This window comes from Lepeophtheirus salmonis, chromosome 8 (assembly GCF_016086655.4).
Source record: "Lepeophtheirus salmonis chromosome 8, UVic_Lsal_1.4, whole genome shotgun sequence".
NCBI lineage: Eukaryota > Metazoa > Arthropoda > Copepoda > Siphonostomatoida > Caligidae > Lepeophtheirus > Lepeophtheirus salmonis.
Genome location: NC_052138.2, coordinates 33,504,395 through 33,792,752, shown reverse-complemented (window position 1 = coordinate 33,792,752; position 288,358 = coordinate 33,504,395). Strand labels below are relative to the sequence as shown.

At 30.1% G+C, this 288,358-nt stretch overlaps 3 protein-coding genes and 3 long non-coding RNA genes across 7 annotated transcripts; 1 reads left to right on the top strand and 5 right to left on the bottom strand.

Moving 5' to 3' along the window:
- The first annotated feature begins 140,690 nt into the window (after positions 1-140,690).
- On the top strand, positions 140,691-268,095 carry LOC121123605 (cell adhesion molecule 2). Its single transcript, XM_071890397.1, has 7 exons — positions 140,691-140,954; positions 204,372-204,483; positions 257,339-257,544; positions 257,760-258,029; positions 258,412-258,491; positions 267,582-267,778; positions 267,865-268,095. Exons 2-7 carry the CDS (start codon positions 204,435-204,437, stop codon positions 267,942-267,944), a joined length of 882 nt encoding a protein of 293 aa, XP_071746498.1. The 5' UTR covers positions 140,691-140,954; positions 204,372-204,434; the 3' UTR covers positions 267,945-268,095.
- Positions 234,498-257,253, bottom strand: LOC121123106 (uncharacterized). Its single transcript, XM_040718215.2, has 8 exons — positions 257,224-257,253; positions 257,060-257,172; positions 256,758-257,005; positions 253,568-253,843; positions 252,308-252,520; positions 250,190-252,239; positions 249,984-250,136; positions 234,498-234,754 (listed from the first exon to the last, which is right to left on the bottom strand). The coding sequence occupies exons 4-8, from the start codon at positions 253,613-253,615 to the stop codon at positions 234,573-234,575; spliced, it is 2,646 nt and encodes an 881-aa protein (XP_040574149.1). The 5' UTR covers positions 253,616-253,843; positions 256,758-257,005; positions 257,060-257,172; positions 257,224-257,253; the 3' UTR covers positions 234,498-234,572.
- On the bottom strand, positions 237,514-238,165 carry LOC139906114 (uncharacterized). The gene is made up of 2 exons (XR_011781390.1): positions 237,925-238,165; positions 237,514-237,871 (listed from the first exon to the last, which is right to left on the bottom strand). It is a non-coding gene; the product is annotated as an uncharacterized lncRNA (long non-coding RNA).
- On the bottom strand, positions 258,682-258,902 carry LOC139906115 (uncharacterized). The gene is made up of 2 exons (XR_011781391.1): positions 258,861-258,902; positions 258,682-258,797 (listed from the first exon to the last, which is right to left on the bottom strand). It is a non-coding gene; the product is annotated as an uncharacterized lncRNA (long non-coding RNA).
- LOC139906113 (uncharacterized) lies at positions 259,355-262,468 on the bottom strand. 2 transcript variants are annotated; one of them, XR_011781389.1, is made up of 4 exons: positions 261,933-262,468; positions 261,243-261,838; positions 260,683-261,110; positions 259,355-260,632 (listed from the first exon to the last, which is right to left on the bottom strand). It is a non-coding gene; the product is annotated as an uncharacterized lncRNA (long non-coding RNA). The 2 variants fall into 2 exon arrangements; XR_011781388.1 differs by having other exon boundaries at positions 260,683-261,077.
- A 13,593-nt stretch (positions 268,096-281,688) lies between the features above and the next one.
- On the bottom strand, positions 281,689-282,120 carry LOC121123604 (mitochondrial intermembrane space import and assembly protein 40-A-like). The gene is made up of 2 exons (XM_071890820.1): positions 282,000-282,120; positions 281,689-281,951 (listed from the first exon to the last, which is right to left on the bottom strand). The coding sequence occupies exons 1-2, from the start codon at positions 282,118-282,120 to the stop codon at positions 281,689-281,691; spliced, it is 384 nt and encodes a 127-aa protein (XP_071746921.1).
- Positions 282,121-288,358: the final 6,238 nt, after the last annotated feature.

The following is a 288,358-nucleotide window of genomic DNA, read 5'->3' as shown; positions in this document are numbered from 1 at the left end:
ACCAGATTATCGGACGAATTTGAAGAACTTGTGTCGATACTATAAAAATGGAACTCTTTTAAGGAAAATCCTTCTTAATACTTCCAAACATCCATTCTAGACATTAATAGGGGTTGAATCTTTTACCTTGGTGGACCTGAAGCTGCTACAATTTAAGATCAAACCAGATATTTAAATATCCTCGTTATTAAAAATTATCAATTCCTTACATATTATTTGAAGAATAAAATAAATTAAATCCTTTTTCCCAAGATATAAATTTTGCTAAAGTAGAATCAGTAAGAAGGCACTGAAGTATCAAGAATTCGTCGACTTTCGTGCATTACTTAGGAATATAATTGAGTAAATATAAAGCAGCAATAACTCTCAGTCTTAGATTACTCTGACTCATGTGTATTCCCTCGACCATGTCAGTTAATTTTAGAAGCTGGATCACCTCAGTCAATATATAACACATTAATTTGGATGTGTCCTCAAGATTATCCATTACTAGGTCTTATATCGTAATAATTTGAACTTTGTCCTCAAAAACAGTGACATTTATTGAGGAAAGATTACAGTTCTAGAAAATGATAAACATTTGACATAATTGCATTGTTGTAAAATAGAATGATACAATGGTAGAGCTATATAATTTTACAAAAATTAATATTTTGAGCTACCGATTGCACCATGTGCAGCTCTTGAAAATGGATTGAAAGATAAATAAGTACACTGTGTAAAGTTTGCAAATGTACACACAGGGATTTAATAATAAAAAGAAGATTAAGTAGGAGAAGAATTATATTGTACTGATGACATCACAATTTTAGATACAGCACATTTGTATAAGTGATCACTCACTGGTAAAAAGAAGGACATCATTGATAATTTGAAGAGGGTAGATATTGTTCTGGGTTTAATGTATGACTTTTAAGAATATTACATTTTGACAGTAAAAAACATCTACAAAATCGATAAGAGATTGCTATAAAAAATTATGACTCTACTCAATTTTGTGGTCCGATGAGAAAAAAATTATACATGCAAATTTATTAATAGAATATCATACAATTTGTTGTAATTTAGTCTATATAATACAAGTTTTTTGTCCTCACCCATTATATTTAATTTTTTCAAAGTTGATTGACATTAAAAATATTAATAAAACAATCTTTTTTGCAGACAAATAAAAACAAATATTTCTTCAAAATGAAAATTCAAACAGTTATGAATAAAGTTATGACGTTTATCAATTACAAAAAAAACTTTACTAAAGAAGCAATTTATATTTTGATTTATAAATGTGTATGTATCATATTTTATGTTTTTAAAACAGGAATTTGTCAAAATACATCAAATTTTAGTGATAGGATTTGGTCTACAAATTCTGTACCTGTCTAAGACAGTTATAATTTTTAGTCCCAAAGACGAATTCCCTTTAAATCGGCCCCAAAGGAAAAAATCGACTGGATTTGTCTCATTTAAAATTTGTAACTACAGATATGATATTGATGACGTCATGTGTCTTGCAATTATAAACATACTCATATAATGACGTCAGATGAAGTTAAATTTGTTTAATAAATCATATTTGTAGAACTCATAAAGCAATTATTATTATAAAAAAGTTGGTACACGATTTTGAAAACAGTTCCATTTGTTCTACGGTCTCAGATCTCGGGCTGGGCTCAAAAATCATTTAAAAACCGCTCTAGAAATAAAACAAAGCTTAAGACCGAACCGAAAAAACTCGATTTTAGTTCAAGTCTCAGCTCTAGTACCTATATGTATGTATATTCTAAGAAGAATATTCAATCAAAATTAACTTTAAATAGTTATTCAAAAGAGGAAGAGAGTATAAAACAGAAAACGAAAAAAGAAAAAAAAAACGATGAGAAAGTTGATAATAAAATCGTCTCCTTCGATAATGATGTAATTTATATTCAGAATAAGGTTGATTTATATATTTGACAAGAAGAGAGAGTCGTTGTAATCCATGTTTTGGATGCTGTCGTGGAAAATCTTTGATGAAGAAAAAAACAAACCAAAAACAAATCATGAATAAGATAACTACATATTTATTAACATAATAAAAAAGGTCTTAAAGACATTTCCCCCAGCGAGGTTTAAAACATTCGCTATCTTCATAAAACATTTTATCTGACGCCACAAATCGTTAATAAAATTTGCGAAAAACTTATAACTAAAAATGAAAAAAATGTTACATCGACCCCTTTCCGTTTAATGTTATGTAGCGTAATATAATATATTTTACAAAAGTGATATCAGCAGAAAAGAAAGCTAGAATGATTTGTTTCTAAAGTGAGTGTGGATTACATTTGTAATACATACCACAAATTACACTTAAAGTAGACAAAATTGATTATCACAATAACATAACAAATGTTAAGTTGATATATTTTATTTTGCATCGGCATAATCGGGTTGAATATAAGTATGTTAAAAAAATTAATTGACTCAAATATGTCTTTGAAATACATAGTAGCTTGGGGAAAAAGTAATTTCGTATTTTCCGCTTTATGTCAATGCTTTATAAGAAGTGTTAGAATCATCCAAATTAAGCCAAAAACCCGTTTCTGTTTAATAACTTGTTGTCAACGAGAATCCAACTTCTTAATACCCTTTTCGATGAAGTCCTTGTCCCTAACTCGGATAACCAATTTTCACACCCCTCTATTAAGTCCTAATTTCTAACCCCAAACACGTTGCCGATAGACAAGAATAGATGTTAGTCACTTGGTTCTAACCTGGCTGGCTGCTTCTATTCTGTTCAATCGCCAGCTTCAAACGGTCGAGTTGTTCACAGTAAAGAGCAGAATTGAGACCCGTATTGTACATTGTAAATTTTCTTGGTTGCTTTCGACAGGTTTTTGCCTTTCAGCCTATGTTAAATAAGGTAAAGCTATTCCTTTGAGACCTCCATACTCAACGCACGATAATTCACAACTCAAACGACCAAGTGCAATACTGTCGCAAATGTGTTTGTTGTAAACTGTTACAATACTTTATCGTATTATCTGATTTAACTAATAATAAACAAGATGTACTTAAATAAAAAAAAGGGGGGAAATACGAAATTACTTTTTCTCCAACCTACTATATTATATTTAATTTATAAAATTTCTTCCTTTCTCTTGATTATTGTTCAAGATTGTTTCTATGTTGACGTACCACATGTTATAATTTATACGTCTCATTTAAGCATTATTCAATTATATAATCAGGATTCTTTACTAAGCTAGGGAGTGATGCACTTCTTGCTCTCTTCTTTGAATATTTGGCTTTGTTAAATGTTACAAACTAATAACAATAGTAAAAACGTGTATATATCTCAAAACAAGTCCTAAATTATTATTAATATATAGCTTCTGTATTACATCATCAGTCAATTTAATTATCAACTTTTAGTTTATACTATGATTTCATATTGATCGATTAATATCTAATATTTATTATGAATTGAAGAGTTTAAATGGTATAAACCTTTATGTTATTTTAGGTCTTGATAAAAAATGATTATATATTGGTCATATTAAAAAAATTAGAGACCTAAAATCAATTTGGTAATCAAGACGATTTCAAAAATGTATTAGAGGAAAACAGGCTAGCTGTCAAAACATTTCATTAGATCAGCTACAATTAGCTGTGATGGGGGGGGGAGACGACAATAAATACGGGCATTGGTAAGCATTACTCCAACTCGATCATCAACTCTACTTTGAGTCCAATAAGGGCTTAAAATTACAGGGATAGTCGTGAAAGTTTCCTACATGAATGTGAAGATTACAAGACTTGTAAATAAAAGCTAGTCATATCTATCTAGCATCTGTTGAGAGTGATAAACCAGTGTTTCAGCCATTTTGGATGCACAATAGTTATGTAACAGTCGTTTGACTGAGTTAGTGTGAGTGTTTTTGTGAAAATGGAGAAAATCAAGTATTGCTCTTTTGATGAGGTTTAAGCGCAATAAATCCAGCTTTTGGGACCGATGAATCACTTTAGATGAAATTTGGATATATCATTTTACGGCTGAAACAAAAATACAGTCCAAACAGGGGACTGCAATGATCTTTATCAAATAAAAAGGCAATCACCTTCTTGAACAATTATTTAGCAGAGGAAAACGCCAATTAGAATTTGGACGCGTAAAAGAGAGTGAAGCATCACTGACGGACGGAGGGTGTAGGATTTAAAGAACTACTACTATGATGAAAAATAAAAAAAATCAGAAAAAATGTATTTTATCCATGTTAAGTCTGAAACTTTTTAGAACATTCTTGCATAACTCAGTAGCAAATCCTCAGGGTTACTCTTCGTCTTTTATGACAACACACGAATGTTGAATCAGGTTATGAATATTATTGAATGTAGTAGAAAAGAATTTGCACTACTCAGGAGTTAAATAATGATGGCAGAAGCTGATGTAAGGACAATTATTCTTCAGATAACCAATTCCAAAATAAAGGACCGAGCTAAAAAATAAAATGGACTTATGTGAATATTTATAACGTATCAATATCGTAATTATATTATTAACGTAGTTACGACTATTTTGTTGAAATTACTAGTTCATAGGGATAATCTAAGATATGTTATACAAGAATGGACACTCGGTAGAGTGTAAAACCTCTATTTATAATCAAATTGAGTTGTATATCTCAATTTGTTCTAAAGTTACGGTCGATTATGCATTTTTTACATTTTGACCTCAACCTGTTAAAGTCTGTATTACCTCTTACTGGCACAAAATATAATCTGTATAGTAATTTTAATCAAAATCGATCTGTACCTTGGGTCAGATTCCTGGTGACTAAGAAATAGAGATGAAGACATAACCTCTGTTTAATTTCGTTAATGACGGTAACTATTGAACATGTCACATCCAAAGAGCTTTAAATTCTTTATTAATAATCATTCGTCTCATTTTTAGGTTGCAATTTGTACAATTTCTTATACAAGCTAAAACGTGAAGACGGATCAATCCAATACAAATACATTTATTTAAATAAATAATAGCAATATGACATTGACTTATTATAAATTATTCATTTTTTTCTCTAATTAAAAAAGTAATTAGTCACACAATCAACAAATATAAATGATATTGATGTTTACATTTTTATTTCCATATTTAGGACCATAAAAGAAACCCTTTGTTATATATTTTTTCATAAAGATTCTATAAATATTTTTATTTCATCTTTGATTTTACTAATTTTTGGATATGTTTTATATTTAATTAAAAAAAGGAATCATACAAAAATTAGAATAATTTGAAATACTGGTTGCTTAGATATAGGTATAATGGTGTTTTGGATCTTCTCCTTTTCCCATTTTTAAGGGCAATTTTTATGACAGAAATAAAAATATATTTCTAATTTATTTGGCAAGGAATAATGAAAAGATATTGAAAATAGCCTGACTTCATCATGTTTTAATTCATAATATAGAAATTTGGAGGAAAAAATATTATAAAACTATTTTTTTTTTTTGCATATATAACGGTATTTTCTTTCTTGGCATCGTCCATTTAAAAGATTCATATTTCATAAGGCCTACATTTTTTTCTCAATTTTTAAAACAATTATATACCTCATTATTAAAAATAAGTTCCCAGAATGTTTCATCACTAGAAAATTTGTTGTAATTTGATAAATTTAAATAAAACGGATTTCTTTAAATCAAGGTCACTTAGGGTCATTTTGCATTAAAAGAGCCCTAGCGTTTTGTAAATATCACCCAAATGTTTTGTTTTTATCCCATGTCTACATATAAGTGTAAAAATTTCGGAGTAACAATTAAAACGGAGACGTGTGTGCAATTTCCTCCACGTTTGTATCAGCCCCAAGAAGGCTGCAGAGATATTTTGCATGTCAATCGAAACTGCCTACCAGAACAAGTAGTCAAGGAGCATCTCGTCTATACATCTAACAAGAATCAAAAGTTATGCAGAAACAATATCTCTGACTTTTGGCTTTCTTCCATGTGGCCCTTCCTCTAGTACTGATCTCAACCCCCTGGACTTGGCAGTTTGTGTCGTCTTAGAAAGGAATGTCTTTCACATTTTGAATCTAAATTTTGATTCACTCCACGCTATTATAAGTAATATGCTATGGACCCCGGCATCATTGACAAAAACTACCAATTTTCTGGCGTGTCAAAGGTGATAATGCTTATGAAACATGACATATGTATTATTTAAAAATATAGTTACATATAGTGTATTTTAAGAAAAAACACCTTATTTACTTTAAGGAAACTTTCATGAAACAAACATTTGACATATGTTTGATAATTGACACGATTTGAAGACTAACCATTAGTAGTAACTTAATTGTTATAAATATATATATATTATGTTTTAGAACAATGATATCATTTCAATTAAATCACATCTATTTTTTCGAAAATAATTTACTAATCCACCTTTCAATTAATGTAGACCCATAAGATAATCATAAACCCTTTAGTTTTATTTGAAATTTATACCTTTTTTTTACTGTTTCCAACATAAAAAATATAATTGCACTAAAAATAATATTTCACCGTCAACACATAAATTAAATGCAAATTTACAGATAAAATATCATAATTATAATTATACATACAAATAATTGAAGATACATTTGACAATTTAGTCTACGTACTTTTTGCTAGAGGATCACTATCTATCTTGCTTTGTCTATTTTCTTGCAAATAATCATCAATGGAGGAAAAATATCTTTTCAACATGAAATAAAATGTTCTTTCAGCTATTTATTCCCTAAATTAATAAATATTATATTGAGCAATTAGCACATAAAAACAAGATTAAATTTAAATATGTACTATTTGCAATTTGTACAAATTGTATAAGAAACTGTATATGGAACTAAAAAATGAAATGTATAATTTTTCAAAAATAGGATCAACAGTACTTGAGGCGAGGATAATTTAATATTCATAGTAACATTTCATAATATTAATAGTGAATTTATTGATTATTTTAATACAAGTTCATTATGGGGTACATTATAAAGTTCAAACGCCTACACAATGCACAAGAATGGGTTTTGGGACTGTGTGCCAAGAAAGGCTCAACTCCTCAAGAGTAGGCACACAAAAAACCAGGCTGAAGTATAGAAATAACAATAAAGATGATAAAATACTGTCATACTGTGTTGTGGTCAGATGAGATGAAGGTGGAATTGGACCAAATTGGAACCAGAATTGGCAAATTTGGTGACAGAATGGCCAACCTTTCAACCCGAAACACTATTCCATCAGTAACACACGACAGCCGAAGCACCACCATTTGGGCTCGTGCTCTTGCCAATGGAAGTGGAGAATTTAAAAAAATTGATGGTACCATAAAAAAAGAAAGACTACATCCAGATTCTTGAAATACATCTGCATCAATCATCAAAGATGCATAAGCACGGAAGACATTGGTGGGTGCAGCAAGACTATGACTCAATGCCCTCATCTAAAAAAGTTCAAGAATGGATCTATGTGCATAAGGTTAGGATCATCGACTGACCAGCCCAAAATCCTGACCTTAACCATATTTAGAATCTATGTACTACATTGAAAAAAACAGTATGGAAAAGACATCCAAGAAATCTCGAGGAACTTAGAAGATTTTTGTAAAAAGAGTGGGCAAAATCCTATTATTTGCCTTAATTTTACAAGATTATACTAATTGTATTCAATATTTCAAAAAAAGCCAGAGGCCAAGTCAAAAAGTTTTAAGTAATTTTACTCTTTGGGTATGAATACTTGTGAAACACCAACAATTATATTTTGTTAATTCACTCCAAAAAATGAATAAACTAATATGTATATTTCTTTTTGTTAACAGTAGTTTGTGATTTACTAAAGATATTCTAAATGAATTTTTAGACCAAACATGAACATCTTAATATGTTTTCTTGGCTTTTTTTGTGATGGTATATGAATTGTATATTTGTCTTCTTATATCCTTAATAACAAGAGTGGTGATCTATATCAGCCATGACACTTCGGAACAATACGTTCAAAAAGTTATCTTGAACTATACCAGTCATGTGAAGAGAGGAGAAGAAAATGAGAGAAGAAAAAAATGTGAAAAAAAGGCTTGGCGTTTTCATCAGAAGGTTCAACGGAAACATTGGCGATGAAATACTTGTTCAGATAATTGCATATCAATGTAACTCTCTTGGCTATAGAGGTAAGGTTGAAGTTACCAAATCTGAAATAATAAAGTTAGGAAAAGTCATATAACTTGATGTGGATCAACTAGAATTTTAAAATCTTCAAGCTGTTGACTTCACCCTAAAAGTGGGTTCAGCAGAAAGGGTGCGCTTTCAGGATCCTTGCAGCGCGCCCGTAACTCAAGAAAGTGATGAAACTGTGGGAAAACATTAGTTAAGTACGAAACACTATTATGTCTCAAAGAAGATTGAGAACACCTACAAAAACCTTTTCTTAGGGTCATGGATGCTTATAATCTTATTTGGGGATATAAATATTTTGATACTAGAGGGGAAATTCTTGAAAACCTAATAGATGAACATAATATTATAGTATTAAATGAAGGAAATGAACCTACTTTTGTCACTCAACAAGCCAGTTCAACCATTGACAGTACAATCATGAATAAAAATGTTTTTTTTAAATTTAAAGAATAGCATGTAGATCTGCGACCATCAATGTAAAATCATCGATACATAGTTTTTAACATTAGAAGGAAAAAACTTATTGCTGAAAAGCCAAGGAACATAAAAAATATTAACTGGGATATAATCAGACGTCTCATAGAAAATGTGTCACTACCTGAAATACTTCCCAATGCAAGCGCGATAGATCAATGTGCAAATCAATATATATGTTATACTCAAGGCACTTGACATTGCCTGCCCATTAAGAAAAACAACAAAAATCAAAATTATAACGTGGTGGACAAAACATCTTCCCAGCTTAAGAAACAAACTCAACAAACTAAAACGTATGTACAATCAAAGCTAACACTTGAAAGAGTACCTAAAATAAAAAACGAATATTGCACACCACTCAGAAAAAGAAAAAAAAGATTCATGGAGATATTTCTGCAGTAAAACTGAAAGTGCAAAATGTATTGCAAAATCTGGCGAGAAATGAAAATTGGATTTTTGCTGATAACGGGTAAAGATGACAATAGCTCAGCAAAATCATTTAGACCAATCTCCTCTCAAACTACATGCTTGAAGGACTCGAAAGAATTGTACAGTGGAAGGTAAAAAAAATTATCTTATAGACTCCACTTGCAATGCTTACACAAAGGTTATATCAACTGAAACGGCCTTTTCACAAGCAACAGATATAGTCGAAAAATCCATACATCAGAAACAGTACACACTTGCAGTCAGTTTTGACTGCACAGGTGCGTTTGATTCGTTATTTTGTTTTGATATTGGTGCCGTGCATCTACAAATAAATCGTACCAGGCGTAAAAGCAGTTCTCATAGATTAAAAATATTGGCATACTCACTAATTTGTGCTAAAATTTAACTCGTGGTTTTCGTTTCTCCACTTGGTGTATATCTTTATACCAGTCTAAATAGATGTATACAAAATCTATTGGAAAAAAACAAACAATTGTGCGTTTTAATCTACGTCACATATTACATAATGAACTGAAATTATACGTATGTGAGAGACAGTTAGCTAGCTGTTGATACAATTATTAAACAAAATTGGCAAATTTCCAAAAATTTGTCAAAGGAAATTTACAATTAAAAAAATTATTAGATTGAAAAGATGTGCAAGGGTATTTAGCATTATTAAATTTCATTTTGCATCTTTTTTCAAAATGGGTGAATTTCAGACTGGTGCTGTCACGCCCTATACAAACGATTTATCAATAGTATACATTAATTCAATGTTATTTATTTCCATTCAAATATGAGGGAGGCAAAACATACATGTAAACTAACATTTGACAAGAATGATTGATTAAATTATACATAGAAATTTCAAATAACTATACTTTGTTTCTATTTTAGTCAAATATGCTATTTTCTTTATTTTAATGCAAAATTTATTTATAGTTTTATAGCTATGGTATTGAATGTATTATTTTGACATCTGTCTCATAATTCAATACAGATCATAAAAATATAAAGATCAAACATCCAAAGAAAAATGCAAAAGAATAATCAATTTGAACTAAATAGAAACTGTAAAAGGGAACCCTGAATGGTAAAAATAGTTGACATAAATCGATAAATATTGATCTAATGGGAAGTGTGAATGTATACTGAATTGATAAGAAAGCAAAGCCAATGCTTAAAAAATCAAGTCATTTAAATTTTATTTTATTACTGTGTGACGTCATCCTACCAATCTCTTTTTTTCATATAAATGACTTCATATATAACATATATCCACAAAAAAAAATAGGGCGGGAATATGTGTATCGATTGATTACGCTTTTCCAACCAAATCACACTTTTTTATGCACAAGAACAGCATATGCTCAACTTATTACTGTTTGATCCCTTATTCCAAATATGTCCTTATTTTTTTTCTCATAGCCTCATAACCTTCAGAAAAAGGCCATATATGTTAATTTTTTTTTGGCAGTTTCTTAGGTTCATAGCTGTTTTAAGCCCTCTGTGTTAAAGATAGAGATAAATTATGTTTGAGTTTAGTAGTATATGTATTCCTCACCACATTCATCTCAGAGAAACCTGACTCTCAGAACCTTGTTGATACAAACATTCTACAAAAATAAAGATCCAATTAGTTATTACTATAGAATCAATTCATTCAATATATTAGATTTAACAATCACACTGTTGATGCAATAAATCAAAGAATATATTACAACAGTATAAATAGGAAGATATATATTTAATAAATATGCTTAAAAATCAATAAGAAATTGACTTATTTCATTTTGCAGGTTTCTGAAAAATAAAATTTTCTACACATATTGGAAAAGAGGAAAATTCTGTATCAATGCAACATTTTTGCTGAACCCTAAGAGTTGCTTTCTTCTGTACTTATTTATATAGATTGAGGCGTAAGACTGCATGTTATAAGACATTATGTAATATATCTATATTTTTATTAAAACTATTTCATATAAACTACAATTTATATAAATCTACAACATACTAAGCCCTCAATGCCATGGAATATTCCACCATTGCAAATTAATATCTGAGACTTAAGTGATATATCAAAATAAATAAAAGCTTTTAAGCAAATAATATGATGAAGATTAGATAGCAAAACTTTTTATTCTGGACTATGAGCATCCCTCATATAGACATCTATAAATTATGACTTGATTTCATGAATCCTTATTTTAAGCTCAGTGGACACAAGATGACCCGTAGTAAGTGAGTGATTCCAAAAGACGGCCATTCAGGGATTCATCAGAGTAAATCCGAATGGTCAGGGGCGGTTCAGCAGGGAGTCCTTCCTTCCTGCACATCCACTCTTCTCCATTGATGAACATCGATACCGAATACACTCTCAGAATGGATTGCATTTAACTTTTATTTAAATTTATCCCCCCTTGTTTTCTTTTTCTCTCTCTTTGTTTCTATGTCTTCTAGCTGTGGCATACCAATACATTTTACTTTTATTATGAGATCAATTCAAAAATGAGTTTTATCATTGAAATATTGTCGTGGACTTTTTTCAAATTGACAACGATATAGAGTGTTTTAGTGGAGGATTTAAAAAAAAATCTAAGTTCATACTTTTAGCTATCCAATGAGATAGTAGTGATTCATTTTATCCCTTAAAAATGATATAACAAGGAGCCAATGTTAATAAGGTTTGAATTATTTAATGCCATATGTTTCACTCTAATCCTTTTCTTACACTTTTATAAAATTCCATAATGCATAACGTAGCATGTAAATATGTAATGAAGATGAAAACGTGACATCCAGCAACATGAAATATAAATTACAAAAACTTTAAAAAGTGCGGACCCAAAACTTGCAGTAGCATTTAATTATGATTTTATCCCTGTTATTTGTAAATACAGGATTTAATTACGATACCAAACGACAGCTGAAACCAAAATAAACAAGTCTTGTTATTATCACATGTTTCTAAGTGTAAAAATGTCGGAGAAACAACAAAAAGCGGTAACATCGTTAGGATCTTCATCCAAACTGCTTACAATAGTATGAAGTCAATTAAGCATGGGATTGTTACTTTAAGGGTCAATGCGCACAAGAAGAACAAAAATTTCTGCAACAACAATATGGCTGACTTCTGACCTACATCCATGAGGCCTTTCTCCAGCCCTGACCTCAACCCCTTGGACTTGGCTAGATATGCACAACATGTTGCCAAAGTTTCAAATTCATAAGAGTTGGTTTTTTTTTATTTATTCTTGACCAAGTACTTGCCAGTGTATTTCAGATTTGTATTTTTTTAAACATAATTGAGGTCATAAGAAATTTGAATATTTTTTATAGGACCTCATTTTTGAAATAATCACACTTCAAAGTAGTTAAGTACCAAATTTCAAAGGGAGAATTTTGCTCTTTTGGATAAAAAAAATATATAAAGAAAGATTAGCGACCGGTAATAAGTCATTAAATCCACATTGAAAATTTGGGCTTGAGACGAGTATCTATATCTCAGAAAAAACTCAAAATTATTTCCTGAAATTTGTCATACGTAATCTACATATAAATTTAAGCCTATGTGACAAAAATCGTACAAATCTTAAAGGGTCGAGTTACAGTTATTTATTTATTTTGATCGATTTGACATGGACTGACCCCTAACATACATTTTGCCGAAGGTCTATTTAGAACATTTGGCTATAAAATGATTTATAATATTTTTATATAAGTGACTGCATATTTTAATTCAGTTAAATGTATGATAAATAAGTACTGTTCGTATGCTATATATGTAATACAGGTAAATTAATTTGTGTTATTTTGCAGATTTTTTTTAAATTAATGATCACTATAGGAACGCAACAAAGTAGCAGATGGTTCGAATTTAGTTCAAATCTTGTGTTGTACTGTAAATAAAAAGTAATAATAAACAAACACAACAGTATTTCGAATCTAAGAAGTGCTAAACATTTGATCTTCGCTATCAATGTTCATGATATATAATACTTATGGTATGACAAAGTAACATAACATCTGATCAAACAAGAGCAGTGATTTCCACCATTCTTGGGTCAGATGGAGTAAATGTAATACTATAATTTTTACTTACACTGAATCAGTGTAACTCCATCTGACCAATTAGGGAAATATTAAAAAAACGATAATTGATAACGGAGATCAAGTGATTTCTAATTGTCCTCCCAAGAAAATGTTTTCGGCCCATATTACCAGCCCTTTACCTCCATACGGGACTAATTCATGAAACAATCAATAAATAAAAATATGTAATGATTAAATATCAAAGTAAAGCTTAGAAACAGAACAAGGTAGGTAGAGAAAATGTTCATTTTACCTTTTATTTTATTTTTGAATCATAAAAGCTTCATTAAAAAAAAAAAAAAACTTTGGTTATGCATTTACGTGCATTTCGGTTCTTCTTGCCATGCATTTCATTTTTACAAGATGGACAAAGTTCCAAGTAGGATAAGTAGTTGTACATACTCATGTAGGGAGGTATCTAGAGCATACGAGTATTCGTGTCATTAAAATACATGATTAGTTAGAATTAAGACCAATAAAAAAGTTTTTATGGGCGTTACTTTTGAGTCAACCAACTGACCATTTTCACTACCTTAGATGTGACTTTTTCCAGATTGATATAAACTAGCCACACCTTAATATTCATGATTAAATAATTAAAAGATTTATTTGAATTTAAAATTTAATTCCGGTAGTAAAGTGGTAGAACCATTTCTAGAGTGGAAATGAATGATATTGTGTGTATATAGTATATGTTGAGTACACCACAATATTGTTTCCGTGACGCCTTTTAAATTGGATATCGTGCTGTATATTAAAAAGAATTGATGCGATGGCTGTCAATCAGTAAAAGAGAGAAAAGTGCTACATACTATTTGTATATATATTTAGACTACACTAAACGTTATTTATTTTCATTGTAATAATCATACACTCAAAAGAAAATATCCAAGATTCTCTTTTCCTTCATCCCTTCAATTTACTTTCAATTAATAAATACAATAAGTATCCCAGCAGTATATCATCAGTCTTTATTCAATATGTTATGTACTAACAATAGAGATTAATCTGCTTATCATTTATTGTTGTATGTATACATATTTTTGATCAATATATATATACAGATTTTTGACACAATCAACGTATGAGTCGACTTTTATATGCTCTAAGGGAAAGTCACCGGAAGGAAAACATTTATGATACGTTTACACATTACATACCCCCCCCCCCCATACCCCCAAAAAAAAAAAAAAAGTAAATTAAAAGAATTTTTTTCAAAATGGAATCTGGATTACTTTTGAGGTGCGTCAAGATCAAAATTGGCTCACGTAATGATCCTAACGGAATATGAGAAATCATTAATAACAATTGAAGATTGGCTTATAATGTCACCGTTTACACATATATTACATCTGAAACATCCAAATTTCTTCTTTTTCCTAAGCATTTGACCTTTGCAACGTCGTAACAGAAGGGAAGTCGTAATAAGAGGATGAATATTGTTGCCTCTCAAGCTTTTATTAAATTCTTAACTCAAAAATAGAACGAACCCAGCTCAATTTGACGGATAAATTATAATTACAAAATATATACATTTATTCTAGTTTTTATGAACTGTCAGCCTCGAACATCAGAAGTACTAATGACCTGTGAAATATAGGCCACAGCTCATTCCATCATCTAATTATCTCTCTAGAGACAACCTTTTATTCATTGCAAATAATCAACTATTTCTTTGCCCTTGTTATACTTAGAATCGTTATCAGAAAATGTCAGTTTCGTATACTTTTTTAAGGTATATTCTACTCTCTTGCCTTAGAAAATGGAATATATTTGAAAATGCTTCCAAATAGTTATTAAGAATAATTTTTTAATATAAAAATTTACAATAATTTGTAGAAGTATACCAATGTAATCCCACTTAATTATGAGAAAAAATGATTTTGCCTCATTTTTTTTTGACGGATCACATTTGTGTTTTTTGACGAAATATCGTTAACTTTTTTTCCACAAATTTTGATGATGAATCCTTTGGAAGCGCTGCCAGTCGTACTTAAATTAGGGAAAATTTATCGTCCTTATAAAATTTAAGATTTTATTTAAAAGATGATATCCGGAAAAAATTAATATCATACATCAAATAATGTTCTTAACTACAGCTACCATGCAAGAATATCTCAATTTATCCAAAAAAAATTGATTAGAAAGTCTATAATAAACTCAAATATGACTATTAAATATTGGGCTATATGTTTAGATATTTGATGAAAAATCATAGACTAAACATTTTTCCTTTCCTAGCTTTTTGTTTAAATTGGTTTTACTTTAACTCAACCCATTTTTTTATTGTCCATGGATTCAAATCATAAATATTTTGAAAGCTATTTATATTATAGGTTTGAAGAGTTAAAATTTTGATCCTTTATATATCCAAATGTGAAAAGGATCTTGGGAATTTTTATTGACAGAAAACATCACTTTATATTATGACCCTTTTTAAAAAGGTATTTCCTTAAGAGTAATATTCAAGTTCAATGTATGCTAATCGTTGAACACTTCGGAAAAATCTCCAATCTGTATCTCAGTTTTTGTTTTGTTAATTTTTTTTTTAAAGATTTTCATTATAAAAATCCTTCATTTTAAAATTTTTTCTGAGAAATGCAGAAAAACTGTAAAAAGCCTTGTGAAGAAAAGAATATTTAGAAGTTGCTATTTTTTGAAATACTTACTCTTGAAGCATATATTTATTTAGCATTCTAATTTTACTAATTTACTATTGTTTTTTAGACTTACATATAATGGTTTGATCCAGGTACTTTAAAATATTTATTTATCTTTTATTTGATAAAAAAATTCGAGATACTAATTATTTGTGAAAGGTTGTATATTTTTTTTGCCACATGTGCTTTTTTATTGATGCCTGGGTAGCTCAATTGGTAGATCTTTTAATGTAAGGCTTCACGTTTCCGCTTGTATATCTTTATTTTTAAGATAAATTTGATTTTACATTTTTTACTGCTTTCCAAATACTGCTTGATTATTATTATTATTTTTTGTTTTCACACACCTTTCCTTTATATGTACAAAGCAATTACGTAAATACATTTACAAAAATAAATATTATAGTTTAAAGTTATTGCTTTATATAAGAACTTTCGAAAAGGCTAAATGAAAAAAAAAAAAAAAAAAAAAAAAAAACCAGTGTATTCTAGTAAGAGAAGTTAAGTGTCATTGATTTAAAAAAAAAAAGTAATATACACGAAGTGCAGCAATAATAATAAAAAAAAACATGCTTAGTACATTTATAAAAGTTACTATATCAAAATAATAAAAATAATTGAATCCAAAATAAATAATTGCAATCAAGAGTCCGGGTTAGTAATTCTAAAACTTCTGAGAATTGACATTCATAGCATCTTATGTTGGAGTGATACCGATGGACAGAACTTCACTTCTTTTGCCGCCGGGATGTAGGACTTGTTGTCAGCCTTTGGGACTTTCAAGGAAAGGATGGTACATCTAGAAGCAGATTCCATAAAAATTGCTCTAAGTTCCTAAGGGAATATTTGCTCATAGCATGTAAGCTTTCCAACAATTAATGCCTTAGAGTTTAATAAAGCAAAATCAATGGCTGTAGACTTCTGTGGAGACTGCTTCTTCCTTATATGTAATCTGAAGTGTATAGAAACTTTGATTAAATTCAAAGGTCCCTCTTCCTTCCAACCCTTAATATTGATGGCGACAAATCTTTGCAAAATTTTGACATCCCTGCAATCCACAAAGGCACGCAGTATATTGTTACAAAAAAATTCCCACCATCTGTGCAAGGTTTATAATTGGCAGAAATCTGAAATTGAGCACGAAATTTCCTATCATCCTAAATATACAAAAGGGAAGATAAAATTATTTTTCTCCAATTTTCTCGAAGTCCTAACAAATTAAGATAGTATTCACAAATATTTTGAACTTCTTCTTTTGGTTTAATAAACTCATTTTAAGATGCCAGGGTCTAGGAATAATAAAATCTTTTGTCGCTCATTTTATAGGCTAGTAAAAACGACCATTACAAAGGGGTTTGCTCCTTTAAGTCATAAAAGGGTTAAAATATTTTTTTCCAAGGCTTCTTCAACTAAATTCTTTGGAGCGCTTAGATTCCGGAAGAAGACAGGCTTCCTAACTTTTCCCCAGATTACATCAAGAATCCATTGAATAAAGGAACAGCTGACCAAATAATAAGTTATGTTGCAGCCTATACCGGAAATTGAGCAGTAATTTTTTCGTTGGTGAGGTCAGTACATATCATAAGTCTATTGTAGAACTCACTTGAGGAAAATTGTCTCCTCCATTCAACGTCCGGTTCGTTGGACATTTCTATAAAAATCTTGACATGAATTTTGGGTATTATGAGGGATTTAGGCCTTTTTATGGGGGTCAAATAGCATTGGGGAAATAACTTTTTAAGCCACACTTGTTCCTCTTTCATCACTCTCATAGCAAATTGAGGGGAAGCAGTGGCTTTGTATATAACTTGGAGAACTAATTGTGTATTATATAATTAGTATGCATTATAATTACGTTACTAAAATAAGTTATGTAATATATATACCAATTAGTTCCAGTACATTTTTTTAATGTTTCGTGAGAATATCCAGTATTCTTATAGCACTGACTGTATTGTCAAAGTTTTGAGATATTAAATTGTATTGTGGATGAAATTGTGTTACTGCTTAATCAAAAAAGGGGTTCCCGGTATATAAAAAACATTTTTGCTTTTAATTCAAATAAAATTGAGGAATATGGGCAAAAGGGTGTAATCCCGAGGAGTACAAACAACAAAACGGAAAAATATATGAAAGCATTATTAAAGTACATTATCAGATGTTTTAATTTTCTAACAATGATAGCGAGTGACTATTTTGTTATGCAAGTACTCGTATCAGATAAGAAAATAATTATTTATTTATAAAGAAGATGGGTTTCATTTATTTTGTTGCAATTATATTAAAAAAGAACACGGATTTCACCCCCCTTTTCCACATTACTAAAAAATAGTCAAATCTAAGTGTCCACTTGAGTTATAGATAAATAGGGATTCCTGAAAAACTCCGATCCATCTATAAAGAAGGACAAAATCGAGGGTTCAACTCAATTTCATCAGTATCCCTATGTTATCACAAAACAAAAATTAACTAACTGAAAAATTGTGAGTGACATATTCGGATATTTGGGGGCGACCCGGAGAGGCTGTAGCCCACCCCCCTCAATTAAGAAATTTTTATGTTAATTAGTTTTTTTTTGGTCAGGATAAAAATAAAATCGTACATCAAGTGATTTTTTTTGTAAAGTTATATTATTTTAATATCTTTGAAATGGTAATTCTGGCAAAGAAATATATATTAATCAATTTTTTTCCAAAATTTTTAACTTTATGTGAACAACTCAAGATTTATGAAATTTTTTTCCAAAAAATAAATTTTCTCTGAATAACATTGAATTTTTCAAATTTTATTCAAAAAAGTTTTATTTATCTAAAAAAAAAACAACTTTATATCTAGCACTAAATTTTTTTGAAATATTCTTCCAAAAAATGTTAAATTTGAATTTTTGTTCATTTGTTATACAAAAAAAAATCCAATAATCAAGACTCCTTCTAAATATATAATTATTTTGCTGATGAAAAGCTGAAATATTTCCCTTCTTTTTTTTCTGGCATGGATTGTAGCATTTAATCTTTTCAATGCGTGTAGATGCGTTTAAATTTTTGTTAGAAGCCTTATTTATATCTTGTGGTTGTACAATACGACGGAATGATGCTTAATTTATGAGCCAAGTCACTCATGTCGTAAATCTTGAAGATGTAAATGTATGTATTAATGTACATTTTGCATGTATAAATGTATTTATTTTCTTTGCACACATGTAAAAGAAGGGTTATGTATAAATAGCTTCACATCTATGAAATATGTTTAATCGTATTTATAATACAGGATAAAATGATTTTATTTCATTAAATAGTTAAGATGAATGAAATTCAAATATACAATATAAAAACTATTAATTTTTTCGTTAAGTAAAAATCTTCGCGCATTTAGTCATTTTTTGGCTACACATACTCAAATTATTTTTAAATCAATAAATCTACTCAGCACGTAATTTGACAAATAAAATCAATAAAAATAGTTAACTTAAAAAAATACAGTAATAGCCAGAATTACAATTATATTTTGTGTTGAAGCGAGAAGCACATAATCTATCTTCATTATGGCTAAGGATAGGGCAGGAACTGACACAAAATGCATCCATGGCAAATCCCAGAAACAATGAGGAAAACAAAATTATTTAAGGCCTTGAGCAGTAGAAGAAACAATGACTGAAGTTTTAAAAATAGAGAGTTGGTCTTGTAACTTGTATTTGTTGAATACCACGACTTAGAGGAGATGTACCAAGTTGTTCATGACAATTTCAAGAAAAGAGTCTGATTCGTAAAGGGACAAAGTAGTGATCACTGACGAGACCTGGATATTCTTTATCACCTCAGAGATCAATAGTTAGTCCAACCAATGGATAAAAAGGCATCCAGGCCACCCAAAGTTTAGATTATGGTGATACCCTTGTTTGACTCTGATGGCATGATCAACTTGAACGAGGTACTCAATATAAAAACTGTTAGTGCAAACTATTACACTTGGTTAAGTTCTTTAAAGCTATTAACCCTAAATGCTTCTTTTTTTTTTAGGAAAAGTAATGTTAATAGTAGAAGTAATATTATAGAAAAACAGGACCGTGCCAGGAGGCTCTCAAGGAAACTGAGAGTTTCTAAGAACACCACCAGGAAGTTACTGAAGAATCACTCTGACCATAAGTTACTTTCCTGAAAAAAAAAAAAAAATAAACATCTGCGGAATTTCCGTGCTCCTGGTGCTACTATTTTTATACCAATCAAATCAACTACCATATTTTTTTCATAAGTAGATAATCTATTTTTATATCTACTCTAAAATTGACGTAATATACCTTTAAGTGGTATATTTATAAATGTACTTTGAAACTTTCTGTTTTCAAATTGTAGTACATTAAATATAATAAAGAAAAATTATACTCATTTTTTCTTGTTTTTTTTTCATTTATATTCTTATGTATGAAATTGATGCATTTTGAAACATCAAAGAAAGTAATTAAATTAAAAAATTTAGGCCCAGCCCTCTAAATTATTCATAGAAATGTTTTGTTTTTTATAATTAGAGGAATGTTGTATAAAATGTTGTTTAGAGTTAAATAGTAAAGAGAAAAAATCGGAACAATCAAAATAAAAAAAATAAAAAACTATTCTTGAATCTGAAATTAAGTTTATTACTACATAAAAAAAATGGTTTGTAAATTTTAGAGAGACAATAAACATGTGGATTTCATTATAAAAAATAAAATTTGAAAATTTATTAATATTTGGTTCAACTCACATCAAGTATTGTTAAAAAGGGTTTTAAAGTCAAATTGAAAATTTGCAGCTATTCATTTGAGTTATTTACTTGTATTACGTTAAATATGGTTCCTGTCAAAAAGACTGGAGGCTTAAATATATTTCATATTCCATTATCAGAAAAATCATTTAAGGATAATTGAAGCTCGTCATCACAAAAGTATGCTAGAACTATTTTTTTACAAAATTGATTGTGGATTACATTTGTATTCATGGACAAATTATTGTCAATTTTTATACTCAAATGATTCTCATTAGCCCACTTGGAGGTACCGTAAATTACAGTTAAAGTAGTCAAAATTGATCATCATAATAAATAAAATTATAAATGGATAGCTTATATATATAAGTCCAATATAACTAATATAAGTATCTTAAGTAAAAGAAACATTCTAAAATATGGTTAAAAATCTTATTTATCTTATCGTATTCCACAAATTTGAATAAAAATTTTTAAATTATTCAAATATATTAAGTAAAAAAATAAATGGAGACTTTCTCCTTTGCTTGATTTTTGTTCGAAATTGCTTTCATGTTGACGCACCACAAATTTTATTTAAGATGTCTTATAAATGTATCAAAATAAACGTATTAAGTATAAAATAATTAACCCATTGTTGTTTTTCCTTTCCCTAACTTTGCAGGTGTCTTTTAAAAAACCACCTAATTAAAAATGTGTGTATTTTTATTTCTTTAAATTAATGTTTATTGATATTTATTTAAAAATAAAAGACCTGAAGTAACTGGTTATGTATTGGTAATATTTTGATGTTACTGCTAACTTGAATTATAATATATATGATTCAAAAAATATATATTTCTTTATTTTTAAAATTTTTATTCATTTTATTTAACATAATAGGTCAATTTTTAATGAAACAATGAGCAAAGTAGAACTATACTTCATTGCCCTATGGACCTTTCCCAATTGTCAGCATCATTTGTCAATTTATGTCAAAAATAAATAAGCCGGAGCTGTAACAATTGACTTGATAAGCTATATTAGCAATGTTTTCAGTTATTTTTCCAAATGATCACAGGCGGGCATTTGCGCTCAGAGAATTTCAAATTTTTTCAGCTTTACCTATTTTATCTTTATTAACAATAGGTGTACTTTTTTCCATTTCAAAAATCCTTATTTTATAAAAGCAATCACACAATTAAATCTACCCAAACCGATAATAACTAGTATCATTTATTTTTTGTTGAAACAATCAACTCTTGCCATTAAAGACAAAAAGGAATGTATGAATGTATATGGATTATATAAGTATATATATCAAAAATGGAGCCAAGCATATATAAACGTACATAGGTCAAATACAAGTATTTAATTTAATCTTTAATTAATTTAACTGTAAAAGTATTAGGCTTATTTTTTAAAGATATTTATGTAATTTACAAGTTCATGCAATGTATTTTAGTAGAAGTACATGTACTATATAGAATATATTTCCGTAAAGTTTTGTTTCAATCCCATTTTATGTGTTTGTCTACTTAGAATACAAATTAATGGAGGGTCAATTATAAATTCTATGCAAAAAAGACAATTGATCGTCGAAAATGTAAAGGACACATATTATCATTTTAAACCGAGAATTATATCATGTAATATTGCTAGATTGAGACCACTTTTTATTATTCAACTAATAAGTAAAAAGTCATTTCTAAATTGTCCATAAATCCGTGGTTAATGCTCAGTTCAAATTTCTCCAAAGAGTACTTTAGCTGACTTTCTCCCTTATGGGCTATTGTTAAAAAGATTGTATGGTACTTTAAATCTATCTATGATTTGACAAAAGCGGTGGATATAGTTAGGTAGAGTTCATGAAAGAGAGCTGTTTCAATTTTTTTTGAAAATTCCCAAAGTTTAGAGATTGAAGCCATGCAGTGTAATATTTGAACGGTGCATGATCTGCATCAAAACTTGGACTCAATATTAAACCAAGGAAAGTTATATTTTCCCATGATGAGATCTGGAAAAAACATTAACATCCCACACCCTGGCATCTGAAAAGGAAGGGTTCACAGTCATATGGTGAGGAGGCATCCGAAATGTGGAAAAAATTTGTAAGAACGTTAAAAAAAACTGCGAAACACTTGGCTCATAAGAATTAAGGAATCATGAAGGAAATTAGAGTTTTAATTTTATTCGGTCTCTCATACAGAAAATCGTCAAGTCAAGCAATGCAGTTTGCTTTGTTAAGTACCAAGGCTCGCATTGCATCAAAGTTAACTAGGTTTGAAAATTTTTGCAGGCATGTTTTTAGGTCAATAATTATATCTGCCTCTGCTATATATTCTGCTTTTTATCTCAAAATCCTAAACTTGGATGGTAGTTCCTGGGTCTACGCCCGTGAGGTGAATTGTTATCGTATTTAAGATTCCCTCCAATACTATTCGACGTTGAAGTTGATCATCCGACGGTATGAAGATTTTATGAAGAGGTCTACGTATTAAATCGAGGAATTTTCCCCAGTTTTATATTATTTTATCTGTGTTATTATTCATTAGTTAGTCAATACTTGTATTGTTGTTAATAGTTAGGTCTTGGTTAGGTAACCTAATTTTAAGCTATAATGCTTATTTATGTTTTTTTAGTAGGGCAATTCTTCCAAACATTTTATATTAATTTAATTAAGTAGGTACATTATGGGCAATAAAAATAAAGACCTTAAAAATAAATTATATATAAAAATCGTAGATTTCTTAACAGACGCAACTAAATAATACGTTTAGAGTCAAAGACTCTATTTATCAACTTGTAATATTTACAAGTATATATTACAATTTATTAAAAAATGTATTGTGTTTCAAACATTCCTACACGACATAATTGGGCCAAAGTTTCTTGGACCAAAAGTTCATGTTGTTACTTTTCCACTCTTACACAATATTAGCAGTATGGACCGGATCCTCGTCCTGCTGAAATATGTAAGCGCCTTGTTGGACTTCTTCATGGTCTTGGTGAGCAATGGCACCACGATCTCCATCAAGTAGTCAGCAGTGAGTAACGGTTATCCAGCATGAAACCAAATAGGAGTCATTTTTTCTCCAGTTGATCCTACAACCCCCAACCTGTCGCAGAGACCGGATAGTTGGTCATTGTGACTGTCCTGATGATGTTTTCAGCCTTGCCAAAGTATACGAACGAATCATCTTGCTTGTCAAAAGTATTTTCATCAGAGAAAAAAATTAACTAGTTGATTTTGTGCTTCAGATAATTCAAGGGTGGTTGACATCGCTATAAACGGAGTTCTTTTTGACGTTGTGACAGAAGTGGCCTCTTAATTCTTCCAACTGACCTTCTTCCAGTCTTTCGGAGGGCCATGTCCACAGTAGACCGATGCACCTACTCTTTTCCTTGGTGTTCTCTGATATCTCCATCGTTGACTTGACCTCAAAGGCCTCAACGATGTCTTCAGTCATCACTTTGGTGGATCTCCCACTCTTGGGTTGTTCTTAAGGCTGTCATGATCAGCCAAACGATTTCTGACCCGACAGAGTGTGACCTTGCTGACATTTAAGGCCTTCATGATACCACTTGGTCACTTGGTAGATCCTGGAATTCCTTCTTGATCTGACTGATAAGTTTGTCTTTGGTATTACAGGGGGTTCAGTTGGTTTTTCATTAGATAGCAGCTCACACAAAAAACCCCATTGGAATCATATCCAGCGAGTTTAGAGACCAAAAATACGGCAAAATGAAGTCGTCAAAATTTTCTTGCTCCATTTCATGATTTATTTTTATGATGTTGCAGAGAGCCACATCCTGCTTTCATATGTAAGACCTTCCATTGGCAGAATTTCTATCCAGGGCTTTACTTTGGCCTCTAGAACGTCAGTTTTTCTCTGTCTTGGTCTGATTTGGATACCTTTCTTATATATTATTGCACTCCGCCGTATCAAGTCACAACATCTGACGACGAAGCTGGGAACATATCTGTGTGACCTCTCCTCAATGGGATCGTTGGTATTGTTTTTTGGATGGAGTTCTCCCGACTGCGTCGACAGGAATACATATTTTTGTATCCTGTTGAAATTATTGTCCCCAGAGCTGGACCCTGTGGAGGATGAAACTGTGAGTGAGGTTGGTACCCTACTATTGGGCCACTGTCTATTTTTTTATCCACCCGTGTCTGCTAGCTACTTTCTTGCTGTAGTTGGGGGATTTATACATCTCCCATTGATAAGCTGTATTAATTAGGATTGCGATGACATCCGTTTACAGATTTAAAGCTTCAGAGAATATGGATGTAATTTATTACTTCTTAACATGCCGATGTTTTGGATCGATATAATATTTTATAGTATAATTGGTGTACATTTTTATAAGTATTTTAATCACCATTTGGGTATGGCTTGGTGATTGAGGGGAGTGAGTTGTGTATTATGACAAACCCGTTACTTTCCCTTTCAATCTCTTTAATCATTATAAGGCGTTTTGTATATTAGAATTGTATTTTGTATTAATCTATAAATATCCTGGCAGGCGAGTTACTGCCAGTTAGTATGATCATATAATATATCGTTATACATGTTCTAAGTCTCCTCCACGCCTTACTATTTTTCGGTCTGATTTAGAAACCTTAAAATTAATAGATTATGATTTATCTTGAGGAAAGACCTTCTAAAAATTACCATAATATAAAATGATAGTTTAGGCTGACACAAGCTCTACCTAAAAAAGTTATAAATTATTTTCTAAGTAGGTTCTTTGGAGGGGATACCCATTGGTTTTTATTTTCAATAAATATTTATAAATTGGTGTTGTCTGAGTAAATTTTCTTTCATAATGACTTGGATAATTTGTCAAAAAGTTGTTATAAAAGAACCCAAAAGTATTAAAAGATCTATTACATAAATTTTTATTCATGCAAATATTTATCATCTTAAATATAATATATGCAGATCAATTTAATATGTAAAAAGGAACAAATTTGTCCATTATACCTATGTTATCAATATATATTTTTTCTACCATTTCTACAGCAAGTTTAGTTATATTGAACTAAACTTTATATGATGACATATCTATATATTGAATGTGAATGTTAGTGTGTATGGTAGTGTGTGTTTTCAATCACGGTCGAACCAGTAAATAGATTTTACTGAAATTTTGCATGTAGGTTTTTGTGGTTCCAGAAACGGTTTTGGTAACATTTTTTTGGTCTTCAAGGCCATGGCGGCCTTAAAATACCATTTTTAGCACTTCACCAGTACAACCTAAGTACCAGGATCTATTTTGGATATTATGAGGGTTTTTTGATGCTTTGGAAAGCGGCAGTAGAAGAACTCGACATGACTCCGGCCCAGCCTTCACAACCCATCGGTGGGTGAGTATTGTTGCAATTGAAGGGATCCATAGTGCTTAGAAATGGGGTGGTGGTGCAGTTTAAGCTGCCTTGAGGCCTGATACTTGACCTGTACAACCTGCATGTCGGGGTGTATTTTGGGATATCAAAAGGTTCCTTGGTGCTCAGAGAAGGGAGGGGGTGGGGGTAGATTAATTTTTATGTGTTTCAGGTCCTGCACAATCCGTGAGTGGGAGTATATTCTAGCAATTTGAAGGGGTTATTGGTGCTTAGAAATGGGATAGCGGAGCAGTTAAAACTGCCTTGAGGCCTGGTACTTCACCATACAGGGAGCGGGGATCAAATTGTCGCCTACCTTAAACCTTGATAACTTGAAGACAACATTATCAAATAAAAAACCGGTTACCAAATAAGAAAGCTATACTCGTCAGCTGATGATACGTAGTTCATTTAGCATCATACCGTCATCATATGAGGAGATAAAGAGCTATAAGTGGAAGGAGGAGCTTGCGAGGTCCGCCGTAGTCATGGCATTGGTTAATAATGGAGGTGAAATCTCCAATTCAACGATTGCTTCAACCTTAGGAGTTAATTTACGGACTGTTCAGCGTATCCGTAAGAAGCTAGAGGACACCTGGGATGTTGATGCCTCTATAAAGAGGGCACCCAAGGAGGAGGGCGCCGACAGGAAGGTCAGGGACACTGACTACAACCTGAGGATCGGGGTGTATTTTGGGATATTAAGAAGGTTCCTTGGTCCTCAGGGAAGAGGCAGAGGAGAATTTGAACTTGCCTCAGGCATAGCAGTTCACTTGCACAACCCGTGGGTTGGGGTGTATTATAGAATATTAGATAATGTTCCTTGGTGCCTAGAAACACTGCAGTGGTAGAATTTAAATTGTATTTTGTCCCAGTGATTCACTTGTATAACTCGAGAGCATTTTGGGATATTTGAAGGTTTAATTGATGCTCAGGGAAACGACTGCGACACCGCAAGTTCGGCATCTGACCCATAATGAAGTAACTACTTCCTCATCGTGTGAAAGAAGTTTGCCGATATAATGCCTATATATATATTAGTATACTCATCCTTATAAAAAAAAACATGAAAATAAATCTTATAATTTTACAGTCTTTATATTTGTCTTATATTTAGCAGAATAGTAATTTATTAATTTTAATTTCGTAATGTCCCAGGTAACGCCAGTAATAGTATCAAGTAATATATCAAATTGCAGAACTCAAGACTACACAGTTTTAGGATTGATATTTGTAATAAAGTTGTATATATCCCTTTTTATGTGCATATTTTAGTATGTTTGGAAATGCAATTGCAACATAGTGCATCCAAAACTGCATATTTATTTATCAATATTAATTCTTGTTATGGGGGGAAATATATGTAAATATTAATAAAAATAAAATGTGCATTCCTTAAATAATTACTTATTTGAAATATTATATTTCTATATAAAAATGTGTCAAAGTGTGTTCAAAAAGTAAGGTGACTTTGTATTTTTAGGGTAAAATATTCATTTATTAATCAATATTTATGTTGTCCTCTCCAAATTTATCCTCTTCAGATACAATATACTTGTGCCAACGCTTTTACGGATCCTCAAAGCAATTCTCATAGGCGAATCAGTCTTTATCTCCTCAATCGTTGCAGTTCTCCATCTTTTCTTAGGTCGCTATAGTGTTGGGAATAAGAAAAAGTTATATGGAGCCAAATTCAGTAATTATAGTTGCTGAAGAATGATTGTTGTGTTGTTTTCAAGGAAAAAATATCTCACAGTCAAAGATGAGTGAGCATTAGTGTGATGTAAAATGTGTGAAATTTTTTTCCCACAAATCCAGACATTTTTTTTGTATTGTTTCTCGCAAGCGGTGCATAACCTCAGGATAATAATCTTTACTGACTGTACGATCATATAGTAATAGCTCCTGATGCACTACGCCGCGGTAGTTGAAAAAAGCAGTACCCATAGCGAGGCTCATCATTTGCATCTTCCTGGCCATCATGGAAGAGTTTGTAGAACAGTGAAACATTTTTGTAACTCAGAACAGTTTGATTGTATACCATTGTCAACATTTCAAGTGTTTGGAGCACTTAAACTCATTGTTTACACAAAATTTGATGCAAATTCTTTGATCTAACATTGTACTAACATACAAAAATCAGAAACCAATCATACCAAATGTAACTTGGCCGCAAAATTCGAAAAGTCACCTTACTTTTTGAACACACTTTGTGTATATAAATAGGATTTATACATATATACTCAGGCAAAGCATTGGAGTAAATGCACAAGATTATAGTTATATGATTTCAATTTTAATATATTGCTCTGTAAAGTTGCATTTAGACTTAAGGATTGAAAAACTAATTAATAGAACAAAGATCTTTAACAGTTGTTTTTACGAGAGAACATTATAATAATAACGGTTTAAATAAACGATAATAAAAGTTGTGAAGATAGTCAACTTCCAAATTTGTGGATATTCTGCCTTTTTTTTAAATATGCCCATACTGGCGCCTCAATATTTCTGTAAGATTACAACTGGTCTGTTTATCGTACTCAGAAGGGCAGTAACTTCCAATTGGGCTTCAAAAAGTTATTAAAAAATGTATTTAAAAAAATATGTACAGTGATAAATTTGAAAATGTGTTTTCCGTAAAGCTTCGTTGGTGAACTAAGGTATTATACAGGCTAAGATGCATAAAAATGTTTTTTATTCATTTGAATCTACATTTTATCCACAAGACTTTGAACTATACTTCTGAAACATTAAATTTGACTATAAGTAATACTTTATTCATCTTGATAATTCCTTGTTTATGATTTATTGGTATATTTAACAATTTTTAATCACTTCTATGCAAAACACTTAATAAAGCGGTTTGCAGGGCTTTATTAAGTGTTTTGCATAGAAGTTGTTTTCTTGTTTATTCTTTTGATATATTAGATTTTTATTTTCAATATGAGGAGTAACGTGCGCAACTGTGGCTACCAAATTATAATATTGTAGGTAATGCTTTATTAATAAAACTTAACCTCATTAAAACTGTTGGTTGTTTTGATTTGCAAAGTTTACATAAAGTAATGTATAGTTTCTTTGACATTTTTATCAAAGATTCAAATTTAATGTGTTTGCTATGTTAATCACAAATTATATCTGTTTGAAACCAAAAAAAAAAAAAAAAATCATGTTGTTAAGATTATATTAAATTATGGATTTTTTTTTTTCGATTGTTAATATTTTTACAAGTATATTTATCTTTTTAATTGATATGTATAAGTGCAAAATAGACGGAAAAGTAAAAAAATTATTTTCTAACAATTTTTTTTGTAGAAGGTTGGTAAATTTTGCAAACGTTTAGTATATGCTATTTACATCGCTGTAAACGAATTAATTCGTTTAGTTTTTATCACATCCCTCTCCTGTATTTATGCTCCCTTTAAGTTTTTTTCTTATACATTAAAAGACATTTCATTCCCAAATTATGAACGGCCAAGTAGTAATTTTTCCCTATGGGGAAATTAAAATACATGATATTGCTTAACTAAATTAATTTATGCATTATGACGTTTCTTAACTTAGTAAAAAGTTCCGTATACTTAAAGGACAAATATGTTTAAATAAAAAAGTAACATTAAAAATTAGAAAAGGAAAAATAACAGTCAATGCGAGTTCACTGTGTTCTTTTTTTGTTTATTATATAATAAATAGGTTGTCGTGTTTGTAACTTTTACCTTTCATACATATATAAATTTAAATAAAATTTTTAGGTAGTTCTTTTAAATGTATAAAATTATACCAAGTATTACTTTTCTGCCCTCAAAATCATATAATAGGCAGTTATTATGAAAAATGGTCTTAATACAGTAGTACCACATGTTTTAATCCTTCCTTGTTGCTGTGCTCTTACAAAAATCCTACCTTTACTTCAACTTTCAGATTTATTTAAATATCCATACACATTATCACAAATCTAAAAGGCGTTATTTAATATACTCTATGTTCAAATCTCGATCCTACTTAATCCTTAAACAAGATATGGTTAAGTAACAGAGATGTATTTTTAATCTCACTCCAACTTACAGTTCCTAGGTTGATTTTTCTATAAAATTGTATGATGATTAAATATTAAAAGAACATTTGAAGGATTCAATGTTTGGTAGGAAAAGTATTACTAATAAAGATTAGTCAAGTTTAAATAATAAAATCAGCAAATCTGAGGATGATTAGGCCTCTCAAGTAAAAAAATCGTATACAAGATAATATCATTTTTGATGTTTCTTTGGAATGTCGTTTGCCATTGCTTATATCAGAACAAATAAATTGATAACTATTACCGAAGGAATTAACCTCATTACATTTAATTTTTACTTACTGTTATATTTATAATTATTTTTATGATAACTTAATGATAAATTTTACTTCACTTCTATGAGATGAACATTTGAGAACGAGAAAACCCAGTATTGTTAGTACAGTGAATAGAGCCCATAGATAAATTAAATCACAGATGTAGTCGTAAGAGCCCAACTGTATGATATAAATCTACTAAAGATTTAAGTTTTCAATGTACACAAAATACCAAAGTAGAAAAAATGAAACTCTTTGTTTACTTAGTTCTCTCAATTTCATTGTTCCAGTTAGATGTGGAAGAAAGCAATAGGCAGCCACTCTTCAGAATTACAATTTAACAAAATTTGCTTTATGTAGATGTGATTGATCGAATAAAATATAACTAGGCCAGAAGTTGCAGTTCCAGACGTTGTTCAGTGAATTATTTTACAATATTCTTGATTTTGCAAATATTAATTAGTACTAGGTACAGTATACAAAGATCACAAGGGAAAAAAACTGGCACAATTTAAATCCTGGAGTGCCGGAATACATGGTAGAATCTTAGTAAAACTTTATCCATCCGTTAGTGAACTGGGATTTTTTGTTTACCCCCACGATTCATAAAAATGATTAATATTCGTTTGAATCTATATTTTATCAGCAATATCTTTCAGAGTGCTCATGAAAAATTCAATCATATCATGTCTCTCCTTTAATGGTCTTGATAATTCTTTGTTTAGATGTTATTAGTATAACAACCAGTTTTTAATCAAAGTTTATTAAAATTAATTAAATGTTTTACTTAAAAGTCGTTCATCTGTTTTCCATTTGATTTCTGGGACTTTTTTTTTCCAATGTGAAGACTGAAGCATGGTGGCCATAAAAATGTATTTTTAGTTATTATTTTATATAATATACGCAAACTCATTAAAACTGATGGTTAATAATTTGATTTCCAAAATTTGCATAAAGAAATAATTTTTTTTTTTGAAATTTTTAAGAAAAATTCTAAATGACTGTTTTCATGTTCTTTGGATTATTTTAAAGTAAGGATTTATTTTATTTCGATGTATTATATTCATATTCAGGGTTGATCTTATCTAGTGGTACAAATTTTATTATTTTGAATTTTTCAAGAGTATAATTTAAATGAGAGGTTTTGTAGTTACATCTATTTTACAAAATGATCTAAAAATAGTTTACATCACAACTTTTATATAGTACGTGAATCCTCAGCTCTAATAATTGCCTCAACACAAGGTCTACATCCTTACAGACCTTGACCATGTAGTAAGACTCAAGCTTGGACCACTCCATCTTGACGTAAGCCTCTAGAGACTGAATGTTCAGTTGTGATGTCGCGGCTGGTCCGCTTATTTACAAAGGCATCAACGGTGAGTGTTTTTCATCAGAAATAAGGCAACCTTGATCTACTTTTCGTTGGCCTAAAGAAAATTTAGAAACCTCTTTTCTCTTTCCAGAGGTAAGATGTCTTCTTGTCCTTGCACCCATGTCATTCTGGATTCAAAATAATTAAATGTGTACCCCTGGATAAGATCAACCCTGTAAGTATTCTTAGCGTCTTATTTGATATTCACGAGCGCAAAATGAATAATTAAAAAAAAAATGATACAAAAATTAAAAAATCAATAAGTATAATTGTTCCACTCTTTATCAAGTATTTAAAAAAATTATATTAGGGGTTTCTTTTTTACTCAATTTGCTAACTGCATTATTAAAATAATGTTCATTAACAGAAGGTTAGGATGAAAAATAATACCGATGATTCTGTGAAGATTTTGAAATATGATAAAAGTAAATCAAATAAGAAACGTAAGTAATTTCATATTTGTTCGTGTAAAAATAACGTAACAGTTAATGTAAAGAATGTTATATTAAATATCTAAATGTACATATATAATTAGTTAAAAACTAGACAGATTTGTTTGTAATAGTCAAAAATACTACTTTGACATTCTTAAAATATGTAGTATTTTTTCAGTTCTAGTGTTAACTGACCAAATATTAATATTCCATTCTAAAATTATTTGCTATTTTATGTATTTAACTGCTTGCTATGTATCAAAAGTAATGTTTTATCAAAAAAAAAAAAAAAAAACCGGAAGGTGATCTCCCATAACAATTAATATATACAAGGTGCCCACGATAAATTGGAACTACTTTAAACTTCATCCAGATCCATAATGTGGATATTCGGGGTTAAATCATACTAATATAAAGTGTTGCATGAACAATACACTATAACTTCCACCACAATTGTTTTGACAACAAGCAATAGTCATCATGGACGAAGCAAGGAGAGACACCATCCTCAAATTGGCTCGCGCGGGACACAAGCCCTCTGCTATCTACAAGCTTCTCAACTACCCCAAGACCACGGTGTACCGGGTCTTCAATGCCTGGGAGGTTCAGGGAAGGCATGCTGCAAGGCCCACAGCATTATAAGTAACCGAATCCTCACTCCCCGCTTCCATGAAAGCCTCCGGAAGTCCATCAAGGCTTCGCCGGGGACTTCCTTGTCCAAGATGGCCAAGAACCGTGGAGTGAGCAAGCAGCTGGTCTCCAAGGCTGTGAATGAGGACCTCTGGTACAGATTATACCAAATGGCCAAACATTACATCCTCAAAGCATCCATGAAGGCCATCAGACTCACCAACGGTAAGCGTCTCCTCAATTACCTGAAGAGCCATGGAGGAAGAATCATCTTATTCTCCGACGAGAAGAACTGGACTGTCGACAGAAGTTACAACGTCTAGAATGACAGGTGGCTTGCCAAGGAGAGAGAAGAGGTATCTACGGTCTTCACCACAAAGTTCCCGGCCTCCGTGATGACCCTGGGTGTCATCTGCAGCACCGGTGAGGTGATGCCTCCTTTCTTCTTCAATCCCAAGGAAAGGGTTAACGCGATAAAGTACTGCGAAGTCATAGAGGAGTTCGTCATCCCCTGGATGAAGGATACGGCCGCTGGGAGGGAGTTCTTATTCCAACAAGACTCCGCGCCCGCACACATCGCCATGAGGACCACTAACCTCTTCAACTCCCACGACATCACTTTCTGGGATCGAAACACCTGGCACTCCAACTCACCCGACCTCAATCCGTGTGATTACTACTGGTAGGGGAAGTTGGAGAGGGAGGTTTGCAAGGTCAGCCATAAGAGCATCGCAGCCCTGAAGGGCTCCATTACGAGGGAGTGGAATGCTGTCGATTCCGCGGAAGTCATCAGGGCATGCAAATCCTTTAGGGGCAGGATGGAGAAGATGGTGCCTGCTGAGGGAGGACATGTTGAATAAATTTATTTTTCAATATCATGTCTAACTTTTTCATATTAACAAATACACTCCAAATTCCATTTTTATCAAGCAGGTTGAATTTTAAGATAGTTCCAATTGATCGTGGACACCCTGTAATATTTCTACATTATATAATGGTATTCAGCATTTTATTCTTGAATTTTATGTATTTCCTCCGTATCTTCTGGCTCCTTCTTTTATATGATTTCATTTAAAAACTTTCAAAAATCATCATCAATTGTATCAGTAATTAATTATATGTTAATTTTATAAATATTTTTTATTGATTTCTTTAATTTATGATTATTGTATTCTTGTATTGTAAACACTTTTTTTTATATTTGTAACAGTTATGTTGGTAAGCAGGATAAGTTATTTGCAGGATGTTACATTAGTATACTCGCTAAATAAGTAATTATTATCTTTGATGTCACGGGTGAGTGAAGATTTGTAGTTTCCCTGTTAACGAAATTTTTATAAACTGGTCATTGTAATGGTATATAAAAATTGTTTTATTGTTTTTTTTTTGTTTTTTTTTTGGTTCTAGGACACCCTGCCAAATGTCATATGGCCGAACTGATACTTTGTTGAATGACCACTTTCCCCAAAAAATTCAAATAGATAATAACAAACCCATCTTGATAATTATAAACTCAGACACGACCTCAAAAAAAAAAAAAATAGTGTCGAACAAGAATGTACCAGGTACATATGTGCCCCAATACACTTGATCTAAAATATTGATTCATTCCCACTATCTTTTGGCTCTTAATAGTTAATTTATTGACTCTTTTTACTATTTAAACCTATTTTCTTCTTCTAATTTATTTATTTATTGGGTAATTGTAATGAATTTGCTTCAAAAGTTTTATTAGAGGTTCGAGCCAAGTGTTGAAGGACCAACAAAATGAAATAATTCACTGATTAATTAATCGACCCTTAATCATTACAATTCTTGACAAATAAGTAAACATTTTTTTTTAATTGGTGCAATATGATTGAGAATCATAGTTAAATAGTTTTATACTCATAAAAACATCATCAAGTATGTTTATCATTTTTTGGCAAAATCCCGTTTGATACAAGAGTCATTTTGAAAAGTGGTCATTTTTCAAAATGCCTATTGGCAAAGTATCTGCGCACAGTTTATCAAGTATATAACGTTTATATAAATGAATATATATAGGCCAGTGATTGCAAAGATTAAGAAACTACTATTTTGAAATAAACAATATGCATTTTTGTCAATAAGAAACTTTGGTGTACGAGTATGTCAAATTTGGCTTTTAGATTTTCCCAAAATTTTCAAAATTTGTCCATAAGCCTCGTCCTCCAAAAAAAAAATATTTAGCAATGAATTCGGATACACTGTAATGTTTTGTTAAATATGTTAAATTTTTCGGCCTTTATGTGGTTCATTTGTAACAAAATCATTAAGGGATAAAATTTCCTTTTTTTACTTCATAAGTTTATTTGGCAGATCTTTTTTTAATTTTCTTTTTCATATTACCCTAAGTAGTTAGTAAAAAAAATCAATAAATCCTCTTACGGCTATTTCAAGATTTTCAAATTTTGAACTACAGATTAAAGATTTAAAAAAATATATTGTGTTATTTTTAATTAAATATAAGTTATCAAGTGCCTTTTCCTCTCCATTGACCATGTTTATCTATTCACACCATCAGCTTTTTTTTTTTAGTTATTATAAATATATATTTTGCAAAAGTTGCAATTGTTTATGCTATAAACATAGCCTTTAGCAACCAATTCATAAATTATATTACACGAAGATCGTCAATCATTGAATATGAAATGTAATATAATAAAAATAAAACTTTTGAAGTGTACAAATAAATTTAATTTTAATTAAAAAATGTAGCAAAAATTATCTGAAAGAAAACTTACTTATATTTAATTTTGTCTGTTTCTTTATTCATTATTCTTCAAATTACTATAAGACTGACAATTTATCCATGAGTATATTATGAAATTGTCATTTGTTTTATTGTCTTTAGAAAACATTATAGTGGTAATTAGAATATGTTGCCGAATGATAACTATTTCAGAATTAAGAAGTGATTATAACTTCATATATTGGAATTATTGAACTGTTTTTGTTTTTTTTTGTTATTCAATTTATTAAAAGTAATTAAACGAAAAATCTTTGTTGTACATTCGATTACCGAACTACTGGGTTTTGTTTATTAAATGATAATTTAATGAATATACAATTGTATATATCAACATATTAAATTAAATTTTTTGGCCAAATGTTCCCTTTAGTACTTTGGCAAAATATCTGTTCCGCAAATTGTCCTTGGGCGAAATTTGATTCTCCAATAGTGTTTTCGGCCAAACATCTGCTCCCGATTTTTAGGACCTATGTAGTTATTATACTGGGGAAATTTTTAACCTGTGCCTTCATGACACCTGAAGATGTGATAGATATATTTGAAGACGAGAAAGCTATATACGAACTATGAAATGGGCCCTAAAAACATTCTTCCTCGAGATAAAAATCATGTATCCATCAAGTTCCTTAAAGAGCTTATATAAACATAAGAATAACATATTGCATTAAAATAATAAATATTTAAAGAAAAAAAAATTCCAAAATCTTTTTTCAAAGTTTTAATATAACCTCTTAATATTTAACTGCATTATTGATATTGTTGTTATTACATTTCTTTGTTTAAATGATTTGTACTATTTTTGTAGTTGTAGCGGCATTCCCAGCCTTTTTTTCCCCCAAAACACACTAAAAGAAAACAATTTTCCACCCTCATAATTAAGTTTTTGTTAGTTAGTAACAATAGATTCAATAGTTTTTTTGAATTTACAGCTATTGAAATAAAAGATGGAATATGTCTTTTCAGGAGAATCCTTGCATGTAACGCTAATTTTTTTTGGTGGAAATGCCCTGGACACTTTTAGAGTGTCAGAATGGAATCGATACCCAATTATCTTTGAGCAAAATTTAAAAGTTAATTTTCCCATGATTTAAAAATCATCTTCAGACTACTGCTTTTGATTTCTTTTCTATCTGTAACCCGTTAAAAGAAAACACATGGGTCTTTAAAAATAAATACTTTTAATGTCTTTCGTAGTAGAACCGGTGGTACCTAAACATTTTTGTCCATACTTTTTGTTAATATTCCTCAATTAAGTACATTCTACAAGCATATTTTTTAAACAACAAAATACATCTAATAGTAAAGATATATGTTTTATTTATGGTAATTATTTTAAGCTTATACACAAAGCCTTTTATTAACATTATCAAAAATATATATATATGTATAAATATTACAGGCTATCTAAACATCAGGAATATCCAAAAGATATGATATTGGTAACAGCAATCTCGTTACTATTTAGAAACACAGCTACTTTGATTGTCCATCACTTTTATAATACTCTCAGTATTGACCTATTGTAGACAAATGAAATCATTATCGATATTCGAACTGTAGATCAAAAAAATAATTAAGCTAAGTAGCAATATATTTAGTAAATGTATTGATTTAAAGCTCCCAGAATATTTGTTTAAAACTTTCCCAAATTTGGAGCTATCTATTTACCTGGAATTGCTGGTAACTTAATTTTAAGATTGTTTAAATCTATAACCTTTCAAAAATCATGCTTGCATTCTGAAATCATTTTAAGCAGTCAATGTTCTGTAAATTTATTTACCAATGGTAATGATCGTTAGACATTAAATTAACATTATAATTCCTACAATGAGCAACAACCACAAAATGTATGATAGAATAAAACAGTTCTTAAAATGAAGGAACTATATTTGGACTTATAAACAATAAATCTTATACATTTTCTTGAGCAGGTCCTTTAACTAATTCAGACACAATTGTAAAATCTATTACTTTTTCTCTGCTCCAACTAACCGAATGATTTGATCGACTGATGTCAGATGCTTTTGGATATGGAAATTTTGATGTGATCTATAGATTCATAATTTTTTAAGCAAATAAATCATTGATGTATTAAGTAATTCCTGAGACAAATTAATTGGAGTATAATTAAATATGTACATGACATGAAGATGATTTTATACAGAGAGGGGGGGGGGGAACTATAATGAAATGGCAACTCCTTTTGTTTTATGCTACCTCTCCCCAGTGCATTGACATTTGATTATAAATCGAGTAGAACCAATAAATAATTCTCAATCATATTAAACATTTCAGAATTCATTGTATTATACTATGGAAGGGGGTTTCTAAGTGACATCTTAAAATGAGTTAATGTAAAGCAATCAATCCAATAATAACCAAAATATGAATAAAAAATATTAAAAATGACATTTATTTGGAAGTTTAATACCGTTCAGAAATATTGAATCACTTTTTTACTAATATTATTTTAGATTTCTTATCTCATTCTATAAATAGTTTCCCTTATGGTCGATTTCCGATCTCAGTGTTCATTTGATTTTGACACTTAAGATTGATAAATTTATATTGTTTCATCAATTTGCAATAAAATTTTGGATTGAGTTCTGGTACTAATTTGACTAGATTTTGAGATCGGTAGAGGGTTTTTAATGATTTGAGTACCTGAAGTATTTTGTTGGACTAATTTGTTTTTCTTTAAAATAAAAAATCAGGGTTATGTTCCTCTGTATTACTTGAGGAAAATAACTTTAATGAAACTTTTAAAAGTCTACATCATAACGTTAGAATTGAAACTCATTAACAAATACATAATTTCAGTTAAAGAATGTAATTTTCAAAGGTCTGTAGATATCACAAAACGGCTTACGAAGACTGAAACTTTTCAAACATACACAGCAAAAGGTCAGAAGGTCACCCTAAAAATACTCTATTTCACACACTAAGATATTTTATCTTATTGAAAAGATTGGCCTTTCTTATATTAGACATATTAAATTACCTTAAATTATAATTTTATAATTTTGAATATTATAAAAATATTTTGTCAGGTGTAAATACATAAATAATCACAGCATTGGTGAATTATTTCTTATTAATTTAGAAATCTTTTAATTTGTACTCCCAAGACATGGTGGCATTAGAAAATGTGGTTTAAAATTGAATTGGCTCATTTTTACAAAATATTATGTTATGAGTATTCCTTCGATTATAACATTTATAATAGGCAATAAACTACAAAACTCGAGATGAGCCAATAAAAAGTTAATGCCACAAATTCAATACCCCTGAAACTGTATTTGAGTTATTTATATTTTAAGGTGATTTAAAAATATAAAAAACGTTCCAGAAAAAATGTGATTATGATTGTATTTTCTCACTTAATCACTGCAATTTCTGTTTTCAAGACTAATAATTGTTATATTTAGAGCAATCCAATAATGATGACGACTGATTATTATCTTATTTACAAACTAAATTATATTATAACACTCTAATAATCAAGACATTAAATATACAATCTCATGGTCCATCCCATATTAATAATCATTATCCTCTCCCAGTACCTGGTGCTAGAGAGAGCGACGTTTAACAAACTACTAAAATCCCAACAGTAATCACTTCACATATAAAGATACATGTAAATCCACAGAATCAAAGTGACCTCTTTTACATATAATTAATAATTAAATTTCTTTTTTTTTCCAAATTGCTTTCGGGTCTACGTTGAAATCGTCGCCATCATATTTTAATTGTTTTCATTTTTATTTATTTTATTTTCACACCCTTTCTACTATTAATCGTTGGAATAAATTTTTTTGATATGAGATTAATATTTTAAAGAAATCGTCTGAATTCAGAATATTTTATTTTGCATGAAGAAATTCAAGTATGTAAGAAAAATTTTACCTTGAATTTTTTCATCCTTATTTTCATTGTAATGGCTAAAAGAAAAAAGGTGTAATACATATTTACTCTATTAATTTAATAAAATATTATATAAAGTTGTAAATAATAGTAAACCAAACATTAATTTATTTAGAATGGAGTAGTTTTTGTTTGCGTTTGAATTGATGTGTAATTTTTGTTTTAATACATATACAGAAATGGGAATAAATAATGTTTATTGAGTTTTTAATCTAGATCAATCTATTTTTTTACCAAAATGTATTGCAAAATTTGATAATATTATTGTCCTGAAAAATTTATGCAACTTGAGATCATCATTTCATACTTATATTTTCTATAGTTTATAAAATAATATTTGTTCAATATAAACTTAACTAAATAGTTAAGTCAACTGTTTAAGTAATCTACTCACAAATGTGAAAGTTGTGTATTCCAAAATACTTAGATAGCTGATATATTTTAGTAAAACATCTTCTTTTACGAGTATTTATCCAGATTCATTTAAAATAGTTTACAAATTTACAAACTGAGGTTGTGCTGTCTTCCTGGATCTTAGCTATGAAGCCCACAGTACGCTTCAAGATGTATCCTCCCCCCTCCCAAGAAGCACTTTCAACACAATGACCATCTTTAAGGGACTTTATGATATTGTAGGGAGTCGGAATGGAGATGCCAACGGTCACTGCAGTTTTCTCGGTACTATCACTGGAGGAAATTACTCAAGGGTGACCTATTTTGTTGTTACTCTGATATATTTACACTTAGAGACATGAGATAAATACAAACAATGTTTATTTTTGTTTCGGCTGTCGTTCAATTCCTTAGTAAAAATCGTATATAAATGATATTACATGCGTTGTGTCCCCAATCTTTATGGGCAAATTGAAGTATCAAATATATTTGAACGACTTGGAAAAAAATCGTTATAAGATAATAGATACTCCCTGTGCAAGGCACAGTTTCATTGAGATAATTCAAACCTAATTTGCATATTTTGAAGAGGTTTAATTAAAACATTTCACAAATAGAAAATTATATCATTAATATGCTATAGTAGTAAAATAGATTTATTACAGTTTTAGGAAAAACAGTCGTATATTCCAAACTTTATTAACTTAGGAAATATTAATGTGAGATAGGTATGCATGCCTATTCAATCAATAATTATTATTGTTGTCAATGATCTTATCTCTCTTGATGCATTAATATATGAAAGAGTTATTTTAAAGTTAAAAGCTTTAATAATAAACTTATATAAATATGCACGGAAATGCATTAAATTATTAGCTTAAATTCAAAATGTATGTATTCATAAATAGGTGAATTCCTTTTAATTTTGTTTTCCTTCTATGCAAAAACATTTTGGAATATAAATGTTGCAGATTCATTAAATAAAGTTATTTCTACTTTTTCTATAGGTATATATAGTCATAGTTAATTATAAAATGAGTACCACTCAGTTTTTTAATAACTTTTTATAGTTTGAAAAATATTATTTGTAGATTGTGCTCGTATTACAACTGGTTTTAGGAAGATTACCTGTAGGAATATTGTCATCAGATAATTGGTGCAGGCAAATTACCATAGGTGGAAAATTGCCTTAAGAAAAATTTTCCGTAAGTATACTAGATATGATATGATTCGTCTACCAATCTGTCCTATCTACAGGTCAGACCGACCCATATAAGAACCCATAGATAGTTTGCTTATCTGAAAATATATGTATCATATTTGCATGTAGCACACAGGAAACACCAAAAGTTTCACTTATATAAGGACTATGTAAGAAAATACTTATTTATACTCAGGTTTGATTTAAAAGAACCAGAAAAACCATTTACCTAGATAACCTATCTGTAAATTTGCCATTTAAAAAAAGTATTGGGAAATCAGAAGAGATCCTTTATTGTTCTTGAATCGGCGGTGATGGTTTTTATCTGCCTAAATGTCCCAAGGTTATCCTACACAAACTTGGTATGTCTCGGGTGCAATCAGGGATATTACGTGGTTAATTTTATTCCTGCCAACTGTAAATAGGAAAATATAAACAGATCCCATATATAGATTAAAAAGTTTGTAGATGGATCCCTAATTTATTGTAATGACGATCAATTTTCCAAGGTATCAACTCTCCAAAAGGAACTTTTCCACTTATTGGTTTGTAATGTCACTGCCTAAATATAGATTTCACTTCAAAATACAATTACTAAGTTGCTATTTATTCTCTACGCCGCAAAATGTAAGACCTCTTGCATACCTACTAATCTCAACAAACTCTTCTTAAGAACCCACGAAGTGATGAAGAGGTTCGATGTGAATGGAAATGGAATTGTCTTATAGTCTTGATTAATAATTTAATTGCTTTGAAAATTTTCGTTAATATCTTATTATCATTTTTGATATACCCATACTTAATTTTTGTTTTGTTTAAACAATGGTTAATAAATGATTGTCACTATTGTTATATTAATTAATTAATATTATTTTGTGATGAAGTTGCTATGTGGTTTTGAATGTATAAATGTATGACATTAATGTACAGAGTATAAAGTAATAATGAAATTTGAAAAGAAAATAATAAAAAAATATAATGAAAATAATTAAGTATTTTTTGTCGGCTGTCGATTTTTTTACACTCTGTTGCAAAGCTGGTTTTACTATGAATTAGTCTTAAAAAACTAAATATTTGTGGCAAAAAATGAATATTTATTCCCATATTGATTATTAATTTCGATTTTTTTGAAAAAAATATATTTTGAATAATAATTTATTTTATGAAAAAAAATTCGAACCATATATATTTTATGTTTTTTTGAAAATACAGGGCTCTTTCTATGTTTATTTTTACATATTATCTTCTTTCTTTTTTTTTTATTATATATTAAGTTATGAAAAATCTACCGTTTGCCCTCTTAAAATGAGGCACTCTTGTCCCTTATTAATGTTCTAAATGTTCAAATTTAAATTTGAATTAGCACTTTAAAAAGCAAATGCCCACACATTTGAAAAAGAGTTAACAAACTACCAAAAGATTTAATTACATTTTTTCTTACTCTTTGGAGAAACGGTTCCAAGACACAATATTTATCACTTTGTGATAAATATAATCATTAAAATACCTTTTTAATTGCCAAACAGATCCACTCCAAAAAAACCAACAAAAAAATGCAATCCCTCGACACACTAGTAACGAAGTTAAATTGAGCTTATTTGGCCAACAAATTAGGTTCTTTATGCATATTCTATAGAGGATATGAGTTGAGATCACATATACAAATATAAAACTGAGTGGCTAACATTGAGGAAATAGACATCATTTCTTAGAAAAGACTTTAATAGATTTAAGCATTAAAGTGTCATTTATGAACATAAGAAACAAAGAATTCATGTGTATGAGCCTGAATCTATTGATATGTCTGAATAATTAATGTATTTCAGAACACATCAAGCCAGACTTCCTAATTACTAAAGGGCAAGACTGTTTAGCTGAATAATATATTTGATAGTTTATAAATTTAACTACAATTTACAATTACATACTTCTAAATATTGTAATATATGTATATGTTGTAATAACATATGATTTGTGTTGACTTCTCTCAAACCCATTCTTGCATTGGACTATGATTGATTCATAAGTGCCTTGCACTGGAATCCATCTATAATTAAGAGTTACTTCGCCGCTTTATTTTCTTTTGCAATATTTTCAGACATTAAAATGAAAATTATATCATTAACAAATAAATACAAAATGATATTTCCATCAATTATATTTGACAACTAATAAAAAACCTACACTTCTTCGAAATTATTGAAGTTGAATTCGATGAAAAACATCGTTTGGATCAATTTCAAGCACTGATAGCCAGTAGAATTTTCAAGAGCATGTCAACTAATTGAATTTCTGAAGTAAATGATCATATAAACAAAAATAAAAAACAATTTTTATCAAAATAAAAATGCAATCCTCTAATGCATGGTGTCCCATATATGAGACAAACCGAATTTTGCTAATTATATCATAAGTGCTTGATTTTTTCTTTACAAAATAATAACTACTCATCATTTAATAACATTCAAAAAGCCTGCTTATTTTCAGTCCTATGGAGAAAAAAATCCTTATAACATAGTGGATCAATTATGATGTTTTTTTTTACTTTCAAAAATATATTTTTTTTTTCACCGACAAATTAAAATTCATATTATGAAACTTTAAATAAAAGGATGATTTATTACATAAGGATTATACATAATGTTCTTAAGCATTTATAAAAATTTAATTTGACTAATTTTATTGTACAATGTTATTATTGGTATTTAATTTACTTTGATCAATTCTTATTTTCAATTACAAAGCTATCAATGAAGTAAAAACATGTTTTCCTTCGTTTTAGTTTTTAGTGGATGTACCAATTGTGTTTAAAGTTACAAAAAGCTTTGAAATGCTCTCGGTAACATTAAAGTATGGGATTGGTCTCGTCATCTTGATATGGATTCAATATCAATCTTGGTCTCCAATATTCATTTCCTAATCCAGCATTTTTGACATACTCTATACACAAAGCAGAGCGGATTTCCACTCCAAAAATCTTGATATATCTTTCTTACCCAAATGTTGTGAGATAGAAGATACTTTTTCCCCTTTTCTTATTGTTTAATATCTCATATAAAGCTGAGATTTTTGAAAACAAGCCTTTATCTACATTGATCAAGCAAAGTTTGTCTGTATGAATGTAAGTTTCGATTATATAAATTCATTATTTAGTTTATCTTAAATATGCAGCAAAGGTCTATATTTAACAACAAGATTTAATCAAGCTGTATTATTTTTTTTTCTCAATCTATAATGATTGTTATTTCATTACGAAGGAGAAAATGTCTAAGTATTGAGTAGCTACGTGTGAGCGTAACAACAGAGAGTAACAGCGGATTTTTGTGATGTTATCTTCTATATTAATAATGCAAAACAAGCCACTGAATTTAAGTCCTTGCCTCAAATCGCAGGTTAAGCTCTTTTTTTTTTCTTTTTTTCTACTTGAAAATAATAGCCTCAAAAACAATTAGAGAAGGAAAAAAGGGGGAAAATCATTTGGTTATACTTAATTACGTCATCCGTCCTCATTGTTATATTATTACTCATTTAATAGTGAAAATATTACGAATGACAACTGTTTGAATTCATTGAATTAACTTTCAAGATACCAATAAGTGACATGAGTAACAGAAAAATCGAAAGCCGATAAATAATTAATTTGTAACTGTCATTAGAGTAGAGTAAGGTCCATATACAAAATATAAAGTATTCCTTCATATAGTTATTGGAATTAGAAGTTTGTCAAACAATTGGTAAATTGATTTTGAATTTTTTAGTTAAAAAAATCATTAATGAATTTGTCAATTTTTATTTTCAGACGTGTGTCACAATAACTTCCCATATATAATTTACAGGTTCGTTAATTTAAATTTTATTTAATTTATTTTCCATTTTCGTAAATAATTTGCTCGATACGAGGCCTAAATAATTTGCCAGCCTTGACCACCTCTGTAGGGGAGACTTTGTTCTAGTACTTGATGATGGAGGCCTTCAAAGAGTAATATTGTTTGAATTGGAAGGGACCCTCCTCTCTAACTCCCTGTGAAGGAAATAATACATGGTATTTAAATAGATGGTATTAGAGGGCCAGGTGTGGACCAATCAAAATGACACGTTCTCTTATTTAAACAAATTTTTGTATCTTGTTGGTCTTGAAAGAGGGGCGAGTTAGTAACACCGTTAGTCTCAGCTTTCATCCAATGTATTACTTGGTCAGACAGGAGTTCAAATTGATGGTTTGGATTTACCAGAACCCCTCAGTACATTTGACAGATCTATAAAAATACTTTGAAGTTTCAAAACCAATAAATTTATTTTAATGACTCAAAAGTAACACCTCTCTAATACTATATGTGAATGGTAAAGTTCATCTTATTAGATGACGATGGATTCAAAAGTCACATATATATATTTTTTTAATTATTAAATGTTATACTTATTGCATATCTCAACGTTTTCTACGAAAAAAAGCCATAAAAACAGTTGGTAGTAATTGGCTAATTCTTCTTTATGATAGGTTCTTTCATTTAAAAGACAAAAGTGTAACTAATCAACGTTCAGTACACTAATAAGCAGAGATGGGAAAAATATAATATGGAAGAGGGAGTTTTTTTGTTTTTGGAACCTGAGAAGGTGTTTTTTTTTTTTAATTTTTCAAAGTGGTTTATTCCTGAAGAGAGAACAATAAATTGAAAGAACCTCTTATGTGGGAAAAACAGAGAGTAACACAGATGATTTGATGGAAACTTATAAGTGTGTAAGTCCTTGTTCAACTCGGAGTATATTTAAAAGATTGGCATCGAGTGACTCCTACCAATACCATTGCTAGATACCGAATAAGAATTTTGTTCATTTCTTTGGTCAATAGTTACCTGCACTTAATTTAATTAACCGTCATGCCAGCTAAGATGCTCTTCTCCTAAACATTCTTCAAATTTCTCAAAATTTTGGGTTTCTTTTCTTTTAGCATACCGGTAGATCATATTATTTTTCAACTATGCTAATAAAGAAAAAGGAAAAGTGGTAAATTGACCCGATAACAACAAGTATTGCATATTTTTTTATGTTGTAGTGGTATAACTCCGTGGAAAAACTTAAATGAGACTATTAGAAAAAATTTAAACTTTATTTTGTTTTAATTTTTTTTTTCGTCAAGAAACATTAAATTGACCTTTTGAGTACCTAAACGTTCTGCTTTTATGGACTGCAAAGTATTTTTATAAAAATTATTATTGATTTGCATTCACACAATTTGTTGTTATTTTTTTACATTTAACGATCTTAATAAAAGACAAAATCATGAGAAACAGTAATAAACACATGTTTCCATATATAATAAATATTTTACTTATTTCTTAATAGGAAACAAATTATTGTAAGTACAAAAAAAAAAAGAGGAAAATATAACCTTTCTTTTGAAGTATAATGAATGTATAAATTTTGAAAGAAATCATAATTTGTTGTAAAGTAAAAGCATGCAACTTCTAAGAGCACCTAACAAAATTTTAATTATAAATTATTCTAATACAAATATTTAACTATCAAGCTTTGTTGTATGTAGTCCAGAGTACCACCTTTATTTAATTACCAACAAAACTTTGTCATTAATAACGGCCTCAATCTACTTGGGAAACGGGTTGAGGTCTTGATGAAAGTCTCTTTTGGCAGATGATGGAAGTCATCCCGGATCCTGGACATCAGCTTGGATTTTGTGTTGCAAGAGGATCCCTTCAAACTGCATCCCAAAAAATAGAAGTCCATGTCGTTGAGGTCCTGATAGCTTGGAGATTAAATACTTGGTCCAATAGTGGAAAAAAAAATCATGAAGACAAGACAACTTTTTTTTTTTTGCAGTTAATTTTTTTTTAACTGACGTCAAAGACTTCTGACTAGCTGCAAAAATAACAAAAAACGACTTACCTGCGCATGTTCAGCCTGCTGTAGGTACTCAAAATAAGTGCATTGTTAAAAAATGGCTACTTACTGTATATATATCAAATTTTGCACCCTGTAGGCCAAAAAAGTTGATTATAAAAGTCATTTTCATGGTTCTCAAAGTAGCAAAAACCAGGAATACACCATCTCCATATATGAGCCAAAAAGTGCTGACTAGTATCATATAGACTAGACTTTGTTATTTAATTTTTCGAATGATTTTTTATTATTTATAGGTCAGAAGAAGGTCAGTAAGGTCAAGGTCAGTAAAATTATCACTTTTTAGCTCATATATTTAAAAAAAAAATCCCTAGCAATATTTTGGATATTTATATTGTTTGACTGTGATTCGCAAACAAACATATAGATATGCGGAAGGCTACGATTCGTTAAATACAATAATCGTGGTTTTAAACAGACAAATACTAAATTCATATAAAAAAATTCACAATATATTTCATAGACATGTTATTTTCGTAAATTCGGCATTTTTTATCAAAAAGCTATATTGAATAGTACATAAATGATTTTAAAACAATAAGACAATTTTTTCAAAAAAGTGTAAATTTTCAAAAAAAATATTTTTGAATTTCCCAATATAAAATTTACAACAATGTGGATAAAATTTTTGCATATTAAAGTACCACCATAAAATAATATTCCAAATTCATTTTAGTTAATTTCTTCAAGATTTTTGATTAGTTCAGTCTAAAGTCTAGAATTAGATAGTTTCTTTTTTTTTAAGAAAAAAAAAAGATTCAGTGATTGGGTAAAAATAATTTGAACAATGAAATATACTATTATGAACTGTTGAACTTACTCTTGAGAAATATTAAATATGGCCATACTTCATATTCTCAAATTACGAGGATAAAATTAATCTTACATTGATCTCAGTGTATATATAATCACATTGTTTATATGATCAGGATAGGCATTAATAGGTTTACAAAATATCATTTTAGTTAAAGAAAAAATCATCAAAATAAATTTAAATTTTCACCCATTCTACATTGTACAATTTACGACCTACGTAATTTATGTCTAGATAATAGTCTAATGCTGATACATACCATTTTCTAGGAGCATTAAAGTAATGTTAATTATATGTTGTACTACTGCTTATGAATCTCTTTTATGGGTTTTTTTTTTGTTTTGCTATGTGCGTTAAAGCCTTTCATTCTACATACATAGAACTGTGAAAATCCTTCATGTTATTGTGTAAATGTAAGTTCCTTAATCCAATCCCTTCATTGTCATAAAATTGTGTACAAACTAATGATGCACGTTTTCGGTTTATTTTGGTTCCTATTATGAACAGGCTAAAAATGGAAATGAAAAGATAAGTTATTGCTGTTATTATTAATGGTATTGCAATTAAATCTGTGCTTTTTTATATGTGCATAATAATAACTATATTTAATTAGTCATATTTGTATATATTTTTATAAATTTTTGCATTTATTAATTATACTATTTGTTTATATCTAGTGTATAGAAAGTAATTAATATTAAAATCTGTTTAAAAATCAAAATGGATATATGTAATGTATAAATTGCAACCAAAAAATGAGATAAATAATTTTGAATGAAGGATTCAGAGTACAAGGGATGATAATAATACAAATATTGAGTATTCTATAGATTTGATATATTAATGATGTAATTTTTGACATAGTAATACAAATTAAAATAATATATGTACATGTACTCTTATACCCATTATAACGTACAAGTGCCCACAGTTACATTAGTTAGAAATACATAATAATCATGTCATTCTAATAAATTAAAATAAAATACTGTATCAATTAATAGTTTGTAGTTAAAATGATCAATATTATAATAATATAATGCATTTGAAGAAGAATAAATTGCTATTTGTACAATAGATATCTAAACATTTACATAATTATGTCTTATTTTTAAATAAATAAGAGTCTTGTTTCTTACTTTACCTACATAATAAGTAAATATTAAATGAAAATTGTCAAAATCCTCATGTCTGTAAACTAAAAATAAAATTATATGATGACAACTTTGAAAGACGACATATTTGCCTTCTCACTAATAAATATGTTGGAATTTTCAAAATCGTAGAGTTAATCGTCATATTATAAAAAAAAATACATGTATAAAGAAGTCAAGCTTAGAAAAAGAACGAAACTGTAAGATAAAGGTTCTGTTTACGTTTTAAATTAGTGTTGCATCTGAAAAGCGAATCACTTTTCAGTCAAAACAAAAGTTTTGGTCTTGCCTTTTAGTTCTCCTTGAAATCCATTTCATTTTACTAGATATACAAAAATTTGAGTACACTAAGTAGTTTTAAACTATCATGTACGTTTATGAAAGTATCCATTTATGTTACTAAAACACATAATAAGTTGAGATTAAGACAAATACAACAATTTTTATTGGTGGGACTTTTTAGACACATTTGAGGTATCAACTGAGCATTTTTACTTTTATAGTTATAAATTTTTCCCTAATGTCAACAAAAAAATACAAATATGAACCATAAACACCCTAATATTTATGTTTCAATTCTTTAAAAAAAATATATTATCTGTTAACATTAAATTCATGACGGATACTGTTAATAAGAGCACTGATGTTTTTCAGGCAGTCAACATATACTTTTTTTATCAACACTAACAATTTTTTTGAAAAATTCCACATCTCTAATAATGACCTATTATTGGAGTTGTAATTTCTAAGCACTATCTGTATGTTTAAAAAACCTGTTTATTCGATATCATCTACTCCAGTCTCAAGACCAAACCTTAGTACTGTTGGTCCTGAGAATCGATCATTAAGACCGGTCCTTTACAGTCGGTCCTTGGAATTTATCCTATAAATATGGATGGTTTATTAAATCAAATATGATATTTGAAAAATATATTATAATAATTGCATATATCGGGGAAAAAAATATTTCTGCTTTTTTATAAAAGTTATACTTTTATATATCAGAATAATTTTAAAAAAAGATGTAAATTCCTCAATGCCGTTACGAAAGATCGATTTTACTTCCTTTAAGGACCGACAAGTATAACTACACTGGACCTTCATTACACAAGGTATACATTAACATAACACACTACAACTAATCATTCTCACATATAGTTAATTTATACTTTCCTGCTCTCATCTCTAGTATTAACAAATAATGATAACAGCTTTGGAAAATAAATAAAAAATCACTGTTCAGATTGACAACTCTAAAAATTGCGTGCACAAGTAAAGCTTATACTTTAAAGCCCTTAATTATGCAATCAACTATTTCTAGGAAAAGTAAAGAGATTATTTCTTTGTTTCTTTCCTTATAACTACGTATAAATGTTGTCAATAATTTGAGGAAGTATTAAGTATATTCTGTTGATAACCACTTGTGTTGTGTTTAAGATCGTCTTATCCCAATAGGATGAGTATCAATGGTCAATATTAATATAATATAGTTGTTTTAATCCTTATTATTAAATCCAGACCGAAACGTTGTTACAACAAAGTATAGTGACTTGATGAGGAATAATTAACTAATTGTATTCGAAGTAATTATTGGTAAGTTTCATAATATTAAAGTTTTTAAATGTGTTCAAAAATATCAAATATATGTATATAATAAGCTAGGGTTTCGGTCTGAAAATCCTATACCGGTCCCAAACGAAAATTCGGTTTTTCAAAAAAAAAATGGTCCTGATCGTTCTTTTTTAAATTTTGGAGAATACCGATTCTATAAAGTAGTTGTTGTGTTTCAATATAGTGATCATCGACCTAGGATGCCATTATTTGAAGTTAAGTGTATTGGATAAATATTATTTATACAGCTCATAAATCAGTATAAGGTATAAAATTGGTCCATAGTACGAGACCGAAAAAAATCAGTCCATAGTTTGAGATTGAAAAAATCGATCCAGATTTGAAAATATTTTAATTTGGGTCTACAGTCGAAGATCACGGTCAAGAATGAAATATCAGTGGATCAAAATATAGATTTTTTACATATGTATAGATACAAGACATGCAACCTCGTGAATAGACACTTGCAAATAAATAACTTTTCTATTAAATTACACTTGTGAAAGAGAATATTTACTTTTTTTTTAAAGTGTTGAATCATGAACATGGAAACAGAGACATAATTCATCATCAGTTGAAATTCCTTATTTGTGATTTATTTTATGAATTATGGAAAGGTGTAAGCATTTGTGGGAAAATGTCATTTTTTGTAGGTAAAACTTAAGAAAGTGCTCCAAAAGTAATTATATAGTATGATTTGATTTGTTTGAAGAAAGAACAATTTTTTTAGAATACCCTTTTATTCCTTTCAATTCTAACTTCTAATCCCTTATCTCCTTATTAGTGAGTATGAAGAAAGGACTTGTTATTTAATTTAATCCGAGAAATACATTTTTTAAGTTAGTATCCGTGACATAGTTTTTATATTGTCAGCTTCTTCGTAGATCTTCATAATTCTCTTGTATTGGAGAAGAACCTCTCTAGATAAATCTTTTTTAACTACTGATTACTTTACATTAGTAATTAAGTAGTTCTTGTTTCAGCTAAGCCATATCACTATGAAATAAAACAACTCCTTGAATCTAAATGATTAAAATGGAGAGTTTGTATGGTTTTAAATAGGAATAGTTTATCCAGAGTTAAATAATCCACGGTGCAATTTAAATTACCTCTGAGCAATTTAGCCAGGAGTGAACAGTGTAACAACAGTCCCAGTCTCCTCTACTTTGTTCTTTTTAGCTTATTTTAAGATAAAATGCTCTTAAATAACAAATTTGATTAATTACCTGTATAAGTACCTCTTATAAAGAAAAGTTTATTAAAACATTTGCCAGTATTATTAAACTCAAATGGCATAGTATTATATTATGACGTTCAACATGAACATTATTATTTATTGGTTTCTTTTATTTATGTTGAAAAAATTTCGTCTCTTCTAAATTATGCCGCATGAAATATTCACCACCTTAGTATTAAAGCAAAAGCTCTTAGGATTTGAAACTATATTGATGACTGAAAACATAATAAAATGTGTAAAACCCTTGCTCAAGGAAAAACATATACTGTAATAAAAGGAGTCTTGCTACAATATAGCTTCCCTGAAGATTCATGTTGAATAAACAATTCAAAGATTGACTCTTTTTAAATTATCTAGAGAGCTTTTTGATAAAAAAAAGTAAATAAAATTATTGTCATGTTTTCAAATACTGTAAATTATTTTTATCTCCTTATAAAAGGATCAAAGTTAAGTGTCTATGAAATTAATGAAACACATTATGAGGTATAACAAATTCAATAAGTACAAATACTAATTTAATTTATAAATTAGGAAATTTCTTTGTTACAAAAAATGCGTATGTATTGAAGGATTGGTAACTAAAGAAGTGCTGGAAGATTTACAGTGAAGTAAATTGTTTACGATTTATTCAATACAGTCTAAACATACTGTTTATCAAATTTAAAAACAAATTTATATTGAAGTGTTCGGCAGTAGGCATCCAAATGAGTAATTGTTGTTCCACACAGTAGCATAGTACATAAATACTTAATTATATATTTTTGTAGTAAGGATTTTTTTAATTTATGATAAATAACTTTGAAAAGAAAAAATTCTTGAACATTGAAAAGATGTTTTGCAGCAATAAGTAATTCCTTTCTTTTTTTTAAAGATCTCAGATCATACTTTAACCAAATTATGGCAGAAAATTTACTGAAAACATAAATACTCAATATTGTTTACTACTTGGTAGGATTATGATAAATTTTAAAAAAATCAAGTAAATAATTAATGTTATTCGATGAAACTTTTTCTCTCAATTTCATTGATTTTTTTATTTTATTTTGTATATTTATTCAACAGTGACAGAGTAATTTGAATTGTTCCACAAATTTTCTCTTAGTGTTTACAATTTGAGATCCTGTAAAGAGTCGGAAATTGATTTGGATAGAAAGCCCCCTAGTGACCAGTCTTCTACATTAAACAGTTAATATTATGAAGATTTAGTTACTAGAGTTGGCCTATTCCTTTTTTGCTATCTATACATTTCTTGAAGCATCAACTAAGATGATGATTTTGAGTAAAGTACTGCTAGTCTATTATTCCTTTTGAACTAGCCACATGATCATTAATGATAATTTCAAGTATTTTGGACATGTTGTAAAAAAAGAAAGTGAAAATCAACATGGTAAACACGACACCAATCTTTTGGATGTGAGTAACTTATCTGTTATGGTGCTTTATTACATAAACAATCATCAGTTGCTACAATAGAGAAGGGGGAAAAGGAAATAAACACAGATAATGTAACGATTTACTCCGATGCCGATCCTTAGTTATACTCTGAGCTCAACAAGGACTTACAATTATAATTATGTATCAAATTATCAGGGTCATTTCATAAACACACGCTAATGTTCAATTTGGTTTCATAAATATCAATGATATGTGGTCTGCGTTAGAAAAGAAAGTTAACTCCTCAGCAAATTAAATGATAATAACAACAGCTTAGGAAAAGAAAGTTCACTCTTCAGTTTGCCGACTCCGAAAATTAGGTGAGGTAAAACTGCAACCAGTTTTTATCATTGCTTATGATTATACATCAAAATAATAACAATATGTTAAAAAAAATACCAAAAAAGAACGCGGTTACCCTAAGAATTTAAAGAATAATTAGTAAGAGAGGATCTGGCATTGGCAGCTATGCGATGAAGGATAAAAACAAAGACCTCACTCATAAGTAAACGCATTGGAGGTTACACTTTTTACACAGGTTTATACGCATAGCATGTTCTGGTTTCAAAAGTTAAAAAATAATCAGAACAGTATCCGGCAAAATTATCGTTCAAGAATTTTTAAAGTTTTATTCTAAAATCAAATATCTTTTTTCTTTTAAATTATTATACACTCTAAAGTATATTTTAATCAGTCGGATATTTTTATAGAAATTAACGGTCCTAAGGACCAATTAGTCGGTCATTCAGTTTTATTGTCTTATTTATCTTTTTATTTTCTTTAATTGTAGCTAGAATGGATGAATAAAGATAGCGACCTCTTTATTATTCACCAATAAATCTTTCAAAAAGCAAGAGATGAAAAATAGATCCTTCTGTGTTTTTGGACTCTTTACATTTATTTTACCAATGTCCTAAAAGTCTTACTTGTCCTCTATTCCGCACGTTCAAGTAAGTCATTGATTCGTATTGACCTCCATATATTTGTAGGAAAATAACTTCATCTCAGAGAACTCTACGGATATACTCAATGATCAACCTGCTGCACAGTTATCGCTCCTGCTTTGGGTTGGAGGTTTTTAGCTAGTTTTTACCAATTATCTAAAACTAATTATATTCTCATTATATGGTATGGTCAGTTGTGTGCTTTTAAAGATTTGTATGTTATCTATATATTATTTATTTCCTTTTAAGAGTGTTGAAAAAATAGAAGAACATAAAACCGTAGAAAATGATAAATAAACGATTGATAAGGACGTGTACTAAGACTGTACAAGTTTATTAGAACCAAATTGAGAGGGCAGTAGTCTGTTTAGTTTTTTTTAGACCGATCCAACACTACAAGTTGGTTATAATTGGATAGTATGTCAATTCATCAGACGGATGTTACCCCATCTCACAGATTTGATTCATGTTTACACCATTTTTGAAACTAAATCTACTTTACTCTTTCCAAAATTCTAGGCAACTAAAGATATTTCTTTATTAACAACAGAGATCTGAGTATATAAACTTGAAAGACTGGAAAATTTATATAATTACAACCAATAAAAGAATCATTTTTCATCAATGTACCCAATAAAATAAAAACTTATAAGATCATAAACTAAAGAAATTAAATACAAATGTAATCTTCCACCAAGTTAGATAAAACATTCATCAATAAAAGATAAATTATCATGCATACTTTATCTCCACCATATTGACGAATTAATGATGTTAGATCTTCTATTTTGATATTGAACTAAAACAAAACAAAAAGATACAAACAAAACTTATTTTGCAAAAGATTCTCTTCAAAATGTGTGATTTCCTTTAACTATTGAATTGACATTTATTCCTTTTCTTTTTCTCGAAAGATCCATAAAGAAATTATGTGCAGAATACCAATCAGAATTGAATATTTGTAAATAAAAGTAACCCCTCTTCACAATCAAGATACATAGAAACAAGACAAAAGGATTACACAATGAAGATATTTTAATATTGAAATATAATTTCGTTAATAAATAATCTAAATACTTTTACAAATATGTTTAAAAAAGTTATTAATAAAAAGGAGTTACTATGGATACTTTTCTTAATATATTTTTTTAATTTACCTAGTGCCGAAAAATCATGAAATTTGCTCCGGCTTGCTTACAAAATTGCTTTATACAAATAATAATAACAAACACAACATTCAAGAATTAATCTTGAAAAACCTTTTCAACAGTTGAAGGGAGCGTTATTAGCCTTGTATTACGCTAATAAAATGCTTATATATAAATACCTCAAAAATAGTATAGTACCAAATATAAATTTATTTATTATTTTATTCACTTTAATACTGAGATAACATTAATTAATTTGTTTTTTTATTTTGAATTTGTTCCCGATCAAGTAATGACCCTTACACCATAGTTTTTTCGGTAGACAATAACGCTAGGAATGGGCATAAAAAAGTAGGATACAAAGGTAGTTTAAAATGGTGGAGCGGAACCATGTTATATAAATCACACTATCTTTATTTGAGTTAACATTTCCTGATACAACCCATCAGTTTGAATATCAAGCCCAAAATTGAACAATATTGAAAATATTGGATCGTTTGTATTTATTGAAACATCCTGACAATGTCTCAGTATCGGTGAGTATCAGTCTTCAGAACCATGTCTTGCAGCAATGCAAGTATTTGCATTGCTGCATCGAACTTTTGCATATGAAAGTCCTACCTTGAACCAGAGAAAAGTTTGGACACTACTTGGTTTTCACTCAAGATAGAGCTCCATGTCATCGTTCCGATAAGACACGGGCCTTCCTGAGAGACAACTTTCCAAACTCTTGGGACCTCAACATATAGCCTAGGGGATACAGTTGCCCCCAAAATTAAAAATCCTTATCAGCAGAACCTAATTTTTGTACCGTAGCTAACTAAATAGAACACAAATACAAAAGTTTAGCAAATTTGGTTGATTTTTACAATTAGCACAATTGCAATTTCTAAATATGTATGAAGAAAAAGAATTGTGTGTTATTTTAAAAACATGTTTTACAATTAAATATTCCTATGAACAAAAAGAGATTATAATATTTTATATTTTTTTTTGTGACTCTAATTTCCTTAAATGTAGAGAGGAATAAATGATTGCACCTAGACATTATTAAACTTCAGTACAGATAGTAAATAAGGAAAACCTTTATTCCATTTTTCTAATAAGTTATCCTTTTAATATAATACAAATATTAATTTAAAATTTAAATATCGTATTTATATTCTAACAAGAAAAATAACTACATTTAGAGTGTTGCAGTTCCCCTCCCCCCTCAAATTATAAATCATCATCAGAGTCAGATGGCCTTTTCTAAAGTACTACAGTAACGTCAGTTGGACACATACAGATACAGTTATTAGTACATATGTCAAATTTTACTCCGCAGTTTCCAAGTTTCCCTTTTTATGTTTCAAGTAGGTCGTACAAATTGATAATTGTGACACGCTTTGTTCATTAGTAGCATTGACCAATATTTGAGTGTTGAGTTAAACTATTCTTTTTATTCGTTTAGAGAAGTTACATATATAAAAACATATATAAATAAACATTTTAGTTTATAATTAAATCCCTAAACTAAAGTCAATACAACAATTAATTAGCACGGTGAGTCAAAAGATAATTAAAATACTCCGTAGTCGTTTATCACATTTCATAAAAATCATCAATAAAATTAGTAAAATGATCTGGTAGAAAACAAATGAATAAAAATTATCAAAATCATACAACTAAAAAAAAGTAGGATGGAGACAAAAAGAACAACATTTAAGCATTAGATGAACAAAACTTTTTAAACCGTCTGTGGATGCGTATTAGACGGCGAAGAAACGTCATATTGTCCTTCGAACCATATGGATAGTAGCGTATCAAATCCCTGTGTACTTCCACGTTAGATTAGAAGAATCCGGAATTTTAATGGCAAAGACAGAGTATCTTGCAGCAGTCGAAATAAAAATAGCTCTAAATTCTTCATTTCGGATAGGGTCGTCTTCTGTCAGCTTCTCTGCTATCCTACTTCTACAGCTCGAGAGAGTTAACTCTATGGTGCGAGTTTTTGTAGGAGCACTCGAAATATTTGAAGTGAGCCCGAATAAAAGAATAGCAGTCACGAATTTATCACTTATTCCTGCTATGAAGGGCAGTCTGCAAAAGCATGAATAATTGTATTAAACAATTTTCCACAGTCCTTGCAAGGAGCATTGAAGAATATACATCCTGAAGATATTTGAAATTGCGAAGTAAATCGCTTTCCATCTTTTACTTTAGAAATTGAACCCATGATTATCTTCTTCCATGATATGGGCAGGCCCAATATTTTTAAGAACTTGTCGCAGATTTTGTCAGCTTCCTCCTTATAATTTAATGCAAAAGACATTCTCAAATGCCATGGAATGGGCATCATGTGATTGTCTGCGGCTCTCTTTAGTGGATAAAATTTTTTTCCCACAGTTGAACATTGAGTCTTTGCTCAAATCATGAAAGGAGATAATACCCCTCGATAAGGCTAACCATTCTAATTGTTTTGGTTCCACGAGGTTTTTAAAATAAAACTTCTTCTTACAGTTCTGTCGCACCACATCAATGGTGGAGGTGGATGAAAATGAGGGTGTTCCTTTCCAAATAATCCTATGTGCTGCCGCTAAAGATGGAGATAATTCCACCAAGTGATCATTTATAAAATCTGTTCCCAGCATAACCCATGTGTACATCGGGTGAGAGGACATAGTGGCTCGCCACTCAGTCTCTGGATGTCTTGAAAGGTCAATTATAACTTTTTGATAGACTTTGGGCAGTATTCTTGAGAGCAGAGATAATCCTCCACCCACAAGAGATCTAGGTCGTTTGATTGAGGGTAAATAGCTCCTATGAAAAAGCATATTAAGCCAGGACTCTTCTTCTTCAATTGCTCTCTCAGCGAGCCAGGGAATAGCTGTTGCCTAATATAGTATATTAGGAATAATTAAGAAATTATATAGGTCAATCCTCTTCTGAAGATTGAAACTTCTCCATTGGTAAATGGAAGAACACACATACTTTTTAGGAATGTCCAGTTTGAATAAGAGGCACCTTTTGAATCCCATAGAATTCCCAATATTTCCACTGTGTCCTTAATTGAACATCCGGCAATTTGAATAGCCTTACATGGGCTCCATTTACCAATAGGAAGAACAACGGTCTTTTTATAGTTGATTTTCAAACCGGACCTCATTTCATACTTTTTGAAGTAGTTCAAAATCACTTCAATCCGTCTAGTTAATTGAGCATACATATCGATTATATGTCTCGAGGTCCCAAAATCCACTCCAAACCCCTTAAATTTCTTTATAATGGAATCTCCAAGATCTTTTAATGCAGCAACGAATAATAGGGGGCTGAAGGACAACCTTGACGGCAACTCTTTCTTAAGGTAATTGGGTCGCTTTCTCCCTCTCCCCATCGAAATAGTTGATGTACCATTAAATAGAAGAGCTCTAATGGGATTAAAGAATTCTTTTGAAGAAGTCTTTTAACTGCTTTCAAAATATGACTGTGTAGGACAGAATCAAATGCTTTGCTAAAGTCCACAGCTATAATTGCACCAAAAACTCCCTTTTTACGTATAATTTCAACAGCAGACTGTACATTTCTTGAAATGTCTGAAATCTTCCTTCCCTTAAAGATGCCTTTTTGTTCTTTCCCAAGTTTGGAGTTCAAAATGGGTTCTATTTTACAGGCAAGAACACCCGAAAGAATGCGACAGCTCTCATTGAGTATCGTGATTGGTCTCCAATTGTTGATATCGGTAGCCACCCCCTTTTTTGGGATTATAACTATCCGGCCTCTTGTTATGGATTTTGGAAGCTTCCCCGAATTTCCATAGACTTCCCCAGTTCAACTAAAAAGGGAACAACCTCATCTACACATTGGGTGAAAATCTTCCCACCAATACCATCTGGACCAGAAGCTTTTCCATCCTTAAAATGCTTTGTTATGTAATTTGATATAACATTTTTTGTGAAGATTGAATGTTTTCCTAACTTAGAACGAGGAAAATTAGCTCTTTCACCCCCAACAAGCTTTTGGAAGCGCCTATGAAAGAGTTTCAAAATTTCCTGTGTGTCAGTGATAGTTTGGCCCTCGTCAATGATTTTCTTGATTAAGGTAGTTGATCGGCCTTTCGGGAACAATTTTTTTAATCTTTTAGAAGCGTTTGTTTCTGAAACAATTTTTTCCTTAAACTCCATCTCAACAATCTCCGAAGTACGATATAAATTGACAGTATCTGCTGTAATTGAGCGTAAAAAGAGAGATCCGTTATTCAAAACATCTTCAAGATCCTTTTCAAATGATACTGCTCTCTTCGTTTTTCTTCTAATAAATCGTATTGTTGTGAATTTAACAGTAGAGGTCAACAAATTAGCCATTTTCATTGCATTAAAAGTAGAATTAAAACCATGAGTCAAATTTGACTTTAGTTCTTTGATAAAAGTTTTATCCAACACTACCCACCTTGGGGTCTTAAAACGTTTCCTTGAATGATATTGTTGAATATCAATTTCAATCATTTTATGATCAGATCCAGGATGAGGGCGATAGAGTGCATTAGTTGTTTTTGACCGGATAGAAGAAGAAGCAAGAGTTAAATCGATCCGTGAGGACTTCTTCCCACTTCTCCAAGACACACTATCCTTTGGGTTAAAAAATCCAATGATATCACATACGTCAAGTTCCATGATAAGTTTGGTCAATATTTGAAGATTAGGGTATCGAAAATTTGATTTATATAGATCTACATTAAGATCACCAATTAACAGGAGAGGATACAAGTCATTTTTGCAGACGTTAATGATTGCCTGAAAGAAGGCAAAGCATTTAATATTCGGTCCATAAGCGTTGACTAAATAGAAAAACCACCTCACTGTTGAAATAAATATTTTATGCCATCCCCTCCCACTAGAGAATTCATTTACGCAGATGGGATTATTGATAGTCTTTGAGACCAACGAAAGTATTCCCCGATGTGTCCCGTCTCCTGTGAAAAAGTGATGATAGTTTTTTGGAATACAAAATTGGCACTTAAGTGAGCAAGACTTGAAGTAGGGGACTTCACATCTTGGAGGCAGATAATATCCGGTTTTCCATAGAGTAGACTTTTCATAAGAGAATGTCGAGAAATTCGATCTCTTCCCCCTCGTATTCAGTGACAGTATTTTACCGATTCCCATATTAATATTTTGATCCCTAGAAATAGGTGGCTTGAAGAAATCATCGATTTTGGTTTGCTTCTTAAAATACATTATTATTATTATTTTTTTTTATTTATAAAAATAAGGTATAATTAATTAATTTTTTAGCAGCTTATTTGGAGTTTGTTCTTTCTGTGGGGAGAGACCGGAAGTTGAAGAATATCTTTTTGAAACCGAACCAGACCTTGTCCTAGAAAGTAAAATGAGGTCAGGATTTAGTTGTGGTTTTTTTGGCTTGCATGCAATGGTTGATGAGTCCATATTATTTTTCTTTGAATTTTTTATTCTGTCTTCCTTTTGAACACCCGAAGGTGCATTAATTTCTTCAATTGTATTCGCTGAGGTGGAGTCAATAGGCAATATTCTCTACCATTACCTCCGAGGGAACAATGTTATTTTCATTAAGTAAAGGACGATTTTCTTCAACAGTTGATCCTTTTTTAGGGTCCTCTTTAGTTTCTCCACTATTATCCTCCTCGCATATCATTTTCGGTACCTCAGAGGGAACAACGTTATTTTCCTCAAGTAAAGGACGGTTTTCTTCACAAGTAGATCCTTTTTAGGGCCTTCCTTGGTTTCTCCACTAATATCTTCCTCACATGTCATTTCTGGGACATTATCAGAGTTTTCAATATACGTTTGTACTACTTTTTCGAGACATGATGATTCTTCTCTTGATTCTAATCCAACTGTTGCTTCAGAAATAATCTCCTCTTGAGGAACTTCTTCATCCAGAATAGGTGGTGAACTTAACAGGGAGTCATTTGCCTTGCTTCTTGCAATAGCATGTTTTAGCACATTAGCGTACTCTTGAACATTTAACCTGGCGTTGTTACAGCCATGTTTTGTATGTCCAAGGCCAAAACAGTTTTGACACTGCAATTTAGCTCCTTTAAATTTCAACTTAATGAGGCATCCTTGCAATGGAACTATCTGTGGTATGGTGGCAGGGTCAGTAATAATTTCTACAACGTAATCACTGTCTCTCCATACGTCTTTATATTCTTTGAATTTGCACTCAGCCTCTTCATCGGCTGGATTCTTCTTTGGGTAATGTCCAACTACTTCTCCAAGTTTTTTTAACCATTCAACTGCTTTAACTTCATCAACTCTTTTGAAGGTGTTAACCATTGTGATGATGACCTTTTTTTTTGTAATAACATCAATTTTGTCAATTCCTTTTAATTTGATATTTACATTAACAAGGGTCCCCTCCATATTTTTAACTCTAAATGAGTGCATTTTCTTAAGGTCTTCAAGCCTTCCTCTTACATCAATAGGAAACTTTGTATAAAATCCGGCTTGATTTAACCCAAATTTCGGATTCGCTCCGGTCCAAAGAGCATCGCCATTTCATAAACATCAATGTGTTTTAATCCTTCTAAACGAAAGGGTTTATCTGCATCATCTTCAAGTAAAACAACAAATACCTCCGACTTATATCTTCTTTCCCAGTCAATAGTCTTTTCTTCATTCGCCTTCAAATTATTGAACAACTCTTGAATAGAGTATGCGAGGTCCCTTCAGATGGTCTATCAGGCGGGCGCCCTGACATTCTTAGCGTGATTCTTTTGAATATAGATCAAATTATAAGAACTTCTTCTCTCTTTTTTTTTTTTTTTTTTTTTTTTTTTTTTTTGAAGACGTATGATGTGATGCAATAGATCCTAGGGATCCTAATTACCTTCTTATTTAATAATAAGATAATAGGATGCAACCCTCAAGATCCGACAAAGATGCAATGAGTCCTTATGCACACACTGTCACAAAAACAATCAAAATAATAGCACTTAAACCACTTTAAAAAAATTATTTCAAAGAGGATCTATGGTTTTATATCTGTAAAGTAGTTACAAAATTAATTATAAATTTATATTATTATATAAAGATGATTGTAAAAAAATGAGAATAACTAGAAAACAAAACTATTATTAATTTTCAACTGAAGTTTATTAATGTTCTTTTTATTTAATAAACGGTTTAGGCGCAATCACTCATTGCTTGATAAAAGCAAGAAAAGTGAAGTGACAAAAAAAATTATTTAACAAGATAATCTTTATTATATTAAAGAAATATATTCTTTTTCAACATTTTTTAACCCCATAATCAAGTTTTTTGGTTCATACACGTATAGAAATTATTTTTGTGCTAGAGCTAAATGTTAACCAAATTTGCTAAAAATTTCTATTTGGGTTTTACTTGTATAGTTGCAGTAACAAATTAGGTTCTGCTGATTCTGTTAATGTTGGGGAAAAAGCATCACCCTGATATGTATTCTAACTTTCTAATTGTTGAATAAGATAATATTTTCATGGTTTAAATTAAAATAAGAATCAAAATATATCAAAAACATAAAATATATTTTATAATTTAGAGACAAGTAGTTATTAGGAAAATGTAAGAGTCATTGCTATGATCTGATTGATTTCCAAGAATCGGACCTGAGTTATAGTTTTTCGAGCTGTGGCCAGCGATGTTTCCACGGTAAAAAATTTATCATTGATGAACACAATGACTTTTGAAGTTTTTTGGATTTTTAATTTTTTTGGTGCATTTTTAAATCTACAACCCATACCTTTAAAAAAAACTTTGAGACAGGGTGTATCAATCTTATATTATGAAAAAAAATCAATAGATTGCTAAAAAACCAACTTGTATTCCAGAGTCAAAGAATCTTGTCTGACCAGAATGAAACATTGCCTTAGATACGTAACTCAGAATTTGGAACAACTTTTATTTATGTCTAGGGGCGGTATTGGTCTCTGTTTTTGAAATAAATACCCTATGCTATGAGTTTTTATTATTGGACGGACGGACGGACATTCATACATACATCAACTATATGTAATATTATAATATATTTTATTGTTTTAAAATATGTCAAAGATAAGTGAAATTTTCTTCTTTCAATGACACCATTCAACATCATTTTAAAGTATAATTTCGATTCAGAGCTATATTTTAAAGTGAAATAACTATATAGATGGAAATTATGATACAAACAAATGATAAAAAACATCCTAAAAATAGTGATATGAATTATTTGTTAAGCTATCTTACATACAGATCTTACAAAATGTGTCTAATAATACAAAAATCAAGTAAAAGAAGGATCTATTTGGAAGCTAATATTTTTTTCAACTGCTTGTATACTTATTACAACTAAAACTACTGAATAAATTTTATATTACTACTTAAAAATATTTTCCATAAAAATCAGTTTTGATGGACTTTTTCAGTTTAACTTTTAGTTTTCATATAATATTTGTAAAATAAGCAATGTAAGATTGCAAGACAGAATATTCCAAAATGTAATATATTTAAGTTGATTATTTGACTAATTGCAATAAGTAATTGATATTTTAGAAGCAAGGAGATTAACCCGAATTTAAGTATGTTTCATAACCAAGTTTATTAGTAATTATTACAGATCAGTTCATTTAATCAAATTATTTATATTTAATTGTAGGACTTTTCACGCAATCTTTCCATTGCTTTTGTATTAAATATTCTATTAAAAAATTAAAAGTTTAACTGAAAAAATCAAAACCATACCATTTTTTTTTTCTGATGTTAACACCTTAACAATCCACATAAAATTGAACAAAAAAACTCTAAATTTTTTTTGTGTTTATAATATCTACACTGTGTTTTTTTTTTCTCCGCAAAAACACAATTCCTCCAAACCTTGTAGTGACTAATTTATTTCTTGGTAAACAAAATACAATCAAATTGATATTTTTTCCAATTATAAAATGCTATTCTGAAATAATTTAGTATCCTGTGCTTAAATACAGCATACTCACATCAAGAAAAGTGTAAAAAGTAACATTTGTCTTAATTTAGCATTAGATATTACTTGTAAGAAATTAAGACAATATAAATTAGTAAGGATGAAAATAACATCAGAAATAGTATATTGCTAAAATTATGGAAAAATTCACCCTTGTACTTTGCCGAAACAGATTTTTTTTTCTTACACTGTGCATTGCATTGTGTAAGAAAAACAACGTTAAACGGTTTTGGCAAAAAATGTATTTGCTTCCCAATATGACAACCTTTCAGTTTAAAACATTTTTTATTCATTTTGGCATCCCTTCATACAGATTATTCAAAGTATCTGGAGAAATTTCTTCCCAAGCATTTGTCAGTTTTTTTAAATTTATCCACTGAAGTTGCTGTTGCATTTTTTTTCAGTACTCTCTCGCCCAAGGCTCACAAATTTTCAATGGGAGACAAATCAGGAATGTTTGCAGGCCATGTGTTTTTGCACTAGAAGAAATCCAAGTTGTCTTAACACCACTTTTGTGCCTTGTTGGAGTTGTGAGCAGGGGCACCATCCTGCTGGAAAATTGCTCTAGATGTGTCACACAACATTTTCCTCTTCAAAGGAGGTCCAGTTTCTTTAGTACGAGACAAAGCTGACATCAGAGACTTGCTGAGGAAATCCGTTACGTAGTACTTGGCCGTCACAGTTTGGTTTCGTGGAATCAAGTGAAGATCTGACACTGCCTGGTGACTGATAACGGCCCAACCCTGAATTTTCAGAATAAATTTCACAGTTGGAGTGGGTTCCACATCTCCCTTATCTCTTGCCCAAACCCGATCGTTTTCGACATTTCAGGCATGAATGAGCTCAAATGGACTTTCATTAATCAAGATGATACATTTCCAACTATCTGAAGTATAGTGTTTCCGCTTATAACCGGATTGAAGCCGGGCCTTCCTTTGGTTTCCTGGAAGTTTGGGGTGTGGATGAGGTTTGTATGGCAAAGAATTCAAAGAGTATCTCAGGTAGTTTTGGAAAGATGCCTGGATATTGGATAGCCCTTTGAAGTCAATCTTGCTCCAAGTTTCCTTGTGAATTACTTCTTTTTCGCAAAACATTTTGAAATTACCAGTTTGGGAACTTTGCTAATTTTTTTCTTCCTTCCTCGACCCTTCTGATATACAAGTGTTTGTTTTTTCTCAATTCTCAATGGTCCTGAGAAAAATCTGTAACCATTGATCAACGTCTCCCTGGGTTGATTCACCCTCTATCAAGCAAACAGCCTTGGCCCTGGTCTCTCACTATTTCGGATATTGAATTTCAACTAACATCTTGTGATGTTTTCTGAGCCCTTTCATACTGATATATGATGCAATCATCGAAAATTATTGCATCAGAAAAATTCAATACTGACTAATGATTGTACCGGGTGTCCGGAAAGTCCTGACTGATTTCTAACTTCCAACTTCATTAAGATCTACAAGGACTAAAAGTCGAGAGACAGAGAAATGGTTTTAATAAAAAAAACTTCGCTTGGTTATAATCTATAATATGTTTTTAACAATTTGGCCTTTACCTTCCATAACAGCCACAACACGGGGACGGAAGGAGGAGCAGGTGGTCTTGATGTAGGTGGGGTCCATCTTGGCCCAGGCCTTGGTGATACTGGCCTTGAGAGCTTTGGTACTGCTGTGGCGTTTTTTGCAAGCCTGCCTCTCAATGTGCGCCCAGATGCTGAAATCTAAGGGGTTCAGGTCGGGGGAGGAGGGGGCCAGAAGTCCTTAGGCCAGAATTCCACATTCTCCTTCAACCCCGTTTCTGGGTGTTCTTGGCTGTTTGTGCCCCATCCTGCAGGAAACACACCCTCTTGCCAGGATACTCCTTCCTGATCCATGGGACCACCTTGGTCTTGAGCACCTTGATGTAGTCCTCTGAGGTGAGCCTGTAGCCCTCTCGGAAGAAGACTGGAGGGATGGCTTTACCATCTGAGCCAACAACTCCAAGCATCATGATGCTGGCTGGGTGCTTGGTCATGGACATATATTTCTCAGATCCCACATAACCATTAAGGCTAATGTAGCGATCATTTTTGCGGTTGAAGACTGGATCCACTGTAAAAGTTTTCTCATCGAAAAAAATGAGAATTATGTCCCCATTGCTTTTCATGTTGTTCAAAATCTTCTTGCATCGGATGTATCTGGCCTCCATATTGGCCATGGACAACATGGGACGGGTGGTGTGGACCAAGGACTTGCCCCAATGTCCTTGACAATGTTGGCAGCAGTAGTCTTACCCATGTTGTTCTTCTTTGCAATTGTTCTGATGCTCAGAAGAGGGGTTATCTTGATCTGGGCCCTGATCTTCTTCTTAGTGGTGTTAGTGGCCTTTAAGACAGGCCTTCCCCTTTGTCCAATCTCCTCTTGATCCTGCCAATGGTACTGGCAGACATGCTGGTGGCCTCAGAGATCTCCTTGTGGCTGATTCCTGCACGAAGCAGAGCAGCTACTTCATGTCTTTTAGCCTCCATGTCAAAAACAATTATGAATTTCGAAATGTTATTGAAACAAAACTTGTTAATCTGAAAACGGTCTTTAACTTTTATTTACGCAACATTTACGTAAAAAGTCTCTGAAATCTCGAAAAAAGCCATCGAAGGTACTGGTCAAGACTTTCGGGACACCCGGTATCAGCTAAATTTCATTTTATTCCGACCAAAAAAAAAAAATTTTTTAACTATACAACGGATGTTTTTAATACCAACATCAACTTTTTGGCATACTGTAATACCATAAATAGCTCGGCAATCATTTTTGACACTGTTTTGGTAAACAATAGATTAATTTAAAGATGAAAAAAAAATCTCCCACAATTGTATAGTTGTCTTTTTTGAACATTTGTGAATGTACGTACACTATACAATTGTGCTCATGTTAATCTGTAAACATTTATTCCTTTAATTCCATGGCAATATATATATTTTTTCTTTTTAAATCCAATGTTCTTTTGTAATCTTTTTTTCTTAGAAACTCCTTTCTTATCATATAATAGTTTTACCAATAAAAACCTTAATTTTATTAAACACTAGGGATTTGAATAACCATGACCCTTCTTAACTTATATTATTTTATTACAGAAAAATAACTGTTGATGTTACCATGTTGATTTTAGGTTGTTTTTTTTATCAATCCCAAAAACCCTTGTTCAGTCACTGGATATATGCGCTCGTAGAACCAATTATATGAACTGTTCCAAGTATTGTTTTATTTACAGTTAATGTACACATATTATATTTTTAGTTTTAAAAGTTGTACGTATTTCAATTATGTATGTGCTTCGTCAACACAAAAGCAAGTTAGAATGATTTTTCCGAAACTGAGCGTTAATTACATTTGTATTATTTGACGTATTATTGTCAAATTACATCAACAAATTATTTATATATAATTCAAAATTGAGCATCACTATAAAGGAATGGAAATTGATATATTTTAATTTGAAAAGGGCCATATTTGGGGAAATAGAAGTTTTTTAAATCAAAAAAAGCTTTAAAACTATAGTTAAAAGTCTTGGGCATCCAAAATCGTCCAACAAATTTGAATACAATGCCTGCAATTGACTCAAATACCCCCAATGAAGTATTGGCCTGTATGTATATACGAAGTAAAAAAATTATTTTGAGATTCTCTCTAATTTTTTTATTTTTGTTCCAGATAGTTTTTATGTTGATATACCAAAAAACATTATATTATCACAAATGTAATCTAACGAACGAGTGCATTTTACTTTATGATGTAGAATGGCAAGTTCAAAACCTGTGAAACATTGTTTATCCAAAAAAAAATTCTTATAAAAGAAATATCTACTAAAAGATATACTTAATCTTATAAATATAATATATTAAAACGTTTTGCATCATTTAATACATTTTTTTCTGTATTGCATGTAAAAAAAGTGTCTCAACAATGTTGAAAAGAAGAAAAATGATCTTTGCATTCTTTAAATGAATAGTTTATTCATTTTTTTTTTTTTTTTTTTTTTTGCCAATAGAATGATGAGATATAAACTTTTTCTAACAAATAAATAAACTCAAAATAAATTGATTATTTGACTATTAAAAATGAAGGAATATTAATTGTTATTTAGTCATGGAGACTCTTAAACTTGACCAATGTATGTACATATTAATCTTATTTATTTCATGAATGTTATTTAAAAAAAAAAAAAAACAGTGTCATTTGGAGTAATGCATAAAAATATTTATTGTTTTTTGTTATTTTCAATAGATTACAAAATGTGCGACAACATTTGATAAAAATTTAATTGAAATTTAAGTTTTTTTGCATAAAATTGGTATTGTGATACTAGATCTTTTCGAGTCACCATCAAGGCTTATAGATATTCTGCCTGCCATTCAGAGATGTGAAATTTTTTATTGTTGATGTAATAAATAGAGATGAAATTTTTGTAGAGAAAAAACTCAATGTAATGATTTAAAAAAGAAGAATGATTGTTGTGTGTCCTCTTTTTTCTTATTTCGGAAATATTGTCAGGAATGCATATTAAATGACTCACCTTTATGTTAAAATAAAATAAGCAGAAAATTATCATTGTCAACCTGACAATTTGAACATATTTTATAAGTTCTGCAGTAATCAGTCGTGAAAAGAAGAAAAAAAATACAAATTACTATGTTTATAGTGAGGACATATAGATTGAAATTACCCTTATGTCTATTTTCAATTCTACTCCGACTCCTATAAGGACTAGCAATTATAAATTCCGGCTAAAACTCATTTTTAATCCTCATCCGTCATAGGTACACGAACTGGTTATGAATTTATACATATATGTTCCGTCTTCAAGAATTAGTTAATAATGAACAAAGTGAAAATATATTTATTTGTTCAGATTACCAACTAGAAAATATCGCTCCTGCTTTTCAAGTCATGGTTCCCCCTCTGACAGAAGAATTTACGCCTATTTTTTCTTGAAATCGTTTTTAAATTACGTAATAACGTAAACATACAATGTATGGATTGAGGAAAAAGTAATTTTGTATTTCCAATCTATTGCAATGCTTTCTAAGAAATGTTACAATCATCCGATGTAAGCAATGAATGCACTTTTCTGTTCAATAACTTGTTGCCAACGAGAATCCAACTTCATTATGTCCTTCTTGTAGAAGACCTTGTATCTATTATCAAAAAACTCGGACAACCAATTTCCATAAGCCTCTATTGAGCCCAAATTTGTATCTTCAAGCGCGTTGGCCATAGACAAAAACAGGTGTAGGTTACTTTGCGCCAAGTCTGTACTATGAAGTGAATGCATACGAACTTCCCAAACGAGCTCCCGGAGCTTCGTGAGCGTCATCAGAAATGTGTGCAGCCTGGCATGGTGTTGATGATGTTTTAGTTTTCTCCTATTCACCAATGCTGGCCGCTTTTTTCGATTGCCAGCTTCAAACGGTCTAGTTGTTCACAATAAAGGGCAGAATTAAGTGGGGGAGAGGAAATCCCTGGAGCCAATGTTGTCCTACACGAACTGAAAAAATATCGGGCCCGTATATATCGCAAATTGTCTTGGTCGCTTTCAACGAGTATTTAGGTACCTTTCAGGTAGTAAATATGGGAAATTGGGTGAATTTCTTCCTTAGAGACCTCCATACTCGATGCACGATAATTCATAACCATACACTCACACCTTTACAGCCCAATATTGTATCATCAGATGAGACCAATAATAAACAAGATATAGATAGTTAAATAAGAAAGGGTAGGACATACGAAATAATTTTTTCCTTAATCTAATATAATTATAATATTTTCCCTGCATGAATGCAAATTCAATCATTCCTCGCATTATAGAAGTAATTAATTGTCTCCTTTAAAATCAAATAGAAGGAGCTGAAATAAAACAAGGGTCATAATTCAGTAATACCATAAGGCTTGCTCGGGCCTTCACCTTCGGCTCTCCAAAAATACCATATCTATAATTATACATAAGCTCAGAAATATATTTTGATTGTCTTTCTGTATTATGAGACGTGGTGTGTCAATACAAAAGCAAGTTTGGTTGATTTTTCTGAAAAATTAGTTTGGATCAAATTTGTAATTTTCAACTAATTATTTTTGATGACTATTGATAAACTACTAATGGGATTCATTCTTATAGAGCTACCAAAAAATTCGCTTTAAAATTACAAAAATTCCCAGTCACTTTTTAAGGAATATCAATGATTTCATATGAAAGACAAAATCGAATCCAAATAAAGTATCAAAAATCAAATAATTCTATATCTTAATACATCCCAGAAATACATATATTAACCATGCTTAATATTTTTTGAGTTTTTCACATAGTAGTGAACATAAATATGCAAGCAACTTCCTAAATGCCAATCTTGTAGTAGGATGGAACTACTGTAAAAAAAATGGCCAAAAATAATCCAATTATGATAAGCCAAATATATCAATTAGTGGGAGAAGTCAAAATGACAACCCCAAAGCCTAGATGATAATCCTCATGATTGTCCTTCTGACAGCGTGTTGAGATGAATGCATGTATTGGAAGTGTTGAGTCAATGAAGGCAGCTGTTGATCAGGCCTGCATTGAAATGCATGCAAACAATATCTGTAAGTACGGCATATCTTACTATAAGAAAATTACTACAATAGTAAAAGCCGATTGTAATATAATGGAATATATAAATACGAGTGATAATAAATTATCAATTTTTTTGAGATTCCCAGGAATCCATAATATCTATAATGCTTAAAAGATTATCGACACAATTAGGTTCTGGATTATGAAACTCTTTTTCACTTCAAAAAAATCTTCTAACCATCTCGATTACAAGATTGATAACTTTTGTTTTTTTAATGATTACATCAAAAACATTATTTTTAATTCAAATATTTACAATTAATAAAATACTGAATGAGGTGCATTAGTTCAGACTAACGTCTCTCAAGGACTTTTTACTTAATTTTACAGTTCCTGTTTAAAAAGTTTGATTGTAGTGAGATAATCACATGATCAAATAAGAAGAGACTGAAATATCTTTCAGAGCAATTTAAAATAAGTTCTTCCACTGGAACTAAAGTTCTTCAAGTAGTTTGTTTTTATCTGGAGCAAAATCAAACTTTTTTCTATTTCAATCAATGCAAATTCTAAGGATTTATTTTTCTCAAGGAAGCACATGATCATTGCCACAAATGAATTTCCAAAAATAGTTTCCTCAGAAAGAAGGTTGATCTCCATTCCATTACTCAAAACTATTGGCTTTCGTAAATTTTTGTTATTTTTACAGGGGTCCCGCGGAAAAGGCTGTAAATTCTCTAACTTTTTCCAATACGGCCTTAACATCTGTTCAAAATTCAAGAATTTCGTTGTTATTCATTATGTTTCTGGGCTCAATATTGAAACTGTTCATTGGCATCCTCTTCTTCTTCGTCTAAATCATCTTTGGTATTATTTATATCATCCTTGAAAAATCCTTTTTTCTGTAAGAATAACTTAGAAAATCTTTCTATTTTTTTTTTTTTTCTTAAAAGGCCCTTGTAGAAGATAAATGAATTATAGGATTTATACATTTTAAGCTAATGGTTTGCTCAATACTTGAGTAAAATATAACCAGCTTTCTTGAACACAAATTGCAAATTTTCACTAGAAGTTATACAATTGAATAATATGTTATCAGAAGCACACATCCAACCATTTTTTTCATAAAGATATTTTCTAGGGTTTTCTATTTGATTGAAACATTTCCTAATAACTTTTATTTTCTTGGAAAATGGTTTGTCGTCATTTATTTTGTTTTAATATTTTCGTTTCATATGATCACAAAGTCCAATTGCATTTGAGCCTTTAGCTATTAAAATTTTGCACGTATAATTGCATCTCCCCTGTTGTGTTTTTCTATATTGGTTAAAATGATGTAAAATTTTGTTCCCTTGAGTATTTTAGTTAGTCTTGCATCTTATCACTATTACATAAGGGTTCGCAGAGTGAGCTGGAGAGACTATCGGAATTTTTGCTTTTTACTAGCAAATTTTATGTTTGAAATTTAATTTAATTAGTCAAAAAAAAAATTCCTGTTAATAACTATGGATTTAGGAAATTGTTCTGCGAAAAATTTAAATTTCATGTTGTTTTTTGAAGTCTCCCTTCAAATAAAGACTACTAAAAGTTTGTTTTTTATTAGTCATCGTATTTATGTAAATTATTGTTATAAAATTGTATGTATCAGACTGTGTAGGGCAAAATAATTAGCTTTTTTATTCTATTAAATGTCATTTTTTAATTTTTTTGTCCTAAAAATTTAATTTTTTGTGAACCGCTATAAATTTTGGATTTTTTTTTTCGAAAAACTAATAACTTGATATGTAATATTTAGGTTTTGTTGTTAACAGCTGTTAATTTCTAAATTTTCTTTTTAAAATTAAATTTTTTATTTATAGTTCAATTTAATATTTGAATTTTTTCCCAAAAAAAATAAATTTAAATTGGCAAAAAAAAAATACATAATCCTGCAGGTGCCCCTGACTATGGTTATTAGATTATAATCAACTTATAGAAACTTATTGGTTATAACAGAGTCAATGAATTTCCAGGAATTATTTAATCGTTAATTCCTGGAAATCAACACCGATGAATGCCTTATGGTGTAAAAGATAGTTTTGATCAAATAATAATTTTGTAAAATGTATATTACGAGTATACAAAATATATAAAGCATTCAAGGACAATTCGCAATCCGTCTAAATTTTTAATTTGTACCCGCTATATAAAGATGGATGAAGTGTAATAGCTCAATTATTTTTATAATGGAATATATATACATATATACATATAGCATGATAATTTTACAAAGAAATGAACTCTTGTACATCATATAAACTATGTTTTACGCAAATAAATCGTTTTTACATGACGATTATTTTAGTGCTCATAAAATTTTATCTCGAAATACGGCCAAATATAGAATTAGACGAATAACTCCAACATTTCTATCCTAAATTATACTTCCACATCATTCTTTTTGTGGAGAAAAATATGCAAGAAAATAACAACCTTTCTATTTTAAGGGAAAAAACTTATCTAATTTATGTGCTTTGTATTATAACATGTTTGAGTTGATGAGGACTCGCCCTCCTTTCTCTACTTTACCCGCTTTAAGACTGATGTATTATTACAAGGAATACCAATATATTTAGAACTTTTTACATTTACATAGTTTCCAGTTCAACCAGCAGCCTCACTTCTTGTTCGCCAAAGTATATTCATTATGTAAATGGTATTATCCAAATTTGTATTGACAACTTTTACAAAACTTTTATTTGACCCTTTATTCTAGATACACAGTCTGATATATACAATTTAATAGCAATAATTTACATGAATAGGAGGACTGATCAAAAATAAACCTTTACTTGTCCTTATTTGAAGGGAGACGTCAACCTCCATAAATCTTGAAGTACAAACTACGTATTTCTCTAGGTATCAAAGAACATTCAATTCTAAGCGCTTGCGTATAGCCGATTTAAATATGCCCAGTTTTAGAAAGATAGTTTATTTATATCTACGGGGGTTTCACAAATATGCTATACACTTTCCCGTAATAAGAGATGCTAAAACAACAGTATTTAGGGGGATAAAAAAGTAATACATGTATCCCAGCTACATATTTTTCAAAGATTCCACCATTACAACCGATAGAAGCCTCAACAAGGCGACTTCAGGAGCCTGTCAACAAAAATGTTGTTCCAAAGAAGGTCAACATTTATTTTTAGAGATTCCACATTTGGGTATTGAATAGCACAAGCATTCTGCTCTACATGCATTCACACATAATAGTCACAGGGGTTCATATTCAGGATTACCACCGGCCAAAAGTCCTTTGACAGACTCTGCTGTACCCAGACTTTTTATTCAGGAAGCTTTGAGTGGTATCGAATATATGAGAAGGGATTTATCTTGGATCCAGAGCCACTCCCCTCCCCAGTTGCGAACCAAAGTTTAGGGTTCTCCACCACCTGGGTTTTGACGTTCAGAACGAGCATATTTATGTCGGCCTGTTCTTGCAGTATGTTTGACATAATCTCAAGTGTCGTTCTAAATGTCCATGGGGCTGTAGATGGTGGTATGGGGGACATCAATTAGCACGATCTGTAAATATTTTTTCACATCTGCAAAAAATAAAAAAAGACACAGTTGAAGATACATAGCACCCATCGAAGCTACCATTTCAAAACGAGGATTTGGGAAATTAGAATGGGTTTACCCCAAAGAAGGGTAAAATACCACTGTCTATTTATAAAATTTTCAATTAAGTCAAAAGATATTTATTATATTCATAAATGCATTATAATGTAGGTTTTATAAAAAATATACATAATTCAAAAGATATGACTATTATATATTTTAGCCCTGACATAAAAATAGAGCTTCACAATGTGATAACTTTAAATTGCCTTTATCTCTGAATTTGAGAAAAAGATTATTGTTTATGGATACTGAGAAAAACTTTATATCATTATTGGTAAATGAATACTAAAATATTCATGGACGGGTAAAATAATCTTAGATATGTATTATACATAATTCGATATAACAAAGTTCTTTATTTATTCATAGAATAATATTTATGGCTATAATAGTTATTAGACCCTTTGCAAAAGTCAATTTATATTTTGAAAGGATTATATTGCATAAGCTTACAATCTCTCAATGTAAGAAAAATAATAAAAGAGATACTAAATATTTAATACGCATTTATTTCAGAAATTGGAAAAATGATAATTTAATGTTGTTCCATAGAAAAAAAGATAGGCACGTTGGTTTATGACGTTAAAAAATTTAAAAAAATGTTGAGACAAAGGAGATATCTAAACGAAAAACAAATAGAAAAATTAAATATGTTTCTTTTTTTTTAAATTTGGGTGAATAAAAATTAAAAAATCCCAAACCTCAATTCATTTTATATTTCTTAATAATTTTTTCCTATGTTTCAAATAGATGCACCAATTTCGATCTTGTTTGCATTGATTGCATACAAACAATACTGTAGTTTTACGACAACTGCATTTGGTTTAATATAAGTTTTGATGTGAGAACAAAGAAATCGTTCTTTTCCACTGGCCTTTCACAAATTATTTCTAACTCTGTTGGCAGTATATTATATATTGTCTGCAGTATTTACATTCATTTAACAGGTGCAATATTTTTTCGTTTATTTCATGCAAAAGTATCAAACTGTAACATTGTTTCAAAAGCTGAGATTCCCACAGTACCATTAATCAAACAATAGGAAAATCATTATCAAAAGGAGTTATTAATATATTCTGAAAACTCGTAAAAGTATTGCCCTTCAGGTGGACGTATGTTCCTCCCATTTCACATATTTTTAATCATGGTAGGCGATGATTGACACAACTTTCTTCTAATAGGTCATACGACTTTATCTCACTGAAATCTTCTTTTAACCCAAGCTCCAAGGTAAAAAATAAGCATGTATTTATGTGTGATAACAGTTTAAGGATCATTTATACACTGAAGAAGATAATTCAAGAATAAAACTGGCATATTCTAGTGAGAAGTGGGAATATTTACCAATCAGTGTTATCCACTGTTTTAAATAAGGAGCTCCAATATTTGAGTCTACATTTATTGCGTATTATTGAACATACACCATGCACATATACTAATTATCGAAAAATTAAAACTTGTACAAAATATAAGGCATGACAACACTAAACATCTTAATAAAGTATTTCGAGGGATTATACTGAGATATATGCTAATAGAAAGTAGAGGAATATCGGCTAGGCACTAACTGTTTATGAAGCGTTTTACGACTATATTTTGTCGTTAATTAGTTATTAGTTAATTACTAACTGCTAAGACTCCATGCCAAAGTTCAGAACCTATTTATAAAGTTGTAGTCAGCTGCATTTTCATATTCAATATGCATAAGGCTGGGTCGTACTTTTCATTTTTTCAAAAATCAAATATGTTTTTTTACTTAGATTTCAAAATTGTAATTTTCAAACAGATAGAATAACTTTATGCTACATCAATTTCACTTTGAAAATTAGTGACAAAGTGGTTTTTTTTACATTTTTCAGTACTATCTTTTTTTATATAATTAATGGACTTCATAATTAAGGAATCTATATTTATTTTCCTTGATGTGAAGAGTTCAAATATGTAGAAACTTTAAAAATTACTTAACATTATCTTCAATAAGTTTACGATGTTGGGATATTTGGTGTAGATAAAAAAGTATAAACATAAAATTTTAGCGTAAGCTATAGACAAAAATAAGATTAGAAGAGCCCAGGAGAAGTTGTTAAAGAGAAAAAAGACGAATTTCATAAGAGGTGTAGAGAAGAATAGCCAATCGTGTGTATCCTCTTTGATGGAAGCTTGCCTAATATTGTGATGGAAGCAATGGGGAGTGAACAGTCATTTATGGGTAGGATCAAGAAAGAACACTATAGTGTTGTTAGGGAGCCTTGGAGAAATTACTTGTTCCACTTGATACAAGAGAAAGCAAACAAGATAGAATCACACCCTTAACAAATTGAAGAGTTTATATTTAAAAGTGTAAAGTAGAGGGGTTTTGATAAAACAGTCATGGCCACTTGAAGGGACTCAGCAAATGTGAACACTGGTGTAAATACTCCAGTGTTATGCTAATAGTTGAAATGCATTTTGGGAAAAACTGTTCAAGTAGATGTGTAGTCTACATACTAATAAATTTCCCCCACACCGTCTAATTATTTAGCTTGATGGCCCAACTCTCTCTGATAATAGATTGTCTACACCAATAGGAAAGCTGCTATACTCAGTTACTGACTTGGAAATCAATCCAATCTCTATATACTCTTCATTACTCAAACTGTGGGATGAGGTTATTCAAGATCAGATCAACACTACTATGGCTTTATGATAGTGTGTGATATCAGAGTATGATTGTTTAATGAAAGGATGGATTTCTTGGAGATCAGATATGTTTCCCACTCCCAATGGCTCACCACTACAAACAGATTTTTAAAAATCTGGGTTAGAAAGCTGGGGTTGTAGATTAGGACTCAGGAAGCCAGCAGGAGACAGATGTCAAAGAATGACTTCAAGCAAGACCTCTATAACACTTTAAAATTAAATAAATTATATAAAGATATACAGAATGGAAAAGTTGAAGCTCTTTAAATGATTCAAATGTAATGTAAATATTTTCATAATTAAAAAAGACAAACTATTATGGATTGTGATATATCTTTTCTTTTATTAGATATTTAGAAACAATGTAAACGAACTGATAAAATTTAGCATCAACAGATATGCACCATAAGGTTAATTAATAAAAATAAATGTTTCTAAGTATTCTCCAAACAAAACAATATAAAACTACTGCTTGTTTGTTTTTGAAATACAAATAATTAGCTGAGAATAATTTAATCTATAAAATTTCTTCATATTTTAATTTTTGACATTAAGGATAATACTAATATATTCCCTTATACAAATATCTATAGATTACATATAAAAAGCCAGCACTTGAAAAATACCAAAAAAAAAACGCCTTTTCTCAAAATTACAAAATGAATTTGAAATAATTAAGGATTATCCTATCTTTATAAATATTACATTTTTGAAATCTACGTAAAAAAAACAAAGTAAAAAACACAACCGGTTTTTGATATTCAAAAAATAAATAGTACTATCCTGCATATTTTGCATGCATATTTCTTCTTTCTCTTTTCAGCTTAACTGGTCTTATGATTTTTTATTGATCAATTCATCTTTCCTTTGTATTTCTTCACTTATATTTTAGTGTGTTTTTGCATTTACTTTTCGTTAGTTTAATATAAGAAAATTAAATATATTCAGCAATTATTTATGGATCAAGATAGCTAAAGGGTTTTTCAATAGGGACGCTTACATTTTACGTTGATAGGTTTCGAAAACGACGTCATATTTGTTATTGTTTCTTTGACAGCTGTGCTCAGAAATAATTGTACTTTCATCATGGAGCAGTACACACTCGAGCAACGCTTGCAAATTATTAAAACTTATTACAAAAGTGGTAATTCTTTGATCCAAACTTTAAGAACGTTAACGCGATTTTATGGTCAACGTAATCGACCTGCAAAATCAACAATTCAACGTTTGGTGAAAAAATTTGAGTCCACATACACGCTACATAATGTTCCTGTGCCAGTGAGACAAAGAAATGCACGAAGTGTGAAAAATATTACTGTCGCAAGTGCATCAATTCAAGATGACTCAAATTTGTCTCTTACGCGCCGTTCTCAATCGTGACATCGTTGTGGCAAATTTTGCAAAAAGATCTTGGCCTACACCCGTATAAGATCAAATTGACACAAGAACTGAAGCCGCTTGACCACTTCAAACGTCGGGAATTCGTAAAATGGGCTGATGGAAAACTCGAAAATGATCTTAATTTTCAACGTAAAATAATCTTCAGCGAAGAAGTACATTTTTGGCTCAATGGCTTTGTTAACAAGCAAAATATGCGTTATTGGGCCGGAAAACCCCACATGTGATTCATGAGGCTCCATTTCATCCCAAAAAAATTACTGTTTGTTGTGAATTGCATACTGGCGGTATCATTGGGCCGTACTTTTTCGTCGACGATGACAATCGCCACGTTACTATGAATGGAAATCGTTGCTGCGCCATGATAACCGATTTTTTTTTGGCCTGAATTGGAAGATATGGACTTGGACGATATGTGGTTTCAACAAGACGGTGCCATTTCACACACAGCAAATGTTACAGTCGATTTATTGAAGAGTAAGTATGGTGAGCGTCTTATCTCCAGAAATGGACAAGTCAATTGGCCGCCACGCTCGTGCGATTTAACGCCTCTAGACTATTTTCTTTGGGGTCACGTGAAAGCCTTGGTCTACGCCAATAATCTGTCGACGTTAGAAGAGCTCAGAACAAATATTCAACGCGAAATTGCTGCAGTTTCAGCCAATTTATGCGGAAAAGTAGTCGAAAATTGGATTCAACGATTGGATTTCGTAAAACGTGCACGTGGTGGTCATTCAAACGACATCGAATTTCATTCATAGACTAACTTGAATGTATTTTAACGGCAAATAAAGAAATAGTCCATATCTCCAACCGTTTCCATTTTATTTCAAAAAAAAAAAAAAATGGGAGCGCTGTTAATGAAAAATCCTTTATATAAGAGTTAACAAAAGCTGTTTCATAGCGTGTAGGATTTATTTTTTTATTTGTTCTTCTAAGAGACAAAATTCCGCCAAAAAATAATGTGTTAAAGAACAACTGACAGTATAGGTGTGATGGGGAAAATGGACTAATGTTGCAATCATAGTGAAGAAGGCTCCCCACGACTGTTTAGGGATATAGGCAAAGGCTATTGGTGACAAAAAAGTTACTCTATTTCTTAGAAAGAAAGTTATTGGAAAAAAGGAAAAAATTGTTTAATAATAGAATTTCCATTATTAGAAACAAGAATGTGTCCAAGAAATCAACATTTCAGAAGAAGACATGAAAAAGTTATTTGACATAATATGAAGTCGTGGTTATTCTCCAGCTTTTTATATGGAAATGAGATGAAAAATAAAGAGTTTTAGGGATATTATCTTTACTGTCCACAGGGATATAAAAGTTACTAATCGTGAAATGAAGTTTATCGTTGGGATGAAAGACAGACATAAATACTAAAGAAATAATATACTAAATTGGCAAGTTTAAAATCCATGAAGGCACACTGTTTTTTCAAGGTAAAAGACAGCGACTTATATTATGGTAAACAATGAAAAGACAAATAAATGGAGCTCAGGAAATGTATTATCCTTGTTGAACTTAATATTGAGTATTTTACACATGTGTAGCCTAAGTCTGGAAATGGAAAAGAGATTGTAAAAACTTTGTATGAGTTTCTGATGGCCAAGAATCTAACCCAACAACCGATTGTATGTGTTGGTTGTGATGGGACCAACTTAAATTATTGGTCAATAGAATGAACTATTCATAATGTGGAAAAATTATTATGACTCTTAATTCGTTATTTCATTTGTCAGCTTCACGGAAATGAGCTGCCTCTCTCTGCAGTTTTTATAAGTATGACGGTAAACCATGTGGTCTTGAGTATTGTCATGGTCCTATTTTTTTTTTTTTGGCTGAGCTACCAATTAATGCATTAAAAGTAATCATCTACTTATCAAATTTTCCGGTTTTGAACAAAGAAGTTAAAAAAACTGTCTGAGTATTAAAAGTAATGATATAAAATATACAATGGAATCATTGCATATGCTGTTGATGAGGATTTGGCAGCTTTAGAGTAGGTTCATGGTGTTGTTAGAACAAAACACTTAAATCATATGTAGCAACATTAAATCCAAGTTATCGACCAGAAAGGATTGTTGTTGATCTAATCAAGTTTAGTTCACCAATATGTTTTTTCTTCAAAATTGCATCCAGACGCAATTTGTACCCAAAGGACGTACTCCTGTCCCTAATAAGCATGAAAAACTTTAATTGTGACGAGAAGGTGCTAATGAAGAAATATATCCAAATAAATGCATTTTTTGGCTCACCCTAATATGGTTGTTCTTGCTATTTGTGCTGATGTGGACGGGAATGTAAGAAAATAGCTTTTATACTTATTATAAAAATTCGAAAGGAGAATCGAACGACAAAAAAATGTATAGGACTGATGATAAAAAAGTTCTTGCTTTGAATAATGAGGTGCCTTTTTTAAAGGCCATTGGAAACGTGAGGATTTCAGGAACGTCTCGTCAAATGCATTTGAGGATAAGCATCCTTATTTTGCATCTAACCAGCATATTACTGACATTATACCGAACACATTGACGGTGCAAAAGAGGACAAATCACACTCAGGCTGTCAAAAGGGCAATAAAGCTAGTGGCTAAAACATGCACTGAAGTGGAGGGATACATGAGGCAAATGTTTAATGCCTAGAAGAAGTATGGCATACATAAAGCAGGATTTCAATATTGATTTAGATTAAAGTACTCATTGAATAAAAGTATATTTTAAAATATAGTATTAAATCGACTGAACTTTCAGAGAAAATTTAGTTTCAACGCACATTTATACAAATAATGACAAGAAATACTGTTATGTTATAAGAATACGTACACATTAAATCAATTTGCTCTAAGGAAAATGGATCTCAATCTGACGGAAATTCAATTGCCATGTCTGTTATAGTAATGCAAAAAAGCCTAAAGGGTACAATAATTTATCCTTTTGTACTTCGTACTATAAGGCAATATCCAAATTTTCTTAACACAAATTCTTAAAAAAGGTATAATTTTTGGTCAGTATGTAAACACTAGCAAGTTGAAATTGAGAAATATATTTCAAAAGCTCTTGCTTCTTTAGTAAACTATATACTTGCGTTCCCCATTGAGAGGTTTTCTCCTTAAATAATCGATATCAGCTTATAAAAATTCAAATCTAAGGAAATTACATGTATAATTAATTATTAATGTGATAAATTTTACTTTCTCAAAAAAAAGACAAAAAACATTTGCCTTATTAACCCTATATGGGCCAATGTCATTTCAAAAGTAAGTAATACAAATTAGTTTTTTTTCTGCAAGGATGTTGAATTTATCTTAAAAACAATCACACTCTCGTTTAATGTTGTTCTATATTAAACTATTTTATTAATAAAGTACTTTGTAAAAGGGAATATAAATTACCACTGGTTTCCACTGCTGCATTTACTCTCGTACATTTAGGGTAAATTGCCCCCTCTTTAGTATCTCTAAAAGCTTATTGTATAGGTTTATCATATACTTCAATTTATGATATAAATTTGAGAGAAATTAAAAATGGACATGCTTTTTTTTAAGTCAATAAAATTGAACTCGTGACCTTATAAGTAAAAACTTACTGTGTTTTTTTATAATATAAAATTATACGAAATAAATAAAACAATTATCCATTAAATGCTTCTTAGAATAGATCGATATCTTCAAAAACATTCCGATAAAGCGATTTGAAAACAGAGTAGGTATCCTCGAGGCCAAAGCTTTATAAATCTCTAAATCATGAACCAGAGGACAGTAAAGGCTGAAATTTTGGAATTTTGAACTAATATTAAAGTATGTGCCAAATTTGAAAAAAAAAAATTAAGGTTAGGACTGTTTTTACATAATTGATTTGCCTTGGAATGACATACAAGTTTGAAAAAGGTGATAAGCATATTTTATGTCTTAATATTTAGGTATAATAGAAGTTTGATGAAATTCAAATGACCATAGACAAGGTAAATAAAGGAATTACATAATATTTTATAATCTTTTATTTTAATAATCTTAGGAGTAGTTTTTCCATAGACACATTGAAGAATTGTTCTTTTTAGTGTTGCAAGTCTAAGCCTTTACTTGCGTATGAAGTTTTTACTAGTTGGCAATCCGAATATTGTTTTAATTTTCAAAGGCTGTTATCATTATTCTTAGCTATTGAGAAGAAATCATATCATTTTAATTATAAAGTAACCACGTGTAATCATTTTACTTTTATAAATAAGAGGAACAAATTTTTGGTGTCTATTCTTCTGGATCTAAAGAGAAAAACAGCAAGTATTAGATTAAACTGTGATTTTAACAAAAATCATATTATATTTTTTTGTTAATAAATAATATTTAATATGAGCCAAATCATTTTACTATAACTTTATTTATTATATAAAAAAACATGCTCTCTCTGAAGCGTAAATACATAAAACAATAACGAATAATTAACAATACCTTCAAAATGACCGTATTTATTGCAACTGTCCCTTTTGCATTGAGTATTACACTATCTCAAATTTATCGTCAATGAGTGAGTTTGGAATTTTGATAAAATTATAATGACTGAGAGTAAAATAATTGAGAGTTCAAATGATGTAATTAACTGCAAAAACATTTTTTTTTTTTAAATGACTGTAATTTTACCAAACTTTACAATTAAAAAAAAATATTTTTATCTATTATATCAAAGATTTGACAAAATAAACATAGATATACTTTCATAATAATCTAAACTCCATTACACAGTTGTATTATAAATTTGAAGAATATAGCTTTTTTGATGTTTCAATAAAAAAGGACATGCTTAACTTGTTCCTTGTTGAAACCACATATAACTTTATTTACTTAATATCTTTTTATACAAAAACATAAAATATATGATGTTATCTACTTATCAGATAAAGATGTCGGGTATTGGATTTATTCGGCTTGTATATGTATAAAAAATATTTTTTAATATTAGTTATTGCAATTCTTTTTGATTAAGGCCAGTATGTACAAGGTGTGTCATCATGACATCCTTTTCCGATAATTCAATACCTACAACAAGTTTTATATATCCGAAAAGCTTGTTAGGTTTTATAATTACAATACAAAAGTTGCAATTTTTAAAATAATATCAGATAGATTACCCTTTCTCCAAAGACTAAATAAACCGGACTTTTAAGGAAACTTATTTTTACGAAAACTTTAATTGAAGACATGATAAGATAGATAATTAGTAATTGACAATTTCATAAAGGTCTTAAAAACGAAAACAGTTTATTGCAATTTTCTTCGCAAATTTCGATTTGGAATTTCTTTAATAAAAACACAAGGTGGGCATCTAGACAAGTTTTTATGCATATATGTTGGTATGTTATTTGAACGTTATATCACTTACTTTTTATAAAAACACATTTCATACAATATACATGCGCTATATTATAATGCTGGCCGCAACTATGGGGTTAACATTAAAAAATTAAATGACATTAACTATTGTCAATGAGATTTCCTGTCCCCTCTTTGGCCCGAGTAACACCGGATAATCCTTTGCTAGTTAAGTATAAGTAAATATTATAGTATTCTATTACTCCATCTGACCAATAAATTGTCTTTGAAGTCAATATAACTACCTACAATAAGCAGGAGTGATCATGAATTAAACCTATGCACATTGAGTTCAAGGGAGTAACGTCTCTCGAAAGCGAATTCTATTGAGCTACGTTACTATAGAACTTTTTTTTGTAAAATAAGAGATTACTCTTGCAGCTGGTATTTCCCATTTTCCTTAAGTAATTGTAAAAAAAAGTCTATCAATCTCTAAAAAATATTGACTATATATAAACAACATTCCTTATTTTCAAAAATACCTATTGAATGATTATCCTGTTGTATAAAAAAACTTATTTCGACAAGAGATCTACTGGTTCTAATAAGATTATATTTTTTTTAATTTTGGGTTTACATTAATTTATCTCGGTGTATGTACGTTGTACACATGTCCTTATAAGGAGAGGAAAAAAAATAGAAAATGGGAATTTAATTTACAAAATAGTAAATATTTACATATACCATATTTTATATTTTTAATTATTATTAAAGAACTTCTTTTTTATACTTATCAAATATTTTGCTATAAAAAGTAATGATTTTCTTATCAATATGTCTTTAAAATTATCATACACTTATAGAGAGCAAAAAAATAATTAATCAATCTTTCAAATTAAATAATTTAATAAATAAGATGATAAAATATCTTACTACATCTAAATGAAGGAAAGATATTTTCAGAAAAATGAATCTTTTGTTGATCAGATATTATGTATAAATTTAATTTTACACAGCTAGAATGCTTCAAATAAAATAAAACAATATCTTTTTATTATTCATTAACAAAAATTAATTTTCCTTATCGTAATGTAATTTATACAAATATATATTGTCTTTTCATACAAATAGTTTTTAATTTATTTAAATAATTTGCTATTAAGTAATGATTTCATCAAAATAATTTCAGTAATGAAGTGTACATTTTGTAAATTGCAATTCATAGCTCTAAGGTTTTAGAAATATCATTTTGCTGTGAAACTTTGCTAATACTCAGTGGAAACTTTTTGATAAAACTTTTTTTAGTTCGTGTGTGAGCGAACATTGCACACATCCTACGTACACCATTCTCATGTTCAAATTTTCAGATATTATGGAATTTATTGCACTTTTTGAAGAAACAAATATATCTGCTGTTTTGTACACTTTTAGTCGCTAGTGCCGCGTTTGGATTTTCTTCACAGCTTCAGGAGTCGTCACCTCAATTGGTCGACTTTGATATGTTCCTTTGGTAGTTATTAGAGTCTAGAATAAACTCAGCTAGCCAAAACTTAACTTTTGTAAAAGAAGCAACAGACTTGCCCAGAGTAAATTCTAGTTCAGTATTTATATTGGTTAGGCATTGGAAATAAAATTATTATATCAGATAATGATGACCAATTTTCTCCATTTTCCAAAATTCAATGACAATTTTCACTAATGATGACTACGAAGCAAAGTGGTGCCTTCAAACTTTATAATAGGATAAATAGATTTTGAACTCTCTAAAATAGTTATTTTTTTAAATAACAACCACCATCTCATAGTCAGATCGGCTACTTCTGGGACCCCAGAACTTTTAGTTAAATATAAGAGACCCTATATGGCCTTTCAAGCAAAATTGTCAATTTCACATTCTTTTTTGTAATGATCATCTTTGGTTACTTTAACTGTAATTTATGATGCCTTAATAGTTTTAATAGTAAAAATTTGTTAATATACATAGACGATAATTTGATGAAAAATAAAAATGTAATCCACAATAAATTTTGAAAATAAATAGTTCTAGCATATTTTTGTGTTGACGATCCAAATATATCCTTTATATGTATTTTTTAAGCTAATTGAGAATCTGCATTTACTTTTTATCTACAGAGAGCCGTTGGGATGAAAGGCTTACTCTCAGATATTGTAACTGGCAGTATAACATACCTACAACAAGAAGAAATATTTTCCTATGTTTGAAATGTATGTCACGACTTAGTGACATTTTTGAAAATGAAATTTTTATAAAACTTAATTTAATTTATTTTTTGTATATTTTAAACAAATTTTATACATGACTATGTTGAACACTGAATAAAGTCAATATATATATTCAAAATAAATTATTACTTATTTCCATTGTTGGATCAGTCCTAGGACGGATACCTTATCAGTTATTTTTATCTTCTCCTTACAGTCTTTTATTTATTGATCTGATCTTTTTTTACCTTTCAAAGGTCTTAAAGACGGGTACCTCGGTCCTCCAGTCCTAAGGCAATAGCTAAGATTGAATAATGTAAAAACGAAGAAAATAATAAGTGATAGCTAGAATGTCTCAAAAAAGAGGTTATTTTGAACAGTTGAATGTAAATACATGACGGTACCGAAATGACAAAAGTTGGGTATTGTGTATTGCCAGATATTTTTTATTTTGCATTTTATTCCTTTAAACAAGAAAATAACCATCAACCTTTAGAAAAATTTGTGGTTTATGGACGTGTATTTGATTTGAAAATCCGTAAAATGTGGAAAAAAAAATTTTTTTTAGTGTTATTTCATTAAAATTATCGATTTAAATCCAGTTACAGAATTTTTTTTTATTAAGTATTATAGCTGAAAAATATATTTTGCAACAAAATTTGAACAATGTTTCTCTAACTTGCCTCATTGTATGACTATTTTAGTTCCAATTATGTTGCCGAAAAATATATATTCTCTGTTGGTACCTCGAATTATGCACAGTTATTTGGAAGTTTCTCGTCATTTTTATTACTGAAATCTCATTTTTGGCTACAAAATGTCTAATATATTATTATCAAATATACATTCGATGTTCATTTTTGCCAAATAAGACACTCTATTTTACCAGTTTATAATTTAAGACTGCAAAAACTATCAATTAAACAAATAAAAATACGACGATTTATTTATTGTTCTAATCCTGGAGATTAATCATTGAAGTTCCATCCCAACTGAGGTTAGGTGAACAGTATGTCATTACACTGATATCTCCCAAATCACTTCACTCTCTTATGTCTCTTATTTTGGATATCCTGAATTGGCTATTTTCTTGCCAAGAACTTTATAGTAAAGATAGTAGAATATGTATGGTCCGAGTGAGCATGCCCCACATCTTTCTCCACAAATTTCATGGTACTTTATACTTTTTTTGAAAGTGTATCTTTTTTTCTTCATGTTTAAATTAATTGTATTTGATGTAACGTATGTGATGGAATACTTAAAATATTTATAATAACTTTAATTTTAAACCCCATTTGGAAGTAAAAATTCGAAATGAACTCGACAATAAAGTGCATCTTTTGGGTTTTATCTCCAGCCAACCAATGCTTTGAGATGTACAGTCGTACGAAACGACTTGACAATATGAGATATATTAAATGTGAAACAATGGCGATTTTCTTTTAAAGAAGTTATTCATCTGCAATAACTCGGATAACTATTTTTGTTATGTGATAAGCATAAAATTGATTATTGCACAAATCATCAACGACACCTTCAGATATTTCACGCAGTGGGAAAATTTATGAGTTTATAATTAAGTTCCAAGTCGTGTCAGTTACTGCAAATAATTTTCCAAAGTTTCCCTATATATAAAAAATAAACGCATAATAAAGTTAATAAATATTATTCATATAATCTAGGACACCTGAAAACAAGTTAGATCAGTTTTTGGGAACACTGAGCTCAGTTATGATGTGGCATGGTGGTAATTTATTGGCATAAAGTTCACACACTACTTGAACAAATCTATGGACCAAAAGTTTCTCCATTATTTGCACTCTGAGAATGTTCTAATATATATACTATCAAGCTCTAAGCAAGACGATAGCCAATTCAGGATATCAAAGATAACAGACAAAAGAGATGGAAGTGATTTGGGAGATATTAGCGAACGCTGATACTGTTCCAATTATCTCAATCGGGATGATACTACATTTATTAATATCCAGGAGTTGAACAACGCCACTGGACCTTTTATCACAGTAGTCATTCTTCAAAGTGAACTGATTAGTTTTATCGCATAAAAAGATTAAATTAAATATTCATTATGAATGAAAAATAATAAACTTAAAAATATAAAAAAAAAATATGCTTAAAAAAATTAACCTTGGAAATTAAGGAATAATAAATAAAAAGTAAAATTTTTAATAGTTTAATTTTAAGTTTTCGTAGTCCCAAATTATAAATTTGTTATAATTGATTGCCTTATTTCCCATATATGAACAACAAAAGTATATTTGATAATAATATATTATTCAATTGTTATCAAAAAACTAGATTTGATTTGTAAAAATGAAGAGAAACTTCAAAATAAATGCACGTTATACGCGGTATCAAAAGAGAATATTTATTTATTGGCAGCTTGTTTTGAAGTAAAATACTCACATTATGACGCAAGTTAGAGATAAATTGTTAAAGTTTTGTTGTAAAATATATGTTTCATCTATAATACCTAATAAAAATAAATTCTATAACTGGATTCAAATCGATAGTTTTAATGAAAGAACGCTAAAATTTTCATTTTTCCACATTTTACAGATTTTTTGATTATAACGTGTCCATTAAGGACCCATTTTTGGTACATTTGATGGTCCAAATTCCCAACTTTTGTCATTTCGGAACAGTCTAAAATACATAGTAACTACGTCATTTCAGCTGTTTCAGTTATTCTTATTGGTGTCTGCATTCATCTATGTATTCATTTTTTTCTCGATCTTTGAGAATCGATGCTATAAATCAAAATTATTTTGTTTGAATTAGTTGAATTACAACTACACAGTAACGAGGAGTGATACTAATCCAACTCATTTTTTAGCTTGCATGTTTTTTTAAGCTGGCAATTTATAGAGGTTTTTTTTTTTACTAAGCATTTGTCATTATTATTTAACTCCGGATAATGAACTTCTTTTTTCTACTAGATACGATGATATACAAAATCGGACTGAACATTTGTCTGGTGCTAATAAAGTGTCATAGAGTGCCCTTGAGGATTTATACGGAGTTATAAAAGTATATCTATGTTGTACCTCGAAAAGAATTGAAGATCGACATCAGGAAATTCTTACATATGTCCTTGTTTATTTCTTTGTGCCTCTGCTCACTGCTGCTTAGCTGATACAATAAAACTTCTTGTCAGTTAAGCTACTCTTTTCCAAAACAATCTTAAATTTATCAGGGTTACCATATTGATTTGAGATTTCTTTTTTTAACATGCTCAAATATACACAATTTTCATCAATAGTAACTTACCAGATTGAGCCCCAGCAAAAATACCTCTAAACTATATTAGCCGATAAAACATATTGAGTATTTTTACTGACATCAAAAATTGCATCATCATTGAAGGAGACACCGTTTTAGTGGATCAAAGTTGATATTTTTACTACATAAAATGCACAAATTTCCAGAAAATCTTGATGAACCGTTATCAAATGACTTTTAGAATAAAAAAGATATTTTACTTGCATGAAATACCTAAAAATGGCAAGATTTGCACAAAAAGAAAAAGTTTAAATAAATTATTTTTCTTTTAGTGGCAATAGTTAATTTTTATTTACAGCATAGCAATCAGATTGTATAAAGATCTAATAAAACATTTTAATTAAAATTTAAAGTCAGAGTCTTATATTACGAAGTACAACATTTTGTTTTTGTATAAGCTCATATTTAAAAATATTTTAGTGTTTACAACTTGTATCAAGAGGTGATAAAAGGGAAATTAATTTGATGTTTAAATGTTATTTTATATTTTTTATAACACAAATTAACTTTACTTTATATATTTAATGATTTGTAGACATAAGGATACAGTAATTTTCACGTTAATCATCCTCATATTCAAGTTTTATTGGGAGTAACAACAGGAATAAGTACGATAATGTTCCGCACATAATTGATAGCTTTGATGAAACCTAGCAAAGAATGAACGAGGCGTATAGCCAAATGAAAAAGATGGTTCCAGGAAAATCGTTCAAATTTTTGTTTGCTGAAGGACAATTTGACACAGAACTATTTGGCACATTTGCCAACAAATGATATCGATTAATGCTATATTAAAGTATAAAGCAACAAAATGTTAAATAAATAAAAAGTCAAAAGTGTATAGGATGTTCTTATTGCAGAGTTAAAAATCATGGATTAAGATGGTCCCCCTAAATTTTGATACAGCTATGAAAGAACTCTGGGAGCTCCATAGTATGCGTTTGGGCCTCCCTATGGGTTGGAAAAGAAAAATAGTGTATTCTCTGAGGGGAGTACATGATGATAAAAAGTTTACCGTGTAGTTACAAATCTCCAGAGGTTGTATTAAATATACTAGGCCCTGCAAGGACTGTGGAAAACTATAAAATAACACACTTCATGCGGTTGTTGGACTGCCCTGCCATCTATATCCAAAAATATTTTTGTATCTATAAATCTAAAAGGGCTGACGAATGCAGAAGAAAAATATGTTAAAGGTCCTGTTCTTTTTGGAATTTCCTAGAAGAAGGGTGGAACTTCTGAGGTAGCAAGGGCTCTGGACTTGTCAATTCTTAATTTTAAAGCCCTCATCGAGAGGCGACTAATGAACTATCAGTCTATATCTAATTAGAAAAATAAATACTTGGAATGTCTTATGAAAGGTTATTTCAAGGAGAGAGAAAAATGTATTCAGTGCAGTAAAAAATATATGGTATATTTGGTTATTGCATCCTTTTAAATCAAGGTTCCATGGACATACACCCCCGATTGCAATTGTTAAAAAAACTAAATAGCTCTTGTAGAAGGATCATGTGGTTAGATTAGGCTTGTGTGTATGAAAATAAAAGATATCTAAAATTTCGAACTAGACAGATTTTTTTATTTTTAATATTAATGCAGTTAACCCCTTAAAAAGAGTTGATGAGGGAATTTTGTTTATGGACTGGATAAAAAATTTACAGAAGTGGTTAATTCTTACCCCAAATCAAATTCCGATGATCGTGATGCAGAAAAGAAATTCAAGAATTACAAATCTGTTTGGAGGACGCCCAACTTCACTTTCGAGGTGAATGGTGAGCCATCCAATGTACCACAAATAATACCTGTGGGGGATTACCTGCTTAACTTGAGGTTAAGTGGAGTACACCAACAATGTCAAAGATGTTTTCGGTTCGACCACGCTCGAAGTCATTGTACTATTAAAAGGAGACAGATTTTTTAGTATAAATCCGTACTCCTGCAAAAACTGTTATCTCTGCGTGAAAATCAACATGGTAGAACTGTAGCCTTAACGACTAGAAGTATTAATGAAAAAAATAATGCACCTTAGACTGATAAGGAGGTCGATCTAGAATATGGCAATCCTCCAATTACTGGCTCTTTGCATGTGGAGCCTCTAGAGGACAATCATTCTAGTATAATATCAGAGCAAAATAAAATCCAAAAAACAAATAGTGAGGATATTTCTGACTCGAATCAAAGTATTAACACGTAAGAGATGTGATTGCCCAAAATGAAGAGGATGTAAACCAAATTAAGACATTAGTATTAACAAGAGTTGAAAGAATTACACCCAACGAATTAGATGAATCTGTCTTTGAAGATCAGATAGAAGTAATAAAGTATAGAAACCTGCCAAAAACGAATATAATAGTCCACTAGGATCAAGAAAATCCCGAACACCTCCCTAAGATAAATGTAAGGACAACATAATACCGTCAAGGTATAGGTCAGGATCTAATACAAAAAGATCTGCTTCTGAAACACGTTTAGAAACTAACAGCCATGGTCATCCTAAAACACAGGTAAAGTATTCATGTTATCTTTAAATTTTTAATTTGTTACGGAGTTATGGAAATCCTCCATAACAGAAAAAAAAAAAAAATATGACTATGACAATTTTTTCAATAAATGCTAATTCCCTACAATGTCTCAAATGAAAGTTTTTCTGTCCCAACTACTGAAGTTCCTAAATATCCCTGATATATGGCATTGTATTGTGTGATACTCGATGTAACATATAAAATAGGTTTTTTTACTGTATTGTTATGCATATTTTATTGATTAAGTGAATCCGAAAAAAGGAGTCACTATCTTCATCAAAAATGTAATGTTCCCATATGTAGAATTTCGGTTTAAAGACGAAAATCTTATAAAGGCAACATGCAAATTATTGGACTCTCAATTTGACGTTATAGGAATATATAGTCCAAATAATCCTAAATTTTATATTTCCAAAATTATGTCCAAAAGCACACCTACCATAATATTAGAGTACTTTAATGCGAAGCTTAAAGTGTGTAGGGATGCAACATCGCGTACGCAAAACTCTCATCCTGGAGCTACTAAAGCTCTTAACTCCATTGTTGCATCCTATGGTTTTCATGAAGCTGGTAGCTAAGAGGGAAATTACATGCATACGTTTTCCTCAGTAGAATTTTTTTTGAGGCCAGTATCCTCCCTTATAAATCTTACTCTTTTCAAAGGTTTCTTAAAAGAATCTTTGAAGTCAGACTAGGTGATAGAAGCACAATAATCTGACCATGAAGGCATTTTTTTCCAAATTGACACTTCTTCCAAGATGATTAAAAAAAAAAGTCATGGAAGCTCAAATCTATCCTAATAGATAATATTTATCTTACTAACGAAATTAGGAATATAATTGAATGCACAAAGTCAATTATACAATAAAATAAACATTTTACTGAGTTTGAGGAAATGCTTAAAAAATGTGCCAAAAAAGCTTGAGTCAGAAGATCACAAAAAAATAATTAATAGCTTATATACTTTGGAGAACATTGATAATGAAGAAGGGCCTATACAACAACAAAAAAGGATATTATATTAAGAGAAAAACACTTGTTGTATAAAGTAACTTAAAAACATTGAGTGCCTATCACACTCAAGATAACAAATAGTAAAACAACAGAATTAAGAAATTGCCGAAAAAGATATATCGATACTTAAAAAGGAATGGTGAAATTTCTGAAAATCCAAAAATTATATATATGATGAAATTGAAAGTTTTATTTCGAAACAGTTGTTTTGAATGTGGACAAATGGGTAAATGCTCTAGATGTGAAATTAACAATGCAGATTTTTGCTATGACTATATTAGTGAAATGCATACATAGCTCCCTCCTTGTGTCTGAAAAAGACAACATTGTCATTGAACGCCATATGAGTGTTGAAAAATAAAAATTCTTCTTTTGTACCAAAAGACCCTTTCCCTGCAATACTTTTTATTTGATGCGTCGACCTTCTAATAAAAAACATCCATCAAAACGGAAAAGTCTTTGGTTTTCATTCTTCAACTCCTATTTTATAATCTTTATGTCATGCAGATGACTCAACTTAAATTTGTACTGGTGCCTCCATTTCAGACTTTAATATCTATTAAAAATATCACAAAAATCGGGAAAACATTCTCTCATAGCTATTGCCTTAAAATTAACGCAATAAAGACAGAAATTTTAAGTTCATACAACTAACTTTTTCTTAGAGAATCGCCCCATTGTAATACCACTGACAAAATAAAACTACTAGAGTCATGGATAGGAGAAAAAACATATTGAAATGAATCAGGATGATATCATTTCTAAATTGATACATGCTGTAAAGTTTTTTTAAATCAATTTACTTTAAATATGTGGTATAAGGCAATCCCATGGAATACCTGTTTGTACCTAAAGTTATACATATTTTACATGTTACTCATTTTCAAGCTGATATTTTAACGAAATTTATTGGTACTCAAAGTAATTATTTGACTCTAAATAAAAATATATATATATTTACCAAAAAGATTACACAACGCCAAGAAATTTGGTGCTCTATCAGTTATCAATTTTTGAGCTCCATGGAGGTCATTTAATATCTATTGGCTTGATCAAATTTGGAATAATTATCATTTATAGAGCGTTCATCTCCAGAAGTTCTCCAGAAGTACTCCCTGCAATTGAATGTCCAAAATTTTAAAGGCTAAAAAGAAATCATCAAGTGTTATGAACTATCTTTGGAATGGGAGATGCCGGTGAAGGAATCTTTATATTCAATAGTGTTGCTGACGCTTCTATATACCCATCTTTTGTAAACAAGATAGCTTTATGACATTATAAATATATATTTCCAAAGAAATTTGAATTTCAAAGACAGATTGTGCCATTCAGATTGAAGTTTGCTACGATTTCTGTATCATTGTTGCGAAAGCGTTATTATTCCCCGACACTAAACCCTTTTATTGAATATCTGAAACGAAGAAAAATCAAAAGAAACATACCCAAAGTTATCGGAGCCTGTAGTAATAAACTTCCGGCTTCCGCAGAACAATGGTTTACTTATTGTAAATTATCCGGTACCCTGGAAGATGGAACTAAATTTTATAAAGACAAATATGGAGAATGCTGTTGGCTTGAAGGAATGTCCTGTTTTAAATATAATATATGAAGACTCTCTTTCATTTTTATATTTTTAATCTTTTTTTAGCAGGATAGACAGTCAAAAAATTAATGTTACCCTTACAAGAGCACAGCATATTTTGTACAACCTAAGTTCAAGGAAAGAGAAAGAGAAAGACACAAGAGGAGTTTTAAACATTGTAAACATGAATGTTTTAAAATATGTATAATATCTTGTATTTTTTTATATAGTTGTCCTTATTACTTAGGGGATAATGTAGATGTTTAATATTCTATTTGCATGTTAAATTTTGTTTGTGTCTTATATGAATACCGAAATAAAAAAATGTGTGAACATCATCCAAGAATGTGTAAAATATTTCATATTTTAATACTATTTTAAGAAACATTGAAGATAAATTGTACGTCTTCTGTTTTAAATTTTTTTATCACTTTTTTGGGAAAAGAGAGTTTTAAGGAAATTATGATAATAAATGATATATTTGTAGATTGAAAAAAAAAACCGAGGGAATAAAAGATATTATATCTAATCCCATAAAATATTCAAATAGAATTCATACATTTGAATGTACGTACATAAATATATATATTAGTAAGTGTTAGTAACTTTAAATCCATTTCAAAAAAATGATATATGTATTAATATGTATATAGTAGCAAGGAGCAAAAATTTATAATAATTCTCTACTATGAATAAATTATTTTATTATCACTTTGATTGCTTTTTGTTTTCCAGTAAATATTATGCAAATGCTTCGGAATTAAGAATACATCATTTGCATTTTTATATTATTTATTTATAGTATCAGAAATTAATTGTCGTTAAAGTAAAAAGAGAAAAACAAACACAATTTTCGACCGTTAACACAAAGGCAATCTAAAATGATTTTCTCAATGTTGATCATAGATTACATCCTAAACAAATAGCCGTCAATTTATACAACTAAATTAGTCTAATTAACATTTTGATTGCCTCGCAAATCACCATATTTCTATTTTTTGGCAAATAATCTTCTATTTCTATTTGAAAATCCTTCTTATTGACCCTTTGGGTTGCAAATTGTATTTAAAGTGTAAAACAAAAAAGAAATGGGTAGATATTAATTGAACATGAGTATATGGGGAAAATTTAAGTCTTTCAAAAGAAATAAAGATTCTAAGCTATAGTTAGAACTCTGGAATACCATAACTCATCCCATAAATTAGAAAATAAGGCCTTTCATTTACTCAAATATATCTTTGAAATATTGGGCTGTATGTAAATTTGTTAAAATAATATATATATATTTTTTAAATGTTCCTTTAACTAATCAAAGGGAGCTGTACTGATTAAGTATAAGTAAAAATGATTACGAATTACATTTACTCCCCCTGACGGAAGAATCTTCTTTCAAGTATATAAACATGTTGACGTCTGATTTGATCAAGGTGATTCCTTCTCATTTTTCTTATGATCAATAATCTAGTAGATATTATTTGAGCTTGAAATACTTTTCATTGGTGGCCCTGCCTTGATTCGGCATTTGCCCAAAAGTAACCTTCAACGCCTGTGTCTCCCTAAAAACAAGCATGGTCGAATAAAACGGAAGAGGCGAATTTATCAATGGCCGGAACTCCACAAATTTGTCATACCAAAGTTAAATACGGTCTTATGGCGTCAGCATTGCCGGGTGAGGTTTTCAATAGTATTCCTATTAGTGAGGAGAATCTCACTTATGAGGGAGCGAAGATATCCATATTAGTCTGATATGGCCTATCATCTTCCGCAAGGATAAAAAGAATAGTCGACATGATGGTTAATACTTCCAACCTCTCAAGTATGGAGGTTAAGGATGAGGTTGAACGTCTTCTGGATGAGGAATACCCAAATGATTTGCATGTAAGTTTGATTAAAGAGACACTAATATGGAATGCTCCAAAGGAACAACTGGGATATTGGAGAGCACAATCAACACTTACGACTAAGAATTTAAGAGATATGTGTACGGCTGAGAAGGAAGTCACAAACATTTCCATTTCTACTATCGAGTATCCATCTTCTTCTCCCACTGTCGTACCTTTGATTAAGAAGATACCTAGTGGAGCTTTTTTGAAGTCCTCAACATCGCAAAATTTAAGAAAGTTTATTATTATAATTTAAAATTTGGATTAAATGCAACTGTGTGCTCTGGTCCTGATTGTCATTTTAATTCATTGATTCAAAAAACTAAATTGTTTTCAGTTGCATGGGACCGAGGCAATACATAAACCTTTAAATTCCTTATTAATGAAGTACAATATAAATTCAATTAATTTTCTTGTAGATACGGGAGCACAGGTATCCGTTATTTCGCCGACCAATTGTAAATATTTCATTCGTGTGAAAATGCCACTTATCTTTGGTTATGGAGGGAATCCAGTAGAAATTCTCGGTACTAAAACTCTAAAGGTACAAATATAAAATTTAGGAACTTTGTATTGGAAATTTATTGTTTTACATAGAGGCCACCCTATTTTAGGGCAGATTTTCTTCATTTCTACAAGGTTACTATTGACTTATTCAACGAGAAAATGTATTTCAATGATCCATGCGTCATTTTAAAATTATCAGAAGCCCAATTGGTTCAATTTCTATACCTTGCAGATTTTCAATGACAATAAATTTGGCAAATCTTACCCAGCTCATGTAGTTGAACATCACATTGAAACTAAGAACCCTCCTTGCTTTGCAAAATCCTGCAAGCTGGATGTTGTGAAACTCAATTTTGTTAAAAACAAAATTGATGGACTGCTGGAAAAGGGAATAATTCGTCCATCTTATTCAAACTTTTCATCAGCGATTCATGTTGTACCTAAAGCCAAAGGAGGCTGGCAAATGTGTGGTGATTATTGTTAATTAAATAACATGACGGATCAATATCCTCTTCCCAATTTAGGGGATTTTGAGACCAACCTAAGAGGAATGATTTTTTTTAGAATTATGCACTTGCACAAGGCTTACAATTAAATGCCCATGAGTGAAGACTACATCAGTAAAATAGCTAACATTACGCCATTTGGGTTGTATGAGTACTTGAGAATGTCGTTTGGGCTTAAAAACGGTACCCAGAAAGTCCAACCACTAATCGATTATGTTTTGAGGGCAATTAAAAATTTCATCGTATATCTTCATGATATATGGATTGCTTCTCGGACAAGAGATGTACATTGACAGTCCATAAACGTAGTTAAGTTGCAGCTTAAAACTTCCGCCCTGGTACTTTGTCTTGAAAAATGCAATTTTTTCAGGGATTCTATTGAGTTCCTTGGACATTCTATTTCCCTGGAGGATTTTAAACTTCTTAAATCGAAAGTTGAAGCTATTGCACGAATTTCATCTCCAAAATCGAAAGATCATTTAGAGTGACTTTTAGGCATGGCTAAATTCTATTCACAATTCATACAGAAATTGTCAAACGGGACATTGATGATATATACAATTTTAAAGAAAACATTTAAATTGATAGGGAATGATGAATGTGAAAGAGCTTTTCCAGGTATAAAACAAAGTTTTTCCCCAAGTACTCAACTTTCATTCCCGTACAACTCGCTACCTTTAGCCCTTACAAAAGATCCATCTGATACTGGAATAGGAACCTTTATGGAACAGAAAGTTGATTGGCACTGACAACGACTAGCATTTTGCTCTAAAGCCTTAACTGAAAGGCAAAAAAAATATTTCACTTTTGATAGGAAATTACTTAGTATTAAGGAAAGCATTAAACATTTTCTGTGGGCATTGGATGGACAAAATTTTAGAGTATTTAAAGATCATAAGCCTCTAGTGTTGGCGATATACATCCGAAATCTCTACCAGACTCCCAGACAATTCCGTAAATTTGCATATGTATGAAGGAACTACACAGTATATACTAAAGACTGAATATATTTGGTATATATGAAAGTACAAGAATATAAGAGTTATAAAACTTGTTCATTAGCATGAACTTGTCCGAACATACGGTTTACTAAAATGCTCCCACCAAACTCTGGGTCTAATTAGACGATTTCTAAAAAAATTAATGCACACCAATGTTGACGTTTGGGAGAATATTCTTCATACCATATGCCGGTTTAAGTGTATCAATGAAAAAATAATCAACACTATGACCAAGATCTAATTTAAAAGAGCAAGGACACGTGCATAGCATCTTGAAGGGTTGAGGTACGTATGCCAAAGCGCTGGACGTTTGGGGACATTTCCACAAAAATATATGTGGTACTTTTAAGCTTATCAATAGTATACTGGATCCTAACGGGAAGTTCTGGAATGACTCTCAGTGGGGTGTATTTAATATCTTGGACACTCTGGAAAAGGTAATCATTATTAGGAGTCTCCGACTCCTCTTTCAGGGGAGTGGAAGCCTAAGGACTTCTCCCAATAAATGATGAAAGGGGAAAAAGCACTCCTTGAAACACTTGGTATAGACGAACAGAGGCCAAGCTGAACAAACGGAAGGGCCTCGATCCAAACTTCTCCCTCCTCATATATTATAGAAGACAGACACTCTTCAGGGTACGGTGGAATCTTTCAAGGATACCATTCGACTAGGGATTATAATATGTCATGAATAGGTTTTTTGATCCTAGGAGCTGTTCATTCTTGTCCACAAAGATCCAGTAAATTGGGCTCCTCGATTCCAATGGATTGAGGTAGGTACTCCAAATCTAGCGATCTATCCGGAGAAGAATGCCTTAACAATAGTGAGAAGGGGCATAACTTATGTCCATCGATTTTACCTATCCAGAACCGTCAGAAGTTACCTAAGGCCATTGGAGGGCAGAAGTGGTACTACAAAGTCAACATCTATGGAGCAGAATGTATTTGGTTCTTGTTGGAATGGAGTTGTCCAAGCAGCTCTAAGATGTATGGTTAGTTTGTTTTTTGACAAGCTAAGCAATCTTGAGTCCATTCTTTGACATCTACCCTAAGGTACGGCCAAGCAAAAACTTGGCCATCTCTCTCAGTGTCCCTTTAAATCCTCGGTAAGACAGACAATGACCCATTGAGAAAGTCTTGTTACGTAGCACCCCAGACGAAACAATCGGCCTGAAATTATTTTCACTTCCAAAACCCGCCAGCGTATATCCTCCAATTTTTGGGTTGTGAAATGTCTTGACTTGAATTGAGGTCTCTGGAGATCGATTGCCTCTTGATCCATGTCTTTAAAAAGGGGTAAGGTCTCTGTTCTTAGCGGAGCTAGAAGTCTAGATAATGTGTCAGCCACGAAGTTAAACTTTCCATACTTGTGCACAATACTGCAATGAAACTCTTGTCTTGCCGTCCACAATGGGTTCCTCGATTCCAGTGCAATCGTTAACGGTTTATGGTCAGCAAAAACCGTGAAATCTACACCTTCTAGCTACCATCTAATATGGATATTGCCTCTTTAACTGCAAAGAGCTCACGGTCGAACACAAAATATTTTTTTGGTCGGAGTTGAGGGTTCTCGTCGAAAAAACCAACAGTGTCCATGAAGCCCCATCCCATTGCTCATGAGAACTGCCCATTCTGTGTAACAAAGCATCGGTTGTGAGGGCTAAGGGTCTATTTTCTACGCAAAAATCTCGCAAAGTTCGCTTTGATAAAGCCAATTTCATATGTTGAAAGGCTTTCTCTTACTTGACAAAGCTTGTATGAGCTCCTGTGAATGAGGGGAATGAGGCTAGGAAGGTAGTTGAGGATTGTGCAGCTCTAAGGATTGAGATAGTGCCGATGATTGTTTGAGGCCATCACAATGCTTCGCAAGTATTTCCTTGCTTATTCTCGTTTGCGATCGTGTCATGGCTCCGAGTGAACTTCGGACACATCTGATTATTACCTCTTTCGCTAGAATGTCTTTGAGATTCGGTACAATACAAACTAAGGGTCGAGGAGACGATCCACTGCAGCCATAATTTCCTTAGCCGACAATTATTCCTGCTTCAAAAGATCAAGGGCCCTTTTTATTTGTTCTTCATCCACATTAATATGGTTTTCCCTTTCATACTCGTCAAAGGACAGTGCTATGGCCTAACTATAATGGATGGTATACAAGGTGGCTGGAAGTGATCCCAATTTCAAATATCACATCTGGTACAGTGGCTGGAGCTTTCTTGGACAGTGGGATATCAAGTTTTGGAGAACATGACATCATTGTACCAGACAGGGGGACGCAATTCACAAATGCTATTTGTAAGTGTGTTTGCAGGGCCCTTGGAATTGCAAATAGAACAACCACATCATATCATCCTGAATCAAACGGGCTTATTGAACGGTTCTACAGATCCCTAAAAACTTGGCTAGTTGCACGGGTACTAACAAGTGGAAGAAAATTGGTGTAATTCTCTGCCTGACGTTTCGTGGGGACTGAGGAATTCAGTATTAATAGATCAGGGATGTAAATATTAGCCCTTCCAGTAACTTAATGATCACTCAGGATCATATGCTTCCGGCTTCTTCGATTCGTTTCCTATTGCTATGGCAGATACCTATTTGGGACGCTTCTTCGAGACAATGGAAAATGTGGCTCGCGTTCCCCCTCGAGTAATCCAGAGGGAAACGTTCGACAATCGGCTAAGCAAGGCTGACTACGTTTTTGTTAAAAATAAGCCAACCAGAGAATCTCTTTCTCTAACATTCTTGGGTTCTTTCAAAATCCTGTGAAAATACGATCTTTATTTTAAATTGGAATTGGGTGTTAATGTCGACAATATCTCCAAAAATAGACTCCGTCCTGCTTTTGGAATCGCCGGGATCAAACCAGAATCTCCAACTGTGTGCTCCATTTTATAAATAATTACTGTTGTTTATATTGGCTGTTTGATTATCTTTTATTTATTTTCTTTAGTACAAGACGATCAAAAAGAAAAAGGGAAATTTTTCTTCGTATAAAGGCCGAATACTGTTGAAGGTTGATTTGATCAAGTTGATAACTTTTCCTTTTTCTTATTATTATTATTAATCTAGAATATAGTTAGTAGAAATTTGAACTTTCAATACTTCACAAAAATATAGTATATGTCCTTTTCTGGGAACGATCCGGTGCAAACCTACGTACATTGAGTTCAAGAGAACAATTTCTCCCGAGTGTGTTGTCCATTGAACTATAACATTCCATTATAAAGTGAGATTTCTTCATTTATTTTATTTTTAATCCTGATTGTTTTTATGTTGGTGTACCCCATAAGTGTTATACAAAATAGTTTTCAAACCCGCTAAACTCTCTCATCTTACTTTATTGTTATTAGTTAAGTATCAAACAATATTAGTAATACAAATAATGGATTTTTTTAGTATATATATATTCGAACTATTACTATTGATTAAAATAAAATTAACAAATGGATTGGTTTCAGATTACAATATTTGCATTACTTTATAAGTGTAGCATTTTTATAAGCTTATAAATATGAATTTTACTGATATAAGCAAATCAAGCTTAAAAATGATTAAACAATGTAATAAAATTTTATAATTGAAAGGTATATTCAAAATTCATACAGTAAAGTTATTTGAAATAATCTAAAAAAAAAAGAACATACCACGAGTAAGGCCTAAAGGCTTTGGATATACATATAGTCAAATCTGGATAAAGGAAATTGCTATTTTTCATATGAAGTTGAAAAATGTTTTTCTTACATCTGAAGTATAAACAAAATCCAAACTTTTTAATAACTATCTAAACAAGGAATTTTGAAACTCCCTATTTTGAGTGTACCAATGTTTGATTAGATCCTGTTTTTGACAAATCATTGATAACTTTTACCATATATTACAGTGAAAGTATTTTTTGGAGGCATTCATAATATATCTATTCTCATACTGATTGAAAAGCAATGTGAAATGAATTTAAGAAGTAACATACTGAACAAAATAAATTGTCTCCAGCATACAATTTGTGCCTTTATTAAGGAAATCCAACATGAAAATGAAGAATTGTCATGAATTCATAGGAAGTTGATGCCAAAAAAATGGAAGAGAAGTCTACTTTATGCAGATTTTTTACTATGTGTTCTTTCTATGCATTGTATATTATGTATTAAAATATTGGTAAATAACGTTGATGATAAACGTATTTTTAGTATATTTGAGTTTGCTATGTGTAGATCTTACTGTAGACATATAGGTTTAAGTGATATATTGAATGTTTTTTATTAACAAATTATCATAATTTTAGAAATATTTGCTTAATTGCTTTGATGTAACTGAGTAATGTTAGCTTCTGTATTTTAAAATTTTAATTGTGGTAATTTAACTCTTCCTTAATGAACATCAATTTAATAACACAGTTAGTGAACTGAAAAAAAAAACCCCAAAATAAAAGATATTTAATTGCATGATAAACAGTTGAACAATCAAAATAATTACATCATTTTTCTAAATACTCCATCCATTTTACACTCATAAATGTCAATTAAAATGCTAAAAATACTCGTAGGAATACAAGACGTCAAGAAAAATACATTTTTACGCTAAACAATCCAAACACAATTAGTTTAAGGTCTCAATAAGAAAATAATATGTTATTCTGATAGTACAAAGGTTAAATTTATTTATACAAATTGCTAACATTGAAAGAGAAAATCAAAAGAAAAAACAAAGGAACGACTTTTAGAAGAAAAAAATCAGATTATAAATTCATTAAACTTCCATTAACTATACCTAAATATGTGAATAAATCCTGAACAAGACATTATCAAGATAAATAAATATCTACATAAAATCCTATTTAATATTTCAGAAACATACTGAAAAGTAATGAATAAATTGAAGATTCAAAGGAAGAATACGCATTTATCTGGAGGTGTATAATAACTCAGTTCATTAACAAAGGGTTAAGTTATCATCAGGTTTGTGACCTTTTGACTATCTCAAAATTCATTTGCTGAATCTTTTACATTTTAAATTGAGAATATACGAACATCGACATCATAAGAAGGCAAAAGAGATAGAAAAGAGTTCTGGAAAAAGCAAAGCTATATCCCGCATTTAATATAGTTTATCTCAACCTCTATGGCAAAAGCCAGATGCATTTTGATGTATTGAAATTTGACATTCGCGTCTGTGAATTATCAGAGGTTGAGAAATAATTATATCTGCAAATTTCGAGGAGTTGATATCCATATAACAACATTTATAAATGATATAATTGCTATAACTAGAAAATAAAATATTTGATTATAAGAATAGTAAGTAATAAGCCCCTTGCATGTTTTGTTGCTGTTGGCCACTTTATCAAGTTTCGGGTTAAACTCATTGTAGAATGGGGATTGACATCGTAGTAATTCCGGCCAATATTTAATTGCTTCATAGATAGATGGATTAGTCTTTATTCCCTTAATCTTACAACCTCTTGCAGCTAACGAAATGGAATGTCAGCTAAACTACTCCCCTCTCAAACATTCTTTGAATAGTAAGGGTTACCATGTTCATTTTTGGCTTTTTTCTTTTCATACCGAAAATGCTTACAATTTACAGCACTAGGCATTGATAAAAGCCAAAATTATAAGAAAAAGGCAAGAATTATTTCTATATACTATTTAAGATAAGCTGAGCATGAACACAGTAGTGATAACTTATTTTTTTCAATTTCACCAGATAGGACATTTTTATGCTAAAGTATCTATACATCTATGGAGTACAAATCTATATTAATTTAGGAAAGTAGTGATGGAACGATTCCAAAAAAATTCTGATGACGATTCCGATGCGATTTTGATAAAAAATCTCGATTCGGATTCTTTAAAATTTCAAATAATAGTTAAAAATACAATTTTGCTATAAATTTGTAAGGATTACAATGGATAAAATAAATCGTCTCTCTTTATTTAATGAAAATAATATTTACATTAAATAAAGGAAGGCGATTCTTCCGCCTGGCAAGCTTTTTCCATTGCGAATTTTTCGCTTTGTGTTTAGCACACTTTTGTTTACGTTCAGTTTGTGTTCAAATTGTTTTTCCTCAGTTTTTGAACATTTTTATTCATAAATTATTTTACCAAAATATTTATAAATTATAAGAGTCAAGTAACAAATTCACATGGTCATTTTTTATATCCCAACGGTTTTTTTTTTTTCATAACTATCATGTAATAAATAGTTAAATACCAGTAATAAATAATCATACATAAGAATCAAAATTGCAAATGAAACATTACTTTCCAATGCCTATTCCGATTTCACAAAAACACCAGATTCTCCGATTCCCATTAATGGCCCATCACTATAGTTTGATGTCTGATCTTGAAAACGTCTGATCTTTTGTAACTATCCAAGAAATGTAATTATCTGTTATACTTTGATGAAATACTTATTCTCCAATAAATAGAAGGAGTTGTAACTGAAAAGAATAGATCATTTTATATGCAAGATAACTATCTAAAGAAGGAACTTTTGGATACATGATAGTCTCTGATGTATTCTTACAATCTCTTTCATGTGGGAATACTTTTCTAAAATCAATTATAGTTACTTCAAACAAAATGTCTTACTTTTACGGTAAAAAAATATCAAAATATAGAGGGTCTTTCCAATTAAATAACAGGTTTATTTGTAAAATAACCACACGACACTTAAATAAAAAAATTATCTAAAATTGTAAAAATATGTCTTATAAGGATTTAGCATGACAAAATTGATCGACAATAAACAAGTTACCCTCTCTGAGACTCATAAATTCGCCCTCGCTTTCAAGGCAAAACTACTTTTTGTTTGAATTTTACTGATTTCAAATTCATATTCAATGTTAAGTTGTTTTTTTTAATCTGAGGCAACTTATTAATACTCTTAAGGGATATGTGGTATTTTTTCCTTAAACTATTATGCCTCAGAACATTTTGCCTTAAACCAGTTGGCTTTATAACATTCCGTCCTCAGTCAATTTTACCTCAAGGATATATTGCCTCAATATATAAACAAATGAGATTTATAGGTCGTTAATGTTTATTTTTGGTTGAATCTGTTGTTCCCCTTGAGTTATTTAATTAAAAGGTGTATTGTTTTGTAACATTTGTGCAGGAAAGAAGGTTTGCAATGACCATCGTTCTCATCTTTTTATTCTGATTCCAGATTCCTCCCATTGTGCTGAATCCTTGCAGTTATCAATACTCACTTCTCTTATTTCATTTTGCTTTCCTGCAACCCGACGTTTGAGTGCCTCCTCAAATCCTCTCAGTGCTTTGTCTCACCACAGCCTCTTCCTATGGGATGTTCTGGATCATAATGATGTAAAATAAACTGTTCTTGCATCATACTATGAATGTTGATTAATCCATGAGTGTTTTCCAATATCAATTATCCATAATCTCGAATTATAATCGATTATGGAGAAAGGATTAACACTTCCTCCAAAAGAATTGTTTTCGTTAATTGTAAGATTTTGATAGTATGTAGAAATTGAAATTACAACATTATTCTAACAGAATAAAACTATTTAATGCTTCATATAGTAATAAACAATGTTTTTTATAGATATAAATAATGCATATTTTCATTAATAAATTTAAAGGGAACATCAATTTAAACGAAAAATAAGGAAAAATGTCTTATAAATTTCATTTAAGATAAAATATCCATGAATTAAAATAACCTGAAGGTGAAGTTTCCAAAGTTGAAATGGTTTAAAAACAAAATGGTTGAAGGTGAGAGTTCATAGCGCCCGTTTAAACAACTATAGCTAACTATAGCTCAAGTATATACGAATTGATCCCTAAAGAGGATTAAAGATTTGCGATGAATTTGTTAATTTTATTAGTATTTAAAAACACAACTAACGAATGTCAATAAAATTGGCAGATTGTTTGAGCAATATCTTTACAATTTGTGGCTAGTCAACCTCAATTCTTGAATAAAAACCAAGAAAATCCTTTTTTTTTACTTCATATATACAAACAGCCAAGAGATCTCACTTATAATTTTATAATATCACTAGATTGCTCCCTCCAAATCTCAAAAATCAACACGGAAATCCCAAGAAAATTATATTTTATTGAATATCAACAGAATATGACACTCATCTTCAATCAGTTATATGCAGTTCATAACATCTTTCCCTTCAATAACATTTGCTGATAAGTGTACAGAATATGTATCGTTGTTGGACATTCCTTTGTTCAAGTTTCGTTATTATGGCAATGAAAGGGTGGAAGTTCGAATAAGTTCCCCATTTTTTCTAATATATTTTTAACCACAGTTTTACTTAGAGGAAACGATAACTAATTGAAAACGACTAATCCTGTTGTTAACTTTTAACAATTTAAATAAACAAAGTTTGAAAATATACGTAATTAATATAATCAAACGGAGGTAATCAATTATTGTTGTATGCATAAAATACCCAGATTTTTACATTTTGATACAATACATACCCATCTTAACGTTAAAATCTAGAGATCTTTAGATAAATCCCAAGGAGTGTCATCTCTGACGCAAGGCAATATTTTTTACACATAAATGAGTTCATTGTAGCCTTATTATACAAATTTCTAGAATAATTTAAGATAAAAAAAGAATTTTACAATAGTTTAGAATCTGTATTTGATTTATAAGACTCATATTGGCCTAGACAGTGCCTTTCAAATTGAATTTGTCTATGTCTTATTTTTTTATAGAGATGATCCATTTTGTCTATTTAAGTACAATTTACAGCGTCTCCAAAGGGTTAATACAAGTAATTTATCGATATAAATTGACGATAATTTGTCAAAAATTAGAAATGTTAACATTTAATAATTTTGACATTATCTACTATAATATAATATTATTATTGTGCGTCAGTTGAAAAAATGCCTAGCGTATAAATTTCAAAATCAGAGACAAATACATACTACAGTTATTAATATAAGTTATTCAAAATTCTGAGGTACATTTCTAAGGGCATGTGTAATTATGATCAGACCAAATTTATGGTTTCTGGAGGACAAGTTTGGTTTTTTTATAATTAGTTAATTTGTTTCATAAAATAAAGTCAATTTCCCGTGTCACAATGTTTTTTTAAAGCATGGGTTGTCGTTACAAAATGCATAAAAAAATAAAAATCCAAAACACGAACTATTGCCCTAACTGGAAAAGAGGAACGTATATTCAAAAAGAATTAAGAAGAGAATTAGCGAATTAGTCTTAGTATATATTTTCACTCTGGTTGAATGAACAAAATATTTCTAATTATTATGTTGTCTATCGTCAAGTTTTATTCAATTATAGGGATATTTAAAGCATTAATAAAATAATTCGAACTAAAAAATATAATACGTGTAAATCCTAGTTATTGTTATTTACATTTAATACAAACTCAATTTTGATAAATTATAATTAAAGGTAGCTTTTGCGTTGACGAATCACAACTAAAAATTCTAAATGTATTTTTAATAGTGACACTTCTAATTTTCCACATCAATTTTGGCATATTTGGGTCAACTATTTGTAATTTAAGTTTTATAAATCATCGAAACTACTTTTTTTAAATTATAAAATGTACTTTAAATAAAAATCAAATTATAATACAAAAAAGTACTTGACATGAAATTCCATTATTTGATTTTTGATTGTTTTTTTTTTAAAGTTATTTTTAAAGAAAATATTCCCATAATTATTTTGTGCCATATGTGTCAACTATTTTTGACTCTTTATTTTTAATACATTATGTATTAATAACAAACATTAACATACGTTCTCTCTCTTTATTTATTGATAAAAACAGAAAATGTATGATTTTGCAACGTCCCAAACAGTACAAATGCATAGATATTGGAATAAAATCTATTTTAAAAAGAATTTATATTCAACGAGTGGCAAACACTGGAATATGTACTAGCAAAGATAAGGAATTTTTTTTCTCAATTACACCCTTCAAAGTCTTTGAAAAAATGCATTGTATCTTTTTAGGTATAACTTAGTGGTAACATTAAAAAGATGACTTACAGATATAAAGGTACGAATGTCTGGATGATACATTTGCGAAAATAACATTTTTTAGCACCATATTCAAAAATTGATTGAACAATCTTATGTGCTAATAAAAAACAGATAATAACCTTGAGGATTTCTTATAATTTTAAGTCCTCGTTGGACTCAGAGTAATTCTGTATATTCCTCTTTATTGTCTTCTCCCCCTCCTTCCTTGTCACAACTGACTGTAGCTGATCTAATAAAACGTCATGAAACCTATACCACACTCCTCCAAAATATTCTTCAAATTCTCAGGGTTATCATGTTGATTTTTTTATATTAACAATTCCAAAATATATACTATTTTTATCAGTACATATGTTTAGGTATATTGTAATCTGTCTATCAATCTCGATTAACACTAAAATCAAAAGATGAAAAAATAATGCTATACTCCAGAAAGTGGTTTACATATAAAAGTATAATATTTATTGAAACATAAGCAATATTGTTTTGATTGTTACAGAATATAATATTTAGTTTCAAAACAAAATATTTTGATGTCCAATAAGTATATTTAAGAATAAACTAAAAAAACAAGTATTTACATATCCCAGTTTGCTCTTAAAAAAAGATTGCATTTAGAAAAGCACAGTAAATTACGCTTGCAACTACCTTTTAGTTTCCAAAAAACGCAGCTTTGTAAATAAAGCCGGACTAATCAGCACCAGAGTGACAATGACCTTAATAAACTTTTATGGATAACACAAAACTAGAAAGACTCAGGAATTTTACCAAATTGAGAGGATTCTGAGTCCTAAGAAAACATAGCAAATCCAAAATTCCGAGTCTACCGCTTTGCCTAAAATGGGAAGATTATTCACAATGAAGTTAATAGACTTTTCAAGAAATCCATTCAACCATCAATATAATATTTTTATTCTTCTTTGTGACGCTTAAATAAAACTGTTGTTGGTCTGACACTCTATAAAACAAGAAAATAATCTTTTTAAATTACGAGTCTATAGTGTTTAAATAAAGATAGTCAAAACCATTAACAGAAGTGTAAGATCTTCGTTCATCTCAGACCACTTTTTAACTGTCGGCCTTAATGGGTTAAGATGACTGCCTATTTTAATGACTTTTTTTAAATCGATGCCGTTATTTTTATAGACTGTTTTAGAGTCTTGCTTTGGTTTTATAAATTATTTGTGTAAAAAAGTAATTGTAATAGATGAAAATATATCCTACTCCTAGTGGTATATGTGTCCTGGGTTTGCTACACTTAATGTGGGTTTCTGCGGTTTTAGGGGAGGTTAGCTATCCCGTCGACGTGCCCTTAGGACGGCTATAAAATAAATCTTCTTTGTATATATGATGTTTATAATAAAGCATCAAGCTATTTTTATAAGTTCTGAAAATTTAATGTTCGTTAACATTGGCATATCTGATTTTTAAAATTTTTGCCTACTTTGATAGATTTTGAGTAGTTTCAAATCTGGATATATGATTATTGTGTAATTTAAAAAATACAATTGTCGACAAAAGAACAGATATCCCTGAATTTTTGCTATTTTGTTAATTCCATTTTTTTTTTTTTTTACTTTCTGTGTGATCAATTGAGGACATGATGTTATCATTCGATTAATAAAACTAAAACCAAATAATAACATCTAAGTCATCTTTTTACATCTATCCTATTATAAGATGTGTCCATTATTTTAGAAGTTTTACTATATCAAAATTTTCAAATATAACAGATTCGTTGATGATACCATGCTTTATGAAATATATTTAGAGACTGTTTTTTTATTTTTTTAAACAAAACATAGTGGTTCCATCTAATTATAAAATTAAAAGATATTTAGGAATAAAATGTTGTATAAAATGTGGTACAGTGTATGACGAAAATATTTAGTCTTTGTAGTTTTTTCAAAAATCTTATTATTATTATTGCAGTGGCTAAATAAAACAATTATTTTCGCAGAGATCACATTTTTGTCAGAAAAATGGTACACTGCATAGCGTAAATATTTAACAAACTGCTATTATTTTATTTAAGAATAACATTATTAAATTATTATTCAGCATACAATTAGCAGTTAAATGCATTTTGCAATACGTCAACCAAATATAAATATTTCAACATTTTTTTTTTGTTTGAAAAGTGAAAATATTGTAATTGATGAAAAATAAGAAAAACTTATTTAAAATGTAGCTTGACAAATGAATATAAGATAATTAAAATTTGCTTACATTTTTTTTACAAACAAAATAATATAGGGATTAAAGCCTATTGATTTTTAAATTATTTGCACAATAGCTTTGAAAATCTGCCATTTTCAGAGACTAAAAGGTTTTTCTTATAATGCCATGAATACAGATTTGGGCAGCAAAACATGGACATCTGATGGTCCTAGCAGCCACGGACAAGTTGTTGGCCAGGCAATTCATCAATTTGGTGGGATCTTCTTTGGTCTTCTTTTCCAAGGAGGACAAGAACTCTGTACCCCTATTTAAGTTGTGTCCTCCACTTTCTGCTTTCCTGGAGAGGTCTTCTCCATCATTTTCATCTTACCCTCCTTGAAAACCAGGTTTCTGGAGCATTCTAAAATGTTTATGATCCTCGCCACTCAACTGAGATACGCTGCTGCCTTTTGGCTTCTTGCTCACTCATGATGCCGAAATGTGTATTATATTTTCCAAATCCGTGCTATATTAATGACAAAATTAAAATTAACTAATGTTCCAAGTGTTGATACCCGCCTCTGTATATAATAAATATATGCGGTGCTTGAACATAAGAACAATCTTGAACAAAAATTAGAAAAAGAGAATCTCCCAAGTATAATTTTTACTTAAAATATACATTAAGCTATTGTTATGACCGTGTTTAAGTCCAAGTTGGTACCATACAGTCCAGGCCATTTTCAATTGTTGGCCTTAAATAAAGCTAAAATCGATCCCTCATGACGTCATTGTGTTGTTTTTTTTTTTAATTTGTTCAATTATTATGTTAAGTATGTAAACTACAAATTTAATTCATTAAAAAAATAATTTTAGTTTGCTTTTGTGTTGACGGCCTGGCCCTCATATGAAGATATATATTTCAATTTTTTTTGAAAAACTCTTAAGGGTCTATGAAAAATTGGCATTGTGTTAATTAGGTGAAAATGAAATGTAATATGTTATTGTCAGAGATTGAATCAGTTCTTTGATGTAGATACAAGACGATACACAATCTTTAATCTTTGTAAATGTAAAAATACAAATTGGGCATCTTCTGAAGAAAGCTGAAATAAAGAATTGGAATGATTAAAAGAAAAAATATACTTTTTTCACACTTTCAATCAACTCATCAGTTTGTTAGATATCTAAAAATTAATTTAATATCTTTGTAATGGAAGAATTCCTTCAGGATTTATGTCTGACTCTATGGAAAATGAATTGTGATTTCTATTATATAGACATGATTATTCAAATGGAACATTTGCTAAATTAAGGCTGATTTGAGAGTAACAAGATACTTTTTATGCCCATCAAATCATAAAGAGGTTTCAGTTTTAAAGTTTTAGAAAAATGTGAGATCAAATAAAGTTATGCCAATGATCTAATTTTTAAAAATTCAATGTACCTATATGTGTATGTTTTTTATGTGTGTCCACAACGTTTGTTTTATACCCAAACCACACAAAAGTTGTTTTTTGGAGCTCAATGAGACTAAATAAGGGGATGAGCTAAAATCAAAGAAGTGGCTGACGTCTTAAAAAAACACTATAAGAATAAGAAAGTTTTCTAATTTCATTAAAAATCAAAAAAGTTAAGGTTAAGTCAAGTTAAATAAGAAAACGTTGAAAATTACACCATTGTTAATTTTCAGGTAGAAAAAAAGCAGGAATACTGGATTTTTAGATAAAATAAAGTTTGTAGAAATTTGGTTGGATATAAATTTAAATACCAAAGATGATGTTTAACGGAAATATCTGTCATTTTCTGAATAATTTTTCAAATATTTTTTTTCTCGTTTCAAAAATGTACATTTCTGTTTGTAGGAAGAATTGCCCCGAATTGCTTGATTTTGGACATTAAATTATTATCCTTAACATTACAACAACATATTATTTTCAATTTCTGGAGCATTTTTATTATATATTTGGAAAAATGAACCAGTTATCGTGGGATTTTTTTTCGATGTCATTATTCTCTTTAACTTTTTTGGTTTTGCAAGTACGAAAACAATCTTGGCAGTTTTGTGTTCTTCTTCACAATGTCAATAAATATTATCAACATTTTTTTTTCTAAATTAGTGTACAATATTTTTTTTCAAGTTGTTGGTAAATTTCTATTTGGCAATTTTGTGACAAAAATAAAAGATGGACTTATCATATACACCATTTTCTTCATCCAGATATGTTGGTACGTTATTAGAAGTTTATAATACTTTTTTTTTTAAATTCATAATAATACATTTCATATAAGATACAGGAGCATTATTATAATTCATGTCAAAATACAATTGCTCACCTGAGTAAATTTATAATATGAACGTTCCCCACAGCAAATAAGAAATTTTTGATTGCAATTTTCGTGTTTCATTACTCTTATTATCAACACGATATTACTAATGATACATATAATTAGAGTGGTTTAAATTATAATCTCACCGAGTGTGAAATTTTTCCTGGTAGGTAATATGTAAAGTGTTTTCATTTTATTTTCCGAAAATATTATCATTAATGTTAATGATAACGAAGACAGAACATCGAAGTATAAAGCAATAACGTGTAGTTGTGCTTATGAAAAAAGAGTAACACTTTGAATTATTTAGGGAGTTATAAGTATTAGTCCATGTTGGACTCAGAGTAGTTTTGAGAATTGGCATCTGTCTAATTCCTGCCTAATTCCTGTATACAAAGTGGGACAGGTCTATATTAGATTCCTCTCATATTTGCTAAAAGCTAATCTAATAAACAGCTAAGCTACTTTCTTCTCAACATACTTCAAATTGTCAGGATTAACACGTTAATTTTCGAGTATTATTTTTTTAAATATGTACATACCTGTAAAAGATGGTTTCTTTACCTGCTATCGCATATATCAATATAACAAAACTTCATTTTTCTGCAGAATGTCTCTCGGTAACAAGGTTTTTGGCCAATTGTCCATTCATAGTTTTAGACACGCTTTAAAATGCATACATTTTCACTTACTGTTCTAGGCAATAAATATAATTAAATACAAAAAATCTTATCATGAATCATTAGTAAGGATGAAAGTTGTGTGTATTTTGGGCATGTTACAAAAAGGAGATCGAAAATCAATATGGTAACCGAGACAACTTGAAGAATGTATTGATGGTTATTATTACATTTCATTAGATGAGTTATAATCAGCTGTGACAAGGGGGGAGAAAGAAACATATATAGACACTACCAAGAATCACTCAGATGTCAATCTTTAATTCTACTTGCAGTCTAAAAAAGTTTTACAATGATAATTCCGCAACAAATCCTAAGGGTTACTCTCCGTCTTTTATAATACAAAACATCTTAATAAAATATTTTATTAATTTAAATGTATTTTAATTTCAAAGCAAATAGTCTATGGTTTGTTTTACATATATTGTTATTTCTATATACAAAAAATAATTTTGAATTGTCATCATTATGAAAATTGACAATCTTGGACAAACAAATCTTAGAAAAATACAAACCCTTGTTTGTAAAATGTACTACATCTTCTTTTTTTCTTTTTTTTTAAAGCCCTTTTAGATAAAGTTAACAACGTTGTCAATTGATAATTTTAAATACCCCATGCCTTCAACATGGGGTCACATTTGATCTATTATGCAACATGTTAATATCTACATTGAACTTTTATGAGTTTTTTTTTTTTTTTGAAGAATTATAGTATGTGATGATAAAACAGACAAAATAATATGCAAATTCGATAGAAAATTCTTGTATCTCATTCAATGAAGTCAAAAATAATGCATTTATTGTATTAGGGATAGTTTTATATGGGTCATCCATGGAAAATATAAACTATTTTTTAAATGTTTACCCGATTTGAATCAAATGTATTATGTCAAATAATACATTATTGGGATACTCAAAAATTAAATCTTAGATATGTTACGCAATCCAACTATGAGTTCTGAGCTCCTTTTCATAATGAATTTTATTGAAAAATGTTATGAAGACTCTTGAGTTTTGGATAGTCACCCCTAAATCACTTACTTGATGGAGATGATGTATAATACATTACCTGATAGGTATTGAGTTTTGCAACAAAATAATTTAAACAATTTTTTATTCTTTTATAAAAAAAAAGTATGGTGACCCTGGCCTTATCTTTTTACCTCAAATATCTCAAACATCATATATTTTGATTTTGTTTAAACTATTATCGGAAAAGGATAAAATCACTATATCACATTAGAAAAAAAGATGAGAGTGGGCTTGAGAGATATGAGAAGTTTAATTTCATTATAAATGTATGTATAATTACAGGGGTGGTCTGAAAAATGTTCAACCTCAAAGTGAAGAGGGCAGCACTCGTAAATTATATGATAGTTACATCTACCTAGCATCTGTTAACAGTTACTCCTCAACGGTTGAACCATTTTGTGGATGCATTTGTTATGTAACAATCGTTTGAGTGTGTTGACGTGAGTATTTTTGTGAAAACGGACAAAATCGAGTATCAAGCTGTGATTATTATTATTATTTTTTTTTTTTTGAAAGTGTAACCTTTAAATAGATTCAATCACTAGCAGATATATAAAGACTTGTTACGATAAAAAAATTTAACGCACCTAAGTCAATCAAACATGAAGTAATTGAGCCAAAAACAAAACCATGCATCATGAAAAATTATTTTACATAGAAAAATGCTGAGTATTAATTGGAAGGGTTACAAAGATGGGAACTTCGCTCGGAGAAGTGTTTAGAGTTACAAGGAGGCCATGTTGAAAAATGAAGTACAAAAAAAATCGTATTTATCTTTGTTACGTCGGAAAATTTTTAAAACCCATGTGTATTTAATAAAATGTTACAAATAACAGTTTATAGAGGTATATAAAGCTATACAAAGTTTAGCAATCCTTGTTATTTTAAACCAATTAAAATGTAATATTTATTCCTATAAATGGTCATTGTTGTAATTTATTCTTTACCAGAACAAAAGCCTTAAACAAACTTACTTTTTGCCTAGAACAATTGTATGATATGATTTATTGAATTAATATATAAGAAAACATTTAATCTCATTATTTAAACCTATGGTCCCTCAGTTAATGACTATATATATAAAAATAGGAAGCTCAAGAGAAATAGTGATCCTGTACCAACAAGGCATAGAATAAAATGTCAAATATTTCTTGATTTCTTTGTATGTTATTATTATGATTATATACCATATATATTTAAGTAAGTATCTGTTTATTTTATTTAGACCTTCAGAGAGAAATATTATTGTTTCTATTAGAGACAGTTAAAAAATCCTTTGCGTATTTCTTAATCGAAATAGTTTCTGTAAATATATAGTTGGGCTTCATTGATTTAATGGATAAAACAAAAGCCCACTTTTTTTTGTATACGAACAAGATGTGCAAATTCCTCGTTGCATTTCACCCATTGATTCCAAACATAGCATTACTTAAATTTATTAGCCTCATGACTTTCAGAAAAGGGTCATAAACGTTTGGTATATTATAGGATCCACATTTTTTAAGTCCTTCGTGTAAGAAAATAAGGATAAATGATTTGAACATATTTGAAAGCCTAGTACATAAAGATTCCAAAATTATATTTAAAAATCATGCTTAAAACTCAAATTACATTATATGAAAAAAATAACTGTATGGTGTTTTTTTTTTCTTCAAATGTTCATAGTTCTAAGAAGAATAAACTTAGAATGTTGTATAAAATCTCATTTAATAGTCTAAAATATATACTTCAATTTATAATAAAAAATACGAAGTATTTTATACATTTGTCCATATCCTTGGATTTTCCTAATATCACAACTACTCACAGGTAATTAATTTAATGTAACGTCATAGCATCACAACTTTTCTTCTCTCCGCCATTCTTCTTATTATTGGGCTTACCAGTTTAATTATCGTTATTTTATTTTAAATTTACATGCCCAAAATGCTTATAGCTTAAAGCTCTTGTTATATTTTAGAGTATAGTATTTATGAAATGAAAGGGACATTTGAATTAACCGAGCATGTAATAAATGTCTCGAGGAATTAAAATATATATTATCTATGTATTTATTTTATATAATTATAATTAATACAAAAAGTTATTTTAATCCCTTTAAATATTTGTTTCACTATTGATTTAAACATTAATATATATATAAATAAATATAATTAGATAAATAAAGTATGAAAAAAGTACTTATTTGATACATACAAAAATATTATTGTTTAAACTTAGTTCGACCGTGTAAAAATAATATCTAATTTGAGTATATTAGCAAAATAAATTCATTAAAATGAAATAAAAACTTTAAATTAAAAACAAAGCAAAAAAAAGTTATGATAAAAAAAAAAAGATATAATGTCAAGCTTTTCCTAACATCATTATATCGCTGTTAAAAACTTTTGCTTTAATAGAAGCCAAAGATGGAAGATACTTGATCTCTTCTACAGCTGTGGGCCATGCATCAGTTCCTATGTGTAAACTTTTCAAAGATAAGGCCAATGGATGCAGCCAAAATTATAGCTCTTAATTCTTTCATTTGGTTTTCTGAAATTTATACAAAAAAGTAAAGTACTTTTTGCTTTTATAATGATATTCTATAGTGTATCAACGGATGAAAAAATATAATAAGGGATTCAATGTATATTGCTAGGGTGATTGGTTCATATATTCCACGACTCTGGGGTTGTAATAATATTCCTATAACCCCTTACACATCTTATTGTATATACCCAATACCGGGTGGTCCATTGATATCTAACCAATTGCTAATTAATTATGTTTGAGTGATTGAAATTAAGTCATAATTCGGTATATTAAAGCATACACAATTAGATACAAAATGGAGGTCTCCAGCTTACGTTTCAGTTTGGAAAGTGAAACTTGAACGTGATCGACGAATTTCCATGCACGCACTCTAAACAGTTGTGCGTCTCAAAGACCACTGTAAACGCCGTCAGCAAGTCCGAAACGTTGAAGAGGAGGAAGGGTTGTATCAAAAAGGACAAACTGGATCCAGAGGAGTTAAAGAAAACATTCCAGGGCAATCCCCTCAAGTCCATGAGGGTTCATCAAAAAGATCCCGGAGTTTCACACCAAACTGTCCAGAGATCTATTTAAAAAGTGAGTAGAAAGAGCCTCCTGAGGGTGAAGAGTCCAACTATGATACCAGCAATGAAAAAAACATATCTCTTCCGTTGTAAGACTCTTTTGAATAAGTATTTTAATTTCTTTAGAACTTGTTTTTTACACTTTTGACCCCCCTACAGACGTGATTCCATACCCCTCGACTACAACTTTTGGGTGCATGTCGAGGAGAAGGCCTGCATTGTACGTTATCCAAACACCGAGAACCTCAAAGCCACTGGCAGCCAGCACTGGGATGGGTTCGAGGACTTTGCCTCCACTTGAAAGCAATCATTGTCGCTAAAGGTTGCTAAATTAATGGTTTAGAGAGCTCAGACATACATCAATTTATAGTATTAATTTTGTTGAAACTTTATTGTTAATAAATAAATTATATTTTGCTTAAGTTCAAAATGTTCAGATTTTAGTGGACCACTTGGTATAAATGCAGAAAATTCAACAATTTTAACTAAAATACTTAACACTCTTTAATTTTATATACTCATCTAATGTTTTTCGGGAAATTAATTTTTGTATATACTTATTTTTTATCCAGGAATTATAGCATAATTACTAACTTCTTCTGAAATTATCTTTTTTAAATATTCAATAACTTACTTTCAATTTCTTAAGATTACTATTCAGATTAAACATTTTTTTTGCAAAAATGTTTCAAAAACTGGAATAAAATAGGTTTATACGACGTCAGACTGCTCGTTATAAATACTTTTTAAGTTTTATAGGGCAAAGTCAATTAATTAAGTTTTATGTGTGAAAGTCCAAAAGCACAATCACTTTATGAAACTTTTCATCACTAACCACAAAACTTTTACGTCTCATTTTAAAAATGGCTATAGAATTGTTAGGGAAGAGCAATATACAAAGTTATGAATTGTGATGCTGTTCAATATGTTCCGGCAGTACATACAACGTCTCAAGAAAGAAGTTCAATCAGTGGAAATGCCCAATCAGACTGTAATTTTTTTTGTCATAAATTATTCTCGATTATAATCAGATTCTGCTCCTCTAGTTTTTATGGAAGTTGAATCGTATTCTACTTATTAATGTAGATTGCATGCTTTGTATGTCAAGGGTGGATATTTTTAATAGGGAACAAGTTCAGATGTCAACATATTGGTCATTCTGAAATCTATGTTTATGAAAGTGTGCCCATCAGATTTAATTGAAAAAACTTCGTTTTAAAAAATACAACATTCCTTAGGTGTCTTTGATCTACAAGAATAAAGACAACGTCTGTGTAATCTCATCCGTGCAGGCATCAGTGACAAGAAGGTTGTAGAGACCGCGCTGACATCTCTATCTGTTCTGCCTACAGTATCAATAGTCCATCATAGCCCCACAGAGACAAGAAGAACCACAACTTATGTAGCAACAATATGGCTGACTTTTGGCCTGCCTACATGTGGTCCTCCTCAAGCCCTGACCTCAACTCTATGGATTTTGTAGTATAGGGGATCTTGGCAAATAATGTCTGCCATACCTATAGTCCAATTTTGAATTTTTTCCGAGCTGGTTTTGAGTAGTCTTGTTTTTATACAATAAACTCACGTTTTTCATAATTTATCTATGCTACTGTTAGTTTTGAGTCCACACTGTAAATAAAATATGTTTCACAATAGAAGTGAAAACAACTTTATTTCGTACCAGAAAACTGGTTGCTACTTTAATTTTTAGTTTGGTATGATCAATGGACAACTCCATCCTTTATCAAAAATATCCTTTCGCCAAGAGGCAATTTTCAAGATGTCTAGCCCCGTTAATTACTTTTTTTCTCCCCTATAATACCCCCTAATATGTATTTGGATGGTGAATCCACCATTAGAAAACTGTTGCATATATTCTTTAAAAAATATTATGATATTAATATAATTATAAACTGATGCCCCTGGCAATTTTGTTGTTATTAAAAACATCTTATGTGAAGAGAATTAATAATTCCTGTTTATATGAGCAAATAACAAAAAAAATGACAATAACGTTTTTATATCAAAAGAACTTTTCTTTAAATAAACAAATAATAGACGTATTGTTTTTTTGTTTTTTTTAAATGTACATCCATTAATCAAAATATTCCCAAAAATTTGAAAAAGATGTTAAAGTTGCGTCTAGGTAAAGAAGGACATATAGGTAATCTTTAAGATCTAGGGGGTTATAATATCTTTCAGCAAATAAATCAAAAAAAGTATTTAATCCCCTTAGATAGACTTATCATTCTCTCTTATTTCTTGTATCGAAAGTGTATGGTAAAGTAAACCAAATTAATTTTAGAATATATATATACAGGGTTGGTCAGCAAAACATGAACTCAAGAAGTTCCTCTAGAAATACTTCAATGTTTTTTTTTATCTCAATAATTAGTTAATGAATTTCTAAAAAATTGTGAACAAGACGTTTACAAACTTCTTCACTCAATTTGGCCACTTAAAGCATCAATGACATCCTTTACACGTCACCAGGAGTTGATGACAAAATCTTCAGATAAGGTGTCCCACACAGCAACAATAGGGGTATTCAGTGTGTCCACTTCTTCGTGTAGATTTTCATTGGTTCCCTTCTCCAAAGTGCCCCACCCAGCAAAGTCAAGAAGATTCCAATGTGGGGAAGGAATAGGTCATATCTTTTTTTTTCTTTAAGATTTGACCCTCCTGGCCTTCATGACCTCTGTCAGAAGGTGGTGTGGATGATCATATTTGAGGACAATCATCGCCCTCTACAACCCTTCTGATGTACATAGTCTTTGGCGTGGCAACTTATCGATTTGTCGGAGTCTTCTCCAAGCTGGGCAGGAACTCCAGATCCTTCTTTAGAGTGTGACCTCATTTTCTTGTTTTACTAGAGAGGTGTAATTTATCATTATTCGTCTTGGCCAGCTTGAAAACCAGGCTCCTGGTGAACTTCACATTGTCCATAATCTACGGCACTTTAACTTCAGAATCTAAAAGAACTGAGATGCGCTCCCTTCTTGTGTTTTTACTCATTCATGCTGACAAAATGTTTCAAATAGTTTGTTTATGCACATAGGATGGCTGAACCAGAACTTCAAAAAATAATCACCAAGCCTCTCTATATTAATAAAGAAATTAACACGTTTTGCTGCCTAATTTTGCAAATACCACAAAATTCCCCTTATGTTAATTTTTTTTTTTTTTTCGTAGGGTTATTTTTGAATAGGGACTAAAAAGCTGCTTTGGGATAAAGTGCCAAAATAATAGAAGCTTCTTTTTCCCTCCATTATAAAATGTAAATATGTTATTAATCCTTACTTTAAAACAAGCTATGTTACCCCGGATTACAATAATTATTCATTACTTTGATACCTGCAATTTGTCTTTTTCTTTATAAAATGTAAAAAAAATACTATTTTGTTCTGTAGAGAATGACGTTAAGTTGAATTTAAATAAATAAAGATCGATATAAATAAAATCATCCGAATCAAATAGGCACTTCCCAAAATAACTTTGCACTTTGAAGGACCTTTACCCTTGAATAGTACAAAGAAATTTGTTCTTACACTAATTGTTGGATATCATCAATTTCCAATTGCTTATTTTTTAAGTCAATTATTAAATATCTTCAAGACTTTTGCTCATTATGTAAACCTTCTGAATGTATTAACTCAGATCAAGTTTTTCATCAATTTTCCTAATATGCAATTTTTGCTGGTGTATACTCACAATCAGTCCATTTGATTGTTTTTTAAATGATCATGGTAAATGTCATCAAGGTCTCTAATTAATTTCTTTAGCTTTATAAGTCTTCTCCCTAGTAATCCATTAGCTTGTGCTAGTCTGTAAGACGGAGTAGTTGTATGTTTGATCAAAAAATGCTTGATGAAATTTGATTATATTGTACATACTTACGAATTGACGACCTCTATCCAAATGAATAGTGTCAAGGACTCCAAAATAGGACACCCAACTCTTCATCAAAGCTTTAATTACTTTTTTAGGAGGTTTGGATGGGCATTGCATCGGCAAATTTAGTTATTTTCTATCTTCCTTTTTTCTTTACTTTAGTTGATTTTGCTTATTTTCCGATCAGGGGTCCCAACTTCCAAGCTTAAGCATGACTATTAAATATATAAATTAACAAATTAATAATATATTTAAACTTCATTACACCCACTTTTAAAAATTAGAGATGCCTTATGTAATAAATGGGGGTGGTCCGACTGAGTAGAAATAATTTAAAAAAATCACAATATTCCAGTATTAAATAAGGATATTTGAACTCATTCGGCATGTAAAAATTAATTTATTCTCATGAAGCCACCAAAAAACCATATGACAGCCTTGGAAGACAGTTTATTTGTTGTCCCCGTAACCTTCTGAACGTGGCCGGCATACTCATATCTATGCTGCAAGGAAGAACAATAGAAAAATAACATCAGCTTGATGAAAGAATATTATATTTTACTAGAAAACGGGATTTTGGAAAAAGGAATGAGAAAGATGGCTAATAGTATTACTAAATTGAGACCTGTGTTAACATGAGCTACCTGTGAAAGAGTAAATGATAAATTCATAAAAAAAAAAGGAGAACCGTCTATGTTTAAATAAGCTTCGTGCTAAGAAAATGTTGTAATTATATTTAAATATACATACTATGTGTAGTTAAAAGAAATCAATTATTTTTCCAATAGGTAGCTTTAGCAACATGCATCTCACGTTTGTTTGCATTCGGTTAAAGCAAAATGTAGTAAGAAAATAAGATTTGGTACTAAGAAGTATTATTAGTATTATTTTTGCACGGGCCAATGTTTTACAGTTTTTCTTGGAAAAAGGCGAAAACGCAATCCTTCATGTATAGGAAAATGTGCATTGTGTATATGTTCCTGATACCTTAAAAACCCATCATGCATAATTTTGGTTTCGTTGATTTAGTTCCAGTAAATTTGATATCAAAGATGCACCACGCATCTGGAATTTCAAATTCCAAAAATGTCCTTAAAATAATAAAAATTGTCGATCCGAACGTACTGAAAGCACTTTTTTATTACCCAGGGGATAAACATTGATTTTAATTTTTAAATCCTTTAAAACATTGGACTTCTTTTTACTAACAGTAATATTATTATTTTATTAGGCATCTTTAAAAATACCTACCCCATAGACGATCGAGAATTTCTTATTTAAAGATAGATGTTAACACTGCAAAGATCTATTTAAAAATGACCAAGAGGAATCGACGCACATTGGAGATATTATTGTCTTGAACTCAATGTGTGTAGGTTCGTCTCTGTTCATTCCTAGAGAAATAAATATACATAATGTATATGGGATTCACACAAGATTTCTGGGTTAGATGGGGTAAATGTAATACTATAATGTTTACTTATACTAAATCAGTCCAACTCTATCTAAACAATTAAAGAAACAATAGAAAAATGACCAAAAAAAATAAAAAAGACTACTAGCACCAATCGTTTTTCCTTTTATAATCTCTAAACTGCTTTTTTTTTGTACCAAAAATTCCATCTCTTTCGATTAATTATGCTAAGACGTGTTGATAAAAAGCATATATCATATCTTTATAATAAAAAATAGCCTAAATTACCCATTACATGGCGAATGACTGATTACTTTGTTATTGCAGCGATATGCCCAAATATGTTTTGTAATGGGTACTTTAAGATAAAGTAGTGAAATAATAACTACTTAATAATTCCATTCCTTATTTATGCTTCGATAGAACATCATGTGATGAGCTAACAGACATGATTTTTATAAACATATTAAATAAAAAAGAGCCCCAAATAAAATTATTTTGATATTTTAAAATTAGCTTTTTCTCTTTATTTCTAACAATTGAGCTCATTTATGATTAACTTTCTTTGCAAAGTACTTAGATGAGCCTGCCTTTATGCAGGAGATAAACTCGGCATCTCATTGAAACGGGAAAAATATTATTACGTATATCAATTACAGCTTTTATTCTTTTAGGAAACATTTTGTGGCGAATTGGTGTAATAATTTGTACATTTTGTGATTGCTCTGTACAATTCTTTTTATGATTATCAATAAAAAAAATTAGTTTGGTTAAAATAATATGCATATACCCATTCACATATATCTTAATTATTCATTTGTATCCTTTTTTTTTTTTTTTTTTGCTGGCATGTATTGAAGTTATTAATTAAATTACAACCACCAATTCTAGGGTCCTAACTTTACATTCAATTGTGTCCGGCAGATCTTTACTCATTGGAAAACGGGTTATGCTAGAGTTCAAGGAAATTTTTTTGGTTGATATTGGAATATTCTTTACATGAAATACTAACACATAAGATTATTTTGAAGGGGATTTAAATGTAGGTAAATTCAAAATGTTTATTGACATTTATATATGTCAATATATAACAATAATCGATATTTCACTTTTCCACATGTAATGTCCTGTATATCAATGATTATCACTTTTACAACAGAACAATAATTATTCATGGAATACTCTTGGAGTGCTCTATACCACAAGAACCCAAAAATAAACAGACAACTAACAATATACAAATCTATAAAAAAAAATTCAGTACAGTAATTAGCTTTTTACGCTTGAAATACGTTCTACTCTTCTAATCCAATGACATATCAAAACTTTAACAACGAAGGCAAAGAATTGTTGATTTACTCTACGCCGATCTGAGATTATCTTACTCTTCCACAAGAAGCTTTTTACACTGGATACCGTCTTACAAGAAAATATAGAACAAGTGGATTGCTAGGTCAATTGAGAAAGTGGAAGGAGTCACCCAAACCAAGTTTCAAGTCACAATTATGATTTTGGGTGTCATCTCATCAAATGGTAAAACAATATCACCCCAATTTTTTCGAGTCATACAATTAAGAATTTACTCAAATCCCTACATGCAGGTTGTTAAGCCCTGGATAGGCACCAATTATCCCATGAAGCATATATTTGGCAAAAAGATGGTACTTTTTGGCAAACCAATAGATCACCCGGTAGACCTATTACTCCACAATAAATCATAATAGGTACTGTTCGACTGTCACACACTATGAATTTTTTTTATACTCATTGTTATATCTTTAAAAAAATAATAAGAATGATGACAGCTTTGGTCAATAAACAATTATGTCCAGGTAGCAATTGCAAAAAAAGCATTATCTACAAGCTTTATATATTTTGAGCCTCTTGTATTCTCTGTTAGCAGAAATGTTGTCTAGAAAAGTTGCCTAGATATATTTGTTGTTTAGATTTTAACTCATGAGAATCTAGACAATTTTCACATCTGAATATGTATATTACGAACTAGAAACATTTTGATGTTATTGGTACTCTCTACTCCCTTTTTAACAACTTTAATTAAAAACGACCTAACACCTCATGAAGTTATGTCAGCAACCCTAACTATACATAATGTTAAAACCTCAGATTGTTTATTAGAAAATGTGTAGGTAGTTACAGCTACTTATAGATGAAAATTTCAAGCTACAGTAATGAATGTAACAAGTGTAGCTTTACATAAAGATTAGATAACCTAATCACGTAGTTAACTAAATTATTTTACCCCATATGGGAAACTTGCTGATACAATGTAACAAAAAACATTAAGCTTTTTTTTATATATATTTTAATAATAATGGAAACATGTTCCGTACAATGAATACCTTTGCATAGTTTTTTTATTTTTTTGTTCAAAAAGTTTTATTTCATATTTGAGCAAACATTTATGCTGTTCCATACATGACTTTTTTTAATATTGATACAACATTTATCAGTTATCATTCTAATCATGAATATTTAATCTATATATTGTAAAAATTGCAAATTGTTCGATTTTGTGTTTTTAAGCAATTAAAATGATGATTGAAATCATTGCTCACTGACTTTGCATTGTTTGATATTAATTGGCAAACAAATAATGCATGTATTGTAAAAGTAATTACATTAGTTATATTTTAAATTGAAAAATAAACATGATAACTTCATTAAAAACAAGTTTCTAGAAATTAGTTTGTATGTGTTATACCGAGTGATCCATTAAAATCTAAAAACTATCATTATTAAACTATAACAAAAGAACTCAAAAGATTCCTTCCTAAGAGTCTTTCTTTATTTGCTGGTGTCAAACTGTGACCATGTCACTCCCACAAGGTTCTTTCCACCAACTTTTTTGATAGCTCTGTGGAGAGTATGGTATGAAACCTCAAGACCTCTTGCATGGGCTAAAATGGATTTGAGGGGATTTTCAGGGACTGTTTTCTTTAACTCCCCAAGTTCAGTTTGGTCTTCTTGACAGAGCTATTTTTCCTTGCTAAAGTTTCGGAATTATTTCGCGATTGCTTGGAGTGTAAGGATGGAAATTACTGCATAGTATGAGTATTGGTAAAAATTCTCAAAAAGTCCCATATTTTCTCTGAGATTTTATATGTTGCAGTAAAAAAACATTGTAGTTAAATTTTTATAGCCAGAGAATGCTATGAGTATTAATAAAGAGTTCACATTCATACATAAATGAATGCATATTTCATGAGTTACCTATGTATTTCTTAAAAAGAGTCTGCAACAAAGATTTCCTCCTTTATCATTACATTAGGTGGAAAATCCAAGATACGATATATACATTACCAAGATTGTCAAATTTGTTTTCCAATAAAATAGCTTTTATTTTATTCTGTCATCTTGCTAACATTAATAAATCGGGATGAAATTGAGGAATCCGTACTTTATAACTCAAATATAATTTTTTTATTAAAATATTTAATTGTCCCTTATTAATTTTCCTTTTTGAACAAGTAAAGCAAGAAATTTTTGAATTGCTTTGGGTTAGAATGACATTTTTTTGGGAATGTTCAATCATTGGTACTTTAATTGCCTTAGGTCCATTTGAACCACTCATCTATAACCCATGCCTTAGAACTGTCATTCAGTAATATAAGGAACATGGCCTAACATCAACAGCCGAGTTGAATAGATTAAGAAGAAACATTGCCGATTGTGGTCTTCATGCAGGGATCACTTCCTTGACTTGTGCTGCTAATTTCCAATAAGGCCTGCCGATCCCCTTCTTTATAGGAATTGGTGCAGTGGAAAGGAAAAAAAAGTTAAGACCAACTTTGTTGGTGGCAAAGCGCTGGAAGAACCTTAATATGAACGAAGAAGCAATCAACCCATGACTAATACACTCAAACCCTTTAACTAAATAGTCACAGAAGCGATTTCGGTACAGGTTAGCGACATCCTCACACTATATACCAGCAAGTTGAATAAAGCGGATCATTGATGTTTTTCTGCAAAGAAGTTCTAGAGTCTTTGTTCTATATATTTCATTTTTGTGATCAAGTGAGACCTCTATTATTTATGGCGGAGAGTAACATTACCGATAGGTTTGGCAGAAGTCTCTAGACGTCAAATTGGCTACGTGCTCTTACAATTAGAGGAGAAAATGACTTTTAATCGGAGGTGATAATAGCAGAGACTCTCACAATAATTTCTACTTACAGATCAAAAAGGACTCATCTTCCTGCAGGTCTGAACACAACAATATATGGACTCAATGGACTTATAAACTAAAACACATTTTATATTTTTATTCTATAAAGGGGACTTCTTCCCATCTTTTTAAAACTTTTAAATTTTTCATACATTCTTGAATAACTGGAGAAAAAACTCAATTTCTTATTAATTTATGTCTTATAATTTAAAAATAAAAACATAAGCCAACAAGGGCTAAAAGAAGATGAATGAACAATATGATATTAAATTATTAAAATTTCAATATGGCACATTAGATTCTAGACCCTAATAAAAGTATAATCACTGAAAAGCTTGAAGTACATATTTAGTTGTTTTTTTAATAAAAATTATATCCTTTAGATATAAATCTCTTGGCTAAGGAAACAAAAAAATGAGTTCAGTGATACGGGTACATAGTTTGATAAAAGGTTACATTATATTGTATATATATGTATTATTTTTTTCAGTTAAAGTGTTCATGAACCCCTCTAATCATTTGTAAAACATCGGATCGAAAAATATTTTGACAACAATCCATCTTTAGTCATCTTATTATAAAACGATTCAGAGTCAAATATGTCATGCATACATATAATAGCTATCAAGTAGTAAAGTATTTAGTTTGAAGAATAATTTCTCGTAAATTAAAAACTGAAGAAAATTGGAAAAAGGAGTATAAAATATTATACATTCATAATAATATCCTAAAACTTCAAAGGACTCTTCCTATTGAACATTTTTTGCACAATTTCAAAAATGATTGAGATACCTTAATAATTCGCTGTATTTGCCTTCATAAGTGCACACACATTTATACTTTATAGTGACATAGTATAGGATATCAAAGAAAATAAAGTAATAAAGAGTTAACGAAATTATACCATTGCTATAAAACCATTAAAAATTTGTGTAAAAGTTTGAATTCATACTAAGCCTTTATAATTGAGTTTATGCATTTCTTTTGCTGCGTGCAGACGTGGTTTTTTGTCAAATACTATTTATTTGTGTTGGAGAAAGGAAAACTTTGTGTTTGGGCTTATTGAGGGGCATTTACTATTTTGGAGTAATGATAAGTGGAAACCGTGGAACTTATTTTAGATTGGATAAAAGTTGATTTTTTGTATCCAAAGGATCATAGAAGGTTGTCCATCATTTTATCACCTATTACTGTATATTATACTTTTTATTTTTTTATATGTGAGAAGAAGTGTGTTTTGGCTAAGAGCAGTCGCGAAAGAAAGAAAAAAAACACAAATTAATAAACAGTAATTACTCAAATGTTGATCCACAATTCTACTCTGAGTCCAAACAAAGACTTACACATATAATTCATGATCAAACTCTCATTGTTAGTCTAAGCCTTTCGTGAACACTTGTACCAGTTACCACCTTATATTTGGATGTTCTATCTTGTACGGACCAATTTTTATTATTTACCCATTTTAGAACGCACAATATTGATGTCCATTACAGGATACTGAGTGAATTAAGACAAAAGTTTATTAATTATTAATTCAAAACCAAAGAATATGTTTTAGTCAATGTATTTGCCCTCAGAATTGATGGTTAGCTCCATGAGGTGAGAGAAGCTGACACAGACCCTCTGAATGTACTCGGTGCTCATGGTGGCCCACGCCTTGTTGATGGAGGTTTTCAGGGCACGGGTGCTGTTGTGGCGTCTCCTGCAAGCCTTGGACTCCACTTGCGCCTAGATGGAATAGTTTAGGGAGTTGTTGTTAAATTCTTTAGATCAAGTCTAAAATATACTGCTTTTTTAAAAGAAAAAAAATATTCAAAGAAATGCAAATGTTCACGTTAATCTTGACTATGATTTCAAATGGTAAACTTTTGTCTTATGAATAGAAACTTGTTATGGAATGGCTCTTAGAGCAGACAATATTAAACACATTCATGTGCATGCTATAGTTATAAATACATAGCTATAAAGTGCATGAAATAGCAGGTGCTAACCCGAATTTTGTATTGGGACTAGCATGCTTTTATACCAGATATTTTTTTCATATCAGAAGCAGAAAAAAATTAATTTATCACATTAATACTTTGAATAAAGTGGATGATGTGAAAAATGCCATAGTTCTGAAACAATTTGATGAAATACTAAAGTATTATCTTACAATGAATCCTTTTGATAAAAATGTTGAAGAAAAATTTACAAATAACAGAAAAATGTAGAAAGGCAGTGAATATATCAAAGAAATGATTCCTGATCCATCGACTAGTCCACAAATTTTACCCAGTTTAAAGAATGTCAACTAATCTTCAGTTATTTTGCTTTAAACTTCCAACTTGGCATAGGTGTTTTAATTTAGGCGACATGAAACAGTATTGCTCGGATAAAAAGGATAAATCCCTTGAATATAAACGAGCTCTAAAAATATCTTTAAAATGCTAACGTAAGAATAAATCAAATTCTAGGCAAGTGTGTACACTCTTTTGGTTAGTGAAGCAAACTTGACTCTGATTATTCTCTTCTAAGGGATGGAGAATCTGCCGAAGGCTGTAAATCTTCCTGATTATCTTATACTAACTTGGAAAAGTCTTTAATATATATGCCAGGGAAATTCATTGTGGAAAACAATCAAAATAAAAGAATAGAGGTGCTTTGAATAAAGGATATTTATAAGGCTCTAACTATTAAAACGATCATATATAAGCTGAAAGGTCTATTTAGTATATTCGAAATATTGAATCATTTTCATAAAAAATTTAAAGAAACTTTAAACACTGAAAGGTTGTGTTTTCTACAGAAAAGATCATTCAAGGTTTCATTAAAAAAATGAAGTTTTCACCAACGAACGAATAGTGTCCTACACTACTAAAACATAAAAGACAAAAAAAAACAGGTCTAGATGAATGGTTGGGAAAATTTTAAACATTTTTCCAAAGAAGTTTCACTCTATCTTTTGTGCATTGAAAAAATATAGAATAGCTTAATTAAAATTCCAGAATCTTTAACCAATGAACCAATGTCATAAGCATATATAAATTCAATTAAACGATGAGTGGACTCAGATCCATATATCTGAAGGTTCTACGAAAAAGATCCAATCCATGATATACTTATTTTATTAGAAGTAATTAATTTCATGTATAAGCATATCGCTAAAGTGACTTAAGTTCATAACACAAACTGTTTCCACAAAACAGTGCAAAATAATTTTAATTATTCCTCCTTCATCCCATAAAGTAGTTTAAATGTTAGATATTTCGTAGCACCTCTTATTCTCTTTTGTTTGGATATTATTAGTTAGATACAACACAAATTATAATTTTGCTGACCGGTGTAGAACTTTCCGGACAACCCTTAACTCAAGCATCTATCCTTCATCTCTTACTATCTTGATATAATCAAAATTCTATAAATTTATTTTTAATATGGTTTCTTTTTATTACAACTTAACTATATGGAATATATGGACGAAATAGCAAAATATTAATATAAATTTGTTATTGAGAAAATTAACTTTGTATATATTAAAATGCATTTTTTGATATAAAAACAAATTGTCAAACTTAATGAAACTTTTAATAAATGAATAATAAGAGATAATTAAATTTGATTGACAAGTGATAGGAAATAGCTCAACAGAGATGTATACTTATTAAAGGACATATATTTTAATATACTAAAGATACAGATATAAATTATAATAGTCACAGTTGGTTGTAGGAAAATTGCCCTCCAGAATATTGTCAACGGACAATGGCGATTTGTACAAAATTGTGCGCAATTATGCTTTACATGAAGTGATTCATTTACCGATCTGGCCGTATCTACTCATAGAAATGACCCATTGAAGAGTTTGCAGATATTTTTCCCATCTAGAGAAAAACATTTGAACATAGATAGCGCCACAATAAAAAGTGATTCGTGGTTCTTGAAACAGCAGTGGTCTTTTTTAATCTGGCTTTAGGCCCGAAGTTTATACTACATAACCTATTGACCTAGAGCATAGACGACTCTGTAATTTGTTAAATGAAGTGTCTGTGGTAATTTTAACCAGTCCGAAAGTCCCAAGGTTGTTCTACATAAATCATGTGCACTTGGTGAGAAATTTGGGAAATTAAGAGGGTTACTTTACTGTCATCTATCTGCAGATAGGAGAACTAACATCCCATACTTAGATGGGTCAGACTCACCTGTAGATCAGTAGATGAATCCCTATAAATGTAGTATAATTGCATACACAAAGTAACTATGAAACAACGTAGCTTAATGGAGCATGTGCTCAGAAGAAATTATTATTATTTGAACTTAGTGTGTGCAAATTCGTGTCTTGGTCTTTTATAAAGAAGGAAACATATTTAATGTGTATGGACTTCAAAGACCATTCCTAGGTCTAACAGAGTAAATACAATACTATTATGTTTACTTATAACACATGGGTTAGAAAATTCATGGGCTTCACACTAATTTTTTTTATTCGCCTCATTTTTAGTTAGTACTAACCTTCAAAAGACAGCTGTCAAAATTTCCTGACAATCTGTTCTTTAGTATGTAAATTATTGTACTAAATATGACGCTACATTTGTTAATTCACACAACAGTAGATCAAAAACAATTTTGTTTTTAATTTTACACTGCCTCTTGATGGTAAAAAGTACTGTTGAAGCTAAGCAATGGGTTGAAATATAATAAGGACTTGACTTAATAATAATAATAAAAAAAAGAAGCTAATTTTGCACGGAAAAAAACATGTTTTCATTGATGATCCCGGGATTTTTCAGCAAAAAAACACCATGGGCCATTTTTCGGAGAACCCTGTGGGATAATCTTCGTGTATATTGTATATATAGATAGGGATATATACATTGGAGGCTTAGCCTTTTTATACGTCCATTATTGGTATCAGGGATTCATTAGACCAATTATAAAATTATAAACATCTATGAAAAGTAAAAAAAAGTTGGTTTGTTGCTGGTATTTGTTTGATCTACCGACTATTTACATACTTCATTACGGCCTTAATTAATGTAGAAACAAATATATTTTATATGAAAAGAGGATTTAAAAAGTATATACACATATACAGGTTGTGTCATCAAAGTGGAAACTAAAAGAAATGTCAATTTATCAATGTGAAATATTTATATCATTTGAGCAAAATATAAGATATCGAACACAAAAGATAATTATTAACTGATTAGAAAGGAAAGTACTGAAATAGTAAATACCTTTAGTCTAAATATGGATCCATGACAACCTCGAGATAAAAAAAATTAAGTTTATATAGGCTATAGTTTATTTCATATAAATATTTAATTAAATGTCTCCACGTAAGTCAAATTCCTAAGATTTTTGTTACATTTTCTAATGAACTCTAGATTTTTTTATGATTATTTAATAACAGAATTCTTGTTTTTGAGGATATAGAAAGGTTTGGTTGCAATGGGTCTGAATGTATTATCCTGTAATTCAATCATAAGCTTGCTATACCATTACTTTAAATACTACTTTTGTTTTCTGAGAGAGTTCCTCGTCCTGTTTGAAGATTATAGAATCATTTCTAGTCATGAAAATCTTATGTATTTTTGGCTTATTAAAAAGAAAAGAACCAAAAATTAACATGGAAACCCTGAAGATTTTTAGTAACATTTTCGAGAAGAGCAGCTCAGGTGTCTTGACGTTGCATTAGATCAGCTACAAGCAATTGTGAAGAAGGACAGAAGGAAATAAACAAGGACATAGGAAATAATTACTGTTTTTTGGATCCAAATTCTACTCTGAGTCCAACAAGTACTTACAACTATAACTTCGCAACAAATCCTCCAGGTTACATTCCGTCTTTTTTCAGTAGACAAAAATATTCAATCAGAATTTACATATTCTTGAATCTAGTAGAAAATATGTTCTCTTCTCAGGAAATAATTAATAATGACAACCACTTAGTTTAAGACAATTTACTGCTAAGTTTTCCAACTTAAAAAAAAACAGATTTTCACCCAGTTTACATCACTTATCACCTCTATATGTCTACTTGATCATACGTTGCACTCTATCACTGAGAATAAGCTAGTGTGCACTTCGTCACCAATTTTTCTATTCGTCTCGTCCTCACTTCGTTAAATTCTAGTCTAATCTGACGAAATTAACACTGACAAGGGCAAATACTCGGCTTACTCCACTTTAAACCCCTTCTTTATTAAGCGGAATGAAATTTTATGACATTTGACAGGACTCCTAACCAAATTACAAAATTACCAGAACAGAATTAAAAATACAAAAATTACGAGTGATTGGCTGTTACAGTCTCAGGAGTATAATCTCTAGTTACGTTTTCAGCCACCTGGCTTAAGTTATCATATTTATTGAAGAAAAACTGTAAAACATGTCGTATTTTCTCTTTGCTGGTATCCATCTTTGACGTGCACTCAAATAAGCTTTATGTCAAAATATGGCAAAACTATCGGTGAAGTTTTTTTTAATACAAAATCATTTAATTCTAAAGCCATTTAGAGTAAACTGATAGTATCTCTATAACGTTATATATACATTACTAAAGCCATTTATTGTAAAAATAATGGGTTTCTTATTACTACATTCTTCTGAACAATTTTGAATGATAACAATTAAATAACGTGTATAATACGAGTATATCATTATTTCAATAAATATATATTGGATATATATATTCAATGATTAAAAGGGGAAAGAAAATGGTATTTTTGTGTCGTATGACATACATTTAAAATTGGATACCAATAAATATATATACATATTTATCAGCTGTTTATTAGTGATATATTGACTTCAATATTGCTAATTGATTATATACATATGTCGTTTTATAAAATGTATGTATGCCTTTATATTTCGTTATTCGGGAATGTTCTAGATAAACGTTATTCATTTTTTCTTTTGTCAACTCACAAGTATTGAAACAATTACCTAATTGATTTTTTAGTACCAAATGAAAAATAATCGAATCAAAAGCCAACAAACTATTATTTTATGAACCATTACATCCATGCATATTAATTAGTAAATCTGAGTAGGCAAAATAGAGCTTAAAAGCTGCATGGGATTTTTTATAAGCCTTTTGTGGCTCTCTAAAAAATAATTTTCTAAGAAAATATATGATATAAATTGTATTAGGAAAAAAACTGAACGAAAAATAACCGACATTATTCTTTTTTTTTTTTTTTTTTTTGTTACCGTACATTAAAATATCAAACGACAACCTTAGAGTGTTAATACATACCGTCCAATAGTATGGGGTGGTCCAAATAAAATGGGAAACTCTTTAAAGGCTTATAAAGAACGAACTACTTGGGGTAGAATCATAAATTTTTCATCATTAGAATGTTACATTTATATACATTTTATTATTTATATTAAATCAGCCTCTTTTAATAATCTCATCCATACGGCATCATAAAATTTGACAGGTCAGGTCGACCATGTGCAAATCCAGCATTGTCATTGTACACACACAAACTCTAAAATATATACAGTTTATCTTATTATAAAAATTGGTCTCAAATTAAAATTTAATTGTCTCATTCATTTCATAACTAATTTACCCAATAAATTACTCTAATTTGGTCAAAAAATGATGGGGAAAATAGATGATCCTTGATTAAACTAAACATTTATGATTTCTAGTCATGCAGTTCAAATTTTGAAATGTTTATATGTTTGTCACAAATTCAAATTAATGAACGTATTTTATTGATTCAAAAAATGCAAAAAAAATACTGTTATTTGATTCAAATATATCCATCTGTCTTATTGATCTATTGAGGAATTGTTAAAATGTGTATTTTTAGCTAATTTTATTGAAGTAGTCGATTAAAAAGTGAATACATTTTTTATTGATTATTTACAAAGTTTGTTTGAAGTTAATTTAATATTAAAAAATAACTTTTAAGAAGACGAATTTGACTCAACCGACTCAATAAAACTAACCCCCCAGAGGATCAGTAACATTTAATCGATTTCGTTTTTATTGGTAACCTCTTCAGAAATAACAATATAACAGAATTATTACATACACAAGTTTTCACAATAAAAAAATGTGAAAAAAAATAAGTTAATCAATCATTAATGAGGTACTTAATTGGTAAATATTAAGGATTATTTCTCTATATAGTTGAGTCTGATAGAATACAATACTTTATGAACTTTAGTGACCAAATGTAGATAAACTTAATTACGTATTATATTTCTGGCAAAATGAAATTTTATATTACTCATTTTGGTGGCGAATGAGTTAAACATTTTTTTAAGAAAAAATGATACGATAAGTTATAATGTTTTTGTTAATATATTTGTTTTATACTAGGGAGAACCCGGGGTGGTTACACCCCTTTTTGCTTTATACAAATTGTTCACTCAAACACTCCAAAATTAAGATAACAAATATATCCCTACTATTTCTTGAAACTATTTAAAGATTATACGAGGCAATGGATTTCCAGAAACTGCATTTTGCAATTGGCCCCTTCGTGGTGACTGGTACAATATCTTAAATGTGTTTTTACTAAGTTATTTTTGGTTTTGATAGGCTTATTTGAACTGATAAGAGAAGAACCAATGATATAAGTTAAAACAAAAATAATGAAAAAAATATGTAGCACAGACTAGAACATTACTACAAAACACATAATACAACAAAAAAAATCTTGTTCACCTCAAAATCCGTTTGTTTCAATATATCAAAGAAAATTTGTCAAAAATTTTAATTTTTTTACCAATAAAATTCATATTATTTTACACTTATATTTTTAACTTTGTGGTTATAGCTTTTTTGAAGTTCAAGAAAAAGGAACAGTTGTAAATCCTTCATTTCAAATTTTACAACTTCATATACCGGGCCGTGCAAAATTATTTACCGATGATGTAAATATACTTTTTAAGAGGTTTTGTGGCAACCAATATGATTGTTTCGTATTTTTACTGTTAAAATAAACAAAAATCCTTCCTGTGAGAGCGTAACAACTTCCACATGTGAGACCATGTCCAATCAGGAAACAAAGAGGATCGAAATTGCAGCCCTCCTCCGAGCGGGAGTGCCTCGTTGAAGACAATTTACAACGTTTCCAAGCGCTTGGAGGCTGGGGGTGATCTCAAGCATTCCCCTGGGGCTGGTAGGAAGCCCACTGTCTCAACAAGGCAAGTAAAGGCAGTGTTCAAGAGGACTCCCAACAGGTCCATTGCTGACATGGCCAGAAAGATGGGAACGTCGAGATCAACTGTTTCAAGGGCATTGAAAAGGGCTGGAGGAAAGTCCCTGAGGCGTACTGAACGCATTCTGCTAACTGAACGTCAGCGAGAAGTCAGACTTGAGCGTGCCAAGAAAATCTTGAATGATATCAAGAGCTCATCTGGACGCATCATCATTTTTTCAGATGAGGAAACTTTTACGGTCGATCCTGTTTTCAACAGGCAAAATTACCGTGTTGTGAGCTTTGGAGATGTGCAAGATAAGCACCCTGCTTCGGTGATGATGTTGGGTCTCGTGGCCTCCAACGGCAAGTCCATGAAACCAAGGTCCTTCAGTGGATCAAATCCATAGACGGCAACTCAACAAGATGGAGCACCCACCCATGCTTCCAAGAAAGCTCAGGAGTGGCTCAAGGACAACATGAACTTTTGGCCCAAGGACTACTGGCCCCCTCAGAGCCCGGATCTGAACCTACTAGACTTCTCTATCTAGGCGCACGTGGAGACCAAGGCCTGCAAAACACAACACAAGAACATAAATGCCTTAAAGGCTGCTGTCAACAAGGCCTGGGCCTCCATGGACGTCAATTACATCCAGCATGTCTGTGGCAGCTTCAGACGTCACCTGACCAGTGGCATTGAGTCAAATGGTGGCTACATTGATTAAATTTGATCACAAACTATTTTATTATTCTAAAAATGTATGAATAAATTGTTTCTCAAGTCATTCGAAATGTCATTATTGTCGGCGATATGTTCTGAACAAAAATCGGTAAATAATTCTACACGGCCCGGTAGATGTATCTGATAGTTTTTTTTACATAATGTGTAGCCGGCCATGGCTTTTAATTAATGAAATGAATAGAAAGTATCCTGAATGCTTGAAAAGAATATGTTTGCGTTAGAATTTTGAGCAAATATTTTGTGAATTGATTAATTCCTAACAAATAGCATCATTCATCAACTTATTTTCTTATATGTATATAAAAGTGATCCATCATAATTTGCTATAGAAAATAACCAGGGCAATATTGCATAGTCATACCCACACGCAAGAATAACAATCATGTAGTAATTTGACTATACTTTTCTCCGAGTTGTATCTATGTATTTATATAAACTAGAGTTTTGTGTGTGTCCTTTATAGGTATATACACCGTTGGACCTAAGAATATTTATTTTGCATGTGCCAAAGGGGTTTTTTTTAGGATGGGGTCATAGAAGGGGGTCTCAATTTATGGACAAAACACAAAAACCGTCTTTTGGAGCTCAAGAAGACTAGATAGGGTGTTGAGTTATTCATCAAAAATTGATTGGCGTTTAGCAAAACACCACACCACTTTTCTTGTCTATCCGCTCCCAACAAAAAATTCACCCCCTGATTTGAGGCGGAGATCAAAATTCAGAAACTCGTTTTCTTTTGGGCGGGGTCTTTATGAATTTAAAGCTAAGTCAGAAGAATTTAGGTGCTATAAAAAGGGATTGGGTAGATATGGATTGAGGAACAATTTTGGAGTATTGAGCGCTAACGCTATTAATTAGTCGTTTTTTTACAAAACACATCTTATGCAGTTGATTATCTCGTTAATACTATGATTGTCTTCTCTTTTCGAATCGGAGTTGTTATAATTAATGCATGAATGGGGCAAGTTGGTAAAAAAGTGCTCTGCTCACAGTTTTTGAGGGCGGGAAGGGCAATAACTATAATGATTACAAATATTGTTATTTTTTTCTTCTATATGATAGCTGTAAATTCTCAAAAAGTGGGTTGTCAATGACTAGGATTGTAAAAAGTAAGCATTTTTAAGGGTGTTAGTTTTTGTGTTGTTGTTGCCATTATCATTATTGTTTTATTTTTGATAAGAGAACATCTTTGTATAGAATGTCAACACGTATGGGGGTGCTCATGAATGACGGAGAGTACAGCTGAGGAGTAATAAGTAGTGATGTAAATCCTGTTAATTTTTTAACGGGCCAACTTTTTGAAATTGGTAATCTGAAAAATGAATTTTCTTTTCCTTCGCAGTTGTCATTATTATTTAATTCCTGAGTAGTGTGCATTCTTTCCTTAATAAATTCAATTATATTTAAACCCTCATTAAACATTCGTGTGTACTCATAAAAGAAGGAGCATAATCCTGAAATATTTTACAAAGTTATAATTGTAAGTCCCTGTTGGACTCAAAGTAGAATTGGGGATCGGCATCGGAGTAATTATAGTAAATGTCATAAAATTTACTTCTTTCCCTCTTCTTTTGTCACAATTGATTGTAGCTGATCTCCTCCAAAACATTTCTCAAATTGTCAGCGTTACCATGTCGTTTTTTCTTTTTCTTTTTTTTTTAACATGCCCATTATACACACGATTTGTATCACTCGTTATAAGTGTATATCATTGTTCACCTCAGAGTAGAATTGAGGACGAAAAAAAATCCTACTTTATGCGTAGTGTGACTAGGGTTTATTTTCTTTCTCTCACAGCTGCTTGCAGCTAATTTTAAAGAATGTTATGATAGCTAAGCTGCTGTCCTCTGAAACATTCTTTGTAAAGTGTACCATGTACCTAAATATTTGGGTTCATTATTTAAACACATGCTGACGATGATTTATAACTCTAGTAATGGCCTACTGCCCCCCTCTTGTACGGGCCCTGTTATAGTGTAAAAATGGTACCAAAAGTTACATCAAGTCTTGAACATTTTGGAAAAAAAAATCACATTTAAATATCACATTTACAGGCTGAATAATATGACGAAAAATAAATTTTAAATATGTGTTACATCATATGACTAATGGAATTCGAATATAAGATTTCGACAAGATCTAACTTAATAATCAATAGATATTCATAATTTTCATCAATTTTTATAATGATTTCCAAAGCTGTCAACTTTATGAGGAAAATTTGTGAAAACTTATTATTACTATGATAACCCACTCGAAATATGATATATATTTCAATTTATGTTCATTTATATAGTAGGAAGGAATACGGGTAAATAAATTTATAATTTAAGAATTAAATATCCGAAAAGAAATTTGCAATGGATAAAAATTGTTAGTGTCTAAGATGGTACATAGTAAAAAGAAATAATACAAAATTATCAAACACTCTTAAACTTCATTTAGTGAACTTTAAATACGGCAGTTTGTGAATTGGGGTAAAACGTGTGACTCCAAATTAAATGAATCTGATGAAAGAACTCATACATTAAATTTCATAATATTACACTATTTAAATTTGTAATATTTCCTCAACAATTTTGAATTTTTAAATTTTAATTAAAAGGCTAAAATTGTAGAAAAGCGAACCTACGCAAAATTGAGTACAAGATAATAATTTTTCTTGAGCACGATATCCATTAAGCTAGGTCGTTCCATTTAGATGGCACGAATTGTACTACGTTAGCATAATTAAGTGTCGAGTTATTTGCGTTCAAATAATTTTGAAAATTTCAAATTTGCAAAATACTATTAAATGAGTGATTGTGTTTCTCCATCCACACGACTTAATAAGTGAAAACAAGCGGAAATGATTTTTATCAGTCACTTAATCTCTTGTATGATCGGGGGGCTCAGCCGTGGTTTACTCATACGGGATCTAGATGAGATTAATGTATCTTCCCATTGTCAAAACACCACCCTTTATATAACAGTATTTTAAAGTTGAATTAAAGTATGAAAATGGGTCCTTTATCAACTGTACATTCATATTTTTTCCAATATCCCTCCTGAAATGATATTTTTTCTTTTAATCATCTTGAAACCTATTATAAAAACTTTGCTATAATCTCTAATGGGAGATAATATTAAAAATAATATTAAAACTTTCATTACTATATATCATAGTTATAGATAAAACGAGAAATATTATATAATTTTATGTAATATATTATCTCATGAACTAAATTACTTCACAATTCCATGTTTTCTTTTGTTTTATACAATTTATTTTGTACAAAAACAATGACAATCAAGTTAAATGAAGCATTGAAAATTGCCATATTTTAATGTTGGGTTACGATGAAGTAAAGAAATATATTTTTACTCAACAAACTGAAGAAATAATGCATGAAATCATCTGATTATATTATTCCATTCTACAAAAATGAGAGAGAAGGAGGGAGGGAGAGCAGTTGGAGTCGAGTTTATGTAGAAAGTCTTTTTCGACGGACGATGATTTATAAGACTGAGCATATTTAAGAGCACCCTTCGCGTAAAAAAATAAACAAACTGAAGACGTAGACAAAAAAAAAAATATAGTACCGTTCTTCACCTCCTACTAAACGTATAATAATATTGAGTGATTTATATATAACACACTAATTTATATTTTTGAAAATATATATCCAAGAGGGAATTACAATAATCATGCATTAGACAAAATTATAATCATTTGACAATAAAAGTGCAGTTTTTCTACGTTATCTTATAGTGATAATTAGTGTGTACCTCATGATTTGTTTTGACAGTAGTAGTTCACAAAAAAGAACTAATTTTGCTCATGACTCGTGAATGAACGAAGGTAATTAATCCCTGCATATATATTATAATGTATCCACAATATTAATTTATATTTATGCTGTCAATTACAATAGTACAAGAAAATTAAATTTTCTACAAGTCTTGTAAATTCTAATTGTAGTCATACTTGATGTAAAAATTACGAATCTGTAATTAGTTTTTTTTTCGTATCAAATCTGATTTTTTGAGAATGCGTGATTTTTAATTAGTATGAGTTCGAAAATAATCAGAATTATCGATGTAAATAAACCCATTGATATATTGATAATAATTGAAAATTGGGTCTTAAGTAATTTTTTTCTAGACCGATATTTCAGTCCATATCGGGGACTGAAACATGAATCAAATTTAAATTTGTGAGGCAGAGGGAACAAAATATGAAATATGAATTTCTTTATAAAAAAATTTTTGATTTGTTTCAGAGGAGTTTGCAAGATTTTTTTTTTTTTTTTGAAAAATTAAAATTTTTCTTCTACAGCATAATTTAGTAAAAATCAAATTTAAAAAATTTAGTTATTTACAGAAAGTAAAATTTTTTAGAAAATAAAATTGAATAATTTTATTTTCATATATATCTGTAGAAGTTAAGTGGAGGGTTTATTTTTCTAGTAGGAATTACATACAACATATACAAGTTAAAATAATGAGTTTATTGGCAAGTAATAACTCCACCCTGTACAGTGTACATGTTAAAAAGAAAATATAATTTTCCATCACTAGTTAGAGCTTGTACACGTTGAAATAAGTGGTTAATTCGCTAGTACAAGTTAAAAAAAGGAGATAATTTTTACATGCCAAATCCACTCATTTTACCTTCTATATGATGACTCATGACCTTTTTAATCCATAACGTACATGGAAAAAATGAATTTTTATAATGTTTCATAAATATTTTATGAGTTGATAAAAAAACCTAATTTCCAATTTGTTGAAGCTTCATATTGAGTTTTTGAATCGTTATGGTTTTATGAATATATGTTTAGAAGGGAAATTATGTTTACAACATCTTTTTTGCGAGATGGATTTAGGATACCGAATCCTCTACAGATTTATTCCTCTATAAATATTATGTAGGTAGCTGTACTAATAAATCAAGTATCCAAGAATACAATATCTTTGTTTCAAAGTACCTTTAACAAATTATGTTTATGTACATATTCTTTTTATTCTCCCACATTGAATACAAATATATACAATACTATATGTAATATTATGTACCTACAAGTAAACATACAACATTTAAATATTGTATGTATGATATTTGGCTCCTTTATTCCTCCTTTAAACCCTATTTGGTTCTACAGGGTGCGAAAAAACATAATCTTCATTTCATATTAGACAACATAACAAATTTTATAATTTAAAAAACTTATATTTATGTTTATAAAAAGTTTTGTTGCACAGAGTTTTTATAATTATATAAGACATTTGACGTCTCCCATTGTCCATACACTAAACTTACGTTTTTATAACCCTTGGGGAAATTTTCGATTTCAATCCTCCTTAAATACTTTTCATTCAAAGATCTTAGAAGAATCTTATAAAAAAAGATAATAAATTTAATTATTGAAAAACTTTTTTTTTTATTTGTAAATGATTAATCGACAAAATAATTATAAATCGGCGATTTTCCAAGGGTATTAAAAATATTGGTGTTTCTGGAATAAATCATGTTATAATTAACCAATTTCAAGAAACTGCACAAATTTAGCATTTTTGTAAGACACTCAATACAATGGGGCTAGTTTTAGTTCTCTCGTTCTGTGGAGTTATTTGCGTTCAAATAATGTTGCAAAGTTTAAATCATGTAAATGAATTGAAAAAATAGCCTTTTAAAAATCAGGAACTAAATTACAATTAGTTTAGTTTTATAAACTCTTCTCTGCAACTATTTTATGTCAACATTTATTTTCGACAGCAAACGTATGTTCCTCACTAGTTTAACGCATGATAGCAACTGACTGTATTGCCAATAAAACTATAAAATATCGCCTATATAATTAAACCACTCACACCCTACCACAGCCTGATTGCAATGCATTAGAGTATAAGGAAATTATGTCCCAGCACCCGGTATATAATATGTATGTTTCATTCATTGTCTTTCTAAAATAATTGGCTAGCTGAGGTAGAATAGCACAATTTATCATCAGTAATTTTCATACAGCATTGACTATACAGGAATGTTCAATTATTGACTTATTCTCATGTAAAGTTATTTTGTCAATTTATTTGAAAATATTCATATACATATTGTTTTTTTTTTGGTTTGTCTCACGACGAACTTTAAATACGTGCACAGGTAGGAAGTTGATTCTTATCAGGGTGGATAGCTAGAAGTATTTGGCATCCTGATCACAAGATAAGGTCAGAACCCATAAAATTATATGTGTGTGGTGCAATTGAGTAACACAAAAATAAAAAAGATCCTCTTGCATAACCTAAACTTGACATAAGAAGCAGTACTTTATTGCAGACAAGTTTAGATAAATCAAGTTAAATTGATGATGCATAGGAAAATGTATATTTTTTATTAAACTTCGATTTCTTCTCTGTTGAACTTAATGTCGTGAATGCTAGGGAAGTTACTCGTTAACGTGATTTCGGTTTTCTTCAGGGAAGATTTAGTGCAACTGCAGCAGTAAGCAATGTAGGAGGTGTTTATACCTTCAGTTTCTCATTGGTGGAACCACCACAAACAAGGGAAGAGCCTTCAAGACAAGCCTCGACTAAGATAGCCTGAAAAGCTAAGCAGATTGAAAAAAAAAACAGTTATTGCAAAATTCAATGAGAAAATATCATCCATTCCAGCATAAACTTTCAAAAGGGCTCTCAATTAAAGGGTATCTAGTCAAAAAAGATATTACATTATTACTGTTTAATTATAGTTGTTTTTCTAGTGAGACACAAAAAATGATATAATGAACAATATATATCTACTTTTTTTTTCTGAGAAAATATTTCGTATTAGTAGCAAATTTATATAGTATAAATTATTCAAAAATTAATATTTGAAACTTTGTATTGAGCGTAAATTCATCGCTCTCAATTTTATTTTATGCGACTTATAGTGCCTTAAGTTGGGCCCTACCACGGTATAAGTACATAGGCGTTTTATTTATAAGAACTTTACATATTATGATCTTCAAGCCTAAACAACTCTCCATGTCAAAATAAAAAGTGTCTGTGATTTAAAATGTGTCTTGCATGTGAAAGTACAAATGCCTTAACAAATTAAATTTTTGGAAGGAAGAAAATTACTAAAGTGCGATTATCTCTTCCCCAAATAAAAAAATTAAATGGCATAGCCTTTTATTTTTGAAACAGAGGATTGTTGAGGTTTGAAGGTTGTAATTTGCAAACTACTTAGAAATAAATTGAAGAAATGTGGTAACCCACTTTTATTCAATTACAGCATTAGTAATTCTAATTAATAACCATACAATGATATTATTCTTTCGTTTTGATGTATTAAAATTACTTTTTATTTGTTATTATTAACAAGTAATAAAACTCTGTGGGTCCATAAACAATTTATCATCTATCATTTTCAGCAAAATAGTCAAAAATTACACCATTACCCATTCAAGGAGTGTTCAATTATTGCATTTGTCTGAATACAAGTACTCTAAATTATTGATCAAAAATATTTATCTCATTTTTTCATTACAACTTGTACAACATGCTTATACCAACAAGCTACAACTTTTACTATATTGCAACTTATACAAAATAGTTATATAATACATTTTTAATATTTATTAGACTGTTTGTCTGTCACACATAGACTCACAAACTACTGGAATTATATATGAACTTCTTTGGAATACTGCACTGAGCACAGGCTACTTTTTATGCGTATTTGAAGTGTATGTCAATGTTTTCCTTTGTCCTAAGCTCTGGGTGTTTCCGAATAGCATAAGGATCTGCCTTGCACATAAAAATACATAGTTTAGATCATTGACCATGTAGTCAAAATAAACAGCGTACAGACATTGTTAAACAACAAAATTTGAGTGCATGCGGAGCTATGTCGTAGCAAGGAGTGTTTGGCGTCAGTTAAAAAAAAATCATATATCAAAGAAGTATTTATTACACAATCGTGAAAAAAAAGAGTGTCTTTGTTGCAATACACTCCGGATGAGACAATGTTGAGATTGAAAACTTCTTAAAGCGTGATAGGCCTTATGCCTGTAGAGTCAGAAAGTAACTGGAAGTGTTTGTAAATGATTATGAATGAATAGCAAAGCATACTGATCACAAGATTATAAAATCATTTTGTTGTACATAATTTTTGGTCTCAAAGCTCATTGTACCCGTGTGTGGCGCGTCAAACCAAGAGATTCTCCTGCAACACAACATCCAAGCTGATGTCAAGGATCCAGGAAGAACAATTGATTAAATTATTAATTTAAAAAAATCAAGTTTGATTAGGCATTAGTTTTTATTGAAATCGGAGCATCAGTTTAGGAGAAAATTCATTTAAAAAAAGTAAGTGTGTTTGTTGTTAAATAGAAGTAGCACCCTGTACATTCATACAAATACGATTATTTTTTTTCAAATCTTGGGGTGTAAAACGTTATTTGCTTCGTTTGAAAACTGAATAGAAGTTAAAGGACAATTTTGAAACCCATTACTCAAGGTACACAATGTATAAAAATGAGTGTTGAGTTTTTCATATCAAAAATTCAAATATTAACTTTCCACTAGTGTTCTCAGTGTCTGTAAAAAAGATACTGTATAATCATAAAAAAAATATACGACTTCTTAAACATTACATATTTTATTCTTTTATTTTGCAATTTGTTTTTTTCCACATTTTATTGTAGAAATTATGATACAAAAGCTACAAACTAATTCCATAAAAAATAACTTTCCTTAAAGCTACAAGCATTATAAAGAAATATTTTAAAACGTGAACAAAACAGAAAAAATATACTACAAAAAGCTACAAACTAATTCCATAAAAAATAGCTTTCCTTAAAGCTACAAGTGAACAAAACAGAAAAAATAAACTACAAAAAGTAGCAAGCATTTTAAAAGCATAAACTTTTATTTTATTCTTTATTTTGAATAATTGTAGAAATTATGATACAAAATACAAACTATATTCCATAAAAATTTTTTTTTTTTTTTTGGTCCCTTGATACGTCTTAGCTTTTGATTATCATTCTTAATAGTATGATATGCTAATTTAAAAATTAGGTAAGTACACACATACATATATATGTAAATAAGCTTTCATTTCAAGAGCATTTTACGATGAGTAAATGATATTATAATGTGCCAAAAATTAAAATTTGCATAACTAAAAAGTTGTATATTTTTGTGCAATAGAATATTAATTATTTTTTAAGTAAAAAAACAAAACAAAAACCTTTGAGGAATAATTGAATATATTAAATTCAATTTAAAGACATATTAATCTTGACAATGATGATAATTTAGATGTAAATATTCAATTTTTAATATAAAATGATAGTAATTGATATATATATTTCAAATATGCAATATGATGTTTAAATAATAAACTTTATTATTGTGTAAATGTATCAATGAATATAACTTGAGTTTATATATTTATGTATCAAAAAATCTTTTATGAAAGATTTTCTAAAGGAAAATTGACCGCAATTATACTCCATTTATAATTATTCATCTACTTAGATGTCCTATCTAAAAAGTGTTCTGACTCATCTGAGGATCATTTGATAGTTTTCCCATCTACAGATGGGCGACAATAAAATAATAGGTTCTAAACAATACTATCAAGTAACAGGGACCAGCTTTTGGTAGTTGCTACCTGAATATATATATATATATACAGGGAACGGGGATCAAATTGTCGCCAAAATATTTTTCTACAAAAACAACATAAAATATACATTTTTTAACTTTTTTATTGAAAATCAAAACTATGACGAGCATATAGGTATAGAGTAGGCATTCAGTCGATATAATCACCGTTGGCATCAATAACGGCCTCAATACGGCCTCTGAACCGGCCGCAGGCTCTTCTGACCATCTCATTGTCCATGTTGCCGAATACCTCCTTGATGGAGTCCATCAGGCTGGCCTTGGTGCTATGGGGATGTCTGTTGGTATGTCTCTCGACATAGCCCAAGACACAAAATAGTCCAAAGGATTAAGGTCGGGAGAGTTAGGAGGCCACAAATCCTTGGTTACGACGTCATAACAGTTCTCGGTTAACCACTGCATGGAGATTTTGGACACATGGCAGGGTGCTGAGTCCTGTTGCCACACCAGGGCCTCGCCATGGCCTTCATGGACCTGGTAGGGTCATCCTCAACCATCTTCTTCACCTTGTTGACAAAGTCGGTGTCCCTGACCTTCCTGTCGGTGCCCTCCTCCTTGGGTGCCCAATTTATGGTGGCATCAACACCCCAGGTTTCCTGTAGCTTCTTACGGATACGCTGAACAGTCCGTAAATTCACTCCTAAGGTTGAAGCAATCGTTGAATTGGAGATTTCACCTCAACTATTAACCAATGCCATGACTACGACGGACCTCGAAAGCTCCTCGTTCCACTTATAGCTCTTTATCTCCTTATATGATGACGGCATGATGCTAACCGAACTACGTATCGTCAGCTGACGATAATAGCTTTCCTATTGGGTAACCGGCTTTTTATTTGATAATGTCGTCTTCAAGTTATCAAGGTTTGAAGTAGGCGACAACTTGATCCCCGCTCCCTCTATACATTTCTAAAGCTGTTCTTATTATGCTTTGAATCTTGAGGAGAGAACATTGATTATGTATAAACTATAAAGTGTAACCATGTATGTGTTTGCTCAAAAATGACGGAGAGTAACACTGATGAGTTATAAGTGTAACCCCTTGTTGGACTCGGAGTAGAGTTGAGGATCGACAGCGTAGGAACTTCTCCCTATATCATTGCAAGATACGTGAGGGGTCTCTGTTTATTTCCTCCATATCATAGCTCCTCACAGCTAAGTTAATGAAACGACATGACATCTAAACTGATCTACTCTAAAACATTCTTCGAATGGTTAAAGTTAATTTTCAATTTCTTTTTTGGTGACACATCTACGAAAATCCTCATCCTAATTTTTCAAATTACGCCCCAGAAACACAGAATTTGTGTAGGATAATGGTAGGACCTTGAGACAGATAAAAAAAAACACTTCAAAGAACTGCCTATGGAATTATCTATGCTATTGATTAACAGATAGCAATAACTTTTGCTGCTATATATGAACCAATTATATGATAATGAAAGATAAATTCAATTTTTTATGAAAAATATTTTTGAGGTTTTTTTCATCGTTTTTATATTTTTCGTCAAAAAATTGAAAAGTTATTTATTAAGGTTACAAATTGTACTTCTTTCACATATATTTTTTATATAGTAGATCTGCATATTAGTTTTGATTGTTATAAATATCTTAATAAAAAAATCACAATACCTACAAAGAAAGTATTAAGATTTCATCGACTCGAGTTTCAAAAATGAGATTATGTCTTCCGTTTTTGAGTAGGAAGAAAGGAATTATAATTATTTTTTAAGTTTTTGTTCTTTCTGTTGTTGAATTTGAAATCTAAGAAGTAGATCTATGCATAGATACATAAAAATAATCTATTTATTGTTTGAAGCATCGAATTAAAATTTAAGCATTTTGACTTTGTTAAAATATCAGGCATTATTACAAATTTTCCCTCTGAATGAATACTGGGGTTTCAAATCCTTGATTTAGGTAGTTTAAAATTATTTTGCAATCTGAAACCCTATGGATGCAATTGGAAGTTTGTAGTGAATTAATTATAATTTTGTAACCATTCAGACATTATATTTCCTCAAAACTAGATTTTCCTTTGTTGCAAATATATAGAAAAAAAAGTGTTGAAATAACGAAGTTTTTTTATTCATTATTTTTCCCATTTTAGAGGTTTTAAAAAGAGAAAAACATTATTTTGTTTGATACAGGCTGTGACAACATAAATTTCTTTTTATAATGTGTACTGATAAAATTGTAAAAGTAGTAGCGGAATGGAAGTGGTTTAATTCTAGAGTGGCAATCATGTCTTGTAATAGTGAGAAACGTACCTTTGCCATCGAAAATAAGTATTGTCAAAAAATGGTTTGACAGAACATTGTATAAAATTGAACAAATTATATCTTAGCTTATGAGTTTCAAATATTCGTTTTTTAATCAGTTCATTGCTTCAATTTTTCAACAACAAAAAAAGATTTTTTTCATTTATTTCTATTATTTAAAAATCACAAAGTTATTGTTACGCAAATAACTGCACTGATAATGATGCTAAATAGTGGAATAGTGCCAAGAATTCTGAAGTGGTACACTTTGTCTAAATCAGGTAATTTAATTTGGTATTAAATATCTATAATTTAAAGACCAATGCAAAACTAATTATCTAATCAACCAATTGTTAACTATTATAAGTTAAAATATCTATTTAATTTAATTTTACATCTGTTTGTAAAAAAATAGCTATTTCTCTAAAACCTCTCAATTAAACACAAAAATGAAAAAAACACCGGGTATTGAAATCCTGAAATTCTGTTAATTTAGTCTATGGACAATGGGATACGTCACCTATCTGTTAAAATTTTGAAAACTGACTAAAAATAAATCGAAGTGTATACTATTATTCTGAAACAAAAATAAAACTTTTGAATAAATGAAGTTATATTGCTACACACTATAATAAATAAAGTTACAATATTAATTTAGCTCCTCTTTAAATTGTAGTCAACATCTAAGAAATCTATTTTCCAATCCCTCTCAATTTTATTTTGAAATAAATTGTAAAATATAGCATTTATTTTTTATAAAATAACCACAATTAAGATATTATAAAAGAGTGCCCTGATTCCTATGCTGAGAGATAGCATATCAGCTATTGATATTCAAATTTTTGGAGAAGGGGAGGTTTAGTATTCATCAATCAGCTGCGATAGAAGAATCATGTCGAAATTGAAGTCCAATGGATATAGGATAAGTGACGACTAAATATTTAAATTTACTCATGAATCATTTTTGTTAATCCTTGTTGATGTCATCATTATCATGCACACTAATCAATCACAGAGTCACTATAGCTTATTAACTCATATCCCCTTTGTAGACGCAGCATAATATAATTTAAGGACTTTATATATTCAATTCAAAATCAACTTATAATATTTCTAAGTACTTTAATCCCACTCTATGTAAGCTCACTAAAAAGATATTGCAGCAAAAAAAGTAAAAATTAAGAACGAGATAAAGGATGAAAAAAATGACTGTCTAAAGACTGTCAAGGATTCAATCTTCAAGTTCTCACACGATAGTTGCAGAGCGAATCAAAAAACTTGATGGATCTTCAGGAAAAATTTGTTAATACGCGCCCAAAATAAATATGATGAATCCATTCATGGACTCCGGCAAAAAATGGTTCCGGTATCGAATGTTCCCCTCCTCATTATTTATAAATAAGTCACTCTCAGATGCAGCAAAGAGGAGTTGCTCCTTCCGTTGATTAGAAACCCACACAAGCAGACACATGTTCTACAAGTGCTCAAGGATTAAAGGAGGCCGTAAAGAGGAATATTCTTACGGAGGACGGGGTGAACTAAACGTCCTAGACTGCCTCATAACGATGTCAAGCCGGCATGCGAAAATTGAGCTTTTGGTTGTTAGCGTCCCATCAATACCCTATGCAGTCTGGTGCAGAGGGAAGGGGAACCCCGGCGGTTTTGAGAAATATATGGAGCAATCGATACATATACTCGGATACTTCACAGATAGGGGAGCCCGGCTTGGATTGGTAGAATGGAGGGACGAATGTGTACAGGAAAGAATGGATGGATTGCGGGAAAACATATACATATATTATAAAAGGGATGTGTGTAAATATGTTTTTCTACTGTACACTAATTGTTGGTTTTTAAGATAATAGTTTTTCAACTCATCAACTCTTTTTCCTTTTTTTTCTTATATCTTCTTCGTTTTTCTTACGTTGAACGAAGGGGGGAAACATAAAATTGTTTGTATAACGTTTATATTTATGTGTATTAGATGTTGTTATGATAAATGGTAATAATATTTTTTTTTTAAAAAGGATTAAAAAATCTGATTGATTTCAAATCTATCTTAACATCTTTTATAAATTAATTATTAGGATGATAATATCAAAAAATAACAACATTCTAAACATTAATTAACAAAGTGAGTGATAGAATGATACTTTTATAGTAGTGTTTTGTTTATTTACAATTACCGATTACAACGATAGAAGCAGCTGTTATATAAAATGTACTGTATTATTTATTGATACCATAAATTAAGATTGATAATAAAAAAGTGTCAGTCTTAAGTCATAAAAATTTATTGATTTATAACAATCAATGTATTTATACCTATATAGGATAGTCGATGATATACAGTTTGATTTTTCATTGTACAATCAATCATGTTTGATCTATAATTTATCTACCTACATAAAAGTAAAAAGAAATATTTGAATACTTATAAAATACTTTGATATGCTTCTTCAAAAATAAAATAAGAGTTCTCCGAGATGATATGCCTATAACACTATGCATATACTTAATATATTTGCATATAAGAGTCATATGAGAGTCTAAAAGGAAATTAACTTTATAGAAAATTAGTATTTGCGTTTATTTGATACTTCCTATGGCAAAGCTGAATATTATTTTTAACAAATTACTTGAATGATATTGATCACAAATTTAAAGAAGTAGGGGAAACAAATTATTTAAAAATAAGGTAGTGATATAATTGTAAAAGTCATGAAGATGATGGCATTTGCAAATACAAATACAAACGTTGTGATTAGCTTTTATTTACGAGTGCTGCCCTATTCACGTTCAGATCAAAAACTTTTCAGACCACTCTCGTAGGTCTGGGGACAATTATAAAATAAACGATGTATTGAAGACAACTTGGATCATTTAATTACATATTCAGAGGTTTTTTTTTTAAACTTTCAAAAAGTTTGTTTATTATTTGGGATATTGTTCAACTTAGATCAAACAGGATTTAACCTTATTTTAGAATCAAACAATTTTTAATTTGGCAGCTAATAGCAAATTGACAAACAAGATTTTTTGTAGGGAGGTAAAAAATTGACTACAAGCCAGAAATACGGAGGTGTAGACGGGTTTACCCCTCTCTCCCAAACACACCCCGTTGTCTCAGAGCATAGAAGGACATGTATAGCTTTTGGATGCTTTAAAAGTGTCATATATAACCCCATATATTATTTTTTCCCCCCAATAGTTACAGCATTGAATATTACAAAGGATTTTCATTGTTCTCAATCAATATGTCCATGGTCTTATTAAAAAAAAAGGATGTACATATTTAAAGTAAAATAATGGACGTGACTTTGGATGTAGTTTAACATTGAGTATATGTAGCTGGAGCTCAGCTAGGCTGCGCTCTAGAGACAAAAGTAATTTTAAAATAATGAATGTGACTTTAAATGAGATAAAGCAACGAGAATGCGCAGTTAAAGCTCAAGTAAAGAGCGCTGTAAAGACTAAAGTATTACCTGCCTTATTACGTCATAAAATAAGAGAAAAGGAGATTTCATTTATTTAGGGTTGTAAATCCTTGGCATTTTTGAGTGTGCAAGCTTAGTTGTTGTTGGAAACTGAAAAATGTTTTCCTATTATTTTCACAAGCTGTCATCATTATTCTTTGATTCTTGAGAAGAGAACATCGGAATAAAAAATAAGGTTGTGTCAGTTTGCACATGAAAAACAAAATTAACACTGATGATTTGTTAATGGAATTATTTTCTATATTATAGAAGCAAAGTTATCTTGTTCTTCCACCCCTAGTTACACTAGTCAATGATGGGTTCTATGGTTAATTGGGAATAAAAGAAAGGAAAAAGATTATGAACTCAAAAATAAGTTTATTACAATCCATGTGAACCCACCAGCTTTGTTTTTCAAACTTTATAAAACACAAATTAAGAAACTTCAAGTTTTTTATTAAATTTATTATAATATTCGTAGGGAATTTAATCAGTCGTAGGGATAAGTTATATTATTGAAGGAAAATAATTCCCTACCCTTATCCCTACGTAGTGATACTTTATCTTTACTTTTGTTAATCCCTGCGCAACCTCGTAGGGTAAATACACTTCATAAATCATAACATAACTATGAGAGGGAAGAGTTTGAATTGAGTGGCTCGGTTGTTTTGGTTTATTGATGATTTATGTATATGGATACGTTCGACAGAGCATTCGTATAATGGATCATTTTTATCCACTTATTTTTCCAATGAATCCATAATTTCTCATTATAATATCCTATGAATATGTTTTGACGTTCAGGGATCTCGATCCTTCGAAGAAAGATCTTTGTCTTACTCATTGGCTCTCATCTCCTTTAACAGGCGAAGCATTGATTGTGGAGATAAATTTTAACATAAACTCCGGATATAGTGACTTCCATTCTCGTAGATTAACACTTCAAAAATACATCAGTCACTCAAGGTTTTATATGGAATCCTGTTATACTGATGAATTTCTATATAAAGCAAGAATAATCAAATAATAGACCCGATAAGAAACCCAGGGAGTGATCCTCCTCTATTCAAACCTACTTTTTTTGAAAATCCTGAATAAATTAATCATAAACTCACCTTTATTTTGTAAATCTACTCTTTTGAAGGAACCCTGATGTGTCCTTAATATACATAACAAACAAATTACTCATCTTTAACACAATGATAAGTGGTATTAATTTCTTTTTATGGTGGAGCGTTTAATGTAAATATAAGTCATATTAGAAGGAAGAGGTTGAATTATGTTACTCGTTGGTTCTAATTTATTCCTTATGTTGATGGATTTTTTCTTGGGTAAATTAGAATATAGGTATCTACATCCACTCATTGTTCTAATGAATTCATCACTATTCAATTGTATATTCTAGACACTCGTCTCCTGCCTTAAATTTGATGTAGAGGGTTTGGTGGAAGATACCATGGCTAAATATTTTAATATAATCTTCTTTAATGGAAACATCAATCATTTTCATTAAGATATAAATTAGCATCAAGGATAGTGAGGTCTAACCTGTCTCAAGAATAAATACATCCGTCACTCCCAGAGCTATTTGTATTTCCAATATAAGAACTATCTCCTACCTCTGATATTTTTAATAATAATAATTAAAGTTATTAAATGACAACAATGCCTTCGATTGGAAAAACTAGGCCAACACTCTAGTCGCAGTACATCCATCCTCCGTCCTATTGACTCCTAAGACATTAATTATCAAAGCTGACCTTAACAATTAACCCCCCTTCCTCTCCATCCCTTTTGATTCGTTCTTTCTAATTAATTAAAGTAGCTGCTTATAATAAAAGGATCTATAATTCTTAATCTTGAAATTTAAATAATTCCCACAGTGTACTTATAATATTCATCTGAGGTATATAAATAGGGTAAATACTCTTGATTGCTTTATATTTTATATTTCTTCTAGTCTAAATTATAGTTGTACTTTAAAATAATTATTTCTTTAATATTAAATTTCTTTTATTTTGTGTTTCAAATTTCTTACTTTTGTTTTTGAAATTTCTTTATCATGTTTAAATGTTTATATAAGTAAAATATATGTTGTTATTTATTATATTGCTTAAATCAAATTTGCAAAATAATTAATAAAGTATACTTCTGAATTATTTAAACTTCAAGATTAAGAATTATAGAAGCCTTTTATTATAAACAACTACTTCAATGAATTAGAAAGAACGAATCTAAAGGGATGGAGAGGAAGGGGGTTAATTGTCTTTACTTCTAAATTTAACTTAGTGTTTTAAACATTACTACTCGATTACTTGTGGAAGTAGACCACAATTTATAAGGGAATAATTTTATATTCTCATTATGAGGTAATAGAAAAGGTATATTTACACAACTTTATCAAAAGTAAAGTAAGTTAATGCAACTAATGCTACCATTAATTTTGTTATGAACTTTAGTTTTGTAATATATAGTTTTACTAATTGTGGTGAAAATTTTTGAAACCACGAATTGTATTTATCAAAAGTTACATTTTAGTCTCGAGAACAGTGATTTGGCTACATAGCCAGAAATGACGAACACAAGGGAAATTTCGGTAAAAGTAACTTCTTCATACTCCTATTCCATCATATATATAATTTTATTAGCAGTAAAAAAATCTTTTCGGTAAATTTTCGGATTTTGTTTTCTGTTATAATGTTATGGATAAGCATGATGCTTACTTTGAAGTTCTATTGATACAAAAAACAGATCCTTCTTAACATTGACAAAGATGAAAGTTTAGAATGAATTTTACAGATAATTCTAATAGGTACTAAAAATATATTAGTCTTCAGTTTTATTTTTGATGTTACGTGGAAGTGTTTAATTGACAATTTGAACAACAATTATTGAAATCAATGACACAGTCCTTTAGGACAAAAGCTTACTCTGTTTGAATAATAGCTTAATTTTCCCTTGATATCTTAGCAGATGTAGTGGCTTCAGAAGCGTATGTTTGATTTGCTATCAACAGCAACAGGCACCAAATAACGTTATTGACATTGAAGTTTGTTCTCCAATCCCCTGCGGCAGTATCTTGTATTTTCGAAATCCCTTCATTTGTTATTCTCTCACCGACAAATCGCCATTCTGAAAAGGAGTGAGGAACCCCTTTGATTTTTCTCAGATTTTTGATTGTTGATTTTCGGTTTCTTTTTTTTATCATGCCCATTCCACACTGGATTTATACCTTTTAATAACTTTTCGATGTTTTTATGAATTTAGAATAACATTTTTAGATTAAAAGAAAAAAATATTTAAATTATTAGTAATATTCTGCGAATTTGACCGACTTTGGTTGAAAAAAAACATTTTATCGAGGGCACTAAATTTAAAAAGTGTTTATAACATTACCACGAATTCACCATCATATGAGACACCTCAACACAAAAGCAAGCTGGAATGTTTTTATTCAAAATTAAGTGTGGATTACTTTTTATATTGACACTTTTTGTCAATTTTTATAACCAAATTATTATAATTAACTCTATGGTGGTGGCGCTAATTCTACTTAAAGTAGCTAAAATTGTTTATCATAATAAAAAAATAAAAATAAATTGAGAGATTTTAATTGAATCGCCATATTGGGGCCAATATAAGTTTATTAAATCAAATAAAGGTTTTATATTACATATAAAGTTCTTGGGAATCTTACTTATACCAGAAATTCAAACTCAATGCTTCTTTTGACATTAAGTATGCATTTCTATGAAATATTTTATTTTGAAAAAATAATTTGAATTATCTCGTTATCTTGATTTTTTCAAGATTGTTTTGATATCGAAGCACCACATATACTGAACGTTTTGAAAGATATCTTTTGATTCAAATTAAAATAAAGATTTGAAATATCAATCAAAATATCTTATACCTTATTGGTTTATTCCCCTTGGTACATTTAAGCCTTTGATGATGAAAAATCGATTTTCTTACTCAAACACTTGAATATAAATCATATTAAAATCTACTACATTTTATCTTCTTTTTCCACACTTATATACCAATTTATGTAAGTAAAACTATTTGGCTAAAGAAAAAAAGAGGTGAAGTCGTTTGATTTGAGACCCCTAAGAAAAAATGAAAATGTCTACAAGAATAGTTATTTGGAATAAACAAAGATACACTTTATAGCTCCTTACAAAATGTATCAGAGTAATTTTTTCCTGCTTTCATAAGTTGTAGCAGGTCAAACTCTATCCCCATGTAAATCTGAATTATTTACATTCATTACTTTCTCCAATGAATTATGACAGAGCAAGACGCAAAACAAAACAAATCTCAGACCTCCTTCACACCGGAATGAAAATAAAAGAACATTAAAAAGATTTATGTGTCTGTCTGAAGGCTACTTACAATGTGAATAAGACTATCAACACTTTGGGCTGTCGTTACGTTCTTCATAAAAAAACATTCAAATATAAAAATGTTGTTCCAACCATACTCCTTCGAGAATCTGATTCAATGTTAAATTAAATTAAATGCCAATTGTAAAAAGTTAACATACTAATTAAAAACTCGAGCATTTGAAATTAAAATAATAATAGCTAAACATACAAAATTAAAATGGTGAAACTTGAAGCATTTGAAATTGAAATGATAAAAATGATGATCTGAACTTAAAGACTGAGATGCAGACGCTAAACTGTATTATATTGAATGCACCTTTTGAAATATCGGAAGAAGGTATTTGACTCCACTCTATCTATTGGAACAAAATCTAAACGATGGCCTAGATTAACTTAACGCTCTAAATGCTTAACATTACGTTGGAGGCTCTCAATATACAAAATGTTTGAAAGGAGCTTGGGAAAATGTAATTATATCATCCCCAAATTATTAAAACTTCCAAACGGCTCCAAAAGCTGAATAGATGGTTACAATATTGTCTTGCTATATCAACAGTCTTTACCAATAAGTCGAAAAACGATTAAAATTACATGATCTGCTCATTATGCAAGGATCGCAAGAAGTCCTCCATTTTTTCTTTCTTATGAAAATGGAATAGAGTGATACCTGTAATGGAAATTGTGAACGAAATAATGAACTTCTAGTAAAGCTCAGAAGAAAATTGGTTGGTGGCTATGCCACCGACAACTCACGCACACCTAAAAACAGACGTAGCCATCACTAAAGTTATGTGTAGGTTATACTTCAGCCGGACTACCGGCTCAATAATAACGACGTCAGGACTCCAGGATTTTGTTGACAGATAGTTGAGACGTTTTAGACTATAATATTTACAGATAATTATTTATCCAAACTGACTCGAGATCTTCTCTTCGTGGCTAGAGTCACTCACATAATAGCTTGCTTATCATATCTCAAGCCTGGTTTACCGGTTTTTATTTTCCCCCTCCTTATTTGTCGTTTCATTTGGTCTTTTTTTTTTACCGGCTGTAGATATATTGGATAATTTTCCGTTATTTTAATACTTAGTTCACCTTCAAAATTGTTAATATAAAGGTCCTTCGTAATATACTATTTTTTTTAAAAAGAAAAAGAAAAAAATATACATATGTATGTATAATGGATAAGTAGTACTGATTAATTTTCTAATGTCAAGCACAAAATATTAAAAAATATGCATAAATTTATTCATTCAAACTAAATTTTCATCTTTATTGAAGAATTCCTATTTGTAGAATTACTGCTTCAAGTCTTGTTTTATATAAATAAAGAAAAAATATGACTTAGTTGACAATTTATATAAATATTGTTATTATGTTTTCTTTATATTTCTTGACGCAACTTTTTATCCAAACTTTATGTCACATTTTTAAGTACATTTCTACCTTCATAAATTATTTTCATATTTGTAACATATGGTCCATTTCAAAAGTGCAACTAATATAGGTATTATTTTACTCCCGAAATCGTTTTGATATAAAGCTTATTCTACATTTTTAATTTATGAGGGCAATTACTTTCATTAATTTACTACAAACTTTGTGCAAATATTCTTAAGCTTATAATACCTACATGGTTGATGGTTTATCAACGATGTAGGTATACAAATGCAATCTAATATCGATATAAATGTTAATTAGTTTAGATAAAGATTAATGGGTACATACAATATATGGGTATGTATGTATTTATACAAATTGTACGAACAATAAATTCAGGCATGGTAAATGCCGACAGATGTGCCTTACATATTTATTTTAAAACTAGGATTTTTGTATTATTTTATTAATTATGCAAAATTAACTTTGTTTAAATATATATATATATTTTTTTTTTGGTTTGTTTAATTTCTTTAATATAGAAATATAAAAGAAACAATATAATGTAGCATATGTCTATTAAAAAAAAATGTATTCATCATATGAAAGAAGTCATCCAAGTACATATATCAAATCTTTTAAATACATTGCAATTGAAAGATTGGACTCTTTTATTATTGTTCAATAATTGAGAAATGATGCAGATATCATTTTCCCCAGCTGCTTTTCAAAAAAGCGTAATAGCTCATTTTACTTTTCTGGGGTACTTATTTACCCCAAGGACAAAAGGAGTAATCTTTTGTGTAGGATATTTTTCTCCATCATTTATCTAAATTTTTTAATAACCTGCATCAAAGAAGTTGAATTCATGTTTTGAACCTCTGTTTTTTGTGTCTGTTGGTACCTCATCAGCTGGTAATACAAATTTCGAGATTATAATCCGTTATCCATTTTACCAACTCCCCCTTGGGAAGGGATAGATTGCAATGGTGTCATACTACTATGCAAATTCCAAGGATTTCTTTAATTTCTCATTTAGGATTTATGCCCTGCTCCGGATTCTAAGTGTCATTTGGAATCAGTGAAAAAGAAAGAGATAAAAAGAGGATTTAGGTAGTTAAAGTCAAAGAAAAGTTTAAAAGATTATTGTTTTGCTTTTATTCGTTTGTATTATTTAAAAAAAAAACGTTATTTGGATTACAAATAGTATACTTAATTATTTCTATTAATCGATTAATATTTACTAATCTTACTTACAATAGAGTTTTTGTAATCATCATTAAAAAACCACAACCATTCAGCGTTTCTGTTTCAAAATATCTATGTTAGAACTTCAATAACCAATTCAATAACCTGAATACTATATATTTTTTCAAAAATTCAGATAAAAATAAATTTAATTCAAGATCTTCATTTTATATGAAAAGTTATTTTCTATGTATAAGCCATCCGTATTAAATTCCTGACGCCTCAGCAGAGACAAAATAATAGTTATTTAATTTTCTAAGATGGGAAATTTTAGAATATGTACGAGCAATGAATAATTTATGATAGACATAATGCAAAATGATGTTACTCCATGACATATCTCAAACATAAGCAGTAGAAACCTAGAACTGTATTCAAGGTCATACAGTTATGAATCTGGGCGGGAGTAAAACAAGCCTGTCAAACACTATTTTTATCATTTATAAAAATGTACTTAATTTTATAAATAAATAATGTTCAAAAAGATGAGATATTGAAATAGAGAGTATATTTCATATATTATAAATTATGTTAACGATGTATAAAATGTAGCATACTTGTAAACTCAAACATTATGAAATCCCCCCCTTAATAGGTCGGAACACTATTTCAAATGTCAAATATTATTGTTTCAAATCCATAGAAAAGTTAAGGATCCCTTGCATAAGTAATAAAATTATCAAATACAATTTTATTCTTCAGCATTTATATTTGTTCAATTTTGATAGTTTTTAGGCATATTGAACTTCCATTATCAATATAGCTACATATCTAAAGGTTTCAAATCTATGCCGTCAATTAATCAAATAAAATAAAGTAGAGCGGATTATTGTAATTTTCAATTAAAGATTGACAGATTTCATGTAATTCTATGTCTAAATAATGTTTTTTCTCAGACGACTCAAAGTCTTTAGCTGATAGTCTACATTCTTATTACTTCAATACAAAAGAAAATGACTCGATTTCTAGACTATGGGGAAATTCAGAATAATTATAGCACGGCTTTTAAAAGTTGATGAAAGCGACTACATATTGATCCTTGGCCAAGGATAAAACCTGGAGCGAGACATAAACCAGGTATGAGATATTGAAGAAATCCTAAGAATTGGTATACTATCATGACACTGGATAAAGTGTATTCCTTCCCAAGGCGGAGTTGGTAGTAGGGATAACGGATAAGAATCTTGAGATTCCTGTTCCCAGCTGATAAACAAGGTTTATCTGTCTAATTTATTTTTTAATATCATAACATAACGGAGTTTGAGGGGGAGGAATGTTCAGGAAGTGGTAGTCTAGCTACAATTAAGTAAAGAAAGATCATGGCCTTTTTTCTGTTATCCTACTTGAAGTTGTATTATTCCCCTACAACACGGCACCACTTTTTAAGCCTTCATTACAAACAAATAAAAAAACAATCATCACGCTTTTTTTAAATTTTAAAAATGCTTCATATTCATCTATTAACTTATTTTAATTCCTTACATATAAATTATATAATTATATAGAGTCATAAGTAGTTAATTTTTTTCGTTGGAATATTATTGATATATATATTAATACAACCTAACCAGCTTATTATATTTAAATTTTTTAATAAATATTACAATCTTAATTGACCATAAATCAATTAAAATCGACTTTTTTTAGAGATAATTTTTTTTTTAAATTGAAATATAAGATTTATTCTATACATTCAGCCATGATATAAAGCATTTGAAGAAAAAATAAGTAAGGTCCTTCATTTTACTCAATTTTTTGGTGGTTATATACATTTTTTATTAAATGTAATCAAGATAACGTAAAAAATAGTTCATTTTTTAAATACTTAAATGTTTTTATCAATTTATTATTTACTTCGATTTTCATGTATATTATTTTTTTATGTCAACATATGGCACTGAATCTTAGTTATACCTTAAGAATTTGATTTAAAAAAAAAGACTTTAAAGACCAAAACTTGATAAATTTAAAGTTGTAATGGTCATATTTGTGTTCTACGGCTTAAATGACAATAATAAATGTGGGTTTCAGGCTGCGGGCAAAAATGTTGTTGCATTTTGTAATTTATAAGTTTTATACAAAGAACTTAAATATTTGTTTGTACATCGATTGTAGATAATAAATATTCCGATAATAGTTAGACAACATGCAAAATAACGATCTCTTATCTACCGTTATATTAATAATTATCTGATACTGAGTTATCCAGTATTTTGGACAGTGTTTACCCATTTTTAATTTGGATGACGAAATATGTATTGAGCTTTGATCGAGTAAGTTTTTTTTTTTTGCTTATATTACTTCAAAAGATCAAACAATTATCATTTAAGAGGACAAGGATCTAAAAGCCATAGTAGTCTTGGATGTAAATTTTGTTATAGGAGCATTTTTGGACAATGAGTAAATTCTATAATCGTAGAAAACAACCTATTTAAAGAGGAATTTAAAACATTTATTTGTTACATCTGAGTAAACTAAGAAAATAATATCTAGTAAAATAATGATACGTATAATATCCTTATGTTTCATCAACAAAGTCTTTATTTGCTTATACATGCACATAATAGTTAAATAAATAATTATTTAAAGAAAGTTTGAACTTTGTATAAAATATAAATAAACATTTAAGTTTTTATTTTTAAGAACTTTGAAATCTTACTATAAATAACTAAAACAAATATTAGTACCCACATAAATTAAGGTAGTGCCCTAAGATTTTGAATTGTTTCAAATTATGAATAATTCAATAAAAGAGGTAACCATAAATGAGCTTTAAAGGGAGCTCCTTGTGAGACAATAAATTAAATCCATCTTTTTAAACTTGAGAAGGCCTTGAAGTGTATTTTGTGCTGTTAATAATTGTTGTCTAAGAAGATGAGTAGTATATCATCAAATCGAACTGAAAATCTCGGGTTATTCTTAAAGAATATTCCCTAAAAAAGTTAATAAACTTATTTTTTTACTAATGGTCAAGGAATATATGTACAAATTGTCAGACTTATAATTTTATTTTTTATTTCAAAAATTATCATTTTAATTGAAGAAAGTGTTTAAATTCGGGAAAAAAATCTTTCTTCATGGGTTAAAGATGCAATAAAGTGTTTTCTTTTTTAAAACACTAGCGAGAATTTGATATCCCTAATGATATTGTAGGATTTTAGAGGAGGACAATTAATCATGACCAACACACGCTTGTAAAAACATGATTTTTTGTCGAAATATATTTCAAAACTTTGAAGATTATTTAATATTCATTATTGTCCATATTTGTCGATGTTTAAAAATTTTAAAAATATCACACGGTTTTTGAGAAAATCAATATGTGATGTAGAATTTTCCATTTTCTTATTGGCTCTAGAAAAAGAAGTATGAACTTCACTAAATCCTCAACAAATCTAATTTACATAAATGTTTTTTGTTTTTTTTTAAATTAATTAATAGTTTGGTTTAGCACTATTACTAACAGATTGTACAGTTTTAATATATATAGCATATAATCTATTTTGTATATATTTTCCAGGTTAAATTAGTTATTTTTGTTGCAAAGTTATTTGTTTATAAATTATAAGGAAGTTGAATGAAATTTTGAAATAATAAGTTTTATAGAACTAAATAAAATCTGTCATTAATACAGGGTAAGGATTCAAAAACTGGAAGGCTCCTCGTGGCCGTCTAGTCTAAGTTCTAAAAGTCAGACCATTTTTTTACTTGATGCCATTCGAAAGAAATGACAAAAACCTACAATTTGATATCCTTTTTTTTTTTTGTGCGATCAAAATTGTACAAGCAACAAGCAAAACACCAGATGGCGAGCAATCTTCTCCGCTCACAAGTCGATCCCTATGAGCTGTTCAGCACAGGAAAAATGATGGTTTCTTGACTCAATCCAGAACTCATGTCGAGGGAACCTTCAGGACCAAACATCCAGCTCAGGTTATGGTCCAACGGCAGCAAGATGCATCCAACTTCTTCAAGGCTAACGAGAAAGCCATCATAGACGTCTAATAAAATAACCTCAGGTACCATATCTTGCCATGGTTGAAGAGCTAAGTATGTTGTAGAACTATGTGTTTACCCAGAACTAATGTGCAGAGAGAACATGGCTATCTTTTGAACTGTAAAATTTTGATTTCGTCCTCACCCGACATGAACTCATTGAACTTTGCTGTTTGGAGAGTCTTTGAGGGCAAGACAAACCAGGCTTATCACCCTCATATAGGTGTCCTGAAGGCTGTGATGACGAAGTGAGAGAAACAACTTCTCCAGGTACATAATGAAGTCCCGCTGTGCTTCTGTTCCTCCCATTATTGAAGCCATCATTCAGAACGAAAGGGGACATATTGATTAAAGAGTGTAAAAAATTGTTTAAATGCCAATTTTTGCAACAAAAGTTTGCCATAAAAATAGCACAAAATAAAAATAAGGAGAAGTGAAAACGGCTTTTAAAACTTTCTACTTTTTGAATCCTCACCCTGTATATGGATGATATTCCTCAAAAATGGTTCCTTCCTATTAAAAAAAAATGAAATAATTATCTTGACAGTGTAAGTCTACTGCGTATAGCCGCACTTTTCTGAAAATTCCCTTTGTATAACAGAAAATGAATATAAAGGAAAAGAATATTAAACAGTCTTTAAAAGTTTTGAGAACGATTTTGACAAAAAAAAAAAACCATTTTTTTACAAGTGTTAAAATGTAATATGTATTTCACCCCATGAAACATAAAGGAACCGTTATAGAAGGACTAATAATATGTATATGTACATCCCATTTTTTTATATGTTTTAGTGTTATATAAATCTTCGTAGTTCACAAATAGAAAATACATAGTTTTTCTCTTTTACAATGTAAAGTACAATAAAGAAACCCCTGTAGGGTATCCTGAGTTGAAAATTAAATTATATTTAATTAATTATATTTCCTGTTCTTTTTTTACTTCTTTCTATTAGATTCAAAGACTATGTACATACATACATAGTCAAAATGATAGAAAAAAAAATTACTTGCCTCAATTTTGTATTTCTTAAATAAATAGATGAACATTTATACTCAATAATTTTGTACAAAGATAGCTACATTATTTTATGCTATTATAGTTGTATAATATTTTAAAATATATATATATATATATATTTATGTAAGTTAATCTTTATGAGAAAAGTTTTAAAATCGCTCTCACACAGACATGCAAAAAAAAAAAAAAATACACATCTCAAATCCTAGTTGTAAAAAGCTATGGAAATAAAAATACATACAGTGTAAAAGTTATAAAAATACCAAAAATCTAAAAAGTATAAATAAGAGTTAATGCTTGTTATAAAAAAACCAAACTATGATAAATTATATCATATCTAAGACTATTTATTTTTATTTTAGAAAAATTCTTGTTTTTGAAGAAATGTTAAGCACTGGCAACTAGTTTATATGTGATGTGTTAACATAAAAACAATTTTGAACAAAAATCAAGAAAAAAAGAAAACCCCAATTTATTTTTTACTTCATAAATACATACGGCCGAATATTTTATATACTTATTTGAGTCAATTAAGGGTTTTTATTCAATTTTTTGTGATAAAATAAGATACCAAAGAAATTTAGCTGTATTTTAGAACCTCTATTGGATTTATGAGTCTTACATTGACCAATATGGACAAAAATTTCTTCATCAAGGTCTGTCCCTGATTCAGGGCCAGGTTGGCGGCATTGGTTGAAGCTGGAAGTGATTTTTTTGAGTGATGTAATAGCAAAAGATTTGTAAATTTCTTAATTCATTTTGGAATTTTTTTTATATATGTATTATCCTTCAATGTTCTAGATTTAAAATCCGCAGCCAATATATACGATGGTAAAAACAAAATTGGCCTTTCCTCCTTTTCTTTGATTTTTGGTTACGACTTTTTTTGTACTAACTCCATCCCAAATATCAGATATTATTTACAATTTGATATTAGAGAGAAATATTTTGTATTAACACAAAAAATTTCTCGAAAAAAAATCTGTATTATTTTACTACATCTATTGGACTACATCAGTCCAATAGTTCACTGTAACATTTCGATAAATATGGGCTATATATTCAAATTGTTTAGCAGATTTGAACTTATCAGAAATAATAATTAGGGACAGCACCTTTCTTTGGCTCTTTGATATTTAACATATTATATAATTTTTCTATAAATTGTGATTGTAAACTTTTGAGTGCAATTTGTGACGCCTTTAAATGACTAATCAGAATATTTTATATATTTTTATGAAATATTGATCATTATTCATTGAAAAATGCAAATATAATCTGTACTAATTTTTTTAATTTACCGACATCATTATATATTTAAGAATTAGCTTATCAAAATTATAGAGTACATTGGAGATTAATGTATGTTTTTATCAAAAAAAAATTATCACAAAATATTTTTATTATTAAGATTTAAGCCTGGATATTCCCAACATTTGCTCTTAGTGAGTAAAAATATGTGTACAAACTTTATGGACGGAAATAATTATACAACTTTTTCAATAATTTTTTCCTGGGAATTATATTTCTTTTTCCCAAGAAAGTGTTTTTTCTCATCGTTATTATACAAATTTAATAAAGGACTTATTAATCTTTATGAAGTAGTACATTCATGTACGTACAATCTTTTTTCTGTTCAAGGAAATGTAATGAATATTCAAGAGGTAAAAAGGTTAGAGTCGAGAGAATTCCTAGCCCATTTTATTGTATTTTATAAATTTTTATCTAAAATTACTTCTTTAAGGGTTATTACAATTTCCTATATCTATGTTTATAGTAGAATTAGATTTTTTTATCGATTCCCATTTTTTTCATTTACATTAAGTATAATAATACTATATATCAACTTTATTGATCAAGTTCGAAAGCATATCATATTGTGCATTAGTACATTTGTATTGTATAGAAAGTAAGATTCTGCGGAACGTTGTTACTTACTAATACATATACCGTGTGGAGAACTAAATTGGAAACATTTATCCCTATTAACTTTGACAGGTTAACTTTCATAAATCATAAAAGTATCAGTACTCTTTTTACAACAGACGAACTGCAGATAGAAAATATATTTTTTTAAATGCCCCCTCCCCTTCTTCAAGCAACATATTCTCTAAAAGCCCCCTGAACGCCTTGCACCACAAAAGTACAAAATCTTTGAACATATTGGGTTAACCCCCTCTCAACTGTACCTTTGAGAGACCCCCCATTTGTGTGAGTTGTTGCACAAGCCTTCCTCTTAACTTCGCCTCACACAGGATAGTCAACAAGTGAAAGATCAGGTGATGAAGAAGGACACATTTCCCATTTTTAGAATCCTTTCAAGTTTTTCTGGCACCAATTTAGCACTAATTTGGCACCAATGAGCTTTTGTGTGATGGAACAGAATCTTTTTGTGAAACGTAATTGCCTTTCGAGTGGTTCTTGTACAAACAGGGCTTAATTACATTCTTCAAGATGTTCAAGGAAGAAAATATTGGTTGATTATTAGGTATTTTTCAAAGTTGTATTGGATTGCCATTGGACACAATGACATCAAGCATTCTTGCAGAAGTGAGATTTTTTGATCTATGAATTGGTGAAAAATCTTCCTCACAGGTCACTAAGAATCGGTTGTTCTTGCATTCCAGGTCTGAATACAGTCTACATCTTCTTACCAGAGATAGTGTGAACTGTGGACTGATTTTGAGGCTTTATAAAACTCAAATAGAGTGTCCCTTTATCCACCGTCTTCTCTTTAAACTTGATGGATAAGATCTTCCGTGGAAGGCGTACATTGCCGACAACCTCAAGATCATTTACAGGTGAATAGATCATCCTAGGATCGACTTGGAACTCCTTAGCAAGGATTTGTATGCTTTTCGTTGGCGTCGACTCAATTTTCGCTGATAAACTAGTAAGGAGCTCATCAATACGTATTTTGTAATGCCCGTCACTATCAGCCTTCCTGTTAAGGTCTTTTCCAACCTCCTTAAACTTCTTAACAATAGCTACAAGCTTACAGGAGCTTGTAATAATAGGACAAATATTTGAAATTTTGTGCGTGGAGAAAATCTGACACGCGCTGACTCCTGGACTCTATCTTGAACTGAGATAAAGATATATAAATTATTGAGGGATCAAAACTGTCAAGTTTGAACTATTTTACACACTGAGACTATAAAAAAGATGCACTAAAATAAAAGTGATCCTTCCGTTTTGCTTCCCCACACTGGAGGAGATTGCCAGACTTTTTCATTATTTTAAAACATTTGTTTATGCTCTATGAACCTGTAATTAACTTTGATGTATGTCAAATTAAAATCATATATAAATACTCTATTTTATCTTTAAAAGTAGACTATTATCATTATTTATGAATGTAGTATAATCGCATCAATATCATAACGTAATAGTATAAAAGTTCAATTTATCCAAAAATAAAACCAACGTCTGAAATATAATGATAAATTGGAATTGAGGTCTTGTTGGGTGTATATTTATTAGTCAAAATTTACACATTTCGACAATAAAACTCTTAAAAAAACTAGGATGTTGTTTTTCTCTTCAAGTTTAGATATTTTAACAAAAGCTTTATTTTTTTATTTTTTTTTTATTACAAAGCAGAGATAATTTTTTTTGTTTCGTCACATTCTGCCTCTTCTTTATTTTGGAAAACAAAAGATAAGTTTTCGTCAGACGAAACATTAATAACAACTATTTCGTTTTGTAATTATCCTTCAAAAACATTCGTTGACGAATACATTTCGCCTATTCATAGCTGAAGAAATTAACACTGATACAAAGCTTTTTTGAGTAACTAATGTTGTAAATAATTTATACTGTATATTTATTATGATTCTATTTATATTACAAACTACATCAAATAAGCTCATTCTACAAAAATCTATAAATAGCCACATTTTTCGCCAGATTTACTTGAAAATTGTATTAAATTGTATACAGGGTTGATTTTATAAAGTAGTACACATTTGATTATTTTTAATCCGACATGACATTGGTGTAAAATCACGGAGGAGGACAAAAAGACATATGGTCTCTGAACAGATCAAGCCGAAAAGGTTTTTCATTTTTTTTTTAATCTAACTCTGGAACCCGCTGTGAAGAAGTAAAACAGCAACTACGTCATAACTGAAAATCCGGACAATGACTCAGCTTCGGTGAGACATATCTTCAGAACAAAAAATCCAGCCGAAACCACGATCTTCGGCGTTTGGAGTCTGACATATGCTTACATCAAACTTCTGGATAAGAAAGTGCTAACTTACTGAGACACAACTTTCCAGACTTTTAGGACCTCAACATGTGATTGTCTTCCTCTCCAGACGCAAATTCTATGGACTAATATCTGTCTAGGCACGTGCACGTTTGTAGGAAAGAGAGTGTCCAGCTCTAGAGGCTTCCATCATGAAGGAGGGGACCAAGCTCGAGGCCAACTACATGCTCAAGGTCAACAAGGAAATTAGACCTCATATTGAGGTAATTATTAGAGCTGAGGGCTCACATATTGAATTAAAATTGTGCCAAATACTATTTTTAGATAATTTTGTAAAATAAATGTACTCACAAAACCTCTCGTTCCAATTTTACTATTAATTTTTTTTTTTTAAATAATAATATGTGCACCACTAGATAAGATCAGCTCTGTAAATGAATGTTGAGAAATAGTTCATTTTATTTCTCTGCCTACAGAATAAGTCGTACTCTGGGTACGGATCTGGAAGAAAGACCAGGCATTGAAAACACATTTCCTTGGCATATTATTCATTATCTCATCGATGAAGAAAATCAGAGAGCCCTTGATGCCATGCGATGTTCGATTTTTTTAGATTCAATGTAGCCCAAGACAAAATGATTAATCGGATTAAGATCTGGGCTGCTGAGGGGCAAATATTTCCTCCCCAATGAAGAAATAGCAGTGGGCACACTTTGCATACATAAGGGTTGATTTTAGAATCATAGAGCAGCACACTTATATTAGAGTGTCTAATTTAGTTATATGTCTTCTAACATAAAGAAATCTTAATGTTTGACATAAATGATCGTTTTAAGCCAAGATATAATTGTTTACAGAAGTACTCATTGGAAATAATAGCTTTGTTTACACTCTTTAATTTTGGTGCCAAAAAAAAATGTATCTCTAGAGTTGTTTCTCATGTTAAATTGGTGTATCATTTATTAGCGTATCAAGTTATCCAGGATTTTTTTTTTTATAAAAATGGAAAAAATTTTATCAAATAATCTAAGTTTGATCAAATTTCAAACTTTGTTGTTCAGAACTGCTTTTTATGACGTAAATATTCATTTTATTATTCATTTTTCTGTTAGAAATGTTCATATATGTATGTAATTAACTCCTAAAATTTAAAAAAAATAATCACTTCTTTGACTTTAAATACAACATAGCACATAATTGATGTAAACAATGTTTCATTTATATTGTAAATTCAGACAGTTTAAGCTCCTAACAATATACAAAATCCTTTCAACACAAAAATGTATTACATATCTTTGTCAGCAGTTGTGCATACCAACACTGCCTATTTTATATTAAATAAGCGAATTATTTCTTAATATAGATTGAATGTATTTCCTATATGAATACCATTGATTTTTTTATAAAATCAAAATCCACACTAAGTGCATTTTGTTGTGAGCTCTTGGTTTATCTTATGCCATTAGTGTTAAAAAAGTTGATATTCTGAACTCAAATTAAATCTGGATCTCAGTTGTAAATACTCCTATAATTCACAACAAAAAAATAGTCCAATGGTTGAAAATTAATATCAATTCTAAAATCAATGGAAATTTTTGAAACTGCTGTGATACAAATGTCCTATAAATTTTATAAGCTTTGTAACTTCATCATGTTATCACTTTGGGGTGTCTATTAATGAAAAGAGTTGGGAATTAAATGCTCAAAAAGTGTTTAATATGCATATCTTATATTAAAACCTCTAACCTTTATCCATTTATGTTATAAATCCGAAAAATTGTCGTATCATTTGTTTTAACTACGAGTACAACAGGTTAATTATTTTTTATATTAAAGTAATTACTATCCAGCTTAAATTAAAACTTTAACTCTATTTTGAGTTATTATAGTCAGACAACCAATAAAGGAAAATTGAATATATTCGTATTTAACGCTTTATGGATTTTTGAAATTCAGGGATATTTTTTCTAAATAGAAATAAATTTTTTTTTTTGCAAACATAATTAAGAGTTGAGAACCTAATTTAGTCTTATAAAAAACTAGGCTTCAACTTCATATAATTAGATCGTCAATCTAATTAAAATAAGTCTAAATTGGCTAAAATGCCTCCTTTTTTAAAGGCTCATAGTTTAGAGAGGTATTAAAAATGACGAATTCTGAAACAATGTATAAATTGGATAGTGCGAAAAAAAGATGCCCTACAAAACTGGACACCTGAAAGGACTTAAATGGAAACTTAAAATGTTTTCAAAAAAATTATATATTTTTTTAACTTTTTACAACTTAGAAAATTATAATCTTTAATTAGAATGTTACCTGATTAATTGAAACACTGGGTTACCAATGAAGCATGATTTCAGTTAAGATAGTGATAATATTATTATATGGATCTATAGCATAGGTAATTACTAGGGTTGGGGTCAGTCTGAAAATCCTAGACCGATTTGAGACCATTTTGTGTTTTAGTATACCAGACTAATTCGGTCTCCTTAAAAGATATTCAGTCAGGATCAGGCGTACAAAAAGTCAGTCTGTATAGGTTTCATTTAAAAATAGGTATCGACCAATATTGTAGATGAGTTGTGGATGACGCCATTTGTGTTTTAAAATTATGAACATCGGTACATCAACGTCATATGAAGTGAGTCATATTTGTAAAATCAGTCCATAAATTCAGACCGAAAAAAACGGTCTACTATTTGAAAAATATTCGGCTTACGGTCTGAGGGTGCAGTCTGTACATAAATATGGATCTAAATTGGTCTTGAAAAATATATCTTGGACCGAGTCGCAACACTAGTAATTACCAATCAGCTAAATAACTATGACAACATAATATACAGAGTAACCTACAACAGTCCACAATTTTAATCCAATTATAAAGGACAAAAAAAAAGTACTCTTTATTAAGTGAAGTCCTTTTGGTTTGTCCCATTTAAGCAATGATGCGTATCCAAATATCAGATTAATCGATTTTACTTTTATAAAACCTTTTTATTTATTTCATAATAAGTAAAATGTATAAAAAACATACATTTAAAACGTTTATTTCAAATTATATAAGTCTATTGCTCTATACTTATATACAAACTACTCATACATGTTTTTTTTGAAAAGGAACATTTAACCTTAGTTTTTTTGGCATACACATAATTAGATAAAACAAATATTTTCGGTTTTTATGATATAGATATGTATATTGTTCATAAATTATAAGATATAAGGAAGTATGTAAGTATACTCTTAATGTCTGGTTTAGGTCTTATAATCTTATAACTGGTCTGAGATCGCTATGGTTTTTACCGAGTGTTCCATTGAAATCTGAATATTTACTAATTCAATAATTAATTAAGGTCGAGAAATTGAAATAAATTCACAATAATCCTTCCCCTATTTTTCTTTCCATATTTGAATTACTTATTATTTGAATACATTCCTCAAATGTATATAAGGAATTAAGGACATACGGTCCATAGAAACCGGAACACTTACTGAATCAATATTTAATTATGGTTGAGTGATTGAAAGTAATTTATATTTCGGTATATTTAAGGATAAACAATTAGTTAAACAACAAAATAAACCTGAGCTGACTTGGACGTGATTGACGAATTTTGATTGGCAAATTCCAAACAGTTGGGTGTCTCCAGGACCACCGTCTACGCCATCAGGAATTCCGAAACGTTGCAGAGAAATAAGGGATCTGTCAAAAAGGCCAAATTAGATTCAGGGAAGTTAAAAGGATCAAGTCAAGCCAATCCCCTCAAATCAATGAGGCCCTATGCCAGAGATCTCTGTGTTTCACACATGACTGACCAGAGAATTATCAAAAAAGTAGGGGGAAAGAGCCGTGTTAGGGTGGAGAGGCAACTCTTGACATCAGCAAAGATCTCATTGCTTACAAAACTCTTTTGAACTACTTTTTGACACTTATGGTGCCCTTACAGCCTGATACCAACTCCCTCGACTACAATTTTTGGTTGCATGTCGAAGAGAAGGCCTACAGTGTCCGTCATCTAAGCAACAAGGCCTTTAAAGGCACTCCACTCTGTACAAGGACACCAGAGAACCAGAGCTGGTCCCAGGCATTGCACCCCAGCATGGAAGCCGTCATTGCGGTTAAGGGCACCTACATTAATGATTAAGAAAGCTCAGATACAGATCGGTCTATAGTATTGATTTTATTGAAATTCTATTGTTAATTAGTAAATTATATCTATTTGAAGTTTAAAATTCTGATTATAATGGACAGCTCGGTGGGGAACAGAACTAATTCGCTCCTTTAATGAAGTTCGGTCTGAGCTGGTCTAAAAAAAATTTGGTCCGGATCAGTCTTAACAAGAAATCGGTCTGGATCTATCTTATTGAATAATAAGTACAAAATTGACTCTGTTAAAGAATTGTTGATGATTTTATGTGGATTTCAAAATTGTGAACATATTAAAGTTAAATGTGTTGCATAAATAATGTTCGTATAACTCATAAATAGGGGAGAAAATTGGTCTTAAGATTCAAACTGAGTAGAAAAATATTACTGAATAAAATTATTAATTGTTGTTAGTAAAAACACCAAATACATATATGGGCCGTCAACATAAAAGCTAACTAGAATGATTTTTCTCAAAACTGAAAGAATATGACATAAAGAGAATGAAATATTTTTTTTTAGTTGCAAGCTGGCATGATTTTTTTTATCTTCTAACCCTGTTATTCCATTATTGAGAAGGGAATGTCAAAGTTTAAAGTAATACCCATGATTTTCTACTTCCACGATATGGGTAGGTCCAATATTTTTAGGAACTTGTCAAAATACTGATCGTGCTCATGAACGACGGAGTGTAAAAATGAGAGATTTCTTAGGAGTTATAAATGTAATTCCTTGTTGGACTCGGATAAAAATTGAGTATTGACATTGTAGTAATTTCAGTCTATATGTTATTGTTATACCTATACGGAATAGGATCTTTATTAATTTCCTTCTCTCACGGCGGCTTGCAGTTGATCTAATAAAACTTTTTGACAGCTAAGCTGTTCTCCTCCCAATTATTTTTTATTATATTCATTTTCAGTTTCTTATATTTCTACATAGCGGTAAGTTATGTTTTATACAACTCTGCCTGTGAATAGTAAAGTAAAGTAAAAAAATACATTTGGGTTTTCTCCTTTTGTTGTTTTCTGTTCAAGATTTTTTTATGTTGAACCACCATATATGTATATATAACAAAAATGAAACTCTATATAATCTTTTTAATTACCTTACAGATTGTATAATATAACAAAAGTAACCCTTATATTAGTTGTTGATATAGTTTTCAAACAGTTAAATTAAATTTTATTTTCTCAATAATATATATTTTTTTAAATAGTCATTTGATATCTCTAAAAATGAAAAAAAAAAAAATAAGCTTTTCAATAGGAGACAAGTATTTTGTTCTTATAAAATTGTATTATTTATACCTTTTTCAAGATGATTGACTTTTAGAATAGTAACGTCACGTAAGATTGTGCTAAGGCACAATGAATCCTAACAATATCAACAATTTATTTATATTTTTATTTGTCATCTGTTGATAAATAAATATTATCATATAAAGAGAAAATTTATTCCAACACCAAAATTGTTTTGATGTTAATGTTTTAAGAATTAAATTGCAATTAAAAGATGAGTCAAAATACTTCTTTGAAACGAAGGATTAAGTGAGTTTTCTATTAATCATGATCATATTTGTTGTATTTGTTAAGTTCAACTATTTAAAGAAGAAAAGAGATTTCTTTGTAAAGAAAATCCCATAAATGTCACATTGAGTTTTAATTATGATCCATTGCAACACAATTATGATTGTAGTTATCGTTACTTTCCATTATTCATTTACTCTATAGTACAATAAAATATGATTATTAAAAAAATGTGATATTGTAATAAAAAAGATCTCTAAATTATATCAGTAGAAAATAACCCATTTCAACGTATAAATACATATAAGAAAATACTAGTGTATGAAACGCTGAGTCAAGTAATAAAACCCCATAAAAATTGGAGTGTCTATTAATTTATACAAAATAACATCATATTTTATGATTTCAACTATTTTGTCATAAGTTATTACCCTCCATTAGTGTATATCCTTTTTGTAAAACGTTTAGTGAACAGTGTAAAAAATAAGGCCCAAAAATTAAACGTATATATTTCTTTCATAAACAGTTGACTGATTATAGTAATTGTGTCATATAAAATTTCAATTTAGTACTCATCATTTCTTATGATGTTGCTTGTGTTGTATTTTTATAGTTAGTTTTTAGGCCACAATCCTTATAGGGACCTCAGTTTTGTAAATTTCAAAACAATGAATATTGTATTAAAATAATAGTTACATTATTGTAATTGCGTTTGTCCCCAATTAAGAAATTTTGAAAAATTATAGCAATAAAAACCAAAAATGATCATGAGAAAACGTTTAAAAAACCCCGTTTCATAATTATTTTTTAAAAAAAAGGTCATTTGATCTAATTAAACTGTGGAAGAAAAAATTTTAATTTTTTAATGTTTTTTTGTTTTTTTTAATTTCTAAAAACCAAAAAAAAAACTATATTTATATATAGTCCTGTATACACCCTATTATCACATCTTGGGTGGATTTTATTTTTAAATGTTTTAAATATGAGGTCCAAGAGGTCTCAATTATGTTTTTTTAGTCTATAGATGTAATTGGCTAATTTTGAAATCTGACACTTATTTTTTTATAAATAAATGTGTTTTGATAACCTATTTAAATTAACAAAATTGGAATCATCAACATTTTATAAACTCATATGAAATTCTGTATCCACTTTTTCTTTAGCTAAATGACTTGTAGATAGAAATGTAAAATAGAATGTTAAATTTCAAAACTTTACGGCCGTTAAGCTACCCTAACAAGGTGCTCAAAAAGTTACGGAATAAAAAATTTTATCCAGAAATAGTGAACCAAAAGTTGAATAGATTGAAATTGAATATGATTAACTTTTAATAATATAAATTGACCATATAATTACGGTTCTTGGTCATGAACATGGTCGTCATCAGCATTAGTCACCCGTTGAAGGTCGCACAGACCTCTTACAATGTAACTGTGGGACTTGTGCCTCCAGTACTTGTTAACATCAGCCTTGAGGGTGAAGACTTTCCCGACTTCTGAGTACTTTGAAGATCTACGGATAAACGTGATTCTTTCAGATCTCCAAGACGTCAGTAGCTTTAAACATGTAGGCATTGTTGAACTAGATGAATTAAATTTGAGTCCCCAGTGGAAGAAATGATGGCAAGCATCATGACAGATGCAGGATGTTTGATGGTAGAGATGTACTAAAGGTCCGAGTAATTATTTTCAAAGCTCACTATCCTATAATACTACTTAAGACACATTTTGAGGTCTTAAGAATCTCATAGATAATTAAATCTAAATACTACTTAAGACACATTTTGAGGTCTTAAGAATCTCATATTTCAAACATTATTGAAATAAGCCTCACCCTAGTGTATTTCGAAAAACTTTGTATATGATAATCATCAAACTTCAACAACTCCTCCTATCAAAATGAGGAGGTTTTGTAATATAAAATTCGTCTTGATTAGGGTGGTTTTGTTTTCAACTTTTTTTGAATTTTGATTACGGCTAGTTCGAAAATGTTGGGATATGGTAAGGAACTAAACTATACGAAATGTCTTTTGACTACGAGGTCATCTAGTTTTTCTCAACCTAACCTATGGTGCAAAAACAGAGAATAACAAAAGAAATTTAGATTTTTATATTTTGAACATGTAAAAAAATTATAGTATAGGCAGATAAATTTTTCAAACTTTTCTGTTTTTTGCTCCTTAGTACAATTAAAAAAAAAAAAAAACTTTTTAAATACTTTTTGTAGGTTATAAAATGTTTATTTAAAATATTTATGCAAATTTATTTACAATCAGTCATATTTTAAATGTATAACAGTATAGTTAATGATCTAACGTGGATATTATTCCAAAAACATATCCCTATTCATTACTATACAAAATGATTTTCATATATATATTTATGAAATGAGACTTTTTTTTAAAAATTCAACGTTTATTTGGAAAAACAATTACAAATTAAATTTTTAAATTATGCGCCTTCGCTAGCCACACATTTTCCCCATCTTTCAGGCAATTTATGGATGCCTTTGCAAAAAAAAAATTGTTCGTCTTTGACTGTAAACCAGCCATTTATTCCAGTTTTTGGCTTCAGCGTGAGAATCGAAGCGTAAATCATTGAGTGCGTGGCCCACCGATGCAACGAGTGATAATGAGAAGGCGCTAGGTCTGGTGAGTAAGCCACATGACATGAGGGGTGTGTTGTCATCAAGGAAAAGTACCTTGTGTTGCCTGGCTTCATATTTTGGGCGTTTTTGGCGTATAGCATGGTTCAAATTGGTCATTTGCTGTTTGAAGCGATCACCATTAACCATTTGGACGTTTGGCCATGATCTTCATCGAGCAATGCTTGCAATTCGGCGTCTCCAAACTTTTTCGGTGGCAGGCTGTGCTTTTCATTTCTCACGTCAAAATCACCACTGCGGAATTTTTCAAACCACCTTAAGCTCTACTTAGAGCATGTCCACAGTAAGCTTCCACAAACATTCAGTGGGCTTAAGAAGCGTAACAGAAAATCAACGATGTCCATACATCGTAGTTTGTAGGGACAAAATTAGACCTTTTTACGAGCGAAAAAAGTGCGTTGATGAATGAAATAAGCATTTAAATTTTTGGACCGTTTTATAATGTCAAACTGGAGACACCTAGGGATCAACAGCCGAAAGTTACTTTTCATAGGCGATTACCTATATATTATTTATATATATATATATTTTTTTTTTTTTTTTTTGCAGGAAATAAAAAGTTATCTTCATTTGACTCAACAAAAAAAATGATATTACGAAAATAATTTGTAAATTCATATTTACTTAGAACAGTAAATATATAGGTTAATCATCTATATACAAATAACATCATTTGATATTTGAAAAAATAATTATTAATATAGCTAACCTAAATGCATTTCAGGAAGTTAAATACATTTTAAATAATGATTTTATTGTACATACAAAAGCTTTATAAATCGCAGGGATTTTTTTTTTTTGATTTTTTTCGACTTAATTGCAATTCAAAATGTGTTACAGATTGCAGATAGACAAGGATTTCTATCGATTTAATTTCTTCCCTAGTTGAATCATACATCCTTCTTGTTATACAAAATTTATACACTTACAATACTTAAAGTATTGTATTTGAATTTAGATACATTTTTAATTGGTCATTCTTTGGAAATAACATATTCAACGATTTCCGTCGTATGTTTTTTGCCAAACAATAATTGTTTAGATGAACATTTGTAATTTAAAAAAATATAATGAAGACTAATCTTTTGTAAATAATTGTATATTGGCATTTTATAAAAGTTAAACACAATATCTTTAGCCCTTATTTTAGTATTATTTATTAAATCATAAAATGAAAACTGACTCATTGAAAAGTAAAAAATGCCGTATTTATTCCAGATATTATAGTTATATGCCAAAAAAAAACAACATAGTTTCTTATTCTTAATGTACTTCATAGGAAAAACCAACTCTTACAAATTCCTTTTTCTTGAAAAAGAATTGCCATTGTCAAGGATAATGACGTCCCAAGCAAAAATTTAATTTCGATATTCATAGGAATTATAAATGGATTGTTTCTCTTTTTCACTTAAAATACAAAATTATTACCAAACTAAATGTGACCACTGAACAACTAAGTTAATAGGCGTGATTACAGGACTATCCATGAAAGAGTGTTTTTTCTGAAAAAAGATCTTTCATCTTCTAATACATGCAACTGCATACTTTAATTTAATTTAAAATGATACTATGATAAGTAGGTACATATTTTTCTTACTTTCTTGTCTTTATTAATTGACTATCTAAACGATCAAAATGTTTCATGTCATCTAGACAAGTTAATGAGTCTTCTTTATAATAATAATATTTTTTTATTAATTTATTATTATCAACATAACACAGTAGCAAGTGGTTCGAATATACGGTGCTTTACAAAAAAAAAAACCACGGAAAACTTACCTGACTTCGAAAATTGGTAACTTTTTGAAAAACCTATGACCTACAAAACCAACTCTTACTTTATTAAAAAGATCTTTCAAATTTCTGGTTGGCTCTAGAGATCAGTTGGTTCCGTATTATTCACAATTTCATAATTTAATTCCATAAAGTGATCATATAATAGAATCTACCCGGCTGGAACTTTAGATGAGAAAGAAAACTGTCCGATACTACCTATACTAACTCCCTCCCTCCCACTCTGCACACACGTCATTTTTGGTAAGAGGTCTTACCTGATACAATTAGTACCCCTATGGTACTTTTACCCAAATACATTTAAAATGAGAGGACCTGATTAGATGGTCGGCCAGACCTAGAAGACCACAAGTTTATTCACTTTATATCCAAGGTTCAAACTCACGTCATTAGCCTAGCAATGTACCTGTCTTTATTATCATTGGCCATGAGAGCTGCAATACGTTCACATTTTATTTCCATTTTCCTCATCACTTAGCTAAAGAACCTCTGACTTTAATTAGAAGCACCTCCTTAGAAAACTTTTTATTATTTTTTTGATCAACTCAATAACCTTTTATAAATTGCGATTTAAACGTATTAGGTCAAAAAGATCTTGTAGGTCTTACGGTTATGTAAATTTTCTGCAGTTTTTTTGTTTAAATGCACTGCAATTTGAATTATTTCTTGTTGTAGTAGTTTAAATGAACGGAGAACCTAGTGATCATCTATAACCTCTACCTGAAAGAACAAGAAAAAAAAATCCTCAGTAGAGCTAAAACGATAGAGGCCAAGGAAAATTAGGCCCACTTTTTTAGATCCACTATAATAGTAACATAATAAAAGTGTAAGGTTGCAATATCATGATGTCATAAGTATATAATTGTATCCTATAACTATGTAGATCCTGATCAATATTAATTGCAATTACATTCTAAGGAGTAAATAACAAAATAATGAGTGATAGTCCTTCGCAGAGAACTCCCCCTTCCCCCTAACTAACTAGTTAAAAAAATATGACATTCTTTCAGGTATGGTTTTTACGTTTGCCGCAATTTAAGTAATATTTCCATTGTGGAAGCAAATAAGTCAATGGAAAACTCCCTCTGCAAAAATTACTCTCCTGAACTCAATTACCGTAGATTCAATACTCGGTGGCTTATATTGAAGGGAATGTATATTAACTTGATGGACTCAGTTCTTAGGTCAAAAAGAAATAAAGGTTGAGTGACATCATCAAGGACCTTAATTTATAAGTTTTTATGACTTTTATGCGGCACGGAACTAGAAAATTACCGCTACGGAACTAAATAGTGAACCAATCAATATAAAATAATATTGAACAGCTAAAATTTAGCATATATCTAATTGATTATTTTAATTGAGAGCAATGTATATTAAATACTATCTTGCATTACGACAAACTATTATAAACACACTCAAATCTGATAGATAAAAAAATCATACAACATCAAGTTTTATTTACTTTTCTTACAAATCTGTAGAAAAAAACAAAAGCTTCTTCAATGGATTCGTATATATACACGAAAGACAAAAAAAAGATTAAAACCAACTTTCGAATATAAAAAATAACTTAATCTGAGAACAATGTATTTATGTATAACATTTTAATATAATAGAAGTATTAAGAACTTATACCTTGTTCAATGTGCATGCATACCGAGTTTGCAAGGGAAAAGGATATTTTATTTAACCGCAATTTTCTCTCAAACAATCTGTCGCATTAAAAAAATAAAACCAGATTCTGAAAGTTTGATTGATTCCGATTTATTTAATTGTTAAATATCACTCAAGCATCAATTACAATCTCTATATGGGGCTAAAATGGCGAGTAGGCCCTCGCCGTTTCGTCCCTTGTCAATTCCAGGTATTCTTTATTGATCTTAATGATAAGTTTGTCTTTGGTGTTGCAGGGGGTTGGGTGGACCCCAAACGAAAAATTCTATCAGTTTCAGATCTGGCAAATTTAGAGACTAAAAGTCCGAAGAGATGAAGTCGTGAAAATTGACTTCGAGTCATTTAAGACTTTTTTTAGATGTATCAGTGAGCCGAGCAGGCTTTAGAGGCATCAAATTCCCTCATAACCTTACAAATGAACGTCTTACTGAGTCCCAGAATTCGAACAATTGTTATGTTCTTTTTACCGGTGCAGATTCCAAGGAGGGCTCCGTGTCTTATCAAAGACTAACAATTCGTCAATTGATTCTAATTCTTCCAACTGGTGAAGGTTTGAGTAAGCATTGTAAGTGCCGGCGTTTACCCAAGAGAGTGCACCAAAATGGTGGCATATATAGCTTACAAACCCTGTACATACATATTTATGCAAACATGTTTCTACAGATAAGTGCTGTTTGTTGAAATTGTTTTTTGGCTCTTTAAAACATATTTTTTATTATTTAATGTCTCCAGTAGACTGGTTTATGTCTAACTTTTATAAGATATGTTCAGCTTCCATATGCTTACAATAAGCATTCTGTTTGAAAACAATGACTGACACATTTTGAACAATTTCAAAAAGTTTTAAATGTCTCTCCATTCCCTTAAACTTTTGAAAATTTAGGTTTTTTCAATTTTTTTCATTTGTTTATTCAATTTTATCTTGTTGAAGTTTAGAATTAAAATATTTTAATGGACCAATCGGTATAGGTAATTGAGATATATTATTAACTAACTTGATCATAGTTTAGAAAGAAAGGCAATAAAAACTAAGAAAATCTCATTTTTAGGTTTTTAAATATCCCTATTAATTTTTTTTGTTATATATATTTTTTAGATTAAAGTTACAAAATATAAAAATATCAAATAAGAATATTGAGAAAAAATATATTAATTTATTTTATTGAAATTGCACAGATGTGTATGTACATTAAGTCTATACACGCTTGTACCAAAGAAATGTCTAGTTTTTTAGGACAAAGTTGGGCATCAGCCTTAATCTAATGTACACATATAGTAATCAAGTCATTTCACTCTGTGACTAATCAATTACCCTTATATTTTTCTTTCCAATATAATATTTGACCTTCTAGTCAATTATAGTATTTTTTTTATGTTTTTTTATCCCATTAAATCAACTTATTTTTAAGATAGAATCCTCATGTCATTACAGATGTATATCTAAGAAATATAAGTATAATTATATTAACATCATTAAAAATTATTATAAAGTATTTTTATTCTAATATTAGGTTTGATACTCAGATGGTTCTTTTCTGTCTTACCCATACTTTTTTATTTAAAGTAATTATTGATTCCATCCTTAGCTACTTATTATCCTAATATTTTTTTAAGTATATATTTCCTAGTAATGTACAATTTTCATGATCACACAATAGAAAATAACTGGGAACTATAACTAGTGATGATAAACATTAGCATTTTGGTTATGGTAAAAAAAATTTACAAAAAAAAACAGGATAATTATGACGATTTGAAGAATGTTTTGGAGGAGAACAGCTTAGCTGTCATGATGTATAATTAGCTACAAGCCTCTGTGACGAGAGGGAGGGGGGAGTGGGGAAAAGAAACACACCATTGGGTTTACCTTATTTTGTTAATGTTCAAAAAATGATGGTCCTTAAGGTCACAAAAAATGTTACTTTTATCCTCTAGATATTAATGATAGGCATTCAAACTCGCACTTGTGTGTTTATGTGAGTAAACAATACGCTTACTTGCAAATTTCGTTATGTATCAGTTAAACTGTTAGGCTGTGATACCTTAACAAACAAACAGATTGCCGGAAAGCTAAAATTCGTATTACTACACTTATCGTTCTTTTGAAAACGTAGATACGGGATTTTCATACAAATTTATAAAATATTGTTGTTAGAATTTTTTTTTTTTTTCACAAAATTTGATAGTTAACAAAAAGTTGTTTTGTGTACTCTTCAGATGATACCAAACAAAAAAAAAATTTAATTTCAAATTTTAAAACTGTCAGGTCATTCAGCTACCTTGAAGTATTTTTCAAAATTAGTCAATGATGTCTATAGAATAAAAGAAACATTTTGAGACCTTAAAAATCTCATATTTTGAATATATATATAATAATCTCCACGCTAACATATAAGGACATAGGCAAGAATTATACCCATGTCCATCATTAATTTTACTCTGAGTTTAATAAGGACTTACAATTATAACTCTGTAAAAAATATTCAAAGTTTCACTCAGTCTTTCAGAAAACACACAAATGCTCAATCCTGTTTTATATACATAATTGTATTTAGTATAAAAGGAATTAAATGTATCAGGAATTAAATAAGAATGATCACAACGAAGGAAAAAAAATATTTTTTTTAATTTGCCAACTCCAAAACGATTAGCACCACTGACTATCACATACATTGCACAAATGTGTTTGTATGTAGTATACAATTTGTTATATATCTAGAAGTTGCAATGTCTTCGGCTTAAAAAGCATTATTTAATTACAACATTAGTCATTTTATTTAATTATCAACTATATATTGATACAATCATTTTATTTTGATCTATATAATTATAATGGTATATGTACGGTTGTATGGTCAGAAGTGTCTTTTTATTCCTTTTCAAAATGTCGTTCTGGAATATTTTTCCATGTTTCATATATATATATCTATTTAGAAAGCAGTGTAACGTTCATAAAAAAGGATTGGATGGGATATTCATGCCTAGCATACATATTGCACGAGTGGTTTTATCCCATAAAAAAATAAAATTTAGGGCTTCTTTATGTGGCCTATAAATACATTATAACAGTCAACCAAAATCAAATACGTAAAGTATTTTTTTTAGCTTATAGTAGTAATTGAAGCACTTTCAAACATTTTTGATTAAATAGCCTGAAGGAAATTAAAAATTACCCTAGATACATTTAAAAATAAACTTCTTTCCTGCAAAATGTTATGTGTTTTTCAGAAATGTGCGCTTATGATTTATGTGGGAAGATCTTACCCAAAGAAAATGCAATGATAAGATCAAAGTTTTCTTTTGTAGTGGTTCTCAAACTCTGATACAAGAACTCTCTCAAGACGGAAGGTGAAGGCGGTATTTGGGGAGGGGGAATATAGGGTTCATGAAAAAATTGTACAGTCAAAATTAGAAATACAATTTTGAAATAAGGACATTAATTAAATAAAATTTGTCAAAGAAAAAATATCTTTTATAATAAAGGGGATGGTCAAAATAAACATATTTTTATTGACGGATTTTTTTTTTCCATTAATGTTTATTTCTTACACAATCTAAACAGTGCATACATTTAGACTTGATGATTTTCGACATTTAGCCTTTCAGAGCATAGTTCCTCTTTAACATCTAAATTACCGGAACAGAATCTACAAAAGCGAAACTGCGCATGATTCGGTGTTACAATATTAGGACCATCAACACAATCTATATTTTCAACCACATGTTGTGCGTTTTCGCCTTGTTTGAAAAAGATAAAACCTTTAAAATATGGCGTATTTCTCTTTGCAGGCGTCCATCTTTGACGTACGATCAAACAATAACAAAACTGGATAAAAAAGTTTTTTGGAGGAAATTTTATCTCTGTAATTCCATCCTGTATAAACTGATCGCACTTATACGACGCGATAAAAACACTATTAAAGCCATTTATCAGATCAATAACGGATATATTTTTACAAAAAAAGATTATATAGAAAAGATCATTAAAATACATAACCTTTCGTCAAAAATTATAAATAAAATTATTAATGATCGTACATGTAGATTTTGATTATTTTTTTCATGTGCTACACACTGTAAAAGGTTTGAGAAACCCTATTTTAAAGGATTTATTTATTCTTATAATCTACTATGGATTAAAAGACGTTCATTTGAAGATTAAGCAATTTATTTTTCCTAAAAGATATAAAGTAGTTTTTTATTCTCATTGTTCAACAGCTATATTGATTTGGTTTCAACTTGCTTAAGGCAAAAACTGCTTAAGGTTAAGTATAGAAATTAATGGAATACTATCTTTGGTATAAATACATACATAAAATGAAACCATTGAAGGAATGGATTTTTCTCGTTTATTTCTTTATTTAAGAGATTTAAATACCCTATGTATTTTTTTATATTTTGAATAGTCATTTGTTTTGTTTTTTGTTAATTATAGGATAGATAAATAACACATAATTAGTCAAAATATGCCCTTTTTTTTTCTTTTTTTTTGGTATGGCAAATATGTTGCATAGTAAATTAGATTTCTGCGGCCTTTTCTCCAATTTGTTTTTTTTACTTCCTAAACGACTGACTTTTTAATCAAATATACACATATACTACATGTTATAAAAGAGATTAAAACCTGGTTCAATGCAAATTTATTGAAAGAAAATAAACTAAATTAATTCCCCGTAGTGTAACTAATTATAATTTTTTTTTTTTAATAAGAATAATTTGTATGAAGAAATTGACGATAATTCGTCAAAGAATATAAATATAATTAACATTAAGAATAATTGTTCAAGCTTGCATTTGTGTTGATGGGCCACATATTTAGTTTAATCTCAAAACTTATATCTGTATATGTTTTACACAATAAATTTTGTATCTATATATAATAAAATGGACCGTGGAAAAAAAAGATTGACCTGATAAGTCAACTGCCCTATGATAGGATTATTTTAAGTATGTTATATAAATTTGAAGCCATAAGAGTTAAAATCCATGATATGACAAAAAAAAAATCCATGTAACACAATACAAAATAGATAAAAAATTAAATGTTATTATTTCTATGGACCAGTAGTTTTGAAACCATGAAAATTAAAGACTCTGAATATTATTGAAGTTAAAAAAACTAAGAGTAAAATATAATTAAAATTGACTCTTTTGGAGGGCAAAAATTGGGAAACAGATTCAAGATTACGAAAGATTCAATACTATAAATAAGAGTTCTAATAAATTAGTAGTTGAAATACATTTTTGGTTCATTATGAGAAAGCTTTAATAATGAAATATGAAATCCATTAGTACTGAAAGGGGAGTTGATTATTGTTATAAAATATAACAACCTTGCCTATGCTTTTAAAATGCATTCTTTTTTTCTTCTTTGTCAATTTTAGAGCAAATATATATATATATATATACTACATTGAATAACTTTATTTATTTTATATATATTTGCTAATTTGATTATGGGAAATAAGCACTAGTTGTTTTTATCGAGAAAAAAAAGTTATGAAAACCTTAACTTTTTATCTGATAGACAAACATAAAATCAGACACTATGTAAGTTTGAAATGTCAACTATTTACATTGAAATATATATTTGTATACAATGGTGATATAGCATTTTGTTTGCATATGATACATATTTAATTTCAATAACTAAAAAGATAAGCAAATAAGTAATTGCCCTAAAATGGTTTTGGAAAACTAAAATTGTTGATAAATAATGATTGGACTTTTACAAAATATAATTTGCTACTTTAAAAAATTAAAATAAAACGAAAATTAAGATAGAGTCCCAAAGAAAAAAAATATGTATAATTAGAAGAGCAACGCGTCAGATGAATTTAAAGATCGACAATCAGAAAAGAAAAAGAAATTTAAAAAATAAAAGTAAATATTTTTTAATAATTATTCCTAAGATTCAGCGTTTTAAAAATGGAGGCTGCTAATTCATCTTAACTGACCATACTACTCTTTTACTTCACTATATTTTTTCTTTGGCTAATCCCGACAATTTGAAAAATGTTTTGTAAGAGAGCAACTAAACTACCATGGCGTTTTATTAGATCAGCTGTAGGCAGCCGTGAAAGAAATGGAAAATTCACTATCTCATTCTATATTTTAGCCTAGGAATTACTACGATGTCAATCCACAATTCTACTCCAAGCCCAAAAAGGACATACATTTATGACTTCAAAGCAAATCCTTAATGTTACTCTTTGTTTTTTATGAGCACGCGTACTAGATATTACTATATGTTTACATATTATTTCTTTATTAATTAAATATGAATGATTACAGCTTTGAAAAATAATGTATGTATTACTAAATAGATAAAAATCTCGCACGCGTTAAGATCATATTTTATACAACTCTAATCATGATTAATTGATAATAACTTCTAGTAGTAATCTCATAAAATTTACATCATTGATTTGTTAATTGGTCTAATCATCCAATCATTTTTAAAATGTCTTTAAATTTATTTGTATCTCTATACGAAAATTCACTACTTATTTTCAGCTATTTCATTTGAACAAAAGGGATTATGTTTTTTTTTTTTTGTTCTTTTGATAAATGTGTTAGCTTTTGTTAAAGGACTTATAATAGTTGGCTTCCATTTCCATGTGAGTAGTTTAATCATAGATTGATATTATTGTAACAGAATTCAAGTCACATGACTAGAATCAGACTTGCTACTAGTAGCTTGAGTCAAGCGACTGAATAACAACGATTCAAGTTATCTCTAGTCATCCCATAAACAAGTTACCTGCATTCCATTGAGCTTTGTGATTCAAAAACGAATCGGAAACAGAATTTTTACTTGAGTCAATAAGACATTAATCAAGGTGCTTGACAAGGCTTTTAAACCCTGAGATACCAGAATTCTTCGTTGAGTTCAATATTTATTGTAACTAATAATGTATTTTTGCTATTGAGCGTTTACTTTTTGTTGAATTGCTCCAACTACTTTGTCAATCCATTCTGAAGGCTTTATAAGCATAGACATTCATTCTAAAACAGATTTTCTTTATTTGCGTTTATTTGCATACGATAGTATTAGCTTTTTGTATTAAACCACTAAGAAAAATAATATTAAAATTAATATTATATAAGAGGAATAATTGTTATTAATCGATTTAAAATTTGAACTTTCTTTGACTATTATACATATTCTGAGTATACTTTTTCCATGTATGACTTATGACCACAATTTTTGTCTTAAATTCAGTTATTATTATTGATTTATTGTAGTTTGTGTACGAGTGAGTATGGATTTAATTTATTCAAGTAATAAATTCAAGAGCATATGTACTATATTACCAAAAAAGAAAAAGTGATTGTTTAAGTTTCATTCACAAATATAGAAAATTAAAGATAAGACAAAATATTTATATTTATAATTTTATTGAGTAAAATATAAAATACTTTTTTGGTATGTTGCATATGCGCAACAAAAAAAATGAAGTGAAAATAACATAAAGATACGGTAAGTAGGAGACGTTGTAAGTAGCGTTCTTAATATTAATCAAAGTAATAAAACTATTTAAGAATTTAGCCTTTTTGTATTTTAATTAAAAAGGTAATCATGCAAGGGAAGAAAAAATTGCATACGTTGATTGAAAAAATGATTCAATAAGGGCATCTGAGTTACTTCAAAAGCCATATTTTGAGAGAATTTTATCCCCTAGTCAACGAAATATCCTCAAGTGCGCATTGTGACAATTTATTTTATAGCTCTATAGATTTGATTATAGTCTGAGGTATATATAAATTATATATATTTAAATTCTACAAACTATTATCTATTTAAATTGTTTACTATTTTGGTTAATTATTTATGGGTGCTCCAAATTGCATTTCAACGTTAAAAAAGTTGAGGCTTTAAAAAAATAAATATATTTAACAAATAGCTTCAATTCAGAAGTTTTCTGGCCACATATCTAGGATCTGACTCTCCCACCACCTATTAAGAAAAAATAGAGTTTATAGATAAAACAAAAATGAGCATTGATGGAAATCGGGTGTATTTTTAGCACACCCGTTTTTTTGGAGTTGACAAACTAAAAAGTGAATTTTCTTTTCCTGAGCTGTTGTCTTTATTATTTAATTCCCAAGGAGTGAACTTTGTTTTCTACTATTTACAGGCTATCATATATATATATACAAACCGGATTAATTCTTTGTGTGTACCCATAAACGGCAGAGAGTAACTTTGAGGATTGGTTGCTGAGTTATGACTGTTCCTCCGAATTGGACTCAGAGTAGAATTGATGATTGCCATTGGAGGCATTCTTGGCTATGATCTTGCTTATTTCCTTCTCCGCTCGTAACAGCTGCTTGAAGCTGATGTAATTAAACAGTATGACAGCTAAGCTGTTCTCCTCTAAAACATTTTCAAATCTTCTCCGAGTCCAATTAGGAGTAATAGTTATAACTCAGAAACCAATCCCCAAATAAAATTGTTTAAATATCAAAAATATAAACATTGTCACATAAAATACATTAATTTTAAGTAATTTGTACGTTGACACTTTCCATTTGCTCTACATTTTTTGGTAACAATCATAACTTTTTGCTATAATACATATATTTATGAGTGTGTGAAAAAAATTATATGGGTATTGTCTGTTTAACTATTGCTCACTTAGTTACAAAAAACATTATATATGTATGTGTAACTCTAGGTTCTATATTATTTGATATTAAAAAGAATACTTTTGTTTGATATATAGGAAATGAAACGTTGGCCAAAGATATAATATTTCCGGATATGAGATATGATCAAGCTAGATAATTTATAGTAATATAGATATATGTCGTTATTTTTCCTTCGGAAATTATATGACTTCATATAGTAATCTTAATATTTAATGTGGTACTAATAATTTATAATTACACAATTCATGAAAGTAACGTAAAAACATCTCTCTGATCTTTTTTTAAAAACTTAATTATCACAAGTTAACATTTTAATGAAACTATTTTTTCTCCTTTTAAATATTTATTGATTTAGTTAACTTCAATTTTTGACGAATAAGAATGGAGTACTTAAAAAATATCTTAAGACTCTTCATAAGAGTCAAATATCCAGTATTGTATAGGTACATATGTGTATACTATTAATAACTAATTTTTGGATGGAACCCTTTTTATCGAGTGTATTACTTGCATTTACTCCTTGAGCGTCTTCAATTTAATTTTGGCATTGCTTAAAGTTCGTCGATGACCCTTCAGCATATTAACAAGAATAGGTATAATAATTTTAAGTCCAGACTCAGTTAGTTCAAGTACATATTTGAGTCTTTCTTCAGCTTCATCTAATTAAGTTCGATGAAGAATATTAATACTTATAGTTAGTGCTGGAGTAGCCCCAGATAGCCCCCTGACTACTACTTTCTTTATTGACAACTAGAGGTGCTGATGATTTATTTTTTTGAAAGTTTTAATTTTCCTCAAAGACTTGAATGAATCTAATGCCTCATTCAAAGTTTTAGCACGTATTATGAATCCATCCACTTTTTTACAGAGCAAAACTTTTATGTTGATGAGAAGAGATACTAAATATTCCAGAAACTCTTTATAAAGACAAAATGAACTTTGAGAATCTTCTTACCTGTCAACCTCTATAGTTTGCAAAGACAATTTGGAGGATTTGGTCAAACTTTTTAAACTTGGAATATGCTCATGATCCAAAAAATGATGTGTTGAAAAACTCTTCACAGTATTCGTTAACATGACAGTATTAATTATTTGAAGAAAGTCAGACCTGGTTAAGTTCTTTTTATTCGCAGAATCTCCATAAAAGATTTGTATTTATGTACAAATCTTGGAAAAAAAGTATCATTTGGTTATTTACAGATAATTCTTTATTTACAGTTTTGAAGACTAATAGTTTTGTTTTTTTAATTCAGCTTTTCAGATTTAAAGATTTATTTATAATTTATTTTGACAAACTAATAATTGTATGAACTACGAATCTATCAGAAAATAAAATATATTTAATTATTAAGTTAGTATTTCTTATAAACTAATCTAATAAAATCCTTCTATTATAAATAATAAAATCTAATAAGCAAAAATAGTCAAACGATCTCTACAAGATGACAATGTCAAGCAGTAGCTTCAAACCCAAAATGATGACTTTTACTAAAACACCTACGTGATATTAGGAAGTAACATAATCCTAAAAAGTAGACCCAAATAACACAGGCAGATTTCTTCTGCGAGGATATACATTTTTTAGGCCTTAGCAGGCCTATATTTTTCCTTATCAATGGACCTAATTGTTTGTAAACTGAGGGACTCGATCAAAAATGACTTTTCTGTCTTTCTAAACATCCAATCCTTTAACTTTTATGCATGGAATGATTTTGAGCCACGACTCGAGTTTAAAAGCCAACGTATCAGCAAAGTTTATCTGATTTGCCAAGGATATTTCTTCTGTGAAAGTACTTTTCGACATATTATAACAAATTTCAACAGCTTTTCCATTTTGGCTGTATTTTTGGATTAGAAATAGGGGCGTGTCGATACATCAGAATTGGCAGGAATCATAGTATAGAAAATTCTAGATTTAAAATGAGGCTTTCTTACCTGGAGTGTCCCCGGATAAAAAAAATATTTCTTTAATTTTAACATGTAATAAGTGCAATAAAGAAACCCCTCCATAACAAAATTTAGAGGCATCCATTGAAAATGAATGTATATTCCGTAGTGAAGGCATTATATAAGCCAACCAGGAATAAATTGATTCTTGTGTACAAAAAGGAACTAACTATTTAAATCATTTTAATTTCTAATTATTTACAACTAACTTTAATCATAATTATTATTAATATATTTATGTATTTTCTCGTCAAGCCCTCGTTAATAACAAGTTTTTGTGAAAAGAATTTTTTTAAAGAGATCTGACCCAAGAGAACTAGAACTTTTAGCATTAAGGCGGAACATAATTACTATTCATGATATGAATAGTGTATTTCGTTGTGAAAATTCAAATTCCCCTTCATGAGGTCTGCAAACAAGCATGTCCCTCCAATGCCTTGGCATTTGAAAATTGATTTTTGTGTAGTTACTCCAGGGGAGGTCGATAAAATTGTCTGTAATTATCTAAAAAAAAGTTGGATTTAGCTCAATCATGGAAGACAAAGATCTTATGTTCGATGAATCGAATTGCAGACAGTAGACAATTCAAGACTCATCTCCAAATCGCCATTGGACTTATTTATTTCGACTCTCTTTGCAAATAATGTGGGAAAATGTACCATTCTACTATTCATGCATTTGCTGATTGCCCATCTATTAGGATTTTAAAAACTTTTATTATTTTAAATATGAAAGGCATGAATGAAAAGTTCTCATGATCAATTTTATTATTTCGACCTACGATCAATAGTTCAGACAAAAGTAAGGCCTTAAATTATGCTCTTTTAAATGCATAAGCGCTAATTGCTAACGAATTAAGGAATGCAGAAGAAATTTATAACAAGGGCATAAGAACAATTTTAATTTCCGCCGCCGCTGTGTATGGAGTGCCTTACCATTGTCAATTAGATAAAGTAGGTCTATAAGGAAAAAATTGAATTTGATTTTTTTTTTGTAAAATACTTATTATATGACTATATAAATTTCTATCTATTTCATAGTTTCTTGATCTAACCATACAAAAAATACATATATAAAAAGACTAAATAGTATTCAAAGTTTCTAAAATGTTTACAAACTTTTCTGTTCCTAAAACTTTTTTTAGAGGAAAAGGAAACCATTTTTGATAATGGTTATTCTTTATAATTAGACCCATAAATTGTTTTTATCAGAGACAGCCTTGACATTTGCATTATCTAAGGTATAGGCTTGTATCTTGCATGGGGGATTGTTTTAAGAAAATTACAATAAGGAAATTTGCCCACAATTGCACTTCACCAATATACGATTCATCTACCGATTTGCCACATCTAAAGCTCCACTGATAGTTTTCAATTAAGGATAACTATGGAACCTCGATACAGGTTAAAAACCATCACCACCATTTCAAAGAACCCCTATAGAATCGCTTATGCTCCAGGTCAACAGATTATGCAGTATAAATTTGGGGATTTGAGGCATATTAAAAACCCTTTCACCGATTCAAGAACAATAAAGTTCTACTTCTAATTTCCTAATAATTTTTTATAGGGAGCTTCAACGGTTTTTCTGCAGATGGGAAAACTATATATGGATTTACAGACGGGTCCGCACAATTTGGGGTAGATAAATCACTCCATAAAGGGTGTAATTGCAGGTAATTTTTCTCCTGGTAATTTCATATTGGGAGTTATTTTTTTGATGACAATCTCTCGAAAACTGGCTTGTATATCTAAAAATAGTAATATTGTGAAAAAATAGTAAATTAGTTATTTAACTAAATAATTATATATTGATGGTTTTTTTTCTTCCTTTCATAAAAGAGTATTTTCTTTCACAAAAATTCAATGAAACAAATGTTTTTTAGTGAAAAAGAATACTAATTTAAAAAAAGTATTTTTATGATTTTTTATAAAAAAATTTGACCACAGAGTCTTCAAACACCATAAAATGACAAGTACACGAAGAAAAAAAAATTATTTAATAGTAACAAATTCCTAAATGTGCGTTATTCACACACATGCAAATATGTTTCTTATTCAGTAAGAAAAATATTGCAGTTTGTGTTTCATTTATTCAAAAATAACCACAAAATTAATTAGCCGTATGAAATTACATAAAATAATGCACAAATATGAACGTATATAGTCTACATTACATGGTAAGATATTAAAATAAGGCTTTTTTAATACATGTTTTTTGGTTTATACTGTTACATATCATAATAAAAACCATTCATAGATCTACTTACAAATATTTAAAAGCTAATGACTCAAAAAAAGTACACAGGTTCATTAAACTAGGACTAATTTTCCTATCCCTCAAATTTTAATTAACAATAATTATTTTTTTGATAATTAAAAAAATTAGTGAATGTTATATATCGTGTTCACTTATTTGGGTACGTCTTTTTGGTGTGCATCTTATCAGAAGAGGTCATTTTGGAGCAGATAATTTCCTCTGGCTTCTTTTAGGGGCAGTATACGACTAATTTTTTTATTCATACTCAACTTTGACTGTCAAAAGGGAAAGAAACTATTTCAAAATTATTCTTTCGACCTCATAATACATACTCTTTTAAATCATACAAGAGTAAATTTAAGAAAATTAATTAAAACAGCTGAGAGGAACTAATACTCCATATTTGTTTATTTCAAAAAGCAACCCGTGGTAAAGCTTTAAAACAAATGAGTGAAACGCACCTCTTAGCTTGAAGAGATATATTGGTGTTTTATATTTTTCAGAAGATGTCGCTTTTTATATGACGTCACTTAAGTAAAAAACAAGTGATGTAAACTAACAACTAAATAGTTTGTCCAAGTAGCACTAGGTCACGTATTAAAATGTAAAGTAACAAATAAAATTATTAGATTAGGTTTAATAATATTTGCTTGGACTTTGCAATGAAAAATAAAAATAAGACAGACGGTAATGATAATGTAATTATTTTTATCATGTTAACTTCAATCGAGCTATTCCTCATGTTGAGAATATTTAAGTCCATGTATTTCTTGAACAAATAAAAATGTTCAAAGATGTGACTAGTAAGAAATATAGAATCACCATACCTATGTAATAAATATTTTACTAAGTAGATGATATAAAATGGAAGATAATATATTTACAACCTCATTTAATTATTATTTGACCATTAAGTTATTCCTTTGTTAAATAATTTAATATTTTGTCAACATTAATTATGAGTATGTCACTATTCAAATAAAACTTTTAAAAAATTATTCCTTTTAGACCACAAAAATATATTTTATTCTCTTTCCTTACGATCTTATCTTTTGAAGATTAATTCTTTATTGATTGTAGCTTACAATACATGATTTGAAATTGTAATGATTTAATATCAATTCCAAATAAAGGGTTGATCTTATTTAGTGGTTCACTTCACTTAAATTTTAATAAATCAGAAATTTATTCGTGGATTGTCTTCCAACTCAGGGAAGGATAGGTTTTGTGATTCAAAATTACTTATGTAAAGTTTTGACTCGATTAAAAACAAAGCAAACGAGAACGAGTAAAATGGAGTAACATAGGAGTGAATTTTTGAAGTTTCTCTCATGCAGCATGTCCCTCAGTCTGACTCCTCAAACTGCAGAATGGGAGCTTCCCTTCGTAAATTTTAATAAACTTGAACGGGTTGTATTGCCACTAATTCATAATTAGAACAAAATGTGGAATATTTTGACTAGATTTTGAAATGATGTAATCTGAAACAAATAAAACTAAATTTTGGATTATCAATATTCCATTAATGTATTCATTTATACAAGAATAAGGAAATTTTTATATCACTAAATCCATCAGTACAAATTCATTAAACTTTTTTTTTGTTTTTGTTTTTTTAATAAGGGAAGTTACGCTATTGGACCGTATATATATCTATCTTATGATCAATTTTTACTGAAAATGGTATTTTGAAATTTTATAAATGTTAAGCACAATACAATCAGCACTTATTTGACTCTTATTTAGTATTTTATAAAAATACCTCTTTGGATATTTTATGTTCTATCATAACCGGAAAAACAATTATTTTTCCTACAGATAGTTTTAGTCATTTGTATCTTGCATTGTATAAGTACAATAACCAACAATAAAGAGGGTCACCAACAAAATGAAGATACGCAATATTTTAGATTTTTTTCAATAAAGGTGATAACGCATGCCACGGGGCTGAAAATGTGATAATGATATCGATTTTATACAAGCCAAACACGCGCAATTTTGGTTTTATTGATTCCGTTCCGGTCAATTTTAGTTCAATGTTTGAAGACCAATTGTCGAATAATGGAAATTGTCTGGTTCCACATTCATGTAAACGATGATTTGTTTGCCAAGGATATAAGCATTAATGCGGGGGAAAAAAATAACAAAAATTTGTTTTATATTGGACGAGAAAAAATTCATTTCTATTCCTGATATCTAGAGTTCCATTTCTCAAACGTACAAAAAAGTTAAAAAAGTAAAGATTATCTCAAAGTTCAATTTAAAGTTCTCAAAAACCAGATTTGATTGGAAAAAAATAATTATAAATGCCTAATTTGTGCGTCAAACGTTATTAGAATTGAATATGTTAGTTGGAAGAATATTTTATTGACTTCTTGTTAATAACAAATTTCTTTCTGATTGACGGGATGTATAAAAAAATGTACAAATTATTCATGAATTATATATTCATTTTTTTTAATAAAATAGTTGTAAATAACTTAGTTTATTCAACTAAAACAGCGTTCTCAAAGTGGATGCTCTGGCCAACTAGGGTAGCAAAAAATAAATCAATAAAAAAGTCTAACATATCATTGCAGAATGCAGTGTCCAGTATATACATAGTTATATCAATTTCCACTAAAATACATTTGATATCACAAAGAGCAAGGAACAAGCAACATCATTATGGATCGTTTTCTAAAAAAGAAGAGATACACAAGAACTCAGTATGATTGACTATGAAATAGAGTCTCGCCTACTTCATGAAAGCCTTCGTCCAACTGCTCTGAGTTAGCACAGAAAGTCGCTATGTTAGTTAGGCAAAAAAATAGAACATCATTTTTACTCATTTATTACACTGGGGTGCCTTAAGATTATATATACTTTTGAAAGATGCCCTGACAGAAAAAAAGTTTGAGAAACCCTGAAATAGAAACACACAAAAATATTATATTTATAGGTATTGTATGTATATATAATCATTATATTTGCTCGGTATTAATATTCAACAAAACATTTTTCTCGAGAAATATATGAGACGGTAACTTAAAAGATGTTCATCTTCCTAAGTGTACTTAATTATTTATCACATCCATTCAAGTTCTTTGTCAGACTTATTTGGCTGACTCAATGGAAAAAATATATTCTTGCTATATCAACAGAGTGTAGTGTATACGTATTAAATAATCAAAACAACTCTGTATCGAAAGTAAATAGTTACATATGATTCCTAGAATTACCGGATATTAAATAAAATAATGATATAAATATTTTTATTACTTTATCCAGGGAGTCAATAGCCTCTAATATTTGTCCATAAAGATATGCTTGATACATCTTTTTTTATCAGTTTTTGATTGATGTATATTGTACATATTACTCAATAAATTTAAGATTCCAATTACAATAAAAGCAAACATTTTTTTTTAGCAATTCATTTCCTTTCGTAGGTTTTTCTTTTTAAATTAAAACTTTTACAAAAGTATAAAAATATAATTAAACTAGCAGTGATTTTTAGCATGTCTCGGAGATATGAGACGTCTATGAACAGACAACCCTTGCTTTTAAAAATATATATTTCCTTTGTCAATATAGAAAATAACCCCCCAATAAATACCCAATGTTACTCTCCGTATTTTATGAGAAAAATTACACGTAGTTACTGAATACTTAAATGTGCTCACTACAAGAATAAAAGAATAGTGGCAACAGCATGAAAAAACATTGGTTAGTTTACCAAGAACCACAAAACTGACACGTTCAAAAATGTAAAGGATTTACAGCCCGAAATGTATTTAGTACCTTATCTACTCACGGTCGTTGCTAAAACTCAACTTATGTCGCATTTGTTATTTTTACATAGAGAATACATAGTTTGACGAAGTTTTCATTTAGGAGGCTGTATCGACTCAAGATGGCATCAGCTGTTATAGGGTATTTATGCTACAATAGTATCTAAGTTTTTCTTCTTCTTAATTTTCAAATATAGATGAGTATCAGTTTATCATACTGAGCGGCATATAACAGTGATCTTACGCGACACGGGCAATCTAAACTTATTTGTGTGTCTTTATTTCTATTTTAGTTTAACGTGCTGAGCTTTAGCAACACACTCTCTTTATCAAAATTAAGTACTCCACAGACAATTAAACAGACAAATTTTGTTTATTAATATTCATATAATAGTTGAATATGATTACTTGTATCTTTCAATAATACAAATATTAACTAATAACCCGAAATTTCTACTTAAGTAGCCTACAAGTAAATATCTTGAAATTGTTTTTTAGAAGCCCATCTACGTACTATGGTATACCAAATATCATTGTATTAATTACAAAAACTTTGTCAGAGTTTGAATTGTTTTACTATACAGGGTGTGACGCTGAAATTTGAACACTAAGTTATTGCCAAATTGAGATGTTCTGCTGAATTTTTCTGGGACTTACATGAATAAAATAAGACTAGTTAAACATTTCATAACACTGTGTAGCAAAAGTCATTACTTAATCTTTTTTAAGTTATAAAGAAAATGATTACTGAACGGAACACTCACGTGAAGATCCTGCTCACTCCTTGATACAGGAAATAAAATCTGGAGGGGCAGTTCCTCCCGTTAAACAGTGCTTTATTTTCCTAAAAAAGTGGGCAAAACTATAAAAATTGATATTATACATTTATTTTTACAGTTCCAGTTTTTATTTAAGTTTTATATAACTTATTTATCCAAAATATATTAACTTCAAATGATTTCATATAATTTTTAAAGCATTTATCTTTATATTTATGAAAATAGTTTAAATATAATGTATTTGTTCATACAGGCAAATAAACGAAAAACATAAATTTTATCTATCTCATCAGATTCATCGTTTCTTTATCATTATTAATATTGATCTCCCAATAACTATAGTTTATTTTCTTTAGAATTATATCTTGGAAGGTGAGATATTAAGGGGTCAGTGATTATTAGAAGATGGGGAATCTGATCGGTAAGGGTGTTAATTCTTGATGATTTTCGTCAGTGATTAAGTCTGGAATTATTAATTTCTTAATTAAAAACTTCTCGGGCTTCTCCAGAATAAAGACCCATTGAAAAAACAACTGACTCAATACTTATTTTTTATGTATAAAGACTATATTAATAGATGTAGGCATAATGTATAAAGAAATATTGGTTGATTGACTAAAGGAGGGGGGACATATTCCTTATAGAGGGTATCGTCTCAAAAAAAAATTGAGATAGGAAAGATGTAACCATGACAAAAGTTACGTCTTGGCATTAGAAATGAGCATAGATACATATATTTTTGGGGCACCTACATTTTATATCAAAGGATGCACGCGCAAGTCTTTATTGCTTCTTGAACCCTTAGAAAATCCCTAGATAATTTTTTTAATAGCATAAGATATTCATTATATATTAATACAGATATTTTTTAAATGACGCATAACAAAAAAATAACTACTTTGAGCGTCAAATGGGTGGAGAGGTCTGGGGGGCCCCCCAAAATGTATTAATCTACGTTAATTTCCATTGTGAAAATGAAAATTTCGCCAAGGTTAAACCCTTGCTATCTCAATTTTTGTTTTATATTATACCCTCTAGATTGTTCAATCTTGCAGTAAACTAACAAGCAAAATCCATATTCTGAAAAAGTGCGCAAAAATGCACAGGTTTATTTTTATTTTATACTCTTCATTAATATCATTAGTATCTAACTAACCTCGTTGATTTTTTTTGTGTACACTTGTTCTTCTTTACTAAAATATTAGGTATATAAATAATTTTATCCATATAAATTTTAAAAATAGTAAAATTTTCAAAAAACAAAAAATATTTTTTTATATAATACATACATATGAAACTTACAAAATTACTGTAAAATAATTACCTTTAACTAATGCATTAAAATATTTTTATTTAAAATTGTAAACGAAGCTCTAAATAGTTTTCAAATTATAACTCGATTATAGTCCGTCACTGGTATATTCTCATGCGTATAATATACTCGCGAATTAAGCTATAAAAAAAGCAATGTGGTTATTCATTAAATTGTTATTTTTAATGTCTGAACAACAAAATATATACACATTTCTGTTAGACGTATACAAAAAAATACTAATTCAACAATATTAATATTTATATGGGTTTTGGCCATTTTTCCATAAAATAAAGAACTGTGGGTTAGTTTGGGTTAACTTCTGAGATGATAGTTTGATCCTGCAAAAAGACGTTGCTCCTGTCCACACTTGTCAAAGCTCCTCAAAGATCGTTGAACAAGCAATAACATCAATTTTTGGACAAAAGACATATGACTCCCTTATTTACCCGACGTTAACTCTTTGGACGACGCTTTCTGGTTGTCTGTAGAGTCCAGGGCCTTTACCCTACGGTACGAAAATACCATGAACATGAAAGCCACCGTCAATGAACACTGGGACGATATGTAAAAAACAAACAGAAAAGACGTATCAAGTCTTCGTAAGGGGTCTTGAGGCCATTGTCTATAATTGCCATTATAGGAGACAGTTACTCTTCCAATTTTTTTGTACAGTTCTAGTGGCTGTGGAAATATATCTCGTTAAAGTATTGTTCATATTTCAACGTTGTACCCCGTATCATGGCTCATATTTCTATAAAAATATTCCTGGACTTGACATGATTGTCTTTATTTTTTTTTTAAAGATTATTATTATCATATGAGTTCAAGAATCAATATGAAAATATGTTTAAACTTATATTTAAAGAAGAAATATAAGATACTGCATTTTCACTTTAAATTTGATATTGATTTATTGCATTTGTGCAATATGCTACAGTTATTAGATATCAATATACATAAATAATTAATGTATCGGCTACAATTTCACTATAAAATTTACTAATATGTCTGTATTATTTTTTTAAATGATCGTACTGATGTAGTTATAAAATATCATTGTAAGTTAAATTGTTCTATCGAATAAAGTATTCTTATAAAATAGATAAAAAATGATGTAATATGGAATATTTTAAAAGAAAATAGTGTATTATACTTGAAGTAGTCAACTAAACACACACAAAAAAAAGAAATTTGCAAAAATATATACTTGGTTTACGATTGATAAAGATACTTTTCTATAAAAATAAAAAAATAGACAAGATTGATTTTTTTTTTTGCCTTTCGTTGGGTCATTTATCAATTGATAATCAATCAATCAATTGCTAATCAGTTTTTAAACGATTTAGTTTAATATCTATCATCTAATTGATGATGTCTCTCATATTAACGTACATAAGTAATCACGATGAATAGAAATTACATAAATAACTTTGAGAAAACACGAAGGGATAAAAATTGCTATCAATGCTCAAAAACTATTCATTTAATTCAAGAATAGATGAAACGTGGTTGAATCTATAATCAAACCAGATTGGTATTCATATTAGTTCCTTTATATTAAGTAAGATTTTATGAATATTTATAGTGATAATTTTTGAGCATTGTTTTTTTTCTTTCTTCCTTCATTTATTTAATCATCTCAGTTAAATATTTTATTTTTACACTGAGATGATTATTTTTACACACAACAGATATAAACTTATCTTATAAAGACAATTTAAAATTCCAGCATTCAAAGTTTGAAGCAGATTGCTATAAAAAGAAAAACAATACAAAAATACTATGTAATATAAAAACTGCCACAATGACGCAATATATGACTCTAAAAAGAAAAGGAAAAGGACAAACACCCATTGGAGGAGTGAGTATACAGTGAACTCTTAATCCTTAATAGATTTATCATACAAAAATAGTAGTTACAGTTAAATTTGCTTTAAAATTATAAACTATCTCTCTATAAAATCATCCACACCGGATGTCCTCAGAGTTTTACCAAACGCTCTACTCTGGTAAATTTGCATCTAATCCTTGTAAAGATGGAGCCTACTTTTAAATGCAATCAATTCTTGTTGGGCATAGTAACGAGGCAGTCTTCTATATAAAGTTTCAACCCTTATTTATCATATACTTTTTTTCCACTAACTTTCTCAAAAGTTCCACGATTTCATATTCATAAAATTGATGGAAGGAAGACTCAACGAACTTCTTACAAAATCGTGCAAATCCTATCTCTTTTATCTAGTTTAAACTTATTTGTAAATACTGTAGATATATCAAGACGATACCTCACTTTTTCCTTGAGTTAATGAACGAATTCATCATTATCGATTTCTAACCCACTCTCTCGATACCCAAATCTTCCCATCCCAACTTATGAAGTCGTTTGGAGACAAAAAAACTCTCAGGATATTACTCTTCTTTTTTTAAGCTCCGTTGTAATAACTTGAGATTTTGAGTACTCTTTACTAGGTTTAAGTTAATTACAAAAATATGGTAAAAAATCAGAAATTCACATAAAAGTAAACTTATTTCGTTTTAAATTTAGTGGTGAAAACATAAATGCTCAATTTTTTATTTAAAAGTAAGTCTATTTTGAAGTGGAATTTCTTTGAAATTTGAGACAAGGCTATATAAAGTGTAAAAATGGTCAAATAATATAAATTACTAATGTTTTATACCAAATTTAATACAAAAGAATTAATGACTAAGACCCAAAAGGTATTCTTTCCTTAATACGTTTAAAACGTAATTCATAAAAATGGAGAATCGGCCTGACCTAGATTTGTAACTGAGTCCTACTCCTAAATCCACAAGTTTATTCACCTTGTACGCAAGGGGCTTATCCACGTCTTCAGGCTTGCAAATGTCCTTGACTTTGTGGTCATTGGCGAAGAAACCTGCAACACGTTTACGTTAAACTTCCATGTTTGCTTGTAACTTAACTAATTAAACTCCGATTTCAATTTACAGCACCTTACTTGAATGTCAAACTTGCATTATTTTTGATCAATTAGGGCTTTTAAAGTTATATTCAATGCATCTTTTCATGAATTAAAACTTATTAGGGAATAAAAGCTTTTTAAGCCCTAGTGCCATCAGGGTCCGACAACAGGGACTAACAATGACAGCTATCCTTCTTCACTTAAGTTCAGTCGAATAGATTCTTCTATATGATCACAGCATGCAGTTGAATTTTGAATCTGTTAATAAGACAAAATCCTGATCAGGGAGGTTTTTATAGGTTTTACATCAGGTTCGTTATAAAAGTCTAGTAAGTTCATTTTTAATGAATTTGGATAATATTTATATGAATATAAGAATATCTAAGATTTTTTCATATTGATTTATCAGTTCATATAACTCATATTCACAAAACTTAATGTAACACAAGCTTACAAAATTTGACTTTAGCAAAAATCTTTGAAATTCTATACTCTATTATTGTAATACCTGATGTACTAATTACAAATCAATATTTAATTTTCAAGATTATTATTGCCGAACTAATACTTAGAACCAAATACTCTTTTGTTGATGAAATTCTAATTGTTTGCACATCAAATGAACGCTGTTACCATAAAAACAATTTAAAAAATCAAGATATTATTATTTATTTTTTTTAACCCTTAGAATTAAATGATTTTTTAACTTTAAATGATATTTTATCATAATTTAAAGATTTTCTATTATAAAATACTTGAAAATAAGATGAGACTTTACAGAGGATAAACTAATTTTCATTTGAATCACTGGATTTTTTGCTTTCTCAAAAATGGCCCAAACCTATAAAAAATGTAAGAATATCCCAAAAATTCAAATGTAATTTGATACAAAATACTAAGTACAGAATTGTAATCAACGCGTTAAGAACTTCTGTATTTAATTTAATATATTGATTTCAAATGTTTGCAACAATATTTTCATCATTTACAGTAAGACATTATTGAATGATTTATCCTTGACACATCTAGTAATATGTTTATTCGAAGTAATTGTTTCAAAATATTAATTAAATATAATTGAAGATGAATGTGTTCTAAATGTCATAAATGAATTTTAGATAACTGAGTATGACATATGTGCTTACATATATATCATATATACCTAGAACAATGGATACAATTATTTAAAGAGATGATGAATGCCCAGTAATTAAAAAAATATACATACTTCAAAAGTACTAGTGTGTTGGCCAGTAATGAAAATGGCATTCCCTCCACAGAGCAATACCAGGAGGTCATTTGTGAGATCATTAAGCCTTGGTTAAACTCCACCTGCCCTTAGTCTAATAATGTTTGGCAGAAGGACAGCACACCGAGCCATTAGTCCCACAAAGAACCAAAAAATGATGTACTCACAATTTTACAGCATTTGAGTTTTAAAAAATGTGACTTCCTCCTCCCAGACATTGGCAGGACATTGACTATAGAATTTAGGACAATCTAAAGAGGAGGTTGTGCAAAGTCTGTCATTCAAATGTTAATACCATGAAGGTCACTATCAACCAGCAGTGGGCTGGCACACAAGGTTATGTAATCATTAAGGTCTATGTTGCTTTCTGCCTCGCCTAGAACTAATACCAGCTACTAAGGGTAGATAATTTGATAATTAAATGTAAAGGTCCATGACAACCCATTCAAAGCATTGACTTCATAGGGTAAATAAAGTTATAAATTTATGACTAAATATATCAGACCAATTTGTTTTTTACGGTTTCTTGGCTTAATATGGCATACATATTATGGATTCTGCATTCACATTTTCAGGATACATTAAGTACACGTTTTAGGTATCGTTCGGAGTTTTTATTTTATTTATGAAACGTACTACCTAATGAATATGTATCAGTAATTAAAACCAAGTAATTTGTTTGTCGTTCAAGTATAATGTGTGACTAATTTAAAGTGTAGTCAGAAAACCTTATTCATAGAAATGGAAGATAATTAACTAAAAGTACTTCAAAAATGCTTATTTTCCAAAAAGAAAAAAATCAATTAGTTAGCCTATATGTTGACGAATCTTATGTATAATGTACTTTTTAGTGAGATAATCTTAATTAATTTATTATTTGTTCTAATTTCAGGTATTTAGGGAAAAGTCTTATTTGTAATTCTTTGTCACAAATCAAAAGACTACACTATACAAAATGGATTTTATAGCTGTTCTTCTCATCTTATTAGAAGTTTTAATAACAGGTATGGTATGATACTTTAAAAAAATATGTAAAAAGATTTATGAATTTGTTTTGTTTCATATTTCTAAAAATAAAGTATCTAATGCGAAAATAAAAGGTGTTTAACTCAAAATTAGTTTATATGTAATTTTCAACCTGAAACAATGAAACATTCAATTACGTCAAATTCTAAATTTCTTTTCTATAAAAAAAAAAAAATAAAAAACTTTATTTTAAAAAAAGAAACAAAAGTTTAAATTTGAAATTCTCCGTTTCTTTTAATTAAAAAAATTTTTTTTGAATTGATTTCCTATCTTGAATTGTTATTTTCTATTAGTTATTCAGATAATTATTAATAATAATATACAACATTTATTATTTCTCCTCCTGTGATCATATAATTAAAAAATATTACTCTGAGTTATTAGTTGTCTACAAATAGACAACTTTGTTTTAATAATATGTAGTTTACCTATAACCCCAACAAATCCTTGGAGTACTTTACCTTATTACGGAACCTCATCTAAGGCATATTCATTTTTTTAAATATTATATAAAGTACCTCCCGCGTTTTATTCTTTTTTTAATGTGAGTTGAACTAAACGCCTACTAAGTTTCATTCATTTTATACAGTGCTCCGTGTATACGTGATATACTCTTTTTTCCCCGGCTTTAAACTATATTGGTGTATGAATCAGGGAGCAAAATATAAAGGATTGATCTTATCTGGTGGTACAATTTTTTATTTTTTCAAGTGTAAAATTTGAAAGAGAGGTATTGTGACGATATTTGAGTACAATTGAAACACAAGGTATTATGAGTACATTTATTTAACAAAATCGTCTCAAAATAATGATGAGTACAACTTTTATTCAAATCTGAGCCCTCAGCTTTAAGTTTGAAACGAGTCTTGAATCCCTTGCACACCTTGACTATTTTGTCAGACTTGATCGTGATCCACTCCTCCTTGATGGAAGCCTCTAGAGACTGGATACTCTGGTAAGGAGTGGCACACACCCTTCCTGCAGACACGTCTATATAAAGTAGTCCAAGGTGTTCGCTTCTGAAGAGGAGGGTGGCTACATGTGGGTGATACAGTTCCCCCAACATTATTAGAATCATAGAGCTTAATTTTGGTACTGCGGCTTTGTAAGTAAAACACAAATACAAAATTTTAGCTAATTTGGTTAACGTTTACCTCAAGCACAATTGTTATTTCTAAACTTTTATGAAGCAAATCTTTTTTATTCTTGGTTTAATGAAAAACATATTGACAAGTAACATATTTCTATAATCAAATAAAGATTATGTTTTTCTATATTTTTTTTTTTTTTTAATATAAATTTATAATTATAATTAAATTAGTAACTACTTTGCACATATAAATACATAGATCATTCGTCAATATTTAAATATCAAGTACATTTTTCTGCGTTCTTTTTCTTTGATTTGTAAGGGAATATCTTGAGGCATGCCTCTTGCTGCAGAGTATTTGACTTAAAGTCATTAACTTTTTCGATAACCTGTTTGTTTTGATGTTATTTCTTACTTGATCAAAAATTATTGCTTATGGTTACTGATTCTTCAGTTAGGTACCACAAATGAGCTGAGAATGCCTTGATTGCTGCATTTACAAAATTTTGATTGATTTTTATATAATTGATCAATTTATTGACTGGTATGAGATATTCCAAAAGTTTTGCTAAATAAAGTGCAGCGGTAAACCCCCAAGACAGGTAACCAAAAATAAAAAAACAATACCAAGTGATTTAATTTCAGCTGATGTCCAGTCATAAATACAGTCTCCTTAGATAATTTTGACAATATTTTTGCTGAGTAGATCAATTTTTATAGTATAAAGAATCTTAAAAATCCACCTTGCTTTGAATGAGGCACCAAGTTACATGAACTGTCGAAACCTTAATACTTTCACTTACTTATGTAGGGCATTGCCAGAATTACTAATTCCTTACAATCCCCTCAAACAAAGGTCTTAGTTGACAGTGTTTTGCAAAGCTGAAAGGTATTTTCTTCTTCTCTTCTTGTCTATCGTCCAGAAATGGATAATTGAGGTATTTGATATCACAACAAAATAATGACTTAGGCTAAAGAATAGTTTAACTCAACCCTCAAATATTGGTCAATGCTACTAATGAACAAAGCGTGTCACAATTATCAATTTGTACGACCTACTTGAAACAAAAAAAAGGGAAACTTGGAAACTGCGGAGTAAAATTTGACATATGTACTAATAACTGTATCTGTATGTGTCCAACTGACGTTACTGTAGTACTATAGAAAATACCATCTGATCATGATCATGATTTATAATTTGAGGGGGAGGGGAACTGCAACACTCTAAATGTAGTTATTTTTCTTGTTAGAATATAAATACGATATTTAAATTTTAAATTAATATTTGTATTATATTAAAAGGATAACTTATTAGAAAAATGGAAGAAAGGTTTTCCTTATTTACTATCTGTACTGAAGTTTAATAATGTCTAGGTGCAATCATTTATTCCTCTCTACATTTAAGGAAATTAGAGTCACAAAAAAAATTATAAAATATTATAATCTCTTTTTGTTCATAGGAATATTTAATTGTAAAACATGTTTTTAAAATAACACACAATTTTTTTCTTCATACATATTTAGAAATTGCAATTGTGCTAAATGTAAAAATCAACCAAATTTGCTAAACTTTTGTATTTGGGTTCTACTTAGCTAGCTACGGTACAAAAATTAGGTTCTGCTGAAAAGGATTTTTAATTTTGGGGGCAACTGTATCCCCTAGGCTATATGTTGAGGTCCCAAGAGTTTGGAAAGTTGTCTCTCAGGAAGGCCCGTGTCTTATCGGAACGATGACATGGAGCTCTATCTTGAGTGAAAACCAAGTTGTCTCCAAACTTTTCTCTGGTTCAAGGTAGGACTTTCCTATGCAAAAGTTCGATGCTCAATGCAAATACTTGCATTGCTGCAAGACATGGTTCTGAAGACTGATACTCACCGATACTGAGACATTGTGAGGATGTTTCAATAAATACAAACTATCCAATATTTTCAATATTGTTCAATTTTGGGTTTGATATTCAAACTGATGGGTTGTATCAGGAAATGTTAACTCAAATAAAGAAAGTGTGATTTATATAACATGGTTCCGCTCCACCATTTTAAACTACCTTTGTATCCTACTTTTTTATGCCCATTCCTAGCGTTATTGTCTACCGAAAAAAACTATGGTGTAAGGGTCATTACTTGATCGGGAACAAATTCAAAATAAAAAAACAAATTAATTAATGTTATCTCAGTATTAAAGTGAATAAAATATATAAATAAATTTATATTTGGTACTATACTATTTTTGAGGTATTTATATATAAGCATTTTATTAGCGTAATACAAGGCTAATAACGCTCCCTTCAACTGTTGAAAAGGTTTTTCAAGATTAATTCTTGAATGTTGTGTTTGTTATTATTATTTGTATAAAGCAATTTTTGTAAGCAAGCCGGAGCAAATTTCATGATTTTTCGGCACTAGGTAAATTAAAAAAATATATTAAGAAAAGTATCCATAGTAACTCCTTTTTATTAATAACTTTTTTAAACATATTTGTAAAAGTATTTAGATTATTTATTAACGAAATTATATTTCAATATTAAAATATCTTCATTGTGTAATCCTTTTGTCTTGTTTCTATGTATCTTGATTGTGAAGAGGGGTTACTTTTATATACAAATATTCAATTCTGATTGGTATTCTGCACATAATTTCTTTATGGATCTTTCGAGAAAAAGAAAAGGAATAAATGTCGCTTCAATAGTTAAAGGAAATCACACATTTTGAAGGGAATATTTTGCAAAATAAGTTTTGTTTGTATCTTTTTGTTTTGTTTTAGTTCAATATCAAAATAGAAGATCTAACATCATTAATTCGTCAATATGGTGGAGATAAAGTATGCATGATAATTTATCTTTTATTGATGAATGTTTTATCTAACTTGGTGGAAGATTACATTTGTATTTAATTTCTTTAGTTTATGATCTTATAAGTTTTTATTTTATTGGTTACATTGATGAAAAATGATTCTTTTATTGGGTGTAATTATATAAATTTTCCAGTCTTTCAAGTTTATATACTAAGATCTCTGTTGTTAATAAAGAAATATCTTTAGTTGCTTAGAATTTTGGAAAGAATCAAGTAGATTTAGTTTCAAAAAATGGTGTAAACATGAATCAAATCTGTGAGATGGGGTAACATCCGTCTGATGAATTGACATGCTATCCAATTATAACCAACTAATAGTGTTGGATCGGTCTAAAAAACTAAACAGACTACTGCCCTCTCAATCTGGTTCTAATAAACTTGTACAGTCTTAGTACACGTCCTTATCAATCGTTTATTTATCATTTTCTACGGTTTTATGTTCTTCTATTTTTTCAACACTCTTAAAAGGAAATAAATAATATATAGATAACATACAAATCTTTAAAAGCACACCACTGACCATACCATATAATGAGAATATAATTAGTTTTGGATAATTGGTAAAAACTAGCTAAAAACCTCCAACCCGAAGCAGGAGCGATAACTATGCAGCAGGTTGATCATTGAGTATATCCGTAGATAAAATAAGAGTTCTCTGAGATGAAGTTATTTTCCTACCAACATATGGAGGTATGTACGAATCAATAACTTATTTGAACGTGCGGAATAGAGGACAAGTAAGACTTTTTGGACATTTGTAAAATGAATGTAAAGAGTCCAAAAACACAGAAAGAGCTATTTTTCATCTCTTGTTTTTGAAAGATTTATTGGTGAATAATAAAGAGGGGGCTATCCTTTATTAATTAATTCTACCTACAAGTGAAGAAAATAAAAACATAACTAAGACCATAGGACTGAAGCACTCACTAATTGGTCGTTAGGACCATTAATTTCTATAAAAATATCAAACTGATAAGAATATACTTTAGGGGGGGGGGGGAGAAAAGGTTGATTAGGAAATCTGTACTAGGACCAATACAACACTACCAATTAAGGAATTATTATAGAATAACTGTGGAAAATTGTTCACAGCTAACGAGACATATATTAATAAACCAACGTTTAGATCACAGATTATTACCAAAGAAGCAAAAACATCGAACGTCGACATTGTGAGTTTTTGTGTTAGTGAGATAACAGCGTGATGGATGTCTTTAATAAAATTTATCACTTGAATACCAAATGAAAATACAATATATACCAAGTTTTTTAATTTAATTTTTAAACTCTAATATCATAATCAAACAAGTGTTCTTAGAAATAAAATTAAATAATAGACGTAAATCATATGATATTTATAGTTTCTTGGCAATAAAGATAAAATATAAAGGAGACATAACATTTATTTATTTTTGCAAAATGTGCTTTGTTAGCAAATAATAAACGTACATTTAAACTCTCCAATATATATAAAATATAACGGAAGAAAATGATTTTTTGGATTTTAAATTTTATTATAAATTTTTAACCAATATTGTATTAGCAGCATAAAAAATAATGAACTAAAAAAGTGAAAATTTTGTTTCTAAATTTGATAGTGTTAATTGCCTGCATAAGAAGTGTATATTAAAAAACAATCATTAAGGATTTCAGACAGATATATATATATATTTTTTGTTATGTTAATTTTACATTTTTATAGTCTATTTTGAATAAACCCTCTGTAGTTTGAGCAGGTTTTTTTTTAAATGCATTTGAACATAATGAACAAAATGCTTACAAACTTCCAATTGAACATCGTTTCTTTAAAAAAAAAAAAAAAAAAAAACAGCATACGCTGATAGGACATTGTTTTTGTGGCTAACCAGAAGTGTTTGGCGTATGTAAAAAAAAAATTAGCATCCCCCAACGCTACATTTATTACACCATCGTGGTAAAGGTAGAGTGTTCTTGGGGGTATCTGCACCGGACTTGACAATGGTGAGATTGTAATCTTCTTAAACCTGGACAATTCCTTTGTCTGTTCAGTAAAAAACGAACTCTAAGAGTCTTGAGGTGATTATGAATCAACAGCAAAGCGTGCTGATCTCAAAATGAAGTCAAACTGCAAGAGGATCAGAATTGCATTCCAAATTTGCAAAAATCATTGATGATGAGTCATCCTAATTGATGAGGACCATGTCAAGGGATATCAACTGTTCTGATTGAGGAAATTGCTGCTGGGATGCCATTCGTTTGACAATAGGACTCTGCATACAAAAGTTTGACCTCCTCGTCATTTTTTACCTTGCCGCACCGAGTGTTTGGCCTCCAATCTCACCGGAACTCAACACCATGAACTATTTTGTGTACGGGGCAGTTGAGTGATACACCACCAGATCCTCCTGGAACACAAAATCTGATCTGATGTCCAGGATCTGGAAAGAATTCGGGAATCTTCCAATGTGACTTTCATGAAGACCTGCTTTCATTTTGAGGTCAAGTGGACGACGTTATTGATGCCAAAGGCAATTATATTGAATAATAATAATAAACGATTCAGCTTTAATTTTGTAATTTTTCTATTAAAATCAGATGATATGCCTAAAATAAAATCATTTTTTAAAAAATCTTGTTGTTGTGAAATATAAATAGCAACTTGTATTTAAATTTGTTGTAGATAATATATAAAAACTTGCTAAAACTTTCGATTCTAAACAGGAGCAAGGACTTTGCATCAGGCTGGTCATTGAGTCTATCCATATAGAAAACAAAAGATTTCTTTTTCTCCAAACCTCTCCAAAAGATTAAAATTCTTCCTGCCCAATTTATTGAGGCTTGTAGGAATCATAGACTTTGACAGGGATATGCAATTGAAAGCGGAATCAAGTAAAATTTACTATCCAATTTCTAAAAATTTATGGCTAAAATTATAGGAATCTTTAATTGGAATTCATTACAGTTACACAAAAAAAAAAAAAAATGTTCAACAATCCTTATTCTTAACTGAACATTGAATGGGCTAGCTTGAAAGTTATTTATGTACCGTATGTGGCCTGTAAGCTCCTAATTTGAATATCCTTCCTGGTTTTTTTAGAATTAGTTATCTTTAAAAGGTTGAGAAAAACTTATTTTTTTCTATTGTTTTAAAATATGTTATTCTCAAACCACCAATTTTTTTCATACAAAGTATTTTCGTATTCGAGAATTTGTTTTCATTCTGGTTGTTTTAATAACAATAATAAAAATGAAATAACATACTCACAATTGAATCTCCCATAAAATTATATACATTTGCAATAATAAAATTCATTTATTTTTAATAGACGAAGACTATGCCAGTAATATATACTTATATTTGCTTTAATCCTTTTTTTTACCCAAATAAAAAATTTAATTTCTATTTTATTATTAGATTATGTTAATTCAACATTGAAAAAATCAGATTACTATACACTTGAATTTTAGCTTTAAAATGATATAAAACCAAAGTAGTTTCTATAATTAAGCTAACGTGCATTGCAATATTAAAGACAAAGAGACATATTCTATGTATATAAATTAAATATTTTATAATTGTTTTGTTTTTTGACTTTATATATAATTAGTTTCAAAGTAATTTAAAATCCATTTGTATGGGCGGTTGATTAAAGTTAATTGATATAATCATTCATTTTTCTTTTTGAGGAAATGGTTCATGACTCTTGGTTAATTTGTATTGATTATTTTGTGAATCATCAAATTATAATAATTGATTGTTTAACCAATACTTTTTTAATAAACTAATTATATGTTTATTTCAAATCTAAACAGTATTTACAAATTCACAAAGTATATTTCAGACGTCCTGCAATAGCGATAATGATATTTTCTCAAAAATGAAACTGAATTGTATTTGCAATTGCTTTAGTTGTCTTCTATCATTTTTTTGGGGTCGGAATTGGGTCAGTAGATTTTTCTACAAGTAAAGAAATAAATGAACACAAACCTCCAAAAAACAACAAATAAACATTTAAAATAGACCATTATAGTAAATTAAATTTTCATACCGAGCTTTTGTTTTATTGTCAATCGATAAATGTCTATAAACTGAACACACAAATTTCTGCCTATTGGCTTTTATTAAGTCCAACAATAAGTAAATATCCCCGTCATTCACAAAAAATAGTCTAATTCTTCCATTTTGTGAATTAGGACACATCCTTTCCTTTCTCCCCACACAGCCTGCAAAATACTTCTACCGTTCTTTTTCACGCATTTATTTTTTAGTGAGCGAATTTGCAATGAGCCTATAATTTATAATGGAGCTTTGGCTAACTACCAATTGATTTTGGGCCTAGCTTTGGTTTCATTTCGTATGAAGGTTCCGTGATACAAGGAGGTGGAGCAATAAACCGATACACACAATATATTACATGAAAATCTCAGTCACTTAAGTAAAGAAACACTCCTGTGAAATAATGTAACGTTATAGGTTACAAAAACCTATAACTTACAATTAATATGACAAATTGTATGGTTGAATGTCTCACATAGTAGCCAAATAAAGTCACACAAATCTAATTAAGACTGATATTTCCAAGGTTACTATATATAAGTTGTGTCGATAAGAGATTTCGTTCTTTCTGTTTACTGGCTATTTGATGACGTCAGAAAGGATCCAATTTAGGAAGAAATTCGATAAAACAAATTGTAGTTATACATAATATAGTATTTAGTTTTATCATAAGACAATACTAATAATTTTTTTTTTATTAGAAGTTATTTTTAATGAAAAATAGGTCAGAACATAATGTTTCAAAATAAATATACCAAATAGGGAAACATTAGGTAGATTTGTACAGGTTGCCACACCATAAATACGCCAAGAACTTCTAGAAGAAGACATAATTATTGGAATAATATGAGTTAACACTAGTCAGTAACACTGAACTTGGCTCCGTTGTGACGCCATCCAAAAAATTGTCAGGTTTACGTCAACCAGATTGCGTTGCAAATTTCTTATCGACCACCTTATTTATAGTCATTCGATACTTATCAAGTAAAACAAATAAATTGGATATTTCTTGAATCCCTTTATTGGTTTTTACAACTTCTGCTCACAAAGAACCTCAGCCATACTGTAGATGATAATTATACACCCATGAATATGATGGTAGAAGTTCGTATATTGTTTATATACTTGTCATCTTATTTTACGAATAGAATCAATCATCATGATTGCAGAAAAAGTTGGAAATTTGTTGGTGGTTCTCAAAGCACACAGATGAATAATTATTATTGATTAACCTATTAATCAATGATATGGTTTATTAGAATTCAATTACATATGATTGATAATGGAATTCTAATTTTAAAGTTTATTTAATGTTCAAATGGTAGTGATACTAATTGGTTGCAATTTTTTTTAGTACGCCGTTTTTATTTTGTTTTTGTTTTTCCTACTATCATTATTATTTAATTCCTGAGGAGTGAACTTCCTTCTGTAATGCATACTGACCAAGGTTAAATGAAATACAAAGTTAGACCATCATGTAATTGGACTTTCTAGAATTTTCAATTTGATATATCTTACCGACTACTCTGCAAGTCAGATTTTGATAAAACAAGCAACCTATCATACACTATGACGTCAATATTAAAAAGCACGGTGGAAGTGAAACATCATTCGTACACGCGTTTTAGTATAACCTTAAATTTCTATTAACCTTGCATACAAGTTATCATTGATGTATACAAAATTGGCTTGTACATTTACGTTTGCTTCGAAATGACGGAGAGTAACCCTCATGATGGTTGCGGAGATATAATTTGTAAGTTTTTTTTCATAGAAGAATTGAGGATTGACATCGGAGTAATTATTGCCTATGCCCTTGTTTATTTCCTTTTCCCCATTGTAACAGCTGTTGTAGCTGATCTAATGAAATGTGATGATAGCTTAGCTGATCTTCTCCAAAAAATTGTTCAAATTATGAGGCTTACCATGTTGATTTTCTGTTGCTTTTCTTTTAACGTACTCAAAATGGTACCGATAAACATTACTGGATATAATTGTACGTCAATCTTGGACTCAAAGTAGTATTGAGGATCGGTATCCGAGTCATTCTTACCTATTTCCTTGTTTAGTTCATTCTTCCCCCACCCCCTCGTCATATTTGTTAGTGCTGATCTAATGAAACGTCAATACAGCCAAGCTGTTCTCCTCAAAAATACGTAATGTGTATTTTAAAATTGTGAAATCCGTTAAAATGAGGTAATATGAAGTTAAATATGTTGTTTAAATGATATTTGTACAACTCAGAAAGTATGACATGAGATAAAAGTCATAGGCAATCATCTCTCCCTGGAATTAATGAACTTGCTTCTTAAGACTGATTTCCCTTCTGATTCTAAATTTTTGTTTTGGAGCCCAGCTTTTCCAAGAGGTTTGGAAAATAAAAGAACAGGATAATTGTGGGTTTTTTTTTCTCAATTATACTCCTATAAGGTTGCATCTATAGGGCCTGCCATGGAAAGAGATAAATGGACCCTTGATCGTTTTTGTTTTCTTCTTTTATCTTACAACAATGATTTGGTCTCCTGTGATAAAATTATCGGAATTTCATGAAGGGCATAAAAAAAGAAACAAAGATTCAAATCCGTACTTCCAACTCCGTTTAGCAAAAGACTAAAATGTAATTCGATGGATGTATCTTATATGTATCATCTAAGGGGAATAGACGTACTATAATTATATTTTTTTAAAGTAACTAAAATTAATGGGGTCAGTTACCAGTTTGAGGAACATTTGGGAGAAAACTAGCTTAGGTATCATGACGTTTTAAATTCAATATTACGACTTCCTTTTTAACAAATTTCAAAATCCACTACTATTTACAGACAATTGATTATTTTGGAAAAAAAATTGAAAAATTTGATTTAATTTCTTTTTTTTTTAATTTTTGAAAAAAAAATTCAAATATTCAATTTTCTAGTAAAAATCAAAAATTCCATAATTTTGAAGCCTATAGCCCCTCCAGCTCTTCCCTTACGGACTCCCTTGATGTCGATTCTCAATTCTGCATCAAACAAGGACCTCTACTTATAACTCTGCATCAAATCCTTAGTGCTACTTTTCGTCTTTTACACACTAGGTATTACTGGATACTCATTTGTTCTCTCTTCAAAAATTAAATAATAATGATAATAACTTTTTTTTAAACCCCTGTTACAACTACACAAAGTCTCCCACTCGTCGTCTCAAGTTATTTTTTTACAACTATAACAATAATGATAGGTTCTTTGACTTGTATACCTCTTTTTATTTTCTTTATATAATATGAATGCTGCATTGTAGAATAAGTATGATTGTATAAGAAGATTAAGGAACTTTATGTACAACCACTAATGACTTTTTAATGATGATGCCAGAATGTGTTCTTCATAAGCTTTATTTCATCCACTTTATCGAAATGGAAATATTGTTGATTACATTTTAGATCTACCTATTCCATATGGATTAACTCTATGTGAAACGTTATATATAATAATATACCCGTAGGTGTACAAAAAAGAATATCATTATTTTATTAAAAAAAATTCCATTAATTCCTTGGCAATCAAAACAGTACTCACAAAATTGTCGGACTCGACAATTTCTATTATTTTATCTGCCTTTTCGACAACTTACCTTCCAGAGAGTAGTGCATATATTTGACATTAAAATTACCATAACAGAGTCGACGATACCAAAATTATGTGTTATTGGGTGGTACAGCATCAACACGTTTTACATTCTCCGTTTTATTACACAGTTTCTCTATGCTCTATTTTTGACACACGCTCAAACAATCGCAAAACTTAGTATTCAATTATGATACAATTTATGACGTTTGTGAAACCTTTCTATAAATGAATCATCATTATGGAGCAAAACCTTCGAAATGCGATCATTTTATATATCCATGTAGGTCATGATCCTACTATCATTATTTAAATAGATGAATAATTCCAACACTTTTTACAGTACGTACCACCTGAGCAAATATAGAGAACTCCACACATTCACCAATTATGTTCAAACTGAATATAACATAAAATAAAATTGACTTTTACACCTAGTAAAAAAGATGTCCTTTTTTAGAAAAATCTAAGTTTCGAAATTAGAAAAGAACAGTTATCTAAGTTTCCCTTCGTCTTTTTTGGTCGTTATTTAATAGGTCGTCTTCGTATTAATTTATCCCCCCTGAAGTAAGCATTCTTCCATATCTTTAAAGTGTTTTGTTTTAAAAATGTATAATAAAATAAATCATATATGAATTTAAGTATGATTATAATATTTCCATGTATTAATGCTATTTTAAATATAGAAGTTTCTCCTCTTTACAGCTGTAATTCATCCCCCCGAAAAAAAAGTCATACAGACTGATGATAGACTTGACTCAGGTATACCATAAGTAAAGATTATTTTTTGTAAGAGTGCGAGGAGAAGGTCAGAGCAAGACACATGGTACACCTGAATTAAGCCCTTCTTAATATTAGCTGTCTCTTATATTTTTTAAATCAATTTACAAAAAAGATGTGCGAGAAGTCTTCTTCTAGAGAGAGATGTTTTCACATACAGGAATGATTCAAGAATGAATAAAAAGAAGAAAAAGCACACGTGCCAGTCGTTTTTTCTTTTCTAATCGCTATATTTATTTTTTTCTTTATCCCACATCCCCTTTTTAACCATAAGTATATTTCCCATTTCTTCCTCGCACTCGTTTTTTCTTAACAAAAAAGACATCCTTACCTATGAAAGGTATTCTTCCACTCATTTAAATTAATTTTGAAGGACTGCTATGATAGCGTCAAGGACTTGAATGAAATAAAAATAAACAAAAGAAAAACATTTTTTAAGCTCCGTTGTGACAAAATACGGATTTTTATGTTTGTTGCCGTCTTGACGAGTTCTATTGAGGTCAACGCCAATCTCTGTCATGTTTTAAGAATAAATATATGCATTATGTATGAACATTAATTTCATAAATTATGACATTAATGTTATTTTTGCATTAAGATGATAATTTGGTAATGTAAAAACATAATTGTTATATGACCTTGACTATCCTAAACATATTTATTGATTGGTTTATTAAGTAATGCTGTATATTTTTTATCCTTTATCAATAAATAGCTTTTTTAATACAAAGAACTGCACATTAATGTATGTTGTATGTACACATAGACTACAGGGTGTAAAGATCAAATAGAAGCATTTTTCAAAAATCTTTCAATCTTTACTGAGACCACATTTCTGGGCAGATTTACTTAAAAATTAGCTTGAATGTTGAAAGTTGAGCAAGATCTCATTTAATGTATCTGCCGGCTTCAGCATCAATTACGACCTGGATCAGGACCCAGAAGGAGGAACAAGCATTGAGGAGGTAATTCCTTAGCATCTCGGTAATTGTATCCTTGATGGAGTCACTCAGAGAGCCCTTGATGGCATGATTTATTCGATTTATTTTAAATTCAACGTAGCTTCAAATAAAATAATCCATCAGATTAAGCTTCGGACTTCTGGGGGTCATATTTTCTTCCCAATGAAGTCATACTAGTGCTCCCTCATCCACTTCAGCGTTTGGTATGATGTATGATAAGGTCCTAAGTCTTGTTACCAGACCCAAATCCACATTTGAGACCTCCAAATTAAAAATTTGTATGTTGGTGTGAACAAAAATCATGGTCAAGGCGTAACACTGTTCCTCCTCTGTAAATTCATCCTTCTTTCAATATGGAGCAGCTGTCGCCATGATGCCCAAAACTTCACTAAGTGTATGATACAACAACGTTTCTGTTGGGGAAAAAGAAACACCATCTGATAGCTGTATCATAACAAAATCATGAGGGCCCTGTACATTGATTATATAAAATGTGTAATCATTATTCGTTCTATCATTGTATATCTTTATATCCACATAAATTTGATATACTAATTGCAAGAAATAAGTAATGCATTATTGTTTGTGCATACTTCTACAAATTATTTGCATTTCCCAATGTTTAATGCTCATCCTACATAGGCAATATGTTCATGCATTAATCTAATAGGTGAAGTAAAAATAAATTCATTATTTTCCCAATAGATGGCTTTAGTAATGTCACGTTGCATAAGTGCGATCGGTGTATGCAAGATGGCGTTTGAAAAATAAGCTTGCACACTGAAACAGCTATTACACTACACTCAGGGTTACTTTACATATATAAAGTATCCATTTGGCAAATTCGTCAACATGTCCCATGGGAAAAGTGATCGTTCAGTAAAATGGTCGTTTGGAAAAGTAGTTTTTGGACAATAAGATTTTCGACAATGAACTGAAAAAAACATTTTTTTATCAAAATTTGTCATAAATATCCCAATATTTTAAAATATAAAAGAAAATATAGTTAATCACTTTTTCCCAAAAAAAATGAAAAACAACATTAGAGTAAAATTGTATATATTATGTAACAATATTTTACAAAAACATTTGATATTTAGAGTAAATTATAAACGATTTAATAATATATTCCGTATAAAAGACCAATGCCTCTTTTCTATTTATGAAAACATTAAAAGATGAAGCTGAAAAAGCCTTTTTGTCAAAAGCAACGTTACAAAATATACATGTCTATATGAAAATAAAGTAGAAAAAACTTCTTTTTTAAACATAGTTTTTTTTTTCATTGATATTATATGGCTTTGCGTTTTTATAAAAAAGAATGTATCACTAAAAACAGTGAGGGAAAAAAATCACGTATGGATACACAGGAATAAAAACATTAGTTCTTTCTGTTTTTAGTTCATCAATAATGTACTTAAAAAGATTCATTCATCATTCAATATAGATTAGTATTTAATATAGATATGCTATTCCGTTTCATGAATTTTCTATCCTTACTTATGATAATGAACACAAACTACACTGATAGAGGAATTATTATACGATGCATATTTCACAAATAGTGAATTCTTCGTTTTCATAATTATGATGGATTTTGGTTATCTATTATTCTAACACATTAAGTAAATATTAGATACATTGTTCATATTATAACATTAATCCTTTCAAACTATTACATCGTGATACTGGTGGTTTCTACAAATATTTATATTTTGAAAAGCTAATGTAGCGTTTTGTTAGTCTTCTGTACAATGCCCTACTCTACTAATTAGTGTTTAAAAACTTTTCATTAATGTTGAGTTCAGAACCATTTCATCTAAGATCAAAGCTTTTGTATTGATGAGCTGAGAGAAAGACTTTGAAGGATTAGGAAATAGAAGTTGATATTTATTTTACAGAAAGAACGTTGTAATTAAATTGCTAACCCTATGATTCGACAATGTGAGACCACAACCCCCAAAAATTGTCACCCATATCAAAAACTTATTTCAAACTTTTTTCTAAAGTTTTTGGAAGGTTCTAAGTTCTCAGATTTTTTGATTTGATAAATCGGTCAAAAACAAAGACTTTTTCTATAAAAATTATATTTTTTGGAATGTTAGGCGGAAAAATTGATCTAATATTTTATTTTAAACAACTGAGATACGGGTTTAAAGTGGTTTGTAGAAAATAAGATAGAAACGTACGTTTTGTAAAATCAATTGATCACTCTTTCGAATTAAAAAGTTCTGAGCGTTTTTCTGCTTTATTTTGACAATAAAATTAAGATAGTTTAGATCATCTTATTTACATAGTTCCAAACGGCTTTCTGCCAAATCTTCAATAAGTGCTTACCGGGTGGTTCAACTCGTCAATTTCCAATATGTAATTACATTTTTGACGTCCATATTACAGCATTGATATTTAGCTTACTAAAGACACACTAGCGAAAACGCTCAGAACATTTTACTTAACCTAATATAATTATTATTAGTGTGATCATATGATTTTCAAGTATAAAAGTTTTTAAACTTACTTGATGGTTTGCTTAATCAAAAATATGATTTCAAATAAACTATCAATTAGGCATATTAAAACTTAACATAATTAACGTGATAACACATATCATTATGTCATGTATACTAAATGTAATCATTGATATGTAGACATGAAGATCAATGGAAAAATAAGTAATTAATATATTAATTACATGAGTCTATTAGTTATCAAAACTTTAGAATTCTTCATTCTATTTATTTATTCCCAGATGTTGAAAATCCTAGGTAAGAAGTAAATGTTGTCCGTTGTCTGTTAAGTTTCAGAAAATATCGAGCTTCCTTGAATGCAAGAAGATACTCGATATTTTTTAGAACTTTTTTGGCAAACCAAATATACAATGCAAATTTGTATTTGCTATCTATTTACCAATTTCATCAAGAATATCATTAATAATGCTGTCAAAAATATAGCATTTTACATATTTCTAACTTAAGTAAAAAAGCGAGACTGAAGATATATAATCTAAATGGACAAAAATACGAATGTATTGCAAAAGCTGATAAAACAGCAATTGAGGCTTATGATTTCTCCTTGGTGCATATTAAGGTCACGGCTAATGAAGATCTAAAGTTTTTTGTGGTACAAAGACATTTGGCATGAATGAAAACCATTTAAATAATAGAGTAGAAAACATTAAAAGATATATTTTGCACTGATGAAAAGTTAACCAAATTGTAAATAAATTTTGCAGTTTTTTTTTTTTTTGCCATTTGGTTTAACTTTATCTCATACTTGTTTAAAAGCAGTATAAAATTGTTATGATGTTTAAAAAAAATATTTCAAAATAAACAAAACAGTGTAATATAATATAGCTAAATTATTAACAAAATACAGTGCGAGTTTCGTTCAGTTTAAAATGCAAGAAAAATTCTACGTTAAAATCAGTATAGGAAAAACAATCATGTCGAGTTTTTCAACCAATGTCACACAGGAATTATCAAAGTCAAAGAAATCATTTTTGGACATGTATATTTTATTTCTTGTATAAAAAAGCTAAAAAATTACATCTCTTCATAAAATAAAAGCTAAAACGTCCATATAACAGTGATTCATATTAAGAAACTGTTAAGAGTGTAACGGTTTTTTTTATTTTAAAAGTAATTTAGAATAACTAAGTAGCTAATTAGTAGGAATTAAGTCAAGTTACTATGTTTGCTTCTCAATATTGTTCATGACTAGTTTATCAAAGCAAGCAACTCTGGAAACCCTGATTTATTCTGTGAAGGCAAGGCAAAAAGCTGGAAAACCTTTGGATAATAAGATTTACAAATAGAAGCAGTATTGTAGTCAGGTCTGATCTCACAGTCACGACAGTTTTCTTACCTTTAAAGAAGATATTCATCTCAGCACGCCCAGTGTTATACCTTAACCCTACAAAATTGAAAATTGTTGCATATCAATTTGGTAAGATGAAAGGTCTCATTATGTGGAGGGGATTGTAAGATCGTCTTTAATGGAGTATGAGGGAAGTGATGTACCAATTGTAATATTTAGTTATTTTTCTTCAAGATCTCAAGTACGCCACAGAGTGCCTCAAAGTACTCCCATTTTAGAACCACTGCCTTAAAGGACTCAAGTGAATGAGATATAAAGAGAAATATCCCTCAACTTCAAGGTGGAAGCACAAAGGGAACAGAGAACACAAATCCAGGGATTCACACATGAGTTCATCGATGTCCAAGGCGAAAAATGCCGGAAGAGAGATACATTGTCAAGCTACGACTCCAGTACCAGATACTCATGAAAATAATAATCTTACTCCAATAATTATGGAAGGTTTTGTATTGCCAAGCGAAGTTATTTCCTCATTATGAACCTTTTTAAAGATAAACAAGCTTAAAAAGTTGCAATCATTTAATTTGACCTTTTTGCTCCAATTTCAAGATATAAAGATATATGATGAGAGTGTAAAATTATAAACCAAACCTATTACAGTTTACATTTAAAAAACAAAATTTAAATTGATAAAAAATCTTTTTTATTTCTTCATATAAACGATATCACTTCAGTTCATCTTTTGTTGAAATCATCCTCGTATGTACAAAGATAAAGTACCTCTTGTAAAATATTAAGAGTTATATCTTATTCCGATTTTGAATATAAATATACACTTAAATCAGTTGCTTATTTTTTAATATATATATAACATTTGTATAACGTTATAGTAAACTTTTAATTTAATACTAGTGTGATATTTGCCAAATATGTGTAATGTTTCATATAACAAAAAATATTTGAGATTATGTTCAACTTTTTTAATGCAAAAAAGTTCATTTTATCTCGTGTCCGCTCTTTATGTGTGTTTTGTTGTGTGAGTATTACTTTTGGTGATACAATTTCTAAGATAAATATGACTTAGATCTTATTTAAGAGTATGGATTGTATAAATTTTAAATATATTATATAATAATTCTCTCAAATATCATGGTAGGTAAATATTTTGTAATATGATTAAAAAAATTAAAAAATAAACATTTAATGTACCTAAACACATGGGTTGAAAAGTCTTGGACTCTACTCATGGATGACGCAATTTTTTGTTTCAATCATTATTGCCCTTGTGACCATGTTCAGAATTTTGTCAGCTAATTATTACTGGAATATCAAGGGTAAGTTCAAATATTAAAAATATCCTATAACCAATTTATAAGTCATTTTTTCTGCCAAATAATTGAACAGACTCAAAAAAATCCATTTAGCTCAGTCTTTAACCACAGGCATGGAAAAATATTCAGTATACATACAAATAATTGAATTAAGACGTGATTTACCAATTATTTTCTAAACGTTTTACTCCTTTTGGAATATTATCGATATTACATCTAAACAATTTAAATATATATTTGCATTTTTAAATGCAAAAAAAAAAAAACCATGACAATTAAGTGCTTAGCATCTCGAGGGTTTTAAATGTATTTTACACATACATTTAAATGACAAGCATTATAATTTTTTAAGGCAAATTTTAAAAGTTAAATATAAAAAGTCTTATATTTATTTATGTTTATTTGCATTTAATATTTTAAATTCATGTTAACTATTTAATGAAGTGCATGTACAAAATTATTTAAAGATATCATAGATCACTTTAAAGGAATGTCTATTCAAACAATAATTTTCTTAAATAACAGTACCAAACAAAAATATGTTTTCTATGTCCTGAAATCAAATTAGACTGTACTTGGTAGAGTTTGAACTCCTGATTCCAAATGTAAATATTTATCTCCTTCCTTCAATGTCCCTCTAATATCAGTATATTGACTTTTCTAATCAACTTTCTCCTATGAAAAGCTTAAATGTTGTAATTGTTATATGGGTTTAACTTAAATTGACGATGATATCAATCGGGAAGGTAGTCTTTATTTTGAATTAATGATCAACCATCAGCTATGAAATGAGATATTGTAATACATGATTGATTGATTATCTTTAAAACTATGAGCCTCAGATGGAAATACACCAATTTTTAAATTCAAAGAAAGATCATTCGAATACTAAACATGATAAATGCATTATGAAAATGATTTTTGAAGCATTATATTTCGAAATATATTGAAACTACTAGTGGTAGTAGCCTGTATTGTCCGGAGTTATTCCAGCGTTGGCCATAAGAAAAAAATAGTGGTATAATCATACAGAATTGCTTCATTAACGTAGAAGATAACTCCCGAAGAATTAGTACGTGAGCACAACCACACTTAGTTATTTAATACTTAGTTGTTATCTCCTCAAAAAAGAAAGTATAATTATAACAGTTTTAGAAAATACAAAATATTGGTCAGGTTGCCAACAACAAAACTCAGACGCCAAAAAAAATCTTAGAATATACAATTTTCAATGTATGTACTCCCCTTTTCTTTTCTTTTTAAATATGACGTGCTAAGCTTTAGGTATGCGCACTCGTTCCTAAATCTCATCGAAAGTAACATTTATTATTTTTTTATATACTCTCCCCTTTTTCTTTTCTTTTTTAATTTGACCCGCTGAGCTACAGCTACACATGCTCATTAATACATTATTATTTCTTAGAAACACTCAAAATTGAGGAATCAGCAAACATTAACACAAACTTTGGTTTATTTATATACATAGATGTATATTAAAGTGACAATAGAATTATTGTTTTTTAGAAAAGTAAATGGCTTATCTCAAAAAAAGGTTCTTAATTGTACAAAAAAAAATTTAAGAAAAGTTTCAACAGTTTTGAAAAATATTTAGAGGTAGCTAAAACTTTTCTTAAATACTGTCTATATACTTCAAAGTAAAGCTTTTTTGTTAAAGCAATAAATACAGCATACTAAATTTACAAAAAAATATATTCTATAATTATTTCCAAAAAAATAATATTTCTATGTTCAAAATAACATCAATTGAAGTTGAATGAAGTTTAGACCATTACCTTTTTTTTATTTCTTTAGTATATTACGACCCAATTACTTTTAAATCATAACAAATTCAGCGAAAAAAATTAAATTTTTAATAATTATGCCCTTAGTAGCCTCTTAATGACCTTTTCAAGGAAATTATCATTTCAACTCAATTTTAACATATAAAACCAGTAAGAAAAATCTGGATCACATTAGTCGAAGATGATACCCACATAAAAAAATCATTTGGATACATTTTATTCTTTTTTCATCATTGTGATATATCCAATGAATGAACAAGTACTTATTTATTTATAATTTACATATTTAGACACAACAATTTATTTAGTTCAAATTATTTAATTTATTTTCCAACCAGTATATTTATATTTTTTTAAATATCATAGAAAGAAATTATTTCTGTATTCTTACTGTAAGTTTTAGACAAATACCAATGACTTTCGGGAAGTATTCTCTTATTGGTGTTGGAATAGATCTTTCTGTGCTCTTCCACAACTTGTAGAATACATTGAGGTTGTCACTCGTCATTTGATATAAGCCCACTATATTTTGTGTTGAGCACCACTCCTCCTTCAGCAAGATCATTTCATAAGTGGAGCGAAGCAACTTTGTTTGATGCCTCGATGTAGTCTTCCCTACGATTCCAAAGTGTATGGTCAACTTCTAAAAAACTATTAGACAGTTCCAAAATTTCCTGATTTTTTTTTTTTTTTTTTGACTTCTTAGTGACAAAGACTTCAATATTTTTATGTATAAAATCAATGTTTAAGTTTTTTGACCTTCTATGCTTAACTTAAGAGAGCTATGTATTTTGATTTGGGTACTTAAACTTACTCTATCATCGAACAAAGCGAGTGGAAAATTTACAAAAGGCGGATTTGTAAACATGTCTATTAATGGAAGAATATTCGATTAACAACCTCATTGGACTGAGACCGTTCAACGGAGAATTGAGGCCTGAAATGCATTGACCCAAGTTTTGATACAAGTTACTCTTACAATGAAAACACAGACATCACGTAATCCTCGGGTTCCCCATGAAGTCAATTTGAACTATAATCTAAATATCCTAATCTTGAGACTATACATCAATTTGAAAGCTAGTAGACATGGTGCATTGCACCAGGCCACATGAACTTAACTGCATACTCAGGGGCATCTCCTAAAATATTTTTAAACAGTTGAAACTTTTCTTAAGTATTTTTGAAAAGTTAAGAAGTATTTTTTAACATAAACTACTTACATTTCCAAAAAAAATATTTAATTTTACACCTAATGTATATTAAAAAGTTTTTAATCTACAAAATTTGAAAAAATACCCGAGCTTTTTGTGATTTTTATTAAAGAATCTGAAATTAATAGAAAAAATTAGACTATAATTCGAGTGAGAGACGCAAACTCTACTAAGTTTAGCTTAATTCAATCTCTGTATATATTTTTGGAATTGAACTGTGTAATTATTATTATATGAACTATGTATACCAATAGATGATTTTTAATATGGACGTTCTAAAATAATTGAAAACATTATTTTGCAAAGTTAATAGAATGTGATATAAGTTAAGGGGAGGTATTAAAATCAAATTCAATTTTAGCCCTAATTTTTGGATGCTAGAGCATATTCTAAGCACTCTAAAAAAATTTTGCCAAGTTTTGTTAACACTTTCATTTAAGGGAATCCATTTTCTCTAAATATATTTAGCAATTACATGCATTGTCTGACATCTATTTCATATAATATTTCCTGCGATTAGCAATATCCACAAATGTTTGATAAAATTAAGTAATTCAATAAATGCTAGACATTTCTTTGATATTTTCTATCCATCCATGTAATTAATTCAAGCAACATTGTAAAAGTTATTGTTCTTGCTGTTCCCAAACTAACCAAACTATTCTATCGACAAAGGACAGATTTTTTTGGTTTTGGAGATTTTGATGTCATCAGGAGATTGATCATATCTAACCAAAAGGAATTCAGAAATTTAATAAAAAATTCCTTATACAAAGCAATTGAAGCATCACCAAATATAATTTTAAAGGTATTTCACTTTGATATCATCCAAAGTGGAAACTATCATGAAATGTCAACTTTTGTTTGATACTATCTTGCTTCGGGACATTAAAACTAGATAAAAGTCAACTATATTATTTATTTTATGCTATTGTTAATATTGAGTGATATAATTCCAATGATAAATAGGGTTTCTTTTAAAAGAAAAGTATAAGCTAAATATGGCAAAATGGATTGTATTATACTATGGAAGGGGGGTTTCATACCACCTATCATTTTATATTACTCATAAGTAATTAATCTAAATGTCAAAAAATCTTTTTTATAAGATACTTTTGATATATTATATTTGTGCATTAAGTCATAGTCACCTTAAATCAATTGATGGGTTGAGAGGATGATAATTTAGCTTCAAAAATATTAAGTTATTTACAAAATAATAGAGACAATCCTCAATGATGCATTCATTGTAAAATATACGATATAATAAATAGATTTTATCTAAAGTGTAATGTATTAAAGCTTTAAATACGATGTATATCAAATGAAAATATCCCGAAAGATCATTAATTTATATCTCACATACATTCATTTAAGACTAAAGGAAATTGAATGCATTAAAGACATCAAATAAATTAATTGCAAAGAAAAAAATATTTTTAATTTTTAGATATTTGCTATATCTTAATTAAATAATTTTATCCATTTTCTATAAAGAAAGAAACTGAAATGTTAATATTGGAAGTACCTTATCATATATGTACTACCAATTTTCTCTTTTTAATAAAAAAAATTTCAGAGAATTTACTTTTTATGATTAGGTTTAGTCAGAAATAAAATGTTGTTAAAAAGCTAAAACATTTCTTTTATATTTAAAAAAATGAGAGTAAGGATTTAACAATGGAAAAAGGAAAGTTGAAAGTTTGTTTTTGAATAACAAAAACTATTAAATTGAGCTATGAATTGAATCATGAATCAAAAAATATACATATACATTATACAGTATATACGCTAATAAAATTCATGTTTTTACATACTGTATAGGGTTGGCCAGCAAAATGTGAACTTGTTGTTTTAGAAATACTAACAAAAAAAATCACATTTTGCATCAAGCACACTCTTTACACAAAGCCCAAAAGAAGGAGTTGATGAGAAACTTTTAAGACAAGTTGTTCCTCACAACCACTATGATGGCCTTTAGTGAGTCCAGATGAGGATCTAATCTGGTGAGGAAGGGACTACATCTTGTGAAGATCTTCTTGTCTGGCAAGATTTTCATTGTAGAACTATTTGCCTTGATCCATGATAGGATTTTCTTGCACTTCTCGAGCCTCCTGGTCTTATTGACCTCTGTCAAAAGGTGGTGTGGAGTCTTTGTGTATGAGAACAATCCCAACTTGGCCTTCACAGCCCTCCTGGTCGTCCTAGTAAGCCACAGAGAAGTTATTGGTTAGGCAATTCATCGATTCGATCGGGTCCTCCATGATCTTCTTCTCCATGATGTAATGGAACTCTGAATTCCCCTTTAAATTTTCCCCTCTGCTTCCTACTTTCCTGGAGAGGTCTTTTCCATTATACTTCATCTTGGCTACATTGAAAACCAGGCTCGTGGAGTACTTCACAATCTTTAGCTTTGGGTGAAAATGTTTCCAAATTAAATAAAACTTAATCAATTATTTGACTAATTTAAATAAGTATCTAATATTTAGAAGTATGGAGATTAATTCAAACTTAAACATGCTGAACGAATCCTCCCCGAGCGTTTTCTTTCCTTCTAGAGGCAAGGACGGGCCTAATTCACAACACAAATTAATTAGTGGACCGTAATTCTAATTTTATGAAAGGCGACCTCATGCCACCTTCAACACACACAACGACGAGTAATATATATATACGGGAGCGTAACTCGCTCGTGTATATGACAAGAAAAAACGACAGCAACATCAAAAGGAGACATATTAAAAAAGGAATATAAATGATACAGGGAAATACCCATATAACTAATCAATTGTTACAACTTCGCTATTCCATGCTTCATATCCATTGAAACATATTAGTATTTATTGATTAGATGTAAGTAATGACTGTTTACAATTAGTCAAATAATTGACTGAATTATATTTAATTTCAAAACATTATCAATTAATATAATATTATAATATCAATTAGAAAATTGAAAGTTAAGCAGAAAAATTAATCAAAAATGAACTACTTTTTTTTATTTAAATCTTTTTAAGTTGTAGTTTAAGGTGCATTTTTTAGTTAAAACTTGTTAATTTTTTAACTGGCCCGTTTTTTGAAATTGGTAGTATCGAGAAATGATTTTTTTTTCCTGAACAGTTGCCATTGTTATTTAATTCTTGAGTAGTGATCATCATTTTCCATTTCAAAACCTATTTGAACATTTCTGTGGGCTCATAAACGACGGAGCGTAACCCAGTAGATTTGTTGGGAGAGTTATAATTATAAGTCCTAAATTGACTTTGAGTAGAATTTGGAACCGACATCTGAGTAATACCAGTAAATGGCGTTGTTTATTTATTTCTCTCTCCTCTGACTTTTTCCAAGCTGACTGTAGCTAATATCTTACAAAACATTCGTCACTTTGATTTTCAGTTTCTTTTTTTTAGAATGCCCATTGTACACACAATTTTCATCACTAACTATATTGCTATTGAAAAAAATATTAGTTTTCAGATAAGACCCTTCATTTTAATTGATTTTTGAAGGATTCGGCCCATTCTGTAGGAACAGTATTCAAGATAACTTTATATTATATATTTTGTTTGCTAGAATGTGTTTTATCAATTGATGTTATCTACCTTAAATTTGCATCAATATACTAACTTCATTGCGATTATTCCTATGAATTGAAATTATACTCCAAAAACATTATTTAAAAAAAACTTTAATAGACCAAATCTACTGCAATTGAAAATTTTAAATATAATTTATTTGTTCAATGATTTACGCATCATTTCTTATTTACCCTCTTGAAGCAATTGAGTAAAAAATGACTTTCTGCCCCCATTTTCTTAACTATTCACTCCATCTATATTCCCCTCACGTAGCAATATCAATTCATTTTTATTAGCCCAGGTCTTTAGAACTCCATGCCTGAACTTTACATCATAAAAAGCTTGAAAATTAAATGAGGATTAAAAATGAAATATTACATATATTTGAGATTATTTTTTTTTCAGTTATACCGATAAATTACTCAAAAATTACAAATGGTTGTACCTGTTAGCTGTTTCAGTTTGATGGAACATGTCTTATGCACAAAATCCCAATTAATATTACTTTTAAAGTACCATTTATATTGAATTTGACACCACAATTTAGGTATGGTCTAACTTTGTACGAAAAGATTTACGTCTCTATGTCACTCATAGAAGCTGAGTAATATACCACAATGTGAATCTCGTGTCAACTAGCTCCTTTTTCCTCTAAGTGTAGTGACTAATTCAATTATATGTAAAATAAGGTATTTATGATGTTATGAAGGATTCGGATATTTATTTATTTTCGTGCCTACCTTTCTTCTCGTATTTGTTGTTTTCGGAGATATAACATATATACACAGGCTATATACATGTATAAATACATATGTTGAGGATGAAGGGTCATCAATTATGTGATGGAAGAAAAAAAAACATAGTAGTCTACCTCTTCTTCTTCTTTTTAAACCAAAATAATAATAATAATAATTAATCTTTCATGGAAGGATAAAAATTACATACATACATATACTCCAAATATTCCTTTCCTTTTCCTTCACATAGCTGACTAGGGAATTATTGGGTAAAATACCTATTTTTTATCCATGTATGTATACACAACCTCAATAATATTTTAAGAATTTGGGAAAAATAGAGATTAAAATTTGGAAAAAAAGGTATGTGAAAAAAAATTCTTTAAAAATCTATATATATATAAGGAATACTTGACCAAGAGAATGTTAAATAAAGTATAATGATTTCCTATGGTTTTTTAACAATCTCATTATGTATGGGGATTTTTTTTTTTCTCTATAGGCTTATCAAGATTATATAAAGGAGAGTGTAAGTCCATAGTATTTTTTCTTTGTAGAAACATATAAAAATCAAACAAGAAATCATGTTAACTCCAACCATTTTTAGAATGTTTGAAAGTAGAGCAACTTACCTGGCATAAGGTTGACTTAGACCAACTAGAAACAACAATGACGGAGTGGAAGTGAAGGAAATAAAAAAGGAAACAGGCTCCAATGTCGATCCTCCATTTTATTTTAAGTCTCAAAAGTACTTATACTTATAACAAGTTATGAAAATAGTATGTATTATTTAACTTGACGATTTTTTTTTTGGAGTTGGCCAACTAAGGAGTAAATTTTCTAATCCTAAACTGCTGTCATTTTTTTTTTTTTTTGTAAGGAGTAAACTTTATTTTCTACTACATTCAATTATATTCAAAACCTGATTGAACCTTCCTGCGTGCTCTTAAAAGGCAGAAAGTAACATTAAGGATTTGTCGTGGAGTTATAATTGTAAGTCCTTGTTTGACTCAGAGTAGAATTGAGGATCGAATTTAGAGTCATTCTTCCCTATTTGATTTTCCTCCTCTCCCTTCGTCACTAAGCTGCCTACTCCAATACATTTTATGTTATAAGGATTTCCATGTTGATTTTCAATTATTTTTAAAATACCCAAAATACATACACTTTTACTCCCTGTAAAGCTTTTAATATGAGAGAATTAACACATTGTATAGTGTTTTTTCTTTCCTCATAAGTTGTTATTATTCTTTAGTTTTTGAGGAGAGAACATCCAAGCTTAAAATTACTACAAAGGTGTGAGCTAATTCATAGTATTAAGTAAAACGGAGGATTTGTTGGGTTGGACTCAGCGCAGTGTTGAGGATTGACATCGTAGTAACTTTTGTATATCTCCTTGTTAGATACGGAGTGGGATTTGAGTTTATTTCCTTTCTCTTACATATGACTGTAGCTAAACCAATTAAGCACCATTACAGCTAAGCTGTTCAACTCCAAAACATTCTTCAAAATATAAAAGTTACCATTAGTGTTGATACTTAGTCACAGAACGATTTTTTTTTTGTCAGTTCGGTTCAGTTTTTAGCGATATTATCTAGACGAATATTTCGATACAGACCCCTATCTCACACTGTAGGCCAAAGCTGAATCGTCTACAAATCTGAGACCGTTTTTGTCGTTCCAAATGTTCGGGTTTAGACAGACTTTCTTCTGTCTCAATCAATGCTTCGATTTTATTTTATATCATGGTTTATGAGTTGTACAAATATGACTGACTCGGCATATTTAACTTTAAGCGACGTTTTAAGTCGATTTTCTCAATTTTGAAACAAACATGACGTCATCAACCATTCATGTATAAAATCGGTATATACCAAATTTTAAATGAAATTGATGCAGACTGATTTTTTTAAAGACCGATTCAGACCAAATCTTTCTTTAAGAACGGTCCAGAATATTTTTTTAATGTAACGAATTTGTTCAGCCTACAAAGTTAAATTTATTTTCAGCGTTATCCTACTAACAGAAAAATGTATTTTTTTTTTTTAATGTGAGATTCCGATTTTTCTCCAACATTTGTCCCTTAAACTTAGTGTGATGAAGTTAGATTGATTAAACTTAAATAGGGGTAAAGCAGTGAATAACTTTTTAAAACGAAATGGATAATATTCCTATAGTTGTTTTTTTTTCGAGGAAAGGTTTGAAAATACAATAAAGTTCACATCATGTATGTATAGACTTGATTTATGTAACCTTGCTTTCGAATTGATACATATTTTACATTTACCAACGACGACAGGTGTTTTGAAAAATTTGAATATAATACTTATTTAAAAATAAAAAAGAATATATTAACTCCTTGAGATTTAAAGTCTCTTTGAGAGTTGATTGAGATTAGGATTGATATTTTCTTGATCATTAGTATGACTATAATATAAATATCCATTCTATAATACCCGATATCATTAAACTATTTCAGTTATTTTTTTTAATTATGACACAAATTGAATATATCCTTTATCTCTTATATTAAGTAACACTGTAATTGTGTTATTAATAGTAGCAAAAAAAACGTTATAGACCGAGAAAAAAAAATCACGCATTAACTAAAATGTTTCGTTTGAATTTGGAATGTATTTTGATAAAGTCCAGAAATTAACACAAAAATATATTACATATAGTCTCTAAAAGATGTAATTCCTTCATACATTATCTTTAATTAAGGTTTAATAAATGTAATCAGGAAGCTACAAAAAAAACGTAATTCTGATAACGGTCAAACCAAAAGCAAGCTTGAATGATTTTTCTGTAAATCGAGTGTTTATATGAAGTTTATTGTATGTAAAGTAACTAAAATAAACTATCACAATGAAAGAATGAGAAAATGATACATTTTAATAAAAAGATTATAAAGAAACCCGTTTAAATATTATCAATCAACACTCCCCCGGAATTTCAAATCAATAAATTGACAGATTAATTCTTTAAAAGTGCTGTAAACTGCACTAGAAGTAGCCAAAATTATTGTCATAATGAAAGAATTATAAATGGATAGATTTTATCTAAAAAAAGGCTCAATATAAGTCTCTTAAATCAAATCAAGAGTCTAGTCTATAGCTTCTAATTCCTGGGTCTCTTAACTCTTCCCATAAATTTGAATACAATCCCTATAATTGACTCAAACATGTTTATGAAATATTGAGATGTATTGATATATTAAGTGATAAAAATAGATTGGGCTTTTCTTGATTTATGTTCAAGATTATTTTTATGTTATCGCACTAATATTATTAAACCCACTTTTTATATTTGTACCTTTACTTTTTGCTGTATTTTCTTAACTCATCCATCATTTTGTTTTGAGAGAAAACAAAATTTTTTGATGGATATCTTCAAAGAAAAGCCCACATTGTACTCATAATACTCTAATATATTGTCTATACAAAAAGTTTCAACATGTGATGCCAATTTGAGTGCAAAAATAAAGAATTTCATATTTTATTCCTCAAATTTATCAATGTTACTCCCCCCCCCCCCTCTCCCCCTTCTTTCACTGGATATGTACAGGGTGGGAAAACATAACTTCTATGAAATCAAGAAAAAACAATTTGGGATATGTAAAATATACATACAATATTTGGCTATATTTTATATTCAATATATCCTCCTTCAACAACAGCCTTGAACATATTTGCAGCTATTGACGATGACGGTCGTATCCGTAGAGAACCACACTTTCATGATAGTAGCTCGTAGATAATCCAAATTTGATTAGATGTGCGACAGATATTCTCTAAGAAGCTCGAAACTGTAACATCTAGGGGGTTGACTTCAAGGCTGAAGGAGGGGCATATTGGGGCTAGCCAGAAGTCAGCCATTAGGTGCTGCATAAGTTTTGGTTCTTCTTGGCTGTAATTGACTTCTTGGTGCTGTAGGCAGTCTGGATGAATATGCCAACGGTCTCTGCAATCTTCTAGGACCTGACACCGGTGCATAGGAGAACGCTCAGGCGTCTCCTTTTTTGTTGTTGCCCCGACATGGGATAAGAACAAAACTTGTTTATTTTTTGTATCAACTGTCGTTTGCTAGTATAATAAAACCTTGTTACTAAAAATAAGGGGGATTAAATCGTAAGTTTTGGGTCCCCACTCATTATTATTTGTTGAAACACTAACGAATAAACCATTATACTTTTCAACCATTATATTTTTATTTATAACCGATTAAAAAAAAAAAAAAATTGCAACCATACACATAATTTAGTTAAACATGTATTAAATGTTTGATTTCATCATAAGATGCATCTTGAGAGGAGCAAGTTTTTTTACATTTATTTTCATAAAAGTAACAGTTTGAGTGTTTACTTCGACAAATACAAGGACATTCAAAGCACTTGGTTTTATATATTTCCTTGTGTCGATAGTGACTTCCGTCCACGTAGCATCCTAGGAAAATAAAAAACATAAATCAATAACTAACCTTATTGAAGTATTTTTATAATTAAATCACAATATTTATTTTAAAAACTAAATAAAATACAGATCTAAAGTCAATAATTCCAATATTATAAATTATGAAATTCCTTAAGATTTTTAAATCATTTTATTTTATTTTTTATTTTGGAGTATAACATGAATAATATAAAATATTAAAAATTTAGTTTTGGTATTAAATAGTTTCAATAACTTTGTTCTCACATCAGAAGAGAACAAAAAATGAGAAATAAAACGATTTAGTTTTGTAACCTGAATCTTTGTAAATAGACTTAATAATCTTTTTAATAAAACTAAATTTCACTCCAGGGTATTGATAATAAGATCAGCTCTTGCTCCCTTCAATCTAAAAAGGATGTTCCATTAAGTGAATTAAGGGAAATCATTATGTGACCATGAGAAACAGTTTGAGTATTGAGTGAGTAGGTGTAATTTGACAGAATTGAGTCTGTTTGTGAAAAAAAAAATCTCCATTTTTATCGTGAAAAAGTCTTTTAAAAGAAAGTATTGTTTCAATTGAAGAGCCATCTAACGAGTAAAAAATCATGTATGGATGTTTAAAAATATATCATGTTCATCTATGCAGTCATATTAATTAAATTTCAAATATAGATTTGATTGTAGCATCGAGTGTGTATACAAAATGAACTATATATTGTGTTCCCTTGTGTATATCCAATTCATATTTTTGATCTAAGAAAAAAAAATGTAGTCATATTTACTGAATCTTACAGGTGTTTTTGCATGTCGATTTTAGTATCGAGCATGTGTAGATAGGGCTCAGCTGGGCACCGCTATAGAAACTTAAGTACTCACTGGCACACCAATATTAACGGCAAGCTCAAGGTTTTTTCAAACTATTAATATGATTATTTCATTCATGAGGAGATAAGATATATCATCTATGAATTGGTCAACTACGTGTGAGTGTGCTCATGATTAAAACGGTGAACATTTCTTTGGTATTTATCTTCTATATTTTTTAGGCAAAGTTTTTCTGTTCAAAGATACCTAATAACTCTGGACAATTCAGACTTCTACCTGCTTGTAATTAATAATAACGTCAACGAAATCATCGAGTCCTGACGTAGCATACATGCATCAAATTTTATGAGCAAAAAAGACCTTACTCCAATTTATACTACTTATTTTTTTCATTTTTAAAGCAGTAAGATGATATTTCCTTATTAATATATTTTTAATAGGGAAGAATTTGTCATTTAAGTTTAATATCTATATATGTACACTATACAGTTGACCTATCTTAAGCCTGATCTCAAGGGACTGACAAAAAAATTCCACTCTAAAATAAAATTCTGCCTTATCGAATATCCCTATTAAGTTTGTTCAAAAAACTTTATTTTATAAAATATATATCCAACAGTTGTGCCCGGCATTCGATGGAGTTATTTTTTAAGCTATTACACACAAAAAAAAAACTCAAGTTGACGTTGTATTTGTAATTTTTAGGATATTTATTCTATTAGCTATAGTACACACCATTAATCATTTTTATTAAGCGTAGACGAACTTTGTTTTAATAATATAGATTCGCTTTATTAATATAAAAGATAACTCCTAAACAAATCCTCAGTATTACTCCTGCAACACGTAATTACTCAATACTTAGATGTATCCCATCAAAAATAAAATAAAAATGATCAAGAGTTCAGGTTGGCACCAACAACAAAACTAAAAAATGCTAAGGATTAACAACTTAATTATGGCTACTCCCATTTTAAATATATATATATATATATATATGAGGCACTGAGTTTTATCTATACACAGTCGTTCCTAAACCTCATTTAAAGCCACGTGCATTAGTTTTTATTATAAATGTACTCCCTTTTTTTCGTTTTGAATATGACGCGGTGATTTTTAGCAACACACGCTCGTTGTAAAAAATGTGTCCTCTTCAGACTACATTTGCAATATTATCTTATTTCAGATATTATGATAATTCAATGGATGATTATACATTATGGAAAATAACCATAAATAAAAAGTGTTGATCATTTATGATATTCAATAATTATACCTTTTTTTTTATTTGAGTAAAATAGCTCGTATTGAGTTTGGTATAAACTATTAGAATACAATACAGTGTATGTATACAATATGCAATATTTTTCCTGGTTATTGGATAAATATATCATTAAATATTTGCAAGCTTGCAATAAACTTATAAGCATTGGAAATGCTTGTATATAAAAAAAATATTTCATAACTTTTTAGATTACAATTAACAACATAAAAGTTAGAAACATACTTTATTTTATGGTTTATGATTAGAATGGCTATTGCTTATTTATGACCATTTAATCTTTTACATAGTCTACAACAGCTTCATTTATTATTTTTTGTTGTTGTTTTTTTGCAATATCGGATTTTGTACATAGACTCAATGTAAACAAAGACATTATGTTAATAGGATAATATATCAATAAGCGTGAGGTTTTTAAAAAGAAAATAAATGATTTTACTCATATTTATACCTATGTACTGTCCGTCATTAAAATGTAACTCTCTATAGAGTATGGGAAATATAATATCAATATCTCCTATGTTTATAGTTATCTCATAAGTTTGATTTTTGTTGTTATGGGTAAATTTTGTAGAAAACTTGAGAAACTTTTTCTGAACTTTCACTTCCAATTAAAAGCAACATGAGAAATGGAAAAAGTAATAGTATTAAGAATCAGAGAAACTAGAATATATGTATATATATTTAGGGAAATAAAGACTTAAATGATAAAGCTACAAAAAAAAACTCATATCATTCTATGAAAACATTAATCTTGATTAGGAAAGGAACGGATTTTTTACATTATTTTCTTAAACTTTTAACTACCAGACAATTAAGTGCAACGCCTGGATCTAAGGGACCTAGTGTTGTGTCAATACTTATTTATTCGGACTGGTCTTATCAATCCTTTGGAATATTGGAACGACGTTGCTCAATGGAAAAGGCACTTTCTCCTGAACTTAATATGCGTAGGTTCGTGCCCCCGATCGTTCCTAGAAAGTTCCATATACTTTATGTATATTTAATCAGTGCAACTCCATCTGACAAATAAAAGGAATATTTAAAGAAATTGTAAATATATATTGTTACCTACACAATTTAAAAAATGTTTTATAGGATAGCAGCTTAGCTGTCATGACGTTTTATTAGATTAACGACGAGCAGCTGAGAGAGGAAGAAAATACACATAACTCCCACTGTCTATCTATCAAAAACGTAGTATGTAAGCAAGAATTAATTCCTCCATTGACGATCTTCTATTCTTCTATTCAAAAGTGGTATTTTCTGTCATTCATGAGCTCATGCACCCTTGTAGTCTTGTATCGGGCCTTATTTATTCGGCCTGGTCCAGCCTAAGAACTGACAGTTCAGGACCAATCCTTAGGACTGTTTTTCTCGGTACCGGTCCTAAAATGTCGGTCCTTGGTATTTTTCCTACAAATGTCGATGGTTTGTTAATTCAAATAAGATATGTAATGAGAGAATTACAAATATCTTGCAAAAAATATTCGCATTTTTATGAAAATGCCATAAAAAGGAACATAATTTTTACTTGGCTAGATAATTTATTCCATTGTAATACGGAATAACTAAATAAAAGAGAGAAAAACCTCCATAACGTCACGAGGAACAACTTTTCCTTTTTCAAGGATCAACAAGTGGGACTTGACTGGGCCACGGTCCCCCATCCCAATAAGGACCAAAACAACACAAATTGGATCCGTACTTACTCATACGCATCGTGTTATGCCTTCATTGGAAAATACGAGTATTATTAAGGAAGTGGCTTCCTTAGCAAGGCATAATTCATAACAACGGGGATTAAATATATATGAATTAAGCAATACATATCCGACAGAATATAAAAATTGCTCTATAATGAATTACTTCTTCGTTTCCTGTTGATAGCTAATTACTTATTGGAGATGTAACATTGAAATTAGTTTTTGGAGTGTGAATTAGTTAGGCTTCTATTCTTTGTAAATATGGAAACTTATTTTACTACATTTATTCTAAAATAAGTTTTAAGTTTTTGTAGATAGGTGTATAAGCTTTTAATGAGTTCATTTGTCTCATGGGTATTATATGCAAGTTTTTGTGTTTATATTAGGTGTGTACCGATGCATCGGAATCGGCTCATTAATGCCAATTCCACCAATACCTATGTATAATTATTTATATGGATAATACTACTTGCTTGAACTCATTTTGTAGACAAAATTACGTTTACAAATCAACAAAATAGTTAGACTAGACGACGTTCTTCAAACAAATTCAAAAAAAAGAAAAGAAATGAAAAATAGATAGAAAGATTATACAAATTTGCATCTTTGTTGAGGAAATTTACTTGTAAGTAACAATTTAGAAATAACCACATTTGAAGTTCCCCATAAATTTGAATTGTGTCATGGGTTGTTCAAAAAGTCCACAAATGTAAGAGTTGGGTTGAGTGGTTTACTCTGAAACCATAGAGTAACTTTTTCACTAAATATTTCCTTTTGCATGTTTGCTGAATAATATTGTTTATAACAAAACTGAAGTCGAGTCCATATTTTCTCAGTCAAGTTTGAGTCATGAGTATCCATCCGGGGTCCATCAAAAAAGAGACATGTCTGGACTTGAGCACTGGTTAATACATATTTCAATTCCTAGGGCAAGTATATAAAGCTCAGTTAGGAACTGGAGAAACTTCAAGACCATTTGAACTCATGTGGGCCGATCCAGTAAAATAATAGAAAATATTCTATACAGTGCACAAGTAAAATTGTTACGCTCTAGAATATATATGTAATCTGATATCCCAGATGTTTTACGGAATTTTTTTTTTGTAGTAATTTCATGCTGTGACTCTCCCAACCTCTCCCAACAAAACAAAATTAAAATCGAACCGAGGACAATGATGCCTGAGGCCAAAAGGCAAAGGATGGTGGATCTTGCTCCCACTTAAGTGAGCAAAAAGAGGATTGTAGATATTGTGGCGTCCCTAGATTGATTCGAATTATATTGGGATCTTCTGGGCAACAGCATGGTGCCCTACCCACACCAGCAAGTATACCCAAAAGTAGCTATTGGAGAAATCTCCAGGATTTCTGGGCAATATGGACTATCTAATATGGAGCTCCCTGGAGGGTAAGGCCTCTGCTTCTCCGCATATGAATGTAGTCAACGTCAGAGCTTCTGTGGAGAGTGAATGTTTTCAAAGCTTGCAAGACTTTCAACCCTCATGTGAAGGCTATGGTTCCTGCTTGAGGAACAAATTTTGAATATAAATTTAGTTAATAGCTAGGTTTACTAATTTTTAAAATGTAATAAAGTTGTTCGACTTATTTTTCACAAGTTTTGTGTTTTGTAAGGTTTTTTGGTAAATTGTAACAATTTAGCTCACGCACACTGTAAATATAATAATTGGTGATGGGATGATTCTATTGATAATTCCTGATACCGATTCTTCAACATTTTAAATAATAGTTTAAAATATCATTTTCCTCAAAATTTCTAAGAATTACAATTGATACGGGTAAAATAAATCGCTTTCCTTTATTTAATGTAAACAATATTTACCTTAAATAAAGGAAGGCGTTTCTTCTACCAGGAGAGCTTTTTCTTAGTCAAATTTTCCCAGGGCGAGTAATCCCACGGCAAACTTTCCCAATACAAATTTCCCAAAGGCGAACTTTCCTAGATCAAGTAATAAATAGTTAAATACCAGTAATAACTATTAATACCTAAAAATTGAAAATTAAACATGATTTTTTCGATGCCGATTCCAGAAAAAGTACCCGATTATCCGATTTTGATTGATCATCCCACCACTAATATAAGGGAGATAGGAAATGAAGAAACTAGAGGTACAAACAAAGTCATAAAGTGAAGGTTGGCTCTGACCAATAAGGGAAGTAGGATAAAAAAATCAAACTTGAAAAGAAGTATTTTTATGATATAATCATCTGGATAAAGACCATCCCGAGGATTCATTACCATTTGTAGCATAAATGTAATTGCCATTCTTTTAAAAAAAAGGCTAAATAAAAAAATTCCTTTATTTTAGTTTTTCCCATGATGCAAAAACTCATAAACATAAATATCAAAAAAAGTTTTTTTAAATGTTCAAATTTAAAGATTTTTTGTTTGTTTTGAAGTATCTATATTGTTTGTTGTTTCTATAAACATATATACCCTCAATCATCTTTACAACGTAGCATAGATTTACAAGGATAAAAAAGTAGGTCTTTTATATTGAAGAAAAAAAAGATAAAATTTATTACTCTGTTTACACACCAAATTGAGTTTTTGTTTTGTTTTTATCTCAGGAAAAGTAGAGGTTATTAGGATTTGAACGATTTAATAAGAAAAATAAAAACAGGGCTTATGATTAACCTATCAAAGTAAAAGGAATCTTATTGCAATTTCTTAATATTAAGAATATCCTTTCCTAAATTATATATGTCTATATATAAATATAATGGTTGTTTGGTGTACAGAATGAAGACCCAAAACTTGCAGTCGCATGAATAAATCACGAAAAACGAGATTTTTATGGTATCAAGAAAAGACAATTCAAAATTATTTTGAGACTATATTCAATATATTCATCTTCAGAAGTAATAACAGCCTCAACACACCGCGGACCAGATTGGCAGCTTTTGAAGATTAAGGCCATCTCCAGGGCATACCAAACTGGCATGAGGTCAGATCAAAATGAATCAAAATTTAGATGAAAGTTACGGCAGACATTTTTCTCCAAAACCCTCAAACTGTAAAGTCCAAGGGGTTGAGGTCAGGGCTAGAGGAGGGCCACATGGAGACAGGCTAGAAGTCGGCCATATTGTTTCTGACGAATTTTAGGTTCTTCTTAGCTGTAAAGAACTTCATGATGTTTTAGGCAGTCTAGATGGAGATGCCAAACCTATTTGCAGCCTTCTCGGCACTGCCAACAATTCAAAAAACAGCCAACGATTCATATTATTTAGTTATACATTAATTAAATATTTGATTTCATCATAAGATGAGTCTTACAAGGAGCAAGTCTTTTTAAATTTATTTTCATGAAAGTAACAGTTTGAACTTTTGCTTCGACAAGTACATTCAAAGGACTTGGTTGTATATATTTCCTCATGTTGATAGTATTCAACACTATCATGTCTATCCTCAATTCTGCTCTTAGTTGGTCTAATAATATTCGGTGTTCATGCACTTTAAAAAATAAGGATCTAAAACTATCAGTAGCAGGAACGAAAAATATGATTTGGATGGAATTAAGAAAATACAAATCAAAACCAATTTGTGATTTGTTTAAATACTACATTTAGCAATATTTTTTATTCTATATGTCTCCCTTTACAAGCAATAACAGCCTCTACACAACAGCGAACCGATTGTCAGCTCTTGATGATGAAGGTCGTGTCCATGGCGTATCTGCGCTGTCATGATAGCATTTCAGAGTGAATCATAGTTTGGATGAGAGGTGCGGCATATATTCTTCTCCAATACTTTTTTATATTTTAGGCAGTCCAGACGGGCATGCCAACGATCTTGGTACCCTTCTTGCCTCTGACACTGGTAAGGAGGATATCGTTCACGTGTAGCCTTTTTTGTTGTTAGTCTAACATTTTTACACTTAGAGACATGGGATAAAAACAAAACTTATTTCCTTATATTGTAGCTGTGTATTGGCTGCATAATGAAATATTGTTATTAAAAATATCAAGGATTAAATCATAATTAAATGCTAATCCAAGTTTTGGGCTTCCAAATCTTTATACTTAGATGTTCTCTCCTTAAGAATATATACCTGAATAAAATTCAACACACCCTTAAATGCTTAAGATTTACATTTATAATAATGGACCCTGCGTATTGGCCGGACAGAAGTTGGAAAGTTTGAAATATCATAATTTCTCCTATTTTATCATTAGTCTAGTTCCATGTCAGAAAAGATTAGTTCAGGACCTTGTGATACACCAGGGGTCGAAAAAAGAGAATTTTGGAAAGCTATAATAATGTAGCTTTAAATATTTATGCAATTTATCTATATTTGACAGTTTAAAGTATGAAGGATAAATTATATTTCAACTATTCTGTAACGAGTACTCTATCTCTACACATATAAACAATTTATTGAGTATTGAAATTGACAACTTGTCCGCGTGGATTCCCTCCATTAAACAGTACCTAGTTGAAAATGTAATTGACATTTTCTGATTTGTGATACAATAAACCCTCTTTTAACTTTTGAAGGAAATCGTATGTCAATAATATGTATTTTTCCTATTATAAAATAAGTGTTGATATTACCTATGTATGTGTGTAATATTAAAAAAATATATATATATATATGTTAGGCAGGACAATCCATCTAAAAACCAAACTCATAATAAATCACGTGACTAAATACGTCATACATGATCATGAATGTTAAAAATTGGGAATTCAAATATAAATACATAATCTATTATATAATATAAAACGATGGATATTGCATAAAATTAACATGGATAACAGTTGAATGACAAGTTACTTATCCTGCCAAAAAAATATAGCTTTAAGTTCATAAGTAACATCAACACATAATTAATTTATACAAAATAACAGGGATTCTCAACATTGTTTGGGTGTTAGTCAAAATGAGATGAAGAGATCCTTTTTTGGGCCACACTAATGATCCATTGGTTTTGATTTTCAATTTTTCAGTAATTTTTGAACATCCCGCTATCCGCAATAATAAAAAATATATAAGTATTAATGCAAAGAACCTCCACATTGTGGACAGAGGAGCACCTGTGTGAGACATTCAAAGAAGGAAGTTAGAAGAGATATTCATTATTATTGATATCCTTCTGATTGAGTTCTATGGAACTCAATAATTATGTCAAGTGATGACAATCATGTTTATTTTGAGCATGTTAAAAAAATAAACTTAAAATCAACATGGTAACCCTAGATCAGTCGTTGGATCAATTTTACTAGTGAATTATTTAGCCTAAAAGTAATGTTGGTTGATTTAAAGACATTGAAGTAATTCTACTATTACTACGGGCATGTGTTCGAGAAGATGTCTCCTTATCAAAATTTAGGCTTCTTCAAAGAAGTCAAAATTTGTAATCCTGGAAAAAGTTCCTGTGATGAACATCAAAGAGTTGACTTTCATCCTACCATGAAGACAGCCATGTCTACTGAAAGAGGCTTTATCAAAAAAGATCCGTTCATAATCCAATCTACTTAAATTACTTTTAATGAAAGAAACAATTTTTGACTTTGAAGCAAAGGATTTCAGAAAATACATTTTTATATTATTATCATAGATGAAAATAATTATATAATGGGACAGGCCCGGGATTTTGTCGTTGCTACCTGAATTTTTTTGTTTTTATCAAAGCTGTTGGTATACTTCGTCTATTCCTGAAGAGAGAGCATATAAGTATTAGTTAATCACTAGTGCTTAAAAGTCGAAATGTAATATTAAGGATTGCAGCAGATTTTTGAGTGTAAGTCCTTGTTGGGTTCGGAGTATAATGGAGAATCAACATCGAAGTAATTCTAGCCTATATGTCCTTGCTACATATGGAGTAAGATCTGTGTTTATCTCCTTCCTTTTATAGCATCTCGCAGCCGATCTTATAGAACATAATCACAGCTAAACTGTTTTCCTCCAAACCATTATTCAAATTGTAATGGTTATCACGTTAATTTTCAGTTTCTATTGTCTTAAAAAAATAGTCACTCCACGCTTCATTTTTTGTAATATTTAAATGATGTAGAGATTTTTTCCAGGAATAATTATACTACTATTTGTATTTTTGTATCATAAAGGGAACCATTAGCTAAATAGCATCCATTATGTCCCTATATATAGAATGCACACATAGATATATGTATATTGCCTATTATAGCAAGATATTATAGAAAAAAACTGTCGTTTCATAATATAATATGACAAATTATTATTCAGATAAATATATAAAAATGAAATCTGTTATGATTTATCTTATATCAAATTTTTTGAAAAGCATTGTTATACATCATGAATTCGTGGGGTGAGAGCCAAATTGTCGTAACTCAATTATATTGTTTCTATATTAGTATGTATAGAGCTATTATTGATGAGTATTCCATAGTCACAACAACGAGTCCACCTCCCCCCCCAACAACAAAGCTGTGACTACAGCACTAAAATTTATAACCCTGATAAATCAAGGGAGATAAAACCTAATACTAATTCAATTTGAAACATTATATCCATAACACAAGGGCTCAAAAGTCTCATATTTAAAAAAAAAAACACTTTTCTTTTCGTTCAAAATTGTCTTTTTTTTAATTCTTTAAAAAATTATTATTCGCTTTATGAAACCGAGTCCTCATAATGGCTTTTCTAGGCATTACTTAGCTTGAAAAATATTTTTTCCCATAGAGAAGAAGTGTAAAATTAAAACACGAAACTGTTTTTGATTGATTGATTTGGAAATAACAATAGTAGCGTCATACAAGAACTCACAGACTAAAGAACAAGTTGTCATTGAATTTTGACAGCTTTCTTTTGAACATTGGTACTAACTTAAAATGAGGTAAATTAAAACAAAATAGTGAAATCTACGTGTGTAGCCTGGAACTTTTCACCTCCTGTGGTACAATGTGAATAACTTATTTAGACAATGTAACCTTCCTTATCCTCAATGAAGACTGTTAGTCTTCTCTTGAAGAAGGAATTGCAGCAATTCTATATTAAGTCTATGTCCATGGTCCCCCAGCATTCGTCAACGGAGGGCCTCAAGGTGTCGATATTGGGATGACGAATTTTATAGGCATTAAGCTCAATATATCCAACGGATTTATGTATGGGGGCCACATCTCTTTGTACCAAAAGTCCATGTTATACTCGAGAAGATTTTGCGCTACTTTTGATGTATGTGCAGGGGCCCGTCCTGCTGTAGTTCCACATTTTGACCTTGAAAAGTTTTCTTCAACCTTGGGATTGACTTTTTCCTCAGGATGTGTATTTTGTCAACTTCAGTGAGGAGGTACCCGGTTGGGAAGAAGATGAGGGGAGCTGTCAGATGCCAAAAAGTACGACAACATTACTCTGGTGGGTTTGTTGGTGGTGGTAAGAATCCTCCCATGTTCTCATCAGTGCTTAGTGCAAAGAACCTGCCATTCCGGCTGCGCCTGTCTCTGCCACACTCATCCCTGCATGAAGAAGTGCCACTTTCTTAATTTCTTTATCTCTTTCTGTGATCATCTTAGACACTGGAGAGAAAAATGCAAGAAACAAACACTGCAGATGATTCATCATGAAATCCTTTGTATTGCAGACTTTTTGAAATAAATGTCACAAAGCACCTCAAAAATGGAGGTTAACTATTTGTAAAGATTGAAAATCAAGAAAATTCACGTTTTTATGGGACTATAAAATTTTTTATAAATATTTATTCAGTTGCATTTGCTCAAAGTAACAACATCCCATTGAATATTTTCAAAATGAGGATATCCCTTATGTCTTTTATATTCATTAAAATAACCTTCTTTATATGCTGTAGTCACTCGGCCCTCTCCTCAATTAAACTTATATTAAAAAGTAAATATAATATAAAATAATGAAAGCTTTAAAAAAAAACACTTGAAAAGATTCAGCCATTAAAATAGTTTTTGTTTTTTTCTTTTATTAGAATTTTTAAGGTAAAACTGTCTTCATCCTTCTCCACAACTTTTTATTTTCTTTTTTTTAAAAAAGTTTATTTTTAATATATTTTTTTAATTTTATAGACGTAAATGTTTAACTTAGACTCGAGATTGAACCATAAAGAAAAAGTAGCATGGAGCATGTGCAAGATTGAGCCATTGACTTCCACGGACAAAAGGGATAAGGTTTTAAATTATAAGCATTTTTTATTGTCCGAGTTTTTTGTTGTTGGCAATATGAAGAGTATTTCATATTTTCTAAAGCGGTTATCATTATGGTTTCATTCTTGAGGAAAGAGTATCTTGGTATAAAGTGTAACCAATAATTCCTACCTATAATTTTGTTTGATACTGAGTGGGACTACTTGTGTTTATTTCATTCATCTCACAGCTACTCACAGATAACACTGGCCAACACAATTTTAATAATTTAATCAAACGTCATAACAACTAAGCCGCTCTCTTTTTAATCATTTTTCAAATTGCCAAGGATATCATGCACCTTTTTAGAGTCTCTTTTTTTACATAGCCAAACTGCTTATAATTTGCAATCCTAAGTATTTTCTAATTTGCCTAAAGGACAATCCGTCGAATTGACATTTCCCGGTCAGGGACTTTGCTGAAAAGTATTATTCAGATATTTTAATATAATTTATGGTAAATATGTTTACTACCCTCTTAGCCTTATCAATGTATTTAAAAATAAAATAATATTTGCCATTTCATTTGGGAAGGTAAATTAATGAGTGTTCGAAAACACAATCAAGATTACAGTCTACCATAAAACAATTATCCCTCTCAAATAGCTTGTTTTTTTCTGCCACTTATCTGAAAAATTGATTTAGTAGCAGTATGATTCGAATTGTGTTTTATTAATAATAAATAAGTATAATTAATAAAAAATAATACTTAATAAAATAGCACTTAATAATTTATGTAATATGAATAAAAAAGATATTATATAACTCTTGAGTAAATTATTTAATTTTAGGTAATCAATGTCGACGTTTTTCGAAGAATTATCCTTCGGCGAATTGTTCCAAAAATGCTCTAGAAATACTTAAGAAAAAAAATCATAATTGTTTATGAACGATATTAAGTTACTAACAGGAGTTCCAGCATTGTCTGGTATCTTTGTTAGGTCGAAAACTATTGAGACTACCCTAGTATTATATGAAGTATTTAACGTTACAAAATGGATCATAAAGAATAATACAACTACTTTACTGGGATTTGTAGAATATCTGATTTGCTGTTTGATAATTCTAAAAATAGTAATACAAAAGAGAGAGCATTAAGGGGGAAAAAACCCAAAAATCATTTCAAAAATACCCCAATCTCTATCTATTTTTTTTTTTTTTTTTTCTTATCTTACTTCTGCTTCATTCACTTTCAATATTTGATTCATTTTCATAGTCCTTAAAAGTTTTTATTATTTTTACTTTTTCATCTATACTATGTATATATAAGTATGTACATATGTAGTATATAAAAAAACACTAAGAGTGCTGCTTAATGATCTGTAATGAACTCTTTTCTAGCTTTTCGAACATCATTACCATGATAAATTGAGCCTCATGGTTTCCACACAATTTATCCATAAGTAAAACCTTAGGATATAGCATCAAAGAGAGTGAATAAATCAATTCATTTTGTTGTTGATTAGGAACCTATTATTGTGGAGGATCATATACATTATTTATATACAACTATTGTTGCTGTTGTGGAATATAGATAAAGTAGTTTCACTGACGTCATCCCTAGGTCAAATTAGCAAATGCATAGTTGATGATGTAAAGAGTTACAGTTACAGTATGACTTGCATATATACTTAAAAAAAAGTGAAATTTAAAATGTTCACCTTGACAATTTGAAGAATGTTTTAGAGAAGAGCATCTCGGCTGTCATGGTGTTCTATTAGATCAGCTGTAAGCAGCGCTATGAGAGGAAATAAATATATACAAAGTTAACTCTGTACCTTTGAAGAACATGGGCAAAATCTACTTCCTCAATTCTTATCTGAGTACAACAAGGGCTTACACGAAAAAATGAACTTGGACACCCTGACAATTTGTAGAATGTTTGGGAGGAGATCAGCTTAGCTGTTATGACATTTTATTAGATCAGCTGCAAACGTACGTGAGAGAAAGGAAATAAACACCAATTTTCACTCCTTATCTATTAAAACAAGGGGAGCAGGAATTACTTTGATGTTGATCCTCAACTCTACTCTGAGTCTATCATCGACTTACACTTATGACTCCGAAACAAATCTTCTGTTTTACTCTTTAGCCTTCATATACTACTGAATATTTTATCCTTAGCTTTTCTCTCTTCTAGGGAAAAATAATGACGATAACAGCTGTGGAAAATACAAAAAATAATGTTTATCTCCAAGTAAAATAAACCGTGTCATTTTCCAATGTTATATTTTTACAAGAATAACTGTAAATGTGACCTGCAAAGGGAAAAGTTTTTCTCCAACCTGCATTCATATTAAAGATAGAAAAAGGATATGTTAACCCAACCAATTTGAAGTATCGATATTGCCAACATATACTATGCTTTTTATTTACAACAATTCAATCAATTGTTACATCCCTGCTTATAGTGAATCCTCAGGTTACTCTTCGTTGTTCACGCACTATTAATTACTTCATACTGATTCTTCTCTCTTCAAGAATAATGATAACAACAACTCGAGAAAATAAAAAAGAAGTTCAGGCTGCAATTACAACAGAGCACGAGGATCTTTCATTGTCATACTTTTTTAATTTATAATAATAATAGTTGTGTAAAATAAAAACACTGCTCATATTACAAATAATTAAAATATTTCACGTGTTTTAGATCATATTTTCTACACTTCTATATATTGTTATTACAAATTGAATATATTTCCAAAAAAAAAGACTGGGCTTTTCCCTAGTAAAATTTGTTTTTCAAAATGACAACACGGAAAAACGTCAAAAAAAGGGATTATTTTTGTAGTACAAATTTCGGGATTTGTTTGTAGTGTTGAACCCAAGAACTTGTATAAGAGAATATATTTTTACCTACTTAGAAACAAGAGTTATCACTTTTATGAGTGTGTGCGTGGAAGAGGAAGAGGGATACAAAGAAAGCACTGGAGTCCTTTACCTTCCACTATAGTTTCACGTTATTTTTATAGGCATTTGAATGGTATAAAATGAATATAAATATACAATATAATAAAAACAAATATAAGGAATAAAAAATATTAGGAGCATCTGTTCAATATCTCAATCGTTCTTGCCCTCACAAATTACTTATTTCATTCTTTATTTTTACTTATTTCCTTAGGCGTTCTCTATTGTCATAATAAAAGCTTTAAATAAATATATATTGTATACGTAGAGTGTAGATTTTTTTTCAACACTTGGTCGTGATGGTGTAAAAAATTAATGCAATTTTTCAAAAGCTGCTTTTTTTTTTTTTTGCAAAATGACAAATACTTACCTATGGAGCATTTTTTGTACGAAATGGGCTTCATTATACATTTATCTTTTGATAAATGTCCACAAATGCATTTGATTTTATTACATCTTTTGTAGATATAAGTTCCTTCTTCATAAAACCGTCCATCAGAGCCCTCACATTTTTGTGAATTACCTATCAGTAGGCAAATTATAAAGCTTAATGCAGATTATCTTTATGTATCTTACTTTTAAAAGATACTCTCTGATAAGAGATCGTCGTTGTTGAATGGTGTCCAAGGCGTTGATAATGGGGATTTGAGCCAGGCGTACTTGAATAATAGTATGGGCTGCTTTGAGGTAGTACTCCTTCGTAGAGAGGAGATGTGTAATACAAAGCATTTTTAGTTGGATATGCCTGAATATTGTCTGGATGTATATTATTTGGTGCTTTGGTATTGTATTTTCCATGTGGGTAATAGCCAGGGGTGTACAGCTGTTCGTATGGTGCAGTTATTTTATCATTTTGAAAGTAAGTGCTTGATGGGGCTGGATATGGAGCTTCTGTGTGCCTATAGGACTCAGTGTATGGTAGGGATTTTGAATATGAATTTGTAGCATGGTGTGAGTTATCATTGTTAGTTATTCTATCAGGATGATATACATTTTTGCCATGACCATATCTATTGGTTGATACCGGATAGGATTGAGTCTCTCTTTCAGATTCAATATAAGAGTTTGCCAATAGTGGATAATATGTTGCTTTTCCAGAAGATTCATAGGGCTCATCTTGATATCGAGGATTTAAATTGGGATTTGATTTTGTAACATATGCGTTTGTATGGGTTAAATATTGCTCATATCCATATCCCATAGTTATCTTAGGATTAGGTCCATGAGTGTTAGTTGGAATATGATAGCTTGGTCTTAATACTTGGGTAATGTGCACAGTAGTGGACGGATAGTATTTAACATGAGCCTTAGAATGATCAAAATAAGAATTTGGTGTTCCTCGAGAAGAGTAGAACGGAGTGAAAGGTGTTAGCTGGTACCTTGAGTCTCCTGATCCAGGGAAATTACCATGGTGCATTGAATCATATGTTGGGGTAGAATAAGAAGGAATATTAGGGAATTTGCTGTGTGGATAATAGTTATGACCATTGTGGTGATAGCTTGAATGTGATTGCTCTCCAAAGGTGTATGGAGAAGTTGTCTTAAGGAAATATTTTTCTGAGTGAGAGCTGTAAATATTTGTCCTGTTGGACAAAAGTAAACCATATGTGTAAGGTATTGGTGATGTGAATTGTTCATAACTATCTATTCTTTTAATAGGGGGTGTATGATCCAATCCTTCTGGCAAGCTGTTTAACAATAAATTTTGGACATGTCCCCATGTTGATTGACGAGGGAAGTCTTCAACATGAGATTGAAGTTTTGTATCTGAAGGATACGGGTCTACATATTCCTTCGAAGACTCTTTTGAAGTACTGAAATATTTGGTTTTTCGATCATCAGATGAATCTGATTCATCGCCAGGATATCTATGGTGTGATGGATCCCTTCCTAAGCTACCGCTAGGATAATCATATGATTCATTATTACTTCCATTCTCCTTGGAGTCTTGAGTTTGTGAATTGCCATCAGGCTCACCTGAATCGTATTCCTCAAATGATTCTTTGTAACCATTTGATGAATTTTGGTCCAATTCTATTTTTGTATTCTTAGACACATCCCTTGATGCAGATATAATATGAATAGAGTTTTCTTGAAACTTTGATTCTTTTGGATTATTTACGATTTCCATTATTCCATGATCCTCTGGATATAATGAAATATCAACAGATTGGGAATTGGGAGTAGTGCCCTTGAACTCATTAAGTGCATAGGGGCTAGTCGATATAGAACCCATTTTCATCATTCTTACATCACTACTCATTATGGAAAATTTGTTATTATTTAAGGGAGGGGCATTAATGACGTCATAATCAGGAGGAAGAGTCAATCTTTCGTTGAATGTATTTATTGGCAATGCGGTTGTTTGAATTATAGGAGAGTTCTTTTCTTGGGGTGCTTCATAGAAATTGTGATTCAGATCATTGTAACTAAAAAATTGACCATAGTCATCCTTTTTTAATTGTGTACTCCCCTTTGAAGAGTATGTCACGGCCAAGCTTTCTTTTTTCTTTTCATCTAATCTCTTATGTCTTAAATGAAACCTTGTTACTTCAAAATTTCGACGCTTTTTCAGCTCAGTAACGCCTCTTGTATTTGTCGTATCAGTTGTACATTTTGAATTGGTCTAAAATTCAGACAAGTAATTTATATTTGGAAGAGTGTATTTGACAAAATATTAAACTACATAGTTACATGGCCTTTATTTGGAGAACAAGTTGAAAAAAAAATATCGATATTTTTTTCTTTCCTGACATTGTCATCCATTAATCTTTTTGTATCACTACTATCTTCACCTCTTGAGTCTTGAGTGGACATTTCAGAAGAAAAATGTGTATGTGAACTGGTTGATATTGAACTCATAGTTATCTTGGATGTTGTTTTGTCCTTCATATTTGTGTGCATGCCCTAAGTTTAAATCTAAATAGTTTAAATAGGTTTTATTTTTTTATCAAATTCATATTGAAGTTTGATTTCCTTTTTTATGGATTCAAAATGATTTAAATTAATGATTATAAAATGTAACATAATTTTATTTTTCTTGTACTTCACAAAATTTCTCCCTTCAAAAATTAAAAATTTCAAACAAGTTTTTTATCCACTTTGGACCTCTATTGTCAAAAGGGAAAGGAAAATTTAAAAAAAAAACATATAGTAGCTTGTCGGCTGTATTTTTCTTGTTGCCAACTGTTAATTATTATTAAGAGAAGTGTTATTAATTACCATTGATATTGAATTGATAATTTTATCAGGATAAGTTAGTATAAAATTATAAATGGATCAATTTTCAAGAATAGAGATAAATGATTAAAAAGTCGTTATTTTACTAATGGACATACATAAATTAGTTCAAATTTTTATATTATATAATTATATTTATGCTAATTCAAAAATTATGCAGTTATATGATGGAAGTATTCAGATCGATATGCGTTATACGCAGTACATTTACAGGGTCTGCATTTTTTTTTTAATTTTTTTTCTTAGTAAAGAATCATTTTTGAGTGACAACATAAAAAATATTTATGACAGATTATGGGTAGTTCTAGCAAACTTAATTCATCAAAAAATCCTTTCGATTTCATTTACAATACTTTTTACTCAAACTTTCAGACCAATTAGTAATAATTAAGTACTAAACTTTATTTTTTTTATTATTCTTCAAATTTTGAGTTATCGTAAATTAATTATAGCTCGAACTTTGTTTTTTGTCCAATATAAAAAATTGTGAATTTAACCTCAAATATCTATTTCCTCAAAAATGGCCGTATAAATTTTCATAAAACTCTCAAAATCGGTCATCGTCAAATGAAATCGAAATGTAGACGTCAACGAATATTTAAAAGCTCTCAAAAGTTTTGGGAAAGGTTTTGTCAATGGTAAAATCCCATTTTTACCAGCTTTGTTTTGCATATATTTTATAAATATATAAGGAGTGAATTAGGAGCTACATACATTCTCACTCTCTTCCAAATGGGATGAATGTGAACATGTATCCATCATACACAAAGGTAGTCCCAAATTATGGCAGCTGACATTTTGCCAACAGGCTTTCTTCTTTTTCTTTGAAATTCGTCGATTGATGCGCACACAACCATTGCCTGACTTGCTATGAGGATATTTACTACACCAAGGTATGTAGTGTGGAGACTTTCCATTCTCCCAAACAAATTTCTCTTCGAATTCATCTAATCTAAGTCCTACCCACCAATAGAAACGAGCTTTGATCCCCTATGTATTCCATAAAATAAGTGTAATTTAATTAATTATATATCCACAAAGGAATTAATATAGATATTGTATATGAAAAATATAACGTGGATTTAGGCGTTGTATAATTCTTTAGGGCAAATAAACAGATCCAATAAAATACAATGTTCCATGCATGTAGGTTTATTATACACACATATGAATGTTTAAACATATACAAACATATTTGCTGTTTGTGTGTTACTTGGTTGGGTGTGTTCATCCATTAAATAAAGGTAATAAAAAAAAGGGACAGTTTTTAGGATATTTGCCTGGATCACATTTCTTGGGGAAATTTATTTGTATTTTTTGTTAATAAAAGTAATTGAATGAGTAGATTAATATGGTTTCAATCAATTTTATTAAGGGTGGATATGTTAAGGAAGACATATGTATAGTATTTGAGATCAAATACCTAGTACCTCTTATTTTTAATCTACACATTATGTATGCCTTTCTTTATTTTTCCTCCCATATTTACGTTACATATTATTTGTATGCCTCCTCATACGTCTTTTAGGAATTATGGACGTATGGTACATTCAAACCTGAACACTTACGAATTCAATAGTTCATAAACGTTAAGTGATTAAAATTAATTCATATTTCGATTTATTAAAGCATAAACAATTAGTTAGAAAACAAAACCAACTTGAGCTCTCTAGCTTAAATACAAAATGACACTTTAACTTAGTCAACCAATTTCCATTCTTGGAATCCAAGCAGTTTGGCATCTCCAAAACCCCCGTCTGACAAGTCCGAAACATTGTAGACGAAGAAGGACTCTGTCAAAAAGGCCAAACAGGACCCGGAAGAATTAAAGAAAACAGCCCAGGCTAATCCCATCAAGTCCATGGGGGCCCATCCAAGAGATATCGGTCTTTCACACCAGATTGTTCAGAGAGTTATCAAAAAGCTAGTTGGAAAGAGCTTGATCAGGCTGGAGATGCCACTTTTGACACCAGCAATGAAAGATACCCATATCCTCTATTGCCAGATTCTTTGGAACCCTTTTTTGACACTGTTGAGTTTTGGCGCCCCTACAGCCCTGATGCAAACCCCCTTCACTCTACTTTTTGGATGCATGTTGAGGGGAAGGCTTGCAGTGTCCGTCATCCAAACACCGAGCCCCTCAATGCCTTGGGCAGCCAGCACTGGGATACCATGACAGAGAACTACATCCGCAGCGGGTGCTAGGCCTTCAACTACCCCCTGGAACCTATCATTGCCACTAAGGGCGGCTGAATTAATGACTAAGAGAGCTCAGACACACATCTATTTATAGTATTAATTTGGTTGAAATTGTATTGTTAATTTATAAATTATATCTTGTTAAAGTCTAAAAATCAAAGTGTTTATACTTTTATGGACCACTCGGTACTCTAATTTCATATTATATTAGAGTTGAATAAGGCTTTAATTTCTTATGATATTTGAATACAACAAAACACAGCTTTGAATTCATTCATCTTTAATTTATGGTGCATCAGCATAAACGACTGAGATGCGAATCTATTTTTATTGAGTTAAAGAAAATAATATTTCCCAAACGTATTTTCCATTAAGCTACGTTGTTCCACATAAAATCTATTAATTTTACAATCTTTTATTGTGATAATCAATTTTAACAAGTTTAAGTGTAATTTGGAGCGCCTCAAAAGGGTAAATAAGTAAAAAAAATTGTAGAAATTAATGAAAATTTGTTGAAGAATATAAATATAATCCACACTCAATTGTAAGAACAATCATTCTAAATTGTTTTTGTGTTGACAGGCCACATATATATACGCTGAGTATAACTTGTCAAAGCTGAAAAATGCATGTACATAGTTAGTATCTTACTAAAATGACTGGATTTATAATTAAATATGAAGTGTTGAAGCACCTCCAAAGGGTTCATTAGAACAATTTGTTCATAGAAATTAATGATAACACCATACAACAGCATCCCCCCCCCCTCTCCTAGGCTAACCCCACATTCATTAATGTTATTTAAAAAGTAGAACACGAAAAGGACCTTTAAAACCTTTTTTTAAATCAAGTTTTTAAGGTACAACTATGATTTAGTGCCATATATCGACATAAAGAACAATATAGATGAAAATCAAAGTAAATAAAAAATTAATAAAACATTTCAGCATTTAAAAAATGAATTATCTATTACTTTATATGGATTACAAATAATAAAAAATGTATATAACCACCAAAACATCGAGTAAACTGAAGGACCTTACTTTGAAGCTAATATCTTGTATAGTATATTGAATTATATTTTTTCTTCAAGTGCTTGTTATCATAGCTGAAGCTATAAAATAGTCCTTACACTTCAATTTTTTTAAATGCCTTTAAAAAAGGATGATTTTGATTCCTTTTTGGTCAATTTAGTTCTTAATATTGATTAGGAAATTAATAAAATAAGTTGGTTAAGTTGAATATTAATTACAATAATATTCCGGGCGGAAAAATTGAATCCCTTATGAGTTTATAGCTAACTATGTAATTAATAAGTGGGTGAATACTAATTTGTATCGATGTGGATTTTACTTTGATTTTCATCTTTTTAGTTCCTTCATGTGAAAATATAGCACTGAATCATAGTTATACACTAAAATCTGGATTTTAAAAAGAGGCTTTAAAGACCAAAGCTATCAAGGTTGAAAGTTTGCATTGTCATTTTCGTGTTCTACGGGTTAAATAACAATGATAGTTTTGTGTTTCGGCCTGCGGCACTCCAAGACCTTCATTTTGTTGTATAGTGTAATAATTGGTTGAAGTAATTGACACTCAATTTTAAGAAAAATCATTCGTGCATGCTTTTGTGTTGAGTGGCCATATAAAGTATATTTGTTATTGTAGTTTTGTATTGCACTTAATATCATAATAAATCTTTCCTCACCTTATGCTCAATAATCTTCAATACTTCTTCATGGCCCTCCTCACTCGTTATTTCGACTAAAGACGCATTGATTTTGTCACAAGCCAATCGAGCTTGAAACCAATTACAGCCTTGTTTATATTTTTCTTGTCTCCCAAACGTACAATACCTGGTTTCTAAATATAAGCACCCTAAAGATGTAGAGTTCCATCCCGGAGGACAGGCTTTATCCTTACTACATTTATTATGCGTCTTTCCTTTCGTGGTATCTGCAAATAAAACTTGAGAATGTACAATTGAACCATTGAAAAAGTTTTCCTCACTAAACTGTCCATAATCAAATCCATATTGTTCATAGTCATAGCTTCCAAATGGATTTTTGGGTGAGAGGGATGTTGGAGATGTGCTTGAAAGGTCTATGAAGTAAGATAATGTGCTATAAAATAATAGAATCATATTTTATCTATAAGTACATGTAATAATTCACCGTGAAATATAAATATATATTCGATTGATACGGAGGAGAAAGACGATTTATGTATTTTGTTCTGTGATTTTAATTCCTATCTTTGATCCTAATTTTTTTTTGTTTTTTCTTTCAGGATGTGGCTGTTTAAAAATGCTTGGAGTTGATGGGCCAAGTTGGATTAATTTGGGAGATACTGTGACTTTGACCTGTCGCTATGATTTAGGGCGAGACGCGATTTACTCCATGAAATGGTACAAGGACAGTAAAGAGCTGTATAAATACATCCCAACGTATAAGCCCGAGTACATCACATTCAAACAACCAGGAATAATCATTGATGTAGGTTGCATAAAATAATGATCCCTTGCCACTCATTAGAAAAAATTCTTAGTTCCCTCAATTAAATACTTGGGATTATTCAATGAGTCTATTTATTCATTACTCTAATTGAATCCCCTGTTGAGAACATTTAATGATGTGTACATAGAAACATTACATACAAACATCTATTAATGACCATAAATGAATACAGTTTGTGTACATTTATTTTGCAGGAGGAATCAACACGACCAAATCAATTGGTGTTTAAGGTGGAGAGTCCTCTAGGGTCTGGACAATATAGTTGTGAAATTACGATTGAAACCCCGTCTTTCCGTACTTATAATAAAACATCTAATTTAACTGTCATAGTTCCTCCAAAGTTTCCTCCAAAAATCAAAGGAATTAACTCTTCTTATCGCTCTGGGGATCTGGTAGAAATTAATTGTACTTCCTCTGATTCAAAACCAGCAGCTAAGTTAACTTGGTTTATGAATGGAGAACCTGTAAGTCAAATTATTTTTTGTTAAGATGCAATTCATTATAAATTAAAATAAATTGCTTTCAGGAGAAAATTTATTAAAAAGCCAACTAAAAAATATGTAGACTAATGAATTCTCTCTCATTTATTGAGTGCTTTATCATAAAAACCAAAAGTGACACCCTGTTGAAGACATAATTTTTGATATTGTTATTATAGAAAATGGACAAATTGTCACAAAAGTCTTAATGAATTTTCATCTGATTATTTATAAAAACTAAATTTTGTATAAATGGCTTCAAAAAAAAATTGGTTGCTTATGTAAAATGATGACAATATATTGCATAAATTTTATGATTTCCATTTTTCACCCGTAAAACGTTATAATCTATTATTTTGAATTTCAGATACAAAGCAACTATGCCTTGCCATTAATTAAAGAGTTTGACAGCGAAACAGGTCTAGAAACCTCACGTCTTGGTTTGAGGTATGTCTTTTTATTACTATTTGTTTCCTATTACATTACAGACGAGCAGTTTGGATATTGGTTCAATACATACATGTACTGAACTGTTTAAATATATACTTTTCAAGAATATCAGTGCTATAAGTTGAAACTTTATTCTTTATAAACCTAAATCAGTGCATTTTTACCTAAATAACCCAATTTCAGAATCTTAATAAAGCCATTCTTTTGAATAATGTATTTTTCATGATTTTATAAAAATAACATGGTTCGATTTATTTTTCCCAAAACCTCACTATGAAAGAGCCAAAACGAGAATGTGTATTTCTAGAATATTCGAGAAAAAGCAATTAAATAATGTAAATTTTATTATGATAAATACTCAATGACCGTTTTAATATGATAGTAGCATCAATGTTTAGGTCTATTGCTAATAAAAGAGAAGGTTGATAAAGGCAATAAACAGAAATATGGACTCTAACCTTCAGATAAAATTTTAAAAAATAATGATAGGGTGAGCGATTCATCGGGATTTTGCCCCTTGGGAAGTTATAGATGAAGTTGAGCGTCTCCTTGATGAGGAATACATTCACGATTTCCGTCATCATTTACTAAAGGAGGCCCTCATCCGAAATGTTCCTAAAGACCAGCAAGGACTTGAGAACACAGTCCTATTCAATTGAAGAGTTGAAGCAAATGTGTGTTGCAGACAAGGAACTTAGCAATTCATATATTTCCACTGTTGAAGACTCGTCCGCTTCGCTTCCTATCAATCATGTTTTCAAAAAACCTCTTCATAACACGTCCAAATTTACTAAATCTAAGGAGAAAAAGATATCTGCTATTATCATTCTAAATTTGGAATGAACGCAACTACTAAGCTAGTAGCCATTTTTTTACTTGTTTCAAAAAACTAAATTGCCCTGGATTGCACGGGACCGAAGTTATAAATAAACCATCAAACTTCTTTTTCATTACAGACAATTCAAATTTGATTAACTTTCTGGTAGATACAGGAGCGCAAGTGTCTGTTATTCCATTTAAAAAATGTAAAAGTCTTGTTCGAGAAAAACTCTCCCTTATTATTGGATATGGAGGAGCCCTCGTTGATGTTATTGATACAACAACTTTAACTCTCAATCTAGAAAATGTAGGAGATTTCCAATCGAAATTTATTTTGGTACAGAGTGGTTGTCCAATTTTGGGTGCAGATTTTTTTATATATTTTCAGATTTGGAGTTGATATTTTCAGTAAAAAGTTACTCTGAGATTAACCGTGCTTCATTTCAGTACCGTCGAAGACTCAAGAAATCAAATTGAAATATAATGATGTCTTTGATAATAAAAGTTTCATTGGAACTTATCCAGCTAACGGAGTGGAACACTATATCGAGACGAAAGGTCCTCCTTGCTTTGCAAAATCACGTAAGTTAGAGGGTGAGAAGTTAAATTTTGTACGAGACGAAATCAACCAATTGCTGAAGAAAGGAATCCTACGATTGTCTTTTTCTCATTTTTCTTCCGCTATTCACGTCTTTTCAAACCCCAAAGGAAGCTGGCAAATGTGCAGCGACTATCGTCAATTAAATAGGATGACGTACCTTGTTCGGTATCCTGTCCCAAATCTAAGAGATTTGGTGACTAATCTAAAAAGTAGGACTGTTTTTCGTAAAATGGATTTTCACAGAGCGTTTAACCAAATACTTATGAAGAGCACTTCTATAAATAAAACTGCAATTACGCCATTTGGTTTATATGAATATTTAAGGAAGCCTTTTGGTCTTAAAAATGCTGCTCAGACATTTCAGGGGCTCGTCGATTCAATTCTACGAGGAAGTCCAAATGTGTTTGTGTACCTTGATGATATCCTTGCCGCTTTGGAGTCGATGGATGAGCATTGGAAAATGTTTAACGGGGTTTTATCGAGACTTAAAACAGCTGGTATGATCCTCTCCCCTGAAAAATGAGAGTTTTTCATGAAATCGCTAGACTTCCTTTGACATTATATTTAATTGAAAGGTTTTAGGCCTCTAGAATGTAAGGTCAAAGCAATCCCAAAAAGTACCAGCTCCAAAATCAAAAGATGAATATTTTTAGGAATGGTACAATATAACTCTCAGTGCATCGAAAGATTGTCTTAATGGACAGTTTATTTGTAACCCCTGTTAAAGAAGAATAAAAAGTTTAATTGGAATACAGAACATGAACACACCTTTCAAAATATTAAAAATAGTTTTTCGAAAAGTACTCAACTTGTGTTCAGAGAAAGTTCATTGCTTTCAGCCATGACGACTAATGCATCTTATACAAGGATGGGAACTGTTCTCGAGCAAAAGGTAAATGGACACTGGCAACCTCTACCTTTTTGGTCTCGGGCTCTTTCAACGACACAACAGAAATATTCTACGTTCGATTCGGAATTATTAGGTGTTTAGGAAAGCATCAAATATTTTCTATGGGCTTTGGATGGACAATTTTTTTGTAAATTCTTCACGGACCACAAACCTTTAGTCACTGAGATTGACATTCGCAATCTCTCTTGGACACCAAGACAGTTCCGTACTTTTGTATTCATAGCATAATTCAATTGTGATATCGAACACGTTTCTAGAAAATTAAATCATACTGTAGACATTCTTTCTAGAAGTATAAATAACATCACAATAGGCACAACCTTCATTGAAGATATAATTGAGGATCAAAAGAAACAGGATCCTAATTTACTTAAGTTTAAAGTTAAACCTTCTTTTAAATAAATTGCAGGAACCCTACTTGCTGGTTTTGGCAATGTTGACTCATTTCGTGTGGCTGTGTCATCTCCAGAACTGTGTCAATGAATCGTGCATTCTGTACACATCCGGGATTCAAAGAAACGTTAAGGAGGGTTTCACTTTTTTATACTCGGCTTAATTTGCGAGCAGAAGTCTGAAACTTCACTAGAGAGTGTTAAGCGTATCAGAAAACCAAACCTTTCAGGACATCAAAACCAACGTCGTCTTTCGATCTTCCATCTGAAATATTTTTCCTTATTCCCGTAGTCATAATCGGTCCATTCCCACTAATTCAGAGGGATTACACTATGCCCTAACTATTATGGATAGTTTCACAAGGTGGCAAGAAGTGATACCCTTTCCAGATATAACCTCCAAGACAATAGTCAATAATTCTTTGAGTGGTCCAATTTCGAGGTTTGGAGTTGCAAAAACCATTCTGTCTGACTGTGAAACACAGTCACAAGTTCATTATGGATAGGTATTTGCAGGACACTCGGGATTGCAAGCAAGAACACAACCTCATATCATCCAGAGTCCAACAGACTCATAGAACGTTTCCACAGAGCATTTAAGACTGGGCTAGTAGCACGAATGCTGGAAGAAAAAGAAGACTGGATCAATGCACTACCTGTAGTTTTATGGGGATTGAGGAACTCAGTACTAACAGACCCGGGTTCTAAATATTCACCTTTTCAATTACTCACAGGTCCCTCGGGATCCATCCCCTTTCATATCTTTAATTCGTCCACCTTTACTTCTGGCAACCTCGACGTCAAAAGTTTCTTTAAAACAATGGAGAAAATAACACAACTTCCTCCGAGACACTTTAATAAAGGAGCCGTTAACCAACAATTTAAAAAAAAGAATTCTTTTTTGTTAAAAATAAACCCATAAAAGAGTCTCTTTCTCCAACTTTCTTGGGCCCGTTTAAGGTGATTGAGAGGCAGGATCGTTATTATAAATTGGACTTTGGATCAACAACTGACAATGCCTCGATGGATAGACTTTGACCTGCATTTGGAGTTCCAAGTATCCTTCCAGTGTCTCTGACTATAAGATGCACAAGATCTACAACTGGAGAATGATCTATTTGTTTATTTATCAATGTTTTTATGATGCATTTTATTATGTATTGCTAACTAGACGATCACTTTATTTACTCTGTCGTCTAGCGTGAGTAGTGTAGGTATTCGACTTGTTAAGATGATATTAATTATTCATCATAGTACCTTGGATTATTTTTCTTGTTTTTTTTCCTTTTTATTTTCGTATAAAGGAATGATCATTTTTACTCAGTTAAAATTAATATATTTAAATCTTAACATATTTATATTGAGATCTATTCATATTTGCATGCAAAAAAAAATTTGTGGTTTTTATATTTGTTAAGACTCTACTCCTTGTCGTTACCATTATTGTATCAAGCAATCTTTCCTTCGAAAAAAAAAAGGCAGAAAACAATTCTCCCAAAATATGGAATTATTATTCAATAATTAATTGTTAACAGCTTCAAAGAAGCTAAATGGACCAATCAGCATTCAAACCAAAGAACTTTATATATAAAAATAAAAGAGTAATGTAGGCAGTTCAGACAAATTGGCAGACTTCTTTTATAGTGCGTTAAACAGCTGAAATTCATGTCAAGTCTTATCATAAATTATTAACATATCTGAAAGAATATCTACTTTTATGTATAGAATTTCTTCTTCTTTTCTGTTGCTCAGTCCTCTCATTCAGCTGAGGCTATGCTGTTCCACTTTTTATATTTTTTCTTTGATTCAAACAATGACTCCGAGAAAAGAAGCAGCCGACTACAAAATATAGATTATAATTTTGTGTAAGCTAGGTAACGCGAGGCATTAGTATAAAAAAATTTAACAAATGTATGCAATAACTTCAACCATAGGTATTTCTGAGACACGTCCGAATTTAATGAGACATAAAGAAAAAAAAGATTCAGAGGCTGAATCAATTAGGTTACTCAATGTACCCTCCCTCAGAATTGATGACAGCCGTTAGCCTCCTTTTTAGGGAATGGGAGCACTTCTTTATGTAGTTTACATCCATTGTGCCCCAGTACTCCTAAACATAGGCCCTCAAGGCGCAGATATTAGGATGAAGAATTTTATAGGCTTTGGACTTAATGTGTGCCCAGAAACCAAAGTCTAGCAGGTTCATATTTAGGCTATATATGGTCCACATGTTCTTAGATCAGAAGTCTATGTTATTCTTGATAAGATTTTGCACCACTTTCGTCGTTGTGCCGGGCCCCGTCCTGCCGTAACACCATATCTAGAAATGTTTTCTTCGAACTTGGGATGGACTTTGTGCACAGGATGTCTATGTAGTCAGTTCCAGTGATGAGGTACACAGTTAGGAGTTAGTTCGATGCCCAACCCCAAACGATATTACGCTGGCTAGTTTCTTAGTGAATCCTCTTCGTGCCTTTGTTATTGCTTAAAGCAAGGAATCTTTCATTCCGCCTGTTCCTGATTAGATCAATCTTTCAGATTTTATCTGGAAAGAAGATGATTGGCTTTGGTGCTCTTTAAGCTACTGAGGAGTCCTCGTCAACTGGTGAGAAAAATGTAAGCAATAACCACTGCAGCTAATCCATCAAGGAATCTTTTGTTTGACAGACTTTTTGAAATAAATCACACAAAACACCTCAAGAAAGAATGTTAAAATTTTGTAGTGATTGAAAATCCCTACTCAGTATTTAAAAACTTTTCTATAAATTTTTAGGAAAAATCTTGCAAAATTTTGCCTATTTTGTTATTCTAACCTACCTACAAGATAAATAATTTTTTTCTAAATAAAGAAGTTTGTGAATTTTGTTTCTAACTTTTATACTGGAACACATAACTTATGTTGACGTAACAAAAAATGTAGAAACATTAAATCATTTTAACTCCTTTTTCTTCAAAGTAGTAAAAGTTGAGATGAAACAATTAAAAATAATTTTCAAATGAAGTAACTCAACATACATACATTGTGAACAAAAGAAAAAGTTGACTAAAGAAAAAGTTTATTAAATTGAGTTCTAAATCAAGACTTAAATTGTTTTTTTTGGTTTTTGTTTTTGTTTCTTCTCTCTTCTGGTTTGTTGTTAAAGTAAAAGTTAAACGGAATATTTTACAAAAATCCGTATAACTTAAGCCTTTCTAATACTTTAAATGATTGTTTATTTATTATTACACGAATGGCTTTAGTTTTTAATTTTAGTTTTATATGTAAATAACAAACTATATAAAGTAATGCAAATATAAAAGACCTTGAACGGAAATAGTTGTTTTCCATTGTTCAAACAAGTTTTTTTTCAGTGAAATTGGTGCATGGGGATTTATGTACCGTATTAACATTAATATTTATTTTTATCTAAATTTTATGCTAATTAATTAATGTAGAGTTTTAAATACTAATATGTGGTGTTTCAACATCAAAATAATCCTGCACAAACATGAAGAAAAGGTTCAAAATATCCATATCTTTTTTTTCTCTATTAGTATATACCAGGGGCGTCTGCAGGAGGGGTCTGGAGGGGTTTAGCTCATGAACAACGCACTCAGTATAAATTATTATCTTTACCTCAATGTGCGTAGGTTCGTGATCAGGTGATTCCAGATAAAGAACTATACATTATATATATGGACTTCAAACAAGATTCTTAGGTTAGTTGGAGTAATTGTAATGCTATAAGGTTTACGTATATTTAAACAGTGCAATTCTATCTAACCAAGGTTAATAGAAAAAAAAGGTTATACAATAACGCTCCCCCTCCCTCCCATCCCCATTCCCCATGTTTGACTTTCACCACATTTTTAATAGTGACGTCAAAGAGTATTACTATTACTAGAAATCAAATAATTTCTAGTATTATATGGTGTTAAAATACCGTTGTTATTTTCTATGATGTAAAAATCTGTCTGTCCTGCCCAGCAGTCGGTACGGTACATCCAAGTGAAAATTCTAGGAAGCCTAATTAAATGATAATATAATCCTGCATCTAACCAATAAAAATATCATTTAAAAAAATAATTTTTTATGAATAGCTTTAGATTTTTGAAATTTTTTTCCAAAAATTTAATATTTGACATATAATTTTCTGTGAATAGTTATGGATTTTTGAAAAAAAAATCAAAAACAAGCCCCCCAAAAAAAAAAAAAAAATAATAATAATATATATATATGTATACATATGTAATCCTGCAGACGTTCATGAATATGTACATACAGTTTTACATGTCCTATGCATATTTGAGTTAAATATCAGCTTTGTATTCAAATTTGTGGTATAAGTTAAGATATCCAAGAATATTTACTATTGTTTAAAACATTTATTCATTCTAATAGACTCATATTGGTCCCAATATGGCCTTTCAAATAAAATATGTGAATTTATTATTGTTTATAGATTCATTTTTGGATTTGGAAAAAAAATATTTCTAACTGGTTTTGTATTGACAGGCCACATAAAGTGTTATATTACTATGTGGATATTATCAGAAGAAATAATTACTTAGTTTAATAATTTTTTATAGATTTATTTCTATTATGTCCTTCCAATCCATTAGTAAAGATCCCACCCAACTAATTCTCGCAAAAAAACTCTATTAATACGACTTTTTGTAGTAAAACCTGAATGTGATTTTTTAATTTCCTTACTGCTATGAGTATTATTTAATTTTTGAAGAGAGGACATCTAATTATACAGTAATCAATCGTGTTTGTGCTCATGAAAAAGGATAGTTTCAATGAGGTTTTAGTCGGGAGTCATAAGTATAAGTCGGAACTAGGAAAACTTAACCTTATTTTGTTCAAACTTCATGATGAATAATAACACATTATAAATTCGATTAATGATATTTCTGAAAAATATCTAAGCATATTTGTTTGTTCCATCCTCCAAGGGCGTACCCTCAGTGTGAGTAATATTATTGCAATAAAATTTCCTTGCAATTGTATAATGTATGTATAATATTAACAGATTATACTTATAGCAAAGGTACTTTAATCAGTAGTAGCTAAATCAATAAAAAAAAAAGTAAATTAGCCTGATTTATTGATTACAGATTAATCGGCAAAATGTACAATTAGGACGATTAATCCATAATTATGATATTTTTTCTGGATTTAAAAAAATATTTCCTACATTACTATAAATTTTCAGTTTTATCAATTGAAATATAATTTACATTTGTACAAAACTTAGACTTGGCATTCATTGCAAAGGAATTCTTTTTAAATTTTTACTTAACTTCAATTATTTTATCTTTTTCTTTCTCTAAGGAGCGATTCTCAAATTTCTTGATTAGTACTTCCTTTTATATGTTACTGGAGTACCCGTGACCTCATTAGTCTAACAAATATAGCCAAAATTCTTGAGTACCTTTACTCATCCCACAAATTTGAATACAAAACTTATGATTGACTCAAATATGTCTATAAAATATTGGGTTGTATGTATATTTGAAGTTAAAAAAATAACTGACAATTTCTTGATTTCTTTCAAGATTGTTTTTCTGTTGACGCAACACATATGAACACAAGAATCAGTATTTCTACAACAAGCCTGTATAAAGAAAGAAAATAAAAAAAACCTGAATTATAATTTATATTGTTTTTTTTTAATTGACTAACAAAAATAGGATCTCGAAGATTTGAATACGGTGAACTATTAATCTGTGAAATGAGTGTAGTCTAATCCACTATCAAAGGATAAAAAAAACATATTTTTATATATGTAAGCCTCTACATTACCATACAAAATCTTTCATTTAAACTCAATCTCATACAAAACTTATGCTCTAAATTTAGAACCAAATAAAATGAATGCATTTTTAAGATGATTATATAAAGTTTACCGATTACTACTGACAATTGTTAGTCTGTACCTATCTCTAAATATTAAAATATATAAGCAACAATCCTTCATGAGTTCATTTTTATCTTATTACGGCCAAGGACCACCAAGAATTATTATCTATCTTGACTGTAAATTGATTTAAAAATGTATAATCAAATAATTAAAATATAATTGCAATATTTATACCTGCACTAATACTATTTTAAATGTAAAAAGTTCTCCTCTCGATAGCAGTAATTAATGTATCCCTTCAAAATCCTATAACAAACAGATGATATGAACAAAGTTAACAGATGTACCCTATTCGTCACTTCCATCTTCTCCTCCCGCACTTACAAATAACCCATTTATATTTTTGTGATATCCAATGCATATTCTGTAAGAAGTTAGGTGGGGTAAAAGTTTTGAGAAATACTGCTCTATTTAGATCCGATAAAGTTAGCAAAATAAATAATTATGCATATATTACAGATTTGTTGCGGAAGACCATCACTTCCAACATGGAGAAATGAGGTTGACATGCCTCGCAGAGATAGAGCAGGTTTGGAAAACGCACATCGAAGGCATTGCTGGGGAAGGGGGTGTGAGTAGCCTAACCAACAATCATCTCTCAGAGACAAGAAAATCAATTCATAGTGGAAATTCACTCTTCGTCCGTAATAGTCAAGGTAATAATAATATTAATAACACCATATACTAAGCATTTGAGTTCAATCACCCTTTATTTTAAAAATACTTCTTTATTTATCTCTAGGCAAGTGTTTGCTCTCTTCAACAAGCTCTTTGATACTCATCGTCTTGCAAATCTACATGTCTTTTTATTGCTCCTTATAAGACATTATTAATTTTATACATATAAATATATATATATATATTGATAAATTTATTATTATGAAAAAAAAGCACATTTCATATCAAACGAATTATTATTATTATTTTTTTTTTTTTTCCTTTTTTATAAAAATGTTTATGAAGAATAAAGCTTATTATACATAAAACGGAAAAAATATTTATTATGAGTGTTTTGTATAAGTAAAAAAATACTCTTTTATTGAACATTCTTCTGTGACGTCAGCACTCTTGATATCAACCATTTCGGAGACGTAAACAATCAATTGTTATAATAATGAGAACTACTTTTCATTAATGTTGAAGGAAATTTTATTTCAATGTTTTCTAAGAAGGTTACAATCGTCCAATTTAAACCAAATATGCACCACTGTTCTGTTCATTAATTTATTGCAACGAGAATCTATAATGCTCTTCTCGTAGAAGCCCTTGTCCCTATGGGCAAAAACTCTCACAACCAATTTTTATACATCAAGATTTATTGGAAATTTTACAATTTTAAATGGTAAAAATATCAATTTTGAGCCCACAAGAAGGCGTTTCCTTCAATTATGATGCAATATATTTTTTTCGGTTCGGTATCTAGTATTTTTTTCTAGACCGATTTCATGGTACAGACTACAGTCTGAGACCGTAGACCGATTTTTTTTTGGTCTCACTTTGTAGACGGATAATTTTCGGTCTCAATGAATGGACCGATTTTTTGGGGTCTCATATATTCTGAGAGACCCTTTTTTGTTTTTTCAAAAAATATCGAAAGTACAAGATAAGTTTTTGAACAAATACTGTATACCACGAGAAACGACGGGATCAAAATTAATCCGACCTATCTCTGTATAAACTTCGTATTGCATCATTATACTTGAAAAAACATATGATGTCATGTTAAAAACTATTTATCTGTAAAACCGGTCTAGACCGAATTGTTTGTTCCTGAACTAGACTGAATTTTTATATTAGAATCTAGGATTTCCAGACCAAAACCCAACACAGCCCTGTACCTCCCATTGAGAGATGAATATAAAAGTTTGAAGTGAATTCTATTCAAATAGGTGACTTATTCTGGTCTCAATATAGACACTTTCCAAAATATATCAATTTATAATTCTCTTTTTTTTTATTGTGATAATCAGTTTTGCAACTTTAAGTACAATTTTCGGTGCTTCCAAAGTGCTCATTTATTCGACGTAGAATACAAATATAATCAATACTCAATTTGGCGAAAAAATATTATAGCTTGATTTTGTGTTGACGGGCATCATATACCTATCTATGTATAATGTAGAAACAACAAATATAATCAATTTGTTTGCCCAAAAATTAGGACAGACATTTGAATAAAATTGAATTCACTAATGTTGAATAAAATGTGACTACATATTATATGAAATTACATTGAGATGAATAATATATGTGGACATAATGGCACAAACCTCATAAAATATTAATGAATTAGAATGGAGAGATGATGAATATATTTGCCATTGAGTAAAACCAATTCAATATAACATTTTTTTTTTTTTTTTTTTTTTTTTTTGATATTATGAATAGATACTGTATGCGTCATAAGGCCTTGTACAACTTTTACTTTATTAGAGAGAAACAGAAATATAGTGTTAATATGAATGATACAAAAAAAATTATTAAAAAGAAGCTAAAAGATATTATAATTTCTATTATTTTTCAAATATTCCTCCCTCTGCCACAAGAAAGAGCTCCAGGTTGGTTTAAAACTTGCCCACAACTTTCCTGAGGGTGTCTGCCAGAATTTTGGCTGCTGTGGTAGTGGGTGTTGGCCTTTTTCTCTATGGTGTACCACACGTAATGGTCAAGTGGGTTCAGGTTGGAGGAGTTGGGCGGCCACATCTCCTTGGACCAACATCCATTCGCCCCTAATTTGTTTTAAATACTTTTGGGTGGCCTTGGATGTGTGGCACGGTGCTCTGTCCTGTATCTCTGCCCAATTCCTAATGCTGTAGGTTGCGTTGAGGGCGGGAAACACCTTCTTGACCATAATAATTTTATATTAATCGGCCTTCAAGGGATCTTTTATCCACTCCGGGAGAAACGCCGTACCGTCTGAACCCATGACACCGAGCGGCATGGCATTGGCTGGTTGTTTCGAACCCCACTTGAATTTTACCTGGAGAAGGCGTCTTTGGGGTCTTGGCGATGTACCGAAGGCTGCAGGAGTTGCTGACTGGTCGACTGTAAAAAAAATTTCATCCGAAAAAATGAGGACTTTCCTATTGGGGTTCTTCAATTTATTCAAGAGGATCTTCAATCTTTTCAGCCACTTTTGTCTGAGTAAAGCCGTTAAACCCTGAACTTTGGTGACAACCCTAGACTTGAGGCCCCCAATCCCCCTTAAGATGTACTGGACAGCTATTTCGTGATAACCCTCAGGTTCTTGTCAATTTGGCAGATGTTGTCACAAAGATTCGTGTCTATATTTGCGTTCACACTCCTTATGAGGCCTTCTGTGAGGAAAGATTTTGGTCTTCCCGACCTGTGACGATCGACAAAGGATTGGGTTTTGTTGTAGAGCTCCTTGGCGTTGTATAAAGTGGTCCTACTGATCCCGAAGTTACGTGCAATCACGGAGGGACTGTCACCGGCTTTGATGTGTGCAACAATTTTTTGACAAAGTTTTTCCATTTCTGTATTTTGGAACTCCTAAAAGACCTACGGCTGATTTTGTTTCTTTAATAAATACCTACAAGGAAAGTGGTTTTTGTTATTTCTCCTTTTTTATGAAATTTTCGCGAAATTTAAACGTTATTATCTGTATAAAAAGTGTACAAAGCCTTATGACGCATACGGTACATAAATCGTTATTTAATAGTTTATTGATTATTACTTAACATAAATTTTGGCAATCCATTTGTATTCAAAATATATCTAACATATAATAACAAGTCATTTAAAAAGTGAATTTATTTAACAAGTACTATAAGCAGTTACTTTACTTAAGTATGCCCTACTTTTGTATAACCATAACGATAACTAATTAGAGTAATTCATTTAATAAATTTGCAGTTTATTGATTTTCGATTTCAAATGAATTGTAAATAATTTATTTTAATCGTACAGATATCGACTGTTTTATCTAACGGTGAAAGTTTTAATTTTGTTATTGATGTTCAAAGTTTTACATTTTGAATATGTTTTAGATGTTTACCAATTTAATATTTAGCCTTAACATATGTGGCCGGTCAACACAGCAAGAATTTTTCACCAAGTTTCTAGAGGTTTACATTTGTATTCTTCTATAGATAATTGTCGATTTTTATCTACCAATTATTCCTAAAGACCTTTTGGGTGTGGTACAAATTATACTTAAAGTAGCCAAAGTTGATGGTCAAAATAGAAGAATAAGAAATTGGAATATTATATTTAATGAAAGTCATATTAGAGTTTCAAAAATTTGCAGCTGTGTACAAATATTAAATTTTTTGGGAAAAAATTTGGTAAAAAAATTTCATATATTAAATTTTTTGGAAAAAAAAATTCAAAAATCCATAATTATTCAGAAATCACTTAATTATTAGGAAATCAATTGCAAGAATTAAATTATAAATATTAAATTTGTGAAAAAAAAAAATCAAAAATCAACAACTGTTCATAAAAAATTTCATTTTGTGTTAAAATTTATTGGAAAAAAATTTCATATATTAAATTTTTAATAGAAAAAAATTAAATTTTAAATTATAATTTTTTTCAAAAATTAACAGTTATTCACAAAAAAGTAAATTTTTTGGAAAAAAAATTTAAAAATCAACAGCTGTTTAAGAAAATATATATTTGGGGAAAAAATTTCAAAAATTATATTACACATATTAAATTTTTGGAAAATAAATTCAGAAATCCATAATTATCAACGGACCATTAAATTATTTAGAAAATAATTTCAAAAATTAGATAACAAATATATATTTTTTTTTAAATTGGAAAAATATATAGCTACTCACAGCAAATTAAATTTTTTGGAAAAAAAAAGTGAAGATTTTTTTTTTTTTTTTTTTTTTTTGAAACTTGGATTTGGGGGAGGCTACATATCTACTTATATACTTATGCCAACTTATCTACTGCGGATGCCCCTGTTAAATCAAATAGAAGTTCGAAACTATAGGTAGATAAAAACCTTTAGTACCTACAATTATACTAGAAGTTTAAAAAATAAGTCTATAATTGGCTCAAATATACCTATGAAATATTAGGCTGTATGTACTTCCTGTTTACAAAATGCAATAAAACATGTTTAATTAATTTTTTTATATTTATCTTTTAGTAAGTTTTCATTGAAATGTTTTAGAAGGATAGTGATTCTATACCTAAAGATGCAAAATTATATTACTTTATTGTATAGTTGTAGATAGTTAGTTGATTAAATAAAGAATTATTGTCGATTTTGTATAGGTCTTAAAGAATTATGCAAATTATGAAAATGAATTGAAATTTTTTTTTTTTTGTATTTTAGAAATACAAGACATTAACTGATATCCATAAATTGCACGAATAAAAACTCAAATGCTAAATTGCAATTGGTATAATTTTGTGAAATATTTTGTTAAACTATTCTTTTACAATATTTACTTTCGGCGGTAAACGCACGTTCCTCAGTTTGGCAATGTATGATAGCGACTGACTGTATTTCCAAGAAAACTTTAGAACATCGGCTCAAGAATGAAACTACGTCCACAAAGTCATAATTCTACAGCCTGATTGGCATCCATTACAAAATATTAATGGTTAATATTTATCGCACCCTGAATGCAGGGCTCAAAGATTAAATCAGCACCCTCGTTGGGTCGTCCTAGATGCAAATGTCGTCGTCATATCATTTTTTTCAAATCCTGTGTAATATAAATATAAAACACATTCTAATTTTGTCACAATGTAGTAACTATCTTCGGAGCTCAGGATATTCAGTTGACAGATGAGGAACGGAGATACGCCGTAGTTATATGTATAATTATTAATGAGGCACAAATCAACAACCGTGAAATCTATAACTGACAAACTTACGATTGTGGAACGACTATAGATATTATTCATAACAATCATGGAAAGAATCCTTTTTTCAAGAATTTACGGTACCCTGTGTCTTTGGAATGGGAGACACTCACAAAAACCAGCTAACAATACATGATATTGGTGTTCACTCGGTTTTTTAGTGGGAAGTTTACCTTTCTTCTCATTAGACATGCCAAGCATCACCATGTGTCTGTTCCTTGGCATTTAAAAAATATATTTTTCTAATTCAGAAGAGGACTCTGTACTGTCAAGGTGTGATGTATGGATTAGGGAATTAAATTTATCTGGTAATTGGATGCATAGGACTATGTCTTCGACTTATCGAATAGCTTATGGGAGAAAATTCACAGCTCATTTTCAAATAGCCACAGGAATTTATTTTTTTCAGTACTCCATGTAAAGATTGTGGTAAGTTATTCAACAATATTAGACACGCTTTTTCAGAATGTCCACAATAACATATTCTGAGATCATTTATTAGTTTAAACCTGAGGGGCCTGGAATAAAATAACGTTAATATCATCACGGAAATCATTCTATTCGGCGTGCCATCAAAAAGTAAAGAAAGTACTCCTAAAGCTAGGTCGATAGAGAATGTTTTATTAAATGTTAAGAGCTACCTAGCAAAGAATATAACTTCGGTGGTGGCAAGTTATGAAGTGTTCGAATTGAAGATCTCTAGTACGGTTGAGGGTGCTTGTGTTTCAGTCTCGAAGATCATTAGTATCATTAGATATCATTCATAAAACGCATCAATATTTTCGGACTGGGCAAAAAATACTCAATCTTTTTAGAAAGAGCAAAAAAAATGAACTAGTTATAAGTTTAAAAGCAAATTTGCTCTCAATGTTTTATGTTTGTTTTTATTGATTTCAGATGCTAATGTAATTAGATTAGATTGATGTAGGAATATTTTATGTTGGTAAGCCATAAATCTTGAGAAGAAATTTTAATCTATAATTTTTATTTATATTTTTGTAAATGCATCTTTACCAGAAAATTTTAAATAATTCTAATTTAAAAAAATTATTTGTCGTCGAAATAAAGATTAAAAAAAACTGGCAGTGCATCACATCCAGGAAACCAGGTAGAAACTGGAGGAATTGAGGAAACACCCTGGAGCACTATTTCGAGGTAGCAGAGTTCACTTAGGATTCCAGGAAAGTCAAGAGCACTCTGTGCATATCGAGAAGGTGTGCACCACAGTGACGAGACAATTAGGGATGTGTTAATGAGGATCATCTCAATTACATGCATCAGCATTACAAGATGCAAACCGGTCAGACTTTAAGCCCCCCAAAGCAGCCCTGATTTAAATTCCAAATGATTATTTTGTCTGGAACTACCTTGAGGCTCCCTCTAATAAACCCCCCAAAGACTAAGTCAAGTCTAGTGGGCAAAGGAGAAATTACCATCCATGCCCAGGAACTTTGTCAACAAGAACTGAGTCAGACCCCATATTGAGGCTGAGAGCTGTTATATCGAGTAAAACTCAAGACACATGACCTAGAATCACGTTGTTTTTTATTTGAAATGAAAATATTAAAAATTATGGATTTTTTTTTCTAAATACGAAAAAGGGCGCGGATTTCAATTTCGAACTTTACATAAGGTTTAGTAATTAGAAATCCATTATTTTTTTTAAATTTCAATGTTTATATAGCATAGTAAGTATTATCCGATTTATGTAAAATATGCACTGTTTTGTTCTTTAACTTGTTGCCATTTTGAAGGTAATTTCAAAATCCCTCTTTAATAGAAAACCTCGTTCCTATTAGCAAAAAACTGGGAGAGTCGACTTTAACAAACATATTTTCAGACGAATTTTTCAACAACCAAATTCCACATGGAGAGGAATTGGAGGTTATCACTTCATGCCAGGTATGAGCTTTAAAGGGGATTCAAGAGAACCTCCTAACCAAGCTACCAGAGCTTCTAGCGAGTCAACGTCGATGTGAAAGGTCTGCCTTGTCCTGATGGAACAAAATTCTTCTCCTATTGGCCAAGGAGTTTTTTAGATGATTCTCTGCTAATCCCATCAAAAACACAGCAAAATCATCGTGGCTGTTAATACTGTCTTTTTCCGCCGTTTGCTCCGGGTCACCCTGGCCCGTTTCGCTTGAGGTTATCTTAAGTAACCCAAATAAATGAATCGATTTTTTGCGATTAAGCAGGGATTTGCAGATGGAAATTTGGTGCATAAGGTTTTTTTGAGTTAACTCGTGGGGCACCGATACATCGAGCTTCTTTTTGAAACCAGACTTATTTAAGTGGTTCTTAACCGTTTTTGTGTAAAGTTTAGCTCTTGGCAATTGAAACAGTACTTAAATGACGGTCGTCTTCAACTATTCCCATAATTTTATCGATGTTTTCGATAATTGATCTTCCAGAGTGTGGTGCATCTTTGAAATCAAAATTACTGGAACTGAATCGACGATACCAAAATCAAGCATGATTGGCTATTACAGTGTACGGACCATCAGCATCATATAGATTTTTAGTTGCCTGACTTGAGTTTTCGCCTTTATCAAAGAAAAACTGTAAAATATAGTAGATTTTCTCTTTGCTTGTGTCTACCCTTGATGCTCCATTAAACATTACTGCGTCAAGCAATAGTAAAATTGTATGAGAAGTACTTTCAATAGGAAATATTATCCATATAATGCCCTGTAGTTGAATCCAATCAGACTTATACAACGCGAGATACAGATTACTAAAGCTATCGATCGGAAAAAAAGGAAATTCTTTTTACTAGACCTACCTATATGAACTAAAATAATAATTTGAGATTTTCTCCCTCTCTTTATGTTTGTTCAAGATTGTTTTTATTTTGACTCACCAGATAGACACTTAGTGTTGCAAAAACAGTTGAATGTTATTTTATGTTTTTTAATTAAATGCCGATATTGAAAAAGGAATAATGTTCTTTAAGTGTTTTGGTATTTTTGTTTGTCAACAGTATAATACGGTAATATATATTCCCTTAGCCATAAAATAAATGGGTGAGACATGTACAAATGTATTTATGTAAATTAGACTCCACATCGATCGACTTAATGAAATAACAAATATTACAGTACAAAACCAATGATTCAAGGAAAATTCGCCCACAATGTATAACATACTTCCTAGTTCCTATTGTAGTATTTCTAAATTTAGCTTTTAGTAGTTCGGTTAAGTAAGTTTTAGATTCTTCATTTTATTGCAGTTATTTATTTAGTATATACAGGGTGAGAACTCAAAATAAGAAAGTTTTAAAAGCAGTTTTCACTTCTACATATTTATATTTTATGTCTTGTTACGGCTAACCTTCCAAGCAAAAGTTGGTTATTCAACAATTTTCGACACTTTTTATTAAATATGTTCCCCCTCCATTCTGAATGATGGCTTCAATACGGCGACGAAAAGAAGTCCGACTGTTCTTGATGAAGTCCGAGGACAATTTGTTCCACTCTTTCGTGATCAGGGTCTTCAGTACATCACTATTCGGATGAGAAGTCTTATTCATCTTGCCCTCCAAGATGCACCAAGGAGCAAAGTCCAGAGGGTTCCCATCGGGTGAGGACGAAGGCCAGAATTCTGCCGTTCAGAAGGCAGCCATGTTCTCTCTGCAGAAATGCTGCACCTTCTTGGGCGTATTTGCCGAGGTGCCGTCATGGGGCAACACATAGTTGTCCCTGGGGAACGTGCTCTTCAACCATGACAAGACATGGTACCTGAAGACCTTGTAGTAGACGTTCGTGTTGACTTTCTCGTTCGCCTTGAAGAAATAGGGAAGCATCTTGCTGCCGTCGGACGCCACAATGCCCAGGACCAAGACCTGAGCTGTTTGTTTGATCCTACAAGTTCCCTCGATCTGAACTCTTAATTTATAAACTAAGTGTTAATTTATTCTGTTCAGAACAGTGTCCACTGTGAAGATCCTTTTGTTGGAGATATACTTGTGCCCGGAGGAGATCGCCACCCTCTGTCATTTTGCTAGTTACTCAAACATTTTTGATATCACAAAAACAAAACAAGCATCAAATTTTTTGTCAGTTCTTTAGAATGGCTCCAAATACAAAACTGTCAGACTTTGATAACAGAGGTTAGACAACCTCGAAGAAGAATCTAATTTTTGAGTCCTTGCCCTGTACATCTAAGGATTTCTGTCCTAATTCGATGGCAATCGTGTTTTATATGGATTTCAAGCATTCAATTCGTATGTGAATAGATATTTGTAGGTATATTAAGTGAATAAGGAGATAATTATGATCTCAGAGCGATAACCCAGATATTTAAGTCAGTTTTTGTGGATATATATTTTGACTATATATTGAAGTAATAACTACCATTTTTTCTGTAAGGTAATAAAATTGTCTCCCTGTATTGCTTGGAAGTAGGATAATATCAGAACTGTGGTACTCGAGTCATTATATCATAGGCTTGAACTCTGAGTATGATTAATCAGCCTCAACTCGAACAAGATAGCAGGAAAACACAGAGGTATGAAAACTTAAAGTCATTTTGGAATCTTTAAAATAACTTGAACTCGGAAAAAATACTACTACAAGGTATGTATTTTGAATAAAAAGTGTAGAAAGTTATTGTATTACCAAATTTTACTTCAAAAGTTTTCCATAAAAATATGTAGATGTGAAAACGGCTTTTAAAATTTGTAACCCTTTATATACATAGGTTTTTGTAGAAGCTCTTCGTTTATTTTAAAGCAAAACTAGTTTTGAAACATGACCTCAGATTTTATATATTACGGGGTGAGAGAAGATTATTTTACACTTTACATTACAACATTAACAAGATCTATTTCCTTAACAAAAAGTCAAGCGTAACTATATCTTTGATACATGATTCATATATAAATAAATTACTCAATGTAGTAACGCATTGTGTAATGTAATATCAATAATTCATGATGACTTCCAGAACACTGAAGGACAAAAACCATTCAAATAATTTTCTTTGAGACTCGTCAGTTTCAATAAAGAAGTTGTTGATGGAGAACCCTCTCATGGGGTATTTTATTTGAATACTCCGTCTCTTAATGGTACTCCTCAGTTCTTACTTCTTACAGTAGTATTGGGAGTATCAGATGATTCCAGACAAGATCCATACCAAAAAATATATATTCGAGGCGATGGACGATGATCAACGAGGTAAAAGTCGCTATTTCAGACCATGATGCTAAAGGGCATCTGTGCAATGAACGATCCCTCCATTAAAAGATAAAGATTAAGCAGGAGGTGTGTGCCTAAAATATCCAAATGAAAATACATAAATTCAAAGGGAATGGTGGATAGATAAAGATACATGTATCCGAATACTTTGTAGGAAGATATCTTTCCAAATCACCAATGGAACTAACTATAGAGAAATAAATACATAGAGGCGACTAGATATTTTTATTGACAGTTTGGCATATCAAGGCAGTAGTAGATTAAAATGTTCAGTCTGCTACAATAAACTGCTCCTTGAAGAAGGGGTATTTTATTTTCAACGTCAAAAGATAAATAACCAAATTTTTGGAATAAACTCTTGAATAAATTGTTGGTGTCTGATATTTTCAAAATATTTAATTTTTATTATTATATATAATGAATTAAATATAGAAACATTTCATTATAAATAAACATAGTTTCCCATGGTCGGTTGTTACAGTATCAAGACCATAAACCAAATTCACATTTTCAACCGCCTTAATTGCGTTTAACTCTTTATCGAAGAAAAACTGTAGAATATGGCGCATTTTCTCTTTGCTGGTATACAACTCAAACAATACTGAGTTAAACGATCACAAAACTGTCATTTGAAGTTGTTTTTTTTACTTTTAGTCTTTCTAACGCCATCTAGCGTAAATCGATCGTACTTATAAAACAAAAGATACACATTACTAAAGCCAAACATTGAAAATTAATGGATTTCTTTTTACTACATCAATTAAGGGGGGGGTAATTGCTCCAATTGCAAAGGCCTCGTATCAAATAATAGGTATGTTGCATTTACTTAAAAGGTATCTTTCTAAAATGATTGTAGCTTTGAATAAATATTGTCAAAAGCAATAGAAATGAATTTTATACAAATCTTTTTTTTTTTTTCATTGTATGTGGGTTAAGTAAAATTCAATCCATTGTTAACTGACTAACTGAGAGTTTTTTTTTCAACGACGTAGATACCATTATTCCAATATTTTAACAATATGAAGTATACGTATTTTTTTAGAGATTTATTAACACATTTGCTTGGGTGTAGATCTATAGGCTTCATACATACATACTTCTTTTATCAAACTTATTCCAAGTCTAATAGCTTTATTCATTACTTTATCAACGTATATAATTGGAGACAAAAATAAAATAAAATGATATCATATAAGGAAGGATATTTTAAAGAAGATAGATTAATAAGTACTTTTACATTTTTTGGCAAAATGAAAGTACTTAATGAAGACTACAAAGTTTGCGTCTTCCATAGAGAGTACGATAAAAAAATAAATACAAATTTCATTCTGTATAATATAGCAAGGATAACTAAAAAGCTTGATCAGCATTTTCTAGCTGACAATCTGAGCAGGTTATTTTATTTTCCAAAGGTGATATAATTATTATTCAACTCTTAAGAAGGGAACATCTCAGTATAAAGTAATAACTACTGCGTGTGCTCATGAAGAACAAAGTGTAATAATGAAGGCTTACAAGGGTGTTATAATTTGTTGTACTTCTTGAACTATTTTTTTCCTATTTTTACTTATAATAATATTCCTATAGTGATCTTTAAGGAAGAAGCAAATTTTGTAGACTTAATTAAGATTTATAATAGAGAAAATGTCCTTATAACTCATAATATTTGAGTTTTGGATTATACCTAGACTAGCTAATTCATTGCTTAGTTACAATTGCATTAAAGTTTGTCGGTTTAGTTTAATGAAAAGGATTCAAGGGAAAGAGAGGACATTAAACAAAAGAAAAGTATGTTTTTTTTCTTCAGCTGCCATATATTTATATTTTAGAAAGGACTTGGAGGCGTTTTATAAAGTAGACATAACACTTAATTTAATTATTAAATATAATTTGTCAAGTATTGTAATATATTTTTCATAATTCTCATATGTAGTGTTGTTTAATCTAAAAATGTATCAACTATGAATAAAGAGTCTACATGCTTCTCGTTCATTGAAAATGGTCAGCCTTCTGAAAGACATAAATAGAAGGAATTTCGGGTCAATAATATCAAGCATGCGAATTGGACTCCAACCAAATTGATTATTTATCTCATTTTAATATAAATAACTATTTTAGTATATTATATTTATTAATTCCTAATAATATAAAGTTTATTGTATACAATTGTGGTTCTAAAGAGTTCATTTAAGTAATTAACATTTAACTAATAAGTATTATTCTTTTTTAATTATTAACTTGTGCTTACATATTAACTTATTATATGAATTCTTAAATAAACATAATAAAACGAAATATTAGTAGCTATTTTATTAAAGAGTAAGTAACCATTTAAAGCCAAGGATCTTGAAAGAACAGCAATTATAATTCTGTTGTGATGAAAAGTGATAATCTGCCGAAGTACTAAACAAGAAACAGAAAATTAACGTGGTAACTCTGATAATTTGAAGAATGTTTGGGGGATGAGCAGCTTACCTTTCATGACGTATCATTAGATTAGCTGCGAGCAGCTATCAGATGAAGGAAGTAAACACAAAATCCACTCCGTATATAGCAAGGAAATACCATACACACTATAAATTAAATTTTATTTTTAATGATTATAATGTCTATTTACATGACATTTATTATTATTTCTTTTTAATCTATTGCAAGTTTATAGTTTAAGATAGATTCTGAACAGTCACATGGGAAGAATGAGTTTGAGTAGAACAAGTGACTTATAAATAGGGCTTTACCGCCAGGTTACCCCGTGGCTAGTTAAATACCAGTGGGGCTACTGTAAGGTGGCCAGTAACTAGGCTGTTTGACCACGTAATCCCCTACCTTAATCCATTATTGTCAATGGTTTGTTTAAATCAGTTTTCAAATTAGTTTAAACAGTAAGTAAAGTAATTTTGATATTCAAAGAAAATTTATGGCATTTTTTGAGATAAATGATTGGATGTTTATTTCAATGTAAAGAAAAAGGTATGCAATTAATAATGGAAAACAATATCAGTCAAATGGTCACCACAACTACGGTTACGGAACCGTAGCCTTTTTATGAAATTTTCCATCACCAAATCGCAAAATGGCTGTTGTATGCCATCAATAGCTTCACGAATTCCATACACTTCCAATTCTTGTCTTGTCTCACTCCTCCCGAGTAAATTGAATTTTAATGGACCACGAGTGTTGTAAACTTAATTAGTATATAAAAATAGTGGCAGAGAGTGTTGTGGTCTTGCGGCAAAATAATACAACTCCCTAAATAATAATACTATTATTATTTATTTAATAGTATTGAACCACACAAAACTTATTTTTATTTCGAACTTTGAGAAACAATAAATACCCAAAATAATCCACCATATTACAGATATATAAGAAAAAGAGGACCCCCACTTTTAGCAGATACAACGTGTAAGGATTCTCTTTGTCATTAAATAGACACTAAATAGTTACTTTTCCTATAAATTTCACAAAAAAAAAAAATATATATGATTCTTCAATTTTAATTATATTGGTAGAAATCCTTAAGGTGCACCATTATCAATTCTCCTTCCTTTTTCGCCTTCCTTAGGTGGCGGAGAAGAGTCTTCATTTTCTCCAGAAGGCATAGAACTACCACCACTCCCACCGTTTCTCTCATCGTATAAGTCCGGATATTCTTTCATGCAATCCTGCATACCATTAAACTTTTCAATGCAGTCACTCCCTTTGACCTCCACTTCACTATAATGAAAGCAAGAAAAGGCCTTGCGGAACTCCACACCACATGGGTCAATGGCCATTCCACCTAAACAAGGACAATTCCAATTAATTTATCCATCAGGAGTGATGAGACTGGGTCGCTGATCCTCTGTTCCATCCGAATTCTCAAACAGAACTTCCTTCTCCTTCTTTAGAGCATCCTCTGGTGTGAGAAACACAAGAGTGCCCTTCCCTTCCTCGTGACAGTAGGACATTATTAATTCAAATATAAAATAAGTTGCCAGGCATGCACTGATGAAAAAAAAATAATATTATTGTTATGTTACTCACATAGAGGACGCTTTCATTTTTTATTAAATTGGAAATGAATTTATTTATGTTGCGAGTACAAACTTGTTCACACCACCCTAAGGGTAATATCTTTTTTTAAGATGTATCATGTATTGTTCATACATACAAGCGTCTAAAAGGTTGAAAGGAAGTTATTAGTCACCTTTATATAGTCCCAGGGGTGTCAGGAAAAAATGGCAATGGAAAAAATGGAGAGTGTGAGGTAAACTCTAAAGCTCAAAGATCTGAAATTGCAATCCAACGATGGTCTTCGTCTCTTCATAAACCTTCTTTCTCCTCCAAAGAGAACGAAACATTCGGCATTACGTAATTACCGAAAAGACTCGAATTTTTGAAGTTGTTTATCTAGGACTATGAATTCAAACTTCCAATGTATCAAGCCATGTTATGAGAACCATAACAAGTGACTTATAGGCTCTTTCAACGAATTTCTATATGTATTTTTCTAGATGATACAATGACAAGTAGATAGTCTATAAAGGAGAAAAAAATATCACTTTGAATTCTGTAAGTTCCTCTTTTTTTTCGCTATTTTGTTACGGGTAGGTTTTTTTTGAGCAATTCAGGCTTGTTTGCGTTCCACTATTTTGGCGTTCCGTTCAATTTTTATTTTTTCGTTAATCGAACATCCATTATTTTCGTTCCGTTCGTTATAAGGTGGTACCAGGCTTGTACAGTGTACATACATACACTAGCGCGCTCGTTAAATGAAGTTGTACATTGATTTAGGCATAAAAAACTCGGATACACCGGATGGTATTGCTATTGAATGTAGAAAAAATAAGAACTGCTTCATGTATGTTTTGGGACACCAAAGCATTTTTTTTGTCCGAAATGCCTATGGGAATCATAGAAAAATAATCAAACTAAAGTTCAAAACACTCATAGCCTACTAAAAATAACAATATTTTATTTTTTCATGTCCGTTGTGATTCAAGTAAATATTCTCTTAATCCCATATTAAAATATAGATGAATTAAGTTATTATGAATGACTAAAATCTATTATATATCACTCATAACCAACTCTTAATAGTAATTGTATTATTATTGAATATTTTAGCACGTCAACCCAAATTTTTCTCAAAATTGAGCATAAAAATGCATTTTCCAACAAATTATCGTTACATTTCAATGAACAAATAATTATGATTAATCCTTTGGTGGCACTGTTAATTGTACTTAAAGTAGCCAAAATTCACCGCCACATTTATAGAATTAGGAAATTAATAAATTATATTTCTAAGACAATATTTGGCCAATTTAAGTCAAGTAGACAAAAGTGAGTTTTTAAACTACAGTTAACACTTTTGGGTATTTCAATTCATCCAGAAATTTAAATTCAATGTCAATAATTGACAGCAATATCGTAATAAATACTGCCTTTCATTTTATAAATATGAATGATTGAACCTTTATTTATAAGAGTCTTTATCTTATATAAAATGTTATCGTCTTTTTGAACTAAACCCCGACATGTAGGCAACATTGAAAAAATACATTGCAGCCAAGATTAATAGAAATAATATTAATCTTGATTGCAGCCAGTAACGTTAAACATAATATCTAACTCAAATATCAACTCAATACGAAGTATTTTAAATTCATACGAAAAATGACAGCCAAAAATAAAAAACAAAGAGCGTGAGAATGTGTTTTCACAGAGTACAAGAGAAATTAAAATATTACTGCGTAAAAGGGACATAAATAATAATTATTTACTTTTTAGAGTGGTTAATTCACATTTACATGAATATTAATGTCAGGGGCGTTTGCAGGGGGTTTAGTCCTTCCCCAATTTCACTAATTGTCCCTGAACTTGCATAGTCGTGTTTCTAGGATACTTATCCCATGGACAACTACACCCCTTCCTTAATTACTATAAACAATTTGAACAAAATCCTAAAATCTGATTTTTTGCGTTCATCGTTCAAAAAAAAATCCGTTCTGTCCATGGAAGATTGTTCAATTTTGCGTTCCCTTCGCAAGCTTGGAGAAATTATAGTTGTATTATCCTTGTGCTTAACAAATAACAATCCCTAGCCATTGTTGTAATATTTTTTTATCGTGGTTGCGTGAATGGGCAGACACAATTTATCGGGTGGTCCATTGAACTCTGAACACTCACTAATTCAATAATTAATTATGCTCGGTAGATTCAAATTGATTCATATTCCGATATATTAAAGCCTAAGCAATTAGTTACAAAATCAATCAAACGTGAACCCTCTAGCTAAGGTAAAAGTTGAGAAAAAGACACTTGGACGTGAACTACGAATTTCCATTCGCGCACTCCAAACAGTTGGACGTTTCCAGGACCACTGTCTCCGCCATCAGCAAGTGCTAAACGTTAGAGAGGAAGAAGGGATCTGTCAAAAAGGCCAAACTAGAACCCAAGTAGTTTAAGAAAATCATAACCACACCTGTTGGATGCATGTCGAGAGAAAGGCCTGCAGTGTCCTTCATCCACACAGAGGCCCTCAAAGCCACTGTCAGCCAGCACTGCGACGCATTGAAAGAGGATTACATCCAAAGTGGGTGCCAGTCCTTAGTCCTTCCGCCTCCACCTGGAAGCCATCATTGCTGCTAATGGCGGTTAAATAATGATTAAGAGAACTCAGACACACATAAATTTTTAGTAATAATTTTGGGGACATTCAACCGTTAATTAATAAATTATGTCTTGTTGAAGTTTGAAATTAAAAGTGTTTAGATTTTAATGGACCACTTGGTAGTTCCTTTTTTTATTTAGTTGTAAGTTGTACAATTTGCTGGGTCCAGTTATTTAGTGGAATTAGAATGGGTAAAATATTTGGACAACTTTTTTATTACATAAATGTGAGTACAATATTAAAAATATTTATATGCTTAAAATGACCATAAATAATATTTAATTAAAATAGTTTTTTCTATGTTTAAGTAAATTTTATTTTTTTAAACTTATTTTATAGTATTAAAGTTGATGATTCCCGGTACATATTAATTAATTAAAACTTGCCAGAGTAAAATTGCAAAAAAAAAACTTTGTCAATCGGGAATAAATCATAATGCAAATTATGAAACATTTTTTTCTCTTTTGAATGACTCACGTACAAAATATTAAGCGATCACTTATTGTTTTTATAACCAAACATTTTTTAATAACATCATGTATTCAACTATAAAGCTTTGATAGGGTGTGATCAAACTAAAAATATAAGTAGGGGGTCCCCAGAGGATGAGCTAGAGGAGCTGTAGCCCCTCTCAAATCAAGGATTTTATGCTATTTAATAAAAAACATTAATTTTTGAAAAAAATTTTAACAGATCTTAATTTTTGAAAAAAAATTTTAAACTATTTAATATTTCATTTTTTAAACATTCTTTTTTGTAAATAACTGTGGATTTTTGAAATTTTTTTCAATAAATTTATATTGGAAATTTAATTTTTTGGAATTTGTTTATAAACAGCTGTAGATTTTTAAAAAAATTATTCAAAAAAAATTATTATCTGTGAATAGCTGTGGATTTTTGAAATTTTTTTCAAAAAAATTTATATTAAAAATTTATTTTTTTAAATTAAATACAAAAAAAAAAGTTTTTTTTAATTTTAATTTATTGAAAATTTTTTTTTTAATGATTCCCAAAAATCAAAACCCCTCCCACACAAAAAAAATATATATATATAATCCTGTGGACACCCTTGACAAGACTTTGTTTCTTACGAAATATTCAATGTGGGAGTGGGGCTTTGAGAGATTCAGAGTCGAACCGTAGACTAAGGGAGGAGATTAAATTTCATTAAGTAAAGCACTGATACTTTTTCTTGTATTAACCATGAACCATTAGTATAATTATTGGATGAAGGTAATAGGTAGCAGAGAGATAAACTTTTGTTATCAAATCCATTTTTCCTGGAACAGAAAACTACTATAAACATGCTTAAATATAAATATAAAATACAAACTGTAATGATTCTCTGATCCTTCTTGGAAACTTATTCGAGAATTTGTGATTGATTGATTCAAGATCCCTCTCCTCTCCTATTCCAATAATATAATCTTCTCTTTGCGAAGTAATTTTCTTATTATTAAAAGGTTGAAATAATTGAATTTCAACTATCTACTGTTGTTGTCTTCAATTTCGAAATAGAAAGAAAAAGTATGACGTGCGGGCAAACTTATGCAATATAACCCCAATTACTTTGCCACAGAAAAATATTGTTTTACTTAAAATGATGTTCTACTTTCGGAGAGAAAAAAAATGTACAACATGTTGTTTTTCTAGAAAATGGAAATGATACTATGTTGCAAAAGAAAAAAAGTGGAATCAGTGCATATCTTCCTGAAAAGAAATAGAGTGTTCATTTTACCTACACGTCCATACTACTCCGTTCTCCCCTATTTAAAGATAACCCATATAATTCTATAAGTTTTTATTACATACTTCTAAATTAAAACAGTTTCATGTACTAATACAGGCTGACTAGCCTCATAATTTCATATGCAACTATAAAGTAAATAAAACAGCAAATTTTAATTAAATAAATATTTGTAAACATTACAACATTCACACTCTATTTGTACTTTATTTTTATAACCACAAATGTATTTTTATTAAATTATTAGCTCACGTTTCTCGCAGAAAAGTTAACCAATTTCACTGTTATTACTAATATATCATAATTGATAGTATTTTGTGGCATGCCCCTCCGCGAAGAAATACAAATATAACTTGAAAATAATATACAAGACTTCTCAACCGGAGATGTAGTCTTCTGTCATAGCGTCTCAATGTATCAGCATAAGCAAAAATTAATACACTAAATTTTTCATTCGATTAACTACTCTGAAGTAAGCTCCCATCGGCCATTATATGGAAGAATTAATATGGGTCACTCAGGAAAGAAAGACATCCTAGTCTTCTTCTTTTGTGTAATCCGGATGTTGATCCTTGGAAATTATTGAAATATACTTCTTTGCTCTTTCGGAGGGGGATTATATCCCTATTTTGCAACACAAGATAATTTATAATGATAACCACTCAATCCTCAACGCCCAACTGTATATAGTGTTCCCTGATGTATCCCATATACAAATATTTGATCTAAGAAATTATAATGTAGTCGTATTAATAAAATATTGCAGGAGTTTTGGAATGCAAATACAGGGTGCACTGAAACCCTGATAAATATTTATACTAAAAATGCAAATTTTGTCTGTATCTATGCTGTCTGTAAGTTATTTTTGAGTGTAGATACTTGATCTAAGAAATAAAATTATAATCGACCATGGGTGTCATATTTTATAAAAAAAGAGTATTTGTATAGAGTTGTATAAAAATATCTGGAAGTACTTCAAAACATACTTTTTTTTAATTTGACTTTATTTTAGGTTTAGCAACGATCTAAAGACTGCCTCATAACGTCATATTTAAAAAATATCAAACTGTCATCATTGTTATTTTATTCTTTAGGACAGGACATCAAAGTATTGAGTAAGTATGTGTGCATGACATGAAAAACGGGGAGAAACACAGAGAATTTGTTGAAGAGTTATCTGTATATATATAAAATAGATTTAGTGGGTGTATGTGTGTGTCCTTTATGCATGCTCACGCCTTTGAAATTTTTCATGGATGCCTCTTTCTTTCCTGATCAGGCTTAGACGGGGTGCCGATTTGGGAGAGGGGCATATAAGGAGGGCTTATGTTATAGCCAAAACCCATATACTGTTTTTTGCAGCTTAAGGAGACAAGATAAGGGGTTGAATTATAAATTAAAAAGTTATTTCCGACTCAAAAAACTCGAAATCTAAAAAATTATAAAAAATGAAATAGGTGAAAATTGCCATTTCGTTTTTTTTTCAGATGCAAAAAAAATGAACTTCCAATGAAATATTGGATTCGTAAATAAAAATTAAGTTTCTCATAATTTGCCTGGAAAAACGTTTGCATATAAATTTGACACATAAACTTTGATGTCTAACTGAAATATATCTCATTTTCTAAATAATTTTTCTTTTTTTTTTAAATTTTTACCATTTTTTGTCTCTTTTTTCTTCGGCAAACGTCAATTTTCAATTTTTAAGAAGAAATACCACAAAATGATGCATTTTTTACATAAAATCTTTGACTTTAACGGTATTGAATAGTTAGTAAACTAA

Bases quoted from the DNA above. Each gene is read 5' to 3' on its own strand.
- LOC121123605 (XM_071890397.1), top strand. From the start codon at position 204,435: ATGGATTTTATAGCTGTTCTTCTCATCTTATTAGAAGTTTTAATAACA. The intron at 258,492-267,581 runs GTATGTCTTTTT...CATATATTACAG, and splicing joins ACCTCACGTCTTGGTTTGAG to ATTTGTTGCGGAAGACCATC. The intron at 267,779-267,864 runs GTAATAATAATA...ATTTATCTCTAG, and splicing joins CTTCGTCCGTAATAGTCAAG to GCAAGTGTTTGCTCTCTTCA.
- LOC121123106 (XM_040718215.2), bottom strand. From the start codon at position 253,615: ATGATGGATACATGTTCACATTCATCCCATTTGGAAGAGAGTGAGAAT. The intron at 252,240-252,307 runs GTAACTATGTAG...TCTGAATTTTAG, and splicing joins GTTCTCCAAATAAAGGCCAT to ACCAATTCAAAATGTACAAC. The intron at 250,137-250,189 runs GTAAGATACATA...GCCTACTGATAG, and splicing joins TCAGAGAGTATCTTTTAAAA to GTAATTCACAAAAATGTGAG.
- LOC121123604 (XM_071890820.1), bottom strand. From the start codon at position 282,120: ATGTCCTACTGTCACGAGGAAGGGAAGGGCACTCTTGTGTTTCTCACA. The intron at 281,952-281,999 runs GTCTCATCACTC...GTCCTTGTTTAG, and splicing joins AACAGAGGATCAGCGACCCA to GTGGAATGGCCATTGACCCA.